Source organism: Rhinolophus sinicus, chromosome 13 (assembly GCF_057876585.1).
Source record: "Rhinolophus sinicus isolate RSI-liver-muscle chromosome 13, RSI-T2T, whole genome shotgun sequence".
NCBI lineage: Eukaryota > Metazoa > Chordata > Mammalia > Chiroptera > Rhinolophidae > Rhinolophus > Rhinolophus sinicus.
This window is the reverse complement of record NC_142513.1, coordinates 10,711,407-10,940,000: the sequence shown is the minus strand read 5'-3', so window position 1 is coordinate 10,940,000 and position 228,594 is coordinate 10,711,407. Positions and strand designations below refer to the sequence as shown.

The window sequence follows — 228,594 nt, the reverse complement described above, 5'->3', positions numbered from 1 at the left end:
AGATAAGGTTCCTCTGCGGAGAACACTCCCTTTGTCTCTTACCTGTCTCCACTGCACTCTGAGATTCACATCTGTTTTAGTTTGCGAGTGTGGCCGTTTCTGTTCCGATGCTAGTTAATTATCCCTGTGTTGTCTTGACAGCCAGTTAGCTGACCAACTCCAGCATCGGGGCTTAAACCAAAGGTTCTAACACTTGAACATGCATCAGAGTCGCCTTCCAGATTTGTTCAACCCCTCACTGCTGGGCCCCACGTCCAGTAGCTTCATGGAGGGGTGGAGGAGCTGCATTTCTAACCTATTCTAGGTAATCCTGATAGCGATTAGGCTACACGTTGAGACTCACTGGCTTAAGGTGGCACTTACATAACAGCAAACTGATTATACTGAAGTATTTTAAAGTAAATTACAGACATTACAATACACATAAAACCTGACAACTGCCTCTTCCCAGGAGCTCAAACTTCTTCTTTTCCTTTGCTGCCCACCTCTGATCTGTCCAAGTTTTCTCTGTTTTAGCTTCAATATAGACCCCAAATCTGTCCTTTTCTCCTGCACCATCCTAGCCCAAGCTCACATCCCCTCTCCCCTGGAATATTGCCACCACTTTCTCCCTGGTGTCCTCTACCACTCCTGCCCCACCCCCGTCCGCAATTGCCTGAGTAATCTTTGAAAAACTGCAAGTCAGATCAAGTCGCTCTGATGAAGACACATCCAGTGGCTACTGCTGTTAGAATAAATTGCAAACTTCTTTTTACAACTGACAAGAACCTGCATGCCCCAGCCCCTGCCTCCTTTCCTGGCATTTTTGTTTACTTCTTCTGCTTTGCTCATCACACCCCAGGTGCATGGCGCCCTCCCGGTCCTGCACACACCAAGCGCTTGTGATTGGTTGGACGGCCACCCCTCCCCAACCCCGTGCTTGACAAAAGGCTACCTTCTCCATCCACCTACCTAAAGAATGAGGGCAGTGATGGCCAAGGTGTGCTGTTCGGTGAAAAAAGTAAGCTGAGGAAGTGTGTATTGCATGTATGTTACCATTTAAGGCAGAGGAACAGAGTATATGCACCTCTTTGCTTGAACATGATTAGAATTCCTCTGAAAGAATATACAATAAAGTAGGAACCCTGATTGCCTCTAGGAAGGGAAACGAGGCATCTGGGGGAGAGCAGAAGGAACACGATTTTCACCCTAAGCCTTCTGTACCATTGGAATTTTGAACCTCCTCAATGTACTATCTAGTCCAAGTAAATAAACAAGTAAAAACAATCAAACCTAACTAAATAAGTTTTGTGGCTAGCCTATCATAATAAGCTATTTATTTCTTTTATAGCACTAATTGCAATCTGTAATTATCTTGCATGTGTATTTCTTTTATATGCTAGATTACAGACTCCTTGAGAACAGGCAGTGTGGCTGTCTGTGGCTCACCATTCTATTCCCAGGAGTACCTGGTAAGTGGTAGAAACTCGATAAATATTTGTTGAACGTGTGCATCTTGTGCAAAGGGGGACCAGATGGGGAGAAATATGTAATAAAATCACCTGGGGATTCAGAACCTGCATATACTTGAACCTCACACTTGCTGGAAAGCGACCTCCGGGGGTTCGTTACTGTCTAATGCATTTTGAATGCGCAAGCATCCTCTGTAACTCCCGTGCCGTGCCATGTAGTTGTGGCTGCTTGAACATGTCAGCAAAATAACGCTGAAATTATGTTAGCTGTGTTAGGCCACAGCTATTCTGCCTCCAAATGGGCAGAGTGAATTAAACTTGGCTTCAGTCCTTCCTGTTCTAGCTTTATGATTTTTGCCATATCCTTGTACCACCTATATTATTTATTTAGTTAGTATGTACATTTTCTGTCAAAAGGAAATGTCATATCACCATGTAAGCAGAAAACCTGTATCCCTTGTCGTAAGTGGAAAGTACAGTAAAAATAAAGACAGTGACACAATACAATGTGATGACATTTTGGCTAGATACACTTGCCTGCTAGAAGCTTTAGAATTTCGGACGATTTGTCCTTTGTTCAAAAAGGAAACTGTACTACACTGAGACGTCCCACTAAAGGCAGAAGAATTGGAAGATGATTGAAAAGGGGGTGATGTTCTCGCAGTGCTATTTAGTGTTGTCTGAATATTTTACCAAAAACGTCTTACCTGCCTATGGGGAGACATTGCGTTCAAACAGTTCATTTCACAAGTAGGGAAACTGGGGCCCAGGATGGGGAATAGAATTTCCCCAGGACACTCATTTGGGAATTTATCAAGTTGTCTGGATGGTAAGCTTTGATAAGAGGAGCTGCTTCTGTACGTGCCGGGGACGGGGTCTAACACATGCTGTCACTCAAGAAATGTGACCTAACATGATTGCTAACATTTCTCTTGTGTAGTCATCATTTGTTCTATGTGACTTACCTCTCTGGGGCAAATGACATTTGATTTTTTTTTTTTTTGTCTTTAACTGAGCTTTTGAGGGCAGGGACTATATCTCATCGCATGTTTTTTATTTTATTTTAATTTTTATTATTAATTAATTAATTAATTAATTATTTAAAATTCCTTTTATTTATTTTCAGTGTGTCCTTCCAGGACCCATCAGCTCCAAGTCAAGCAGCTGTCCCAATCTAGCGGTGGAGGGCGCAGCGCACACCAGCCCCCGTGGGGATCCAACCAGCAACCCTGGTGCCACGAGCATTGTGCTCTAACCGACTGAGCTAACCAGCCACCTCATCGCATGTTTTAAACAACAGCTTTTATTGAGGTATTGCTCACATACCATACCATTCACCCATTTAAAGTGTTCAGTTCAAATAAAAAATATGTTTAAAAATTTTAAAAATATACAACTCAGTGGTGTTAGTGTATTTACAGAGTTAGGTAACCATCACTCATAATCAATGTTACAATATTTTCATCACCCCAAAAAGAAACCCTACACCTATTGGCAGTCACTCTTGATCCCTCCCTCCCCCATTTGTTGCTACTTTCTATCTTTATAGTTTTGTCTCTACGGACATTTCATATAAGTGGAATCATGCAATATGTGGCCTTTTGTGACTAGTTTCTTTCACTTAGCATAATGTTTTAAGGTTCACCCATGAAACTCGTATCAGTCCTTTTTTTTGTGTGACTGGATGATATTCCATTGATGGATACACCACATTTTGTTTATTCATTCATCACTTGATAGCATTTGGGTTGTTTCCACTTTTTGGCTGTTATGAAGAGTGCTGCTACAACCACTCCCATACAAGTGTTTGTGTGGACATATATTTTCAGTTCTCTTGGGTGTCTACCTAGGCGTGGAACTGCTGAGTCATGTGGTAACTCTAGGTTGAACCTTTGCAGGAGCTAGATTGTTTTCCAAAGTGGCAGGGCCATTTGGCAGGGTATTGTAGAACATTTTGTGTCCTGTGTTAGTTTGGAGCTTTGGGTTGCAAGATCTGAAGACTCAATGTGCTGTAGGAAAAGGTGGGCTTGTGGTAAGGATATTTGTGGGAATCTTACCTGTGGCATCATCCTTACGGAAAGCCGGCTGGCAAGAGCCAAAGAAAGGGTCATCTGTCTCACTCCCCTCCACTGTTCTGCCTTCTTGCTCCTCCTGGAATGCCCCAGGTGAATCCCCACCTCTGTTCCCTCAGCCTCTTTTGAGATATTTTGAGGGCTGTCGTCCTGTCATCCTTTGTGTGTCACCGCAAATATCATCTTCTTTCAGGAGCCTGGGTTGACATTCTAAAGTAGCCTCACCAGTCTCTATTCTTTCACCCTGTATTCTTCCTTTCATAGCATTGATCACTTTCTGATATCATTTGGGATTTACCCATCCCCCTTCCCATTCTCTCCACCCTCCAGAACTTGAGCTCCATGGGGGACAGCTATGTCTGTTCACCCTTCCACCTTTTATCCTAGAATAAGTGCCTGAGAGTATATCATCTTACTAGGTGAAAGGGACTTTACAGGTAGGATTAAGTTTAGGATTTTGAGATGGAAAAATTATCTGGAATTATCTGAGTGGGCCCAATGTAACCACAAGGGTCCTTGTAAGAGGGAACTAGGAAGGTCAGAGTGAGAGAAGATGTGACAACAGAAGCAGAAGTGGGAGTGATGTGAGGGATGGCTTTGAAGATAGAAGGAGCCCATGAGCCAAGACGTATGAAGAGCCTCTAGAAGCTGTAATGGCAAGGAAATGGCTTTCCCCTAGAGCCTCCAGAAGGAACACAGACGACCCATTCAAACGTTTGACATCCAAAGCTGTAACAATACATTTGCATTATTTTCAGCCACGACATCTGTGGCAATTTGTTATAGCAGCACGGGGAACTAAACGCAGCACTCAGCAAGTACTGAGCAAAAAAATGAGCGAATGAAGAAAGCCTCACAGGCACTCATCGAAAGGAAGTCGCACAGAGAGCTCTGCTGGCCTTCGCTCACGGTCACAGCACACCACTCGACACTAGCAAAGTCAAGCTCAGTTACTTTCTGTATTTTTGGGTCATCTTGTTTCCCTTCTTACCACCCACCAGCTTCCTTCTCCCTGTATTCTGCCTGGTTCTTGGTCAAACTTGCTTGGTCTTGATACATATATGAAATATATTGTTCTTTTCTTTTGTGTCTTCAGATTCCATTACACTGTATTCCATCTCTTCCCTGGTTTTTATCCTAACATCCTATCTGCTAAAGTTCCAGTGGTCTCATCCCACCTTTACTTGGTCCACTGATTCCTCACGCAAGGAGGATTGTTTCTGAGTGTTGTCATTTCGAATTATATAAGCGAGTGCAAGGCCTCGTTTCCTGTTCTTGCATTTACGTTTCAACCCAAGTTGGACCCTGGCTTTCTGAGACCCACAGCACCTCTCTCTTCGGGCAGTCATAATAGTATCAGTTCACACTTGCTGGGTTGGGTTTTGGTTCCATTTTTGGTTTTTGGCAGCTGGGGATTTCCCTTACTTTCTTGTGAACTCAGTTATTCATTTAAAAGAATACTTATCTTTTACCCAGAATTTTCAGATGTTATTTGCAGTGAAGGGTGGAGTGTTTCAGGTTATCTAAATCTGCTATGACCGGGAATGAATTGTCTTTCTTTTTCTTTCTCTTTTTTTCCTTTAATTTCTCACCAGCTTCACTGAGGCACCATTTACATACAGCAAAATTCACCAATGTATACAATTGTGGAACCGCAATCAAGATAAAAAATGTTTCCATTACTCCAAAAGTTCCCTCTGCTCTTACAACCTCCTCGCTCTATTCCCAGCCTCTGGCAACCACGGTTCTGTTTTTCTGTCCATATAGTGTTGCCTTTTCTAGAATTTCAGATAAATGGAATTGTACAGTATACTGTCTCTTGTGTCTTGTTTAATTTAGCATAACACTTTTGAGATTCAGCTGTATTGCAGGTGTCAGCAGTTCCAGCTGTTTTTAAAACTACCTTAAATATATATGTATTTTTTATTCCTCTTCACCTTCCCCCCCCTTTTAAAATTTTTCCATTGCAGTTGACATTCAATATTATTTTATATTAATTTCAGGTGTACAGCATAGTGGCTAGTCACTTATATAGTTTACGAAGTGATCCCCTCACCAGTGTAGTACCCGCCTGGCACCATACATAGTGATTACCATTTTATTGACTATATTCTCTATGCTTTCCTTTGCATCCCAATGACTATTTTGTAACTACTAATTTTGTATCCTTTTTTTTAAGTATCTTTTCTCTACTTCCTAGCTCTAAATATTCAGAGTTTTTGTTCTTCATATCCCATCCTAGTCCTTCCTATCTTGAGTGTCCTTTATCCCTGCAGCTTCAAATCCTTTTATTAACCAGATGATTCATTTTATAGTTTTTCACTTAAATTCACCCCAAATGGAAATCTGACAAGTCAGCCTGTTTCTCGTCTGGCCAAATTATGTTTGTGCCTAGCCGTCTCAGAAATCACTCCCCAGCTCATGCATTGGCTGCTCTTGGACCTGATACCTATATCTGATCCAGTTAACTGTGGTGTGAGCAGAAGTGGCGAGTCACATGGTACCAAAGACAGTGACTTCTGCCCTTCCTTTAGAAGGGCCTGTGGGAGGGGCAGACATCATGATTGACATGTATAGTGACTTATCCTTAAATTACTCTGCAATCCCTCTGATTGATAATAGCCAGAGGATGTTTGTTTGCTTTGTTGTTTTTGTTCTGTTTTGCTTTTTTTTTTTTTTAAGCTAGAATCTTAACTTGACATTCACCTCTGGCATAGATATTGTTTTCATGCCTCAACATATCCATTCCTCTGATGTTCCTACTCTGTAATTACTAAATAATTAGAAGAGGGCTTATCCTTTTAAATAAGCTCACTGTCATCACTTTAAAACCTAACTTCATTTAAAAAAGAAACTGTAATTCTAAGTCTGGGGTCAGCCAACTTTTATATATAACTTATACAGCCCTAAGACTCCAATGGATGGGAGGCCACGCAGTCAGGAAAACATAGCAAAGCTACTCTACATGTGCCGGTATGAAAAGATTTTTTTTCTGATAAATTAGAGAATTTAGTTGACTATTTTATCCAGATTGATTTTTTTTAATATTTACTAAAGACTAGTTCTTTAAGCTATAACATATGATAAATCCAAATGCAGTACCTCATTGTTTACTTAGCTTTTGTACTTATATTTTTCAGAGAAAAAAATACTACTGTAAGTTGTAAATAGTGAATACATAACTATTGTATGCAAATCCGTGATTGTTGGCAATATCATTTCTGAAGAACAGATAAAGTTTATTATATATGTATATAATATATATAATATATAGAAAATGAAAAGATCTCCCAGATTCCTTAAGTAATAAAAATCAGGGCAAAACAGTGTTTATAGTGTGCCATTATTTGTGCTACAACAATGTATATATATATGTGTGTTTATTTGTAAATATATCTCTTAAATAACACCTAAGAAATTATAATAGTGGTTGCCTCTGAGAGAGAACTTGGGTGGTTGAGGGACGTGACCTTGCATTACCTTGGTAGAATTTAAAAAGAAAGAAAAAACAAAGGAAGGAAGAACCGAGGAGGAAGGGATGGAAAATGTAATAAAAGCCCCCAAGTCAAGGACTAATAGCTGAAGAGTAAATAGTCCTCAAATGTGTCCCTCCGTAGAGGAAAAGATGTTAGGATTAAACTGGTTCCTCAAAGCTGCCATCTCATAAACCAATGTCTTTCCACTGCCACTGGCAGCATGCCCCACTTCTCACTTGAATTTATACTTGAGGGTGAGGGGATATTTGGTTCTCAGTTCTATAAACTAAGCTGGCAAAATGATTTGAGGTTATGAAAAAGAACGCGGAGGCCAAAAAACCACCTTCCTTGCTTCGTGTCTTTAAGCATTTGACTGTGAATCACAGTGACAAATACATTTCACATTGTGATTCAGTATTCACACTTCTATATGTACTTTAGATAAACATTTTTAAGTAACAGTACGTACTATGAGAGATCCACTTGGATATTTGGTAAAATTTCATTACAGTTTTTAAAAATAGTGGGCTAACGCCATGATGTTGACTTCTAAACCCACAATTGGGTATTGACCCACCACCTGGCAAACACAGTATTGTGTTATTGAAGCTATCACCAGTATTGCCTTTTTGTTTCTTTTAAACTTTTATTTATTTAAGTGTGTTTTTCTAGGACTCATCAGTTCCAAGTCAAGCAGTTGTTTCAATCTAGTTGTGGAGGGTGCCACTCACAGTGGCCCATGTGGGGATTGAACCATCAACCTTGTTGAGAGCACCGCACTCTAACCAACTGAGCTAAATGGCCACCCTCCGGTATTGCCTTTTGAAGACACTGATTTGGCCATCTTTAAGGATGTCCCTTCACATCTGAACCAAAAATCTCTAAAATTCTTGATTCTTCCATTTTGAGACCCTGAGCTGCCTTGATCCAAAACACTTCCATCGCTAGAGAACTTTGTCTTTTATCCCTGCTCCCCCCCCCCCCACCCGCCATCTCATTCCTCTGCTAGTGCTGGGAAGATTGAAGCTTGACATTATTGATTCATGAGATCTCCAATTTCTTCTTCCTATTTTGTGTTTACTAGTACCTGCTCACACTTTGCTTTTAAGAGAACAATTCAAGAAAATGAATTGTAACAGTAAAGAAAAGAAACAACCTGAGTGTGTACTAGTAACATCCACAGACGTGTAATAACAGTTGTTAAAAAACGCAGATAGTTTTCTGTGTACCTTATCGTAAGGTCCTTGTAGGACAATTTCCATGATACATAATTAAGAGATAAAACAAGGGGCAAACCGTTGTGGACGCAATGCTCTTGTTTGTATAAGAAGCAGCACACTTATAATGTTGGCTCGGCATAGAATATCCCTGGGAGGACGGTAAGAAAATTACAGTGGTGTCACTGGAAACAGGAGGATTGATTGGGCAACAGGGGTAGGGAGAGACTTACTTTTCACTATTTACCTTTTAATGCCTTTTGAATGTATACCATTATTTAAACCATTTTTCTTCTCATATCTCTGAACAATAGATGAAAATTATAATTTCACAATTGTGTTAACTGCAATGGGCACTTTAGAAAAATAACAGCTTTACTGAGATATGATTCACATGCCATAAAATTCACCCTTTTAAACTGTATACTTCAGTGTTTTTAGCATATCCACAGAGTCACACACCATCACCACTGTCTTAATTTCTGAATATTTTCATCATAGACCCCGGCACAGCTTCATAGCCAACACCCCCCAGGTCCCCATCCTCCCATCCCTAGCAACCACTAATCTACTTTCTGTTTCTATAGATTTGCCTACTCTGGATACTTCATATAAATGGAATCATATAATATATGATTGGCTTCTTTCACTTAGCATGATATTTTCAAGGTTCACCCATGTTATAGCATGTATCAGTATTTGGCTCCTTTTTATTGCCTAATAATATCCACACAACTGGTCTGGATACACAACTTTTGTTTAACTGTGCATAAGTTGGTGGTCATACTGGGTTGTTTCCACTTTTTGGCTATTATCAATAATGTTGCTACAAGCATTTCTGTGCAAGTTTTTGTGTGGACATACATTTTAAATTCTCTTGGGTACATACCTAGGAATGAAATTGCTGGGTCATATGGTGACTCTATGGTTAACATTTTTGAGGAATTGCCAAACCTTTTCCAATGTGGCTGCACCATTTTACAGTCCTACCAGCAATGTATGAAAGTTCCATTTTTCCCCTCATCCTTGCCAACACCTTTTTAAAAATTTTAGCTCTCCTGCAATGGGTACTTTTTAAGTATTTGGTAGAAAATTGTCTGTGTCACACCCCCCCCCCCCCCCAAAGCAAATGCCTTTAATAAGTAAGTCTCAGAAAATAAAATAAAATGTGAGCTGGGCTTAAAATTCTTCCAGCTGTGGAGAGTCATTTGTAGGTTGTGGGGATAGGCAAATCTTACAGCCAGCCCAGGTGCCAATTTCAGCTAACACATGTGCCACCTCTGGCAAAAAAAATCATTGGTCGCCAACCCCTGATCTAGGTTTAAAGTAAGGCATGAACAAGGTTATTCTGGGTTGAAAGGCTCAGGCTGCTTTTTACTACCAAAAATTGGCCTTAAATGTGATTCTTTGTGGAAGTGTTTCCTCCCTTTTAAGCAAAACAACAAAAAGCATTCATTGGCTCTAAATCTCTAATGCCTGTCTGTCTATGTGTTTGACACCCACTCAGCTGTGTGTCCTACCCAGGGAGTGGAGTGGTGCAGAGTACAGCCTCGGGGTGGAGCCCGGACCAGTGCCAGCTCATTTACAGAGTTGATATTTCGAAACAGTTTTAACCATGTGCAAGGTTTAGGTATCTACCTGAGCAATCTATTTTCATTTTCAGGGTAATTTCAGATTGCCATAAGTATAATGAGGGAAAATGGAGGGAAAAGGAGGAAATTGTTACTAACCTTTGGCTATTAATCCCTGCAAACCCCAAGTTTGGAACTGCCTTGCATAATCATTATTAACATTGATTAAGGGTGTTTTGTGCTTGACACTGTTCTTAGGGCTTTCACTGTATTGTTTTATTTAATCCTCATAATAGCCCTAGGAAATAGGTATTATTATCATGGTTTCCATTTTAGGAAATGGAGGCACAGAAAATTCAAGTAACCAGCCATTATCACACAGGTTTATAAGTAGCAGAACCAGCTGAGCAAGTCAGGCAGTGAGTGCCAAAGCTCACACTCTTCACCACTGGTGATATTGTCATATAATAAAAGAGGGAAGAATGCAGGGGACAGTGAGAGGGACAGGGACAGAAGCAGAGCCTTTGGGCTGTACCAGACAACTCAGAAACATCCATTCATCCACTCACTTAAAGCCCATGGCTAAAATGGTCAATGCTTGGGTTGCCAGATTCCCTTGCAGCTAGGGGTGACCATGTCGCCCATATGACTGCTATAATGAGAAGTAAGGGGACATTTGCTTTGGAGGTGGGGAGCAGTGAGGGGAAAGGGGACATTTGGGGAAAGAGTTATATCTGAAAAAAAAAAGGAAAGACACAATGTCTTTCTTGACACCTATTTACTCTTCTGCTTCCTGCATGTGAACTGGATTGTGAGTTGATGTGATGCTTTAGCTGTGGCAGCCATCTTGTGTCCATGAGGCTATGAACTCAGGACGGAAAGCAAGATGCTGAAGATGGTAGAGCAGAGGGATTATAAAACCCTGGTCCTTGATGAACACACTGTCTACCTCTAGACATGTTATGTGTAACAAGTAATGTTATGTGTAACAAGTAATGTCTTTATGTGTTTGTGGAAAGGCAGTAAAGCATAGGAGTTAGGAACATGAGCTTGTGAGCCTGAGTTTATACCCTGACTCTAGCACTTAGTGGCTCATACCCGTGGGCAAATTACTTGTTCAATGCCTCTATTTATTCATCAGTGAAATGGAGATAAAAAAGACGCACTGCTTAGGGTTATGGTGAGGGTTAAATGAACTAATTTATGTAAAGGACTTTGAATAGTGCTTGGTAAGTATAAGGTTTCTATGAGTGCCGTAAATTTTATTCCCCCAAAGTTTTTATTTTGGAAACTTTCAAGTCTGCAGAAAACTTGCAAGAATACTACAATAAACACCTGTGCACTCTGAACCTAGATTTACTAATTGATAAAATTTTGCCACATTTGCTCACATGCACGTGTGCGTGTGTGTGTGTGTGTGTGTGTATTTTTTTCACCTGAATTATTTGACAGTAACTTGTAGGCAGGCTGGTTAGCATTATTACTGGTCTGGTAGTCTGTTACTTTCCTATACAACATGTGATCCAAACTAGACCAATTGAACAAATTCCTCTTTTGAATTTGAATCTTGGAATAGGGTGATGAAAAGATAGAATAAAATCATTGATCTTCTCTAGATTTACTTCTGGCGAGGAGAAGTCATTCAGGGCCTGGTTATCCAGTCTTCCGTTTGATTCTGTGAGTTCATACATATCATTCTACTGCATTCTAGAGTCTATTGTTGTTTCTTGCAATACAAGAACCCTGACTGGCACCGCTGCCCTTGGGGAAGTGAGTACCCATCCTGGGAGCATGGAAGCAGAGGATTTGTGGAATCAGAAATGTAGGCAGGATCTCTTCATTTTTGGAGGGCGTTAGCTAGGTGACCTTCTAATCCCGTCCTCACAGAGTTTCTGTTTCTATGTCTCCTAGGCCAAGCCAATTTTACTGGGGTAATTTCAAAACCTGAGACTACTCTTTCTACCTATTGAAAGTTGTCAACTGTAGTTTATCGAAAGTCTACACTTTTGTAGAGTGTTTCAGTTTATCAATTGCTGTCTAACAAACCACTGAAAAATTTAGTGGCTTAAAGAACAATCATTTTATTATCTCTCATGACATTGTAGGGTGATTGAGCCCAGTGGGTGGTTCTTTTGTTTCCAATCTTCTTGTTAGGGTCTGTAATCACTTGAGGCCTCCAGGGACTGGAATATACACAGAAGGTTGACTTTCGTGGCTGGCGGTTACTACTGGATCTTGCCTGGGATCTTAGTTAGGGCTGTTGCCTGGAGTGTCTCAGTTTTCCTCCATGTGTCCTCTCTGTGGGGCTAGGGCTTCCCATAGCATGGCAGCTAGGTCCCAAGAGGAAGGAAGTGGAAGCTGCTAATCATCTTAAGGCATGGGCTTGAAACTCCACCATTTCCATTGGTCAGTCACAGAGCAATCCCAGTATAAGGAAGAGGAAATAAAATTTACCTCTTGATGGAGGAGTGGCTCGTGCAAACAGGGAAGAATGTATGATAGCAGGCGTCTTTACAGACTATTTACTAGAGCGTGTCACTCATTTGGCTTAGATTTTAAGTCTAGAGCAATGTTTCCCAGATGTCACTCAGTCTGGGATCATGTACAGGGTCCATCAAAACACTGCCAAACTCAGCTTAGAAGTTGCTTCCTTCTGGAAGTCTTCTCTGATACCCCCTGAGTTAGACATCTGTCCTTGGAGTCTAAAAAAAAACAAAAATAAAAAAAAACATATACACACACACACACACACACACACACACACACATTTATCTATTTATTGTTAATGTCAGTTACACTTTCTATGAACATATATATAAATTAATATGAATAGAATTAGTAGATTGACTTCCTTTTTTCTTTTTTCCCCTCCTGTTTTCCTTCCTCCTTACTTTTTTCTTTTCTTCCACAAATATTCATTAAGTGCCTAATATAGGCCAGACCTAATCTAGGTGCTGAAGACACTGCAGCGAACTAAACAAATTCCCTGCCCTCTTGGAGCTTATAGTCTAGAGAAGGAGATGGACAATTAAAAAAAATTGGATAGTGTTAATCATTCTTAAGAAAATAAAGCAGGGTGATGTGACTGTGTGTGTGTGTGTGTGTGTGTGTGTGTGTGTGTGTGTGTGTGGTGTTTAGAAGATCTACCTGAAGAGGAGACATTTCAGCAGAGATCTGAATGACAATAGAGAGCAAGCCAGGAAGAAAGACAATTTCCAACAGCAAAGGGAACAGCAAGTGAAAGGCCCTGAGACAGGAGCATGCTTGGTGTGTTCAGGAAACATCAGGAATGTTCATTTCTGGCATGGGAGTAAGTAATGAGAAGCCGTGTATTACCTGAGATCAGAGAAGGAATCAGAGACCAAATCAGTGAGGGTCTGGGTTTTACTTGTATCCCAAATGCACTAGGATGCCATCGGGACATGTTCAGGTTGGAAGTGACATAATTTAATATATGATTTTTCAAAGATCCTTCTGGCTACTGTATGGGGAGTAGCTTCTAGGAACATTAATGGGAGAAGCAAGGAGAGCAGCTGAGGGGCAGCTGCAGGTGTTCAGGTGAAAGATCATGCAGGGTTTTAGTATTTCATCTCTGGATTCTCAACATCTAACATAGTATTTATTATCTGTTGTTTGATGAGGGGGTGAATTCATCCATGCAGTAAATACTGAATGAGTGAATTCTATTGCTGAGCTCTGTAGTGGGTGCTGAAACTACATCAAAAAACAAGAGACAAAAGCCCACCTTCATGGAGCTTTCATTCTTGTGAGGAAAGGAGATAATAAATACCATATGCAAACAAAAATGTACAGTGTTTCCAATGATAAAAAGTGCTATGAAGAGAAACGAAACAGGGAAGAGGGGTAAGGAAAGCTTGGAGTGGCTCGGGACTTAAAATATAGAGAAATTAGGGAAGGCCTCACTGAAGAAGTGACATTTGGATAATGACTCTGGAGGAGTTGAGGAAGCTCTCGCAGAGAGATTTGGATTTTCTGGAAAAAAGTAAACTAGGCAGAGGAAATAGCAAGTGCAAGCTCTCTGAGGCCACAGAGTGGCAGAGAAGTAGGTGATGAGTTTAGAAAGGGAAAGGGAAGGGAGAGACAGGTTGTGTGGGGTTTGCAGTTACCCGCAGACTTCGGAGGATAGACATTAAAACCAAATCCTTGGTTTTTATGAGGATCGTTTTGGCTGCTGTGTTGAGAATAGACTATGCTCGTGAGGAAATGGAAGCAGGGAGCAATGAGGAAGCTACTGCAATAGTCCACGTGGGACATGATGGTGGTGGAGCTAGTAAGTGGTTATTTATTTCATTCTGTTCACACTCAAGACGTTTTTCCTAATCACCGATTCAATATCATCTAATAGATAGTCCATATTGAAATTTCCCTCCAAAGTCCTTTTTACGTTTAAAAACATCCCAAAACTTGGATCAAGGCTTACATATTGCGTTTGATTTCCACCTCTTTCGTGCTTTGACATTTTTAAGAGTCCAAGCTTGTGTTTTGTAGCATGCCTTAAATTCTAGATGTCGGATTGTTTTTTCATAGTCAGGTTCAGTTAGCGTTTTTTTTTTTTTTGCAAGAATACTACAAGGGGTGGTGTTATGTCTTCCCCATTGCATCATATGAGGAGACACATAATGTCAGTTTGATCCATCATTGGTGATGCTAAGTGACGGTGATTGGTGATTGATCACTTGGTTAAGACGGTGTCTGCAGATGTCTCCACAGTAAAGCAAGCTGTTCCCCTGTACTCCGTGGTATACTTCGGGGCTGAATATGCTGTGAATATCCTATACCCAACAACCTTTCACTCAGTGACTTTAGTATACGAATAGCGTGGCTTCTGACCTTGTGCCTCAGTCGCTCCTCTGAACAATGAGGATAATAGTGGGTCCTAAGGGATGCTCGTTTGAGGATCAGTGCTTGCACACAATAAACTCTCCGTGTTAGATATTACTGGACGAAGGCAAGTATGAAAATATTAACAGCAGGGCTTAGGTTTGCATTTCAGTTCTCCTGACCCCACCTTAGCTCCCAGGTGGTCAGTAAGCGAAAGCGGACCGAAGGTCCACACAGCTACGCCCTCGCGCCGCGGATGCCGGGCGGGGCAGAGGCACTCTGCGCCCCGGCCGCGCAAGGCCCCCTGGGACCGGTAGTGCTGGGCGTGGCCGCGGGACTACAAATCCCGGCGTCCCCCGCGCTGCGGCTCCAGCCGCTGCCTCCTCAGCGGCTTCACAGCGACGGCAGCTTTCTCGGCGGCTGAATCGGTGGCGGCGGCAGCGGTGGCGGCGGTGGCGGCTGCGAGCTGAGCAGCGAGTTTCCGATTTAAAGCAAAGCTGCGAGGAAAATGGCGGCGGGCGGTGAGTGGAGATAAAGGAGGAGCGGCGGCGGGCGAGGGGGTGGAGTGCGAGGCGGAGGGAAGAGGGCAAGTCCCCGGGGCTGGCGCGAGCCGGCAGCTTCGGCGCTGCGGAGGCGCTGAGGGGCGCGCCGAGCGGGGGGCGCGCTGAGAGAGTTTCGGGGTGTCGGGGCCGCGCCGCTTCCCCGCAGCCCGCGGCCGGAGGCTGAGAGTCGAAGCTGGGCGGCCGCCGGCTTGCGTGTCCGAGGAGGTCCCTGCGCGGAAGGGTCACCCCGAGGACTTTGGGGGGACCGTGGGGTCCTATTTTCCCTCTTGTCCTTAAAGTTTTATTTCCCTGCCTCCCCAGCCCTGGAGGGCGCCCTTTGGAAGCTGCCGGCGTCCCCCTCTTCCCGCTCCCGTGGCTCCTTCGCAGTTATTCGGGAGAATTAGGGGGCGGGGGCAGCCGCGCGGACCCCCACCCACCCTCCAGGTCGCCCTCAGCAGGGAGTGGGGTTTCTGTTGCTGCGTTTCCTCCTGCCCTTGAGCGTTTTTCATGTTTTCACGCGACTGACCTGCAGGATTTCCATGTTGGGCACGGGGAAGGTTCGCAGCCGTTTCCTCAGGCAGAAGGCATTTTGCTACCTCTGGTGCGAAGGCTTGATGGCAAGTGGGAAGTTGGTGGGTACGTTTTCGGGTTTGGCTGTCTTGATTACTACTATTTTTTTCCCTTCCCCATCTCGGATCTTTTTACGCACGTTGGTTCCATTCGTCCTGATTTAAATCAACGGTTTGTCATGCACATGTCTTTAAAAAAAAAAAAAAAACTCACCAATTCATGCGTCGTTGGAAGGCTTACGTGCTTCCCAGGCAGTGTGAGGGGCACCCGGGGTGAAAAAAGTTACCCAACAGAGCAGTTGTCAGAGGGCGAGAGCATCGCCTCCGAACCTCACGGGCGGGAGGAGGTCGGGATTCCCGAGTGGAACGACACGGAAGGTCTGCGATTCGCTCCAAGTCGAAACTCCCCCCCCCCCGCCCCCCCCGCCCCGCTACCGAATGTGAAGACTTCCTTTTTGCAGTTTTTGAGCAGCGCTTCAAAGCCAACCTGTTTTTGTTATTAAGCCTGTACCGTCAAGAAACAGGAAGGCGAGGACCAGCTGGCTTGCTGCAGTGGTTTTCAGTGGAGTTGAATGAGACGAGTGCGAGGGGTGGGAGCGTTGAGTGCGATTGCTGCATCTCCTTGATTTAAATGCCTGGCCTCCGAGCCACCTAACTGGTCCCTGGCTGCAAGGAAGCTCCAGTGTTTATTGCGGCAGGTTGTTGGGAGGATAATGGGGGAAAACACACACACACACCAGCCCATCGTAGGTCTTCGCTGAATGCCGCATAAACTAGAACGTTAAATGCAAATCTGTCAGTGTGTGAACGGCTTGTTCTAAGTATTGCTTGTTTATTTAGAACAGGGTATACTAGGTATGATACCCACCTGGAAAGGTACGAAAACAGTGGAAAAGGACTCTCTCCTACTCTAACCCTCCAGTTCCCCCTCCTAGGAGGCAGGTTCTAGAGTAGGCTTGCTAATTAGAATAACTATTTTAAGATTTTCATGTGAAACACCCTTGTTGAATCCCCAAAGCAGGGAGATCAGATAAACAGAAGAAAGGGGAAATGGGATGGGAATACTGTGTTTTACTGTCTCAGAAAATGTTGCTAGCTGTTAGAAGAACTCTTCTAAACTTATGGCTTTTGTTGCTTTATCTACTAACACCTTTAAAGAAATAGTCTGTGAGGCTTTAGGATGAAGAAGCCTGCTGGGTTCATTGTTTGTATGTAAGAGAAAGCCTCTCTAACATGTAAAATGATATTGAACACTAGCTCCTGTCACTGGAGGTGCTTCAGGGTCTGCATTTAAATGAGCCCCAATCTAGATTGCCTGGGACCCTACATTACAGAGGTATTTTATGTATCGATAAAATGACTTCATTGTCCAATCAGCATTAAAAAAAAAAAAGGCATATACCAGCTTCTGGCATATAGAAGTACATTTTGGAGGTGAGGATTGTGGGCTGAGTAGGAAGCTGTAATGTTTCTAGAGGAGTTATAGGAAATGTTTCTGCCATGAAATATTCCTTAACTACAGAGGCTTTGAAGATGCAAAACAACTCCAGAATAATTAACGGGATTTCTATTTTTGTAAGTTTTAGAACGGTGGTTTTAAATTTACCAACACTGAAAATTCATTAAAAAAATCAATGATATTAGAGTTTAGGGTATTAGGGGTTATATTAAATCATTTTACTGAAATGTAAATGATTTCATTTTTGAAAGTGAGTATACGGTGCATTTTCCTGCCTGTATAAGAATTATTTCTATAAATCATCCTGTACCTTCTAAGCAAATAAGTTAGAATTCATTCAGTAAGGAGTGAGTGTACTCTTGAACCCTGAACCCTTTTTCTAGGAGACATATAAATAAAAAATACTTCTTGAAATTGTTACGTTACTGATGCCTTCTTGACTGGTGTTTTGAAATAACCTTCCTTACTATGTCAAGGACATAGTAAAGATATTTTTTTTTAATTTAAATTCAGTCTTTTATTCATTAGCAGTATGATTCTGGAATACTTATTTTTAACTTGAAGACAACATTTTTGAGAAGTCTTTTAAAAGAATAACTTAAAAATATCTTATTTTACTTTGGACAATATGGTAAGATAAAATACAAACTACTATTGTCTTATCCCTAATTGATGTTAAAATAAATGGCTTTAGGATTTTTGTTTTCCTTTTTCTTTTTTTTTTTTTTTAGGCTATAGAATTTCAAGCCTTGGCCAGAGGATGTAGACTACTATTGAAAACTTTTAATTTGTTGCAAGTTTAGAATGAATATAGCCTCTAGTTGTTGTTTGTTTACACAGCAAAGTGACCACAATTTAACACAATTGTTACTCTTTCAATCATAATTAAAGAGGTACTGCAGTTTCTCCTAGATTACACCAGAGTACCTGTCCCCCAGTTTGGTTTGAATTTATTATACTCCATAGTGTAGAATATTCCCTATTTGCATTATTGAGTGGTTAAAGCTCTGGGAACAGAAAATCAGTGTTGGAAATGTATGTTAACTTCTTCTTTTACCTCATAGTTTAACAGATTAAAGAAATAGGTGACTATATGTTAGTTTAGATCCTCAGGGATAGCATTGAGATTGAGTGCTGCAGTAAAATGTAGGCATTTTCTTCCCTTTTATGAGTGCTTTTTGGGGTGGGGGAGGGGATTACAAAATGAACGTTTCACAGTTAAAGTGGAGGAGGGGCTCTATTGTAATGAGGCTTATTTCTTCACGTTGTTAATGTTTGCTAGGTAAATTCTTTTGACCCATTGGTTTTCTGACATGATTTCTGGGAGAAGATTATTTTAGGTTAAGGATGCAATTTCTTCAGAACCTAACCTTATTTTCAGCCCTCTAACAAATGATGGGATTGACTTAAATGTAATCGCCTTTCCCTTTCCTACCTTCTGGTGGAGAGTTGTTAAATGAACAGGAAAATGGCCAGAAGATACACAGCAGGAATAGAAAGGAAGACAAGCAGTTGTGGAGAAGGCCGATTTATCCACAAACTGGATAATCTTCTTAGACTACACACTGCCAGTTCCCAACTTGGTCAGCATTAACTCAATTGGGTAGCTTCTGCTGACCTAGGTCAATTTACAGGGGGGCAGTAATAAAGGTTTATTTTAACTAATTGTGTAGTAAAGTTTGTGGCTTGGAGGCAAAGGAAAGAAGTCTGACCTAACAGGCACACAGGCTTTACCCATTTCAGAGAATATTCTAAGAGCAAATATACTTGTCTTTTCTGTTTGTCCTTTTCCCTATTTTTCATTAGGAACATCTGTATCCTATTTCTCTCTCTCTCTCTCTCTCTCTCTCTCTCTCTCTCTCTCTCTTTCTCTTTCTGTCTCTCTCTTTCTCCCTCTCTCCTCTCTCCCTCCCTCCCTCCTCCCCTCCCCCTTCTCTGCATTCCTAGGCTTTAGGAAAGAGAGTGACTTTTTGTCCGGTCTGCTGTTCACCTATGAAGGTATTCCTCTGAAATGTTTGATTTCCTTGGTAGAGGCTATGAGTGAGGGTTATGAAGCTTACATTTTGGAAACTAGGCTGACTAGATTACTGCATTTAACTCTTCATCACCTACATCATGATGAAAAGGGAATATTGGCCCGAGTCTCCCATAGTAATGGATAATCTGCTGCTCCCTGGGGCGTTGCTTCTTTGCGTTTGGTAGCTGTGTAGCAGTTGAGGTGGAGTGATGGATGGATAGATGGGAAAGACCTGCAGAAGTCAGCACAATCCTCAATTAGGATAAGCTCACGGTTAATTGAATGTTGAGCGTACAGGTTAAATCCCACTACAACAAACTGCAGGAGACTAGCTACATTATTTTGTTGTACTGCGATTGATTTATTGACTATTGCTTAAAATAAATTAGTCTTTTTGTTTTTGTTACAGATGTCGGAAAAAATTGTATTTATTGTAATAATTTGACAAGTTGTTGATCATGAACCAGTGTTTTTCACTTTAATTTTTAATGCTTTTGCCTTTTAAAAGGAAAGAACACATGTTGATCTGGGCAGGTAGTTTATACATCCCATCCCTGCCAGTTGAATAGCTCCAATGGTTTATCCTAACAGCCAGATAAGTTTATTAGTAAGTACAACTGCCACCATCAAAGTGTGGTCAGAGGAAATGGGAATTTCCCCAGGTTTCCAGGTGATTACTGCTGGTAATTTTTTCTGCCCCTGACAACTTTTTAAAATAAACGAATATACTTCATTTTCATGTGAACTTTCCTTTGTCAGTAATGGTTAATGTAGCCCTTTATATTCAGGTTTACATTCTCAATGTTGTTTGAGACCTTTAGATCTCTGTATGGTATTGTTAAAAAAAAAAAGGATGGTACAATGATAGTCTTTAAGATACTTCTATATAAATATGAAAACTTTCGGAAACAGGATTAATATACATATGAGAAAAAATACTGTCCCTATACTTGGCCAGAAATATGTTCTTTCTCTTCTGTACTTTTGTTTGCCAAACTCCAGGCATTTACATCCCACCTTCCTATCTAAGGCTAGTATTTTTATTTTGCTCAGAGAGTTTTGATTGGGTGCAGCAAGACGTTTTTGAAGTCATTCTTTTAAATAGATGTTCCGTGGAGGAGGGAAAATCTGAAAGAGGGAATTTCAAACAACCCAAGCAGTGTTTTGAAAGTTCTCATGTCTTAAGAAGAATGACTGACTAGTAGGCAGGAAGCCTGCAGTTGTATTGTGGTATTGTTCCTCCATTTTAAGCATTTGAGAACTTGAGTACAAAAGAGAAGAAAGCATGGGGAGGGGGAAGAAAGGGTTTTAACAAAAAAAGATGGGGGTTACTTTTAGAGTAAATACTCTTTGCTTCTCTGTTTAAGTGAAATCTAAAACCAAATTATTTTTACTCTGAGAGGAAATGTTTGTATATCATAATCTAAATGTCTTATTGACATTTTAATAAGTGAGAGTTGTTATTGGAGGAAAGAGCAGCATGATCACATAACTCAATTTTAAAACAGAATTTTAATAAAAATAATCTACACATGAAAACTTTTATTTTCCTCCTTTGTTACCTGATCAATATTAGCTTGTTGCTTTGAAAAGAATATTTACCAGTGAAGAATTGAGAATCATTTGTGAGCTTGTAAGATTTGTGCAAATCAATCTCTTTAGGTTTGTTTTTAAATTTATAAAACGGGTGGAGTATGTGACGTTTCAAGGTTGCTCATATTAGAAAATTCTGTAAACTTAAAGCATCATATAGATTGTAGAATTTTATTTGCATTTTATTGGTCAGACATTAAGTGGGTTGTTTTTTGTACCAGATAATGGTGTGAAGATACAGGTTTTTGTGCCGACTCATAAGTTTGGGGATAGGATGACAGACTTCACCATAGTATATGCTACAAGCTGCAAAAAAAATGTGTGTGTTGGGGGGAGGGGGAGCATTTTCAACTCGTTCCTTATGGTTTAAGAGAATGAAGTCATATTTTCTTTACTCAGTAAAGCTGTCATCAGTGAAATGATTACTGAATTTAAGTCACTCTGTGGAGTAGCTATATCAGCTTGATTTTGTTTCCAGATTGAAATTTGGCAACTTTATTTGAAAATGTTTTAAGGATTACCCAGCCTTCTCTTCACCCAATTGTCTTTGCCTACACACCCCATCCAAGCTCATCTCTTTCCTTTTTTTTACCTGCCTGGTTGTGGTTGTGTTTTATGACGATACTTCATCCCCGCCAAGATAGTTGGCTCCATTACCGTCAGAGCAAGTATTTGCTTGCATCTAGGAAAATCTCACTTCACCATTGAGAAATAACTCCGCACGCATGTTGCGTCCATTGGGAGATCAGTGGTATTTTCGTCATATAATAAGACAGGATTATTACTATATTAAGTTTTAAAGATAACTTCAGGAATCAGAATGCATTCAGGAAACTACTTTCGAAGTGCACAACCATACCTAGAATGATAGAAGCCTTAGGTGTATGGATCCCAAATTAGGCGAACTTGAAATCGTGAACTTTCACCAGTAATCTTTTCTCCCTTTCCTTTCCCCAAAGTACAAAATAGCTCCCACATATGACTTTTTAAACTGGCTTTTCATACCACTAATCTCTTTGCCATGAGGCCTTAAATTTCAGTTGTCTTTAATTTGCCACTGCTTGGCTGTTGTCCACTCCCACATACGAGGTGTGACAATTAAGTTCGCGAACTTGTTGCACTGCTGTTGCTAACCTTTTTTGATATCAGAGGGATTATTCATTAAGAATTTGTACCAACTGGACAAACAGTTAACCAAGGTTACTATTTGGAAGTGCTGAAAAGGCTGTGTAAAAAAGGTAGACGACCTGAACTTTTCACCAACAATTCATGGCTCTTGCATCACGACAATGCACCATCTCACACTGCACTGTCTGTGAGGGAGTTTTTAGCCAGTAAACAAATAACTGTATTGGAACACCCTCCCTACTCACCTGATCTGGCCCCCAGTGACTTCTTTCTTTACACGAAGATAGCGGAAATATTGAAAGGAAGACATTTGATGACATTCAGGACATCAGGTATTAATATGATGACAGCTCTGATGGCCATTCAGAAAAAGAGTTCCAAAATTGTTTTGCAGGGTAGACTAGGCACTGGCATCAGTGCATAGCTTCCTAAGGGGAGCACTTCGAAGGTGACCATAGTGATATTCAGCAATGAGGTATGTGGCACTTTTTCTTTGCTTTTTTTTTTTTTAAAAGATTTTTTGGGGAAGGGGAGCAGGACTTTATTGGGGAACAGTGTGTACTTCCAGGCCTTTTTTCCAAGTCAAATTGTTGTCCTTTCAATCTTAGTTGTGGAGGGTACAGCTCAACTCCAGGTCCAGTTGCCGTTTCTAGTTGCAGGGGGCACAGCCCACCATTCCTTGCAGGAGTCGAACCGGCAACCTTGTGGTTGAGAGGACGCATTCCAACCAACTGAGCCATCTGGGAAGCAGCTCAGCTCAACGTGCCATGTTCAATCTTAGTTGCAGGGGGCGCTGCCCACCATCCCTTGCGGGAGTCGAGGAATCAAACTGGCAACCTTGTGGTTGAGAGCCCACTGGCCCATGTGGAAATCGAACCGGCAGCCTTCGGAGTTAGGAGCATGGAGCTCTAACCGCCTGAGCCACTGGGCTGGCCCTATGTAGCACTTTTTATAGGATGAGTTTGTGAACTTAATTGTCAGACTTCGTACTCATACATTGTGTTCATTAAGCTTTTAGTATATATGTATATATGAATACATATATATATATGTGTGTGTATATATATATGTATATATATTTTTTTATTTTTATTTTTAAGGAGGGTGCAGCTCACAGTGGCCCATGTGGGGATCGAACCAGCAACCTTGTTGCTATCAGCACCACGCTCTAACCACCTGAGTTAACCGGCCAGCCCACGCTTCTACTATTTAAGGCACTGTGAGAGTTAAAAAGGTTTTGACCTCCAAGTGTACACAGTCAGGTACTCAAAATCAGTGCAGTGCAAGGCAGTCTCTTTTACCTATAAAGATTGAGAAGTTCAGAGGAGAAAAGGGACTACCGCTGATCAGGTTAATCAGGGCTTTGAAAAATGAGTGATTTTAGTATGGAGAGGGCACAGTTCCTCTTGGTGGGAGATCATTAGCAACAGCACAGAGGTGAGACATTTCAAGACGTGGTCATTTAAATATTCAGTGAATGTTGTGAGTGATGGTATTGAATAAACTGGTTTTGTTTTTTTGCAGAATCCTATTGATACATTTCCCCCTACTCCTCTCTGTACTTCTGCCAGTTTAATCTTATTAAACATCATTTTGATGACATTTTTTTGCTTAATCTGCAGAGTACAACTCAAATTCCTTAACCTAATACTCAGTTGTTATCACAGTCTTATAAAAAACCCAATCTTTCCTATTTTTGTTGCTCCTTGTTTCAGTCCTGCTAATTTTTTCTGCCTCTTCTCCCTTGCTCTCTTGTCTAGTCGTTAAGGTCCAGCTCAGATTTTGTCCCATTTAAGTAAATGTTCCAGACTATCACAACTGAAAATAAAATTCTTATTGCCTGTGAATTGTAATTATCTCCTCATAGGATGCATAGGACTCAGTATTTATTAATTCGTAGGACAAATTCAGTCAAATTGTCTATTCTTTGAGGTGTAGGGACCATTCCTTTTATAAGCTTTTAAAATCCTCAATTATTTTTTTCAATGATATTCATTTTAGGTACCCCAAAATGCTTGGGGTTTGGATGTGAAAGTTTTTACAGTTCAACTCTCAAGTTAATTTTCTACTTGGAAATTGAGATAAAATTAGAGTGCTAAGGATTTGCTTGGGACCTATGTCCTCCTTCCTCCTACAGTCGTCCCAGATAAATCTTGTCTGGGCCTTAGAATATGTTTGTGTTTTCTGATTGTTCCTAAGACTGTACAGTCCTTCTGTAAATGGTGCAGATGTTTTTATTCATTGCTACTGTTCTTAAGGAATTATGCTAAGTGTTGTGGGCATTAAAATCTCTTTGTGATGTAGGAGTTTATAATCTAGTTGAGAACTAAGTATAATTGAAAAAAAAACAAACCCATAGTTTCAACAACATAAATAAGTGTTTTGAAGTTCAGAGGAAGAAAAGGTCATTTTCAGCTGGGATTGTTGGCAAAAATTTAATGGAGGAGATGGAATAGATCTAAAGGGAATTAATTGCTGCTTCTAATCTTCTCTTTTTCCCACATCTTTTATTCTTTAGCACTTAGTTGTAGTAAAAAAATTATAAATTAAATTTTTTTAATTGAAAAGAAGGCAATAAACATGGTAGAGTCAAAGCAGTACAAAAAGATGTGTCGTGAAAAAATAAGGCTCCTAGTATCCCTTGGCTTCTGGTATTTGTCGCTACCCCTCCCAAAGGCTACTAGTGTTAGAGGGTAATCTTTACATAGGATTATGGATGTCTCCAGGTTCTTTTTTCCTATTCTCTCCTCTTCCCTCTTTAGTTTTAACTAACAGGAGCACAGTGGGCTCCCGCTATTTTCACTTAATAAAAGAACTTGGAGAGCCTTCTATGTCTCGTGTTTTTAGAAGGTTGTATACTATTCCATTGTATGAACGGATTTGATACAATTTATTTAACCGGTTCTTCCTTGCTGTTTTCAATCTTTTACAATTTTGAACAATGCTGCGGTGACCTGTGTGTAGACATATGTGCCGGCATGAGTGTATCTTAGTACAGAAATCTTGGAAGTGAAATTTCTGAATCAAAGAACATGTACATTTAAAACGTTAATGTCTGTTTCCCAGTTGCCTCCAAAGAGATTATACCAAATTTATGCTCTTACCTATTCATAAGCATGCCTAGTTCTCCTTGTCTTTTAAAAAATTATCCCTTTGTGTTGCTTGACTGCTTAAAGGCATGAGATCTTCTGTTGTTCATTGTTGAAGAGTTTGAAACTAAACTTCCCATGGAGTTCCCAAAGCCTTTTGTAAGCTGACTCTAATGTATATTTCCAGTATTATCTCCTTAATTCTGTCTGTATATCTAATGCCTTAGTGACTATTAAGTCTGCCTTGCTCTGCTTTCCACCCTCTTACCTCAGTAAAATTCTGTGTTCTGATTCTGTAAAAGAAAAAAGCTACTGTTTATCTAGTGTCTGTGTGCCTGGACAGTGTCTGCTTAATGTACATTATTTAGTAGTCTGAGTTTTTTGTGTAGAACCCCCCCACCTCTTCAAATAAAGTCTTATTTAAAACCCTATTCAAATTAGAAACGGTGATTCTGTTAAAATTTATTTTCTAAGTTGAAATTTAAACTGTTTACTAGTTATAAAGTCAGTGAAAATGAGACTTAAGAATATAAAATTTGAAAGTGGGTTATGAAGAACTATTATGGACCTAATCCATCTCCTCTAGTTTATTTCTATAGTGTTAAGAAAATCCCGACTCACACGGAGATATAGTTGCAAATGGTCCCAGTTCAAAAATATCTTTTGAAATATATAGCAGGTACAAATGGGATAAATTCAAAAGGTACCAAAGGTTGTCTCTCTGGGAGTTGTCTCCCAGCCACCTCCCTATTCCCTGCCCACAGGCAACCATTGTTACTCTTATTGAGGCATATAAATGCATATACTTAACAGCTTTTAAGTTTAATAATTTCTCCCACAGTTTTGCGTAAACTTTACATCGAAGCATAACATACATTCAGGAAAGTGCGCAAGAATAGACAGTAAATTTTCATAATGAACACAACTACGGAAGTGGCACTCAGGAGCCCTATTCTGGACTGTATATACTTTTTAAATGATCTGGGAGAGGCCTCTATCTGTATTTATAGCTACTAAGTTCTTTCTAATGGCTACACAGTAGTACTCCATTGTATAGATATATCATAATTTACCCAGTTTCTTATTACTACAAACAAAGCTGTAAGTGAATATCTTCATACATGTTTCTTTGTTCCCCTGTTTTGTTAAAATATGTATAAAAATTTCTGAAAGTTGAATGCTGGGTTAAAGACTATGAATTAAAAATTGTTTAGATATTGCAGTTTGCTCCCTGTGGAGATTATATTAATTTACAAATCTACCCTCAGGGTATGGAAGTGCCTGTTTCCCTCATCTCTGAGTAATACTATGGTATCGAATTTTTTAAACAGATAAATTTAAAAAGACTTTTCATGTATTTCTTCTAGTGCTTTTATGGTTTTTTTTTTTAACATTAAAAAATAAATTAAAATATAAAAATTAAAAAAAGTAAAATAAAAATACCAGTTAGAATATAAAAATATCAACTAGGATGTAAAACTGGGAACGTAGATTAATGAGGTGGTAGGCTACGTGTATGTTGTAACCATATGTACTTTATCCTTTGAGTGTGTTTAAAGATGTTTAACATGTTTCTATATGACATTAGGCTATGTTTTTTTCCTGTTTTTTAGAAATATGCTTTATTGAGATATAATTTGCTTATTATAAAATCCAGCCATTTTTAAGTGCGCAGTTTGAGTTTTGACAAACGTAAACAGTGTGTTACCACCACCGCAGTCAAGATACAGAACATTTCCATCACCCCAGGAAGTTCTTTCTTGCCCATTTGCATTCAGGCCCCTTCTGGGTTTTGTATTCAGTCAGCCACTGATCTACTTTCTATCACTATAGTTTGCTTTCTTCCTTTTTTTTTCTTTTATTCCTTTTTTAACTTTTTTGAGTTATTAATTGACATTCAATTAATTGTATATATTTAAATTGTAACAATTTGAGTTTTGACATGAGTCTACCTGTGAGTCCATCATGACAGTTATAATAATGGGAATATCTACTACCTCCCAAAGTCCTCTTATATCCCTTTGTAATCTGCCCTCCTCCATCTTTAGGTAATTACTGATCTGCCTTGTTCCACTAAAGGTTAGTTTGTGTTTTTGAGAATTATATATAAGTGGAATTAACAATATGTACTTTTTTTGAGCAGGGCTGGCTTCTTTCAATAAGCAGAGTTATTTTGAGATTCATCCATGTTATTGCATATATCAGTATCTTATTTCTTTTTACTGCTTAAGAAATATTGCAATGTCTGGGTATATCACAATTTATTAATCCATTCACCTGTTCATGAACATTTGGGTTGTGTCCTGTTTTTGCTTATCAAAAATAGAGCTTCTGTGATGTTTTTGTACAAGGCTTTGTGTGGAGATATACTTTATTTCTCATGAGTAAATACCCAGGAATGGAATGGATGGGTTATATGCTAAGTATGTGTTCAACATTTAAACATTTTAGGAAACTGCCATCTGTTTCTGACAGTGGTTGTACCATTTCATGTTTCTCTTGGCAATGTATGATCGTTCCAGTTGTTTACCAACACTTGGTATGATCAGACTTTTGAATGTTAGCCATTCCAGTGAGTGTATGGTGGTATCTCCTTGTGGCTTCAGTTTGAGTTTCCCTGCTGATGGATGATGTTGAGCATAGTTTCATGTGCTTATTTGTCATTGGTATATCTTTTTTGGTGAGGTGTCTATTCATGTCTTTAGCTCATTTTTAAGTTGGCTTGTTTATCTTATTAAGATGTAAGGATTCTTTATTTTAGATACAAAACCTTTTTGGATATACATTTCAGAAATATTTACTGAGTCCGTGGCTTGCCTTTTCATTTTCATAATAGTGTTTTGGAACAGTAAAAGTTTTTAATATTACTGGAGTTCAATTTACTGAATTTTTGTATATTCAGTTATAGTTCATGCTTTTTGTATTGCATTTAAGAAATCTGCCAAACTTAAGGTCATTTTTTGTTACGTTTTCTTCAAGAAGTTTTATAGTGTAAGTCTTAACTTTAGGTCTATGACCCATTTGAGTTAATTTTTGTATATAGTGTACGATAAGGATTGAGTTTCATATTTTGGTATATGGCTATTTTTCTAGCATTGTTTGTTGAAAAGACTATACATACTCCATTGAATTGACTTGGCACTTTCGTTGAAAATCAGATAACCAAATATGTGTAGGTCTATTTTTGGAGTTTCTTCTATTCCATTGATACATTTATGTATGTATATGTTGGTCCATCTTCACCCCAGTCTTGAAATCAGGTGGGGTAAGTCCTCCAGTTTTGTTTTTTAAAACATTTATTTTGGCTATTCTAGGTCCTTTGTATTTCCATGTAATTCATCTTGTTGATTTCTGCAAAATCTCTGTTGCAGTTTTGATTAATTGCACTGAATCAATTCATCAATTTGGGGAGAATTGATTTCTCAAAAATATTCCTAGAACACATTATATAGCTCTCCATTTATTTAGGTCTTCTTTAATTTCTCTTAGCAATGTTTTGTAGTTATCAGTGTACAGTTCTTACAAAGCTTTTGTCCAATTTATCACTAAGTTCCCTATTTTTAAAAGTGATTGTAAATAGTATTTTTAAATGTCAATTTCCAGTAATTTGTTGGTCTATAGAAATACAGTTGAGTTTTGTATATTCACCTAATATCTTGTAATGTTGTTAAACTCATTTATTTTAGTAGCTTTTATGTAGTTTGCATAGGATTGTATACATAGATGACCATATTGTTTGTGAATAAAGACAATTTTCCTTTCCAGTTAGTATGCCTTTTGATTTTTCCCCCCTTTTTTCTTTTTTTGCTTTATTGTATTGGCTAGTGCTTCCAGTACAGTGTTGGGATTTTCTTTCTTTCTTTTTTTTTTAAAAGATTTTATTGGGGAAGGGGAACAGGACTTTATTGGGGAACAGTGTGTACTTTCAGGCCTTTTTTCCAAGTCAAGTTGTTGTCCTTTCAGTCTTATTTGTGGAGGGCGCAGCTCAGCTCCAGGTACAGTTGCCGTTTTCTAGTTGCAGGGGGCACAGCCCACCATCCCCTGCGGGAGTCGAACCGGCAACCTTGTGGTTGAGAGGATGCACTCCAACCAACTGAGCCATCTGGGAGGCAGCTCAGGCTCAAGGTGCCGTGTCCAATTTTAGTTGCAGGGGGCGCTGCCCACCATCCCTTGCGGGACTCAAGGAGTCGAACCGGGTTGAGAGCCCACTGGCCCATGTGGGAATCAAGCCGGCAGCCTTCGGAGTTAGGAGCACGGAGCTCTAACCGCCTGAGCCACCGGGCTGGCCCGGGATTTTCTTGATTGTGATTGCATTGAATCAATTGATTAATGTAGAGAGACAGGTATCTTTGTCTTATTCTCAATCTTTTATTTTTTATTTTTTTTATTTTTTATTTTTATTAAATTTATTGGGGTGACAATTGTTAGTAAAATTACATAGATTTCAGGTCTTGTTCTCAATCTTAGGGGGTGAGCCTTCAGTCTTTCACCATTAAGATGTTAGGCATAGGTCTGCTGATCTGCTTTGCGTTCAACTCCTCCTCCTCCCCTCCTCTTCCACTTGTTACTTAGTTATAAGAGGTTTTGTTTGTTTATTTTTTCTGAGTGTATATTCTGGCGATACATATTTTTATCAGCTATGTTTTACAAATACTTTTCTCCCAGTCTTTGGTGGTACAGATCTTTATTGATGATCAGAGATGTCTCTGTACTAATGCCCCAAGTCTTGGTCACATGTATGTTTTACGAAATAAGTGTTTTAAAGCTTGAATAACAGTTATGCAAACATGTACTACAGACCCCATTCCTTAATTCCTATAAATGGAAAGGAAAACTAAAATTTTCCTTTCCTAAGCCAGGACCATATTAGTTCTTAAACACAGCTAATTATTTTTTACTGTATTTAACTGTTAAAAGTCATTTTTCATTTTATAATCAATAGTCTGAAACTTGATCTTTTTCTCTTTAATATGAATGAATCAGTAAGTATTTCTGCATTTATTTTTATGAATTAATATTGAAAATATCAGTTATATTGGTCTGGTGTAATCCTAATGAAAAGATGCTGAAGACCTATCTAAAAACTCTGAATCTTACCTGTGAGGTTTTGTCATAGTTCTCTCTTTAACCCTCACTGAAAAACCCAATCTTTATGGCTTACTTCTATTAGTATAGAATATATTTCCTTCTCACCAAACTATATTTTATTGTTTTCTCTTTTCATGGTTTTTATACTTAACTGTTCTACTGAGTTGTGTTAGCTTTTGAATGCCACTACTATAAGCTAATGAGAAAATACTAGCTTCACAAAGTGCTATTTGTCACATTTAGTATTTGTATTCAATTATTGTGACCTTAAATTGCCTAAGTATTTCCCTTGACACTTTCTTTTTTTCTCGCTCAAAAGAGTGATACTCACCTCAATTTACTTACCAATCGCCTCACCTTAATTTGAAGGTATATGTTTTAATTCTGTTTTGTCTGAATTATTCTTTCTGTCATGCTGGAATTTTGGAATATTTTGCAATTTACATTTAAGAAAGCTAGTTTAAGAAACCAGTGGAAATTTCCAGCTTAAAAAAAAAAATCCAACTACTGGTCTAATAACTGCTTTGCAGGAAGAAAGAAATATGAAAATGAACCACAGACATTCTGGATGTCAGCCTGTGAAATTTTCCACTATTTCCCATAATAACAGGCAGGCATGCTCATACTGCTGGACCCAGTGCAACTGCACTTGCACTCTGTGTGGAATTTAAAGCTACTCTATCGATGATAAAATGGAATCTGGCTAGCTTTTAGTGAGCAGTGCAGAAATCCGCACATCTAATGTGCTGTATGTTTCATCTGCCTGAAGTGTGGCCATAATACTGAACTTGAAAAATTATGTAAAAGTCTTCTGATGCCCAAATTCCTCTTAGTTTTAAATCAATTTTGAGTTTTTAATTTCAGTAGATTTATTATGCATCTGCGAGTGTAGACATATAAAATCATTCTTTTAGTGACAATGCTGTGTACATACATTTTTATTTTATAGGATTTCATACTAGTATCTTGAAGAGTGCTCAGAAACTTAAAGTTTTTGAGAGATTTGCATGAGCTCAGTACTCATTTGGTGTGATTCTGGAAACATTTTAACCTTTTTTCAGGATCGTGTTACTCTTTCAAAGGGTCAGTAGACTTTATATTCATTAATAATTGCGTTTTTGTTTGGCTGTTTCAAATTTAAAGGCAAACAGTATTATACTGTTTTCTTAATAATGAAAGTCCAGGTTGCCTGGTTCTGTAAACTGGCAGAGCAGAGGGTCATGAATTGATGATAAATGTACTGTAACCACCCACTTCTAACTTGTTTCATCTCTTCGTGGCAAATGACTAAGTGGTATTAAGGAATGAGATCGAGGAATTCAGATTCTATGGATTAACCTTTTAAATGTTTATGCATTTCTGCAGTGAGGAATTTGAGTGTTCATAGTCATACAACAGATGTACATACATATCTCGTATTTTTTAACACTTGTCAGTCACTTACATTTTGGAAATAAGGCAGGTTAATGCGTAAGTGTATCTTTTCCAGGACGCTTAGATCTTAGATTTGAACCAGAACAGTGTTGTGACATAACAACGGCCCCCACCCCTTCCCTGTGAGATCTACTCTTCCCTTGTACAGCCTCAGCCTTCCTCTTTACCTCTTCTGTATCTATAACTCTTCTCCTGTCCTCTTCTTGCACTTCCTCTTTTCAGTCCTCGTTCTGTCTATTTTATCCCTTTAGCCTAAATTTTCTTCTGGCCCCTAACCTTTTTATTCCTTGTCAACTTTCCATCCTTCAAGTCGCTCACTTTTTCTAGTTGCTCACTGTTAATCAAGTCTCTTCTTTACCTATGAAAGGCTTCTTTGCTCCAAGTGTTCTCTGCTCCTGGCAGATTGATTTTCTTTTAGTCTTCGACCCCTCAAACACATACATCCTCACACTCTCTCAAGTCCTTCAACTCTCATTTTTGCCTCCATGTTTTAATTCATTCCACAGAGATTTACTGAGTGCTAGATGTTAGGGATATACCAGTGACCAGAATGGCTATGAAAAAGAAGTAAAGCTGCATAAGGAGACTGGAAACTAGTGTGGTGTGCGTGTTGTGGGGTTTACGTTTTAGATGGATAGTCATAGTGACCTCGGAGAAAATAGCATTTGAGCAAAGTGTCCAGGAAGTAAGCCTTGTGAACCGTGGGGAATGGGGAGCGTGCTGTGCGGAGGGAACAGCCAGTGCAAAGGCCCTGTGGTAGGAGTATTCTCAGGGTGTTTGAAGAACAGCAAGGCGGCCAGTGTGCTGGAGCACAGGAAACAAAGGAGTGAGTAGGAAGAGGAGAAATCTGAGAGCAAACAGTGGAATCTTGTAGGCAGTTGTCATGTCCTCAGCTTTTACATGGAGCAAAGTGGGGAACCACTGTAGGTGTCTAATTTTTGGTTATTTCAAAAAGATCTTATCATTGTTTTTTTCCCCGCCCTCCAATTAAAGCATTTCTTTTTATTATACAAGTAATTAATTCATATTCATTTAGAAAATACAGAAAAGTACAAAGGAGAAAATAAATCAAAGAACAAAGGTTACCAGTAACCTCATCTATTATTGAAGATTTTGTGTGTATATCTTTCCACTTGTTTTCCTTTGTGCTTTGATACACACGCTCACATACGGGCCTTCTGCACTGGCAGAGAGCATATAACCTGATACAGGCTTTAAAGAGATAGATCCCTCTAGGTGCTTCGTGGAAAGTAGCCTATACGAGGGCAAGTAGCAGGGAGAACTATTCCAAGGCTATTACAGCAATCCAGATACGAGATAATGTTGGCTTAGACCATGGTGGTTTCAGCAGAGGTGATAAGAAGTGGTCAGATTCTGTATGTATTTTGAATGTAGAGCCAACAGAATTTTGTGATGGATTCAGTGGGGGTGGGGTGGGGAGGGTGGCTGTGTTGGGTGGGGTGGGGTAAGAGAGAATGACCTAAGAATCGAAAGTGACTCAAGTTTTTGGCTTGAGCAACTAGAAACCTTTGGTTTCATTTTTCTCTTTTGTCAGACTATTCATCCAAGATTCAGTTCTGGCTCTATCTTTTATTATGTGTTTTTCCTGTTCATTTGAACTCGTGATTATTTCTTTCACCAAGCTTTTAGTCGTTACTGCCCAGCTTGGCACTTTTTATCCACCACAAGATGCTATATATAACAAACTGTTTCCCTAGTATTAATGTCCTACACTCCGTAGTGAGCATCCTCTTCCTGGGTCACGCTGCATTCATGAACCTGCTCAAAGACTAATCACTAACTCTGAGTGCATTATGGTCATTCAGTACGTGTTGATTAATTGTACACTCCTCAGGTTTGAGAACAGGTAGGAGAAAACCTTCAAGTAAATGCCTACTCCAGCTTTACTTGGGCTTACTGGCATCTTTTGAGGATGAATTATTTTGGATAGTTATTTTCCTCAGTTAATTTTGAGTCTAAAAAACCATTAAATACTTTTTATTTCCATAAAATGTTAATGCGTTATCTTGAATTTTGCAGCAGTATGGAGACTTAATTTTTTAAAATAAATATTTATTGCTTACCTGATACATGTGAAGCATCCTAGGAGATACAAAGATGAGTGAGAAAAGGTCCCTGCCCAGAAAGGAGTTTATATTTTGGTGCAGACACCGTAACATGTATACAAATAATGTCTCCTTTGTGAATATAACATTGTATTATGATTTTAATGTGAAAAAATTGTTATAGTGCCGTTGGCATTCTAAAGGTTGTAGGGGTTCTTTGCTTCTTTATTCAGTGGTGTTAGACTTATGTTTTGGGTTCTTATATTTCTAAAAATTGTTTTTTAGGCTTACTCCTAGCTGTTGCTACTTGCTAATGTGAACTGTGCTTAACTCCCCACCACCCTTTGCTTTTATTTGCATTATATTTCCTTGGAGCCTTATTTTACATCAATATTTTCTTTATTATTTTAAAAAATATTTTCTTATGTTACTTCTACTTCTACTGTCTAATATAGGAGCACTTGCTTTCCTTATGTTTTAGCTTTGCTTTACTTTTACACTCTTCAGTCCTTAACCTTTTTACTTTTAAAATAATTTCTGTAATACATTCAGCATTCCAGAAACATACAATATCTTCAGGGAATTTTCATGTAGAAACATTCTATTTTAAGTAAAGAATAAGTTCTTCAAATGGTCCTCACTTATTAGATGCTGTCCGGATTAGGGGATGTGCTATGTGCGATTGAGTTCTCTTAAGTTTCCCTCATTTGGAAGGGATTAAATCTTCTAGACAGAGGAGGATAGGAAAGGTGATAAAAGCATTGCTTTTTACTTCTTTACATGAATTGTGGCCTTTAGTTTTTCCTGTGATCATTATTTCTACTTGGTAATGGAATATTTTTCTTTAGAAAGATTATAGAATGTAAAGCATGCATATTTTAATGCTAATCTAGTTAGTTCAACAAATGATTACATATAAAAACCAAGGGGATTAAAATGTCCTATTTAGATAACCTTTAGTTTATTTGATACAAGTCTTTGGGTCTGGGAATGCTGTAGTAATTCATGATGTGATTTTTAGGCATGTCCTTAAAAACAAAATATGTAATAATTTATTTGGGTTGGAGAGTAATGGTGAACTTAAGCTTTAACATCCTGCCCAAGAGAATCTGATGTTCAAATCTTCAACTACAATTAACCACAAGTCTTTAACTACACACTTTGGAAAAATGATTTGTTGACACATTGTTAGATGATTTTTAAAAACAATTTGCTTGGAAAAATGATTTGCTGACACATATCCTAAGGTGATTTTTAAAAAATGTCAGTTGCTCTCTCTTCTGAGTTGTTTCACAAACCAAAATTATTATTTTTCTTTCAAATGAATCTGTTTTATTTTGAGAAACTAGAGATGATGTTATGTCCCCCGACCCTCCCCGCTCCCTCTTTTTTTTAACTTTCAGCATCTGTTCTGGCTGTCCTACTTTCCCCCAAATCTTTACTTAAAGCAAGAAAAGCTTGGATGCCCTGCTTTGTTTTCAGGACTTCACTTTGCTTTTATTAAGGTTTTCTCTAAAGAAAATCGAGGTACTGTTGCCTAGGTAGTGTTGTGTTTTAATATCTTTCTTGGGTTCCTTAGTTTTCTAAATCTTTGGGACAATCTATTGACTCAGTTTTGAGTTTTGACTTTTCCTTTCTTGTGCCATGGAAAGTGCTAGTAGGACATAAACTCTGAGTGCTGGAAGTTACTTATTTTGTTTACTGCTATATCCTTAGTGCCCAGGATGGTGGCAGGCACACAGTAAGTATTTACCTAGTGAATTCAGATTAGCAGTGGCAGCAATTCCTATTTATTGAGCATATACTATGTGCCAAAGTGCTCAGCACTTGGAATGCATTTGGTGGTATTTCCATTTTACTGCTGAGTGAGTTGTTTCCTATCCAGATGATGTCTATGAATAGGTGTGGAAGGAAGAAGGAGGATGAAACTAGCATTTGTTGAGGATGCTTTTACCAAATTTAATCAAGCCTAAGATGCCATCAGTTATGCAATGCATTATTTTTTGTGCCACTAGGAAAGAAAATGTAAAACTGCCAATTAAACTATGGGATATTGTCAGTAGCATGACACATTCTGATTTCAAAGATGGAAAAACATGAAAAAAAGTAAGAATCTCTAAAATAAGGAATACCAGTAAAGAGTTTTACATAAACGCTCTCATTTAACAACTATAAAGCCTTCTATAGGTATTATTATCCTCATTTAGAGATGAAGAAAATGAAAGTGGGTTAAGTTCCCAGATTCTCAAGATAGAGAATCCAAATTGAGGTCTTTTAGATACCAGAGGCCATGCTCTTTTTACCACCTCACATTGCTTCTGGAGTAAGGGAAACAAAATAGTACGTTGGCCTAGCCACTCTGGCTCAAAGATTCTTAGTTGGCATGGCTTTAAACGTTTTCTTAATGTAATTGGTTTTACATTTTTTTTTTAAATCAACAAAATCTTTGTATTTACTATGTGCCAGCTACACTGTGGTTTATGTGTATACAAAAGAATATTAGGCCATATCTCTTCCTCTCGAGAAATTTACAGTCTATTTGGGAAGATGAGAAATAAACATGAAAGCTAGATAACTAAAGAAGATTTAAATAACATTTCGGAGAATAATAAAAGAGGCTTAACAAGGCAATGCAGGATTAATTGCAAAATAAATTATACAAATAATTGCTTTCGGAATTCAGAGGACGGAGAGATTGCTTGAGGCTGGAGTAATCCAGGGAAGGATTTAAATGAATTCCTGGGAGATAGTTTCAGTTCGTGAGATTATATACGTACTTTAAAATCATATTAATATTTGTTACAAATGGAACTGCAAACTGTTGAACACACAGAACTTTAGTACATTAAGGTTTTTCTCTGTATGAGAGCAGAGGAACTACCTGCCATAGAAAAGTAGAAGAACTCATGTGGTATCCATCCAGTACATGGGGAGAGTACTCACTTTTAGAAGACAGACCTTTGGGTGAAAAAGAAGGGGGCACTCCCCCTTTCTAAATGCCTTGAGTGCCACGTTTACAATCAATTGCCCTTTCTGAACCATTGACAAGGTTACTTTCTGTGGCTCTTAAAGTTGGTGATGAGCTTTGAAAGGTTGGAAGCAAGCATTAACCTCCTTTATGTTACCGATGTTTTCTGTATTTTGAAATAGGGCCTCTTAGTTAAAAGTGTCCAACAAACAAAAAATAATAGGTCACCCTCTTTCAGGAGAATATGATTGACAGTGTTTCAGACTACATTCCTGAATCAGACCCTGGGAACTCAACATTGGGTTATAAAGAAAGTGTGCTATACTTGTTTTACAGGCCAGTCAAAAGCAAAATAGTAAAGGCTTGGAAAGCAAGAGAACTGTGTTTTGGACCTTGTTGGATAATCTTGAGTATTTTATTTAACCTTCTGGAGACATCTGAGTTGGATTACACTAAAGGTTTTTTTCCTATTTAAAAAAACCCATTTTTTCTTTCTTATTTAAAAATAATCTGGCGGTACATGTACATGGCTAACAAAAATTCAAATTTTGCAAAAGGTTTTGAAGTGAGCTTTCCCTCCCACTTTCTTTTGCTTCCTATTTCCTTCCTCGGAGATGATCACTGTTAGCATTTTATTTTTGTGTATATTTACAAACATATATATACAGAGGGTGCCAAAAAATGTATACACATTTTAAGAAATGAGTATTAAAATAGTAATACTCAATATACGTATACCAATAACAAAAGATGAATACAAGTCACGTGTATACATTTTTTTTTGGCACCACTGGTATATTTATAATCTTTATAGCCCATACATCTACTCCCCTTTTTAGAAACACAAATTGTAGCATATTTAAAAACATTGTTTTGCATCTGGTTACATTTAACAATAAATTTTGAAAATGGTTTGGTATCAGTACATACAGACTTCTTATTTTTATTTTTATTTTTTTGGCAGATTGTCATTTTATTAATGTACCATAATTTATTTAACTAGTTTATCAGTGATGGACATGGTTTGTTTCCAATATGTTGCCATGTAACAACAGAGTGTTGTAGTGAATTTTCTTTTATACATTTTTATTGTAGTAATTTGTATCTCTAACATTAGCAAAGAGAGGAAACATTCTTTCCAGTGACGGTTTAAAGGGTATTTGTATTTCCTTATTCAGTAAACTTTATATTTCTTGTTCACTTTTCACTTTTGAGTTATTGGTCTGTTTCTTACTGATTATTTTCATAAAATAAATTCCATATATTTAAAAAGGCATTTGTCTTTGAGAAATATCTATTGCAAAGATTTTCATGCTTTTTAAATAGCAATGAAATTGTACTTTTTTGACCGGAAAATATTGCTTAATTTTACATGAAAGTGTCCACTTCTCCAGTATTCTTCATTAAGTTTTGTAGCTCATCTTGTTCATTTCTATACAAGATGAAGTTACACTTTTTATATTCATTTTGTATGTAATATACCTAATATGTTTAAAAATGTTTTTATTGAGGTAAAACACATATAACATAACATTTACTATTTTTTACCATTTTTAGGGGTGCCAGTCAGTGGCATTAAGTGCAGTCACAATGTTGTACAACCACCATCACTGTGCATTTCCAGAACTTCTCATCCCAGACAGACCTAATATGTTTTTAGGTAGCAGTTTCAATTTATGATTTAATAACTACCTCTCATTTAAAAGGGTGTTGTACATGTGAGCTTTTTGTAACCCAGAGACACAGAAGTCTATATCCTTGAAGGAGAGGTTTTCAGAAAGAGACAGAGCGATAATTGGGTAAAAGTCTCTTGTACGCTGAGGATACTCTTCTGATGTTGATCTCTAACTTAGATTATCATTTTCTTGGTTCTCTTCCAGCAATATTACTTGTTCCCCCATTTTATATTTTGGAAAATTGCAAACATAGGAGAGTAGAATAACAGAATGATGCCCGAGTGCTCATCATTCAGGTTCACCAGTTGTCAATTTATGGTCAATCTTATTTCATCTATATCTTCATTTTACTCCCTTTCCCCATGTTATTTTGAAGCAAATATCAGACACCATATGATTTCCTTAAGTATCTCTAAAAGATAAAGACTGTCTTTCCAAAAAAGCGTAATCACCATGCCATTATTACGTCTAGAAAAATTATAATAATCCCTTAGCTCTAAATATATAGTCACTATTCAGTTTTCCAGTTCTCTTTTGCTTCTTTTTCTTTTTTTAAAGTTTATTGGAATCAGATCCAAACAAAATTCATACATTGTAATTTAATTGTTACGTATTTTAAGTTGTTTTAAATATATTACTTCTCCATCTCTCCTTTTCCTTTGAATTTTTTTCCCTGTAGATTTTCTTTTTGTCTAGATTTTGCTGAGTACATCCTTATGTTGTTCAAATTGGTCCTCTGTATTTTTTTTTTATAAATTGGTAGTTGGTATTCATGGCTTGATCAGATTGTTTCAGTTATTATTTTTGGCAAATGCATTATTTATCTATTGCCATGTAACAAATTGTCTCCAAATTTAGCAGCTTAAAACAACATTATCTTCCATAGTTTCTGAAGGTTGGGAATCTGGGCGTGGCTTAGTTGGGTGGTTCTGGTTTAAGGTCTCTCATGGGTTGCAGTGAAGTTTTCCCCTAGGTCTGCAGCCATCTGAAGGTTTGACAGGGTCTGGAAAATCTGTTTTTAACGTGGCTCACTCACATAGTGGAACTCAAGGAATATTGTTCCCTGTTGCAGAAGGTCTCAGTTTTATGCCTGAGCATCCTCAAGGCACTTGTTTGCTAGAGCAAGTGATCAGAGAGAGAGGGAGATAGGAAGCAGAAGTGACATACTATGATTTCTGCTCTGTTGTTTTGGTCACACAGACCAATCCTGGTACTGCGTGGGAGGGGACTACTTCGGGGTATGAATTCTAGACCAGGATCACAAGGGGCCGGCTTGGAGGCTGGCTGCCACAGTGAGACTCCCTCTGTGTGCTGTGGTTTATCAGGAGACATGGTGTTTGCTTCTCTTTCTCTTTGTGCTAATCGCAGCTATTGCTGATCAGTACCCTTCATCTGTTAATTTATTAGGGGTAGCAAATGCTGATATTCTGTCATAACCTTTCCGTTTAATAGCTGTCATATTTCTATAAAGAGAAACCTCTAATCAACTATTTGGTCGCTCAGTGTGTTGATATAGTTCACATAAGAAAAGTTCATTCAGGTTTTCCTAATACTAACAACTGCATAACTGTGGTGCAGTGATCAAAACTAAGCAGTTAACATCGGTCCAGTACTGCTAACTACCTAGATACATAGCAGATAGTACCATTGTTTCTTTTTTCTTTTTTTTTCTGTTCCAGGATCTACGACTCTGTTAAAATTTCTTCCTTTTACTTTTTTTCGTTTTGGTTTTAGTTTGTTCTTTTTCTAGTTTCTTGAGTTGGGTGTATGTTTGTGAGAATATATCTTTATTTGCCTTTTACATAATATTCTGTCTTGTCTGTTTAAGGTTTAAAAAAAGAGGTTTGTACTTTTGTTCGAGCCATTGCCTTTATATTAAAATTTTTTTTGTAATATAGTTAGTCTCTCCCACCCCTCACTTTTTTTGGTTATTATCTGTTGGTTTCTTAGGTTGAGTGCTATTGAAATTACCTAGTAACTTCTTTTTCTCTTCCCCAGCATTTGATTTATTAATTTATTAATAATTTATTTTCAGTTAATGTCTATAAGGCAATCGCAGGTTTATTCTAATTTTTATCTCCTTTCTTTCCCCTCGTTTTTTTGATAGGTATGTTGTATCTACATTGTGAAAGCTTATAGCCATTTTATATTATGTGTCCCTTATAACAGCCATTCAATTTTTAAATACACATATATATTAATTTTCACTATTATTTTTATGGTGATGTGGACTTTCTAGTTATTTGGATTGTATGAAATTCATTCTCTAATAAATTCCTCAGGAAGAGCTTATGGGAACAGTGTTCCTTGAGTTCCAGTATGTGTAAAAGTTTGTCTGCACCTTTAACATTTGAAAGCTGGTTTGGCTGATTATAAATTTTTTTCTAGACTGTCATTTCATTGTCTCTTGGCATAGAGCATTGCTGTTAACAGTCTGATGTCAATCTGATTTTCTTTATAAGTGACTTAGCTTTTTTTGTCTTTGCCTGAATGTCCAAAGATTTCTTTTTAAATATTAATTTTATGTATTGGTGTTGGTCATTCTGACTCATTTTTCCTCAGGCATGCAGTAAGTCCTTTCACTGTGTAATTTTAATCCCCTCCTCCTTCTGGCTGTCAACATCAGGAAGGTTTTCTTGACTTGTAGTGTTTTCTGTGTTTGTTTGGTTTGCTTTTTGTTTTTGTTGTTCCATTGCCTTGGTTTTATTCTGTGGGACTATACATAGGACTACACATTTTCTCTTTGGGACTTCCGTATTCTATGCATATGTTGGATCTTTGTATTTTGTTATGTTTAGTAGAGAAATAAACCTCTGTATTATTTCCAGATTTGTATATCCACCTGTCTTCCCAACTGTTCATTTGGATTTCTAATGCTAGACATCTCAAAGTCAACATGTCCAAAACTGAAGTGACCTTCCCTGCTAAATCATCTTCAAGAGGCCTTTTCTGTCTCACTTGTTGGTACCTTTCATTTTTCTTTCTTCCTCACTCTTGATCCAGTGCTGTTCTTCATCTAATATGGACCTTCGGGTGTGCCCTCTGTGTGGAATGTTTTTTTCATCATCTGTTTGACTAACTTCCTTATCTGTCTTAAAGCCTCCGAGCTTAGTGAGGCCCATTCTCACCACCCTATTTATTATTGGAACCCCTCTTCCCTCATAGAACTAATCCTCTGAAATACCATGTAATTTACTTATTTATCGTGTTTAATTATGTTTTTCTCATAAAATAAAAGCTCCACGAGGGCAAGGATCTTAGTCCCTCTTTCTCATTGCTGTATCTCAGTTACATAAGTGCCTAGCATATGGAAGACATTCATTATTCATTTGTTGAGTGAATAAATATGCCCCATAGTTCCTTGAAAGGAGGATGTCTTTTTCAAACTCTTCTCCCACCCCTGTCTGTGGCATTAAGATGTTTTCTGGGGCATAGCATATACTATTTCATCTTCAAACTCCATGGGACTGCAGTAAGGAAGTCCCTGGTCTCTGTTGGTTTGATTTTAGTTCTTGGTCTATTTAGGCTGGAATTGTGTCTAGAAATGCAGTCAAGTTGACTCTCAAATTGGTTAAACATAGGTGGCCTGTTGTTAGCATGAAGAAACTGAGCAGTAAATTGTGTGTCATATACCGGGAGTGCCAAAAAAGTGTATACACGTGACTTGTATTCATCTTTTGTTATTGGTACATGTTGAGTAGTACAATTTTAATATAGTTTTTTCCTTTCTTAAAATGTGTATACATTTTTTTTGGCACCCTCTGTGTACAAGGGAATTCCTTTTTTATTTTCTTATTGTGCCAGCCTACATAAAAGTTTTCTTTTTTTTTTTTTTTTACACCGAATTTTCAATAGCAGTTTGAGGAAAGGGGATGGTAGGTACAGGCATTAATTAACTTGCAACTGAAAATTGCTTTAAAAAAAAGCATATGTGCATATTATGACTTCCCAAAGTTTCTATAGTTCTGTTTCAGGAAATTAGGAGAGTTGCAGTAGTCCAGAACAGATTGTACCCTGACAGTTTATTGAGTAGTTTCCCTAAGAAAGTCTGCTCCGGTCTGCACACTGCGATCAGGTACAAGGTGTGGGATATAGCAGGGGGTCTTCAATTGGAGAATATGATAGCATCGGTTGGTGTTATGACGGGTCTTAAAAAATACTGTTGAGTGAGGCTTTTTTTAAAAATTAGTTTCAGGTGTACAAAACAATATAATGATTAGACATTTATATACCTCACATAGTAATAACCCCAGTAAGTCTATTACACATTTGACACTGTACATAGATAGTTATTAGACTATTATTGACTGTATTCCCTTATTTAGGTTCCTACTACTTTTTTTTTTCCCCTTGCAATTTATTTATTGGGAAAAATGGGGTTATGTCCTGCAACACTTTCCATAGCCTGGATTTTGCATCTGAGTGGTATCATTTAGCACATTCTTCTGTCCTCTCTCTGTATTTTCTATACGTTGGTGGTTGGAGCTAGAGTCTTTAGCACAGATCATTTAAAGAGAATCAATTTCTGCATTTGTAAACTTTTGTTCTCTTAAATCCTTAAGTTGGTCTGCCTGAGAAACCTTTGCAGAGTCTTAGTCTCCAGATACCTTCTTTCACAATTGTTCTTCTAACTGCCAAAAGAAAGGAATAACTCTCTTTTTTACTGTGTTGCATTGGCACCTGGTGTTAAAAAAAAAAGTCTGGGGTTTGAAACACATGGACAATTACATATATCGATGTCATGGTTTACAAAGTGAATGACTCTAATGGCTGGGTAACAAATGGTCTGTCAGGTGCTTCTGAGTCTGTTTTCATCAAAATCAGAATTGAAGGGAGAGTTAATCAAATTGCTCTCTGAGATAATGAAAACATTTTTGATGCTAGTTCATTCACTGAGATGTTTGTCATGTGACTAAGATTGCTTTGAAAGAATTGAGTGACATTGCTTTTACTAATTCCTTCCGCTTAATTATCTACTTACGTCAGCAAGTTTTATGTATAATGTTACAAATCAAAAAAGTGTAAATTGATGAACACTGTTGCATTTTAGCAACATTATTGATTATGGATATCTGAATGCATGGGGTTGGGGGGGGGGAGAGGAACCTGTGCTGTGTACCTTAGCAGATCCACTTACAACGAAGATGTCCTTTTTACTTATTGAAATTTGTAATACACTTATATTTTGAACAATTACATCCTGATAATGATTGCACTAATAATTCAGAATAAAATGTGTTTTCAACACTTAAGAGTCTATGATCAGATGGAATTTAATTATTTCAATTTATACACCCCTTTGTTGCAGAGATAAGATGATCAATAAAATACTTTCAAGCATAGCATGATATTCCATTATGATCAAATACTGTGGGAGAAGAGGAGTGGAAATTTGTCTTCCTGGAGACAGGAACAGTTATAAAATTTCTGGCTGTCAGGATGATACTAAAATCCAGTTTCCTTTGAATACTTAAGAGTGATGTAACAGTTTATAAAAAATGTTAATACTTACAAAATCTTGGAAATTACTGTTTTGTAACTAGTTAAGTTGATGAAAAATTTAAATGTTAACTTACAAGTATTCCGAGGTACATAGTTCTTCAAGATTTTTTTGGTAGATACGTTGGCAGAAAGTTTGAAGTCGTATCCACTTAATGTCAGGCTCTGTGCTGACGGTGTTGATAAAATGATTAAAGTGTTACATTCCTGGCTTTCAAGATTTTCTAGAAAAAAAATACATCTATGTATGAAGCAAAGACACATAACTTTATAAAAACATGAAATGTAAAGAAGCTTATGTACCCCCCCCCGCCATTCTTAGCAAACAACAGCTGACTCTTTACTGTGTATGAGCAGAATTACAAATCCATATTTTGTATTTGGAATTTTAAATCAACCCTCTTCCCTTGTGTTTTCTTTATCAAAGTGAGGCTGAAAAACTAAACGTTCTTATTAAAATGAAAAAATTTTGACAGGGATTAAAAGAAGATTAGAATAGTGGTGATTCTGTTGAAAAACTAAAAATTTTGAACATGCATTAAAAAAATAATTATTTGTTCATTTTAGTTTGTCCATATAGGAAACAAATAAAAGAAAAAAAGGAAAAGAAAAATTTTGCATGACTTAATATTTCATCAAGATTATGTGTTTCTTCTCCATGAAGAATAAAAAGGCTAAAATAGAAAGGTTACTGTAGACATTTCTTAAAACTAATATTTTTCATTTTTTTGGCTAGACGGAAGTTCTGTTTCCCTAGGTTTTTAAATCCTCATGCACCAGGTTGGTCCTTTTGCTGAGGATGAGGCACTTTTGTGGTAGTGTTGCTATGGTGACTGCCTTCCAAGTGCTGCCTCAAGGTCACTCATCACTCATAGCTCCGAATACTTGGATTTTGTTAAAGAAAAATATCAACACTCAGTGGATAAAATGAAGTTAATTATCACATTACTCAATCAAATCTAGCAAAATTATACTTATACACAGTATTTTGTGTTGACAGTATTGATAAAATATATTTTCTTTGAATATTGAATTTTAATCTGCCAGATAGAAGGCTAATGGTATATTTATAAATTATCCATAGTCATATATTGTAATAATTTGAATTTATTTAATTCATGACCTTTTTTAAATGGAGCAACTTAATTTTATTGCATTTATGTTTGAGCATGTCTAAACATACCTGCCTCAGTATTTGTTTTTTTGATGAGACAAGGGCAAAGATTCCTGAACATTCCTTTTCATTTTGGTAAACTTAGCTTGAAGCTCCCATTTCTACCAGCCTTTGTTCCTATTAAGATGATCATTTTCTTTTCTCTAAACTAGGTTTCAGAGCTCTATTGTCCACCTTGCTGCTCTTCATGTACTCTCTGTCTTATGCTGCTGTCACTTTTCCTTATCCTCACTCTCTGGATTTTTATCTTTTAGTTAAATATAAGTGTTATACCACCAAAGGTTTTCATGTATTATTATCTAACTGGCTTGCATTGAAGGAAAATATGAAAAGAAATGCCTCCTTGCATTCTTCTTTATTTTTTTGTGAATCTTGTTCTAAGGAGAGAAGAATCAGAGCTGTGTGCCTTCATTAGGCTGGAAGGTGACTTTGAAATCAGAGATGAGAAACATTACTGTAAAAGGAAAGTGCCACCCGAAACAAACAAACGAAAAATTGGTATTCCAACATGTATAGCTAGAAAATTTAGTCTTTCAGCTAATCAGAATCTAACTAGTTGTTTTACCTCCAGGGGAATTGGATGAATTCGTTCTCATAGAGCAATTTCATCTCTGCTTCTGTAGAGCAGCCACCTTTGCAATATCTGATCAAGGTACTATTTTGCATGCTTGAAATTTCAATGAATGCAGAGCTCTGTAAGTAGTATTGCAGAACTGCCAGGTAGTATATGCCATCAAATGTTTGTTTCGATGATGCATATTTATGAAGCCACGTATGTTTTTGCTAATTTCTTTAGAAAAAGCAATTGATTTAAAATTGTAAGCTATGACGTGAGGCGATACGATCTAGAAAAAAGTATATTGGACTGGGCAGTCAGGGCCCTGCACTGGTCCTCTGTCTGTCTTCCTGTGTGGACTTGGTCACGTCACTTCTGTGCTTCATTTTTCTCGTCTATAAAACAGTGTGGTCCTATTGCTGTTGTGACCTTCCACGATTCCAGTCTCAGCTGTTTTGTGTATTAAATTTGGAGTATCTTCTGAAATGGAGAATTGCAGTTCATACTCATCTAAAATGCTGAATCTTTGAAACGAATTTGTTGGATTTTGGATAGAGATTTATTTTGTTTCCTTAGGTAACATTAAAATGAGTTTGTGTTGTAGATGCATATTTAACTAGATTATTTTGAAAGGGGAGGAAGAGTTTGAGTGGTACTGGTTATGTGGCAAATAATTAGCAGTTTTTAAAATGCTTTGTGACTAAAAATTAGAATTGACTGTAGAAATAGAAACTGAAAAATACCAAATAGAAGTTGACTTTGACTATCTTTAACCTGGGCTTAATATAGATTCTAGGCTGTTTCAGTGAGGAGGGAGGGTTAGTGTGCAATGTATTTTTCTTTGAAATTTTCCTTAACATGTCTTCATAGCACAGGAAAGCATGTGTGTGGTGCACATCCATGTTTCTTTTATTATTAGAAAAAATTTAATATGAGTTTTGAAACGTTTACAATATATAGAATACATGAGCAAAAGTGAAAGCTATTTGTGGTTTGGTGTTGTATCTTTTCATACCCACTTCCATGCGTATGTAAACACAGTTTTTATTTTGTTGGATCATATAGCACTTATTTTCCCTTTGCCATCTTTTTTGTCAGCACATGGAGATCTACTTCATTTACAAAGTAATTACAAATACAGATCTATTACAGTCTTGATATTGAACCAGACCTGGTTTATACTGGTTGGTATATTGTTTGGTGGGTAAAACAGTGCCACCAAGCACATCTTTCTTCCGTTTTTACCCATGTGTGCAGGTATTTCCATAGAACAGACTCCTCTAAGTCGAATTTCTGGGTCAGAGGGATATCCTTAATGTCTGGATAGGTATTTCAAACTTGCCTTCGAGAAAGGTTTACCAGTTTACAGTCCTGTTAACAGTGACGCCTACTTTTCCTGCACATTCTTTTTGGATGATGATGATCTTATCGTAGCCGCCATTTATTGAGTTACCCACCTTGTGTTAGGGATTGTGCCAGGTGCTTAACTGGTCGTTTGGCAAGATATTATTTTTGTCCCCATTTACAGTTGAGGAATTTGAGGGTCAGAGAGGTGAAATAATTTCCTTAAGGCCACATAACTATTAAATGGCAACACTGGGGTTGAAATCCCTGTCTTTCCGAATCCAAAATCTGTGTTTCTTTTATCCAAAAACAGTGTTTCTAATATTGCTCAGGGTGAGAGGACTGTCTTTAATAGGTGCACATAAAAAATCAGAATATGCACATTTTCCTTCAAAGCCGTCATGTAGTCACATAATACATTACATGTTAATAGTGCTTTTAGCCCAAATAGCACTTTATTGAAAAAGTACTTATGACATATAATTCCTGATTCTGGCTTTAGGTGTTTGATTTTTTGACTTTGAAAATGTGTCTAATTCTAAGTGGTGTTGAGATTAGCTTGAGGAACCAATGACAATAACTATAGAAATACACTGTCTGTAAACCCAGTCCAGTTTGAGGAAGAGTAGGCTGTATTAGTTTGCCAGTCCTGCTGTAACAAAGCACCACAGACCAGCTGGCTTAAACAACAGAAATTAATTTTCTCATGGTTGTGGAGGCTGGACGTCTAAGATCCTCAGGTATCCACAGATTGGTTCTTCTGAGGCCTCTCTCCTTGTTTGTTGATGGCCGTCTTCCTGTGTCTCTGGATGGTCCTCCCTCTGTGTGTCTGTGTCCTAATCTTTTCTTATAAAGACACCAGTCCTATTGCGTTAGGGCCCATCCTCATGACCTTATTTTAACTGAATTTACCTCTTTACCATATCTCCAAATACAGTCATATTCTGAGGTGCTGGGGGTTAGGACTTCGACATATGAAGTTTGGGGGGATACAACTCAGTTCGTAACTTAGACCATATTATTTTTGTCTTCTTTTGGAATCTTTTGTGTTTGTAATGTCTAAATGTGATTTTTAAGTGCTCTTTATACATTTGAAGTGACTGATTTAGCATTATGAAAATACTAAGTACTTTAACAAATTTTCTGCTCTACTAAATGTAAACATAGTTTATTTAGCTCGTAATTATAATAACTAATTTTTATAAAGGAAAATTGTTATTTTTTTGGGGTGCAGTTTAGAAGAAGTATATTCATTGGTTAGAAATGAAGCTAGGGTGAGGAACAGTAAGTGACAGGAAACACCTTAACTCTCAGAATAAAACTTTTGCTGGATTTTTGCTTTCTAAGATTCTTCTATCATAAGACAATAATAGTATCTATAGTTACTACTTTTTTATTAGTTTCAGGTGTACAAAACAATGTAAGAGTTAGACATTTCACCGCTTTCAAAGTGATCCATAGTTCCTATTTATTGATCACATGATACATGTATCAGAATCTGAGTATTTTAAGTGCTTTATGAAATTCTCTCATAATTCTCACAACAACCCTGTAAAGTATTTTTTATGTCCATTTTAGGATGAGGCCCTCAGTTGGATGAACTAGTTTATATCCAAAGTTTATAATCTTTACTATATTGCCTTATCATTTTCTACTTACTTGAAATTTGTCATTTTATGACAGATTTCTCTACCATATTATACATGATTTCATCTTTTCTGGACAGGCTAATTTCCTCATATACTGCAAAGCATGGAGGAGCCAGCGGTTTTCTCCTCTATGTTTGGCTGACTTCCAGATATCATTCCTGGAACAGAACACTGAAGGCATTTGGTGTTTTATAGCATGACATTCAGTCATAAGTGTGTATGTGTGCTTTAAAATCCAGAAAACTGTAGTAGCTGTGTTGACATCTTTTGATTATATTTTAACCTTTGGGGTCCAAGAGATTTATATCAATACCACAAATTATTTGCTGGCAGACTTATTCTTGTTTTCCAATAGCGTTTCACTTTATTTTCCTTTGTACTTGTAACCAAAAAGATAGTCTTGCGTCTTGTAGTACAATATCTTCTACAGAGAATTCTCAAATGTTACGGGATTTTAGGTAAAACCTTCTTATACACCAGCAGACCTCAGAAATATTCCAGACCATCACAGTTACGCAAGTGTCGCGAGAAAGCCAGTTGTAATCTTTTTGCTGGTAGAGAGTCATGCCTTCAGTTTGTAAAAAACACCACATCTGTGAAAATGCAGTAAAGTGAAGCACAAGCGAGGTACGCCTGTATTGGTAAGCAACTTCCAGATGACTTAACCTCTCTATGGGGAATGGTTGTGTCCTCCAAGATCTCTGAGCGTCCTGTCCATATTCACCTGCATGGATCTTTCCTCCCCTCATTTAATCGACCACAATCCTGTGTGCCTGCTGTGTGTTAGGCACTGTGGTGAAAACAATGCAGAGCCTCCCCTCCCTTCAGGAGGGAGAAGCGAGAGAAGAGGCAGTTACCAGGCGATAAGCACAATAGGGGTGTTCAAAGGTGTCAGTGGTCGAGCTCCCTGGAGTAGCTTAGCCTAATTGGGGACTGGGGGGGTGCGCTGCAAGACACAAGTTGAGGTGCCTGGGTAAGCTTTCAGGAGGAGGGGTGTTATCAGGTATCAATGGGAGGTGAGTGTGGGTCAGTAGAATAGCATTCTGACCGAGAAGAGCTCGTGCAAAAGATTTGGAGCAGTTGGGTGTTCTCTGGGAAATGGGAGTGACTTAGTGTGGCTGGATCATTAGATACAAGGAGAGGTCTTTAGAAATGAGCTGAGAAAGGAACTTGAACTTTATAGGCTTGGAAGAGTTTAAGTAGGGGCATGGAAAGACTGTAGTAGTCATGGAATTAGGACGAAATGGATAGATTTGAGAGAGGTTAAAAACTAATGATACCATGAGATGATGGAGGTGCAGGATACGAACTCTTAGGAGCATCTTGTCTCTCCGAGTTCCGAATTTGCTTAGGTGGTTAGTAACCGTTTGTTGACTGAATAGATGAACACAGTAGATAATTTTGGTGATGATCAGAGTTTATAAGTCTAACGAAATTCCTTTTCTGAGTTCTACATGTTTTTAGACATCTGGGTATTGCTGTTAAGGGAACATAGTGGTGGAATTTTCATATAAGTCTACATAAAAAGCTGTTGAAAGACAAATTATCAAATTCTTTCCCCCTCAGGTCACATAAATGGCAGAGCTTCTGATAGAATTCAGGTCTTCTCTGTACTTTTTCTTGTGGCCACATAACACTTAAGTGAACCATATTAAAATTTCATACAAGCCCTTTTGAAGGCTTTATTGGTATCGTTTTGTTCTAAAGATAGTAAATTAATATTTAACTCTAATTTAATTTAACCTCATTGGTATATTTTGAGAAGTGGGATTGAATTGAAAAAATTGGTTGTGATTTACAAAAATAATCATGGATCAGATTGTGAATCTCAGTGAGAAAGCAGGAAGGATGAGAAAGGAAGGATGGAAGTGTTTTTCAGGTTGGGATATGTGAGATCTTTTAAGAGGGTTTGCTCTAGTCCACTGCTACTCAAAAGTATAGTCTGTTGTTCCTGAAGTATTTGTATAATCTGGGCCACATCAGAAGTGCCAGTTCCAGAAGTGCTTTACTCCAGGCCTACTGAGTTAGAATCTCTGGGGGTGGGACCCAGGAAGTTAGGGCCTCCCCCAGCCCCCCATGATTCTGCTCTCTAAAGTTTGAAAAGTACTGTTCTAGATGACATAATAGGAAATGAGGATTAACTCAATATTTCCTCTTTTTTAGGAAGATTATTAACTCTTATGTTTAGGAACATATATGTCATAGGGCAGTCTTTAAAAAGTCAGGTTTCCTCTAGAGCAATGGCTATCAAACTTCAGAGTACCCCCGAATCACCTGGATGCTTGAAATCACTGATTGCTGGGCCCCACGTTCAGAGTTGACGATTCTGGCATAGGGTTCAAGGATTTGCATTTCTAAGTTTCTTTGTGTTGGTGATGCTGTACTGCTGGTCTGGGACCACAATCGGATAACCACGGCTCTGAGACTGAGTGATAGTAAGTACCATGGAGCCGCGCTGGCGGATGGGAATCTGACTCGGGCAAGATCTGGCCCGCTAATGGTTTTCTAGACCCAAGATTCCTTATTAGGAAAAACTGAGGGACAAGACTTTACTTGGTTACCTGCTGGAAAAGCTTAGTTTTGGGTCGTTGTTGGGTACGGATTTCCCACCTGTGTGCTCCTTCTCTTCCCCAAATTGCACAATAGTTACTATTGGGTAATTTTAGAATAGAAATTTATGCAATCACAGTGATTAGTGCAATTCAAATTTGGGGAAAGGATAGTACAAAAAACTATGAACTTGGAATTCAGGCTCTTCTGAGTTCTAATTAATGCCTGTTCCATCAGTTGTGAGACCTTGAGCGTTAGTTTTCTTCTCCATGGACAATGAAATCCTAGGATTCTAGTAAATTTTCCTTTCCTTCTTTTTATGGTAGGATCTAGTGTAAAATAAACAGTTTGTTTCCCTGGATTGACAATGGTGAATAAAAATAATTGGAGTGACAAAAAATGTAAAAGTTGTTTGGGATTAAATTGCATAAAAAACACAACCTTTCATTTAACGAAGATCAGTTAATATGTGGTGCTACCCAGATTTTCTTAATCTAGATTCCAGTATAAGGTGTTTAGGGAATCACTGAATAAATCCTTTTTGGGCAAGTAATGTATCCATATTTTTTTTAACGAATATAAACTGTGAGATGATATCTAACAAAATAGTTCTAGTTGAAAAACTGGTTTAAACTTTTTGGTAAATGATACGGTTGCTGAAAAGATTTTAGGAAGATTACATTAGGTATCACAAAACCTTTTTAATATAAGGATAAACAAATACTAGGTGATTTGAACGGATGCAAGGTCAGTTTGTGCTGTTCTTGGTTAGGGGATAGGTTAGATGCTAATTGCGCCTGTTCATTATTACTGAATTTGAGGTTGTCTTATTTTTGAATGTTATTTTGGTGTTGTTTTTCGTTGGTTATATTTGATAAGAAAGAAGAGTGTGATTAGAAAGTTGTATATAAGTGGTTTTTAATGACCATTTTTTTCTATTTAAAATATAGGATTATGGAATTGAGCTTTTTGCTTTTGCCTGAATGAATCTAATTAGTGGCTCAAATGTAGCTAAATATCAGCAGATGGGCTTAAGTAGATTGGTTTAAATCTTGCTAGAATATTTTTTATATTAGGAATTCCCCCTTATCACAGACAGAATCTTAGCATACTTGAGGGTGTGTTTCATCAGACTGAACAAGTCACAGCTCCTGGAGTCTTTCCTTAACTGTGAAATGAGATACTTTTCCTGATAAGTTAATGTATGTTATTACTGTAATTAACAATTTTATAGTCCTCGAACAATACTAAGTGTTATTGCTGTATTTTCTCCTTGTGCTCTACAGGTCTCTTGGTGATGGAAATTTTAAGTTCTAACATGAGATTTATTAGTGTCTTGCTTTTGAAAGCCTGTACGTACTTTCCCACTGTAGTGCCTGAAAGAACAGCTTATGTGCAAACTTTTATATTCCCCAAGACTTGTGCTAAAAGTGGTGTTTCCTGTTTATGCATGTGTCTGAAAAGATAACTGTGTAATAAACAGCAGTACCTTATGTGCTCACTTGGTGCTTACAGGCTTTGTCATTAGAAACTGTCAAGGTCAGTATTGCTTTCCTTCTGAGCAAATAAATCTATGCAGCTATTGTCAGGTTATCAGTGGGAGTGAGGAATTGCCTGTGAAACTGGTTTAAAATATTTTCTTGCCTGATTCATTTTTAGCTACATGTTTGTGCTTTTTGTATTTAGTTCAAAAATACTTAGTAATTTTACAAGTTAAATTTCTTCTTGGTAAGATAGTTCTTGAGTTTTTTGTGTGAATCACTGACAGTCTGTAATTCCGTTTTGGGATCATCTGAATTTTTTATTTTCCCACTACTTAACAGTCCTCAAAACAAGTTTATTGTAAGAGATTTTCATTGGAAAATAAGATTAATTTCCTTGACAAGGCAAAAACTGTCATTACAACATAGTCAGCTTGGTACATAGTAGGCATTTGATGTTTTTGAATTGGTGGGAATAAATCTTCCAAATTTTTTCTTTTTTTATGCAGATGATATGTAAAAACTTAATGACAGTTGTATGAGAATTTTAAAGAAAAATTTTCCATATTGAATTAAGTTTAAATTTATCATTGAGAACCAACATGTTTGGATTAATGACCCAGAGATTCTGTTAAGTCTGCAATGAAGAATTTTGATGGTCCTTTTTTTTGTTTTGTTTTGCGAGTGCGAGCACTGGATGACATATAGAAGTGAGGATATGGTATAAAAATTCTGCAGCCTTATTTTTTAAAAGTTTTTTGCAACTCAGTTATTAAAAAAAAAACATAAAACTTTATTACTTAGTTTGTGTTAGATATTCATTTGATAATGTGGCATATTTCTTTGCAATTCCCATGATGTAAAAAAATTAATAGACTTTATTTTTTAGAATAGTTTTAGATTTACAGAAAACTTGAGTGGATAGTACAGAGAGCTCCCATATACTCCCCACCACGCCCAGTTTCCCCCGTTAGCATTGTGCATTAATGTGGTACATTTGTTATAATTAATGAATCAATATTAATACAATATTATTAACTAAAGTCCGTATTTTACATTTAAATTCGCTCTGTGTTTACAGGTCTATAGGTTTTGATAAATACATTATTGTATTATATAGAATAATTTCACCTCTAAAGGTTACCTATGCTTTGCCTATTCATCCTTTTCCCTTGAACCCTGGTGACCACTGGCCTTTATACTGTTTCTATAGTTTTGGCGTTTGCAGAATGTCATGTAGTTGGAATCATACAGTATGTAGCCTTTTCAGATTGGCTTCTTTCACTTAGCAATGTGGGTAAATTTCCTCCATTCTCTTCTCGGCTTGACTACTCATTTTTATTGCCGAATAATCCATAGTATGGATATCCCACAGTTTATCCATTTACCAATGGAGGACGTCTTGGTTGCTTCCAGTTTGGGGCAATTATAAGTAAAGCTGCTATAAACATTTATCTGTAGGTTTTTGTGTGGGCATGTTTTCAACTCAACTGGTAAACACCTAGGTGTGTGATTGTTGGATTATATGGTAAGAATACGTTTAACTTTGTAAGAGACTGCCAAACTGTCTTTTAAAGTGGCTGTACCATTTTGCATTTCCTCCAGCAATGAATGAGAGTTCCTGTTGCTTCATATGCTCATCTGCATTTGTTATTGTCTTTTTTTTTTTGTTTTTTTTGTTTTTTTTGTTTTGGATTTTAGCCATTCTAATAGATGTGTGGTGGTATCTCATTTTTAATTTGTAATTTCCTAGAAACATGATAATAAGCATCTTTTTGTATGCTCATTTGCCATCTGTATATCTTTGGTGAGGTTTCTACATCTTTTGCCATTCTTTAATTGGATGGTTTGTTTTCTTATATTGATTATTGTTTCTTACTGTTATTGTTGTTATTTAAGAGTTCTTTGTATATTTTGGATACAAGATGTGTTTTGCATAAATTTTTCTTAGTCTTGATTTCTTTCTTTCTTTTTTTTTGTTTTTTAATTGGCAAATGAGAGCCAGGAATTGGGTTTGTGATTTTGCTTTGGTAAGGAGTAAGGATTTTGTATTTCAAATGAAAAATAAGGTTTAGGAATGTTTATAAATAAATAAATTACAACCATCTCATGTCCCTTTTATTTTGTGATTATAAAAGCAAAACAAGCTAATTTTGGGAAATTAGGGGCAATTTCAAATTGGGAAAAGGTACTAGTAATCTTGGGGATTAACATTTTGGGCATTTCCTAAAATTTTCTTCTCTCTCCTGTGTGTATATTTTCTATATATTTCTGCATCTTGCTTTTTATATGTAATTGTGCAAAATTTTAAATATTTTAAAGGCTACTCTGTTTTATGATTGTTAAAAGTAATGCTGATGTCAACATTTGTTACCACATGCTTTATCTGCATTTCTGATACTTCCTTTGGAGAGACTCCTGGAAGTAGAATTGGGACCAAAGATTCTTAAGACTCTTATCCTATTTTTCCCAATCTGTTCTTTTTGTACTACATTAAGAATTTTAATGTTTTGTGGAGCTTAAATTTTGTTTTACTGGTATTTTCTTTAAATTGAACTTTTATTTAAAAATAATGATAACATGAAGCTATTTATAACTCCACCTCTTGAAAAATTACAGTAATAAGCATTCTTTCAATTTAATTGCTCATTAGAATTTTATCTACCTTTCCTTTCTTTCTCCCACGTATAGGCAGATACATCTATTAGACATGTTGTTCTCACACTTGGAAACAGTCACGTTATATGTTGCCTGCAGATTTTATTTTTTTTCAGTTGTTTCATGGACGTCTTCTTAGGTGTTTGTGTATATATGTAAATCTGCATTCTTTTCAATGGCTGTGTAATCTACCATTTTTGGATGTCCTTTCTTTAACCATTTATCCATTATTTTAACGAATATATTTTGAGAATCTGCCATATGCCAGTTACTGGGGAGAGATATCAACAAACAGGACATACTGGAATCTCTCACCTCAAGGAGCTTGCGTGAAGCTGTATGTTGCTCTGTTGATGCTCATTAGTTGTTATGAGCGTCCTCCCTTTTTTTGTTCTCTTCTAGGATGTTATATTGAATATCCTTACACATGTCTTTTATATCTTGATGTACGGTGCTGTGTTCCTAGCCATGGGCTTGTTGAGCCTAAAGGATACACTCTTAAAATTGCTAATTTTTGCCAACTGGTACCGTTTTCTTTCATTGTTTTTATTTTACATTTTCCTAACCCTTGGAAGAGTTGCGCATGTTTTCATTTGTTTATTGGGCATTTGTACTACCATGAACTGCCTGTTCTGATTGTTTGCTCATTTTTCCTGTTTGTTGTCTTTTCTTAGTAATCTGTAAGAAAGAACTCCTATGTATTTTGGGTTTTTATTCCTTTTCTGTTTATACACTACAGATGTTTTCTGCTGTCCTGTTATTTACCTTTTAAATTATTTTTTATTTCTCCTTAACTTGGGACTTACAGAAAAGTTGCAGGACTAACATAAAGAAGTCCTGGGTACCTTTCATGCATATCTTCAAATGTTAACATTTTACTGTATTTGCTTTCTCCTATCATTTAAAAAATAAGTATTTTTTCTGAATCATTTGAGAGTAAGTTGCAGCAGACATGATGCCCTTTTACTCCTAAGTACTTTAGTATATATTTCCTCAAAACAAGGAATTCTTTTACATTATCACACTACAGTGTTAAAAATCATGAAATTAATATTGATACAAATAATCTATTCTATAGACCTTATTCACGTCTCACCCGGTATCCCAGTAATGTCCCCTAGAGGGAAGGAAAATCCAAGGTCACGTGCATTGCATTCCATTGTGTGTCTCTTTAGTCTTTAATATGGGACAGTTTCTGGCCTTTGTGTTTCATGACATATGAGTAGATACTTTTGAAGACTATAGGTCAGTTATTTTATGGAAGTCCTGCAGTTTATGCTAATGTGGTGTTTCCTCATGTTAGATTCAGGTTCTGCATTTTTGGAGGAGGAATATTCTAGGAGTGATGTGTTCTTCTCAGTCCCTCCACCTAGGAGGCACTTGTTGATTAGTTCCGTTATTGATTGTGCTGACTTGGACCCTTGAGGTGGTGTCTGCTCCTTTCTCTATTGTAAGGTTATTTGTGGGGAGATCCTGTAAAGTGCCCTGTGGGGTTTAGAGGTTTTAAGTCTGTAATTATGGACATATCCTATTACTCTTTACACTTACAACTACTAGTTTTAGCTTCCACTGATGATTCTTGCCTCCTGAATGAATTATTATGATTTTGCCAAACGGTGATTTTCTGCTTCTGTCATTCCTCCTGCATTTATGAGTAGGCTTTCTGCTGGAAGGAAGTGCGTTCCCTTTTTGTATATATTTTCATATTTATTGTGGATTCATGAATTTTTAGTTTATTCAATAGATTATAATCCTTTACCATTATTGTGGTGCACAAAATGTACCACATTTGTCTAGTTGATGTTTAACTTTGGTTATGGTGGTTTTCTTGTATTTGGAATCTATAAATATATAGTAATTTTGAATTATTTAAATGTATTGCTCTCTTTAGGCTTCTGGATTTTGTGTTGTACTTAGGGGAAGCGATTTCTTTAACTCTGACTCCCCACTGTTGATCATCTAAGTCCCATGGTTTTCCAACCTTTACTGTTGCCTTTTGACCATTCCCTTGCTTCTAAGCACCACATTGGGGAGTGGCTGGGAATAGAGGAGCCCATAGTGAAATGCCCACAGCCAAAAACAATCATTAAGGCATAACACTTGCAAAAAGAAAAAAAAAATCCTTGGAAATGAAAACCCTTAAGCGTATTCAAACTTCTCCTTTTCAAGCCATGTGCTAAATGTATTTAATCTTAATGATTCAGGATGGTAGGAGCATTATTTATTACTTTTTTCCCCCCCTGTGGGTGACACCACTTACACCTCCTGAATTAAACAGGATTAATTCTCTTTGGGCTGAAAGACATTAGAGTTGAGACCACTTTAATTTTAAGAGATTTTCTGTTTGCTTTTTAGTTTATTTTTTTTCTATTTTCCTTCTCTATTGTTTGCCAGCCAGTTAGCTGTACTTTCTTGCTGTTGTCAGTACTTTATTGCTTCTAATAGTCTCTCCCTTCTAATTTGCTGTGAGGTGGGGAAGTGAGATATACACAATCCTAATAAGCTGGGAATAAATAAGAACAAATAAACTCAAGTGTGAGGCCCTGAGAGGCTGCATGTTTTTGCACCCATTGTCATGCTTTTCCTGACAGTGGTGGTGGCCGTGAGGCTCTCTGTCATTCATTCTTCGTAACTGCCACATGAGACAGGTAGGGCAAGAGATGTGGTACTTATTTTAGAGAGGAAACTGGTGGTGGTGGTGGTGTAAGACAGAGCTGGAATTTGAATCTGTCCTTTCCCTCCAAATCCATTGAATAAGCATTGTTTTTAGTAATACTCCTTTGCCCCATCCATTACTAATAAATACTTCTAGAAAGTTGTGTACTGGCTTTAAGTATGGTTCTTTTATTGACTGTATTAAACTGAACTTCTAAACTGAAGCATATTATAACACTTTTTAAGCAGATTAGCGCGTAATTTTCAAGTTCCTCGTTGGTCTACAATGTGGGTCCCAGAGTAGAAGTGGGAAGAAGGTTGAGACTGTTGGACATGATAATAAAATAGATAATGAAATTAAGTAGTCATTGTTAATCAGTTCTGTATTAGTGCTATCTTATACACTGCGGTCTGCCTGGAATCCTCTTTGCCTGGTTGGTTGCTTTCAGCTCTCGGATTAAATGTTGCATCCTCAGAGAAGCCTGAGCTGAAATTACTTCCCTCTTCCTACCCTCCCCCCTTTTCTATATCATATCACCTGATTTATTTCCTTTATCACTCTCTGGAAATACCTTGTTTTATCTATTTGCTGTTTGTTAATATAGAATTAAATGTAAGCTCTTTTTGTTTTTTTACATCTTTCTATCTCTCTCTCGCTCGCCTTCCTTCCTTCTTTCCTTCCTTCCTTCTGTTTTTCCAGGACCTATCAGCTCCAAGTTGTTTCAATCTAGTTGTGGAGGGTACAGCTCACTGGCCATGCAGGGATCGAATCGTCAGCCTTGGTGTTATGAGCACCGCGCTTTAACCAAGTGAGCTAACCAGACGCCCCACGCTCTGTGATTCTTATCATTTGTCCATCTTTAGGATTTATCCCATCTCCAAGGAATGTGCTTAGGTCTTTTTGAACTTCTCTGAGCACCTTCCTTTGCCACGCCAAGGGCTGTGGGTCGTGCTTAGCTTTGTATCCACAGAACCTGGAACAGAACACTGTACTGTACTGTAGAATATGGTATAATTTCAGCAAACATTTGTGAAATGAATGGATGATTTACATGTAACTGTTCCTTTGAGCTAGGCACTGTAATGACAACCTATTAGCATTTTCACTTGAGATGTGATTGAGGCTTCTAGTCTCACATGCTTTTAAAAGAGGAAGCGTACGACAGCCACATGGTTACTGATTAATAATAATAATTTATGTGGTATAGTACTTTGTATTTTTTTAAACAGAATGTCTCAATTATGGGATAGCCAGTCTATCTAGTTCGATGCCATAGAAAATATTTGAATCTTTTTTAAAAACCACTTATCTGTGAATCTTAAAGAGTGCTTCTCAAAGTTGTCTGAACCACTCTGACGGAGCAAGAAGACACAAAGGCCAATATTTTATTTGCTTTTATTCTATAGTCAGTATTTCCTTTCAGGTTCTGTATTTGGCACAGAACCTGCATTGGTACAGGAAGCAGACCAGGCAACTAGCTGCTGTGACCTTTGTTTAGTTTTTCTTGTGTGTCAAGTGAGGAACCCACTGGGTGCTTGGGCAAGACCAGGGAGAAGAATGATTTCGCTGGAGGTGCGAGGAAAGATCGCACCTCCCATGCCCTGGTCTGTGGCAAGAAGCAGCTGGCCACTGCTCCTCTTCTCCATGCTTGGTTCTGAGCTGTTTTTGGAGTAGTTCATGTGATTGGGGAAAAAAGAACAAAGAGACTGGGAGAAATTGAGGAAAACTTTATCCCCCCTCAGTGCCTCACAAGGTGTCCTGGGGAGAAGGGCTATAACTGACTCATTGAGTTTTACCCTTTGTCTGTTTGTAGCGTTGTCTCATCTCAAAGGCTTGTGATAAAGTCTTGTTGAATTCTTCTGAATGCTTCCTTTGCCCTACCAGTCACTAGAATTTAGGGACTTCTCAGTGTTTTTTACTTGGTTGCCTGCCTTTTCCTAGAATGATTTTAAAAAGCGCTTTACATATACAGAAAGCTTGGTGCCCATTAAATATAGCCCTTTCCTGCCAATCACTGAAAGGTAAAGTACTTAAAAAACACCAAGCAGTATCAGTTTGTTTGAACTTGAGCATCCAGTATCTGTTCAGTTTTTTTCTTGTTGAAGTTTTGTTGGCCCTTCAGACTTCCATCACAATAAAAGGATGGGGAGCAGAAGGGAGGAACAAAACTACATTCGCCATTTATGTAGAAAATAGAAATATAATGGCTTTGAACATGCTGACAAAAAAAGCGCTCAGGTTTTGTGTTACACAACCATTAAAAATAGAGATGCTTTCCTGATTATATGCAGAGGGTGTCCCCCAAAAATGTAGACACATTTTAAGAAAGGAAAACTATTAAAATTGTAACACTCAAATACACCGATAACAAAAGATGAATACAAGTCACGTGTGACTTCTGCAATGACAAGAGGTGCTCAAAGTGGTTCCCACCAGCGTCCAGATACTTCTGATGACGGGGAACTACTGCTTGAGCAACGTTGACCAAAGTGTCCACTTGTATACGTTTTTTTGGCACTCCTGGTATATCTGTGGAATATCATGGTTTAAGCATAACTCCCATTTGGTAGGTAGGAAAATGAGGCATACAAAATCAATCTAATTTATCCAAGGTTACATATAGAGAATTACAAGGAACATGTAGAGTTTCTGATTCTACCCAATATTTTATCCAATTAGTTCAAATGTATATAGAGTCTCAAAGCAGAGAGGCAAAGTACTTTGTATAGTTTCCTAACTGTACATAATGACTGCTCAATTAAAATTTACTATTATTAATTATTCAGGGAGAGTGTTCTAGTTACTGATACTGTATATTTTGATGATTTTTTTGAGCACAGAGACTTAATATTTATGTTAATATTGATGAGAGGAAAATTGAATTTCAGCACAAAACTTTTGCAGATATTTTGCAGCATAGGCTTTCGTGTTTTGGATTTCTACTTTCATGATTTTTAGGCCACTGTTGGTTTTAGCTACAATAGGAGGAGTTTGAATCTCCGATTCTATTTTCTTTTGGGGCCTGTATTTTCCTATGTAGGCTTTTTGCATAGCAAGTACAGGTTGTATTGTGTTGAATGCTAAGTTTACTTCAGTGTCTGATGTTAGGTAATTTGTATAGTATTAAGTGAAATGTTTAATGTGTTGTAGCAGTGAAGACAGCTTCGATATAATTTTGACATGAGTATTACACTGAATTAAATTGTTTGTAAATATTAAGGAGTGAAAATATTTTAATCTTTCTATGCCAGGAATTCTGGGATCTTCCTGTTCCCCCTTCCTTATAGAGCTGCTGGTGGAGATGGAAGCCTGTCTCAGTGTTAATAAATGCCATCACCCATTCCCTTCCCCCAGCCTTACGCTAGAGTCTAGTTTGCCTGCAGCTGCAATGGTAGGCATCTTTCAGGAAGTGACCTTGGCTTGTATTAATCAAATTCAGAACACACAAAAAAGCTTCTTGCTAACATGCTGACTTGATGTAAAATTTTATCGCATCCATTTTCTTTCAAAATGAGGCCATCTTGTAAAAAGAAGATACACAGAAGACTCCTCTAATTTAATGTATTGTATAAAAAGGCTTCTGTAAGTCATGTTTACAAAAACTAGATTTTAAAGGTATAGACTTTTTATTAAGACATGCATAAACTTAAATCATAAAGGTTTGGGATTTTTTTAATCAGAAATTACTTGTTTTAATGCTAAATTAAGAAAACCTGTATCACCTTCAAGTTTCTTTATTTACTATATTAACAACTGACATTAAATTACTATGGTAATTTTTCACTATGAATTAATTTTGGGACCCTTTAGCATTTGTATATTAAGTAAGGCACTTTTGTATATTGGTAACCTTTGGGTGTTCAGAAATAACTGGTGTCTTTGCTGGTTTGGATAAGGAAATGAATATCCTACGTGAAATAATTTTTTTTAGGTAGTGGTATTGCATGCAGTGGTGGCTTCTAAATATAACCTTACATTTAAATCAATGAGCCTGCTAAAATTTGACCACCTATTGTATTAATGAGAAATATTGTTAACTACAAGTTCACACATATGCTTATTTAGGATTTAACTGATCATTTTGATAGAGCAGTTAATGTAAATATTTTACTTATGTAATGCTTCAAAGAAATCTAGTTTTTAAATGTAGGATAGCGAAGGTGTGTGTAGTACAGATCTGTATTTTAACCTCGCTCAACGTTAAATAAAGAATATTGAAAAGAGTATTTAATGGATTAGTTTACTGACGTTTTCTGCATTTGGAAGAAATTTACGTAAAACGTGGATGTAGACAGCAGTTGTGTCCATTACCAAAGGGTTCACTCTTGAGTTTATTGTGGAAGGCATCACTGCTGGGTACTGGTGTTTAGAGAGAAGAAATAATAGGAAAAGAAGGCGTAAACCTTAGGAGCTGTAGCTGTATTTCGATAGATGGTACAGTATGAAAAGGACAGGCGTGTTGTATGTTTATATTAATGATTTGGAGAGGAGGTGGGGAATCTATGCAAATTAAAAATTGGTGTGTAGATAAATAATTAAATGTCTTCAGTTTTTGTTGTTTTTAAAGCATTTACTGGGCACAACCAGCCATTATCTTTCATCATATTATAAATTGTTCATAGAATAGCAACCTCATGGAGATAAATCTGTCTCTTTAACCTGCTTAAGTTCACTCTTTGTCTCGATACTAGCATTAATGATTGGTTTGTTAGATACTACAGGATAAAGAAACTGATTTCAAGGAGAAAGATGATCATTACTTCATTATTTCTTCCTTCAAATACCTGTTTAAAATGCATAGTCTTAAATACGATTGTCACCCTGGACTTCAAATGTTCTTTGCCTTCTGCCTCTCCACCTGCATGTCCTCTCCTCCACCCCCCCTCCCCCCCGCAAAAAAAAATAAGAAAGAAAAAAGAAAAAGGAAAGCCATGTAAGAAAAGGAATATATGCAATCCTGGTAGCCAATGAGTTAATGTTCATTTGCAGCCTGAGGGGTCAGCTTGCAGTCTCTGTTTCCTGATTGGCTGCTAAAAGGTGAAATTGAAACCACTGTAAACTTTTGACCCTGTAGCAATTCTTGTGGAACGCTGTCCACTGGTGGAGCCCAGAGCTTGGTTCACCTCCCCACCCAATCCTCCCACCCCCTTTCCTGTATTTATTTTGTGATCGTGCAGGACTGCATGCAGTTTTTCCAAGAAGGGGGAGAGGGGCACTGAACAAGCACCAGCGAGCGACTTGCTTGCTGTCTGCTTTGGTAACCATGTCATTACTAACTACACCTCAGCCAAAGATGTGGGACCTGTTAATAAACTGGTCTGCCAACCGGATTTTTTAGTTTTCTCCTTAATCTCAAGGTAATTTAAAAATGAGAATGGTTATGTTTACTGTCATTGTTCATCAGTGGATAGTATCGTAGTGTAAGCAAAATGTGTGGCATAATTTCCTGGATATGTTGAGTTAAAAGCCGCTTTCATTTTCAGCAGCCTTTATATACACACCCCGTTAATGTTTTCTATGTCTCATGTAATTTTTACACAATTGGCTAACATTTTACAGAAGTTTTTTCTCTTTTGCCTTTGTCTTTTATTATAAAGAAACTCAAATGGCATTTTGATTATGATAATTTCTGCAATTATTTTCCATAGTTATCTGTGCATTTGAATTTCATTAATCTCTTTTTGCTGAGGTGAATAGTTTTGGAATTGTCTTGCATTCACATTGAAATAGTGCTTTAAAGTTACAACAGCAATCATATGAAAAAGGCAAGGGCAATTCTTCTGCCTGCTCTCCTTTAATACTATTATTAGACTGTATGTCTTCAACTTCTGGTTCTTTCTTGTATCCCTGGTGTCTGGCAGTGTAGCACGTTGATGCTCAGCAAATGCTGACTAAATGGACATAGTTTTCATTTTGGGCACTGTTGTGGCTGTTTATACCTGCTTCTTATCTAATTAATGGCAGGAACCATATTTTGCTTATACTTCTGAGTGCCAGTGCTTTCCTGGCACTTAATAGATACACAGCAAACATTTAATTGAATAAAATGTCTCACCCAAGGTCACTTCAAGAAGCTGGACTTCCAAAACTTAGGTTCTCTGAATCCAAGGCTTCCATTTTCACTGCACCATTTAAATTTTCTGGTTGACTCCACATAGGACTAAACATTTTTTATAATTTATTAAATGACTATGTAGAACAAATTATTATAAATCAACTTGGCCCTTTATAGTATATATCTTAGGATAAGTGGTAATAACCCTGTCCTTACTTTACTAGACATGGATATGCTGTAATTTGAAATAATTCCTGCTCCCACCCATCAAAAAGATTATGGTATTTTAAAAAGTTTGTCATCAGTGTATTTCCAATGTTTCTGGGGTACCAAATACGTTTTTACTTATTGAACACGTAATAGTGGAGTAAATAGTAAAATAATTCTTTTCACTGAGTTAAGTTTATACAGCTTTTTAAAAAAAGTGGTACCTTTCTATACAATTTTAAATTTTCAGCTGATTTTTAACTTAGAGCTGTTTTTTTCCTTCAGTATAGCTACAGATTAGTTGCAATTTACTAATGTAGTAAAATCCATTCTTACAGTTTTGACAAAGGAGATATTTATCGCTTGATAAGTAAATGAACTGCAAAAGAATGTAAAATTTAATTTATACCAATGTTGGGTAACCTTTAAGTAACAAATTTAATTGGTGCACAAACTTACTAGTAGTTCTTTGGAGATGAGTGGGCAACAGCTGGCTTTTCCCAAAGACAGTGATTCCCCATCTCTGCAATTTCAGGGAACCGAGGCCGTCCCTGGGCGCAGTGCCCACAGCAGCATGGAAAGAACAATGAGTTTGATATGATTAATAGTAGAGTCCTTGCATCCTTCCATGTTCAAGAACAAAAGAAAGACATGTTCATAATATTCAGTGGCCTCTTTTTGTCCATTTGTGTTTCCAAGCATCAGCAATATATAGTTTGGATTTTTCTTTATCTGTCAACTCCCCTCCCCCAGTTTGCGTCTTTGTTTTGGCCTCCAGGCACGTCTTTTCAGACTAGCTATTAACAAAGCTCAGTTTGATTTTTTCCCCCCATTAGCTTTCTCGTGATGCAGGTTTTGATAATGTGGATCTCAACAGTCACCTTTTGTTAATTCTAGTAGAAAATTAATTCCCCTCCTTTCTCAGATATCGAGTATTTTTGGGATGTGTCATTCACTTTTTATGTTGGTGTGATTTGATTTTTGTATGTGTGAATTATGAAAAGGGGTCAGAGTAAGCTTATTTTTGATAACAGTAAAAAATATAGTTCACAGAAATCTAGGACTGTTGCCTTTGCAGAATCTAGACAAGCTAACTTGCAGTTTTTTCTAAGAGTTCCACACTTGACAAAATCTTGGTATGTAATAGATTTTAGACCATCTGCCTCTTACAGGTTCCTAGTAGGCAAGCCCATCATTGATCTGTGACTATTTGGGGACCTCTCGAGTCCAACGACACACTTCTGGGAAGGGAGAATTTCGTAGATGGTGTTTCTTTGGCTCCCTGGGAGTGATGGGGGACAAATTGGGTGGGTCAGCACTCCTTTAGCTTTCAACAGCATTCCAATAATATTTGAGTATTAATGTAGGATCTGCCTGTCAACATTCCACACTAGGCAGCAGTACTTGTTTCCTGGGTCAGTCATTACGTGTGGTACTACGTACATTCTGACGCAAATTCCTTTTCCTACCCACCCTTCTGTAGGTACTAAGCTTCTGAAGTGAAACTTGATTTAAAAAAACCAGGGCCAGAAAACCTTGGATTTTCTTTACTGAAGTTTGGCCTACCTTTCCTCCTTCATTTCCTGTCATTATATTGGATATCATAAAAATTCAAGTCATAAAACATTGAATTCATTTAAAAACAAATTAATGATTATGTTTTCTCTAGTTTTCGTTTCAGTTTACTTGGAAATTCTTAAGTTATATTATGTGTCAAATAGTCTTTTGTTTGGCTAATAATAGTTTTTATTTATTGAGCATTTATGTAGTGGTACTAATAAGGAATTTAAACATTTTCGTTTAATCTTCACAAGAGCCTTCTGAGGTGTGATCCCCATTTTAAGGTGAGAAGAAGTCTTAGGTTGACTGGGGTACCTAGCTAGTAACTGAAAGAGCTGGGAGGCCTAAATCTGCAGGACTCCAAAGCTTCTGCTCTTTGACCATTATACTTAACAATCACTTACACTAGTGTGGATTGGAAGATGTATTCCAAGAACCAGCTTATTTTGGGCATATATCTCAATTATAAGATGGGTTATAAATAGATATTTTAGTAGATATAGCTGCTCTTTAAAATTAAATTTATTGGGGTGACATTGGTTAATAAAATTACATAGGTTTCAAGTGTACAGTTCTGTAGTACGTCTGTATATTGCATTGTGTGTGTTCACCACCCAAAGTCAAATCTCCCTTTGTCACCGTATATTTGACTCCCTTTACCCTTTTCTACCTCCCTCCCACCCTCCTCTTCCTCTGGTAGCCACTATTATATCAACTGTGATATACTACTTGGATTTTCCTCTTTTCCCTTGTGTACCACATATAATGTGCTTCCCACCCCCAACCCCCAGTCTTCTTACCTTTAATTTGGGTTTCAGAAGTGCAGCAAACACTTCACATCATGCAGGTAGATTGTGGTTGGTTGTCCCCTATCTATATACTAATTTGCCATGACTGTGATATGTTTTTATTTGGAACTTGTAAATATATTGTTTTTTTCCTCCACCCCTTCCCAATAGACTTGCCAATTGCAGCATGAATGCTGTTAACTTTAGGGCATAGTTATGGTTGATATAGATACCACTAGAATTAATGGTAGTCAGATTGTTGCTTTATTGTTACATTTGGAAATTCGTAAGTTAAGGGTGAACGTTTTTACTGGCTCACTTTTTTGTTACACCAGAGCCACCTCCACATTTCCTCAAGTGCAAAAGTCTGCTATTTACATGTTCATGTATTGCAGGTTATTTAGAAGACCCTCTTCCTTATTTCCCTATCTTCCATTTAAAAAATATTGCTTGTTGGTTACCTCATCCATCCGTCCATCCATCCATCTGCTGGGTATTTAAGCATCAGCTTCTTCCAGGGTATTAATACTGCTTTTGTTGTTTGTTGAGCACTCCTTTTGGACAGGTGGGGACACCCCAAGTTGAGATTACCCGTCTGGGTTGATTGCTTTTCAGGACTTGGAGCTGGTCTCCTCCACCCCACTTTGTATTTTTACAAACCGACAGAACATACTGTATATGCTGTGCCCGACTTTTGAAGCAGAAGTAGTCATATGTGGCAAAATAAGGCATTAGCTCAAATTCCTAGGAAGAGGCCTCTTACTTGATAGTTTTTTTCCCCCGGTTTGTTTCATATGGGAAAGGTGGGGAAAGTTAATTTGTGTGTGACTAATACTAATACTAATACTAAGAAAGGGCAATAAAATTCAACACCACCCTTTTTTTTGTCTTCAGGATCAAAATACTTGCTGAACAGTGGAGTCAGAGACCAATAAAAATAAACTACTTGAACATCATTTGACTGGTTAGCCAGGTAATTCAGTTTTACTTTGACTCGATCTTTTGTAATTTTCTGACTTCACTCTCTGAAGATACTGCCCTCTTCTTTAATTTGTGATTCACTCGTAAACTTGTTTTATACTTCATGTTTTTCTCTTTAATGATAATATTAGTTGAATGAAGGAATGGTATTGGAATGAGTGAATATAAATATGTGTTCGTTCATATATGTATGTGTACATACACACACACACACTCACACACACTCACATAACTTTTGGGGGGAAGGTGACCTGTTAGTTTAATGTGAGACACTACCCTCCTGCCCACTTTCTCCTTATGTGTGAATATTTTAATGGCATTTAGTCAAAATCTGAATAGCCCCACCTATTATTACATTTCACCTTGTGAAACTAGTTTCCCCAGATTGCTTGTGTTGGCATATAACATTTCACCTAACTCCTCTTCTTACTTTTGTTATTGCATCAGAGTAGGAAAAATGAAAATAGAAAAAGTTGTCTGATAGCCAAGATAGCAATTATGCTTTGCTTAGCTAGTTAAATTTCTTTTTGTTAGTAATACCATCATTCTCTTGGTTAGCTAGACTTGAAATCTGATTCTTTGAATCCCACCCCCTTTGATACATTTAGTAGACAGGCCTTATCTGGTTTTCTAATTTCACGTCTCCTGTATTTGTTCCACTTTCTGCTATTAATCTTAGCTTCCTAGGTCAAGACCCTATAATAATATCATTCTTATATTTGTCCAAATGTCCCTTTATTGCTGTTTATCTGTTTCTACCCACTTGAAAATTATGTGGGCATAAGTATTGATAAATACATCAATAGAACAGAATAGAGACCAGAAAGAGATCCTGATGCTGATTACTAAAGCAATGCAATGGAAAAAGGAGACCCTTTTCCAAATCGCCCTGGAATGAAATACCCATATTGTAAAAATTGATCTTCAATCTTTTCTTCATACCGTACGTAAAAATTAAATCAAAATGGATCACAGACCTAAAAGTAAAGGTAAAACTACAAGAAAATACAGGAGGAAATCAGTCTGCTTTAAGTCACTCCAGTTTTGCCTTTTCTTGAATTTCATATAAATGGTATTCCTCTTACGCATATATTATACCTTTCCCAGGTATAAGACATTATAGTCTTGTCCCACTGTTGTTGGAGATTTTGTTCTTCTTTTTTCTCTTTGCATTTCAGTTTTGGAAGTTTGTATTGCTGTATCTTCAAGCACACTGTTCCCCCGCCCCTGCCTTCAGTTGTGTCTAGTCAGTGGATGAGCCCATCAAAGTCGTTCTCCATTTCTGTTAGTGTTTTTGATTTCTGACATTCCCGTTTGCTTCTTTGTTGAGAGTTTTCATCTCCCTGTATACATTACTCATCTCTTCTTGCACGTTGTCCACCTTTTCCATTAGAGCCCTTAGCTTATTAATCATAGTTAGAATTGTACTTTTGGTTTCTAGGCTTTAAAAAACTATTTGTAAAGAACTTGGCTGCTTTCCTGTTAACTAGCAAACTTTGGAGGCTTCTTTGCACATGTCATCACAATCTGTTTTGATTTCGTAGTGCTCGTGATTTCTCATTTAAGAATATGGCCACATAAAAACTTGTACCTAAATGTTCGTAGTAACATTTTTTATAATAGCCCAAAAATGGAAACAACCTAAATGTCTGTCAACTGATGAATGGATAAATAAAATATGGTATATCCATACAATGAAGTACATATTATTCAGAAAGAAAAAGAAATGAAGTATTGATATACGTGGTACAACATGGATGAACTAGAAAAGATTCTGTTAAGTGAAAGAAGCCAGTCACAAAGTACTAAATATTGTCTGAGTCTATTTATAGGAACTGTCTAGAATAGGTAAATCCAGAGAGACAGAAAGTAGATTAGTTGTTGTCTGGGGTGGGAGTGTGGGGGAGAATGTGTGAAGTTGTGGGGGAATTGGGAAGATTAGGGGAGAGACAGCTAAGGGGTACTGGGTTTCTTTTTGGGATAATGAAAATGTTCTAAAATTGATTTTGGTGACAGTAGTACAACTCTGAATATACTAAAAGCCATTGAATTGCATACTTCAGATGTATGGTAAGTAAGTGAATTATATCTCAGTAAAGCTGTTAAAGAATATAGCTGATGTATTGAGGAATAGTAAGAACTCAATGATGCCATAAAAGAATTTTATGGAAAAATATTGTTATTTTTCTCATGGCACTGACCTCAGAAGGTTTGCTATCTATCGCAATCATTCCTGGGTTTTAAAAATAACATGTTAATTGAACTCATCTCAATTTTTCTAAAAGCCTCATTTAGCCTGTGTTATAGTAGTCAATCTGTAATTATAGGGTTAATGTTCATTCCAGCACCGTATCTTTTTCATGTGTCAAGAAGGTTTATATAGAAAATAATTTATTCTTAAAAAAATTAATTCAAAGTCATACCCAGACTATCTGTACTTTTCTATTGTCTATTATATGTTTATGAGATACTTATGGATATCTTGCAGCAGAATATTCAGAAATCAATTTTTGCTCTCAAGCTTTAAATAGTAATTAAAAAAAAAACGAAGAAAGCCATAATTTTGGTGAATCTGCTATTTAGGGCTAATGAAGTGCTGTGGTTACAAGTGGAGAAGCAAAAATTATTTTACTTGCGGTAAACAGACTACACTTAGTCCTTTACCCTCTATTTTCTGTTTAGGTTTTAAACTTTGAAGGGTCTCCTATGGAAGGAAGACTGATGACTAGTGATACTGTATTTACACTAGGAGGAAACTGGTTCTGTGGTGATATGTAGGAGACTGTTAATGCATTTATAATTTTAAAAGCTTAAATATTTTGAATTTAATGTTGCTCAAGGAGCCATTTACTTTAAAAGATCATTTTCTTTTTGAGCAGAGTTCACCTACTATACAGAGATGTTTTTAACAGAAAATTCCTGTTGATAGTTTTGTTTTATTATTAAAGCCAACGACTGAAGGTTAAGCCGGTTTGCTTTAATGATGGAGCTTTCAAAATATGTAGAGAAAACCTGAAGTTGTGAGATCCATCTTTGACACGAGCAACAAGCTGTCTAAATTGCTGTACTAATCCAATCACTATTTTTCTGCTCTTGGTGAAAATGGATGGAGATAAGGTTTTAGTAATTGTTCATAGTCAGGGTTCATAAAAAGGACTGTTTTATTGGACTTGGAAAATATAGACATGAAAAATGATCAGATTGGTAATAATGTAGCTCTTGTAGTACTTAATTTTGTAACTTAATTCAGAAATATAATTGGCCTAAATATCAGCTCAACGATGTAAAAAATAAACTGCTGTACAAACAGCAGTTTATATCAGTTATAAATGGCCCTCTCTCTCCTGTGCCAAACTTTTAGAGTAATTACTTTCTTATGATTCTGTCTTTGTTTCCAACAACTGTTTTAATAAGAATATGTTTTTGAATCTGTGTAATATTTAACATATAATTGAAGTTGATATTGAAAACCTCTAAACTTCTGACCTTGAATAGAACTTGCCATGTATAACCATTACATGCAGCTGGTGGATTCAAAATTGCCTTTTCTAGGACTCTGCTTTGTGCAAAGTAGTACGTATTGGGCATGAGTGCATGACAGCTGACATTTATCAAGAATAACAGGAGCCTTACTCATTTTCACATTTTAAAGTAACTTTGAAAGCTTTGCATGTGCACACGTGGTCAACATATGTTCCTAAGATCTAAATATATTTTCCATCATGTATCAATGAAACTATCAATCTTTAATGAGCTTCATATATTAAACTCATACTATGTGAGGACACAAACATACTACGTGACTATACTTTGTGAGGACACAAAGATCAACAGTTTAGGATATTTAATTCACTTCTGTAGAATTTTTTCTTTTACAGTTTTTAAATTATTACAAGTAAAAATGTACCTAAATTATTACAACTAAAATTATTACAGAAAAGCATGTATTCCAGGTAGCACTCTTATTACACAGTGTGTGATTTAGCATTTCTTTTATTGCTCTGCTATATAAAATTTGGCCCTAATGTAGAAAACTGAGTGATAGAAATTATTTTTCCTGAATCAACTACTAGTATATTGCTTTTCTGTTGGAAAAGATTTTTATAGAGCTATTTTACTGGAGAGTGACATAAAGAGAATGGGAATTGTGTGATTTTTAGTCTTTGTTCTTAGCCTTTTAAAATTTTCTTAAAAATTAGATTGTGATAATTTAAAAGAATTCTGGAATAAAACTGCAAAGTACATAATGTGTTGGCAAACTTGTTAATTAAAATAACACCTTTTTATGGTTGGTATGGGTTTCAGATACTGCAACCCTTTGATATATTGATATGCACGTCACACTGGCTTGCTGCAAGGTAACAGGAGACATGCTTTGACTTCAGAAGATAAACTGGCCGTGCACAGCTGTAATCCTACTATCTTTTCATTTTTAGGCGCAATTCAGTCGTATAAGGCTCTGGGAAGTAAGTTAATTTTGTGTGTGTGTGAGTTTTCACTTGGGCTTTAGATAAAGCCTGTTTTGTGGTGTGAAGGTACCATATAAATCGTGGCTGTCTCATTAAATACCTCTCTCCTAATTCCATTCGAAATATATAAGAAGTCTGAGTTCCATTTCTTTCCATTTTCCTTTTGACAGTTGAAAAGGAAGCCATTTTATTAAGAATGATGGATAATAAAAGGAATTTTAAATTTAGGCTGGTTAAATTGCCAGTGTCTTTATTATCTTAAAAAATTGTGGAGCAATTAATTATGAATTTTAACATGCATTTTCAAAGAAGAAATCGTCCTTAGTCAGTTGTGACCCATACCGTTTCTAATAAAAGGTACTGTTTCTATAAATTCTTTTGACAGAGAAATATACAGTATCAGAGAGGTTTAAAGAAAATATTGGAAGTGTTTATGTAAGAACACTGTAAGACCACTACCAAAACTTTATTTGTAGACTGTAGCATTTTTGAGAATTTAGTATTTCCCAGAGGACATCTCTTTAGTCTCCTCCTAGGTTTAGGCAATTTGCTTCCGTTATTCAGGTAATACAGGAGTTAGAAAACACACAAATACTACATTGTTTTCTGAATTTATCTGGATGGCAGATGTAGTTACTTTACAGAGGCAGATTTCGTTTTTTGATAGTGTTTCCCCGAAAATAAGACCTAGCCGGAGAATCAGCTCTAATGCATCTTTTGGAGCAAAAATTATATATATATTAGTTATATTATATATTAATTATATTATGTTAATTATATATCATATTATATTATATTTATTATAGTAAAATAAGACCGGATCTTATATTAAATTTTGCTCCAAAAGACGCATTAGAGCTGATTGTCCGGCTAGGTCTTATATTCGGGGAAACAGGGTAGTTCAGTTTTCAAATACACTTGGGAATTTTAGTTTATGATTTGCATCCTGAGTGGGAAATTTATTTTTCCTTTCTTTTGGCGCCTTCTATATATCCCGTTTCCCTGCTCCTGGACCCCCTAGCTCTGTTTTTGTTGACTTCACCCATTTGTACCGTACCTTCAGTCTGGGTTCAAGATTCTATTCTGAAGTATTAATCACAGTATCAGAGATATGCGTGACCCAGGTTTTGTATGCATTACCCTTTCTTCAATTGCATGTGACAGTTTGATATAATCAGTAACTAGCTATTAATAATAGCTTTTTACCACCTTCCTTTTAGGAATTTTTTGTTCGTTTTCTACACATGAGCCTTGGTGCTGTTATCTTGTGCATGATTTGATTTCCTGCTTTTGCTGGTTTCTGGTCCTACAGCTCAGTGGGTTCGTGGAGTCATGACTTAATTGCTGTATGTTTGCTCTATGTTTTGGTCCAAAGACTTCGTTATGTTTGAGCATGTCTGTTTCTTTATAGATTAATGCAAAATATATTTTCTTATTACTGTATTTGGAGTAAGGGGGGGGTGGAGTATGTTTGGTTGAAAGCAATAAACCACCACGTCATTCTATCAGGAAGTCCTCTGTTCTTTTGATCTCACAACATGGTTTATTTATACAGATGGTCCCCAACTTTACTGTGGTTCAATTTAAGATTTTTCGACTTTACAATGTTGCGAAAGCAATGGGCACTGAGTAGAAATGTACTTTGAGTTTTGATCTTTTCTTGGGCTAGTGCTATATGGTACTCGTGGTGCTGAGCGATCGCTCCCCATCAGCTACTCCATCTCAAGGGTAAACAACCGTACTCTGCAGTGTATTCATTTTGTTAGATGATTGTGCCCAACTGTAGGCTAATTAATGTAAGTGTTTTGAGCATTAAGTTAGGCTAAGCTAAGCTGTGATGTGTGGCAGGTTAGGTATATTAAATGCATTTTCGACTAAAGATATTTTCAACTGATGATGGGGTTATTGGGATGTAACCCCATCGTACTTGAGCATCTGTATAGGCCTGTGTATAGTGGATACTAAAATGTTGATGAAATGAATGTAGAGGAGGCCGAGGTACACCGTCCTTCAGTCCCGGGTCAGCTTCATCCCACACCAGCCGCCTCCCCCATGTCGCGGAAGTTCAACCCCAGTGAAATCAAAGTCGTATACCTGACGTGCACTGGTGGGGCCGGCGGTGCCACGTCTGCCTGACCCCCAAGATCGGCCTGCTAGGTCTGTCTCCAAAATAGTTTGGTGATGACATTGCCAAAGCAACTGGTGATTGGAAGGATCTGAGGATGACAGTGAAACTAACCATTCAGAACAGGCAGGCCCAGACCGAGGTGGTACCGCCTGCCTCTGCCCGGATCCTCAGAGCCCTCAAAGAACTGCCAAGGGAAAGGAAGAAGCAAAAAACCAGTAAGCACAGGGGAAATAATCACTTTTGATGAGATTGTCAACATTGCCCGACTGATGCCGCACTGATTTTTTACCTGGAGAACTCTCTGGAACCATTGGCGAGATGTTGGGGTCTGCACAGTGTGGGCTGCAGTGCTGATGGCCGCCACCCTTATGACATCATAGACTACATCAGCGGTGGTGCCTTGGGATGCCTGGCTAGTTAACAACTACAAACGAAAATATTGCAATTAAAGATCATTTGACAACCAAAAAAAAAAAAAAGAATGTAGAAGATCTTGGAGAAGCCATACCAGTTTCAAACCCTCAGTCCCAACCTGAGTCTAGTCTAGTGGTTCTCAAAGTGAGATTCAGGGACCCTTGGGATTCCCTGAGAACCTTTTATGGGGTCCACGTAGTTAAAACTGTTTTTATAGTAATGTGTTATTTGCCATTTTCATCTGTGGATGTTTGCACTGATGGTGTAAAAGCCAGTGGTCCATGAAACTGCTGGCATCTTAGTGTGAATCAAGGCAGAGGCCCCACCAGACTGTACCAGTCGTCATTATGTTCTTCACTGCCAGACAGGCAGAGTAAAGAAGAAAAACCTGCCCACTTCCCCCTTGGGATTGTCCTTGATAAAGCAGCAAAATTTGCTTATTTCATTAAATCTTGCCTTTTGAGTACTGTGTTTTTAATATTCCGTCTAGTGAGAATGGAAAACATGCAGAAAGCACTTCTGCCTATCAAATAACGATGACTGTCTTGGGGAAAAGCACTTGTGCAGTTGGCTTGTGTACTGGACTGGCATGACTGAAAAAGTATCGTTGAAACTTGAATTTTGGCTGACAGTCTTAAAAGTGAGCAAGGTGAACCTATCACTTCAAGGAAAACTTATGATGGTATTTGTTGACAGTGATAAAATTTGAGTTTTCAAATGAAAATTATGACCTTGGTAAATTTGAATCTTCCATCACGAGTGTGACAGCTTCTCTGTACTCAAAAGACTTTTTGGATGAGATGGATGGTGATATTAATGTGGAGTTTCTGATAGTGTATAATGAAATGTATCAGTATTTGAAAATCTGCTTCATCAGTGAACCAGTATTATCCAGATGACAGTGTTGGATGTTACAGAAGCATGCATGGGTAAAAGATTTGTTCAGAGTGCAAGGTAGGTCAGTATATGTCAGTGTAACAGCGTGAAAGTTCATTGATACGGTTTCAGAGTTGACTTTGCAGCTAACCTTTAAGAAAGTACCACTTGTCGAGTTTTAGCATAACATCAAGGAAAATTATCTATAATTATTTGTAAGAGGCTATTGAAATAGTCCTTCCTTTTACAAGTACATGTCTCTTCGAAGCTGGATTTTTTTTCATATGTTTTAACCAAAATAATGTATTCCAACAGATTCAGTGGAAAAATAGATAAGAGAATCCAGCTGTCTATTAAGTCAGACATAGGGTTTATAAAAATGTAAAACAATGACACCTCGCTCAATGAATTGTTTTGTTTTAGAAAAATTATTTTTCATAAGATTGTTTATGTTAGCACATAATGGGCTTATTACAAAATGAAGTACTATTTTAATATTTCTCAATTTTCATGTATAATATGGTAAATATTGATAGATACAACCCAAATAGCAAAAGCTTTTTGGGGTTCCTAATTTTTTGAGAGGTAAAGGAATCCTGATGTAAAAAGATTGAGCAGCACTGAACTGGTGAGTTTGGTTGAAAGCCTAGTACCAGCCATTTGACTTAAACCTTCCTCCTTGCTGTATGTATTTGTTGCCCTGGGGCACATCCAATTCCTGCTACAGCTGTCTCTGTTCAGTCCTGCTTAAACAAGAAGGGGGCCTGAGCTAACCAGAAAATTTGGCCAAATTTCAAGGACTTGTAGTTGTCTTTAACCTGGATCTCTCTCTTAGTAGTAAGAATCAAATTGACTGCAGAAAGTTAGGATTTGGAGCAATTGTATAACATTGTGTGCTGTGTCTGGTTCTCAGTTGTTCCTGCTTTTGAATTACAGATCAGGAATGAATTTTCAGTGGAGACCTTTTATAGCACAAAATACATGTTGTGATTCTATATTTACTAGTTTATTGATCCTGACACTAGGTCATCAGCCCTTTGAAGGCAAAAAACCTTGTCTATTTTCATCACCAGTTCATCCCAAGCACGTGGCATAGGAAATTCGATCTTCTTTGTCTATGTGGACAACTCAGTATGTTGAAGAGGGATCACTCTTTTTAAAAAATCTTTTTTCCCAGTTTTATTGAGAAATAATTGACGTGCATCACTGTATAAGTTTAAGGCATACAGCATTGTGGTTTGATTTACATATATTGTGAAACGATTTTCACAGTAGGTTTAGTTAACATCCATCATATCACATAGATACAATAAAAAGAAAAAAAAGAAAAAAAATTATCCTTGTGCTGAGAACTCTTAGTTTACTCTCTTACCAACTTGCCTATTTCTCATACAGCAGTGTTAACTGTCGTCATGTTGTACATTACATTCCTAGTAAAGAGTGACCACTCTTAAGACACTTGCTGAAGTCAGTTTTGGTTTTAACCAGTTTACTTGTATGAATGATTTTACAAGTGTTCATAATTAAATTTTTGCCGCCGATAGTCTCTAGCAATAATGTGCGGCCCCCAGCTTCATTTCCTAGGTACGCACAGGCAGTTTTTACGAAGTTCAGAAGGAAGCTCTTTAAACTCATGAATCATGAAACTGACCTTTAACGGCAACAGAAAAACCAAGCTGTGTTTTATTTTAAATTATTTGAATGATGCTTTTTTTTTCTCCTATTCTTCAGTGTTTTTTTTATTTTTTTTTCTTGCTTGTTAAAAATTTCTCCCCTGCAACAGTCATGACCTAGAGGCACAGATTTTTAGCTCCACATAGTGTAGTAGCTGTAATTCTGAAGGGGAATAGGCAGTTGAGGTTATTGTTCAATTTAGACTTTTAATACTTTTTAACATTTCTACCAGCGCTTCCCCGCCTCTAACAGGTAAATGACAGGAAGAGTGCTTTCTTATTTTCTTTTTGGACTTTGATACACACGTGTCTCTTCTCATTCATTATATATTGTCGTTCTGAAATTGATAATGACTTTTGGGGATTTATTTGAAAAGAGAAATTCTGTTACCAGACATGTAACTTCTAGGGATATGGAACATGATTAAAAAAAAAGAGAGAGAGATTCTTTTGAATTTAAAGTTATGTAGGCTAAGAGTGGTATTACAATTTCTGAAGAGTAACAAGTTGTGAAGTCAGAAAAAGAAAGGAAAAAAAACCAAAACCCAACACAGTGGAAACAGCAAGGACTGAGCCATAGACCAACCTGCAGTAAATATGATGACCCACTCAGGAAGTCTTATGAGTCAGACTTGCCATGTCGGGTTGCTAGAGTTAGGGACCATCTGCTCCAACTTCTTTGCTTTTAGAGAAGGAAATCTAGCTAAGATGTGTTTTCCCTTTGATATATCTTACTCTTTCTCTTCCACCCTCACTACCTTTTCTTTGAAAAATTAATTCAAAGTGCTTTATCAGCTTACATTTCCACATTGTTAATTTTTGTAATGTTCGCGTCACAAGTAAACCCACTGTAGTTTCTTTAGGTTTTTGATATTGGTGGACAGGGCTAATGGCGGTACTGTCGAGGGGGGGAAGTGCCTTGTTACTTTGTTTTTCACTCTGCAAGCACTGGCTTTGAAGCATATCTGTTTTGCAGTTGACTCACAGTTCCCATTCCCTGTAGCATTTCATTGCTTGCTTAGTGCCACTTCCTATAGCAGCTCTCCTGCTCTCTGCCACTTGGTTACCAGGTGGCTACTGTTGTCGCTTTGAAGTTTTAACATTTCTTCTAATATCTTTCTCCTCTGAGGCAGATAGAAAGAATGGATTAGGAGAAAATGGGGCACATGTTGTGACCATCTCTCCTTTACATCTTTATTGCTTATTAATTACATTTATATCAGATTTTATTTCTGCGCTGCACATTACCCCCCAACCCGAACTCCCCACTGCTTATCTTTTTTCCCCAAAGATTTTATTGGGGAAGGGGAATAGGACTTTATTGGGGTACAGTGTGTACTTCCAGGCCTTTTTTCCAAGTCAAGTTGTTGTTCTTTCAGTCTTAGTTGTGGAGGGCGAAGCTCAGCTCCAGGTCCAGTTGCCCTTGTTAGTTGCAGGGGGCGCAGCCCACCGTCCCCTGTGGGAGTCGAACTGGCAACCTTGTGGTTGAGAGGATACGCTCCAACCAGCTGAGCCATCTGGGAGCTCAGCTCAAGGTGCCGTGCCTTCAGCATTAGGAGCACAGAGCTACAACCACCTGAGCCACCGGGCCAGTCCCCCCACTGCTTATCTTAATCTAGTGCTTTACTTACCTCAAGGGAGCTAAAAACGTTGTTTTTCCTTTTTTCCTCTCACTGTTGATTGTATTTTCGTTATGTGCCAAGGGTCAACCTTAGGTATAAACAGTACTTTTGATGTAGAGATATTTATATCTATCAAAGAAAAACTAAACCACAAATTTAGAAGTAAAAAGAAATCATAAAGAACCAGCATTGTGTGCTTTTTACCTAGTACCGTTGAAGATGCTTGAATGTCCTCTTCAAAATCTAAAAGGTGCCCACTTATTTTTTAATTATACTTGTTTAGCTTAACACAGATATCAGCGACAATAGTATAATAGTTTTATTCTATTTTCATGGCATTATGTTAACTCCTAGCTGCAACTCACCACATTATTTCAGTAGGAAACTGTTTTGAATTCTAGTCAGCTAACTGTAAGTCGAGGTTAGCCTGAATAGTTCTGCCTAATTTGTCTGAATCTTTTTAATTTGTTGCCATATGGGTATTTGTAGCTATTTGTTTTTCAAATGAGAGCAAATTTAGTGTTGCTCCGCATACATCTTTGTTTTTGGTATTGTGCACCTTGCAGGGATTGCCATCATATCCTATGCCAGTTGCTTGCTTTGAATTGCTTTTCATCCTCACAATAAACATGAATATGTGAGGTGTGATTATACCCAGTTTTTACAGGTGATAAGCTTTTTACAGGTGACAAAAGCCTTACCTTTTAGTGAAATGAGATTCAGCCCTCAAGTTTGATTCCAACGAATCCCCATTATCTTTTCATTGTATCAAGTAAACCTGCGGAAGGATTCACACACTTGAGTTTTATTTTGAAAGGCACCTTGAAGTCACTATATTTTTTGGAATGGAAATACCCACGTGAAAATTACATCTCAGAAAGAAGCAGAAATGTTCTACAAAGTACTTAGGTCCCTGTCCACCCCCGTGAAGCTTCTCTGTAATTTTAGGAAGATTGTTGAATTGGTGAGAAGTACATACAGCGTAATGGGATGAGAAGGAGACAGAATGGGAATTAGAAAAAGGAATACGGGGGAATGGTGGTAGTAGTGAAAAAGAAAGACAAAGGAATTTGTAGTAAAATAGTCTTATACAAGTTTGTATAACGGTTTAAAGCTTACATGTAGAAAATGGAGACAGAAAAGTGAACAAGAGTAGAGTATTGTGTTGTAAAATGTTGTAATAAAGTATGAAAACTGATGAGGATAAAGAAGGGAAGAATTTTTCTAATTGGGAGAGTTGGGAATGGCTTTACCAGAGGTGACAGTTGAGCTTGATCTCAAAGGATGAGTCAAGAGTATTCTAGATAGAAAAGGGTTGAAGAGGAAATTTAAAATTAATGACTTAAGGTTAAAAACAAAAGAAATATTTCAGTGATCATCCTTTGTCAAAGTCTCTTAGCATGGTGGCTGCTAATGGTGGTGGTGGTTGAGGAAGTATGACAGGTACTATGTTGTGTAGAATGAAGCCGAAATCAGGTTTATGAAGCTCAAGTTTAGGTCTGTTCTTATGTCTGACATAGATTCAGTGTATTAAATCGTAGGAGGCAGTGTAATCTTTAAAACAACTAAAGACTTACCTGGCTAGTTAGTATGCTGTCAGGCGAGGATAATATGATTTAGATGGAATTGGCTTGCTGAACTTCCTCTGCACAGCATATGTTTGTGAACTTCACCTCTGTTCTTATGTAGAGGTTGGGAAGTCTCTTGGCAACAAGCTTCCAGTTGCAGCCAACACCTGCCGTGGCTAATTGGGACGCCCGGTTCTGGTACCAGAGCCTCTGGGGAGTTTGTGTTTGAGTTCAACTTCATCAGGTTTAAACTGGAGTGTAAATGTGAAGGGCTTTTGGGGTCAGACTGTTGATTGAGAATGAAAAGCCAGACATACGAAGGAAGAAGAGAGAAGGAAACCTTGTAGATAAATAGGTTGTTAATTTACATTAGGATGCTTTTCATCTCAACTTACATATTAAAAATAGAATGTTTTACTTTGTTGCTGTCTGGTAGCCCCTTTCCAAATTTGTGGCATTATAAACTAAAGACAGAGGAAAATAATAACCAAGACTTGAGATTATACCATTTCCTGAGAAAAATCTGCACCAAGGTAGTTTATTGTAGACGCCATTTATACACTTTTTCTCTTTTTTTAAAAAAACCTGTAGGCTGGTAGGTTTCCTATCAGATGTGTTCCATGACACTTTGTTACCGTATGTGCGTTTTAACACTTACCAAATTATGCTATTATAATTGTTTATATGTTTTCCTTTTCTGCTAGCCTGAGAGTTCTAGCAGTGTGTGGTGTCACTCATCTCTGCTTCCTCTACCTAAAATAGTTCTGGGCATGCAAATGTTTGAGCTGAAAGGGAATTAAATTGACATATGGATTGCACTAGGTAGTTTATATTGTATCCTACTAAACATAACAGGTTATCAACAACAAAAACAGAAGGATATTGCCAGTTAGTTTTTATTTGAGACTGTGTTCCCCTCTTTTGCTTCTTCCTACTCTCTTGTCAGCTCTTCTCTTTACCAGGGCTGAATTAAAACATAAAGGTAGAAGATATTCTCTGGAAGAGTCATTTGGTTGATGAGGACGCTTTCATAGCGGTTCCTTGTTTATGGACTTGTTTCTTCCTTTGCCCCTAAAAATACGCAGGTTATATATATTTCGTTCAGTTCTTCCCTCCATGTTTCTGGATCTCTCGAAGCTGCACAACCGATTGAAATAAAACCTTTGCTATTTTAGAAAATATAATCGTGTAGGATTAAGCCTTTAGACTAATAGTGGTGACTATATACGAAAGTGTCTTGAATAAGAGTGTCGGTTTGGAAGTTTTGGGTAGTTCTTTATGTATAAATGTCTCATGATTCTTTTTCCAAGAGCATTTTTTCTTCTAATTGACTTGAGCAGTCTCTGAAGGTTCTAGTGCTTCAAGCAGTTTTCAGTAAATCAGGTCAAATCCACAGTTGTTTATAAATTTTCCTTAAGTTACTCTGATTCTCAGGAAACACCCAGAAACACCCCCCTATTTAGCATATTAATCATAGCTGTATATGTTGGGCAAACAAGCTTGACAGATAAACTAAATTACTGGTGGGATAGTCAAAGAGTTCTTGGCCCCAGCGTTTAATCTTACAAAACACAAGAATAACAATACTTGACACACTATTTTAGGGTATATGGTTTGTGCTTTTCTGATCTCAAGTTTTTTTTTTTTGTTTTTTTTTTCTCTGTGAGCCACTGACCATCTCAAGTGGAAATAAGGGTCATGTTTAATATTAGACCACTTCAGAGGGCAGTTTATCTGGTGACTTGTAATGACTAGTTTTTAGGGGCTTGACAGCACTGGCAGCATTTAGTACCTGTTAAACTTGAGCAACCCCTTCCCCCTGTCGCTAATCCTGAACGCCCCTAACCCTGGGTGTAACAGCTTCTCAGTGTTCTTATGGAAGAGCTGAGAGATTTTTCTGGCTAACTTGTTGGAGATGGGGTGATTCATCAGTATAAATGGTTATTTTTTTGGAGTGTGTGTGTGGGGGGGATAAAATACCCCAGGAACACTTGATACATTTTTTTGTTGTTGGTTATAAAGTTTGAAAACATTGTAGTTCCAGCTCTGCCATCTAGTATCTCTATGTGATCTAGTGGAAAGTTATATAGCTCTTTCCTTATCTCCAGAATGGGAATAATAATACATACCTTGGAGAGTTGCTGTAAGAAATTGCATACAATATGCACTATGCCCAGCACTGTACTGCCACAAAAGTTATCCCCTTCCCTCTCCCTTACTAATTTAGGAAAAGTGAAATATTTTAATTGGTCTCTGCGGCAATTAAGATTTACTGGGTAACCTGTCTCCTCATTTTGTCATGGCATGGTTTTTCTTAGGCCCCCACCACATAACTTCTTGTTCGCCTAGTGACACCAGCATTGTTGATTGATATCTCTTCCTTTTGGACAGGGAGTAAGTACTTCCTGTGTCCTTGTCCATCTGGCTCGTTTGTTGTGCACAATCAGGGTTTTACCCTCCTGTCTTAACTGCAGACGACCCGAAGGAAAGCTAGTCAGTGTGGCTAAGCCACACATGACGTGCTTATGCCCTTGGAGCTGGCAAATGTAATTCTATGCTGCTTTTGAGCCTGGATTCAAGTTAGGAATGTTTGTTTTCTAGCATTTTGTTGTATTCTGTTTGTCTAAGCTTAAACATGTACCATAGCTTGATTATGATGTATGGAGAGGCCTATAGTTTTCACAGGAGAAAATCTGTTCAGTTGCTATACGATTCTTGCTCATTTTAAATCTGGTTTATCATGGATCTACTTCTTACATTAGATTTTTGATAGCACTGGAAGTAATTCTAAATTGCTACTAGTCTGTATTTGAAATAATCTGTATTTGAATATTCTGTATTTGAAATAGACTCTCTTGCTTAACTGTATGGTTGACCCTCCGTATCCATGGCTTTTGCATCCAACAGTATTTTCTCTCCGTGGTGGGGGGTCCATGGCAGACAGATGGTAGGCATTGTTCTGTGCTGTTTTATGTAAGGGACTTGAGCCTCCGTGGATTTGGGTGTCTGACAGGGGTCCTGGAACCAGCCCCCTGTGGATACCGAGGGACAGCTGGAAGCTTAAAGTATACATCGTCATATTAATATATTTAAGTAGTATAGCATAGAACTCTTCAGTAGAAACATTTTAGACAAAAATTGTAAAAATGGCTCAAGGGTCTACACAATTGACTTTATATTGAAAGATTGAACATATTTTGGGCCTTTGTATTCTGATTCCGTGAAAAGTCCATTTTAGTCCTTTTCTGTACTGTGGTATCATGGGCTTGAAAAGGCTTCTGTGGTTGGATTGTATTCTGAGTATGCTTTAAAATCATAACATTGAGCCATTGTTCATCAAAGTTATTTTAAGTTCTTTTCTCTCCTTTATTTTAACTTATATTGTGCGAAAATAACCCCCCACCAAGTCTTCAAAACAGCCCAGCTTTTCAACCTTTATTTTACTACCAAAATTACAGGTAGAATGGATTTTGTTGGTATTTGTTTCATACCTAGAGCATCTGTAAAGACAGTGTCATAATGTAGAACTGATTAATGATCATGTGATTTTGATTTTTTTACAGCTACATATTTTAAGTTTGATTAGCATCTTGTGTGAAATTGTGCATTTTTATTCAATGTCCCTACCTGGTAGCATTGTGCCACCTAGTGGAATTTTTGTCATTTAATATATATTTTATATAAAATAGATGGGGAATGCAAGATACATTTTAACATGTTAAGAAAAAATAGTTTGGAATGTTTGAACTTCTTGGTTGACTTGGAATTCCTTAGAACAGTGATTGCCTTCCTAAGCAAGAGTTGAGGGTAAACAAAATTCTTAGTAAGTTGAAGGCTTAGTAGATGTCTTACGATTATGAGCTACCGAGTGTTAAAATCTGCTCTTCTTTTCCAGCAAGAAGTACCCTACATTAATTTTCTTTATCAATGAAACTTTAACCAAAGCATATTGTTTCCATCAGTTAATATTAAAATAATTGTTGCTTTGTGGATCTTGTCAAAATCCCCCCTTCCCTCTGGAATTTTATTGTTGTACATTTATTTTCTAAGCAGAATGTAGTGGAGTTCACATGTTATTTACACAGTCTAGGTTTATTTTGAAGTAACAGAAAAACATATTGGATGATAAATATTAATGAAATGATCTAATGGAAAAAATGTACTACCTTGAAAATGGCCTGAAATAATTTAGACTTTTATCGTTTGAACACTTCTTACCAAATGATGAGATAAGCTCTTGTGCTTACTTGGGTATAAATAAAATTTAACATTTTATCAGTGGAAGAGTTGGCAGTCTCTTTTTTTTTGTTAAATATGAAGAAGATGCCTAATTCTTTGTGAGGTATTAATGTACACATTTTCCGTAGGACTTGAGAAACACTCTGCCTTGGGGTTGGATATTCTGCATATTTAAACTGGAATAGGGACTTTGAAGTTGTCTTAAGAATCCTCGTGTATGATACAGAATACTGAGAATTAGCTAACCATTTAGGGCAAGTAGTTCTGAATTACAAGATTCAGTTCTTCAGGCATATAGCACCTTTAGAGAGTCACAGATATTTTATAATGTTTTTATCTGATTATGATTCCTTCTTAGTTGCTGATGTATATTCACGATGAGCGGATTAGGAGAAAACTCCTTGGATCCACTGCTCCCAGATTCACGAAAACGCAAACTGCCGTGTGATACCCCGGGACAAGGGTAGGCAGTTTATTTCCTGATGCTTCATCAAGATCTCCTTCCTGTGCCTGTAGTTTTTGGTTTAAAGAAAACATTTCAACTTTCTGTTATTTTCGTTCTCTGGTTAGATTTTTTGGGTTTTACCTTTGCTTAAATACTATTATTTTGCTGTATAGTAAGTAGAGTGGTACAGTGATGAGATGGACATCCTTGTGAGGTAGTAGAAGCTTTATCGTGGATTCAGATAGAAGCGAGAATATTATACTAACAGTCTGTGGTACTGTAAGAAGCATTTCAACAGAAGAGGGAGGAATTAAGAATAGAGAACCAAAGTTGTTATAAATAAGAATCTTTAAGATCCTTTAAGAACATGTTGTAAGTTGATTTCTGGCATTAGTGAGGTTTCATCATTCTTTTCCTGACTGAAGTTAGACGTTCAAAAAATAGAAATAAAATACTGCATTTTATGCAGTAATACTCTGTACAGCCTTGTTAGTATTTGCCAAGGTCAGTATCATTTGAATTTTAATGTGATGGTTGCAAAATAAAAACAATTTGTAAAACCTCATCCTTAATAACTATAATAACTACCACTGTTTTTTATTATTTGTTGTTTTACTGTCCATATGAGGTAAAGACTGTATTTATCCCCAATTTCCAGAGGATGAGACTGAGACTAACTGCCCACTAACAAAAAGGTGGACTTGAATTTAGGTTTGCATGAATTTCTGCTGTGTTCTACTACTTTTCCAAAACAAAGTTCTGATAGTTTCTATTGGCTGAATTTAGTTTGTTTACATATGAACATAATGATGTTGTGTAGGGACTGATTCTGCTCATGGCTCTTTCCTGATACGTTTATTCATGGCTTTTTCTCCCCCCTCCTTTTCTTAGTCTTACCTGCAGTGGTGAAAAGTGGAGACGGGAGCAGGAGAGTAAATACATCGAAGAATTGGCTGAACTGATATCTGCTAACCTTAGTGATATTGACAATTTCAATGTCAAACCAGATAAATGTGCAATTTTAAAGGAAACAGTAAGACAGATTCGTCAAATAAAAGAGCAAGGTAATACAAAGTAAGAAAAACACTCAAGTTGTTTAGAAGGAACTTGTTAACTGTTTACATTTGCCGTTTTGTTACCTTGTTGCTTAGGTGGGGACTGCTACTAACTGAGGTTGCCTCTGGGAATGGACCAATGAGTTGACCAACTTTGCTCTTTCGGAGATTGTTAACAGAGATTTGGAAAAAAGCCAGTGTTACCCTGTCACGTGTTAGTTCCCTTCCAGGAAGCCATGGGATAGTAGTACATTTAGTAGTGAAAGAAAGTTTAGGGTACCTTCTGCCCTCCTGGGTAACTGAAATTTCATTTCAACACGTACAGATTGTAGTGTCATTTTCTTACTAGGAAATGTGTACGTGCATATGCACGCGTGTGCACGTGTGTCTGTCTGTTCTGGGGACTCTCTGAAGGTGGATTTAATCAATTACTCACATGTGTGCTATCTGTAGTACTGCTTTCTGTCTTTTTAGGAAAAACTATTTCCAGTGATGATGATGTTCAGAAAGCTGATGTGTCTTCTACAGGACAGGGCGTTATTGATAAAGACTCCTTAGGACCACTTTTACTTCAGGCAAGTACATGGTTTTCGCTATCCAGTAAGCTGTGTTGATTTTTAAAAATTGTTATGTTGGATAGGTAATGAGAGCAAGAGCCATGTTTCTTTTTATGAGACAGAACTCAGTATTCTGAATATGATGGTAAAAATGCTCTTATATTTACAATATATATAACTCGTACCGTGTACAGGAAGTGGGGGTGCCCTGCAAAATGTAGTTGCAAACTGAGAAAGCAAACAAAAATATATAAAGAAGCAAAAGAGGAAAGGTAACCCATACTTTCACAAAGGTAATATTTGGGCATATTTTAGCTCAGACTTTTGTGCATTTTTGTTTGATCGATCATATGGCATACTATAGTTTTTTATTCTTGAGAAATTTTTAAGACTTAAAAAAATGTGCATTATTTTGTAAGTAGTTGTCTTAAATAGATATGATTAACCTATAGCTCTTACAGAATGTTTCTCTTACTTGAAGTCAGGGTCTGAGCCTTTTACAAAGTTCACTTGTCAACGTTTTTCGTTTCAGCTAGTTTGCTCCAGCTCCTTTCAGCTCCTCTTTGTAAATTCTCACTGAGGAGAAGTGTAATTCCTGTAGTTTGACTCAGAAAAATGGGAAGTGCTAAGGATGATTTTCTTATTTTTAAAACCTTTGAAGATGTAACTCTTTAAAAATTAGATTAGACATTCATTCAGATTTTATGTTGACTGTGTTTGTCTTTTCTTCAAGTTGTCTTTATTTTTTATAAAACCCTGTAGCAATGGTGCTAATGTTAATATAAATGGTGGCTGACAGTTGTCTGCAGTGATTGCTGAATCAATAGTAGTTTTTTCAAATTTGCTTAGTGCTAAGGCCGGTGTCTTAATCTGCTAAGGCTACTATAAGAAAATACCACAGACTGGGTGGCTTAAATAGCAGAAATTGATTTCTTACAGTTCTGGAGGCTGGAAGTTCAAGATCAAGTTGTCGGCAGGCTTGATTTGTTCTGAGACCTCTCTCCTTGGCTTGTAGGTGGCTGCCTTTTCACTGTGTCCTCACATGGCCTTTTCCCTGTGCATGTGCATCCCTGGGGTCTCTCTCCTCTTATAAAGACGCCAGTCATATTGAAGTCCTGGTAGAGTCCTATCCTTGTGGCTTCATTTAACCTTAATTACCTCCTGAAAATCCTGTTTCCAAATATAGTCACACTGAGGGTTAGGGCTTCAACTTGAATTTTGGTCGGGATATAAATATAGTTCAGTCCATAATACCCAATATTAACACATCCCACTTTAGGCATTGGATGGTTTCCTGTTTGTGGTGAATCGTGATGGAAACATTGTATTTGTGTCAGAAAATGTCACACAATACCTGCAATATAAGCAAGAGGACCTGGTTAACACAAGCGTCTACAATATCTTGCATGAAGAAGACAGAAAGGATTTTCTTAAAAACTTACCAAAATCTACAGGTAGGCTTTTAATGTGTATTTTCTAAATAAGTTGAAAAAAAATGTTTTCTTGACTATTTCTTAGAAAATTGTGCCTTTTAGGAACCAAGTGATTAAATTTGTGTAGAAAGGCAAGTGGCAGAATTTTCAAATGTGACCTTGGTGAATTTAGAATATGGTATACATTTCACGTAGCCAAAATACACAGTGAGAATTCTGTTTAAATTGAAATTATTCCAATATTTTATATATAGTAGTCTCCCTTATCCACGGGGGATATGTTCCAAGCCCCACAGTGGATGCCTGAAACTGCAGATAGTACCAAACCCTATATATACTATGTTTTTTCCTATACATACATACACACATACGTACATACATACATAGCCTTTGCGCTTAAAGGAAGCATTTTATAGCTTCTCCCTGGCATATCCAAATTGCCAACATCACTACTCTTGCACTTGGGGGCTATTATTAAGTAAAATAAGGGTCACTCGAACACAAAGACTGCCGTAGTGAGACACTCGATGTGATAACTGAAACAGGCACTAAGTGACTCACAGGTGGGCAGTGTACACAGCGTGGATATGCTGGACAGAGGGATAATTCATGTCCCAGGCGGTACGGAGTGGGACGGCACACAATTTAAAACTTATGAATTGTTTATTTCTCGATCTTTCTTTCTTTTTATTTTTTTTGTTTAATAAAGTTTTATTTTTCAAAATGTGCAGTTGGTGGGAAGTGTTGTTCATGCATCTTCACCAACAGCTGGGGCATTCCCACCTGTGGTGTTTCTGGTGTAAATTACTTGAGCTCAGTGCTTTGAAACTAATTTGAATAAACCCTTTACTAAGGAGCTCCTGAAGTGAGCTGGCCGAGGACCGCAGGTCTTCAGTCTCTCAGAAACAACAGCTGGGATTATAAGCTTATAGTTGGGAACTTCCTTACACAATTTGTCACATGTGCTTTGGCACACAAGGGTAGGTTATTGAGCTTGTCCCGAACTTTGCCTTTGGACCACTTCTTTTTGGCCTGGCCTCCAGATTTGTTCACTGGGTCTTTGTCTTTCTTGGCCGACTTTCCAGCATCTTTCTTCTTCTTGTCGTCTTTGGGTGGCATGGCGAAGCTAGGATAGCAGCAGCTATAACTGCAGCCTCGCTAAGATGTTGGATAAAAAAGCTGGAATTTTCCATTTAATAGTTTCGGACCATGGTTGACCACGGGTAACTGAAACTGGACAAGGGGGAACTCTATTGTATTGTCACCTTGAAATGTTAGTGTAGATGTTAACTATGGAAGAGAAAATACAGCTTGAATTCTTGATGATGATTATAGACTGAATTGTCAGCTTTCCAAAACTCCTTTCAATTTGTTTTCCAAAGTTAATGGAGTTGCCTGGACAAATGAGACCCAGAGACAAAAAAGCCATACATTTAATTGCCGTATGTTGATGAAAACGCCACATGATATTCTGGAAGACATAAACACCAGTCCTGAAATGCGCCAGAGATATGAAACCATGCAGTGCTTTGCCCTGTCTCAGCCACGAGCTATGATGGAGGAAGGGGAAGGTAAGAGCAATCACATGCTTGTGATGTTCAGCAAACAAATAGTCAAACTGGTAGTTTTTTAAATTTCCATCGTTATAATTCTTCTTACTGAATTTCATGCCCTTACTCGCCTGTTGAACATTTTTAAAGATTGTATATATTTCTTACCGGGTTAAATTTTTATTGTAGATTTGCAATCCTGTATGATCTGTGTGGCACGCCGCATTACTACAGGGGAAAGAGCGTTTCCATCAAACCCTGAGAGCTTTATTACTAGACATGACCTTTCAGGTAAAAACTTTGTGTGTCATGTATGTATATTTTGTTCATTTTGAAAATTTTTAGAAAAGTTAACTCTTCACAGCCTGCACTATCATTTAAGTGCCTGCACCCACTGTAACGAATGCTTTGCATGGATCGTTTCCTGTATTTCTTACACAACCCAAGAGAGATTTACTAAAACCCTTGGTATTTGAGTTGGGTATATTTGACGCTTAAAATCCCCCAAATAAATTTAAAAATAAATGTAGAGGTACCTGGTTTTCTCTCCAAATATCATTCCGAATGAGAGGTTAATATTTCTTTTCTCTAACTACAAACTCATTTTTCATAGAGAAATAAAGTTTTAAAGATACGGGTGATTTTAATGAGAATTATCAGTAATTCTTGACATGAACGTGAGCTTTAATCTTGGGCTGCGCTTTTGACCCTGGGAGTAAAGAATTAAAGCCAGTGCAGTTGATAAGACACAACGATGGTATTAAATATCGGCAGTGTTACCTGTACTCACTTTCATGGTCGCTGTTGTGATTATCTAACCCTACCCGGTGATGCCAAGGTTTGCACATATGCTCCATTTCAGAGATCAGGAAACGGGCCTGGTGACAGAGAGATGGTTATTTGTCCAAGATCATAGCTAATAACGAGACTTTGCAGCTGTGTCTGCCTGATGTCAGAGCCTGTACTGTTTGCTTTGTGACTACCATGTGGACCCTCAATAAGTAATCTGATAAAATGGAGTATATTTAAATAAACACATAACATAACTATAGCTATTATATATATGTATGTATGCATGTACACACACATATATGTATTATATACACACATGCATAATATTTTACTGTAAAAAATAAACTATTTTTGCATTTTATACCAGGCTCATACACTTGTCTGGAGGCTGCTTGAGATTAATTTTTACTGATTGAAATGAAAAGCAGTAAATGTATTTGTATTCTGAATTGTCAATCTGTTTACACTGATGAATATTACTTTATATTGGAAAATTTTTTGTTTACTTACCTTGAGATAATCAAACCTTATGACAAGAATTTTTATGTGTTATATTATCCTTTTACTGTGGTTTGTTTTCTGCATCTGTTATGATTTGGCAGTCTAAATTTTCTCCCTAAATAACATTATTGACATTTTGTTACGGAAAATACTAAATAAAATATCTTTACCTAAGCATTTCAGCAAGTAGAACCTTTAAAAGTTATCTCATCAATACTTTCCTTTAGTACAAAAGCAATGCATATTTATTATAAAAGTTAGAAATTACCAAGCAAGAAAAGTGAAATACTTTTGTTTGATTAACACCTGAGAGCCATCTTACTTTAGGTAGAGTTGGTATCTTCCAGTTGCTATCCATTCTTCATAGGAGGTTTGTTGCACTCAACACAATACTTTTTTTGACCTCTGAGGAGATTTTAATCTCCATCCTTGATGTGTTTCATTTAACAAGTTTTTTTGAGCATCTCTTTTGTGTTTGTCATGAGGCTTTCAGAGCTAAGCTCAGCGGAGGTGGTTGAGGACAGATTATTCTTGGCACATAAGTGTTTACTTTTTCTGGAATGCATTAGTCTCTTCTCCCTAGTCATTTTTTCCCATTAATAAGATTTTTATTTGTCACCATTAAAGATCTGAATTTTAAACAGGTTCTTGGACTAGTGGCTCATATCCATCAGCTTATCCTACCCTAGTACCTTTTTAGCGTTTCCAGTACTGTCTTTCACCACGAAGCTCCATAAGTTTTCCCAATCCAGCCTTGATTTTCTCCAGTTTTACTTTTCTTACAAACACATCATGGAGAGGATAAACAGATTGGCAAACCTTTTCTATATCTTTCCCAATCTGTCTGGAATCACATTATTGACCACTTATTTCAAGTTACTTGTCTATACCTCTCCTGTCACGATTTCAGTCATCTTCTGGATTTGGTGTACCTGTTGGTGCTGAGAATAAGAGGTCGTCTGGATCTGAGTATTACATTTTTTTTTTTAGTAAAATCTGTGCGGAACAGACAAAAACAACCATCGGTAAGTCTTGACATGGACATGAGCTTCAATCGTAGTCTGACATTTATTGACCTTGGAGCATAGTTTGCTCAGATGTTATGGATGTTATCACACAGTTTTTTCCCTTGACATCCTCAGCAATTACTTTGACTTTTCCAAATGCACTTTCACCATTCTGCAGATCAGCAAGGCTCACTTGAGTAGCACAGCTCTCGAGCCATCAGAGGCAATTTTGGTTCCTGGATTCCTTGTGATTAGTGCTTTCCCAGTATTGCTCATATTGAGATAGCTGGTGCTTTCACATCGTGCTAATCTTTCTTGGAAAATGGATCAGTCACTTTCTTCTTGGCTCCCCCCGCTTTTGCCACTTTTTGTAAGATGTGTGTTCTTGCAACTTCCCTGGTGCTACTCGGAAAGTCCAAAGGCCTAGCCAATTTTAAAGGGTCCTCTCCATGAAACCTTTAATTTCATGGAGTTTTTGAGTTGTATATGTTTTGTCTCTTTAGTGTATTTTTTGTTAAGCAGAAGTTGTCAGAAACTTTCAGATTTGTGGACCTGAGTATTTGGTTAACCCTCCTAGTTTAGATTTTAAGTGTCCAAAAAGGCAGTTGCCTCTCAGGTGGCATGAGTCGTACCTGCTAGCTGTTTAGGCAGGTATTTTCTCTTGCTTCATAGTTGCAGGGACAGAATATCTTCAGATGTGAACAATTTCACTGGTAGGTGTTATTTTTTTTTCCTTTAAATGAAAATGAACCTGTGGTTATCTGGACATGTTACTTTCTGTTTGTTTAGAAAGTAAAAGGAGGGATATGATACACTTTTATTGTCTGCATAGCAAAACATTTAATGTAAGAGTTTCCTATAGGACTGTGCCTTTAAAAAGAAAAGCTCTGGATATAGTAGAAATTTAGATCAGAAAAAGTTGAGCGAAGATTTAGTGTCTTTATTTTATTCTTCAGTGCTAAACCATCCAGTATGCAACCAGTAAATACTCGTAGGTTGGATTTAAATCCTTATTTTTCTGTTTAATAGGAAAACTTGTCAATATCGATACAAATTCACTGAGATCCTCTATGAGGCCTGGCTTTGAAGATATAATCCGAAGGTGTATCCAGAGATTTTTCAGCCTCAATGATGGGCAGTCATGGACCCAGAAACGGCACTATCAAGAAGGTAAAGAATTTTGAGGTTGATTCTTGATACTGTTTTTCATTGTGTTTGGAATAAAGCAGTAAGTATAAACACGACTGTAGTTGTTGTTTTGTGTGTTGGGGGGGAAGGAAAATGACTCTTGAGCACTGTTAGTTTAGCCTATTCATAATTTTGGTGCAGGTCTTTCTTTCACTGGATTTTGAAAATGTTGCATTTAAAGTACATTTCTTTCCTCTCCTCCCCTATATGTATCTGTTTGCGAATTGTAGTTACTAGTAATGGGATATTTTCCCCAACAGCTTACATCCATGGCCATTCAGAAACTCCAGTGTATCGATTCTCTTTGGCTGATGGAACTATAGTGACTGCACAAACAAAAAGCAAACTCTTCCGAAATCCTGTAACAAATGACCGTCATGGCTTTGTCTCAACCCACTTTCTTCAGAGGTAATGTTAGATTACTCTGTATTCTCATATTAAATGCAGCAGTGTTCTTAAGATGCTTTATTACTAATTTAAAAAGGGAGAAAAATGTAACAAGAAAAATAGCAGTGATTTGCTTTTGCTGAAGTGAATTTAGATTCCTGGATTATGATATGTTTTCTTTAAGGTTATATTTTTATGTGAAAATAAGTATTTGTTCATTAAATAATTCCTGGCAAACTTGGGAGATGGGAAGGCTAGTGGATAAAAGAGCATATAAAATCACAGTACCTTTTTTACTTTCATTTCTAGTGGTATAGTACGTTGCTTTTAGGGATTGAATTTAAAATTCGAAAGTAGACTTTAACAATAAAGGATAGTTACTACTGCTCTGGCTGATAGTAAGTGAACAATGAAGGAGTGGAATATGGACCCATTCATTATTCTGAGTAGTTTGCAGGCACCTGCAGGTTAACCCCTAGATAGATGGCCACTTCAGCAAAGCCCTGCTGAGGTTCCAATTAACATAGCTGTTGGCCCGTCACAGTGCTGTGGTGGTGTCCCTCGTTTAGCTTTGGTGGCTTATTAAAAAGTATATTATTAGGTTAGTAACTGATCAATGTCTAGATTGGGATGGTCAGTGGGCCTTGGAATGACGCCTAAGAAGTTAAGTCCCTGGGCACGCACTTCATCCTTTTCAAAAACATCAGATTCAGGGCTTTAATGCAGGCCTGTCGTTTTTTAGTAAGAGTTTGATGTTTTCTTTCTTTGTAGGGAACAGAATGGGTATAGACCAAACCCGAATCCTGTTGCACAAGGCATTCGACCTCCGGCGGCTGGATGTAATAGTGCAGCAGGCGGCATGAACATGTCGCCAAACCAAGGCTTACCGATGCTGAGCGGCAGGACCTATGGCATGGCCGACCCCAACACCACAGGGCCGATGAGTGCAGCTAGGTATGGGGCTTCCGGTAACATGGCTCCCGTGAACCCCGGGCCCGCCATGCAGTCTCCATCTTCCTACCAGAACAACTACGGTCTCAACATGAGTAGCCCCCCACATGGCAGTCCTGGTCTAGGCTCCAGCCAGCAGAATATCATGATTTCTCCTCGAAATCGTGGCAGTCCAAAGATGGCCTCACATCAGTTTTCTCCTGTTGCAGGTATTCGTATTGGCATTTCCCTTTATTTTTTCTTTTTCTGTAATTCTTTTCTTCCCACACCACAGTAATTCATGTGAAGTTAATGCATTCATAATAGAAACTGAAGAGTTAAGTGCTGTTTTATTATACCATGTTTCCCCGAAAATAAGACCTAACCGGACCATCAACTCTATGCGTCTTTTGGAGCAAAAATTAATGTAAGACCCGGTCTTATTGTGAAATAAGACCGGGTATGATATGCTATGATATATGCTATGATGTGATATGATACTAGGTCTTATATTAATTTTTGCTCCAAAAGATGCATTAGAGCTGATGGTCCGGCTAGGTCTTATTTTGGGGAAACACGGTAGCATCTGGGAGTCTAATTCTTTCCCTCATTTTTCTCCAAATGCAGGTGTGCACTCTCCCATGGGACCGTCTGGTAACACTGGGAGCCACAGCTTTTCTAGCAGCTCTCTCAGCGCCCTTCAAGCTATCAGTGAGGGCGTGGGGACATCTCTCTTATCTACTTTGTCTTCACCAGGCCCCAAATTGGATAACTCTCCCAATATAAACATAACCCAACCAAATAAAATGAACAGTCAGGATTCCAAGAGTCCCTTAGGCTTGTACTGTGACCAGAATCCAGTGGAGAGTTCAATGTGTCAGTCAAGTAGCAGGGATCACCTCAATGACAAAGACAGTAAGGAGAGCAGTGTCGAAGGGTCGGAGAATCAGCGGGGTCCTCTGGAAAGCAAAGGTCATAAAAAATTACTGCAATTGCTTACCTGTTCTTCTGATGACCGGGGTCATTCGTCCTTGACAAACTCCCCCCTGGATTCAAGTTGTAAAGACTCTTCCATCAGTGTCACCAGCCCCTCCGGGGTGTCCTCGTCAACATCTGGAGGCGTGTCCTCCACGTCCAACATGCATGGGTCGCTGCTGCAAGAGAAGCACCGGATTTTGCACAAGTTGCTGCAGAATGGGAACTCACCCGCCGAGGTGGCCAAGATCACCGCAGAAGCGACCGGGAAAGACACCAGCAGTGCCACGTCTTGTGTGGAAGGGAGTGTGAAGCAGGAGCAGCTGAGTCCGAAGAAGAAGGAGAACAATGCGCTGCTTAGATACTTGCTGGACAGGGATGATCCTAGTGACACACTCGCTAAGGAACTGCAGCCCAAGGTGGAGGGAGTGGACCCGAAAATGAGTCAGTGCAGCAGCTCCGCCATTCCCAGCTCGAGTCACGAGAAAGATGCAAAAATTAAGACAGAAGCAAATGAAGAGGTAACTTGTTTTCTGTATGTCACTGTGTTTCATCACTGCATTTCTATTAGAAAGACAATGTGTTATATGCAGATTCTTCTATTTTAGGTTTATTTATGCAAGTTAGTCTTGAGATCATTTCTTTGTAATTGTTTGAGCATCAGTGAAGTGTGTTATGATACAGTTTAGACACATCAGATAGATATGTCTAACCTGTTAGTAGCCGATTTGAACATCTTCATGGAGGTATTTATTGTTGGAATGTGCAAATTGGGTTACTAAGGGTATGGTAGAAAGAAACCGGAAGAAGAAAACTCTTCTATTAAGCAAAGAATTTTGATTTTTACCTAAAATCACATTTCACATAACACGGTCACATTCTATATAAGCATTTCCCATAATCTGCTTGAGAAACACTATCCTGGGAGATGGTAATATGTGCCTGGGAAAATTAAAATTAATATGTGTCTTGGAAAAGTTCTATTGTTAGGATGTGTGTTTAACTTTAAGCTAGTGTTCTCTAGATTTATTGACCAAAAGCCCCTTTGAAAGCATGCTTGTGAATATTGTATTGAACATCAGCTTGTTGTTTTTATTATTTTATTATCATACTTGTTTTCAGAAGGTGTGTGTAACTTCATACATATCTGTTAGCTAATGATCCTGACTAATGTTAGCTGGAAAATATCCTATGGTTTGAGAAATAAACATCAAGTGTAAATTTTTTTTAAAAAGTCCCTTTGAAAGCACCTCCAAACCCAGGGGTTTATCTTTAGTAGTTTAAACTGTTCTTTCAAGGGAGAAGGTTATGGGTGGGAGGTCATAATACGCCTGCCTTTAAGTTGGGCATTATCATTTCAGGTAACTATTATATTTCAATTGTTCTCATTTCACCTATTTTCTTCCGATGAATATATTTATACCTATGTATCTAGTAATGTACACAGGTTAATTTAAAAAATTTTTATTTTCAGGGATCTGGAGATTTGGATAATCTAGATGCTATTCTTGGTGATCTGACTAGTTCTGACTTCTACAATAATACCATATCCACAAATGGTAGTAATCTGGGGACCAAGCAACAGATGTTTCAAGGAACTAATTCTCTGGGTAAGAAAAAACTAGGTTTTTATTCTTGCCACCGTTTAAACTTTTCTGCACACTGTATGTACTCTTACTCTAAGATTAGTACTCAACTAGCATATACAACTTCAAAACACATGCTCTGCCTCTGTTTCTTAGACTAATTTACAATGTATATGTTTAAAAAAAACTTGTTGGTCATTTTCCTGTTTATTAAAATTTCTCATTTCTAACTAATATGATGCCAATAATCATGGCACTTTTAGGAAAATGTTCTTTTTTTTTTAGATGCTCCAGAAGAGTAGTAGGTACTAGGGCACGTATTTTTCTTAGGTACAGGGAACTGGATTAAAAAGCAACCAAAACTGTAGCTTAAAACCTGTCCTTTGACAATGGAATCTTGTCATTTAGTTAATGAGACTTTTCTTCTTTGGTGTTTGATGGCGCTCTCCTGTAGCCACGTGTTTCCTCATTCATTAGTTTAATTAGGATATGTGATCTGTATCAATTGCAAAAGAATAATTCACAGTTATCTGAATGGTGGTTATTTTCAGTGGCGCTGTTTCCTAAACTGACATGGATAGTGAGATCAATGAAATAGATTGGAAAAAGCCCAAAAAAAAAGATTAGGAGGAAATTTAAGTTTCATTGCTTGTTTGATTAGAAGGCAACTTGTCTGGCTACATTTAATTGTGCAATTTTAAACAGAGAAGCCACTTAACAAGTATACATATGGAAGACCCTCCAGGAGTTTGACACATCAGTAACATTGTCAGGATTCAGTGTAGCAGAATAGGAAGGACCACACCAGGATACCATCAGTCCCCAGTACTTCAGCCAACACTGAGACTCTTGTTTCTACTTTGTTTGGAATCTGAGGCTGTGTGTGTGTGTACACACACGCCCTTAGTGATTATATTATAAAGGAAGACAGTATTTGTTTTAGTAAGAAAGACATTCTTGGGTGGGTGGCAGGGGGTTGGTATTTATGTCTTCTACTTGATTATTTATGTGTTAGATCATCAAAAGATATTTATGTGTGCTGTGCTTGTATGTTTTCAACAGGTTTGAGGAGTCCACAGTCTGTGCAGTCCATTCGTCCTGCGTACAGCCGAGCAGTATCTCTAGATAGCCCCGTTTCCGTTGGCTCAAGTCCTCCAGTAAAGAATATCAGTGCTTTCCCCATGTTACCAAAGCAGCCTATGTTGGCTGGGAATCCAAGAATGATGGATAGTCAGGAAAATTACGGCTCAAATATGGGTATGTTATTTCTAATTAGTATTCATGATTACATTTTTCTTTTGGGAAAAGCAAATTTGTCATACTTAAAACAATTTAAATAACTGGAATTAAGTAATAGGTTTTTCAGTATAAGTAGCATAATGTTTCTTTCATGAGTATTTCCTTCATTTATTCTGTGTCTTGGTTCTTTAAACTCTTATGGAGGCTTTTGGCCTAAGACATTCTCTAACCTGTAATGAATATGTGGCAATAGTGGCCCATCAGAAATGTCTTAATAGTTGGCTAGCCCTGTTCTTAGGATGACAAAGCACTTTTTTCCTCCCAGCTGATGTGTACAATGACTGTACTTATATGCTGCAAGAAGGATTTCATCATAATGTGGAAAAGACCTACTCATTTCTACCTGTTGTAGGTGGACCAAATAGAAATGTGGCTGCGAATCAGACTCCTCCCTCCGGAGACTGGGGCTTACCAAACGCAAAGGCCAGCAGAATGGAACCTTTGAGTTCAAACTCCATGGGAAGACCAGGGGCAGATTATAACGCTTCTTTACCCAGACCTCCAATGGGAGGCTCGATGCCCACCTTGTCTCTTCGGTCCAATAGCATCCCAGGTGCGAGACCAATGTTACAGCAGCAGCAGCAGCAACAGCAGCAGCAGCAGCAGATGCTTCAAATGCGTAAGCGTCCCCTTCATAACAAAAGAAAATTAGGTGTTGTAGGGTAATTTTTGCTGCTAATTATTTGAAAATTTATCTTTTTGTTCCTCCAGGGCCCGGTGAAATGCCCATGGGAATGGGGGTCAGTCCTTATGGCCAGGCAGCACCGTCTAACCAACCAGGTTCCTGGCCAGATGGCATGTTGTCCATGGAGCAAGGTCCTCATGGGACTCAGAATAGGTGGGGCTTTATTACGTAACTCTAGAAAATGTTAGCACTGATTATCTAGGAAGGATCAGAGCATGGGAAGAGACCTGAAAGAGAATGAGAGAAACTCTGCAATTAGGTACTGGGTTGCCGTCCGGGCATTTCTTGGATAATGGTGTGTGGAAGGACGCTGAGGCAGCAAGCAGTGGCATTCACGGGAGACGGAGCTGTATTGGTCAGCTCTCAGGACTATCGAGTGTCAGACGTGAGGGCCTTTCTGTGAGGTGGGAGTTGTCTCCTCAGGTTATAATCCTCCTCGATGAGGAGGGGGTAAGTTAGCACCAGTTTGACAAGGTAAATGGCGTTCAAGGTAAAGGGAAAGTCAATTTTTAAGGATTGAATAGTTATTTCCTAAAATTATTTAAAACATTTCAGGGATGATAGTGACAGTGAACTCTGGTTTGGTCAGTAACTCATTTGCATGACAGAGGCTACTGGTCAATGTCAATTCTATTAATAACTTGTATTCTGCGATGAGTTAAGCAAAGAACAGTGAATTGATCTGAGCAGACAGTGATATAACCACGTTAGTTGATTAACTTGATTGCTTCTCTACCCAGCAGAGAACATAGTTTCATCACAACATTTCTCTGAGTCAGGAGAACTGTCTAGCTCCATGCGGCACCCAGCTGTGGCTGTGTGGGGTGTGTGCTCCACTCCTCAGTACATGAGGCTGCTGTGAGCCAAGTGTAACAAAAAGTTCTTTTGGCAGGTTACCAGCCTCAGTTCATTGATAGTTCAACATTTCTATCCTTTTCCCTGTTCTTTTGTTGATTTCTCAACTTAGAAGTATCACGACTACTACCACCTCTCTTCTTGTGGGGTCTTGAAAACTGCACTCCCCACCGCCCCTGATCTGTAACCTCTGCTATCCCCCAAATGCCTGGGAGTCTAGCAATTATATTTTGGTGGTGGAATGGGGAGGTGTGCGCTGGGTACGGTGGTTGAAGATGGCCCAATGGGTTTAAAATCTAGGCCTCAGATTTAAATTGATGCCATTTGCTAATCTCTGCTACTCAGTTCATTTATTATTTATACTTGTAGTATTTGAGTTATTATTGCATATTAAGAATATTGTGCATAGTTATTATGATTTTTTTTTTTTTTTAATTTGAAGAGGAGAAGCACCATTGAAATTGATTGCAAGTCTCTCTTTAGGCCACTTCTTCGGAATTCCCTGGACGAGCTCCTTGGGCCACCTTCTAACTTAGAAGGACAGAATGATGAAAGAGCATTGTTGGACCAGCTGCACACTCTCTTGAGCAACACAGATGCCACAGGCTTAGAAGAAATTGACAGAGCTCTGGGCATCCCTGAACTTGTAAATCAAGTAGGTGGCATTAACACGGAAATAGAAGTGTGTGTGTGCTCCTCCCTGAGGCCACGTACGAGAATGCCTGTATATCTTTCCTGTTACTTGGGTTCCATCACTACATTCGTGGGTACCGGCAGTAAATTGAGAACATACACTTCATAATTGATATTACTTCCAGTAGCCTACTATTTTATAAAGCTGTCAAATTTTAGGTACCCAAATTTTACTGTGTTTCCCCGGAAATACAACCTAGCCGGACCATCGGCTCTAAGGCGTCTTTGGGAGCAAAAATTAATATAAGACCTGGTCTTATTTTACTATAATATAAGACCGGGTCTTATATTAATTTTTGCTCCCAAAGATGCCTTAGAGCCGATGGTCCAGCTAGGTCGTATTTCTGGGGAAACATGGTAGCATTTATGTAAGTACTTAATACATTGTAGATATTTGGCTCAGAAAATATTTTGAGTGTCTGTCTGCGTGAGACCTTGTACTGGGCACCAGGACACGGCCGTGAAAAGATGGGGCATGGTCTGTGTTCTCATGGGACTTGAGACAGTAAACTTGATTTTGCTTTTGGAATTCTGCAGCATTATTGTTCACATCTATTAACTTTACTGTTCACCTTCTTTAGAGCATTTGATTTCATTGAAGCACTCCATTGTTTACTTATGTGTTTGCTGTTTAAGGGACAAGCTTTGGAGCCCAAACAGGATGTTTTCCAAGGCCAAGAAGCAGCAGTAATGATGGATCAGAAGGCAGCGTTGTACGGGCAGACGTACCCAGCACAGGGGCCTCCGATGCAAGGCGGCTTTAATCTTCAGGGACAGTCACCATCTTTTAACTCGATGATGAGTCAGATGAACCAGCAAGGCAATTTTCCTCTCCAGGGAATGCACCCGAGGGCCAACATCATGAGACCTCGGACAAACACCCCCAAGCAACTTAGAATGCAGCTTCAGCAGAGGCTGCAGGGCCAGCAGGTAACCAGTCACATGCTCTGCCTTGGCCGGAAGTGGCTTTACCTTCGGCCTCCTCTTTAATTGTTTTCAGACTGTGTTCTTCAGCGCTCTTGCCACTGGCTCTCCATCTCTTGTCAACTAAAAAAAATTCCTTTTGTTTTCATTTCTGTGTAACATTTTATTTGTACAGAAGGTTTCTTATTAGAGGGTGATGTGTTAGAATTGGATACCTTTCTATAAGAATATTCCGTTTCTTAAAAAGTAAGAAATGTCAGAGCATACCTCTTGGGGAAGAAACATATTTCTTGATGACTTTGTAATCCTAGAGGTAGATAATTTCTATTTTTTAAGAAGTTCTTAAGAGTAATAACCAAGTATTTAAATCTTACTGATTTCAGCATTCTTTTTATGGAACCTCTGCTTTCTAGACTTTTTTTTTTAAACTTAAACTCTCTTTTAATATGCTATGGTAAGACATTTTTTCTTTTTTGTCTCATTAATCCTCAACAAATCTTTTAAAACTTATTTATATTGTTTGCATCTTGGGTATGCTGAGTTACTAAACGTGGCAGAACTGAGCCATATAAGCAGATGAGTGAGAGAGTTTAGAATCCAACGAGCCAGAGATGCTTCTCATATATGAGTATTCCTGAAAGTCAGTTTAGGTACTTGGGAAAGCTGTATTAATGTGCTTGTGGTATCATTTTACTTTTTACTATTTCTTCCCCATAAAATTTACCTAGGAAACGGAACAGAAGAGGTAGTTTATTTAGTTTACTATTTCCCCAACGGCCTAAATAATCCCAGAGAAAGTCTGACTTTCCAAATCCTTTGCGTTCCTGTTGAAGATGCTCTTTAAGCTGCAAAAATCACACTTTCGCTTTTTCTCCTGATGCCAAATAGTAAAGATTTATATGCTTGCTAGCCAGGAACTTTTCAGCATGAACCTTTTTGAAGTGTGAAAGGCTACCGGTTCACCTGAGATGTGACTTAACCAGGTTAATTGGATTGGAGACACCGTCATGACTTCAGCAGGGTGGTGCTAAGGATTTGGAAAGCTATTTTGGGCTCCTTAACACGTTCCACTTGTATCCTAACCAACCTGTCTCTCCTCAGTTTTTGAATCAGAGCCGGCAGGCACTTGAAATGAAAATGGAAAACCCCACTGCTGGTGGAGCTGCAGTAATGAGGCCCATGATGCAGCCCCAGGTAAACTCCCAGGTGAGAAGAACAAGTTTCTCCATGTTCACGGTGTCTCTCCTGTGCCCAGCACAGGGCCCTGTCAGGCCGTGGTTGGCTCTCAGTAAATGTCTGTTAAACAGATCAAGTAACTACCATCCCACGGTCCCATCACACTTTTCCTCTGTCATTCTTCTCTCGTTGGTGACTAGGAAGAATCAGAGGAGGAGAGGACTATTATCAAAACCACTGATTCATGCTTTTAAAATTAATTTCCTCTGTGATCAATAGGTGTGTTGTGAAAACAGCTCTTACTTACTTTTTAGGAATTTAAGGGAATAAATCTGTAAACTTTTCTGTGTTCCTGGATTCTGAAACCACAGGCTCACTGGGTAAAATTTGAAATTATTAGAACTATAAAGAAGAAAATAACTAACACATAATCCTACTCTCAGTAACAACCTCTGAGGTGACCTGTTTCCCATAGTGGGAGGAGGATATTAAAGTTCTCCCTCCAGTCCAAGTTGGAGACTTAGTACGGTATTTTCTTAATGTGCATGAGGCAGGTAACACGGAAATCTCTTACTGTGGGCTGAAATAGCGTTCATAATTACTGCTAAAAAACAACTGTGGAACGCCCAATTTTCATGGTCTTAGGCCCCCTGGAGGTACTGATGGATACATTTTCTTGATAATCAGACATCCTGTAATAAGCTAAGCTAGAATGCCCTCTGGAAAGATAATAAAAGTTTGCTGTTTTTGGAGATGATCTCTCCCAGCTGGGAGAGCACAAATCAGCTTCCGTGTTCAGTACTTTGGTTGTGTCACCTTCTGAATCTCCAGAGAGCTTCTCCTTACCCTCTGCCTCTCCTTTCAGAAGCTCTAAAGAGACTATGAGACCTTCTGGGGTAGATTTCTGCTTTCTGAGTATAAGCCCATCCTTTTTCTTTTTTGCTTCTCTTCTTGTTTCAACCTCCCCCCCCCATACACCCTCAATCCTGCCCTTTTTCATCTTGTAGTTTTATTTCATAGTTTCTGGAAAGTTCGTCCTCAAATTCTACCCCTAAATAAATGGTCTCTTGCTTTGAGGAATGTTTTGTAACTATTTAAAGCTTAACAACTGTCTGCTTTTGTCTCTTGGTCCCAAATAATTTTTAGGTCTCTATTCTGCAAATCTCTACCATCCACCCCCCTCCAGTAGACAGAAAGCCTTTACCATAATGAGAAACGTACTTTTTTTTTCTTTTTCTTTTTGTAATTACAAAGAAAGGCATTGGGTATATTTTCTCTCTGATACCTGATGTATTGTGGGGGTACTCTATGCATGAAATTGGCTGCTTCCTGCTATATGTGTGTAATTGCATTCTTTCTTGGGTACCAGCAGGGTTTTCTTAATGCCCAGATGGTTGCCCAGCGCAGCCGAGAGCTGCTCAGTCATCACTTCCGACAGCAGAGAGTGGCGATGATGATGCAGCAGCAACAGCAACAGCAGCAGCAGCAGCAAACCCAGGCCTTCAGCCCACCCCCTAACGTGACCGCGTCCCCCAGCATGGATGGGGTTTTGGCGGGGCCTGCAATGCCACCAGCTCCACCCCAGCAGTTTCCATATCCACCAAATTATGGTAAATCTGACAGCGAAAATGTCTGCCTCAAAGTAATATCACTAAAGGCGTAAGATTCACTAGATCTGTTGCATATTAAAAACATAAACACTATTCACTCCCTTTTGTTATTTCACAAGAAAAACAAAATTAATTAAAAATAACAGAACAAAAATGTCTCCTGCAGTGCACAGGTCATTGTAGTTGTGGTAGATGGTCTATCATAGGTGAGTGTTTTTTTCAGGTCTTGGTTTTTCACCTCCCCACATCTTAGTTTGGAAGGAAGCCTTCCATGTCTTCCCCCATGTGTCTTAGTGTAGTAGAACTCGACAGTCCCTGAATGCTTGGTCAACAGTGAGAGGCACGTGTTGTGTGGATTTTCTGAGTTCCTTTTCTTGGTGACTGAGACATATTAATTGCAATACTGCATATTCCTCTTGGGGGCAGAGGTATGTATTGGGGAGATTGCATTTTAGGATGCATCCCTGCCAGGTGGAGACAGGAACTTTTCTACCCTCTAATGAGGGATGGAGTGATGTAAGCAGCGTGATACGGAGTCCCTTCTTTGTGAAGCTCATTGAAGTAACTACCCGTCAAGTGGTCTAGTGTTTTTCTGTATGTAGTACGCCTGTTACTCTGTTGGTATCTTGGTGAGCAAGACGAACTGGCAGGCAGCGTCCTGTAGCAGCCTGTGTCTTATACTTCACATGCTCGGTCCCTGCCTTTAAAAAAGAACATAGAAGTACTCTAGAAAGCTGGTATTCTAAGGAGGTAGCATTTGAGTATTGTAATTTCCTTTTTTCTTTTTTTTTAAAGGGATGGGACAACAGCCAGATCCAGCCTTTGGTCGAGTGTCTAGTCCTCCCAATGCAATGATGTCCTCAAGAATGGGTCCCTCCCAGAGTCCCATGATGCAGCACCCTCAGACCGCACCTATGTATCCGTCCTCGGAAATGAAGGGCTGGCCGTCAGGAAACCTGGCCAGGAACAGGTAAAGAACAGGGACTTTTAGAAGTCATTCACATTCTAGTGCCAAAAGTTTAGGAAATGAATCTGTGCATTTTTCAGTCAAGCCTGTTTGGATGGAAAGATCCAAACGCCTGGGCTCATACTAGAAAATGTGTTATTTGGCTCCTCCATTGGGATGCTCCTTCCTCTTGTTCCTGCAGCCACCAGGGCATTGAATACAGGCAGCTGTGAAAGACAGAAGGCAGGCTGTCGGGGCGTCCTCTCTCCCCTGTTGTGCTCTGCTTAAGGATCGCGACCTCTGGCAAAGTGGAGGTCGTCTCTGTGTGCGTGTCTGGTGTAACTGAAGTGAGGAGGGTAACTCTGTGCTTCCTCCACAGCTCCTTTTCCCAGCAGCAGTTTGCCCAGCAGGGCGCGCCAGCCGCCTACAGCATGGTGCACATGAACGGCAGCAGCGGGCCCATGGCCCAGGTGAACATGAACTCCATGGCCCTGTCTGGCATGCCCATGGGCCCTGACCAGGTACGGCACTCTGTTCCTTACCTTCTCACAAAGCTTTTCGTGTTTTCTGGAGGGAACCAAAGCCTCAGCTGGAATCTAAAGGGCCTCGGTAGATTTTTACCTTGGATGTGAAACTTAAAAATATAGTCATTGAGAAAACTTTTGGTTTGGAGGCATGAGGCCATGAGGTTCTTTTGGTAATTTGAGGTCTTGGGAATTTGAATCAATCAGCCAGAGCCATGTTGCAGGCCATCAGTACAGACGAGTGGATTCTTCTCTCTTGTGCAGAGCATGTTTTACTCACGTTTCTTCTGGTTACTAACAGAAATACTGCTGACCTCTACACCAGGACCTCCAAGGAAATCACTGTACAAATGACACCGCACGAGGATTAGCCAGAGTAAAGAATCATTGTTTTAGGCACCCAGCTGTGAAGAAAGGACCACTTTTGATCTCCATCCAGGGTATTCCAAGTGACGTTATTTGAGTAGGACTGGATTTTTAGCTGAAGCGTGGTATCTACCTGTTTGTTTTTTCCATTCTCTTGTGTATCATGGTGTTCAAAACAGAGAAAAAATTTTGGCATTCTGCCTCTTGGGGTGATTCTGGAGATGACAGAGTGTTACTGATGACGAAACTCTCCTGTGTCCCTTCTTTCTGCCTGGCTATTCAGTCTTTCAATTAAATGTGGGTGGGCCCAAGAACATTTGGAGAAATCAAGCGAGATTGGAACGCCTGGGTTTCTCTAGTTGCCGTATTGGAGGAAGAGCAGAGCCTGAGCTTTCATTTGTTTTTGTTACTACAGGGAGTTCTGTCCTGGGGGGTTGGCGTTTCTGAGTGTTTCCCTGTAATGAGTGTTGAGTTGCTCCCACCCCATTCTTGGTTGTCTTAGGCTTCAGCTAGGATTTTTGTTGGCCCCTGACGTTCTGTCATACTTCACCTCTAGGAATTGTCCTTGACGTCAAATGGCCTTGCAGAAGGGAAAATGAGCTGACAGTATTTAATTGCAGCAGTAGCAATTTTTCACATGCTAACGTGCAGCCGAGTGCACTTTATTTAAAAAGTAATGGATAAATGCAATATTCTTGAGGTCTTGAGGAATGGTGAACCACATTCCTGGTTTTTGTCTAATCTCTTGGACAAGAACTATGATTTTGTTGTTGTCGTCGAAAGTACTGGTGTCACCCTTTGCCTATATGGTAGAGCAATAATGCTTTTTGAGAATAAACTGCAGAAAACCCAAGGCCAGGTACTGCATTCTGAATCAGAATTTCGCAGTGTTTCTGTGAATAGATTTTTTTGTAAATATGACCTTTAAGATATTATATTATGTAAAATATGTATATACCTTTTTTGTAGGTCACAACAACTCATTTTTACAGAGTTTGTGAAGCTAAATATTTAACATTGTTGATTTCAGTAAGCTCAGCGTGGTGAGGTTACAAACAGAAGAGACATCCCCTAAATTTTGTGGCCTGGGGGGAGGGGACAGCAGTCCAAAACTTTTCCTTCTGGCCAGCCTTAGATGCCTCACTCTTTTCAATCTCTTAATCTAAAAGCTATTTAAAGAGATCATTTGTTTAGATGTAGGCATTTAAATTCTTTTTCTTTTAAATTCTTCTACCAGAACTAAGCACTTTGTTAATTTTGAGGGAAAGAATAGACATGGGGAAATAAAAAAAAAAAGGTATCAAGAATTTTAAAAGATCAAGCAATTTGATTTAAAAAAGAATCTTGGATTTTAAGTGGTTTATAAATTAAACAATAGGAAAATAATTTTTTTTTTTTTTTTTTTTTTTTTTTTTTTTTAATTTGAATACGTTGTCTTTTCGTCCATTTGAGGATTGCTCTAAGGTTTTGGTTGCTGAGACCTGAATCCCACACTGAGCTCTCAAGAGTAGAATCCTTGATGTGTGGTTTCTGGTGTCTGCTCAGCTGTCTTGTCATTCCATTAATGTGATGTTTTCACCACCCCTGAAGATAGGAATAGTGTTATAGTTATTTCTTAAGGACTCAGAACAGTCAGTTTTGCGTGATTCAGAGCTGCAGTCTGTGAGCACCTTTGCACTCCTTCCCCCTGCCCTTTCCTGCTGTTACCACTCCCTGACACTTGTCCTGGTCAGTTGGGAATGGGGGGGAACATCAAGTTTAATTCTCTGTATCTGGTTTACTTTATTAGGTTCAAACAACTGAGTGAAATCGGGGTTTTGGAATATCTATGAATTTCATGTCTCTGCTGGCCTTGGTGTCATTTCCTAGCAATAACTGAGAGCCAGTTAATTTTTTATTTAACATACGTTTAGCTAATCTTTCTAGGTGTCTCTGAAGGTAAGATCATTTAATTTCTTTGACTTGCTTATGAGTAAGTGAAACCTATATTTCCAAACCACCACCAGAGTGGATTTAAGTCTGACATCCCCTCCCCTCCTGCCCGGTTAAAAATAAATCTAAGATTGTAAATCCATCAGCTTCCATCATAGTGGCCTGTATTTTTCAGATAACATGTCCACCTGTCTGGCGACAGGCACAGTTGAGTACAAGCCGCTCTTTCTAGACACAGTTGTGTCAGGCATGTCTGAACTTTTCTCGTGTGCGTGGGGACAGACAGAATGGTGCTCTTACCTTTCTTGACTTTTAAAAATTAATTAAAAACAAAACAAAAAAATAAAGTTTTGTGATTCTTTTCCTTAGTCCTGACTCCAGGCTAACTGGGAGGCAGCACCTCCTTTTTATATGGAGAAAAAAAAAGTTTATTATAAGTTTTTATATTTTCTACTTGTTCATTTTCTTGGTGCAGATTTTGATTTTCTTTTAATGGCTGCAGTCTTTGAGATGATTTGTTGTTTTTAACCTTTGTTGCCCGTTTACCATTTTTGGATGAATCTCTTTGTGCTCCTGCCGCCTACCTCTCCTCATCCCCCATCCCAACCCCCTTTTTAAACCTTGGTATCTGTTGGGTGAACAATGTAAGTAACCTTTTCATCTGCTTTTAGAATGTGAGGTATTTCCAGTACACCTCCTTTTTTGCTGAATCCAAAGATATATAAATATATATTTTTTAAAGATCAAAATGATATAAAGGAGATACGTGTTTCTTCCTTTAAAAACAAATAGAAACTCGTGGTTAGTGATCCTATTACGATGCCACTTTTCTAAATTGTGCATCTTGATGGGAGGGTGTAAATATCGATCATCAGGCCTGCGTAATCAGTATTTAACATCTAAGGTGAGTTGGGGTGGATGGGGGCGGGGACGGGAGAACATAACTGGCTTGCTGTCCTAGAAATTCTTTGAGCCAGAGATAGATGCAGCTGGAAAGGAACAGAGTGGAGTGCCGGTTACCCACATGCCCGTCCAGTTCCCTTTTTATTTGCAGAAGCCATGAGTTTTATTTACAAGTGGGAAATTCGTGGGAGCAAAACCTCTAGGGTAGATGAAATTTCCTCCTGCTGTAGAGGAGCCAGAGCTATTGTGCAGCCCCAGGGCGAGCTGCTGACTAATAAGCAGGGTGTTCTTTCTTTCTTTCTCTCTTTCCAATGTATGAAATTTTGAAGAAGATGGAAATGTCATTCTGAGAGCAATATTTAAATTCTCAGGAATTGACTTACAGTATTGAGGATGAATTCAATTTCAATCAAGTTTACATTCAATGTTGCTTTTAAAAATCGAAGTCATTCTTTACACTGCAAAGAATCCAAACCACGTGGGGTAACTTATGAGATGGTTGTGTGATAAGCTATGACTGTTTTGCTGATCATTTTGGGTGTCATTGTAAATAAAGGTTTCTATTTAAAATTGAAGCCTAAGAGCTTGCTTTATTTCTCAAAAAAAAAAAAAAAAAAAAATCCCTATTGGATTAAGGATAAAAAAAAAAAGGTCAAAGAATCCTATTTCAAACAATGGTAACAATTTGTGAGGTGAAAAAATTTTTTCTTTCTAAATGCCTTTTACTGTCTGCAGCAATAGAAAACAGTAAAACTGGAGGTTGTATTCTGCAAACACGTTCCAAAAAGGACCCTTGCAAAGCATGGAACTGTTCTTGTAAAAGGTGAGTATTGGGAATCATGTGGTAAGTGAGAAATGGGTTGGACGAGTAGATGGCTGCGGTTCCTCCTTCCTCCCATTCTAGCGTTGTGACAGCTCCCTTTACCAGGTTAGACTACCTGGGACACAAAGCTCAGCTAAGGTGAACTGCTTTGCACTTGATTAGTACTTTTCAAAAGTGAGGTCCTAAAGCTGGTGCAATATGAGACTTACCCGTGAGGTCCCTGAAATAGGATAAATTTGAGTCATTAATTTATAACCATCTGTTCTCTTTTTAAGTCCAAGGTGTCTCTTTCCAAAAAGTTGTTGTTGACTGGTAGTGTCTTGAATGATTTTTTTTTTTTAAAAAAACCAAACACACCAAAAAACTCCCAAGAATGGCCTTTTACAAAATGTCAAAGGTTACCTCATGCCAACTGCTGGTCATAGGCTGGGGTTTCCAACACTGTATGGCAGTACTTAAGACTACAAAATTTCTTTACAAATACAGTTTCATTAAAACTTGGGACATACATCAACTTCATTTCTTTTCAGTACTTTAGAAAACATTAGTTCTGGGACAGATAACAAAGGCATAGTGGGAGAAATGGCAACTCGTCAGGGAGGGAAATGTCCGCAACTGCAAGGGTTTTCGTTTCCACCGGCCACCAAGAGTTCACTGACACCACCACGTTCTCACTAGTCAGATTCCCCTGAAAGCACCCACGCTGGTTACATGTAAATAGTCACATATATACAGTGAAGTTACTTCAGCGGCAACCAGAGTTACGGTGCTAGATGAGGGTCATTTCTTTTGTGCTACTGACTCGCTGTCAAACTGCACCATTTCTAGCAGCTGCCTCTGTCCTGCTTCTTAGTTCCTTCGTGACAAACCAGAAGAGGACTGTTTTTCCTTATGGTTTTTCTTTTTTTCTTACGGTTTAAAAAAAATTCCAGTGACTTTTCACCCTTGGGGGAAATTTCCAAGAAATCTCTTTGTTCTTTTTCCCTCGTGAGCCTCACAGAGAGGGTTAGTGGTGACTTTTTGATATGAAAATGCATTTTGTGCAGCTGGTGAGGTGTAATCCAAAGCAAAAGCAGGGGCAAAAATGGACTTCCTGACGGAGCTCTGCTCCTGGTGGTTCTCTTCCAGAAGTTGCCATGTTGACTGAAAGAAGGTCTGTGTCTCGCAAGTCTCGTGGCTAACAGCATGGGTCTGCTTGAAATCATACATGGTTTCCCACTGTCGGTACAGTCAGAGGGTACCTCTGGTTTTGAGGTCCGTCTCACGCTGCTTAACCTTCCCAGCCTTCCCACAGCTGTCCCCTGTAGAACAAAGTAAACTCATCTTAGCATTTGGTTATCATGCTGCTAATGGACTGCTTCATTAGTTTCACAGCCAAGTAAGCTTTGCTTCAAGGATGTGGCTGCTGAGAAGGAATAGTTCTAGGTCCCTTAGAAAAAGCTTGCTACTGCTTAATCATCTAGATTTTCACTTGTTGGCTTACACACTCAGTGGCTGGCAAAGGCAGTATTTAATAGAATACAGTGGCCAAAGAGAATGTGAGATGTAAAGATTATATGCCTTATTAATTCGGGGAGCACCAAAGAAATACTTGGCCGCCCATTTCATCATCCTGTTAGAAGCCACATAGGTTTACATGCACATAAAGAAATGAGGAGGCCAGAGGTCGCAAATGGCAGCTCACCAAGGGGATTTGTTTGTCTGCATGGTAACTTCATGTCAAATTGCCAATGTTAACACAAAATTCTTACACATATTTGGAGCTTTTGGATTTTCCTAATGAATTAGAGGATTCAAACTGTATCACATTTGTGCTGCTCCCTTTAGACTTGATGTGACCTTTCTAGGTTGCCACAGCCCCCTGCCAGCCTCTGTTGGCTCTGGACAGAGTTTGTAGCATGGATATATTTGGAAACCATCTACTGAGGCCTCCTGCTGCTGAAGTTATGGACCAGGTAGCCCTTCGGCAGCCACAGCCTTCAAGGTACTGGCACTTACATGACACTTAAATGCTTCTTAGCCTCTAATACCCTGAGTTTACCAGGCAGGTTATTGTGGAGAGAACAACAGTGTATAGTAGACTAAGGATTAATCTAAAACATGGGATGTAGTCAGGTATGTTACTTTTCAGAAAAGCCTTACATTACTGCTCTCCCTCTCATTCTGGGAGCAGGAGAGCACTGAGCTTTGGCATGCACACAGAATAGCCTTGGCAGAACGAAGCAAGCCAGAACCAGATCGCTATCTGTAAACTGGTTCCCCAACTCACAGTGATTTGGAAGAAGGTCTCTTCATTTCTGGCCACTTTCGACGCTGAAACTGCCTAAGTTTTCAAGTGTCAAAAGGAGAATGAGTGTTAACCATCACCAAGAAAGAAGAGTTACCCCCAAAGAACAACACAGAGAAGGTCTCTTAGGGGACACTGTTACTGGCGGGTCATCCAGTCCCCTGGCAGACCAGAGAAAGGGCAGTGTGTCAGCCTAACACGTGCACCCTCACAGAGGTTAGACTGAAGGGTGGGCCTTGGGATGGGACCGTTCTCAGGCTTTAAAAACAAAACCAAATACCTGTATTGCTCATAGCTTCCTCCATCTTTAAGTCCTAAATAAGAGAGAAATGAATAAGATAGAAACATAATATAGGGGAAAAATGGCACAAGCAATGATGAACTTTATAACTGCTTTTTCTTGTTAAAAACACCTTTGGCACTTTGTCACAAACCCTTGATACTGCTAGTGCTCCCTTGGCAGATGAGTGGAGTGAACTAAGGGGAGCTTTCCCTAAGGTAGCCGTTCCGGATCACCTACACTCGAGAGTCACACTAGTTCTAGGACCCTGATGCATTCATTCAACACTGACCTTGGTCATGGTAGGGGAGGCAGGTTTGGCCACAAACACCTATGCTACAGAGGACAGAGAGCCAAGGGCTCCGAGAAAGGCAAGGTGCTGGGGAGACGCTGTGTTTTGCTCTTGGCAAGTTTCTTAGAGGATATGACAGTGTGACCAAGTGCGTGGGCTTTGGAGTCAGCTGACCCGGTCACTTGACTCACTCATAAAACACGGCCAAGCAGATACTCCTCAGAGGGTTGGCATAAAGGTTATCAGTTAACGCATATAAAATAGCACAGTGGCTGGTACACAGTTTAAATGATGACACTTAGGACCATGAAAGCAGCACTGGTGGGTGTTAGGAAGGTGGTATTTCAGCCACTGGTGAGAATTCACCAACTCCTGGTGATTCCGGCTTCTCTCTTCGGACCAGACATGACCTCCCAAATTCCTTCCTGTGGTAGCCTCGGTCTCTGCAGGCCCCACGGGGTGGTGCCTACTCACCCAGCTCCATGTTTCGGGTCCGGGGGTTACACTGCTTGTAACCCTTGCAACTCCGCAACTCCATGAGCTGTACGTGCAGCTGATTCAGGACATCCCTGTCCAGTGTATTCACTGCATTCATCAGCTGGGGGGAAAGGCAGGGCAGCGGCGAGGTGAGTGCAGGAACCCCCCCACCCCGCCATCCTCAGGCAGGTTGGGAGGCTACCTCTGCTTCTGCACAAGCTGGAGTGTGGAACAGGTGGGACTACCTTTTGCCTCTAGCCCCATGCGAATGAGAATTCATGAGAATAAAAGCCACCTGTCTGTACTTAACACTGAACTGGAGCCGCTGGTCAGGAAACTGACCCAGCTTGGAAAGAAGCCCTTCCGAACCCTGTGTTTTTAAGCAGCCTTCATTCACAGTCCCTCCTGATGGGGAGGCAGCCATGTAGGAAGGACTGGGTCATGACCTGGCGCTTGCCTTGGCTGGGAGCTCTGCCACCCCCGTTTGTAAAATACAGGATGGGCCACCTAAGGACAAAGACTGGCAGCCTAGATGGCAAATATAACAGCAAAACCAGACCACATGTAAAACACTGCGTTCTGCCTTTTCTTAAAACATTGGAGAATGGCCATGGCTGAGGCCGCACTACTGAGCAGCTGTAGTGCCGAGTGCAGGGTGACCCTCTGTTTTAGATGGCACGTGTGTGTTCCACTCCCCAGAGACTCCATGGCTCCTTTCTGTCTCACGTGTCCTGGGGCACCTCAGTCATGCGTGTATCCAGATGACTTCATGGCAGCACTGAGAGAAGTGCCTGCAGCAGCAGTCTGCGTGAGTGTTAGCTGCTCTGTAGCACGGGAGGGTGTGGCCTGACCCAGAGGACCCCTGACGCTCCCGTCTAGGAGCCCTCACAGGGTCCCATACAGGCTGCGTTAATGCTGCCACGTGCCTAACGCAGAGGAAGAGGCTGCAGAGATTAGATCACAGATGCAGGAAAATGGAGGCAGAGAAGGGCTGGCTGCACGTGGAGTCGCAGCGCTTTCGGAGGCTTCACAGCTCACTTCTGTCTTAGGGACTGAGTGAGACTTGGGGAACCTATCGCTTCCTCGGGGCCCTACCTGGCAGCACCTGGATACCCCACCCCGTTCTCCAGCTTGGGGTCTCTGTACCTGGTAGGGGTCTGTGTTGAGATCAAAGTACTCAAGGAAGCCGGTTGCAAATTCACAGAAGAGGAAATTGTGGGTCTCGTTGATGGTCCTCATGCACCAGTACGTGTTGTTGTTGGCGCTGGTACAGGCACAGAAGGGCCCCACTGCCAAGGGAAGAGAGAGCACGCCCTGAGTGTGCCTGCAGGAAGCAACCCCGTCTGCCAACAGGATTTCCTGTCCCGAGGCCGCGAGCCAGGCCCTGTTGGGAGCACTCGTTGACCCGTGATGTCAGGGAACGTTCCCGAAAGACCTGCAGGGTCTGGCACGGTGGGTCCCTGTGAGGCCCCGGAGAAGCCCCTCCACCCTGGTCTGCCCCCCGCGCTCACGTGTCCAGAGAGGTGCAGTCTGCCAGTGCTGGTTGTCGTGGGTGAAGCACGTGAGGCCCGGCATGCTGCACGTGTCATTGTTCTGCAGTCGCTTGAGCAGCTTGCGAAGTTTCTTCTTGCGCTTCTGCTCCCGCAACAGCCATACCTTGTCCTTCTCTTGCAGCCCCTTCCTATGGGCACATCGGGCCACACCCCTCACACCTCCCTCTGGCCCCCACCTTAGAGCCTCCTAGGGATCAATGACCCTGGACCTCTGCCCTTCCTGCCTAGGAAGCTGTGGGCATAGCAATAGGGGGTTCCCAAAGGTAAAGACTTTTGCCCAAGTCCCAATGCCAGTCCAAAGCGGCAAAGAGGTAGAATTTGGGGTCCTCTAGGTCTGCTCACACCTGTTCTTAATGGCTTGTGACCCACCCCACGTGGTGGGGTTGCAGTAACCCCTCAAGCCACATGGGGGCGCCTGGAGACCGCGATCTGGGAGTCAGACATGCAAGGACTTCCTAGGACTTCCCAGGGAAAGGCTGGGACGTTTTCTTACTTGTTTTAGCTGAAGGGAGGACAAGCCCCTCCCGTCGGCCTCTGCATCTCTCCCCTGGGCTTAAGCTGCCCTTACCTGAAAGGATGCAGACTGGAGCCCTTGTGCTTGAGGCGGCCTTTGTGCTGGGTGTGGTAACTGGAACAGACCACCCCAACCCCAGGTTTCAGAAACTGCTTTACGGCAACTCTCCTGGGTGGGTACAAACTGCGGTACCCGGGGACCCCATCCATTTCTGATGCAGTGCGGGGGAGGGGGAGGGTACTATCCCCAGGGTGGCAGCCTGCCTGGCTCTTTCCTCCAAGTGTGAGCTGGAGCCCCTGGATGAAGGCCTTGGGCCAGACTCAGAAGATAGGTATAAGCCAGCCAAGGCTGGAAGCTGGCCTCGTTCCACATGGAGAGCCTCAGCATCTCCAGGTGGTTGTCCCCAGACCCCTGCCCACCTCGTGCTTGGTCAGGGCCAGCCCTGGTGGTACCCATGTATTGCAATCCCTTTCTGGGAAGGTGGCAGGGACTGCAGTTGGGCCGTCAGGTACAGTAGCCACATGGAGCTATGTCAGTTTAAACTACAAATTCAGTTCCTCGGTCACGCTGCCACGTTTCGAGTACTCAGCGGCCACACGTGGCTGGCTGGTAGTCACCATACTGGGCAGCACAGACACAGCCCATCTCCATCACAGTGGTACTGGCCAGGCTTCCCTGGGCTGGAAATGTGGACCTCGGGCCCCACAGGCTGCTCCCGAAAGGGCAGTGGGCAGAGGCCCCTTTCCCTCCTGGGAACCAGCTCCACGTATCAGAGCCTGCCTCTGTCAGCAGTTTGTAAACCTGGGCATCTGGCAGGCTACCTGAGGGCTGGTGACAGGTGCTCAGTGGCTGACAAAGGGATGTGAATGGTTACGGATTGTTCGTTTTTACCCTGAGGGAGCAGACGGGCTATAAAAGGAAGAAAGGAGTTGCCGAGGGAAGGCTGTGTCCCCAGGAGCCAGGACCACGGTGGCCTTGCTGAGCCCCCTTGCTGAGCCCCCTTTGCTACGTCCTCACCTGATTTTGTGACAATCACATTCTTCTGGCCGCTTTTTCTTCAGGTGACCTCGGACTTCCCTCAGGTTCTTAATTTTGTTCTGCAGAGTTTCGATCTGAGAGCAAGAGGGGGTCATGAAATGGGGGGTGCTGGGTGAGAAGGGGTAGTGCCTGTGGCCACTGCCCACATTTGTGGGTGCCAAGGGAGTTCCTTGGTTCCACCTGAAGTAACCAGATTCCAGCGAAGGAACTGAGTCATTCTTCCTGTGTCCTCTCCTGCCTGAGAACCAGCTTCGCCCCCTGAGGACTAAAATGCCACCCGTCCCCCACCTCGGTTATGTTGAAAGGACTAAAAGTAGTGTGAACATCTTGTAAGTCAGGAAGGGGAGTGATGGGACCTCACAGGCCTCTCACCAGCAGCCGGCTGTGGGGACGCTGTCTGACATCCTGTGGAGCCACAGAACCCTGTGTTGAGGGTTCTGTGGGGGCCCCTCTCCCCTGGGTCCGGCCTCGCTTCCCTCCCAGTGTGGCTGGTGGCCCCGTCAAGTGCGTTCTGATGAGAAACAGCTCCCCGCCCAGGCTTCCATTACCTCATGGTCGATGTGCAGCTTGTGGTCTTTCCAGGCCTGCAGGGACTTGTACAGGTCCAGGTCACACTGGACTGTGTCATTCTCTAAGATGTAGCACCTGCGCAAGAGTGGGGATCGGTCACACGTGGCCCTGAGGGGGCGGGGGAGCCCCTGCCGAGGTCCAGCGGGCCCTCTTACCCCAACCTCCGCCTGGACTCTCACCGATGTGTGACTTTAATGGGGTTGGGGGCTGAGTAGTCCGGAAGGCCTCCAGTGCCACTGAAGTCCCCACCGTCCTTGTCGTCTTGGTCCTCGGGGGCCCCTGGCCAATGCCGCTTGGTAAGGTTGCGGAGCTGGGACGCATCATCCAGGCCTACGTGGTGTACCTTGCCGTCCATCTCGATGGCCAGTGAGCGGATGGACCGATTACGGGAATAGCTGGCCTTGTACTCTGTGGGCGTCAGAGGGGTGGCTGGGTCAGGAAGGCCTAGAAGGACCAAGCACGCTCTTGATCCAGGTAGGGCCGCACTCCCGATTGAGAGGCTCAGTGTTGCCTGAGACTCGCGGGCTCATGAAACCCACTCACCTGGGGAGCAGGTCCTGGACCCCAGTGGAAAGGACCTCAAGGTGATTCATCTGGGGAAACTGAAGTCCTAAAGCTAAGGACGAGTTGGTTTGAGATGATGTCAAGAGAGAGCTAAACACACTGGTACATCCGTACAATGGAATATTTGGCCATAAAGGCAGAAAGCCGTAATGCTATGGTGCAGATGCAGGTCAGAAACACTGTGCTATATGCAAGAAGCCAGACACAGAAGATCACATATTGTATGAGTCTGTATTTATATGAAATGTCCAGAATAGGTAAAGACATCAAAACAGAAAGCAAATTAGTGGTTGCCATGGAATGGGGGTGGGGGTGGATAATGGGTTCGTTTTGGGGTGATGGAAATGTTTTAGAACTAGAGGTGGGGGTTGCACTACACTGTGAATGTATTAAATGCTCCTGGGTTGTATACTTAAAAATGGTAAATTTTAGGTTATGTGAACTTCTTCACCTCAGTTTGAAAAAAATAATAAAAGTAAAGTGGATATAAAAACATTAAGGAGATTGAATCAGTGATCAGAAACTTCCAAACAAACAAAAGTCCAGGAATAGACAGCATCACTGGTGAATTCTACCAAACATTCAAAGAATTAAGGACAATCAAACTTGTCTAAAAAAAGAGGAGGAAACACTTCCAAACTCCTTTCACGAGGCCAGCATTACTCTGATGCCAAAACCAGATGAGAACAGCACAAGAAAATTACAGGCAACTTTTCCTGGTAAACACAGGATGCAAAAACCCTCAGCAAAATATTAGCAAACCAGATTCAAGAATACATTAAAAGGATCATACACCATGATCAAGTGGACTTTATTCCTGGGGTGCAAACACCGTAGTAACAAAATGAAGGATAAAGATCATATGATCTCAACAGATGCAGAAAAAGCATTTGACAAAATCCAACATCCATTTATGATAAAAACTATGATACGGGCTAATACCCAAAATGTATAAAGACTCATACAACTCAATACGAAAAACCAAACAATCCAATTAAAAAACGGGCAGAGCACCTGAATAGACATTTTTCCAAAGAAGACATACAGATGGCCAGCAGACATATGAAAAGGTGCTCAGCACTGCTAATCATCAGGGAAATGCAAACCAAAACCACAATGAGATATCTCACTATCTGTTAGAATGGCTATTATCAAAAAGATAAGTGTTGGTGAGGATATGGAGAAATGGGAACCCTGATGCACTGTTGGTGGGACTGTAAATTGGTGCAGCTACTATGGAAAGCAGTATAGAGGTTCCTGAAAAATTTTAAACTAGAACTACCATATGACCCAACAATGCCACTGTATTTATCCAAAGAAAATGAAAACACTTTAACTCAAAGAGAGCATGTGCACCCCTATGTTCATGGCAGCATTGTTAACAATAGCCAAGATAAGGAAACAACTCGTGTCCATTGATGGATGGATGGACAAAGAAGATGTGGTACATATATACATGGACTATCATTCAGCCATAAACAGGAAATCTTGCCTTACGACACGACAGACCTCGAGGGCATAATGCCAAGTGAAATAAGTCAGAGAAAGACAGTTACTGTATGATCTCACTTATATGTGGAATCTAAAAAAAAATCCCACAAAAATGCTCCCAAGCCCACAAGCTCATAGATACAGAAAATAGATTGCTGGTTCTCAGGTGGGGTGGGGAAATGCCGAAAAGAGTGATGGGAGTCCAAAGGTACAGATTTCCAAGTATAAAAGTCCTGGGGATGTAATGCACAGCATGGTGACTATAGTTAATAAATACTGTACTGCATATTTGAAAGTTGCTAAGAGAGTAGATCTTAAAAGTTCTCATCACAAGAAAAAAAATTTTTTGTAACTATGGTGACAGCTGTTAACTGGACTTATTGTGGTGATAATTTCCTAACATATACAAGCATTAAACCTTTATGTTGTACAACTGAAACTAATATACTGTTACATGTCAATTACACTGCAATTTAAAAAAAAAATCCCCGAAACCCAGTAATATGGATTGGGCGCGGGGGTGAAGCCAGGAAGCACATTCTTCTGGATAGAAAAGGGAGAGGCTTGGGAGGTCACTTAGCATCTCCGAGTCTCAGTTTCCCCAGCAGTGAGCTGGATGCTCTCCACCAGGTAGGCCGCGAGATGGGCCCGACAGGTGCTTTTTCTAAGCGCTAAGTCTGCTATTGCAAATAAGGCATGCACACGGAAGTCAGAGCCCAGGTTTCTTGTATCTTCTATACATCAAAAGACAAATTTGATCAAATTGCTAACATTAGGAAAAATGGGGGGGTGGTGGTCACGTAGGAGTGCAGATTTCCAGCTTCAAAAGAGCAAACAGAAAATGTGACTGCCTAACTGGGTCCACAGGCCTGCACGATGGGCTGGCTGCAGGAGCTGATGTGCTGCCCCTATAGGCAGTGTGTTCTCTAGTTTGCCAGTCCCCACCACTTTTTGTTTTAAAACTGTGCACTTCTCTCAGGTCTGGCCCCAGCATGCATCGAGTCTGTAACCCTGCTGTCCTAAATGTCCATGATTTTTAGGGAAGGGCCTGGAGCCAGTCATGACCCAGGTTTCTGTTTGGCTCCGTATGACCACCAGGTGGCGCCCAAGGCTCAAGGACTGGCTGGAGGCTGCTGGTGGTGGCGCCCAGGAAGGGAGGAAGGGACTCCTGTTCCCGGGAGGCCCCCCCCAGGGCTCCAGGATCCGGTCTTGCTGCCCCCTTTCTTGGGGCAGCTGTTGGCATCTTTCAGTTCTCAGACTCCTTGTATCAGAGTCACACGGGCCAAAGGATCCAGGGCCGAGGTCCAGCAGAGGCATCACCTCTTTGGCAAAGCCTTGGGCCTTTTCTGGCTTCAGGCAGCTTTCTCCTCAGCTGCTTCCTCCCTGAGTTCAGTCTTCCTGAAGCCACAGGCCTGGGACCCTGATACACACGGTACTGAGCTGATCCCCCTATGGGAGCAGGTCACACCTGCCCAAGAGGCCATGAAATCGACCCACCAGCTTCTTTCTGCTCCTTTGTCTTGCTTGGGAGCTAGCTGCCTTGTATCGTCCCACCCTCTATCCCCCAGCCACAAACCCAGGGGTCCCCAAACTATCCAGCCCTCTGCCTGATTCTGTAAATAAGCTACGCTCATCCGTTTACAGAGTCCATGCCTGTTTTCTGGCTGCAGTGACAGAACTGAGTAGTTGAGACAGAGACCGTTTAGCCTGTAAAGCCTCAAATATTTACTCTCTGGCCCTTCACAGAAGAAGGTCAGCCAACCCTTGTGTAAACCTTTCCCTGGACAGAAGCCACACCACTCACTCTCCCTGTCACTCTAGTTGTCTTTGTTTCCAGGGTCCCAGAGGTGGCCTCCCACACATACTGGGGAGGGTGCTTCATAACCCAGTAGCCAGGACCTCAGGCTCTGGAAATCTGATTGCTCGGGTACAAATCCTGAGCAAAGGTGCGACCACCACAAGCCGTGGTGGTACCTGCCTTATGATGGTACCTGCCTTACAAAGCTTTTTGTAGGATGACATGAAACAGAACTGGTAAAGTTTTCAGTACCCGGCATGGGCTTTGAGTAGCTACTCTGTGGCTAGGGATTCTGTAGCTGAGACATTTTCGCCCAAGGTCACGACCTGGGCCTACCCACCTCCCAGGCCAGTAAAGCCCTGTGCAGTGTGGCCTGCTCTCTGGGCTGGGACGCACAGGGCCTTCTTCTCCCCCTGACATAGAATACTTGACCTCTGGCTGGCCACAAGGCCTGTTCCTTCTCCATACTTGGCTCTCTTTTAAATGTCAACAGATGACCCAATTTATGCCACTGTTTCGTTTCCTCCACGCATTTTTTTTTCACCAAGGGAGGTTACCTTCCCATTTTGTTAACTAGGTTACACCTTGTCTCATCCATGAGGTCTGATCAGTGTCTTTCTCATTCAACTTTGACACCTGAGCCTCTGGCACATGGATGCTGCTAAACATCCTGTGATGTGCAGGTCAGTCTCGCACAACGAAGGTTTACGTGGCCCCATCATGTCACCGGTGTTGAGATTGAGAAGCCCAGGCCTAGAGCAGCCCAGATCCCGGCACACCACGCTCCACTAGGATGCCGGCCGTGGCAGAGCCAGCCTACCCAGAACAGGAGAGACCCGGGACCGGGAGGAGATGAGGACTCTGGGTATGGGTCCGGGGGGCTGGTGTTTATTCACTGACCTGCACATCACAGGATTTTTAGCAGCATCCATCGCTTCTACTCACTAGAGGCCAGCAGCATTCCCACCCGCACACAATTATGACAGCCATGTCTCCACATGGCCAAATGTCCTCTGAGGGGGCAAAATCACCCCCAGTTGGGAACCCCTGCTCTAGGCTGGCTGCTCAGAAAGGAGGGACAGAAAGCGTCTTGTTGGCAGGCACTTGCGGGAGGAGGGATGTTGGTCCAGGAGACGGGGCTCGAGTCCCCGAATTGGCTGTGTGACCCAGTCTTTCCTATAGGTCCTAAGGAGTAATCGCCTGCCTTGCTCCCAGGTAGCTGTGCGGTGCACACAAGACAGGGGGGCTCTGACGTTACACCATCCTCAGATGAGGGGTTGGGTTGTGCTGAGTCTCAGCTATGTTGGTGCCGTAGAAGAAAGATTCTCTAAGCAGTAATAGGAAAAGGAAAAAAAAGCTTAATTGAGTCGCAAGTTCTACTATTATTTAAAGATTAGCCTCTGTGTCCCATGTTGAAGCAAGATGTTAGCTGGGTAATTCAATCTGGAAACCAATCATTTCATTTGCTAAAAAAGATTAGTGTCGTAGTTACTACTCAGCTTGTGAGGAAATATAATGGGGGCCCATCCGTTGGGAGGTGCTGTTTGAGGCAGGAGAGACCCATCTGCTCCGTAAAGAAGGCGTTCTCTGCTGGGACACCACGGAACACAGGAGCCCTGGGGAGACCTTGGAGCCTGTGGCTGGACACCCAGTCCCTAATCAGGCTCGAGGGAATGTCACTCAGCCTTAAGGAGGAAGGGCCTTCTGACACATGCTACATGGGTGAACCCTGAGGACACTGTGGTAAGTGAAATAAGCCAGTCACAAAAGGACAGATACTATGATTCCACTTATATGAGGCAGCTGAATAGCTACATACACAGACGGAAAGCAGAATGCTAGCTGCCAGGAGCTGGGGGAGGTTACTGGGTGCAGAGATTCAGTTTTGCAAGATGAAAAGGGTTCTAGAGATGGTTGGCGGTGATGGCAGCATAACGACGCAGGTGTACTTAAAGCCACTGAACTCTACACTTAAAAATGGTTAAGAGGGTATGTGCTGTATATTTTACCACAATTAAAAGAAAACAACTAAACTCTCTCCTTAGGCTTTGGCTGTCCTTGGGTTGGGGGCACCAGAACAATGGGCAGCGTGGGAAATGGCGCAGCTCTGGAGGGGACACTTCTGGCCAGCTGCCCAGGTCTCACCGACACCAAGTCCTAGCACCCTGCAGCCTAGTGGGACAGGCACAGCCGCATCTGAACGTCAGGCAGGGATCATTCTTCCTCTGGGAAACTCAGAACGGGGCCAGGACCAGCCTAATGTGACAGCTGAGTCTTGCAGCCTCTTCTAGGGGACCTGCTCTCCACACTCTGCTTGTTGGCTTTCCAACTGTCTGTCCATCGGCCCTGCTGGGGGTGAGGTGTGAAGGCACAGGCAGCTTCTGCAGCTGGGGTGGGGGCTTTTCCCCCCTCCCAGCTACAGTCTGTTCTCGTTATTTGCACTAATTATGTTCCACAGTCACCGTGAGAACTGAAGAGTGAATAGTGAACCACTGCTCGTAGGGGAAACATACAGGGTTGGGTTCCTGTGAGCCTCTGGTCACATAACTTGATGCAAGTGTCTGTTTAAAGACACCTTGTTGAATGTATATTGCAGATTCATTAACATTGAACTAACTCACACCTGCACGAGCTCGTCGGACCCACGTATCTCCGTAAGGTACATCACAGCCCTACACGCAGGACACTACACAGAACAGCACTGCGCGTGGGGAGTGTGTGAAACAGTGAAGGCACCAGGAAAAGTACAAAAAATATGAAAAACGTGACACTACACGGATGTGAAAAAGACACCTGCGTAGAGGATGAAGCTCAAACAAGAAGGCAGAGTGTCGCCTTGTTCAACCTCAGCTGGGAACGGGCACATTGGGCGACTCGAAAGTTTTTGCCACTCTGCACGTGCCTGCAAATGACCGTGCAAGCACCTCAAGTGGTGATTTGGGGGTGGGGGGGGCGCGCTACAAATTGTCGGGAGTCAGCGAATTTGCAGATATGGTCTCCATGAATCACGAGGATCGAAGGTATCAGCCTGCCCTGATGGCCCTCCCTCTCTATAAGTCACTTCCAGAGCCTGACTCCTTCCTGTGACGCTACTGCTTAGTCCAGGTCACACAGCTCCTTGCTAGGGCCCCGGCCCGTCTCCTACCCGTTAGCCCGCGTCTGCTCCTCCCCCTTCCAGCCCACAGAAATGGCAGCTGGAGGGGCCTTTGAAAACACAAATCTGACCTTGGCTCCTCTGCTCAAACCCTCTGGTGGCTCCTTGTCTCAGAGTAAGGGTCCTACATGCCATGTGATGGTCCCTGGTCGGTCTCTGCCCCTCCCTCCCTGCCTTATGCTCCATAGCACTCAGCACACTATTGAAGCATCGTCCATCTTCACTCCCGTCCTTCCTCATCCGACTGGGTGGGTCATCAGGGGTTTCGCTGTGTCCCCAGCTCCCTGGCTCGTGTGTCTGGAATTGTTTGAACGAACGGGGCCACCCAGGAGCAACCCCTGCCCTCCTGTCTCAAACCTCCCGGGCAGACACACTCACTCTTCTTGAAGAACTTTTTCCGGCGTCCAGGCAGGCTGAGCTGGTAGTCCTGCGACGGCGGGTCACAGGTGCAGGCCTCGCCGCCCTGCCCGTAGTACTTGGGCACCAGGTTAGACAGGGCTCTGCCCACAGGCCTCACCGGGCCCTTGCACTTGTGCAGCTTCAGCGTCCCTGTGGCGTCCTCCACACATTGCCACTTCTGCAAGACACAGCGAGGGCCTCAGGCTCCCAGGCTCGGCCACCTGCCTGCCCGTCCACTTCCCCCACTGTTTCCATCCCCCCAAGAAGGCCCTCTCACTGCCCCAACGGGAACACGGGCTCACAGAAGCTCCGTTCCTGGAACCATGTGCTCAGTGACAGCCAGACACATGTCTACTGTGGGAGAAGCACAGATCTGGTACCAAGGGGGACACTGTATGACTGGCTGAGTGTGAGCCCCCGTCACGAGGAAGCACTGGGGCTGGAGAGAACGGCTCATACCTCATACATAGGGAAGGACATTCCTAGAAGGCACAGCATGAGCGACCACCTGGCAACAGCGCGTAGTGGGTGCTCTGCCAGCAGGGCCATGACTGCATCTCCCCGTGGGGGGGACACCTGGGACGGGGACCCTGGAGACCCTAAGCTGTAGGTCCAGGGGCCATGGATCAATGTCTTCCCTGCTGGTCTGGACCCCAAACCCATTTCCAGCGCTCCTTTCCTTGTGCTGAAAACCTGTCTTGAATATGCAAATACCTGCCCTCCCCTGCCCTGGGTGGAGGGATTCCCCGACAATACCAGGGGGACAAAGGCCCCCCCTCCCCCGCTATCGGCTATTCCTTGTAGTTCAGAACTGAAATGGGAACCACTTCTGGGCTCTTGGTATAAACTCGAGGCCAAGCTCTCCCCAAAATGTCAGCTCTAGGGAGGCAGCGTTTTCTGTCGAGGGCATTCAAGGCCGTTGTCCCAGTGTCTGGAACAGTGTCAGGCAACAGAGTTGTGCAGTGAATGGCACTACGATAGAGCCGCGTAGCCCAAAGCTCAGCCCAGTGGCACAGCCTGGTGGCTTCCCTGACAAGATGTCCTCTGCAGCATGGGGAGAGGTCTGGGCATTACAAACAAACGCTGGGTAGGGGCACAGCCTCGAGAGGGACTGCTACTAATTCTCTTGTCTAGTGATCAGATGGAGCCACCTGGATGTAACGGAGGAGAAACCCACCCAACTCTTGCTGTGGCAAGGGTTATTAATTAAAAATGGACTACGAAGGCCCTGGTTTTGCTGCTGCGCATCTGTGAAATGGGCACGCATCTCCAGGCCTACACCATTGCGGATGAGCTCAAAGTCCCAGCCCTCAGGCCGAGGCAGGGGTGCACGCTTGGGCCAGGCCAGGCTACCCCCAACTGGCCCCTCTTGCTCATTGGCCCGCCCCTTCCCTCCCTGCTCTCCTTTCCTCCTGCTTCCCGTACGTCAGACTCTCCCAAACATCAGTCAGTTTCTGCTATCTGTAAATACTATTTGGATTATAATTTCCTTACTATTGCTCTTGAAATCAATTCACTTTTTTAAAACCTAAATCTATTTCTTTAAAAAGGCAATTTCCTATTACTCCTATAAATGTAACATCAGCCACGAAGGGGAACCAACAGAAGTGAATACAATGGAAACAGTTATTTAACTTTCTAAACACTGTGAGGAGTCCTGCTGTGTCTTCCTTAAAGGGGTCGGGAACTGAAGACACGCCCACCCATAGGCCTTTCCTGTGACACAATCGGGATGGAAGGGGGAGCTGAGAAAGGAATCGCTTTCTGAGTGTCACCTGTACGACCTAGCATCATCCTGAGTGTCACAGGTCAGCAAAATACCACCCCTGGGAGGCGCTGGCCTGGCTTGCTCGGCTGGCCAAAGGGCCGCGGGGCAGGCCTAGGCTGCAGACGGGAGCGGCAGCGCTGGGAACAGGGCGCCGGCACGCTTTCTTACCTGTCCCAGCTGCTCACACGCGGTCTGGTATTCCGCACGCTGGCACAGGTCTTTCACGCGCTGGTACTTGGGCAGGAAGTTCTCCTCCTGGCCATCCACCTTGTCATTGTCCCTCTTGTGGAGCAGTTTGCTGTGGGGCAGAGAGTGGGACACAGGGCTGGTCTCTCAGCTCTGGAGCAGCACGTGGCCTGCCTACCCGGCGGGCGGCCCCCACTCATCCCTGGTGTGGCGTCGCCACGGAGGACGCAGATCCCACCTGGCCACGTCTTCTGATTGTCAAGAGACTTAAGAAATGGGATGTTATAAGAAACCTCTTAAACTGCATGAGTTGGCAATAAATTAAAAAACATTTAAAACACTGGAGAGGCAGCAGGAAACAGGTGGCCTCCAGAGGCCAATTGTGTGTCAAGCACAGGAACAGCAAACGGGCTTCCCTGTGTGAGGGGCCCCGACACAGGGCCAGTCACCGTCGGAAGGTAAGACAAGCACAATAGTCTCCCTCCTGCCCCGGACAGTGAGATCTCTTACAGGGTAAGCTGCGAGGGGCTGCTCGGCTCAAATGCCCTGGGCGGCGCCTGGGGACCTGGCACTCACCCTCTCTCCACCAGGAAGGAGTCCCGCCAGACCCTCATCTTCTTTTTCAAGTGAAACCTGGAAAGAAAGCACATCTCCATCTTTTCATCAAAGTGGAGGCCTCACATGTCACTTTCCTCGTCCCAGAAGCTGGGATGGTGCCCAGAGCGAGTCTTGGTTCACCATCAGCACAGACCCCGGGGTTCCAGGGGAAGGTAGGGAGCAGGGTTAGCTGGGCACAGGAAAGGCTTCCATGCCCACCCTCTCCACCCCCAGCAGAGCTGTCCCTTCCCACAGACTTCGGTCTGGAGGCACATGGGGCAGAGATGACCTAGGTCAAAGCCGCATGCGGTCCCGTGTGCACATATCTCAGTGCCTCGCAGGAAGTCCAACAACCACCCGCCGTGTGGGAAGAGAGTGCTTCCTCTTAGGCCCGCACTGGACGGAGCGGCTGTCCTGACTTCAGGTGAATTACACTGTGTCTTAGTGGGGATTTTCTCCTTCGACCCTTTATAGTTGGATTTGTGTAATTTAAGTGTTCATTTCATGTAGTGTCACTTTGTCATTTCCATTTCTCAGACAGGGACTCAGGCTGAGAGAAGCAGCTTCCATCCTGCATCTCACTCCCAGGTATCCTGGCTCCCAACCAGGGACCCTGCCCCTTACACCGGCCATTTTATACCCTTATAACTTATAAAGTCTCATAGTCGGAGGAGGAAGCTCACCAGAGGTGGTCCCCCTACTGGGCAGCCAGATGTGGATGGGCGCCCACCAGGTCTGGACCTTCTGAACTGCAGGAGGCGTGAGTTACAACAGTCAGTGCCGTGGGCCCACGAACCCAGTGGGCAGTTACACTGTTGGCCACCAGATGTCGCTACTGTCATACCAGTGGCCACGTCCCCCTGCTTTTCTGTCTCCACCAGGCTCAGCTGACCTTCCCACCTTCCTGTTTTACTTACCATCCCTGTGCCCTTTTCTGCCTCCAGGACACCTAGGAATATGTTCTCATCACGCCATCTGGCATTAAAGGCCCAGAGCATGGTGATTAGGAGAAGCAGCGTCTAGTCTAGAGTCTGAATGTTGGAGTTGGCGCCATACTTGCTGAGAGACCTCTGACAAGTCATTCGACCTCTCTGGGACTCAATTTCCAAATTGGGAGAAGGGGACCGTAATAATGCCTCACCGGGTTACTGTGAAGATCAAAATGATGAAAATCGCCTGCAACGTCGTCAGAACAAGGCCAGGCACACAGGCCTTCATTAATTAGTATTAACTCCTGTTGTTGTTATTCCAAGTTTTACACACATTTATCTCTGAGAGGGTCCACAACTGGTCAACTTGGCCATATTCCAGATGGGAAGATGTAATCTTAGAGAAACATCCCTCTCGCCCACGGCAGGGAAGTGGTCGGGATGGGGGACCCTGGGCCCACATGGTTTGGCCACGAGTTCACGCAGGTAGGGGGCCCTGGTGCCCCTTCCCCCCAGTGCCTGCTCAGCTTCCCCTCCTCACCGATTTACTGGCCGCTCTGTGTCCAGCAGCTTGAGGATGGATTTCCCATCCATATCCGAGGGGATGTCGAGACCTGCGATGTCCAGGACGGTGGGGGCCAGGTCAATGTTGAGGACGATGTGGGGGTTCCTGGGGGAGGCAGAGGGATCAGACGTGGCCACCTGAGTGGTGGTGCCCACGTGGTGCCACTCGGGAGAGGGCGGCTGGTGGGATGGAGGTCGCCAGGGATGGAGGCCCTGAAGGTGAGGAAGCTGCAATCGTGTCACTTCCTGCACCTCAGCCCTCAATGCTCCCCTCTGTGGCCCAATTCAGCTGGACCCCTCCCCTCCCCCACCTCTTACCTCTGTGCCCCAGACACACGACAGGGGCTGGGGTTCACAGGCCCCACTTGGCCTCTACGTGGTTGTTTCTTCTGCCAGGAATGCCCTCCCTGCTCCTCACTATTTGAACAAATGACACCCCCCTTTAAGAGCCACCCCAATCCCTGGAGCTTCCCCTGGATCCTCCTCTGAACCTCTGAGGCAAACACTGGCCCCCCTTTCTGTCCTGACAGGCCAGGCACAGTCTGGCTTCAGGGCCTTTGCTCTTGCTGTCCCTTCTGCTGGAATGTTCTTCCTCCAGATATGAGCATAGCATTCTCCCTCACCTTCTTTAGTTCTTTGCTCAGGGAGCCCATGACAGACTGTGTGTGGCTTGTGATCCCCACCCTCTGGCGTCCACACCTTTGTGCGATCCCTTCCCCTCGAGGGCAGGCCAAGCCAAAAGAATACGGCAAAGGTAGCAGGATGTCACTCCGCGGTCATATTACATGATATACAACTCTGTCTTGCTGGCTGTGTCTCCCTCATCTGTCATTCTCACCTGGTTGGCTTTGAAGAAGCAAGCTGCCAAAAATCCACCCCCAGCAAGGACGCTTGGTGAATAGTCTAGGAGGAACGCTGTGTGAGTTCAAGTTCTCTGCTTACACTTGCACAACCCCGTGCGTGGGGATACAGGGCACATAAGCCAGGGCCGCCCAGTGAGAGTCAACCTCCGGCTTCTGTTCAAACCACTGTTTGGTTTCCTAAGCCGGTGGCTGAAAGTCATGGTGACTCTGCCACCATGAGAGAAAAGACTGCCTGAGAATGAAGCCAATTCAGAGGAAGCAAAGCTAAGAGATGGAAAAATGAGAGCTTCCCAATGTCATCAGGTGAGTGCTGGATCCAGCCACACCTGAAGCCGTAACTAGCCTTGGCCTTTCCAGTTCCTTTCGTTACGACATTCCTTTTATCTTACTTATCTTACCCAGTTTGAGGGTCATTTCTGCTTGTAGCCAAAGGAGTCCTGGCTGACTGATGTCCTGTGTCTTCAGCCCCAAATCTGACATTAGCACTCTCTTTCTCTTGTCCATGCGGGGTGTGGTCTGGGGTTCTATGAACCAGATCACAGACTCTGAGGCTGACCAAACCCACAATGTCAGTACTTATAGAGCCCTTAGTGGGTCAAATGCTTTCTATGCACAGCGGTGGCTCAAGGTTTCTGAGAGGCAGATAGAGTGGCAGACAGGAGTGGAGACTCCCGGCCTCAAATCCCAGCTCCTTCCCTTATGTGTCATGTGATCTCAGGCAACCTAACCTCTCTGAGCCTCAGTTTCCTTAGGTTATTAAATAAGGATAATACTAGCATCTCCCTTACAGGCTTATTATGATGCTTAAATGAATTACACGGATGCAAAGTGCTTAGACCTGGGCCTGAAGAACGAATGCTGTAATAAACACAGCCATTATTATTATTATTATTATTATTATTATTATTATTATTACTATTGCTGCTGTGATTACAGGTAGGGACCCAGAGAGCCAAAGACAGGGAGTGATTTGATGTGGTTGGCAGAGAAAGAGGCATGAGGCTGGGCTTGAACTCACACAGCCTGCCTCCTGGATTTGTCACCAAGGGTCCAAGGGGGCGGGAAGGTCTCAGTTCCCACGCAGCACGTAAAGGAGGGATTGTGCAGCAAGCCGTACCAGCGCTTGTGTGTCCTGGCTGGGCTCTGGGCTCATACGGAAGTCAGGCCAAATAATCACCTTAATAGGGATTTATCTGCATTTCCAAAACCCCTTCCGGTCGGTCTCCACAATGTCCGTGCTGATCCCAGGAAGCCACTCCTATGATTACCGGCCTTTCTATCTCTCCCTGCACCAGACATGGCATTTTTGCTGCCAGAATGTGTCATCTCAAAGGTTAACCCACAGACAATGCTGGCGGAGCAGCCATGAGGTGCTCGAGGAAGGACGGGAGGGGAGCCTGTTTCCCTTTGTGCTGCAGCCAGAGCTGGCTCAGCTGATCTCACGATAACCACCTTATCCCTCAGCCAGACAGTGGGGTTCCTCTGTGACAACCACCAGACCCCAGGGGTGCCCAAGCCAGACAGAAATCAAGGCGGCATTCCCACCCGGTGGTGATGACACACACGCAGCCTGCTTCCTGGCACACGGCCCACCACAATCTGTTTTCACAGGTGCTAATGGCTCCCAGCCTCTCCTTCCCCAACAGAGGGTATAAAATGCGTCAGAACCTACCCCGGGTGACACAATCACTGTTTCACTTGGCACCGAGGTTCACCTGCCTGGATCGTGGGCTGCCCAGCGGAGTGGCTTGGGGCTGCACAGCTGAGCTGCCTGCTTCTTGCCTATACAGGTGCCAGTGGAGCCTGGAGGCCTCGCTGGGACTCCGGGGTACTTGGAGGGGGTGTGTGACACACTTACAGCGAGCCAGCCTCCACGTTGGGGCCCCTCACGTAGAATGGGACCCGGATGTCAAACTCATACGGCATGGACTTGCCCTTCACCAGGCCGAACTGGCCGATGTGGTAGCCGTGGTCAGCGGTGTACACGATGTAGGTGTTGTCCAGCTCGCCTGTCTCCACCAGCATGTTGTAAATCTGAGGCACAGGCGGGCAGGTGAGGGTACTGGAGGGGCTGCGTGCGCCCCGCCCCACTCTCCTCAAGGCTGACAGGTGCTTAGGTCTCAGGCCCTCTCCCTCTCCTGCTTTAGGGCCTCGGCTCAACCTGTCACCTTTCAGCGGGCCCGGGGCTGTCCCATGGGTAACTGCCACTTCCCCACCTCCTGTCACTTCCTTTCCCCTTACTTTTCCTCACAGCACTTCTCACCTTCTATCTTTCTACTTATCTGTGGGTTGTCTCCCTGCATTAGAACAGGGACTTTTGTCACTTAGTACCCTGCTGTATTCCATGGGCACCGGTACTCAACAAATGCTTGTGAAGGAATGAACGAGTGGGTGAGTGAGTGAACGAATGAAGGTGGCCTGTGGCAGGAGTGTGTGAGCTACCTCAGTGCTGTCCAGCAACGTTACTATCTGGCCTGCCCACTATGGCGGCCACCAGCCACATGTGGCTATTGGGCCCTTGAAATGTGGCTAGTATGACTGAGGAACTGAATTTTAAATTGCATGGTATTTTAATTAATTTAAATAGCCATGGATAAATAAAATATAGGATATATATCCACACAATGGAATATTATTCCACAATAAAAAGGAATGAAGTGCTGATACATGCTACCATATGGATATAAACCTTGAAAACATCATGCTAAGTGAGGGAAGCCAGACACAGAAGACCACATTGTGTATGACGCACTTATATGAAATGTCCACAAGAGACAGATTCAGAGACACAAAATAGATTGATGGTTGCCTAAGAATGAAGGGGGAGGGGGCTATTGGGGGTGATGGCTACAGGCTGCGGGGTTGATTTTTGGGGTCATAAATGTTCTAAAATCGATTGTGGTGATGATCGTACAGCTGCAAATATATTAAAGCCACTGCCTTGTATCCTTTAATTGGGTGAATTACGTCTCAATAAAGTTGTCAAGAAATGTATACGGCCACACCTAGCTACCGGATTGAACAGAGTGGAGCTGGAATGTAAGTTCCACCAAGGCAGGGGTTTTTGTACGCACTGCTCAAAGCCGTTCTCCCCAGGCCTGGGACAGTGCCTTTTATTCTGCCTCTGTTTCCATTCCTCTCCAGCTGATGACACTCGGGAAAGGGTGGAGGGTCGGGAGGTGTGAGGCAAGGGGCGGGCCTACCGTCTCCATGGAGTCGTCTACGGACATGAGGGTCTGCAGGCGCTTCCGCTGCAGCATGTTGGTGAATTCCATGTGGATGGGCTTCATCGGCCCGGTGTAGCGCATGATCCAGTGCTTGTCGGGGTTGGGCGCGTAGTTGTAGCTCGGCGTGCTGGCAGGAAGCACACACAGGTCAGACCCAAGGGCTGGGCCGGCCCCCAGCCCGCCCATGATGCGGGAGAGCGCCCACCCTGCACCCGGTCGGCAGCCCAGCGTGAAACGCCCCCATTTGGGGGGTAAGTGGACGCTGGCATGTCAGGGTCTCTGCTGAACGTTAGGTCAGCATGTCTCTATATGTGGGGTGTGCACGTGGGAAGACCGGAGGAGGTTCAGGGTTCAATGACCGAACCTGAGCAAGTCCCTTCCATGTTAGCTCCGTCAGCACACTCATTACCCCACGGCCAAAGCCTCAGTCTGTGCCAGTCTGTCCTTAATACCTGCCTGGAATGTGCTCATCTCCCTTTTAAAGGAGAGAGGCTCACGTTCTGATTCTCCAGCAGGCACCTACCCAATTCTAATTTGATAACATTGCACTTAGTTTTCAGTTACCGTGGGTACATGGCAAGTGACAGTCATGCTTAAGGCACCACTATAGAATTTCCTTTTGCAATAGATTTTGGTGAAGAAAAGGGAAATTGACTAAAAAATTAGTTAAATAACAGTCATGCATGTATGGCCAACGTTGTAAGGATGGCCTGAATGTATACATTGGGGACATGCCACATTCTATGACTTAGTTGTCACAATTACTCTTCCCGTTTGGTTTACGCTCCCTTTTACAAAAGAGGAAATGGAAGGTCAGAGAAGTTCGGGGTTCTGCCCGCGGTTCCCCTGAGTGGGTGGTACAGCCATTGGACTCAGCTGTGATGACCTCTATCCAGCTCTTATCACGTGCTGGGCACAGCGTTCGAAGGGTCTGCCTGACATCATCTCATTTAATATTCGTCATCGTCTTAGGAGCTGGTGCTAATTTTATTCTCCTTGTGTGAGAAATGAGGCCCAGCAAGGGGACTAACTTGTGAGAAGCAGAACTGGAGTTAGAACTCCAGGAGCGGGTACCATCGATCGGCAACTAACACGTGATCATAAACGCCTCCCCGACACATGGGGCTGACTGGGGACCCTCAAGTCCTTACGTGTTCGAGCAAAACTTTAGCCAACACATTCCTGCTAGAGGAGTCAGCAGCAGAAACACCTGGGTTAATTCAGTCCCCGAGCCTTGGAGGCTTCCAGAGGATTCCAGTAACGCATTACTTGGTCCCACACCAAGAGCAGACCTGAGCTATTGAAAACCCCACCCACATATGGGGTACTCTGGTCAGGGGGCACTGTTAATAGGAAGTGTCCCTTCCTATTATTCCTAGTTTGATATTTGAGGACCAGGTTCCCCCCGATCTTACCCACTGCCCAGGCAAAGCTGCACATGAAGGTTGAGTTTCCACTGCTTGAAGACAACAGGATTTCCAAAATGGATATTAAGGAGGCAAGGGGCTGAGGGGGAGTGGGCGGGGCCAAAACCGGTCTCATCAGAGGCCAAACTCCCTTCCCTCTCACTGGCCACATCAAGGACCTTTACAGGCTCCCAAATATCAGACTGTTCTTGGGGTAGAAGTAACGACACTGCAGCTTTCGGCAGCCTGACAGTTGTGGAGCCGGTTGCTATGCAGAGCGGCTGAGGCATGGCCTCCAGATTCCTTCTGGACGTTGCTTTCAGTCTCTGGCTAGTCTCCTGTCGCTAAATCCAACCCAGCCCACGGCCTCCTTTGATTATGAGAACTGCAGCGTGCTCCGTGGGCCAGCTTGGGGCCTGACCTGCGTGTAGAACATTCCCAGGAACAAGGCCCCCTGCCCCTCCCCACTGAGGAACTGGAAAGGGCTGGGCTGCACAGAGCGGCTCTCAGAGTTGTTGGTCAGTGTGGGAAAATTGTTCCCGCAAGCCCAAGGGGCCACATTCCAGGAGGCAATTTTGAGCAGTCATCCCTGAATCTAGTAGATTCTCTTAGGCTGGTGTCTGCCCTGAGAGCAGCGAGGGGGAGTCTGTCAGGAGACTGCAGAATTGGGGGCTAGCCTGGGCCCAGTGCCAGCTTGTTGGTCACCTGTAGGAGGCCTGGCTCTCTCAGAGAGGGTGTCGCATTTTCACAGGAACCAAGTCACCCGCTGACGAGTTGCAACCCTCACCTCCTCAAGAATCCAAGGAATGTCTGGTGTGTTCACAGTAGGACCTGAAGGAGAACCTCCCCTCCCTTCTACTGGGGGGGGCGGGGGGAGGATGACCCTCACCCAAGGCTGCCAACACCGGCCTGACTCAGATGGGTTATAAAAGCAGAGGCCCATGAACCCACAATCAGATGCCACACTTCAAATACAGCTCTGGGGGTTGGTGTCTGTGTGCCTGCTTATATCTCTGTGTGTGTTTGCATGTCTGTGTATACATGTCTGTATGTTTGTGTATCTGTCTTTGCATGTTTTTGTGTATGTGTATCTGTCTGTACGTCTATGTGTATGTATCTGTCTGTCTGCATGTGTATTTGTGTATATGTGTCTGTGTCTTTATGTATCTGTATGTGTTTGTGTGTACAGGTTTGTGCATGCACTTGTGTAACTGTGTATCTTTGTGTGTATTTGAGTCCGATCTGCATCTATCTGTGTGTGTATCTGTGTATATTTGTTTGTGTGTACATGGTTGTAGGTGCATTTGAGCATGTGTGTGTATCTCTGTATCTCTGTGGTGTTTGTGTCTATATCTGTGTGTGTCTGTGTCTGGTTGTATCTTTGTGTGTTTGTATCTGCATCTGTGTATATGTGTTTGTGTGTATATATGTTTGCATATTTGTGTGTGTGCATGTGTGCATGGAGTGGGGAAAGGGGACAACATGGCATCAGGCAGCGTTTCTCAGAACCCACAGGCCTGGCCAGGAAAGGGGCACAGGCTTGATGGGGTGGGAGTCTCTGACAGCAGCCTCCTGGTAGAAAGAACTGGAACTCCAACCCAACATGCAGGGCTCTGTCCCCTCCTCATTCCCCCCCCCCTCCACCTTGACTGTCATAACTAAACATCCCAGCTGCAGAAGTTTCTGGTTTTGGGTTTTGTTTTGGAAATGATTATACCCCAGAGATAGGAGAGCCTTCCAAACACACCCCTAATAAGGCAAGGGGGTTCTCTGGGTTAGTAATAGCAGGCGCTGCTCATGTTCAATTTCTGTAATTTTCATTTCAAAGGGAAAATAAATGAGCAGGCAATGTCAAACAATCTCATCATGAAACACCAGGGCTGCTGGCGGGGTAGGGGGAGCTGCCAGCACCTCTTTTAAAGGAGAAGCTGTAGAAGCAAAGTGTACCTCTCCCCAGCCACCCACGGCTTCTCCCTTAGGTGGGACTGAGCTGGCCACATGCCCCTCCCGCAATGGAGAGTCCTTAGTGGGGGTGGAAGCAGGAGGCTGGGGGAGGCTGGCATCCCGGTGTGAGGAGTGGGCGGGGGAGGCAGGCAAGTCAGATGTGCAGAGAGGTAGTGCTGCCCTCTGGGGGAAGAGGGCAGCACTGCAGCCCCTGGAATGCAGTTCATTACTTTCTGTCAAATCCTCCTCCCCAAAGACCAGAGGATCAGAAGGTTAACACACCTCCTGTCCTCTCTGAGCCACTTTGGGCGCTGTCAGAAAGTAATTACAGCGAGCAGCCTGAGGAGGGTTCTGCATTCTGATTGCAGTGGAAATTAAACACCAGGAATATTCAGTCAGGTTCCAAATTGCCCTGTCCTTGTTGCCCCAATGTCACAGCAAAGGCTGCTGAATTTCACTGCTAAGTGGGAGGTGGTCTGAGGCAGAGAAAAACAGAACTTTCCAGAAAGCTTTGCGAGCCAGCTGGAGGGAGGAGCTCTGGAGAGCTGGGAGGAGAGATGGGAGGCGGGAATGGGGGCTGGATTTGAGTCCTGGCTCTGCCATTTACCAGCTGGGAGACTTAGGGAAAGTTACCTCACCTCTCTGTGCCTCTGTTCCCTTGTCTATAAAATGCAAACACCAAGTGTGATAGGCAGCTTCCAAGACAGCCCTCCAGGGCCCCTGATTTCCTGGTACTCACACACTTGTGCAGCCCCTCCCATGTTCTCTGTGACCAAGAGAACATGGCAGAGTGATGGTGGGTCACTTTGAGGTTATAAAAGATGACAGGTTCCATCGCGGCCTCCCCTGCCACCTCCCCACCTCTCTCTACCTCAGGTCATTTCCTCTGGAGGAAGCCAGCTACCAAGCAGCCCTATGGAGAGACTGGTCGTTGGAGGCACAGCTATGTGGGTGAGCCCCAGGCAAGCCCCAGGTGGCTGCAGCCCTGGCTGACACCTTGATTATAACCTCAGGAGACCCTGAGCCAGAACCTCACAAAAAGGCCACTGCCAGATAACATACTCACAGACACTGTGAGACACATGGTCGTTTTAAGCTGCTAAACATCAGGGTAATTTGTTAACTAATACATCAAGGGTCATTGTGACTATTCAGGGATTTGCATAGAGCCTGTCACACAGTCAATGTTTAACAACAGAGGGCGACTATACTACTCATCTGACAAATCTATGGATCCGGTCTCAAAAGAACGTTTCAAAATGTATAAAATAAAATACATAGGATTACAAAGAAAACCTATTATATTGAAATGCAGGTCTATCCACAGACCTCCTAGTCGGAGGAGATGGGTCCTAAGTTAAAAACTCTCGTCTCCCACTTTGGTCTGTTGTCCAGCCTGGCTGGACTGGTAGCCTGGTTTCCCCATAGATGAGCTGTGTGTTCCCGGGTCCTTTAACCCGGGAGTTGTAGAGACAACGCACGGCTCTGTCACTGTTGTTACAGTTCTGTCCCTCCCACCTTCACCCAACCACTGGCTCTGCAGGCAGGTGCGGAAGCTTACATGTGCTGCGAGGCGTTGGGGAAGAGGCGTGAGTACTGGGGGGCCGAGTCCTCGGGGCCGTGCGGGGCCGCGTGGCTGATGACCATCAGGACGGGCCTGTGCGGGTACATCTTCTTGGATGTGCGGAAGAAGCTCACACTGTCGTTGGTGATGAGGTCTGTCAGGTAATCCTGGGGGCGGGAGACACAGGAGAACGCGTGAGGACATGACCGTTGGTGCTGGGCACCTGCTGTATGCCAGCCACCGTGCCGGGCAGCGGGAATACAATGGCGCCCAAAACAGACAATCCCTGCCCTCGTGGAAGCCACAGTCCAGGGGGCAGACAAGTAACAAGTCAGCAAGTCAAATATAAGAGTGTCAGATGGTACTGTGCACAACGGAGGCAAAAAAGCAGAGAAGGGGTTAGGGAGGATGGGCCAGAAATTGCCATTTGTCACTCATTCGTGATAGGTATTAAAATAATAACAGCTTACACTACTGAGTGCTGTACGGTGTGCCAGGAACCGTTCTGTGTTTCCTTGTAATTAGCTCATTTAATGCTTACATACCCATAGAAAGTGTGTGTGATGATAAGCCCTGTTGTCCAGAAGAGGAATTTAAAGCACAGGGAAGTTACGTGACTCACTCGACTTGGTAAATGGTTCAGCGAGGCCTCCTGAGTTTTGGTTCCCAAGCCTAAAGTCTTTTCAAGGCTCTAGGGCAGGGGTGTCCAAACTTTTTTCGACGTTTTTCACCAAGGGCCATATGAGGTAAAATACACAAACAGCTGGCCCACTCACTCGAGGTGAAGCACGTATTGCCTCACCTGGTTTATTTAAGTAAACTAAATATATTTTTGGAATTTGCTGCGGGCCAATTAACAATGGATTGCGGGCCGCAATTGGCCCACGGGCCGCAGTTTGGACACCCCTGGTCTAGGGGATACACTGAGCAGGGTGGGCACACCCTGCATTCCTGGAGAGCCTGTGCTGGGGGCAGGAGAAGAGAAACATGTAAACAAAGAACCAAGACAGTGACAAGGTGTGATGGATGAAGGAAACAAGACATGACAAAGAGTAAGGGGAAGCTGGGCTGGGGGTGGTGTACTTTAGCTGATGCAGTCAGGGAGGGCTTCTTTGAAGAGGTGACATTTGAGCTGAGATCTGAGTGATGAGAAAGAGGTGGTCATGGGAAGAGCTGTATCACTGGGGTTCATCTCAGCTGCTGGAATCATCTCAGCTTTACTGATGCCTGGGCCCACCCCCAGAACTTCTGGTTTAATTGGTCTATGGTTCAGCCCAGACATCGGACTTTTGAAAATCTCCCCAGGGGATTCTAATGTGCAGCCAGGACTGATCTAGGGAAGAGTTCCAGGCAGAGGGAACAGCAAATGCAAACAGGCTCTGCAGCAGGAATGAGCTTGCCATGTGTTTGAGGAACAGAAAGAGGGTGAACTGGCAGCAGGTGCAAAGCAGGGGTAATGTAAGGAGCGGCATGAAGGTGAGTCGTGAGACCTGCTTAGGTAATGGGCAGGAGGAGAGAGGAGCTGGAGGAAAAGTCCTGGGCAGAGACGGAGGGCTCAGCTAAGAAGTGAGACGTGCCTAAGCCCTTGCTGACCTTGACAAATCTTTAGCTGCTGATCTCTGTCAAAGGTGGTGGGTTCTTTTTTTGTTTGTTTGTTTTTTAAACTTTTATTTTTACTTTACCTTTCCAGGACCCATCAGCTCCATGTCAAGTCATTGTTTCAATCTAGTTGTGGAGGGCGCAGCTCACAGTGGCCCATGTGGGGATCGAACTGGCAACCTTGTTGTTAACACGCTGCGTACGGCGGGGTTTAAATCCCTCGTGAAGATTCTCATGATCCGTAGGCAACGTGTTAAGAGCACCGCGCTCTGACCAACTGAGCTAACCGGCCGTCCCCGAAAGGTAACGGGTTTTTGAGACATACTCACTGTTTCCTAGGAAGCAGCTATGTTAGAAATGACCCCTTTCAAAAAGGGGTACTGTTTTAGAGACGAAAAGGTAAAGAAATGGCTACAGCTTCTACCCCGAGTGAAACTGCATGACACACACACACACACACACCCCACGGGTGTACGCGTGCATCTATGGACACATGCCTTCAGGGACACTCCTCCACCACACCTATATGCACACGGCTGGTCCTGCAGTGCGGCTGATAAAGCAGTGACCAGCGGTAGGAAGACGACTAATGCCCTGACAGCTCTCACACCGGGCAGCGCTGTGTACACATTAACAGCAGACCTGTGGTCACTGAGATGGAAAGCTGTCCAGGATACACTGCTGAGGGAAAGATCAAGCGACACATCAAACCCAAGAAGACTCTACGTTTTTGTGGGGCAGGGAGGGAGGCAGAGTGGAGAGAAGCCAAGCATCTACCTCCATATGCTTTTGCACAGCAAGGAAGCATCTAGAAGGACAGATAAAGTGCTCACAGAGGACGAACATAAAGGGAGAGAAGACGAGAAAGTCACTTGTTACTTTGTGTGCTTTTCCTTCAATACTTTTTTTTTTTTTTTTTTTTTTTTTTATTAAATTTATTGAGGTGACAGTTGTTAGTAAAATTACATAGATTTCAGGTGTACAATTCTGTATTACATCATCTATAAATCCCGTTGTGTGTTCATCACCCAGAGTCAGTTCTCCTTCCATCACCATATATTCGATCCCCCTTACCCACATCTCCCCCCCCCCACCCCCCACCCCCCACCCCCCTTACCCTCTGGCAACCACCAAACCATTGTCTGTGTCTATGAGTTTCTGTTTCTCATTTGTTTGTCTTGTTCTTTTGTTGTTTTGGTTTATATACCACATATCAGTGAAATCACATGGTTCTCTGCTTTTTCTGTCTGACTTATTTCGCTCAGCATTACACTCTCAAGATCCATCCATGTTGTCACAAATGTTCCTATATCATCTTTTCTTACTGCCGAATAGTATTCCATTGTGTATATATACCACAACTTCTTCATCCATTCATCTATCGAAGGACATTTTGGTTGTTTCCATGTCTTGGCCACTGTAAACAAAGCTGCAATGAACATTGGAGCACACGTGTCTTTATCTCTAAATGTTTTCAGATTTTTTGGGTAGATACCCAGGAGAGGGATTGCTGGGTCATATGGCAATTCTATTCGTAATTTTTTGAGGAACCTCCACACCGCCTTCCATAACGGCTGCACCAGTCTGCATTCCCACCAACAGTGTATGAGGGTTCCTTTTTCTCCACAGCCTCTCCAACATTTGTTACTATTTGTCTTGTTGATGATGGCCATTCTGACTGGGGTGAGGTGATATCTCATTGTGGTTTTGATTTGCATTTCTCTGATGATTAGTGATGTTGAGCATTTTTTCATATGTCTATTTGCCATTTGTATGTCCTCTTTGGAGAAATGTCTCTTCAAGTCCTCTGCCCATTTTTCAATTGGGTTGTTTGTTTTTTTGTTGTTCAGTTGCATGAGTTCCTTGTATATTCTGGATACTAGCCCCTTATCGGAGGCACTGTTTGCAAAAATCTTCTCCCATTCAGTTGGTGGCCTCTTTATTTTGTCAATGGTTTCTTTTGCTGTGCAGAAGCTTTTAAGTTTCATATAGTCCCATTTGTTTATTTTAGCTTTTACTTCCATTGCCTTTGGAGTCAAATTCATAAAATGCTCTTTGAACCCAAGGTCCATAAGTTTAGTACCTATGTTTTCTTCTATGCAGTTTATTGTGTCAGGTCTTATGCTTAAGTCTTTGATCCATTTTGAATTAATTTTGGTACATGGTGACAAATAGCAGTCCAGTTTCATTCTTTTGCACGTGGCTATCCAATTCTCCCAGCTCCATTTTCAATACTTTTTACGATGAATTTTTAGGAGTAAAAAAGGGTTTTAAAAAGGGGGCTTGTAGAACCAACTACATAACAGCAATATGTTAATGTCAATTGAAGAACTGCTGGTATAGTTATGGAACGTGATCTGAAGGTGTTAGAAAAGGTCTTAAAATGACAAAAGTAATTAATAGTGGATCTAAAAAAAACAAAAACGGTGCAAAGTTCTCTTGGGTGAAAAGGAGGGGTCCAGACTCCAACAGGAAGTCCACACTCAGTGCCTCTGGGGGGTGAATCAGGAACAGCAGTGAGAGTTGTGGGAACCGCGAGCTGCAAGTCACTGTCCCCAGTGGGTGAGGTGGGGTGGAGGCTGGTGCTCTGCATGATAAACCCATCTTATCTTCACTATTCGATTTTAGAACCATACCCATGCCTGTGTGGCTGGGATTAAACGTTTTTTTTCAAAGTTACCATTAACGTCTGTTCCCAGGAGAGGACATACAGCAACGAAAGAGAATAAACTAGATTGAACGGAGCAACATGAATAAATCTTACAGACCTGATACTGGGTGATCAAAGCAAGTTTAGAAGGCTATGTGTGACACAATACCATGTATTCCAAATCTAAAAACACTCAAAACAGTATTATATATTGTTCGAGACACTTGAAGGCAAGTGTGGGAATGGTAAGCACCAAAGTCAGGATACTGGTTACCTACTGGGAGGGGCGGGAGGGGCAGGTGGGGCAGGTGGGGCAGGTGGGGCAGGTGAGGGAGCTGAGAGCCGGGAGGGTAACGTGGGGGCTCCTAACGTCTCTCCGTGACGTGGCATGTTCAGCAGCACGTGAGGGTGATCCCCAGCCTGCCTCTCAAGGCTGGTGTGAGGGTTTGAAACGCTAAGAGACGTAAAGCTCTTGACACAGGGCCCTGCATGCAGCCGGCTCCTGAGAAGAGTCAGCTAGAATAACATCATGGCAGTCTTGGTGGCCCGGCAGATTTTCTGCATGTGTAAAAGCCACCTGCTCTTCTCGGTCCTCCCCGAAGTCACTCCTAGCTAAGCCTTCTCTCTGATCCCTGCTGGCAGCCAGGGGTGGGGGTGGGGGGCGTCTGCAATGACATCTGACACTTATGCCTGCACCCCCACCCCATTCATCCATGTGGATTGGAGGGGGCCACTCCACCCCGACTCCAGGGGTGGCCAGTGAGTGCTGGGCTGGCCAGTGAGCACACGGCATCCCTCTGGCTGTAGTATGTGAGCGGAGCCCAGGTGTCAGAGTGAGGGATGAGGGGGCCTGGGCCAGGGGGGCAGTAGCATTGTCTAGTGACGGCTGGGAGTGGGCTCCATACGTAGGATGTGTGCATTGACTAAACGTGGGGTTGCATGAGGTGGGGCAGCCAGGCCACCAAACCACTGGTTTCTGCTTTGGGTGAAGGGTACAGAGGTGGGGGTCCAAGAGGAAGAGATGGTTGTGGGAGGCGGGGAATGCTGAACTCAGTTCTAGACGAGGTGGGGTGCCTGGGGTGAGCCTCGAGGAAGGAGTTAGAGATTCAGAGCCCTTAACAAGAAGGGTGTGACAAAGTGGGAGGACCATGCAGGCCAACAGGTAAATTTCCTAGAACCTGGAGACTGGCTAACAGACCATGAGGAAGTCACCCCTTTGCTCTCCTTCAGTCCTGTGCCAGCCCCACCCCCAACCCCCCAGGTGAGGCTTTCAGGAGCTACCTTTCCCCTGGCACACTCCTGGCCACGGCCCTGCAGGTGGGTGGTGATGGCAGGGTTCTGGGGACTTTGCTCCTGCCCAGAGCTTCGCAGCCACATCTGGGCAACAGAAGGGTGTGTCCCTGCCTCCTTTGTCCCTCTTGATCTCCACCGATTTACTCTGATCAGTCAGCTAAGAGGAACCCCAGTGCATCTGAGGAGATGGCTCGTCTGTGGCTATGGCCCAAAGCACCTGTTTTCCTCAAGGAGTCATGGAGCAGCAGGATTTCTCAGGGAAAGAGGAAGAGTGTGTGGGGTGCAGGGCATGCTCCTGGGCACAGGGGAGCCTCGTTCCTCAGGCTGGCCCTTGCCGCTGCTGCTTAGTGGCTGAAGTGGTTCTTTATGCCCTCACTTACCAAAAGATTGATGGGAGCCTGTCCCCAGGGTGCCGGGCTCCCTGTGAAGGGGTGGCCATGGGTCTGTGTCCCCATGGAGGAAAACCACTATCATTAGAGAGGTGAGAAGGAGGCAGGGGGACTGGCAGGGATGTCAGGCAACACTGTTCTCCAATCCCAGCTTTATTACCCACCAGCGTTTTGGTAACAAAAAGCTGGCGGGTAAGCAGGGGCACCAATTGCCTTCCTGCAGCTCAATTTCTGCATCTAAAGAATAGCCCAGGAACATCCCTCCTCCAAATGGTGATGCGAGCACTTGACCAGGACTGCTAAGTGAATAAGGCACTTACAGTTGACCCTTGAACAACGTGGGTTTGAACTGCCAGCGTCCACGCATATGTGGACTCTTTTCAATAAATACTGTCTTTTCTCTTCCTTACGATGTTCTTAACATTTTCGTTTCTCTCTCTACTTTATTGCAAGAATACAATATAGAGAATACATATTAATGTACAAAATAGGTGTTAATTGGCTGTTCATGTTATTGGTAAGGCTTCCCGTCAACAGTGGGCTACTAGTCAAGTTTTTGGGGAGTCAAAAGTTATATGTGGATATTTGACTGTGCAGGGGTTCAGCACCCCCTACCTCATGTTGTTCAAGGGTCAACTAGTTACTGTGTTTCCCAGAAAATAAGACCTAACTGGAAAATAAGACCCAGCATGATTTTTTAGGAGGACATCCCCTGAACATAAGCCCTAATGCGTCTTTTGGAGCAAAACTTAATATAAGACCCGGTCTTATTTTCGGGGTGACACAGTAGCAAGGAGTCTGCCACTGAGATAACCTACAATGAACATTGACCCTCAGTGTTGTCATACATTTGCTCAGCTGACCCTCACAGCAACTCTGAGAATTGTATACTTTACAGATGGAGAACCTGAGGTCACAAAACTAATAAGCAAAGCACTCAGAGCTAGAGCTCAGGCCTTGATTTCTTGGTCTGATCCATCTTTTTTTTTTTTCCCCCCAAACAAAATTATTAATGAAAGGACTATACAGTGGTTTCCACTAAGTGTCAACAAAGCTTTTCTGTAAAGGGCCAGGCAGTATCTGAGGCTTCCCAGGCCAGATGTCTCATCACTGCCCCTGTAACCCCAAAGCAGCCACTGTGTGAAAGAATGGCATGTTTGTGTTCCAGTAAACCTTTACTAATGCACACTAAAATCTCAATTTCGTATCCCTTTCACGTGTCATGAAAATTACTCTTCTTCTGATTTTTTTCCAGCTGAAAATCATTCTACGCTTACAGGTTGTACGAAAATAGATGGCAGGGCCCATGGGCTACAGTTTAGAGAATGGATTTTGAAGTAACATGGCCTGGGTTTGAATCCTGCTTTACCACTTACTGGCTACGTGGTCGAGTTACTTAGCCTCTTTGTGCCTCAGTTTCCTTCTCTGCTAGTTGAGAATAGTACCAGCACACAGTACGTAGGCTGTGGTGAGAGATCCATGGGTTAATTCATGTCTGGTTGAAATGGCTGTTACTGGGGGTGACAAAATAGGAGACAGGGCTGATGTGTTTGTGTGTGTGTGTGTGTGTGTGTGTGTGTGTGTACACATATACATGTGTTTCTATACTGTGGTGTGACGTGCTGACTTGAATACATGTGCCATCACTTCATAGTTACTAACACACCTCCACATGCCAGACTGTGTGCTCCATGAGGCCAGTACCTGGGTCGGTTTTTATTTACCCTTGAATATCTAGTACCTGGCACAGAGCCTGGCACAGAGCAGGCTCTCAATAAATACTTGTTGAGGGAATGAATGAATAATGCAATCAAATTCAACTAGCCCACTTCCCTTCTAGGACTATTGTGAAGATTAGAAACATACATTAGAAAAAACACCCTGCACCGTGCCTGGACCATAGCAGGTACACATTATTAAGGAGGCAAGGGTGTGCCCATTTTCCAGATTTGGGAATTGAGGCCCTTAGGAGCAGGTAGCATAACCAAGGGCACACCCCATGTGTCAAGGTTGGGCTCTGAACCCAAGTCCACTGACTCCCAAGTAAGAAATTCACTGTACAGTCCCTGGAGGATGGGGGTGGGTGTGGCAGAACAACGCAAGCCTGCAAAGGCTGCAGAACTTACCTTGGAGTAGTCAAAGCCATGCTTCTCCTTTACCCCGTTCCGGCAGAGCGTGTAATTATAAAAGCGGGAGTTTTTAAGGAGGCCGACCCACTCCTTCCAGCCTGGTGGCACATAGGAGCCATTGTATTCATTCAGGTACTTCCCGAAGAAAGCTGAAGGGAAATAAGGACCCGCAAGCAATGTGAGAAAACAGAGAGCAAAGGCTTTCCTCGGCATCACTCGACCATCCTGTACCCAAGACCTCAAAACAGCCTTGCACTCTGAGCCACGGAGCCCCTTGCAATCAAGGAAAGCCTGTGACCCCCTTCAAAATGTTTTCACATGTGTAAAATAAAATATAGAGAATTACAGAGAAAATCTATTATTTTGAAATACAATTATCAACATATTTAAAGGTAGTGCCATATAGTAATAGGTGTTTTTAAAAATTTTTTTTAAAGACATTCAAAGCAAGACCTTGCAGAGAGTAATAATTTCAGAGCAGTGACGAGTGGAAATATTTTATTTTGTGACATCTGCAGCAACTACAATGAAATATTAAAATATCGGTGATTTCTGTGGTTGACAAAGTTATAGATTCTGCCTATCTGCTATGGTTAGTGGCCTACTTTCATAACTGAAGTGAATGCTAAGTTTCAGTTGTAGGTTAGTGAAAATAAGAGTGTAATTTTTTTGCATTCAAGTTCATGGACCCCTTGAAGTTTATCTACTACCGTGAGCAGAATGGCTAACACTAAGAAAATGGACAGTAGCAAGTGTTGGTCGGGATGTGGAGCAACTGGGACTCGCATATACTGCCGGTGGGTATGCAAACTGGTCCAACCACCGTGGCAGACTGTTGGGCAGTGTCGGCTAACCTTGAACCTAGTCACCTTCGGACCCAGCGACCTGAATCCTGGGTATTTACTCAACAGAATTGCATTCATACGTTCACCAAAAGTCAGGTGCAGGACAGGCTCACAGGAGCAGCAGTCATGAAAGCAAATAACTAGAAACAAATCAGAGGTCCATCAACAAGAGGTGGATAAACACACTACTGCATGTTTATTTAATGGAATACGACACAGAAACGAGGATGGAAAGTGCTAGTGCCACATTCAATAACATGACCGCATTGCAACAATCTAATAATGTTAGGGAAATAAACCAGATATGAAGGCATGCACACGGTATGACCCTGTTTATATGAGGTTCAAAAACAGGCAAAACGCATCTATGTTGTTGGGAAGGCAAGCAGAGGTTCTCTCTGGACACAGGGAGGAGAGGGGGTGGAAGGGGTAGGGGGCTGGGGGCTTCTCGGGTGATGGCCTTGTTCTATTTCTTGCTGGAACACAGGTGGTTCAGTTGCTGAGACTGCTGAGCTGGACGTTTAGGGGCAGTGCACTTCTCCCACGCATGCATGCACCCCCAACAAAGCTCACTTAAAAAAATAATTACCCTAATTCATGTGGGTGGGGATAACCCAAAAAACTCTCTGCGGGTGATAACAGACAAGATCTTGTTGGTGATACTTTTTTGTTCTCTTTTTCTTCCCAGTGAGCGAGTACCATTTTTAGTAATTGTAACCTACGAAGGCATTTTTAAGGAATAGAAAAGTCTGTGAGTTTTCCAGAGACAGAGGCCCTTTGGCAGCTCTCTCTTTCAGAGGAGGACACCGGGGCTCTGAGACACTCAGTTGCTGGGAGCGCGAGAATTCACTTTCGAGGTTGTTGAAGGGATTCATAGAGATCTTGCAAGCACAGAGTTTAGTACTGTGCCTGGCAAACAGTGAGTGTTCAGTGGGTGTCAGTTCTGAGCCCAAGATGAGAGAGACAGATGGGAAAGTGAACATCCACAGAGGAATGGGCTGGGGCAGGGCTATGATGGGCCTTTCCACCTGGAACCTTCAAGAAAGCTCGTGGCCTGTTGGCTCACAGACAAGAGGCCTGGACCAGGAAAGGCTGTGATGGAGCTGGAGCCTCCATGGGGTTTTTCTGGAGACCTGCCAGCTGACTGGCACTAACCAGGTGTGGGAAGACACCCTCCCCCACACAACTCAAACAGCCAGATTCCTGACTCCCCATAGTACCAGCAAACGGAAGTGCTTCCATTAAATCCATGAGGAGGTGAAAACAGGGAGGGAGGGTATCCAGTAGCCTCAGGAAAAGGCCCCAGGTGGAGCCTCGCTTTGGTGGGAGGGCAGAGCAAAAGTAAATGGAAGAAACCCTGGCATTCTGGGGAGGAGGAGGTGGGAAACCGGCTGCCCAGCTCTGAGTCCTGAGTCCCATCCAATATTTAGAGAGTAAAATGCAATTAGGTGGTGGGGATTCAAGCAGGAACTGAGTGTCCCCGGCTGAGTGTCAAGGCACAAGGGATTGAGATGCCAGCTGGAGTAAGAGGTAGCATGAAAGCATCAGGTGAGCTGAAAGCTGGAGTTTTTCTCTAAAACATCAAGACACGTTCAAGACACTCTGCTGTGTCCATTCCCTGAAAGCAGTGCTTCTCAGCCAAGGGTGATTCCGTCCCTCAGGAGACACTTGGCAATGTCTGCCGGTATTTTGGTTTTGTCAGGACTTGGGGTGACACTGGCATTCAGTGGGTAGAAGCCAGAGATGCTGCTAAACATCCTCCAGTGTTCAGGTCAGTCCCCACAACACAGAATTATCCAGCGCAAAATGTCAATAGTCTGGAGCTGAGAAACCCTGATCGAAATAACTCTCCTTGGCTCCCACACCTTCCTTTCTTCCTCAGTAAAGAACTGCGCTGTGAGGGCTGAAAAGGCCCGTAGAGATCAGTACAGTGCAGGAAACAAGATCTACTAAGCCACACTTCTGCAGCTTCTTTCCATTCCTACGTAGGGGCTCTGCTCTACTCCCCACTTCTCTCCACTCCCTCCTGTTCCTCCTATTTGGAGGAAGAATGACACACCACAACGATCAGCAAACCTTTCCTAAAAGCCCAGAGAGCAAATAGTTTAGGCTTTGTGGGCCAGAGGGTCTCTGCTCCAACTATTCAGTCCTGCTGTTGGAGAAAACAGACACTACAAAATAAATGGGCATAGCTCTGTGCCAATAAAACTTTATTTATAAAAACAGACGGAGGGCCAGATTTGGCCCGCGAGTTGCAGTTTGCTGACTGTTAGCATATATGGCTGGTGGATTTGAAGGGATAACTGGGCAGGCAGAACCCAAGCCTTCCTTTGCCCTTCCTTTCGGGAGTGAGCTGCTCTCAGGGAATGGGAGTTTAAAGGGGCTTGTTCTTATGGGATGGGCGGGAGGTGTGAGCTTGGCTCAGCGGGAAGTCTGTTTAACTCTGCAGCTTAGCATCTGTAAGCCCAAATGCCCTCAGAAGGAAGCCATGCCCTCAAACTTAGCCTTTATCAGATTCATCCAAGTGTTATTTTGGCTTCCATCTGCTGACTGCTTAGTTTCATTTCTCTGTTGGTTCCAGAACCTCAAGAAGGAAGAGAGTGAAAGTTAATAAGCCCCCTCATAGACCCCGACACTTTCTAGTCATGGCAAATAACAGTGGTGGTGATGTAAAAACTTTCCTTTGGAAATAAATGGTGTCAACAGAGTAAAAAGCAACTGAAATAACAATATTAATAATAGAATCAGTACGCCTGGCATGGTAAAAATCAGGATGGCAGCACATGAAATTGCCGAATTTGGGGTAACACTGCCTTGGGCATGTAGAGATTCATATATCCATTCAACAACTATTTATTAAGCACCTATGGTATGCCAGGAGCTGTCGTAGGCACTGGAAACACAGCAGTGAATGAGACCAACAGGATCTCTGCCCTCATGGGGCTGAGAGTCTAGTGGGAGATTATGACAAATAAAGATGGTATTTTTGGTGATAATAGTGTGAAGAGAATAAAGGGCAGTGATGTGGTAAAGTGGCCAGAGATGGACCACTGGAGGCATGACAGGGCCGAGTGGTCAAGGGAGGCCTCTTTGAGGACTGATGAGAGTGAGTCAGAGGGAATAGAGAAATACAAGGAAAACTGCTCCAGGCAGCGGAATAGCAAGTGCAAAGGTCCTGAGGCAGGAACAAGCTTGGAGGCATTATAGAAAAAAGATGACATTATAGGGTAGAGAGGCCAGATCATGCAGGGTCCTGGAGGCCACAACGAGGAAAAGCAACAAGAAGCATGACAGAGACACTTAAAGGGGACCGCATGTCTTCTGAAATATTACCTGCCATATCTTGCATTTTTGTGTGCATTTTCCTAGAAACAGTTCCACTGCTTTTGACACATTCTGAAAGGAACCCAGGACCACAAGTAATTTAAGAAGCACAGAACTTCACTGTTCTGAATGAAAGCCTAGAGAAGGAGGCTCTCTGATGTCCCTGCTGGGGAAACTGAGTTCTCCCCAGCTTTCTCAAGTCCCCAGTTTGTGATCCTACTGGTTTGTTTCTGAGGGTTTTTCTGAAAAACACGTAGCATGGAATGCTAGTAAGCTTAAATTCTTGGCCTGGTTGGTGAGCTAACCATTTCTTGGGGGTGGAAAGAGGGGTGCCTTTGGAAGCCCACTCCTGCCCATTATTGTCCAATGCCATGGGTGTCAAAGTGGAGCTGTTTCCTCTGCTAGAATCTCCTCTTTCACACCTTTCTCCAACCCCCAACCCTTAAAAAATCCAGAAAGTTTATTATTCAGGCTCCACAAGGCCCTAGAAAACAGGGTTTCAGTCAAAAGCTTTTAGTGCCAAATTAGATTTTGTTCTCATTTGATTAGATTTCCCCAAGGCAGTTTTTAAAATGGTTATTCAGGCACCAGTTGAGGTGGGCAAGCAAATTAGCATGGGCCCTGGGGCTCTGGGCTGGGAGAATACAGCCAGGAATTAAAATCAAGATTAAAAATACAGCCCATGTCATGGCTGGAGTCACTGAGTTTTCCTGGCTAGGACAGTGCAAAAGTTAGAGCAAACTGGGGCCTGGTCTGGGTGTGGGGCAACCTGGCAGGCAGATAAAGAATTAAATGGCAGACCAGGAAATGCCACTGACAATGTGTTGGCAGATGGCTGGCTCTAGGAAGTGGGGCTGGTTGGCATCCATTAAAAGGACGGAGCCTTTACTGCTTCCCGTGTGGCATGCACTGGGTGGACAGTTATACCTGGCAATGGGGACTTTTGTTTTGTCCCCCTCTCCCCCCATTCCCCGATCCTGACTGTGGTCCTCTGGGTACCACCACTTCCTTACTTAAGTACAAATGGGCTGATCTGAATTCCTGATTCCAGGGTTGCATGCATAATCGCAGCCTGACCAATCAGAGCACCACATTCCCTGGCTACTGCCATTGGTTTAGGGATAGTCATGTGACCCAAGTTGGGCCAATGAGAATCAGCCCTGGGATTTTTAAAGAGTTACTGGCAAAAGGAAGTTCTTCTTCCATAGGGCTTAGGCTGCTGGCAGTCACCAAGAGGGGAGAGTCTATTTGAATGTGAAGCAACATGGAAGAAAGCAGAGGTGAGAGATGGAGAGAGGCAGAGAGGGGAAGAGAGGTAAAAGAGAAAAAAGTAGACTGTACTGGGCCAGGGCAGTGAAGTGGCTCCACCGTGCAAAGGAATGACACAACAAAGAGGCAGGCAATGATGACAAGAAGAGCAGCCAGTTCTGGGCAGTCCTCGCTTTGCATGGTTCTGATTGATACACACAACAGTCAATTTCACACTTTAGTCAAATAATACCCGCCTCTCACAATACCGCTCAAATTCGTCCACCACAATATCGTCACTGTAATTACACAAAGCACAAACTTCGCTACTAGCTCTCCGTCCACAAACTGCGCTGTAAATAACAGATGCGCAGCGCCATCAGTGGCCAATCACGTCGCTTCTTACAAAGTTAATCGGCGACTGGCCACTGTGCATCTGTTACTATTTTTTTTGAGTTAAAACCATTAAAAATGCCTTTAAATGCCACATATTTGAGACAGCAGAAACCTCCCTCAATTCTCACGTCACTCGTATTCTCACTTCACTAAATTCTAAAAGTGCTTTAGAACTTAGATGTCTATCACCTGCATGGATGGAGTGTGTGGACGAAAGGAAGCCCCCGGGAACCAAAGGCCCATGAGTCCCTTCCCAGGGCCAGGGCAGGACCCCAGCCTAACACACCTGCCATGTGCTGAGCCCCTGACTAGCCCGGGAGTGCTCAGGGACACACAGGTAAACGAGGGGCTCAGGCGTCTCCGTGCCTTGTCATTCATTTCGGAAGGAGCCGCTTCAAATCCTGACTCTGTTCCCTAGGCCAAAGGCTGCTACTCACATGTATTTGGTGATAAATTGTTTTCTGAACCCTTTACATCTGCGCCTTCGTTTCGGAAGTAAACGGCTACTTCTAGCACAATGATGTCAAGAGGAGCTGATGCTAAAGCTTCTGAGTTTCATTATTGCCTGGCAAACGCTTGATAACACTTCCTAAGCCTTCCCGGTCGTTTGGATGTCGATTTTATATGACCAGTCATACTGCTTATAGAGGTAAATATCTTTTTTGGACTATCGGCCCAAAAATGGGGTAAACTATCAATTGAGACCCCGACTTTATTTTGGTTAGTATGTACACACATGCAATTACCCAGAAAGATGAAAAACTGGTACTATGTTTCCCCGAAAATAAGACCCAGCCGGACCATCAGCTCTAATACGTCTTTTGGAGCAAAAATTAATATAAGACCCGGTCTTATTTTAATATAAGATGGGTATAATATAATATAATATAATATAATATAATATATTACATAAGACCCGGTCTTATTTTAATATAAGATGGGTATAATATAATATAATATATTACATAAGACCCAGTCTTATTTTAATATAAGATGGGGTATAATATAATATAATATATTACATAAGACTGGGTCTTATATTAATTTTTGCTCCAAAAGACGCATTAGAGCTGATGGTCTGGCTAGGTCTTATTTTCGGGGAAACACGGTAGTAAGACGGTGCACTGTTTATTTAGTTCCCGCACAGACAGCAACGCCTGTAGTGGTAGTCCCTCCTTGTCTCCCAGTGATAAATCAAGAAGACACTTTACAAAAGTGGCCAATCAAAGGAGAGAACTGGCCAACAGAGAGCGAAGTGCAGAAAAGAAACGAAAAGTAAGAGTGCTGAAATTGAAACTTGAGTCATATGCAATGCAGTTCTGGAAGAAATGGAGCTGACGTGGGAACGTTGACACTCACTCTGTGGGAAACTGGAAAAACAGCTAGAAGAACTCGGTTGAAGGCAAACTGAAGCATCGACATAAACGAAGGAGCGAGGTTGTGATGAAAAGGTTGCTGCTGCCCCAGAGGAAGTGACGCCGGCAAAAACGCTTCACATTAAAGGGATGCGTGGAGGTATGTCACAACACTATACGCTGTTTGTCCTGGGGCAAGTCGTTTAATCTCTTCCTCCCTCAGTTTCTCCATTTATAAAATGGAGATAATAACAGTATTTATCTCATGGGACTGTTATGAGAACTAACACGTATATTGCTGAGCTCCGGCCCATAACAAGTGCCCTCTAAGTGTCACAGTTTCATTGGCACCAGTGGGTCCCCTTTCCAGCCACCTGCTTGCTCAGCTATACCTAGTTCAATGGAGTCACTGCAGAGACAGTTGCAGAATGCCCCTCTCTCCCTACCCTCTTTGAGGGGTTTGTTCACCCCTAGACCCTTTCCTAACGCTCTCTCTCCTGGTTCTGCAGGCCTGCACAGGCAGCTTTTGTTGGAAAGCTCTGAGTCTGCTTCCCTTCCTGGCTGCTACTCTCTCCATTTGTCTGAGTTAAGTGCTGCTGGGGAACCATTCAGAGTCTGACGGGAGAGCCAGGCCCTTCTGTTATCTCTCCCAGCCCTGAATCTAACTGAAATTGCCTCGTAATAATCGCATTTGTGGTCTGTAAAAGCTGTGTTTTGCTGCGACCAGGGACGCGACTAGCCGGCGGTAAACCTGGCACAGGAAGGCAGATGGAGGCATCGTTTTGGATATGGGGGAGATGGACGGCTTCGGCAATTGGAAACTAACAGGAATCTCAGGGTCATCTCTCTGTGCCGGATGGAGAGTGGTGTGGACCGGTGTGGGGAACACTTGCGTGGCGCCTCCCAGCAGCTATTCTCTTTTCTCTGGGTAACACAGGAGGCGATATGGGGAAGAGCCAAGAGCGCATCTATAGCCAGACTGTGTTTTGAACTCTGTCTGCTACCTCCTAAACCATGGGACCCCAGGCAAGTGACTTCACACCTCTGTGCCTCAGGGGGCAACAATGGCAGTAAGTCACTGTCTACTGTCATGTGGAATAGAGGAACCAATTGTGTAAGCAATGATGGGACTGACAGCGGCCACCACCTTACAGGAACTTTCTCTCCCCCATGGGCCATCTGGGTGGAACTGCCAACAAGGCTGTTTTAAGGACACTGGCGTTTCTTAGCACACATTCACCCCACACCATCTCCACCTACGTCCTGCATTAAACATAATCGATAAATATCTAAGAGTTGAAATATTCCAGAGTTGACTGGTTGAATCATGCCACACTTCATTATTTCTATTCAAATATAAATATTTCATTAAATACTTAATCATTTTGACTTGGTAGTTTCCTCCATATTTTGGAGCCAATATACCAATGCGCGCACACACACACACACACACGCACACACACACACAATTTTCTTTCAGGTAACTCCTTAAAAACTACAGCCACTGCACCCCTGGTTCCTCCTAAATATAAAGGTCCTGACTGTCAATCAAGGTGCCCTTCCCCACCCACAGGGTGGGTTGGGTGTGTGGCTGAGCTCAGCCAATCAGACTCTACCCTAGGACTTTGAATCTTGAGTTAGGAGGCTCAAACGCATACAGAGAGTTGGAGTTTTATAAGACCTTCTAATGTGACAGTTGTTCAAAAGCTGCAACTTTAGTCCTCAGATCCATTGTTTGAAAATCCAAAGGAAAGAGGCAAGGCCATCAGGGTGATGAAGTCCAGAAAGAGAGAGAAATGATCTTGCTTCTTCACTCTCATTTCCTTCCTCACAACAGAAACAGCCTCCACCTGGACTTTCTGCCTCCCCTTTGCCTTCCCATAACCCAGTCACCCACAAATGGCCAGAAGGACCCTTACGAAGCCAAGAACCTCCTGCCATTCCCCTTTGGTGACTCGCTCGCCCATTCTGCTACCTCTGCCCATGTGTCCTACCCCTCGGCCCTCTGCTCACTCTGTTCTAGCCACTTCAGGTCTCCTGTTCCTTAAATGTGCCAAGCTCACTGCCATCTCAGGGCATTTGCATCTTTTCTTCCCTCTGCCTCGGACATGTGCCTCCTCCCTTCTCACGGACTGGCTCCTTCTCACTGTGACATCTCATCTCAAACGTCACCTCCTCTGAGAAGTCCCCAATCCTCTGTCTAAAGCCACCCACCCCTCGCTACTCACCAGGCTATTTACCTTCTTTACAGCACTCAGCACCACTGAAATTATCCTGTAGATTGTTTTCTTGCTTATTGTCGTCTCCCCACCCAGGATGTTGGGTTCATGAAGTGGGACCTTTTCTGGGCTCTGTAGCCCCAGCCCACTACCTAGCCAAGAGTGGGCACTCAGGTAATGGCTGCTGACAGAATGACTGCGGGGTCAATGGGGGTGGGTGAGACACGCAGGCTGTGCTGTGCAAAGCAGCCCCTCTCTGATGTCTTAAGCCTCACACCCACCTTGGGAGGGTAGGGGGGCAGGAGAAGCAGCAACTAAGTATTTAATTAAAAGGGATTTCTATTACAGTAGCTGCAGGAGACAATGCTGCATACTGGGAAAGGGGTAAATGCAGGTGGTGGAGATGTCAACCCAAAGCCTGTCGGTGTGCAGAGGACACTGACCATATCTCAGGCCAACCAGGGCCGATTTACTCCCCAGGGGACACTGGGCAAGGTTTAGAGACATTTTTGGTTGTCATAAATGGGGGAGGGCAGTGCTCCTGGCATCTAGTAGGTCAAGGCCATGGATGTTGCTAAACATCCTCCAGTGCCCAGGACAGTCCCCCTGGCAAAGAATTTTCTGACTCCAAAGTGTCAGTGGTGCCAAGGTTGGGTGCACAGTTTCAGAAGTCATGTGGGTGTCCAGTGATGGCGGGGTGCAGTGTGTCTTTAAGAGCTGGGTTTCCAGAGTCAGAGAGCCACGATTCAAGCCCTGCCTCCTCGGGCAAGTGGATGCTCCTTGCTGAGCCTCAGTGACTTCATCTATAAAATGGGAGCAGCGACAACTGAGATCATGTCTGGCATAGAGTAAGAACGCCTAAAAAAAGGAACTGTGAGTTCCCAAAATATAGCCTGCTTTCCTTTTTTCAGGGAGGGTGATGAAAACTCAGGTCTCTGGAGAGATGAAAATGGTTGTTAGAAACCAGATGTGACTCTGTCTTGGAAAATGGCAAGGCCCCTTCGAGACTCCAGTAATGAGCTCGGGAAGGATGTTTATGCTGCACAAAGAAATCAGCTGAGCATGACACACATCTATTAGCAAAGATGGGCCTGAGCGTGGAGCCGAGCCAATGACAATAAACAAGGTTTGCCTAAGTAATTTGGAAAGGTCAGTGAAAAATGAAGTAGAGCTTTGGAAAGTCCATCTTTCCTGAATAAATAGCTCCATTTCACACGCAAGGAGCGTGGGGAAACAAAAAGGGGCCTTTACCCTTCACGACATCTTCTAAATCCCGTTGTCTGTGTGCTTCTTTGACACGTTCTGCCATTTTTATGTATCATTTAGATTGTTACAAGCTTATTATTTTCCTTCAGATCAATTCATTTGGTGCCTAAACAGGCATTTCAAACCGGACTCTTGGTGGGTCCTGCTAAACCCGTTTCTCTCCCAGCCTTCCAGTAAATGCCAGTTGCTCGGACCACACACCCTGGAGGGGTCTTTAGCCCCTTTCCCCCCATCAATCCACTGATGATGTATCATAGTAGCTCTACCCTTCAGAACAGACTCAGGGAAGAGCACTTCCCATGTTTCACTATGCCCAGCTTGGTCCAAGCCACCCTTCTTTCTCATGGACCTTGCGGGAACCTCCTCCCAGGTCTTCCTGCCTTCAACTCCCACGTCCACAGTAGCCAGGAGAATTCTGCTCAAATCCTGACCAAGACACAGTTCTGCTCAAAGCCTTCCAATGGCTTCACATCACACTTGAGCTAAAATCCAGCGTCCTTGTCGTGGGTTGCAAGGTCCTACGTGATCCATCTTCTACCCCCTTCCTGACCTTAGCTCCCCTGCTTTGCCCTGGCACATTCTGCCCCAAGTGCACTGGCCTCCTTCTGTCCTAGCCAGAGAAGCTCGTTTCTGCCCCAGGGCCTTTGCTCTTGTTCCCTCTAAAGGAACCATTGTTCTCAGACACTTACACAGGCTGCTTCCTCACCTTTCCCAGGTATTTGCTCAAATGTTACTTTACTGGGTTACGTGCCTAACCATCCAATTAAAGTGGCCTCTCTCCCCCCCGGGGCTCTCCCTTTTCTCCTGACTCTTTCTCCACAATATTTGGCACCACCTGACAAATTTATTCATCTCTGGTTTTTATCATCTGCCTGCCCAACCAGAGTATCAGCTCCTTGAAGGCAGCGGTTTCTGTGTGCCTGGTTCCCGCCTGTGTCCCTATATAGAGCTCGGCAAGCAGTAAGATAGATGCTTGTAGGATAAATGAATAAATCATTGGACCAACAAACACCCAGGTTATGGGAGGCCTGTGGGAATCATATCTGGTTGAGGGAACACAGCTTCTTATTGCCCTTCACCCAGGGCACACTGTCTTTGAATGGAACGACAGGTAGAACTGCTACACTCTTGTCTTTCTATCTGATTTTGTGGCATCTGGTTGGTTGGATCTGGATTGATTTAATCCACATGGGAAAGGACTTCACTATGGGGGTCCTGGGCAAAACTGAAGAAGGGCCCGAGGCCAGGGTTAGTCAATAGCAGTGGTTTTCAAACATTTGGTATCAGGGTCCCTTTAGACTCTTACTAGTCATTTAGGGCCCCAAAGAGTTTTGTTTATGTTGGTTATACCTAGTGATAGTTCCCATTTTATAATAGAAATGAAAAGTGAGAAATTTAAAACATATTAATTCATTTAAAAATAACAAACCTACTTGTTAGTATATATTTTTTAAAAGGATAAATATATTTTTCTCAAAACAAAATTAGTGAGAAGAGCTGTACTGTTTTACATTTTTGCAAATCTATTTAATGTCTGGTTTAATAGAAGACAGCTGGAATCTCATACCTGCTTCTGCATTCAATCTGTTGCAATATGTTGTTTTAATCATGTTTCACAAACAACCCAGCCTCACATAGACATGTGTACAGAAAGGGGAGGAGTATTATAAAATCCTTTTTAGATAATTGTGGGTATGTTACGTATGCCCTAGAAAACACTGTACACTTGAAAGAAAATGAGGGTGAAAAGGCAAATAATGTCTTGGCATTATCATGAAAATAATTTGGGGTCCATAGGTCCTGGGGCGATACTTTGATAATAACTAGGTTAGACGATTATTATGTTCCGTAACAACCCAACAAAGTAGATACTATTTTTGTCCCCATTTTACAGTTAGAAAAACTGAGGCACAGAGAGGTGAAGTCCCTTTTTGCCCAAAGTTCCATAGCTGGTGAGTGACGGATCTAAGACTCAAACCCAGGTAGTCTATCTAGATTCCACACTGAGGTCATGGCCCTGTGATCCCACCTTCCAGGGTTCAACTGGCCCTGGGCTGTGGAGAGATAGCCATTCCCAAGGCCTGAGCTCTTCCTTGACCTTTCCTGAAGTGTCGGTATGGGAACATAGGTAGGAGCCATAGACAGCATCTAGATTAGTCTTTCCAGAAGTGTGGCGTTTGAGGGCTGATTTTTATCGTGGGAGGCAGCTGGGCCTGCAGTTTGAGTGTGGGCTCTGGAGCCAACAACTTGGGTTGAAATCCAGCTATTTCTTCCTACCAGCTCAGTTTTCCCAACTGTAAAATGGAGGTAATAATGTGCATACCTGACAACATTGTTGGGAAGGATTCACTGAGAAAACATAGGAAAACTGCCCCCAAAGTGCTGATTACGGCTTTTATTATATTATTTATCGTGATGTTATATATTCATTCATTCATTCATTCACTCACTCACTAATTCATTCATTCAATAAACATTAGAAGAACAATGCTAATTTACCAGGCATAGTTGTAGGTACTGGGGATACCACTGAATAAAACAGAGTAAATCAACAAACCGGCAAAGAGCTCACCCTCACAGAGCTAACTTTCTGGGTTGAAAACCCTCAGAAATGGGTAAGTGGACTCTTGGTGGCTCTCATAGAAATGCCGGGGAGAGGTTGAGATGGTTCTAACCAGGTGGGGGCAAAGGGCTTGGTTGGTTTCGGGCTCGTTTTGCAGGTGGAACCATCAGAATTTGCTAATGGATTAGATGTGGTGTGGGAAAGAATTGGGTCAAGGATAATTTCAATGTCTGCAGCCTGAGCAACAAAGACAGATCTGCCATCATGGAGGAAGGGGCACCATGGGAGGGGCAGGTTTTGGGGTGGGGGATGACAAAGAGCTCAAGGGTAGACATGCTCATGTTGAGGTGCCAGTTAGATGTCGAGGTGACGACACGGTGGGCAGCTGGAGATTGTGTCCAGGTTCAAGGGAAAGGTCTGGGCTGCGGGTAGAAATTTGGGAGTTGTCAGCACTTAGCTGGCATTTAATGCCATGGACTTGAATGAGATCATCTAAGGAAGGGGCTCTTAACCTGTGGTCCGTGAACTTGAATGGAAAAACGACATCTTTATTATTGCTGTTTTCTAACTAAGCATCTCCTTCAATAATGAGTGAAGGCAACAATCACAGTCACCATGCTGCACGTGCCTGTGTCACCGACAGAAGTCATGGATATTTTCATGTCACATTACAGTTAACAGACATCTTAAAATATCATTGAAACCAGCACTACTTTGAAATCACGGAAGTCATCGACCTATCAGTTATCAGCTAAATAACCACTACGTTGTGTTACTTAATGTATAAAGAAGCATACACATCACAGTTTAGAAAGTATTTTGATGAATGTATTTTGATATAATTGGCTTCCTTTGTAATTCTGTGCATTTTCCTCTATGCATTTAACTCGAAAATATTCTGAAAAGGATCCATAGCCTTTTCAAAATATTCTGAAAGGGACATCCCTTCATCAGATGCCAAGGGAGTCCTGTGGCACTAACACAGATAAAATCTCTGGTTAGGGAATGAGCATAGTTGGAGAGGTCTCAGGCCCTGGGCTCTGCAGTAAGGGGTCAGGATGACACTAACTAGCCTAGGAGACTTGAAAGGAGGTGCAGGTTTCCTTTATTGGGTTACATGGCAGGAGGAGAAGCAAGCGAGAAGCCAGATGTAGGAAGCGTTTCCAAGAACGTGGCGGGATCAATTCAGCTCAGGACAATGGTGTTTCCTTCCCCAGCATGAGCAAGAGTCCTGACCACGGTCCCCATGGGACGTTATAGCTTCCAAAGTACATCTCATCCTCTGCCGGCCCCAACGCTTTGAGCGCTAGATCTGGGAGCCCAATTATTTTCCAGTCACTAGTTGATGTAATATGGGGACACACTGTATGGTTCCATGCCTGCAGCCTTTCCTCTGCCCTTGGAATTCATCAGTTCCCTTTCTTCCTTTCCCTTGGGAGAGAATATACAGAACATACAACGGGGCACGTAAACCCAAACAAGATTTAGGTGATCCTGTAAATGAATGAAACGTACCAAGAAAAAGAGAAGGGGAGGTATGTGGTGAGTGGGGATCTAGCCCTGTCTATGAAGTGCCACAGAATCTGTTATGCCTCCCTGGCAGCTGGACGTGGCCATGACCCCATTTTGGCGGAGCTGTGGGTAGAAGTGGTGTGTTCTGGTATCGCCTCTACAGGAAGTGGATGTTCCTCCCCTGATCTACTTCCTGCTGGCTGGATGTGGATGTGGTCAGCCATTTTGGATAAGGGCAGGCCCCCGGATGGTGAAACGACATCACAAATATGGCATGCGTGCCATATCATCCCTGGGCTCTTAATGCCCAAACTGTCAAATGAGAGAGAAATAAGTGTCTACCATCATAAACCACTATTACTCAGGGACTGAAGTGCCCTCAGCTGTACTTATATCCTAACAAATGTTGGGGGTAGTTGTGACACAAATCCAGCTGGCTACTGCCACCTAGTAGGGGTCAGCAAACCTTTTCTGCAAAGTGTCAGGCTATAAATATCTTCAGCTTTGCAGCCATTTGGTCTCTGTTGCAATTATTCAACTCTGCCACTGTAGAGCAAAAGCAGCCACAGACGATACATCAGGAATGGGCGGGGCTATGTTCCAATAAAGCTTTATTTATAAAAACAGGAGACAGATCCCTGTGCAGTCTGCTGACCCCTACCATTCAGGAATGTGGCCCCAGTTGGCAAGACCATCTTCATCATCACCATCATCATCATCATCATCATCTTTTTTTTTCTTTAAGAAAAGCTTGGAGTCTGGATTTTTTGGGTGAAATTTCCAGATTAAAACAAAACAAAACAAAACAAACCACTATGTAACCTGAACAGAACATATCTAGGGTTGAGGTGTGGACTCAGGCTATTAGCTACCATTTTGCAAGACCCAAATTTGGTCCCAAGGGGCACAGAGTAGGAGCTGAGCTGGTCCAGGCCAAGTTTTAAGCCCAGCCCCACTGCCGGTAGAAGGCCCCTTAGTTGTGAGACCTGTCGTTTGACTTTTGGGGCCCGTGGTCTGGGCAGAAGAGAATAATCCACTAACTTTCTGGGGGTAAAGCTGGGGTCTCCTGAGGAACAAGTGATAAATGAGAAGGAAGTGCTTTTGCAAACTCTAGAACACTATAAATATTAGATGTGAAATGCCACAGGACTGAAGTCTTTTTTTGGCAGACAAATTGGCTGAGGAAGCAAGGCCAGGAAGAAATGCATTAAATAAACCCAGAGCCCCAAAGCTCTTACGGCTGGGGCATTTCTGATATTCTATAACTGGATCCTTTTAACTTTGGGCTGCTTGCAAGGTTACAACATGAATCTTGTTCTTTTGAAAAGACAATAAATGCAAATTTCTGCACGAAGTGATAAATCAATGCTGTAAAAGTTCTGGATGCCAGAGAGGGGAATCTTCCTGAACTGAGACTGTGGAAAGCAAATGAGGAAGGTGGGGATATGATTTTGCAGAAGGAAGGCATCTGGTGCTGGAAGCAGAGAGAGAGGTGGGGGATGGAAGAAATGCCTCCTTGCACTTGCCTCTTGACGGGGAAGCTGGATTTGCTTTCTGTAGTAGACATCTGTTTTATTTTCCTGCCCAGTATCCATTCTGTCTTTTGGTAACTGTGCATTCTGAGGGAACCAACTTTTCCTCTCTCTCAGTGTTACCTATTCAGATGAGCCTGTTTCTATCTTCCAGCTCCTGGTCTAGGCACAGGATCTAGACCTGACCAATCAGGGTGTTCCACGTGCCCTGACTTGTGTGATTGGCTAATGGAGAGGGACACATGATCATAGCTGAGCCAATGAAAGCGCTCAGACTTTTGCTGGGGCACTGGAAAGAGGCTCTCTCTTTCACTTAGGGTCACTGCACTGGTAAGAAGGGACCTGTGGGGGCCGTCTTAACATCACAAAGGAGAACTTTCCTAAGAATCCAGCCAACCCAAATGAAAGAAAATCCAAGAAGTAGAAAGACAGGGTTCTGATGACAATATTTGAGCACTGGGACTCCACTACATTTGCCTGAACTAATTTCAATTATCGTTTTGAATGCTGGAAAATCAGATGGTAATCCAAATTCCATTTTGTTCTCATTTTTCTGCTACTTCGAGCCTAAGGCCTAAGAGTCATCCATTCACTGAAATCTTTTTTGGGTACCTAATACCTGCCAGGCACTGTTTCGGGGACCTGGGGATATAACAGTGAACAAAACAGGCAAGAAATAAGGTCAAAATCCCTGAGGTAACATCGAGGTGGTGATGAGTCCTTTACGAAGAACATAAAGCAGGTAGAGGGTGACACAGGGTGGGGAGGGCTCACTGACTCAGGGAGGTCAGGGGGGCAGAACGGATGTTAGAGACGGCAGTGAACAAGCTGTGTGAACAGTGCTCTAGGCAGAGGCCCCAGGGCAGGAGTGACCTTGCAATGTTCGGGGAACAGCAAAGAGGCCAGGTGGTCCGAGTGCTGTTAGAAGAGAGTGGAGAGAGGCAGGAGACGCGGACGGAGATATGCCAGGCCGAGGATGTGCAAGGCCTTGGCAGCCCTAAAGGAGCTGTGAGTTTATACTAAGAGCAGTGGAGGGTTGTAAGCAAGGAGTGGCAGGATTAGATTTCCGTCTTTCAAAGCTTCCTGTGGCTGCTGGGTAGAGAGGAGTAATGGCTAATTGCTTGGAGGACAAGCAATAACCAGAGGGAAGGCTGAGGGTTGCTGCTTGTCCCTTCACAAGCTCCCGTGTTCTGCCTGCCTCTTTGTGGCAAAGTCATTGCTGTTGAGGAAGGTTGGGCTCCAGATGCTCCAGAGGCTCTGGCTGAGCTGTTGGTGTCGGAGGCACGGGGGGCAGGTTGCTTGGGCCTCTAATTACATGTTCGCCTCGGCCACCCACTCCCTGGGAGGGTCATGCAGCTCCAGCAAATGAGGACAGGGGCCATCTATTTCTAGGGAACTTGATGAGTGAGTGGGCATGGAGTGCTCCCCCAGCACTCATGACTGGTTTTATCGTCTGCTGAATTGACATCAGGATGAGCTGCATCTGAAAATATTTTTGCCCCTTTAAAGTGTGGTTTTTGTCCAGAAGGATGAGAGAGAGGAGGAGGAGAGGAGGAGAGAACCCACAACAGACCCTTAAAACAAGGCCTGGGGAGACCGCCAATCAATGGCTCCTTAATTATCGCCTCAGAGGAATCTGACACGAAGGTGACCCTTCAAAGAGCTGTTCTCACCACCCTTGGACTGATGTCCCATTTCTGTGACAAATATTTTGTAACCCTCCCTTATTTTCCTGAAAGGAAATTTATAGGTGACAAATGCTACCTATGCACCTCACTTCCAAAAAAGTCAATACAATGCTCTAACTGCAATCTGTAAGAAAAATAAAAGGAAGGCAATTTATAATAAAGGGAAATTTCCATGTGAACTCTCAAGCACATCCATCAAGGAGACGCGATGGAGTAATCAAATGCCTGCACCTAGACACAGATTCTGCCCAGTGTGACAGCTACAAATGCAGACTGGGTGGGCCTGTGGCATTTGCAATTCAAATGCTTCAGGTGACACTCATTAGTATCAGAATTTTCAGCAATAAGGAGTAATTCTTGGAAAAGTTTCGCACTCAAGTATAACATTTCCTCCATTTACTTATTACTTACACTCCCTGGAAAATTCAGGGTATGTTAAAACTGCAAAAAACCTTCAGTGTCTGTCTATATAACATAAGATGGATTTAGAGGTCAAGGCTCAGACATAAAATAATTCACTCATAATGATCTGGTAGAAAACTTGGAAGCCATGTGGAATGCAAAGCAATTTGGGGGCCGTGTGGGGCTCCCTGCCCTGTGCAAAGCAGGACATCAAAGGTCCCTCCCTGCTCCTTTGCCCCCAGGAAGCCGGCAGCAGCCCCCAACCTTTATAACCACCAGAAATGCCTTCATAGATTTTAACCTCTAGGGGGCGGTGTGCTCCCTTGAGAGCCACCTGGTTAGAAAAAAATTTGCAAAACCGGTGGCCTGTGGGCTGAATCCATCCCACAGATGTGTTTGCTTGGGGCCTGCCTGCTGTTTTTATTTATTTTAAAAATGTACAGCGAAGAGTCCCCATTTGAAAAGTGGGAAATTTCACATAAAAATCTGGATACTGTACTTCTGACAAATCAGAAGATCTGGCAACTCTGGGCCCATTCATCATGCAATGGGCACATCTGGCTGGGCTGTGTGGCACGGCCGCCAGCCTACCTGGCCCCTCTGTGCATTGGCTTCCCTAGGTAGACAGGGTTCCCAGAGGCATGGCAGAGAGCAGACCCCTCGTCGGTCTTGGGAGGACAGACGCATAAAGGGTGCCCAGAATCCCCTGCTTTGCTGAGCCCTCTGACTTTCTACTCTGATTTCCCCCAGGACAGCACAGATGGATTCTGAAAGGGCTCACAGTGTGTGCTGGATTGGCCCGCTGCCCAAGGAGGGGATGTACCAGATACTCAGAGAACAAGAAGCTGTCTGTGGACAGGTGGGACCCTCAGGCCCCAGGATGGGACGCTCCTGTGGAGCTGCTCCTGATCCTGAAACCCTGACCCATGACACAGCCAGAGGACAGACTGGGGTAAGCTTGGAGAGGTGGGGTCAAAAAACCTAGAGCCCCGTGCTCAGGGGCCTGAGGGGGTAACACAGGAATAAGGAGGGGGCGGCACCTGATCCTAGACTGGTCTGAGCACCTGGCATAAGGTCTGGGCATGGTAAACATTCGATAACAGCTTGAATTTTTTATTAGTGTTTATGTTATTATTATATTCTCAAAGGTTAGCGTGCCCCCCCTCCAAAAAGAGTTTGCTTGAGTTACACTCTATTCTAAGGCTGTCCAACAGAACTTTCGTGATGATGGAAACGTCTTCTATCTGTACGTCACATCTGGCACCCACGTGTGTGTACGGGAACTTGAAACATGGCTAATGCGACTGAGAAACAGAACTTTCAATTTGATTTTTTAAAAATTAAAGTTAAATAGCTCCCGGTGGCTGTCATATTGGCCTCAGTGGCTCTAGTCTAAGCCCTTCCAGAATGTTCTGGGGAGTCGCAGCTAGTGCCAGGGAGAGGACTGCGAAAGGTCACACTTACTCTGAAAGCTCTCTCAAAGCCTCTTGCGGCTCGGCAGATAGGGTTTCTATATCCACCCAACACAGATGTCCTGCCTCTCACTTTTATTTTGACTTCCACAGTCATTTGAATGCCCACCGAAGTTAGAGGCTGCCCGAGTGAAACCAGAGCATGGAGCTGGTGGGCTGGGCGGCCACAGTTCTTTGCACTCGGGACCACAGCTGGTGGTGAAGGGTGGGCAGCTGGTTTTCTGAGAGTTCCTGCTTGCCTGCAGGGTTTGCTCCTGCTTAACAAGACTCTGCAGCTTTCATGGAGGTCAATGCCCATCACTGTGAGAATTAAAGAAGGTGGTGTGTGTGTGTGTGTGTGTGTGTGTGTGTGTGTGTGTGAGAAAACCCAGCTGGTGTGGGCTGCGTTGTGTCACCAGAAATGTAGGTTCAAGGTCTAACCTTGGGTGCTTGGGAATGTGACTTTATTTGGAAAGAGGGTCTTTGTAGATGTCATCAAATCAGGATGAGGTCGTACTGGCTTAGGGCAGGCTCTCATCCAGTGACTGGTGTCCTTATAAGAAGGGAAATTTGGACACAGACATGCAAAGAGGAGAAGGCCCCATGAGGATGGAGGCAGAGAGGGGAGTGACGCTGCTAAGAGCCAAGGATCACCTGTAACCACCAGAAGGTACCAGAGGCAAGGGAGGGTTCTCCCCAAGAGCCTTCAGAGGGAGTGTGACCCTGAGGTCACCAGATTTTGGGCTACTGGCCTCCAGAACTGTGAGAAAATACATTTTCTGTTGTTTTAAGCCACCCAGTTTGTGGTAGTACTTTGTATAGCAGCCACAGGAAACGAGTACACCAGCTGATGGGCTGGGACAGAGAGCATGCTTAGAAGTGTGGGCTGGGTACAAACAGAAATCGTGCTCCATCAGCCTCACATCCAGGTTTTGAAAAGCTGAGAAGGATTATCATCATCTTTCTCTCTTTCCAAGTGGCCCTTCCTCTTACAGCTCCAGGGAACCTCTCCTCCCGTTTGTGGGCACTGATCACGTGACCCTCAGGGTGAAGTCACATCAAAGGCGTTGGGTAACATATATGTTGCAACTCCACTGCACAGATGGGGAAACTGAGGGGGCCAGGTCTCAGCTAGAGGAGTTAGAAGCAGAGCCTAAATCTCTGGATTCCCGCACCACTGTTTTACTTGTTTTGAAATCTGAAGATCTGGAGGAAGGGAATAACCATTATATTGGCGTTTAAAGAAATTCAGCTTGAAGATGTAGTACGCAGAAGTGACAAATGTGTGCCTCTTAAGGATGCCCTGGGCCAGCCTGGGCCCTGGGATGGGCTGCTCCACTCCCAGCCAGACTTTCACGGTGGGGAGGACGGGATCTTGGGTGCTGGGAGAGGGACAGAGAAGGCCCCCTGCTGCTTGAGGTGGGCCCCCTTCGAGGGGCGAATAAAGACGCTTTTCGGTCACACCCACAGGCAGGAGAGGGGGCAGGAAGGAGAGGGGGCAGGCAGGAGACAGGGGCAGCTGGATGGAGGGAAGAAGGCAGCTGTGCGTGTGTGCATGTGCACTCGAGGGGAGAGGAAGAGAGCGGGGAGCAAAAACAGAAGAAAGGCCAAGCAAAAAGAAGGCTGCCATTGTGAAGGCAGGACAGCTGCAGCAAGGGCCCAGAGGAGGCGTCCCAGGAAGAATCTAAGTCCTTTCTTCTCTGTGTGCGCAGAAGGGCCAAGAAGAGGAGAGGCCGAGATGGCAGGAGTGGGGGTGGGGAGATGAGAAACAGGAGAGGAGAAAGGAGCATAGAAAAGAAGGGGAGGGCCCGGGGCGGCTGGCTCTGGACAGAATACACAGATTCAGCCACTCATCCTGCAAAGATTCATTGAGCACCTACTAGAAGCAGGTGTCTTCCTGGCACAGGGATCATGGAGAGGATAAACCAGACCGTCCCCGCTTGCATGGAGCTGATATTTTTGAAGTGAGACAACCAACAAGATAAATGACAGAATATTTAGTCAGTGGTGGAAAGGGCCAGGGAGACGGATAAAGTAGGAACCAGGGTAGGGAACCAGCACCGGAAGTGGGCTGGGGCCATAGTTTACCTTGGGAGGTTGGACAACAAATATATGTTACGTGGTGACAGGCGCTCTGAAGGAAACTAAAACAAGGTGAGGGAATAAAGAGGGGGAAGGGAATCCTCTTTTGGGGGGGGGAGCTAGTCAAGGAAGACTTCTCTGAGGAGGTGATATTTGAATAAAGATCTGAGGGAAGTGAGTGAGCAAGCCATGCTGATGTGAAGGGAAAGAAGGTTCCAGAAAAGGAAAGAATAAGTGCAAAATGCCCTAGGTGGGAACATGCCAGGCATTATTAATGTGTCTGAGAAACAGGAAGAAGTAGAGTGACTGGGGTGGGGTGGGGGGACAGGAGGTGAGGTGGTCAAAAAGTGAGGGACAGAGAGGCAGGTCATTAGGACCCTGAGGTACTGGGCGGGGGGGCCTCTACCCTGAGTGAGGGGGGAGCCAGGGGAGGGCTGTCGGCAGAGGAGAAACAGAACCTGATGTGGGTTTTGACAGGATTCCTCTGGCTGCTGTGAGGTGTGGGAAGAAGCAGGGAGGCCAGGGAGGAGAAAGCTGGCCCAGTCCAGGCGAGAGAGGAGGGTGGTGGCAGAGGGGACTCTGGCATATTTCAAAGGGAGAGCTGATGTGTTTTGCAGATGGGTCGAATGTGGAATGTGAAAGGAAGAAAAAAAACCCCAAGAATGACACTAAGGTTTGGCCTGATGATGGAATCATTGGAGCCCCGGCTCTGAGGGAGGGAGGGGCAAGATCAGGAAGTCATTTTGGACACGACAGCTTTACAGGTTTGAAATGCTGGGGAGACATCCAAGGGGAGACGTTAAGGAGGCAGCTGGATGCCAGTGTGTATTGTCCAGGGCAAGAGGCTAAAGGCAGATCAAAACAGAGCGGTGGAAAGAGGGAGGTGTGAGGATTACTTCATAGCACAGCAGAGAAAGGTGACCTGAGCATCAGCCCTCATACGTTTGCAGCCCTGAAACCACTTCAGGGAAAGAAAATAAGACACACACACACACACACACACACACACACGTCTTTACACACCAGCTGCGAATCTTTTCTCAGGGGTGCCCAAATACCCAGCAGATGCCTTTCTGCTCTCCTATGTGAGGGGGTGGCAAGATGCCCCAGTCTCCAAGGCCTCATGTGCCCTGCCACAGTAGGCGTGATGGTACAGAACCGCGCCCCTAAGTGAGGGTGGCTGCCCGAGGTTGATAGCCAAGGACTGCAGGTCCTCAGATGACTTCCCTCCCCAGCTTTGCGTGAGAAGAGTGAAAATAACGGGGGTGTGTGGGGCCAAATGCAAAAACAACTACAACAGGGATCCCTGGCACAGTCTGGGCCTGTAAAAGGGGGCATGTTCCCCTGCCCCCTAGTGCATTCTAGAACACAATGAGGGAGGGGCAGAAGGCTCACCACCAATGCTCATATCTCTACAAAAGTCTGCACCAGATGGCAGGAGCTGGGCAGGGAAACAACCTCAGAACTGCTAGACTCAGATGGCAATATGGAACAAGAAAGCATTTCCCTAATGAGAAGAAAATGGGCACTCCTGTCTAACGCGCCAGAAAGGACTGGAAAAGATGGTCTTTTTTTCTCCCCCCCCCAACAGCAATGTAATAGAAATTAGTGTCTGCCACTGCAGTATGTTTCTCCTCTTTATCCTTCCCAACAGCCTCACATTTCTATTTGGGGATCTAGGTGTTGGGGGGCCAGTGACTCCAACTGCTGTTCCAGGAACAAGTGACGTAAGCTAAGTGAATTGATTCATTCCATCTACTCTCCATGGTGACTCTTTCAGGGGTTGGCATGGGACTCAAGCTGGTCCAGTCATAAAGCATCTCACCACTTTGGCATTCTGGGAAAAGATACTGCTGGATATGAAGGAAGAGGCATGGAGCCCCTGGAAGTGCCAGCCAGCATCTTGAGACCTCAAGCCTTACGATAAAATCATGACACTGTTAAACCACAGGATCTGCCTCTGCCTAACGCTTGCCTGTATCTTTTTAGCTTAGGGAGCAAAAAATTCAAAATTTTGTTGAAACCACTTGGAGTTGGGGTTTCTGTCACTTGTATCTGAAGACTATCTACTGGCCATAAATATTACCAGGATGCACCCTCTCCTTGCTCCAGGAGAACTCACACATCACCTCCTCAGATCTGAGGGGTAAGAGCCAGCGAAGAGTTGCTAGCCAGAAGGACATGCACATTTTCAGCTTTGCCAGAAATCGCCAAATTGCTCTTCAAAACGGAGGTGGCAATACACATCCCCACCTCTAGTGTATGTGACCTCCTGATAGGACCTCTGAATATTTGCTATGGTAATGGATGAGATGTGAGAGTGCACTGCTGACTTACTTTGCATTTTGCTGATTACCAGAGCAGTTGAGCACATGCTGTCACATCTTCGCCCATGTGTACAAGTTATTTCCACCATCCGAGGTAACATATTGCGACATCCATCAGAACACTGGTCTGGGATGAGTTATGTGATGCTTTGCTACCTGTGCAAATCGTCATCATCATCATCATCAACATTTCTTAAGTGCTTACTATGTATCACTGTTCGAACATATTTAATCCTCACAAAACTCTATGAGCTAAGTAACATTATTATCCTAAATTGAAGCAACCAAGACTTAGAAGTGAAATAACTTGTCTAAATTCACTCAACTAGTATGTGGTCGAGCCCATACTCAAACCCAGGCAGAGCCCTTGCTTTCAACTGCTTTGTAAAAGAGCTGGGAGGCATCTCATTCCAAGAACATTCCATAACTTTGACTCGTGGGTATACAAGTGAGCACAGCCAGGGTAGCTGAAGTGCCCTAAAAGATGACTAGGTACGTTTTATAAAAACTGAGGATGCAATTGATCGTTTCAAGGCCCCGAAGTTAGAGGAAACCAACACACAGAAATACCCATGCACAAATTGATATTTATCCTGCTGAAACTTAGCATCTCTCACTTCATCCTTTGTCAATCTCTGTTGCCAACATGGGGCAGCACAAAGCAAGATGACTGCAGATGAAAACTGCAAATCTTGTAAAAGATGCAAAGTTTTGTGAAAGTAATTAAAGTGATGCTGGAGGACAGCTCGAAGCACACGCAAATCCACTGACAAACAATATCTGGTCTATGAGATAACTGAAGAAGAGACCACTGAAAATGGTGATGAGGTAATAAGCACTTCACAGGGGGAGATTCAGATGTCAACGGATTAAGAGAGGCCCTTGGGAAAACTGATCATATCCTCCAATGCTTTTGCAAAAAACTACACCTTATGATTTCGCTGTGAAAAATGAAGGGGAAGTAAAGGATATATCATATTGTGCTATCATTTAAATTTGTTGGACACATTACACCCTGCCCCCAACTGACACTTCATCAATTCGTTTGCTTAAGTAATCAAACCATCAGTCACAATTATAACCTAACCTTTGTTAAATACTGTTAGATGTAATGTAAAATAAGGTTATTTTCAAAATACCTAACTAAATACATTAAAGGCACTATTTATATGAAATGTTAGTCCACAGTTGGTCTACTTAAGGAACGTTTTCCTGGTTCTAGGCTTCCACAGTTCAGGTTGACCTCTTGTGTTCAAAAGGGTATCACATAAACAGCTGAGAACCATTACTGTGGTTGTGACTTTAATGTTCCCTCAGTATCCATTTTCTTTTTCTCCCATAGTAAAAAAATTTTCAGCTGGGCAAATGGCCACCTAGAATAAAGACTACATTCCCCAGGGTCTTTGCAGTCATGTGTACTCATGTGACTTATTTCTCATCAATGGGAAATAAGGAGAAATGGAAAGCAGCTGAGTCTCTGATCAATTCAGGAGCACCTAAATATATAAAGCAAATATTAATAGACATAAAGGGAGAAATAGACAGCAATACAATAATAGTAGGGGACTTTAATACCTCTCGTTCATCAATGGGTAGATCATCTGGAAATTTAGTAAGGAAACATCAGCTTTAAACATCATACACACACACACACACACACACACACACACACACACACACACACACACACAGAGCATTCCATCCAAAAGCAACAGAATACAATTTCTTCTCAAGTGCATGTGTAATCTTCTCCAGGATATATATGTTAGGCCGCAGAACAATTCTTAACAAATTTAAAAAAACTGAAATCACATCAAACATCTTTTTTGACCATGATGGTAGGAAACTAGAAATTAGTTACAAGAAGAAAACTGGAAAATTCAAAAAGATGTGGAGACTAAACAAAATGCTACTGAACAACCAATCAGTCAAAGAAGAAATTAAAAGATAAATTAAAAAATACCCTGAAACAAATTAAAATGAAAACACAACACTCCAAAACTTATGGGATGCAGCAAAAACAGGTTCTAAGAGGGAAATTCATAGCAATAAATGCCTACATCAAGAAATAAGAAACATCTCAAATAAACAACCAAACTTTAAACCTCAAGGACCTAGAAAAAGAAGAACAAATGAAGCCCAAAGTTAGTAAAAAAAAGGAAATAACAAAAACCAGAGGGGAGATAAATGAAATAGAGACTAAAAAGACAATAGAAAAGATCAATGAAACTGAGAGCTGGTTCTTGGAATAGAAAAACAATGTAGACAAATCTTTAGGTAGACTCACCAAAAAAAAAAAGAGAGGACTCAAAATGAAAGCAGAGATATTACAACTGATACCACAGAAACAAAGGAACATAAGAAACTACTATGAATAATTATACATCAACAAATTTGACAATCTAGAATAAATGTACAAATTCCTAGAAACATATAACCTACCAAGACTGAATCATGAAGAAATAGAAAATCAGAACAAATTACTAGCAAGGAGATTGAATCAATAATCAAAACCTCCCAACAAACAAAAGTCTAGGACCAGATGGTTTCACTGGTGAATTCTACCAAAATTCAATGAAGAATTAATAGCAACCCTTCTCAAACTTTCCCCCCAAATAAGAGGAAACACTTTCAAACTCATTTTATGAGGCCAGCACTACCCTGATTCTACAACCAGACGAGCATGCCACAAGAAAGGAAAATTACAGTCTAATATCCCTGGTGAACATAAAATGCAAAAATTCTCAGCAAAATAAACTTTTAAAATCCTCAGTAAAAAAGAAAAAGAAAGCAGTTGAGTGTCTGATCAATACATGACTCGGAGTGGGGCATGCCCACCAGGGCAGCACTGAGAGAGTAATAAACAATTGCTATCACAGCCAAACTTAAATCCAACTCAACCAACTGGCCTAGACATCCACAGGAATGCAGGTTTTAATGTGTCTCAAGACAGCAAGCACAGCTGACCAAATGATTTTTAGGGGACTCAAAAGTCATTATACAGGTGCCAAAAAAAATCTATATACATTTTAAGAAAGGAAAAAACTGTATTAAAATTATGCTGATGGTAACCGCGTTGAGCACCTCTTGTTATTGCAGAAGTCAAACGTGACTTGTAGTCATCTTTTGCTATTGGTATATTATTACAATTTTAATAATTTTTTCCTTTCTTAAAATGTGTATACATTTTTTTGGCACCTTCTGTATATTCTAATGTGAGTCATACAAATCAAATTAATCTAAGGGGGATTTTGAATTCATTATAGTTTTTTTGTCATTTTTGTCAACCAACTGGCAATGACCAGCATAGCTAACATTATGCAGTTGTAGCTTTAAAATGTTTTCACTTTAAATAGCAACTTAATATAAAACTCAAACCTGAGCTTCCTAGCTGCCAGGGCAAAGAAGGAAAGTATACAGGTTACTTGTTATTTAATGACTAGGAACGCACCAGTTCTTCCAAATAAACAGATGCTTTCAGGGTTTTGAGTTCTGAAAGTCAGGTTAGAATGGGGTTCCTTGTATAGAGGGGCAATCTAAATATAACGAATAAAATTTTTAGTGAAAGTTTTACAAAAAATGTAAATGTTCTATGTATGGTCATTTACATTTGACATCATGTTCCCAGTCTTCATTGAGATTATGATAATTTAAGCATAGTAGGATAAATGCACAGCTTTTTGGGGACACAGCTTTTTGGTGATTTGTGTACATTCAAGGATAAAGTTTGGGAAATCCATCTTGATAGGAAATCCTGAGAGATGGTTTTTGGTGATTTGAGTACATTCAAGGAGGAAGTTTGGGAAATCCATCTTGATGGGAAATCCTGAGAGATGGTTCCTGTCCTTGCATCAGCTGTATGATTCTGAAACAGTAGGCTTTGCCTCCCACCACGAGCCCCCAGGATATAGCAAGATATGTGTTTTCTTTCAATTTGACAGATGCAATTTCCATACTCCCTTTGAATTCCCATAGTTTTGCTTCCATTTTGATTGTGCCACAAGCACCTCATTTTATGACTCTGGGAAAAATCTCTTGTCTGGGTTGTCATTATCATGGCTGTCAAATGAGGGGGGTTAATGACAACACTTTTAGGGGCCTTACTGTTCCTTTGGCACCCAAAGCTAAAGGTTTCGACACAGGTCTTTTAGCCAGAGGTTGTAAAAAGGGGTGTGTGAACCCCACTCAGCCCTCAGACATGTTTTGTTTGGCCCATAGTTTACAGTGAGTTCTGCCAACTTTTTTTTTTTCTTTAAATCAGCAGATTTCAGCAACAAATTCATATTAGAAATTGTGGAAGGTTGGCAACCCTGAGCGCAAACAGCTATAATTACAGTAAGTCCTCACTAATGTCGTCGATAGCGCCTACCACGTGAATGGAAATAACGTGTAACAAAACCAATGTCACCACAGCCTAATTGATATAAGTAAGAGTGACGTTTCTACGGCATCTCATCAGCGTTATCATGGAATGACATTGAACGAAATGATGTTATTCGAGGACCTGCTGTATCCTGATTTGGTGGCAGATGCCACCATTCAAGAGGGACCCTCTGCTCTGCCGCAGGCCCCTGTGTCCTGCTTCCTCCATCCACATCCAGGTCCCACCACTGAGTGGTGCTCCTTGGTAAGTTCTGACACATCTGGCTTTGTGCCGAGACCCAGGACCAACTGGCTTATGGGTACAGGAGGGAGGCCTCCTGGGTGGTTCTGGCAGTGCAATGAGTTTGCAAGAAGACACACCTCACCAACTTGACCCCCATGCCATCTGTTCTTCGTGTCACTCCCACCCAAACCAGCCCACGATCACTGGGACACAACTTCCTGGAGTGACAACATCCAAGCGAAAACATCTGATTTCACAAGTGCCTTGGCTCCTTAGCTAAGGTGGGGAGTATTTATTTTTAATTAAAGCAAGCCAAATTAATTGAGTGTGGAGGATTGTGTAATGGTGCTAGAGGCAAGTGACTGTAATCGTGCCTTTGCCTCAGGCAACTGGCCCCAGAGGTGAGACTTCAGAATCCACCAAAGTACCTCTTGCAAGATAAACAGACAGGAAGCCTTGCTCACTCTCCTCCAGGATGCAACACTCCCTGGCACTGACTCAAGGAGAGATAGAACACACTGGGCAGTGTAGACAGTCAAGGGTAGACGACCAGTCCATCACCACGTCAACTTCTGGGCCATTCTCTAGAGTGGCCACACAATCCGCACACACTCATGTGCATTTTCCACACCAGTTTTATCCCCATCCCCCAGTCCAATGTTCTTCTGGAAACTTCTTCCACGCTAATGGGCTGAAGTCAATAAATCAGTCCCCGATGGCTTTAACAACAAAATTCACAGAGAATGCAAACTCATGCATGGGTACTGGCCTCTCTCCGTCCTGTATTTCATATTTTAAATGGCCTCACTTTTTAAAAAACTCAAATTCCCTTGAAAAGGTCTCTTTCCATCAGCACTACAGGCAAATCAATCCGTATTATTCTAATGCATCTAGAAATAAACGCACAACACTTAAATTAAAACAACGTTGTCCATGCACTATCTAAAGTCATCCAACGCGGCCCTGCAGTACGGGGGCCACACGGAGAGAAATACTGGTCTGACGTCAGGACTCCAGCGCCACTTCCCGGGGCTCCCAGCCCACCCACGTGCCCTCAGCCACGCGGCTCCCCTCACCTGTCCGGTAGCCCGTGCTGTTGAGGTATACGGCAAAGGTGCGGCTCTCATGCTGCGCCTGCCAGGAGGGCGACGAGCAATTCTCGTTGTTGGTGTAGGTGTTGTGGTTGTGGACGTACTTCCCGGTAAGGATGGACGAGCGTGAAGGGCAGCACATGGGCGTGGTCACGAAGGCGTTGATGAAATGGGCTCCGCCCTGCTCCATGATGCGCCGTGTCTTGTTCATCACCTGCATGGAACCTGCAACCAGAGCCCAGGTGAGATGACCTCCAGCAGATTCTAAGTGGTGAGCCCGGGTAGGGACGCAACAATTAGGGCCGGGCGCAGAGTGGTTCTCAACAGGGTGGCACTGCCATTTCCGTGTGTGTGTGTGTGTGGGGTGGGGGGGGTGGGGGGGTACATTTGGAAATCTCCAGGGACAGACGGGACTACTGGCATTTGTGGGAAGTGGCCAGCAAGGCACTGGGAGCTGGACCTGCCCCAGGAGGAAGCATCCTGGTCCCCAGTCCCACTGGGCGTTTATGGCGGAGAGGTGAACACCTGTTTATAAGTTATTTGAGCTTAGAATGGAACTCTATTTTACATATAAACAGAACATCTTTTTTGCAGGGTATTAATATACAGTGATGTATATAGATATATATAAGCAACCACTGTGTAAATTGAGGGAAGATTACACTTTGCTTTGTTTGGAACTTTCCCAGAATTGTTTGCTCTTAATGAAATCTGGTCACGCCACCCCTGGCCCACTTTCTCCCTCAATACTTCTCAGACAAAATGCTTTACATCATCCAAGAACCTGCGCTCGCCTCGTCTGTTGACACGGTCGTCCCACCTTCCCCCAAACCTAACCCAGCAATCGAGCCACGCCTCTTCCAGTTGCCTCCTGGGATCACTTTGGTTTCTGAGTCCCTTGAGCTCTTATTACATGGGCAGCATGTGTTATCGGGGCTTAATTATATACCATCAGGTATGGTGGTTTCATTCATGCCTGTTCTTGTTTCTCAATGAAGCTGTCAGCAGAATAAGGCACCGAGGAAGGAAAGGAAAGTAACGTGTGTGGAAACCCTATTGTGGGCAGGTACTTTCACGCTCACGGCTGTGCCAAGGGCTCCATGAGGGCAAAGACTGTGCCTTGCTCACTGCTGAACCCTCAACGCCCCCATGGTGTGTGACACACACACAGTAGGTGCTCCACACATGTGTGAAGAGTGGATGCATAATTGCACACTGTGGCAGGTACCCAAACACTTTCAGGGAAATAGTCAATGGAAATCCTTTTTCCCCTCCCTTATGGCCACCCTCAGTTTTCTTCCTTTTCCTTGCAGCTCTCAGGGTCTGTAATGGACTGAAAAACGGCCCACCCCTCAAAGATATGTCCGTGTGCTAGGCCTCGGAATCTGTGAATATGCCCTACTTTGGAAGGAGCTTTCTTTGCGGATGTACTTAAGGATCTTGAGGTGAGAACTTTCTGGATTCTCTGGGTGGGCCCTAAAGACAATGACAAGTGTCCTTATAAGACACGGAAGGAAGGAGACCCAGAGAGGAATGCCATGTGAAGATGGACTGAGGCAGAGACTGGAAGGCGGCAGCGACAAGCCAAGCCACGCCTGGAGCCCCCAGGAGCTGGAGGAGCAAGGAAGGGTTCTCTCCAGAGCCTTTGGAGGGAGCAGAGCCCTGTCGACACCTTGATTTCAGACTTGTTCCCAGAACAGTGAGAGAGTAAACTGCTTTTGTTTCAAGGCACCCAGTTTGTGGCAATTTTGTCAGGACAGTTAGGAAACCTGTGCAGCATCTCTCAGGCAAGTGAGGTTCTGGCTGGGGAGCTGCTGATCCCTACCACCAAGAACCCCTCGAGGTCTGAAAACAACTCATCAGACCCCCTCAGCACTGTATCCCTAAGGGCTAAGAATGAAAAGGAGAGTCATACAACTCTTTATCCAATCTTTCTGCTAAGTGGAGATGGAAGCAGAGCGAGAGCTTCCCTGAGGCAAACACAGATCATATATCTCTTCACTGCTTAAAACCATCCAATCGCTTCCCATGGCACTTAGAAGACAACGTGAGTTCCTTCCTGTGGCCTTCAATACCTTCTCCCCCCAGCAACCTACCTCCCGTGTTTCTCTGACCTCATCTCTTCCCTCCCCTTAGCTTAGTTGCCTACACTGGCCCCTTCATTGTTTCTCAACTGTTCCAAGCTCATTCCTGCCCCAGGACCTTTGTACTTGCTATTGCCTCTGCCTGGGACTTGTCCCATTATTCAGATCTCAATTTAGACGTCACCTCCTCAGCAAGGCCTCACTGTCCTCCCCCTCTGAAGGAGCCCCCACCCTGCTTACTGCCTATCACCAGTGTACGCTTCTTCATTGCATTTGTCTCTTTCTGAAATGGTCCTTAAAAAAATAATTTTTTTTTATTGGTTTGCTTGTTTATGATCTTCCTCTCCCAGACTGAGAGCTCTGGGTGACCCGGGGTGCTGGCTACTCCCCCACCCCCAGGAATATATAATTGGTGCTCTGTAAAAACTCACGGAGTGACTGAAGCAAACAGAGCAAAGCCTGCCCTTTCAAGCCCAGCACTGAGATGGTTTTACAAGGGACACCCTCCTGGAACCAGGTGCATTTCCTGAGCCTCCTGGCCAAAGTTGCCCCTGGTGGGTGGAGGAAAGAGCCAGCTTTGTGTTTGAATAGGAATCACCTGGAACTGGGTGAACATCTGTGTCAAGGTCACATAACTTCCTGAGAAGTCCCCAAGGGTTCCAGCTGCAACTGGTGGGCAATTATAGGCTTCCCACCAGGTGTGAAGGCTCCCTCTGGCACGGTTGGGGGAGGTGGGCTTTTCGGGGCCTCCCTCAACCAGCTATGTTAACTCGCCAGAACCCGATGGAGTGTGGTGCCACTGTCTCAGAGTCCATGTCTCAGGGTCTCACAGGGACCTGGGGCCTTACCAGCCTCAGGGCTGCTCTTGGGGAGGTGGCCCCTCTGGATTCCAGGCAGCCTTTTGCGGGCCAATCAGTTCCTTCCACCTTGAGGTCCTCCCCTTCCCCCGCCCCCCCAAATCGAGATATCAGGTCATGCCCTTGAGGCCCCAAGCCTGAACACATGCCACTTCATGACCTTTGCCTGAGCGGTGCCCCCTGCCTGGGCGCTCCCTCCTGAGACCTTCAGGTTACTGACCAAACATCAAACATCTCACATGGTTCTGTATTGAAACCATCACCCCTCCTTAAAGCCCTTCCCACTCCCTTCCGGGCTTCCCTTCTCTTCTCCCCAAGGCAGTTACTACCCTCGGGCACTGATGTCACTTCCAGTTCAGTTGTTGGGGTGCTGCAAGTCACGCCCACGGGGACAGCGTCACAGGGGCAGAGATTTAGGCCAACTTTGTTCACTGGCATAGTCTCAAGCCTAGCAGTGCCTGGCACATATATCTGCTAACATACCCCCCAAATTAGCTTGCTCTTTGGGTTTCCATATAACTCAGGAGCCCAAGCTAGTTTGTGTCCATGGACCTGTGTGTGTGTGTGTGTGTGTGTGTGTGTGTGTGTGTGTGTGTGTTGTGCAGTAGATTTTTACAATTTCACTTTAACTAGCACTAAACAGCCCATGTGTTCTCTAGTTGGCCGCACTCCCCGGCACTCCCTATAGTCCCACACCAACTTTACCCGCCCACATCTCCCGCCTGGTCCCTGACGGTGTTGGTTTTACAACTCCTAATATAACTTAGCTTGTCCCTGCGGTAGAGTTATACATCAATAATCATCATCGTCATCACCATTATTAATGTGACTGTAATGGCTCAATGACGGCTGTGTACACTGTGCCAGGCACATACATGCATCGTTTTACTTAATCATCCCAACGACCCATGTAACAGAAGGAACTGAGCGCCAGGAGTTAAATGACTGACCGAGGCCACAGAGCTGGGGAAGTGGGATGTGAGGACCGGAACCCAGGCTTGTCCAATGGGAGAGATAGGTGCTGGGTGTCCTGTTTAGGAAACATTCAATTTACATCATGTGGGAGGTGGTGACACTGAACCAAGGAAGTGCGCAGAGGTCCCTATGCACTTGGATCAACAATTGGCGTCAACAAGGCACAGAACAGTCCCTGGACTGTATGTATATCTGGTCCCCTAGTCAGCCCAGAGGTGACTGCAGCTGGCACATCAGCAGTGAAAGTGGCACAGGGTCACATCACCAAATAACCGGGACACCAGTGGTGGGAAAGTGATTCCTGTTCACTCCTGATAAAGTCCAGGAGAAAGTCTTGGGTTGGTGCTACAACGTCCTTAACACCTACACACCTATTTCAACAGGGAGAGAACTCGCCACCCACCTATGCTCTAGGTGGGCGGCAGAATTAGCTGATATTTGATTGCATGGTTTACTTCCCTTGCATTTAGGGCAAGTGATGCTAGCCTCTCTCATTTAGGGTGGTGGAATCTTGTTCTTTTTGCAAAACAACTAAAGCTTTTTTTTTTAAAGTGAAAAGTACAGGTGGCACATAGATATGGTGAAAACTATGGCAAGGTGAGGGGATGTGCCTGGCACATAGTAGGTGCTCAAGAAATACAGGGGTGCCCTCAAAATGTACACATTTTAAGAAAGGAAAACTGTATTAAAATTGTAATACTCAATATATACCAGTAACAAAAGATGAATACGAGTCATGTTTGACTTGTGCAATTACAAGAGGTGCTCAAAGTGGTTCCCATCAGCGTCCAGACACTTCTGATTACAGCGAACTACTGCTTGAGCAACATTGCCCAGTGTCCACTTGTATACATTTTTTGGGGGCACCCCCGGTATTTCTTGAAGAAATGAATCTGGGGCAGTCTCGGCAGAATCAGCCCTTTGCTCGCTCTTCACAAACTGTGAAGAGAAAGGAGGACGCAGCCGGTAGTGAGATTTCAGCTTCTGTCTCCAGAGACTGCAGAAAGGGATGAAGCTGACCGCTCGCCCGACAGACCTGTCAGACCCTTCTGGAAAGCAGGGAGGCCACCACCTGGTGAATAATTCACCTGCAGTCAGCAGCCCCAAATGCTGCATCGGCAAAAAACAAACAGCCTGAAGAAACCATTTCTTATTTTTAATGGGCTCAAAACCAGGGCCTCAAAATGGTTATATCTCCCTCCTACTAATTTCAGAGGAAATGAGCGAGTGGCTGCTCTTCACGAGTAGTGAGTGCCCTGTGCGTGCCTGCTCGGTGCACTCACCCCTGCCCAAATAAGCCAGCTGAAGGAGAGCGGTGTCAAGATACTATTAGAGTACAATTTAACAATGTCTCGAAATGACAGCGGCATCTGTGCAGAAGCAACCCTCCATGTGAAGCCTCCCCTTCCCCTTGGGGACAGTAACCTGCTTTATTAAAACCGCCATAGCGTCGGGGCACTATAAAGACACATCTGGAACGCAAAAACATATGATCTAATCTCCTTGCCCAGCACAGCCCTAATGCAGACGGATGGCTCCGATGGGAGGGAAGAACCTGGAAGACACGGCCACACAGAAACACACAGGCCCGTTTTCAATATTTTAAATGAAGTCAAGCCAGCCAACCAAAACTTATTTTGTCCAACATAAACCTGGGGACATAGAGACATAAACAGACTCAGTCTCTTTCCATGATCAAACTTTTCTACTTCGCTGGGCCAGGGGTGAGGTCACCCTGACACCTCTCTGGGACTCTAATGGGCCGGGGAGGCCCCACCCCGACCCTGAAGATGGCACATAAATCCTGGTGCCCAAACCACTCGATTGCCAGGAACGTGGCATTTACCCCATGACACCCATTTGCCCACCCACTTTGTGACTGCTTTTCTGGGGCCTTTCAAGCTTGCGCTGGAAATGTGACCACTGCTGTCTATTAGCAACTCAGTTCAGAATAGTGCCACTGGATTCTCAGGACCTGCCTCTCAAACCCGGTGTCCTCACGATGGTGGCAAAGGGGAAACCAGTCCTGATTCTCGGATAGTACAAAACAAAGTCAAATGTAATTTCTGTGTTCAGCTATGAAAAGCACAGGCTAGAAATTGGTTGCTAAACCCAAAATCAATTAAGCAGATGTTGAAGAGGCAGTATTGGAATTTCATTAATGAACATTGGACCGTCAGAGAGATCAGAAAGTTAATTTTTTCTCCTGTTCCTTCTGCTGGCCCTGCTTGCAGAAGTTTCTGGGAGAAAATCCTGAGAGGGTCCTTCTCCACAGAGAAAAGGTGGCAGACGGACTCTGGAAAAGGGCTGGTCACCTGTATAATCAATGGCACTCAGCAATCATTGGTCACTTCCTCTCTCAGAAGGTCCGTCCACCCAGAAGCGTTCCTTTCACTTGTAATTCTCCAACGCATTGCCCTTGGCAGAGGCTATTTATTCAACCAGAAGGGATCTCTTGGGTGTCTTGCCCATTTTCCAGGGTGGGCTCCACAGAGCCAGTCACCTAGTTCCTGGCCTGGTGGGTGATGTTTGCAAAGCAGCCTGATGTCTGTGCGAAGCCTGAAAACCTCGTTTCCCCATCTCTGTAAACGGCACCACCATCTGCCCAACAGCTCAGCCAAAAACCTAGGAGTCATCCTTGAGTCTCCTTTCCTCCCTCCCACGTGTAATCCATCAATAAGCCCTGCCTGCCCGACCTTCAAAACAGAAACTCCCTGCACCCTGTCCCTCTGCAGCACTCCCATCATCTCCCACCTGGACCCCGGGTCTCCCTGATTCTGCTCTTGTCCCTGGGCCACCCCAGAAACATGAGCATTTGACCTGCTCAGCATTTCAGTGACTTTCCATTGGCCTTCCCCCATCTCCTCCCTGCCCTCACCCGCAGTACTCTCCCACTCACTCCCCAGGTCCTGCTGGCTGTCCTTCTAGCCACATGGCTCTTGCACTTGTCCTTCTGCCTGCAATGCTCCTCCCCCCATTTCCACGGGAACGTCTCCTTCTCCGGGTGCAGTGCCCGTCATACAAGCACACCACCCCTGCTAGCGGTGCTGCCCCTGTCTGGACCCCTTACTCCTGATCCTGATGTGGCTGAAACCCCAGATTGCCCACCAATATCGGTTTCCCCTCCTTCCTTCTTAACAGGTTCTAATTTTAATCTTCAGTACACTTAGCTAGGAAACTACGAATACATTTCCCAGATTCTCTTGTAGCCACTACATGTGGGAGTGGTCCTCCGCGGCTTTCCAGATCCACCCTGTGCCCAGCTCTCCAGCCCAGGGAGCTGGCCTGGATGAACCGCAGGCACATGTGTCTACTCTCTGGTTCTGGGCTGGGTTAGGTCAATGGGGGGCGCTGGCAGGAGATCACCAAGGGAGGTAACTGAGGTCGGGGTATGGATCCCTCCATCTCCTTCCCTGTGGTATCAACAGAGGATGACAGCTCCTGCTGGGTGCCCTTTGTGTCTCCAGTTTCCAGTCACCATTCACTCTCTTCATCCCCTTGGTCTTGGGGTAGGGATGACCCCACTGCTACTGCTACCCTTGGGGGCTGCACTGTCACTAGTGGTTTCCCCACATTTGCTCACCCCTTAGCAAAAAATAGTTAAATCCTCCTTGAAGACCCCAAACTTGAGTGTGCCCCACATTCCCTGCTGAGACGGTGTGGCTAAGTGAGTGAGTTGTATGTGCCGTCAGCTCCTCTAACGGACCTTGTCCCAGACATCCATTGAAGAGACCTTGGAAATGGAAGCCACACAATAAGCGTTACAGAACAGAAAGGCAGAGAAGGAGCTTGGGTCCCTTGAAGCGACCATGGCAGCCCTGGACTGCCAACTTCCAGATAATTTTATGTGAGTGAGAAGCAAAATTCTATCTAGTTTACGCCACCGCTATTTTACATTTTCTTTTACATGCAGCCAAACTTAATCCCGATACACTCAGCTTCCAGAATTGAAGTGATCTCCCAAGGGTTGCTGAGTCGAAAAAAAGAAAAAAATCTCGTGGAATGTGCTTGGCAAGCGGAACGCCAGGGTGGGTCCGAATGAAGCGCTTTTCTTCCTGAGACAACCTGCACCGACATGTTTTTCTAACTCTAGAGAGCAGGGCCAGGAATGTCAGGAGTTGATAGCTCAGGGAGGCTGAGGTGGAAGTTACCCCCGATCTGGTGTCTGGAATCGGGGCACACTCTTCTGGGCTTCCAGCAATCTGACCCTTGCCAAGTCCCCAAGCCTGCAACTTAGAATTGATTTCTGGATATCAGTCTGCAGCTCAGGGTGTGGTTTCCTTGTGTTCACAGATGGAAAGTGCAAAACAAGTGCCTGGCCAGACACCCTCCCAGGCCTTTCTCTCAAAAGCCTATCTCTTTCACCAGCAGCCCTCCCGGCCGAGGGCCTGCAAATTACAAGATCACAGATCCCTCTGAGAATCTGGTGAGGGTCTCGGACCCAGGAAAGCACAAGCAGGCAAACAATCTGCATGCAATTCCCCCGGCCCCCACTCCAGGCCCATCTGGGCCTGGGCCTCTCCCCTGAACTTGTGACTCTGAAGGCTGGCTGCCTTGGACAGCTCCTCTTGGCAGTTCTCAGGCATCTGCAATGTGCAGGTCCAGAACTGAGCTCCCGACCACAGCGTTCCCCATCTCCATGAACAGAAAATCCCTGCTTGTAGATGTTTAGGCTAAAATCTCGGAGTCATTCTTGACTCCTCTGTCCCACTCCACATTAGCTACGTCAGCACATCTTAGGAGCTCCATCCGCCTACTATGTGCAGCAACTCACTCCTTTCCCCCACTCTGGTCTGAGTCTCCATCATCTCCTGCCTGGACCATTGCAGTAGACTCATCACTGGGCCCATCTCCTGTGTGAATTATTGCAGCAGACTCACCACCAGGCCTCCAGGCCTCTGCTCTTATTGCATCCCTTTAGTCTATTCTCTGTATCATAGCCAGAGGGGTCATATTAACACATGAATCAGATAATGTTCTTCCTCTGCTCAGCGTCCTGTACTGGTTGGTGTGCATGTCACTCAGAAAGCCAAAGTCCTCTCCCTGGTTCAAAGGCCCTGTGTGATCCAGCCTCCCACCAGCACCCCATTACCTCTGAGATCTCATCTCCTCCTGTCCCTTTTGCTCACACTGCTCTGCCACTTTGGCCTCTTGGCTGCCCTGTGAGCCTGCTAGGAGTGCTTCTGCCTCAGGGCCTTTGCACTTACTGTTCCCTCTGCCTGGGATGCTCTTCCCAGGGGAATCCCCTTGACTGGCTCCCTCACCTTCTTTGCCTTCTCAGAGAGACCACTCTACATAAAACCACAACATCACCTCTCTCCTTGTTGACTTCCTTTCCTTGCTTTATTCTCTTCACCACTTTTCGCTATCTTATGTACTATATACTCATTTATCTTTAAAAAAATGAACTCTTGCAGTAGAATGTAAGCTCCATAAGAACAGAGATTTTGCCTATTTTGTTTGCTGCTGGATCCTTTGGCAATTGGAGGTGCTTAATAAATACCTGGTGAATGACTGAATCTAGTCCACCCTTTGAGCACCCTGCTTCAGAGAGAGCCTGTGAGGTGCCACGGGCTTCTCCTGGACTTGTCTGCACACCAGCCATTCTATCTCCTTCTGGCACCAGCTCTTGACTTTTCCTTCAGGCAATCACCTCTACTCCCCTCTCCTAGTCCTCCTGGTTCCTGTGGGGTTGGCCCCGCCCCTGGCTCTCGGAATGTGCACATGACCCAGGCCAGCCAATCATTGTGTTCCATCTCCCTGAGTTGTTCAGGGTTGATCAGATGTCACAGAGAGTGCCAGACTGAAGACAGTTAATTTGGGGATTTTCATTGGCACTCATGGGAGAAACTCCTTCTATAAAGATGGCTTGCTGTAGCATTAATGTAGGTCTGGCGATGCCAGGGGTGTCATATGGAAAGTTGGGCTGACAGTGAAGACAACTTGGAGGAAAGCTGAGGCCCGGGAGATGGAGAGACAGCTGACATCCAACGATACGGATCCTGGATCCAACCATACCTGATACACTTGGACTTTTTATTTACATGAGTCCAATGAACTCCTTTCTTGGGGGTTTACTCAGAGAGGTCAAGTAACATTCTCGAAGCCACACAGTCAGTGGCAGAGTAAGGATTTGAACTCAGCTGTCTTGCCAGAGAATTCTCATCCTTACATCTTTACTGGGAGTACTTTCATTTAAAGATGTTCTGAAAGGCAGAGCATTCTTTTGAAATGAGCATTTCACAGTTCATGCAATCATGAGGGGCACACTTGAAATACTGCAATCCAAGGGGGCCCCTAAAAGGCACCTTGTTTCTACCAGGCATGCACCCTCAGCCAAATGAGCAGTGGAGAATCAGTGCTTGCTATTTTGGGGTTTGGGTCTGACTGTCTCCTTAACCCTCAGACCCAGGAGTTACCACCATGTGGTTCCCATATTAGTTTGGCCCCGACATTAAAAGCCCGTGACTCACCCTTGGAAAAGTCCTCCCCTTTTCTAGTCTCCATTCTGCTGATCAGGTCAAAGAGGAGGTCTCAGGGAGGTGCTAGTTCACCTTTAACACCTCTCTCAAAACTGCCCATCACCCTTCATGACAAAGACACGCCAGCCTGGAGGGAGGCAGCATCTTGCGGAGATGTGAAAACACTGCTGTTCTCATCGCGCTGGGTCTGGCAGTGTTCTTCGACGGAAGGCAATGGATAATAGCTTTGCATTTACAGTCATAATTTAGAGCTTCCTTTTAAAATAGTATTTAAGCTTCACAAAGTAAGTCTAGTGAAAGAAAATTTCCAATAAAAGAACAGACGGCACTGGGATGCTGCACATAGTCTCTTGCTCCAAGCAAGGACCGTGTCTAACTCATCGTGGTGGCCCCTGAGACGCACCAAAGCTTTGTCTGGACTGAATTAAACCAGTAAACCCTGGCAGAGTCCACCGGCTCCTGGCCTCTCTGCCTGAAGGACACATGCAAACAAGACCTTGGCTTCTGTGCGCTTCTCCCTCTCCGACCCTCCTGGTGAAGAAGGCCAGCCGAGACCCTGCTGGTCTCCGCGGGTCATCCAAACCCAGGGATATTCCCAATGGCCTTGAAAATGTATTGATCATGGAGTCCACTTAATGACTGATGTGCCCTGGGACCAGCTCCCCTGGGCATTTGACACTTCTGAGTGAGGGAGGTGTGTCAAATGCATATAAAAAAAGGAAAATGTATAGCCCTCCCTCTCCCCACATTGCAATTAGGAAACAGGATGACAGGCCCCTCTTCTGTGTTGTGTCCTGTACCAATATTCTCCACCAGACCCTAATTAGGATGGACAGCTGTTCTCTGCCCCGGGACTGGAAGAAAGCCTGGAATTATCTCAGTCGAGAAGTCTCCAGCCCCAAGAACTGTTGGAACTGCCGCATGGATGAGCAGAAAATAGCAGATGATAAATTTTTTAGGACCACCCTCTACGTGCCAGTTGTCGCAGACTGTGAGATAATGTGCTGGCCTTTTTGGGAACATGCATTATTGATCCGGGTCTGTCTAGTGGTTTATAAAAAGCTCATCATCCCCTCACCCCACTGCCACCGTCCCATCCCTCACCTCCTGAAAAAAGGGCAGCTTCCTTCAAAAGCCAGTTCTGCCGATGGAGGGGCTGGCTCCTTCGTGGAAGGGAACACTTGCAGGCAGCCATCTATGCAAGTTTGTGCTGTGGGTGGGAGCTGGCAGATGCCACAGAACACAAAGGCTCTAAACCCATCACCCACCATATCCACTTCCTGGAATTTATCCTTCAGAAACACTTGCTTGGGTATCCAAAGACATGTGTATAAAGACATTTCTGGCAACAGTATTTGTACCAGTGAAAACTAACAAACACACTAACAACTCAACAGCTATCCTAGGAGACTGGTTAAGTAGAGCAGTGGCTAAGACCCTGGGCTCGGGGTTCAAATCTTGTTTAGCCAGGTTCTAGACTGGGGACAAGTAACTTCATTTCCCTGTGCTTTACTTCATCTCTCCACCTATAAAATGAAGAGAATGAATCTATGCATTTTACGTAAACTATGATCTTCTTGGCTTTCCTCTCTCCCGTGTCATCAACACACCCACAGCTCCTGTCCCTATATTTGCATATTTTGCTGGTTTTATTCAAGCGTCACAGATGAAAACTTACAATTAGATTCTGACATGAGGCTCAGTTAGATCATGTGGCTGCAGCAAAACATGTGTTGTTCCTAAGAATGAGTGTTCAATCACTCACCGTGGTTCAGGCCCCAAATCTGGGAGTCACCCTGGAAGTTCTTTTCCTTAACTGCTCCCTCCAACCCATCCATCATCATCTCACCCCTTCCACTGCTGTCCCCCTTATCCCAGCTTCCATCATCGCCTGTCCAGTTACTGCACTGGCCTCCGAATCCATGTCCATTTCACTAAGAATGTAACTCAAAGCTCTTGCCATGGCCACAAGGCCCCATGCGACCTGGCCCCAGGCAACTCCTGGCCTCATCTTTCTCTACTTATATCCCAGCTCCGTCCACTCCCACTCGTAGGCATTCCTTTGTTCCAACCCACCAAGCTCATTTCTAACTCCGTATCTTTGCCTTTTCTGTTCTCTCTACCTAGAACGATCCTTTTTCAGTCCTCCTGTTCCCAGAACAGTACAGTACACAAAGTGGATGCTTAACAAACATCTGTTGAATGAATGAATGAATGAATGAATGAATGAATGAACATCAGGGGTGTCTTGAATTCCTAGGCATAACTATGATCAAAACAGCTCACGGGGTCCCACGAGGCAAGACCACAGTGCTCTGAGGTCCAGGTGCTACCTCTGAGTGCTCTTTGCAAAAGCCTGCTAGAAACAAAATTCACGCCCTTATGGCCAAGGTCTGTAGATTCCTCATGGTTGTCAAACGTGGCTCATGCTAAATGGTGACAGGGAGAGAGGCATCCTGTTTGTCAAACTGTCAATAAAAGCTCTGGGTTCTGATTGCTTCCTGGCTGCATATTCTTTTTGCACTGATAAGGTCCCTGAAAAAATCTATACTTGTGATCATTAATACAAATCATTATAAGGAATGACTTGGATTTATATAAATCACTTTTTCTTGCCAGTTAAAAGACTGATTTGTATTTTTAATAATGGATCCAAAAGGGGTATAGATTTGCATTTCGATCTTCATCACAATCTTATATCAGGTTGCAAAGGCTTATCCAGTAAACCTTTACATTTATTGCCACCAACGATATTCGGTTGTCCTTTGACAGTGGGTAGAGGCTAAAGGCCAACCCCTCACCTGGTCAACTATCGGCATTCCTTACCATAACCCACGAGAGCCTCCAAGAGGCTCCTCCCCACTCTCTCCAGTCTCATTTCCTGTACTCCTTTCCCAGGTTCCAGCCACATCTGTCTCACTGGTCCTGCCTCAGGGCCTTTGCACATGCTATTGTCTCTGCTTGAAAGGCTTTCCCCCAGATCTTCACAATACATGGTAGTACTGATGATGATAAAAGAAATCTAAGTCACAGGAGAAGGAAAATGCAAAAGGATGGTGTGTCGTCCAGAACAGTAGCCATAAGCGGCTACTGGGCACCTGAAAGGTGGCTAGTCCCAACTGAGATGTGCTCTGAGTGTAAAATACGTGCCAGAGTTAAAAAACAATATTAAAAATGTAAAATATCTTATTAATAATTTTTATATTGATTACATGTTGAGTTGATAATAATTTGGGTATAGTTGGCTAAACAAAACATGTTATTAAAATTAATTTCACCAGTTTCTTTTTACTTTTTAAAAAAAGGTACCATGTTTCCCCGAAAATAAGACTTAGCTGGACCATGCATCTTTTGGAGCAAAAATTAATATAAGATCTGGTCTTATTTTAATATGAGACCAGGTCTTATATGATATAAGACAGGGTCTTATATTAATTTTTGATCCAAAAGACACATTAGAGCTGATGGTCCCGCTAGGTCTTATTTTCGGGGAAACACGGTAGCTACTTGAAAATTTAAAATGACTTTTGTCATTTGCGTTTGCGGCTGGCATTATAATTCCACAGGGCGGCGCTAGTTATAGGGTTTAAGGTGGAGAAATGGAATCCATAAAATCAGTAAATTCTAGGGGCAGAAGACACAAGATAACGAGAAAGAAGGTTTCTACTGAGAGCCCCAAAGGTAAGCTGGAAATATAAGTGGAGTCTGAGTCAGGGGAGCAGAAGGTCCAAGTGAGACCGACTCTTCAGGCCTCACTCTTGGTGGCTGCGTTTCTGGGGTCTCTTCCTCACGCAAATGAAGACACCTACAGCTTGGGTGGAGGAGCCCATGGTCTTGCTCAGGAGGGCAGGGAAGAGTCAGGGCGGTTTGTTTGTACAGTGAACCAAGGATGCAGCCTGGGGTGACTTATGTGGGAAATAAAAGGAAGGCGAAGAGGCCATGAGCTGGAGCAGCCATGAGCTCTTGTCATGCCTGCATCGGTGTAAAGGAACAAGCTTGGCAAGGGCCCCTGTCCTCACCGGCTCTACCTGTGAGGGGAGTTAGCTCAGGACCAGAGGTGCCGAGCTTAACCTCCTGGGGTACCATCTTTGTGAACTGGGTCAGGATACTGCCGATAGGAATGGCTTTCTGCTCCTGGATGCCACCGAGAAAAGTTGAGCCCGCCCGTAGCTGTTGAGATTGGTGGAGGAGGGGGTCTACACATGCATATGTGTGTGTGCATGCTCGCACGCATGTACAGTGTCAGCTCAAACAACACCCCCTCTGAGAAGCCCTCCCTGATCACCAATCCAAAGGGCTGACCACCACCCCATCGAGCACAGCGCCCTCTTCAGTTTCACAGGAGCATTTCTTTCTTTCCGAAATGACTTTTCATGTGAACTTCACACACATTCCTGCTGATTATGTCTCCCTCACTCCATGAGAACAGGCATCGTGCCTTTCTTAGTCATTACTGAAGTTCTAGGCCCTAGAATATTGCCTGGCAGGTAGCAGGTACTCAATAGAAATTGGATGAAAATATGAATTGGTCTTAACATGTCTTCTCCTTAAGACTGAAGAAATCCACGCAGGGTTCTTCATTAGGAAAAGGATGGAGACCCCTAACCTTGAGGACCCATCTGCGAATCCACAGGTGTGGGGCAACCACTGTGACTTGATTAAATCCCACAGAAGAGAATTCTATAGGTTGACACAAGTGTCTGCCATCGGGAGCCTTAGCCCCAGCAGATGGTCCTAGTGACCCTGGGGAGATGCCACCAGCTGGCTGGGGTGCTTACCGAGCTCTACATCCTGGTCATCCGTCAGCACCAGGATGATGTTGGGTCGGATGTTCCTGCGGTCCCTCTGAAGCCTGCCTTTCAGACGGTGGTGTGACAAGAACGCGGAACTCCCACCCAGCAGAGAGAGAACAGTTGCGGAGAACAGGCAGAGCAGGAGGCTGGGGCGTGCCATTTTATATTTTTGCTGATCTGTTGCTTCTTGCAGGAGGAGGCAGGAGTCTGAGGTTGCGTCTCGTGGATTTGTTTCTTTGCCTTCTTCCCTCTCTGCTCACGGATCTAAAGTAGGAGTAAAAGAACCAGGTCAGTCTCTCAGTTCAGGCTGCCCGACCGCTCAGACTTGCGTAATGCTTTTTACAATGGCCTCTGGCATGGACAATGAGTGTCTCTGATCAGGGAGAGCTATAGCAGAGCAAACAGCTAACTCGGCTAAAATCACAAGAAAAGAAATCACAATCCACTCAGGCACTAGGCTGGTAGGAAAGCCTTCTGTGACCACTTCTGCAGACAGAATTCTCCCCTGGACCAGCGAGCCTGGGGATGCATTTGTGGGTGGCAGCTCAAGTCCCAAGTCAGATAATCAGCCTGTCACTGAACTATCCAACCACTTCAACAGACAAATCACCCCCAGAGAAAGGAACGGTCGAAGCCCAGTCTGGGAGAGATCTTTCTGGTCACCTCGTGTCTGCTGGCACAATCACAGATGCACAGGAGAGGGCACTGCAGCCTGACTCCCGAGCAGCATGTGACTCGGGGAGGGCAATGGACACTGAGATGATGTCCGCTTTGGGCTAGACGACTCGTCATGATTCAGTCCCGGCTCCATCCCTCACCAGCGCGGTTTCCCCACCAATAAGCCAGTGGGGATCCTCAGTTTCCCCATGAATAAAAGGGGGAGACATAGTTATTACAAGAACTCAGTCTGGTGGGGATGTGTATGAAGGCTCCCTGCTAACAGATCCCAGAGCTGGGAGGTTATTCACATTAGTTTTAAGTTGCAGAATAAACAAAATGACAGAAGAGACACTTGAGGGCTACAAAGCTGAGGGAGATGAACTGTCACATTCCACTGGGACCTCAGTCACTGCCCCCTCCCCCGCCCCCATCACACCACAAGCCCAGATCAGATCACAAGCAATGGTGGGGAGGGGGGGCCAGGTGGGAGGGCGAATCTTGGCTCAGCCCGAGATTCAGGTCTCTACTCTCGCTCTGCTCTTTACTCTGCTGTCATTTTTCTACTTCTTGAGGAAATGAGGCTTCAAGTCCTGTCCAGATATAGACTTTTGGTCTCATTTATTTAAGACGGGGGGGGGGGGGGGGGGGGGGGAGGGAGAGAGAGAGAGAGAGAGAGAGAGAGAGAGAGAGAGAGAACGAACACAGACGTCTTGAGAGGAAACCAAACTTGTTGGAGTCTGGCTGAGTCACCCTTCCTGTGACCTTGAAGGATCAGACCCCAAAGTCATGGCTCAGGGAACTCATCACGGGCCCCAGGTTCCGCAGAGAGGAATGTGCTGCCTGCGTATCTCTCCTGGAGACCGCAACAGCCACCTACAGGGTCTCCCTGCGTCCCCCACCCCTGGCCCCTGCCATTCTCCCCAGAGCAGCCAGTGGGGATTTCCTAAAATTCAAATCAGATCATGTCACTCAGTGAGGCACTTCGGCCACAAAATTGAAGGGCACTCACTCCAGGTGGTACAAGTACAAGGCACTCGCCTCACCTTGGTCCCAGTCCTGTCACTCACCTGCTCACACCGTCCCCTGGCTTCTCATGGCTCAGGGAATAAAATGCAAACTCCCTACAGTCCTGCCCCTGCCCACCTCTCCTCCTTCTTCTCAGTTGCTCTCCAGCTCCACTCTCTTCTTTCTGTTGTTTGGACAAGTCAAACTTGTTCCTCCCCGGGGCCTTTGCACTTGCTATTCCTTAAACCTGGAAGAGTCTTTCCCTAGATTTTGTATGATGGGCTTATTCTCTCTGTCAAGTCTTGGCACAAGTCACTTCCTTGGAGAGGCTGCAATGACTGCCTGCCTAAGGTGGTGTCCCCATCTGGCCTACTCTCCATATATTATAACCTGTTTTATTTCCCTCATAATCTCTACTACAACCTGTAATTATTTATTGCCTAGTTCTCCCCACTGGAGGGTCAGCTCCATGAGGGCAGAGGCTGGGTTTGTGTTAATCACAGCTCCGTCCCCAAGGGATACACGGCATTCTTCCCATTTTACAGCTGAGAACAACTGAGGCCTAATCACTGTCCTAAGAGAACAGAGAGAAAATGGCAGAGACAGGGTTTGGCCTCTGCTCTCCCTGCCTGCTCAGCGTGGGCCCCTCACCCCTAAGCTCAACATTTCTCAGCTTCTTCCATTCAAGTGTCCCGATTTCTACCCTATCTAGACAACCCTTCCACTGTTATTTGCTTTACATATTTCTTTAAATGGCCTCATTTTAAAAGAAAAGCACAAATGTATATTTCTGGAAGAAAAACTTTGTATCCAAGGAAAAATGGACAATCAGCAAACCTTCCTTATAAAACTAGCAACACAAATACAGTCAAAGAAAACAGATACAGTGTTGCTCAGTCTAACAGTATCTAGTTCATGTTGAAGTCTCTAAGCCCAGCCCTGTACTCGCCTGCTCTTGAACTTGCACCCTCTCTTTTTCAGGGAGATTAGCAGGTGACATAGGAATCGAATCATATTAGCACGGTCTCTGCTGGAGGTAATGGGAGTCTTTGGAGGGGTGAAAAGGAGACATGTTCTAGCCATCTAATGGGTCCCTGAATTACTCCAGATCATGGAGTGGTCCTCAAATCATGTTTATCAGTCTGTGTACCTCCTTGGGAAACACAAGTGCTTTGCACTTGAACTGATGCGCCAACCAGCCCACTGAAATGCACATTCATGTTCCTTCAGATAAACATCGACGGATAAAATATGATCGAGAGAATTTCCAAGGGATGCCTTACAAACAGCAACACTGTTATACCAAAAATAATACAGCAAATGCTTATTGAGAGCTTGCAATACTCCAGCCCTTGCTCTAAGCATTTTATACATATCAGCTCCTTTAATCTGCCTACCTACCCATTAATATTATACCCATTTTATGGATGAGAAGCCGAGGTCCAGAGAGTAAAAACACTTTCCCATGATCATGTGGCTCAATAAGTGGCAGACATGGGATTCAAACAGAGTCTGGCTCCAGTCAGCTAGCTCAACCAAAACCTCCAGGAAGCAGATCTCTGGGCAAGCTACTAAGAGTCTCCCAGCCTCAGTTTCCTTATTTGCCAAATGGAGCATCAGGTGGCCAGGTGTCCTTCGAGGGCCTGTTCGGCTCTGGGCCTGTGACGCAGAGGTCCAGGGGAGCTGAGAGATACAGCCTGTATTGGAAGCCCTGGGCCAGATGGCAGGTGGAGCTGGGGTACATGGTCAGTGGGTCTCTGTTTCTGGCACCCACGTAGGTCTTCTTAGCACCCCCAACCTGGGCAGCATAAGCCCCCAGCCAGGATGCCCCTTCTCTGGATGGAAATCTAAGCTCCGTGACCAGAGACTGGAGAATAACAGGAGCTAATTATTTCATCAGATCAAGTCATCAGTAGGTCGATTTTTGATGAATTCCCCTGGCGCCGACTTCCCTTGGCCTTGTGCCAGTCTCGCTCCGGATGCTGAAGAAATCAATTAAAAATGACACAAGGAATTCTGCCTTCATTTTTTTTCCTTCCTTCTTGGTAAAAGACTCCAAGTGGATGAACTGAGGGAGGATCTGGCAAATGCGTGTAGCAGCAGCGGACCGACATTCTGTCCATCCCACGGGCACCACCTCTCATCCCACCAGCCTGTTGCAAGGTCCATTCAGCTCCTTCTCTTAGTCCTGTGACTTCTCACACACCTCCTTCCCAGCCAGAACGACATCTCTGGAAATGCCTAATGTCCCGAGCATTCAGAAATATCACTCCTGCTTCTGGGTTTACCTGATGATCTGTGGAGGAGCAGGTCTCAAGGTGAGTGGTTACCACAGACCCCGCATACCACAACTTTGGAGAAACACCCGGGACCTCACCCAGGCCTGTCCGGAAAAGACCCAGATGGATGCTTTCCTCTGAGGATCCCCAAATCCAACACAAGTGGCTGAGAGGGGCTTGGGAAGCATCAAGCAGCTGAGGGGGCGGAAGAGGAAGAAGTAGCCAGAAGCAGAAGGAGGCACTGACCAGATGGGAGAACTTTTACGGAAGGTGGGGACAAAGGAAATTGTGGGATGTGCAGAGATGTGCCGTGTGCTGGGGCCAGAGCCCCTGCAACAGACTGGGGGACCCTCCTAGGTGGTCCAAAAAGCCCAGCCACTTATGTCTTCCTTCCTTTACACATATTTAGTTAGGGCCTACCATTGTGTGAGACACAGTGTTAGGTGGTAGGATAATCCTGCCCGGATTATAACAGCCTCTAACTGGTTTCCCTGCCTCCACCATCACCTTGTTCCATCGAGCAGTCAGAAGGATCCTGTTAAAAGTAAGAAGCTGTCTTCCTCTTGGGTACTTCCCAGCTACCCTCCCTGCCCTGTTACTGGGCATTGACCATATCCCTCTATTGCTTTACTGAGGAGCCACAGCTCTGTGGCCCTCTCCAAGTTCCAGCAAATGTTCCCTGCTATCCTCAGCCCCAGGGACCTGTGTTACTCCTTTTGTTACATTCTGCTCACACCATTTTTGGAGGGCACTGTTTCCTGCAGGACTGATACAGCAAGCAGACAACACAGCTGGGATTTGCACCCAGATGTTCTGACCCCAGAGTCCTCTTTTGACTATGTTCACACAGGAAATGATGAATGATACAACAGGCTGAGGTTAAATGTGTTGTGCAACAGGAAAAAGAGGAGGAAACTGCTGACCTGGGGGGCAGTCAGGGAGGGCTGCCTGGAGGAGTCATTACAGAGTAAAGTTTGAGAAGCCTACCTGGAACAAAGTTCTGAGAACCTGAAGAAGGGGGTGGAGGACAGGGTGCTTTAGGCAGAGTGGGAGAGGTGGAAACGTGCGGTCCCAAACTTCACAAGCCCAGGAGTTGTCTAGACAGAGGATGACACAAGCACATCTGTTAAATCTTACACTCCCCCTCGCGTCTCCCCTTCTTCCTGGCCACAGGCTTTTTCTAGCCTTCTCTCTTCCTCTCCAGGGCTGTCAAAGTAAGGATGGGAGCTCCTGTAACCCGTAGGCTCCCTGTCTCCCCTACCCACGTCCAGGGAGTCTGGTGGCTCTCCACGCCTGTTCTTGGAATTCTAGCCGGAGGCAGAGAACCAAGCCAGCTCTCAAGAGCAGGACAGGGGACAAGAAAAGGGTCGGTCAGAGAAAGAAGGGGAAGATCAAGTTTCAAGACAAAAGCTCGGGATCTGGAAAGGAAATTAGACCATAAAGAGAAGGGCTTAAGTACGCAGTAGCCCGCATAACTATTCTCTCAACAAGAACTTCTCGAAGGCCCACTATGTGCCAGGCATAGTTCTTGGCACTGCTGATCAAACAGTGAAAAAAAAAAAAAAAGTCCTTGCCCTCATGGCGCTGAGATCCTAAGGAGTCAAAAGCTGGGGTTGAAGGGACTCCAGCTAAAGGTGAGAGGGGTCAGAAAACAGGGTTGAAGCCTGTGGCAAACCACAGGTGAAGTGTTAAACTGGGGCCGTGGATTATAGTTAGAGAGCAAGGCAAGTTTGGAAACAAGACGTCTGAAACCTTGGGAAGCTGAGCATCACCAAGGTTTTGCACATCAAGTGAGGGAGCATTTGAGAGGCCACATAGTTCATACGCTTAAATAACTGGGCATCTGCTACAATCCAGGTAGTGTTTCATGACCAGAGAAAAAAAACCAGACACAAATTTGTTCTCATGGAGCTGACAGAGAGTGGAAAAAAGCAAGCAGACAGACTGGTAAGTGCTAGGGGGAAAATGCAGTAGGGACCAAGCTAGAGAAGGGGTCTAGATGGCCTGGGTTCAAATCTTGGCTCCACTACTAACTAGCTGTTAGGCAAGTAACTTAATCTCTTCTGGCCTCAATGTTTTAATCTGTAAAGTGGCACCAATTATAGCCCTGATAGAGTTGTGAGGATGAAATGACTTAATACTCATGAAACCTTTACAACAGAGCTATATCCAGTAAGCGCCTAATAAATGTTGGCTAGTGTTATTGTTGGGTTTGGGCCACCCAGCATTCTCTCCATTTACTTTCTATATGGTAACAGTGCCCAGTTTTCATTAGGGGATCCTCTTCACCCCAATACTTGGTCATTAAGGTTCAAATTAGACCCCAACTCCAGGGCTCCAAGGCTAGACCTTGGGACCCAGACTTGAGCCAATCAGGGCCTTCCAATCTCCCTGCCTCAGTGATTGGCCAATCAGAGTAATCCAGGCGCTTTGGCTTAATTAGGAAGAGGCACCTATTCTAACCAGCTAACTCATTCTATGTCTTCCCAATATGAGGAGGAGGGAAGACTGATGTCATCTTGCCTCATGTGGAGTTGGAATGAAGCCACCACACAGGAGAGAACAGAGCTGCAGAATGGAACGTACTTGTATCTTGACAATATTTGAGACCTGGATCCAGCTAAGCCTGACTATCAAGAGATTTACCTCTGGGTTCTTTGTTCCTTTCTTTGCACCAATAGATTCTTCTACGTCCTTTTATGACTTGCAACTAGTTTGAGCTGTTTTCTTTCTTTTTAGAGCAACGCTCTCAACATTTGGACTCTTTAGGGACATGAATCCAATTCTCTTTTTTTCCTTAGGTCACTCCGAGTTGCCTTCTCTGTCGCTTGCAATTGAGTGAGCCTGAATGTTGACTCAGGTGGCATCCCAGCCACCTTCTGCCTCTATGTTTAGAGACCTGACAACACAGCCTGGGCCTGTGCCCAACTCTCGGCCTTATCGAAGGCAAACTTCCCTCATCCCTATTTGTCAACTGATAAAAGAAAGGTGGTTTGGAAAAGCGGAAGGCACGTGGGCGTGGGTGTCATGAATTCTGGTCCTGATTTGGCCTCAGTTTCCTCATCTGCCAAGAAAAGCAGACTATCCCGTGGGCGCGGCCTTGAAGTTTGGGACGGGAAAAGTCTGACAAGTGGAGAGGGCGCCTTTCCTGGCCTCCCTCCCAGAAGCAGGCCTCCCTCTGTGAGTCCCAGCCTCGATCCCAGGTTTGTTTTCTTCAGAACACTCACGACCGCTCGCCATTCCTTTACGCACTCCTCTCTTTGGGCTTTTATTTTGTGGGAAGTCATCTTTCCTACTGGAAGCTCCACATGAGTAGGGGCTGTTTCTTTCTAACTCCACAGCCCCAGTTCCTGGCACAGCCTGGGTCCCAATTCTTTCAAGTAGCCAACAAATATTGACTGAGCACCTACTATACACAGGCCCTATTCTACGTGTTCGGGATCCAGAAATGACAAACTTTCATGAATCAGACACCCAAATAAGCTACAGGCATATGAGGTTCAGATGAGTCCTAAGATGATGATGCAGGAGAGGGAGGTTGGAAGCACTAGTGGGGGGAAGGCTATGATTTTTAAATGGGGGGTTCGCAAAGACCTCTCTGGGAGATGACATTGGGGCAGGGTCCTGAAGGAGGTAAAAGAATGGGCCTTGTGGATATTAAGGGGAACAGTGTTCCAGGTATAGGGAAAAGCAAATGTCCTGAGGTAGGAACACGTTTGGGCGTTGGAGGATCAAAGTGGGTAAGTATGGCTGGAGTTGAGTGAGGGGAAGGCTAATATTTAGAGTTAGAGGGGGACCTGGGGGGTTCCAGCCCACGAGTGCTGAGATTGGATATAGGTTTTAACAGGATCCTTCTGCCTGTGCATGGAGAACAGACTGTAGGGTGTGAGGGTGGATGCAGGGGGGCTGGTGAGATGACTGCCATTGAAAGTGCTTGGACCAACACAGGGGCAGTGAGAAGTGAGATTCTGGATGTTGTTGAATGAATGAATGCAGGGAAGACTGGCACATGCCCAGTGCTCCAATTACTATTTCAGCATAACAATTTACCCCCAAACTGGGGGGAATAAAATCTTTTTTTTTCTTTCTTTCTTTTTTTTTTTTAATGCACAGGGACTCGTGAGCAGGAATTCAAACAGGATGCAGCAGGAATGGGCTGGTCTCTGCTTTATAATGTCTGAGGCCACAGCTAAAAAGACTCAAGAACTGGGGACTGAATCCTCTGGTGGCCGCTGCTGGCAGTCTACGGGGACCTCAGGGACCTCTCCATGTGGCCTGGGCTTCCTCACAGCATGGCGGCGTCTGATTTCTTACATGGCATCTCAGGGTTCCAAAAGCAAGCATCCCCGCTAGCAAGGCACTGCTGCCTCTCTTTTCCCACTTAGCCTCAGATGTTCCCCCAGCATCGCTTTTACCCCATTCTACTGGTTTCGAGCAATTCGCAAGCCAGGCCAGATTCAAGGAGGGGACAGGGACCCCACCTCTCAACGGAGGAGTGCCCAGGTCACACTGGAGGTGACGATGTGGGGTATCTTGTGGCCATCTTGGAAACACAGTGGGCCCTGCCAAGTCACGGGAGCCTGGGCACGGCAGGGGGTGAGAGCCTGTGGGCCTCTCCCCAGCACACATCACCCCTCCCGGGAAGTGAAACTCCATCTGCGTCATACTCAATCTGTCTGCATCTGCCACACTTCGGAATTTGTGCCAATGTCCATGTCAAAGATCCCCGAGCCTCAGGAAGACTGGGGTGACCTGAAGCCCGCTTCGACCCCACTCCTTCTTCTCACACAACTCAAAGGGGGCTGGTGCACAGGGTTTTGAAGGGAGCAGACGAGGCAAAGAGAAAGGCTCACCCTGGAAGTGAAAGCATCAAGTTCCCCTCTTTACTTCGGAAGAACAGAGTTTACCCATTAGATGGGCATTGAAAACTTTCTTTATTCTCACTTAAAACAATAAAAAACAACACAAAACTTCCTCTTTCTTGTTAAGTAGAAAGGAAACCACCTAATGAAGCCAAACAGAAGTGAATAATCTGATTTGGGGGAACCAACTGGCCCTAACTTCCGTCAGTCCCTCCCTGCTAATGTGAGAAATGATGCCCTTTGGCCCTGTGAGCTCAGGGCTGCTGTGCCATGGAAGGCGCCCAGGAGGGGAGCCTACACTGGTCTGTGGTGGGAGACGAAACTGAGGGGTGACAGGCCGGGGCCCCAGGGCGAGGTTTGGGACACACAGTCACAATGCCTGGCTGGGCAGGAGAGGGGCAGAATAGCTCCCAAGCTGCCAGGACTCAGCCGGAGACAGTGCAGCTTCCCCGCCTCGCCCAGAATCAACTGCTGGAACTTTACGGCTGCTCCCAGGAAGCTCCCGGTGGCAGCGGCTTCTGGTGCGAAGCCAACAGTCGGCTCCGCTCCGAAACGGGGGACATGACCATTCTTTGCCCTGGGCACTCCATCCGTACGTCAGGGTCTCGGTTCTCCATGGCACCTGTCCTCTCATTTGTGCAAGCATTCTCTTTCAGTTCACTCCCTTTCCTATTTCAGTACCTTTATTTACAAAGGAAGGTTTCTCCCTCCATGGGGAATGAGGACCTAAACTAGGGTTTCTCAGCTTGGGCTCTACTGCCATTGGGGCCTGTCTTCTTCACTGTGCAGGTCACTCTGTCTGCCGTCGGATATTCAGCAGCATCCCTGCCCTCTACCCCTTAGGTGCAAGGAGCACCCACACCCATCAGTGACAACCATAAATGTCTCCAGACATTGCCACATGTCCCTCGGGGGACACAATACCCTCATGTGAGAATTACTGCCATAAATGGATAGCAGCACTAAGAAACAAACATGCAGTGGCTTTGTGGTTCAATCCTTGCTTGCCAAGAGTACTGAGCCTTTTCTTACAAGCGGAGCAGGCCCCCTTGAAGACAACGGAGGAGGGGTTACTGGGACTCCCTCCTTGAGGTTCCATGTCATTTACAACCTGTACACGGACCCCGAGGATGGGATCACAGGGTCCCACCCAATGAGAACCACTCCTTGATCCAGACAATGGAAGGGGTTATGGGAGCCCAGCAGGCTGGCCCAAGGCCTGGGCTCACAAGAAATCTGGATGTTGCTTGGTCACCTTTGCAGAGAGACACCTGTGTGCTGTGGCCTTTGTCTAAAGCAGGGACACAAACTCAAATGCCTACAAGGCCAAGTAGGAGAATTAAGTGGGTAATGTGGCCTGGATTTAGGGGACCGAAGGAGGGGTTGGTGGGTGGGAGCTGGACCACACTGGAGATGCTGTTTCCAAAGTGAAAACATTCAACACATTTTAAATACCGAACAGGCTAAATAAGGCCCCTATGTGTGATCGTTTCTGAGCACCTACTACTCTGTGCCAGGCGCTGTGTGGGACACTGGTTAACAACAGTGGACATGAGGCAGGCCTCTGTCAGCAAGGAACTGACACTCTGGTGAAGAAGACAGATAATTAATGAGTAAAGATGAATTTCAGATTTTCTTAAGAGCTTTGAAGGAAATTGTCAGGTGACAGGACAGAGAATAAATTGGGGAAGGCCTCTAGGAGGAGGTGATGCTTGAACTGAGGCCAGAAAGTGGGTGAGAAGCCAGTCTTGGGAAAAATACTTTCTAAGCAAAGGAAGCAGCAAGTGCAAAGGCCCTGTGGGGGGAATGAACTTGGCCCATCTGAAGAACAGACACCCAGCAGGGCAAGAGCAGGTAGGAGTGGCAGCCTGGCACAGGTGAGGCTGGACATCACCTTCCCCCAGCCCACACCTGCCAGGTAGGCCACACCTGCTACACTTCCTGGGTGTTTAGAGGAAACTGGAATCGGATACAGAAATTCCCATGTCTGTTCTTTGTTTTTTTGTCTTAGCTGTGAACAAAAGCTTCCCTGGCAGCAAGTTACAAAGTTATTTCTGCGAAAGGCCTTTGGCCAAAAGCAATAAAGTCAGACCTGAACAGAGTCATTATTCACGCCTAACTGTGGGCTGGTTCTTATTGTAGACTGCCTCCGCCAGGACTGACAACTCCAGGCACACCCCACCTCCCCAGTTTAAACCCCACACTTTCTCAGCAGTTTCCCCCATAGAACAAGTATTTATGTTACCATTTACGTTACCAGAGATTGTAGTTTCCTTCAAGAAGAACATAAAAGGGATAAAAGGCTATTTTGACTGGCCAGTATGAATAATCCAATTATCTCTTATTTCCACCCAACTCATAGCCCTGTGCACCATCCTCACCCATCACGCCCCTGCTGTTAGCAGATAGCTTCTCATTAGCTCACCTGGGAAACGGTCCGACGCTTACAATTATGTGAGAAGCTTGGACTCATCGGTGGGGGGAGGGAGTCTGAAGCTACTTTTACCAAATAACCTGCTAAATTTAGAGATCCTAGTGGAGAGAATTTGGAATGACAGGTCCGTTGCCAACCCTGGCATGCTGTGCAATCTAATTAGCAGCTGGAAATAGACTGTCAAGTAGGAGGGAAGCTGTGGGTCAGAGGTGCTCTTTGAGCTCACATCAGTGTGTCCCACGAGCAGTCTCATCCCAGCTGAGGGACTCACTGGATGCCGCCTGGTGTAGTGTGTATAGGTGTACAGTGGCTAGAAGAGAGGGAGTGAGAGCTGGGCTGCCGGTGACCACGAGGGTGTGTGTGTGTGGGGGTGGGAACATACCCACACTGCGGGCAGTTCCCTCATAACCATGCACCTGCTCCCTTCTAGGTGTCAGCTCAAACCACTCCCGTCTTTGGGGTGACGATGCTAGGAGGTATGGTAGTGATTCTAGGAGTTGGCTTTGCCCCATAAACTGAAGAGGGATCCAAGACCCCCAACAGTGCCCTGCGTTACGGAGCCCGTCCTGGAAGAACTGCCACACAGACCTGGGCTTTCTACTTGTACTAGACTTTGAACCATCCACTCACTCATTTAAAAATGCTCACTACTCATCTTGGGGCACAGTCACTTATTCCGAGGTTTCTAATTTTCCGTCTTTGCAGCATCTGGCCCCCTTCTTTGGACGACAGCACCCCCGATTTCAAGGATTCTCTCTCCCCTGCCAAGACCCCCTACTCTATGCTGTTATGTGACCAAGGGGCGCTCATATGACCAAAGGTGGCTAATCAGACTCTCTCACTGCACCCGACTCTCAAATGGAGTGTCCAGGACAGAAGGAAAAATCAGGGGTGCGTTTGTCCCATTGGAATCCCTCCTCCAGGAAGCTGCCAACAACTCCTGCTCTGAGGTCCCTAGAGTGTTCTAAGCTAAAGCCTTAAGAAGGCCTGGGAGCTTTCATTTGTGCAGTTTTAGAAGTCAGGCCACCCTGAGACCCCAACACAGTGAGGAAGCCCAAGCAGCCGTGGGAAGAGGCCATGTGGAGAATAGAGCCACTGAGCTGATGACAGTCCCAACTGAGCTGCCATCTGTGACCAGCACTAGTGGTCCGCCGTGGAGTGGAGCCATTTGGACCCTCCAGCTGATATCACATGAAGCAGAACGCCCTGGCAACCCACAGTATCACTGGAAATAAATTGTTGTTGCTTTAATCCACAGAGTTGGGGGTGATGTGTCGCATAGCAGAAACACAACCAAAGAACCCCGAGTGACACTGATCAGAACCCATTCCTCCAACTGGAATGTCACAAATCACCTATGATGGGTCAAGATTCGTGGTCTTCTGGGGCTGACGGCTTTAATCAAATGACCACTTAGAAGAGAACATCATTCATTCGTTCTTTCAATCATTGATTCACACCGCCACCAAGGCAAGCATTGATGATACAATGATGTGTAAGTCTAAGGACCTCCTATTCTAGCAGGGCCATTACACTCAGTGCCTCAGTTTCCTCAAATAATAGGCCCTGAACTAATAGGCCTATTATTTCAGGAAGTAATAGGCCTGGCTTAAAAGGGCTGTTGTGATGATTAAATGCTTGGCAACAAATAAAGTCAATGATATTAGACTTTTTTTATTAACAGTTGCAATGCATTGTTCCTAGAAGTGTAGCCATCTGGTGTGAGTGAGCAAAGTGTTGTAGCAGAGGACAAACTCCAATGCCCACATGGGCCATGCAGGTGACACACATGAGTGAAGCCAGCCCAGTGTAAGAAAAACCTGCTACGTTCCTTTCTCTCCATCTCTCACTTAACCACTTTTGATAGAGGCTAAGAACAGAGAAATGTTGCTCCACAATAAGAACACCACAGCAAGTACAATGACAAATGGCAAATGAACTTGGCCACAACCTCGGATAATAGGGAACAGGTGGGACTGTGGCAAAAATGGAGACCATGTGATCAGAACAGGAGTTCTAGTGTATCCAGCTAGGGTCCACGGCTCCCTCTTTTTTAGAAGCTAGAAACTATAGTTTCTAAAATGAGAACTCTAACAATTGTTAAGAATCTGACAACTTTTAAAAATGTTCAAAACAGTGTGTAAGTCAAAACATTTTGTTGTGAGCCGAATACAGGCCCTCATTAGCCAGCCGTGATGTCCTATTCTAACAGGATGACAAAGCAAGCAGAGACTTCTCTGTACCTCACTTTCCTCTTCTGTCAGGTGGCCATTAGAATATCCCTATGCTATAGACTGCGTTTCCCGAAAATTCATACGTCGAAACCTAATCCTCAGTGTGAGGGTATTTGGAGGGGTGTCTTTGGGGGTGATTAGGTCAGGAGGGGGAGCCCTCATGAACGGAACCAGTGCCCTTATAAGAGAGGCCCTCAGAGTGCTCCCTTGCCCCTTCTGCCATGTGAGGGCACAAAAGCTGTTCTGTATGCTTCAACTCAACCCTGAATTTTGAGGGACTGCGACCACTCAGTAAATTGAGGGAAGACCGTTGTTTCATTTGGAAATTTTGGCAAATTGTTCACTATTTTGGGAAATCACATTGTCGATGGCCATACCACTTGTATTTGAGCTGCCAAAACCACAGGTCCGAATCCCAGTGTGTGTAGCTGTCAGACTCACGTGATTCTACACTAGTGTGAACACCCGACTCCATTATGTCTTCTAATACAGTTGTGCCTGAGCGTGTACGTGCTGCAATACGTATGTTTAATTATAAACTGCTTCCCTTTGAGCTTTCCTTTGAATTAAAGTCAGGGTGTTTTACTGATTAAAAAAATATGTGTAGATAGATTATATTATCTAGGAATTTATTTCAGGTACACCTGGCAAAAATATTTGCTATAAGAAGAGGGCGTCTAATCTGCTAATTTTGGGAACCACCAAGCTAAGTCAAACATGAAAAGCCCATTTCGCTTTAGCAGTGTTTGGTTTAGAATTAAGCACAAAACCCAACTCTGGGCCAACAAGGCATAATAAAGCAAAGTGTGCTGGGGTGGCGTGCTCTCGGAAGGCGTCCTAGCCTACTCTTTATTCTTACTTTGCATGGTGACGGGATGCCTGGAGCTGTGGCAGTGATCTTGAGATCACGAAGCAACAAAGTCAAAGACATGCTGAGGACAGAAGCACGGAGCATAGGAAGATCCGGGGTCCTTAATGACTTTACTGTACTAACAAATTGGCCCCTGGACTCTCCTGCTTTGGACTCTTGCTATGTGAGAATTAAACGTTTCTACTACGTAAGCCACTCTCAGGCAGGAATTCTATTACCTGCAGTGAAAACATCTTGATTCCCACTCAAATGATTAGGGCCCCAAGCCACTAAGCACCCTAGTCGGCTTTCCCGTTCTCTGGAACGTTCGACAAGCAGCCTGCATTCAGAAGTCTGTGGACAGTGTCTACCTCCAGAACAGGCCATGAACACAGCTTCTGGATGATTTGATTTTCATCAGAGCATGAGCATCTCCCGAACTTCTGTGGGCTCACAGTTTTGTAAATTTCTTTTCAAAAAGCTCCCCTTTCCTGGCCACAGAGGTGGGTCAAGTCCCCCACGGGGACCCTGACCGGGAGCCAATAAGAAAGGCTGCTGGCAACATTCTTCTCCTAACACATCTGGCTTCCACCTGGTCAAACACATCCTGGGTAGCGTTCCTGGTCCCCGGGGATGGCCCTGCCCATCAACTTACACACACAAGACTTGCTCATAACGACTCTGAGTTTGGGATAGAATTGACCCATGTTTCAAGCAGGGCCCAGGTGTGCAAAGCCGTGGGCCAGGACTTGGGTTTCGAAATCCTATTAAGAGACCATGGAGAATTCAAAACAGCGGTGCTCTCTGGTTAGGAAGAATTCCACGAAGTCTGGGCTGGAGGAGAAGGTCTGAAGACTATGCCAACAGCTGTTCTACCAGGGAGGCATGCGTGCAAGGCCCAAGATGCTGCGTGACCTTCAGCAATTTCCCAAGGGCATCTGTTGCAGAGTGATGCTGATTTACTTCTGTCTGCTAATCACTCACCAATGAGAAGGACATCGGAGGCTCATCCTGAGCCTCTGGGAGTCTCAGGTGTGTGGTAAAGAGGTGAACACATGGGATGGGCTAAAACTATTCATCAAATACATGTATGATGGGCCGAGGGGGCAGGGAAGGAGGGACAAAACCATGCCAAAGAACAAAATATAATCTCCGAGGATGATGGTGTCCAGTCCCATGGCTTAAAATACCATGGAAGCGCTGATGACTCCCAAATTTAGGCTGCCAGGTCCAACCAGCTCCAGACCTGTGTATCCAGCACCCACTGAATTATCAGACACCCAGCTCGAGTGTCATCTCAAACCCAACATTTCCACAGCTAGATTCTGGATCCTCCCACCATGCCCCAAACTTTCTCTCCCAGTTTTCCCTATTTAGGAATCTCCAGGCTGCCCAGTTATCTTTGACTCCTAGTCACTAAAGATATTTGCTGGGGGGTGTGGGGGGGGCTGTCCCGCACTGTTAGGATGTTGAGCAGCATCCCTGGCCTCTAGCCACTGGTGGCAGCCAGTAGCACTTCCTTCCCCAGTTGAGACAACCAAACATGCCTCTAGATATTGCTAAATGTCCCCGGGGTAGGGTGGGAGGGCAAAGTCACCTTAATGGAAAACCACAGCGCTTTCCCTCATTCTGAATATTCATTCCCCCAGCAAGTTCCGCTGGCTTTGCCATTTCACTCCATCACCGTGGGTACCATCACCGTCCAGGTCAATATAAGCTCCTCATTCTTATGTCCCAGCATCCACTTGCAAAACACTCTTTCAGGGTAGCCACTGAGATCTTTTTAACACACAGATCATGTCGTCCCTAACTTAAAACTCTCCAATGATTTTCCATTTCATTTGAAATAAAATCTAAGTTTTCTACCATGGCCGGCATTTCTTACCACAGACCTCATCTCCCCTCCTCACTTGTTATTCACTACCCTCCGCCCCGCTGGACTTCTATTTGCATTTTGAACAGGTGTCTCGGACAGGTCACTCCTCTCCACCTCCAGGCCTTTGCACTGGCTGTTCCCTTTACCTGGAATGCTGTTCCTCCAGATCTTCCCAAGGTCCGCTCCTTCTCAAAACTTAGGCCACAGTTCAAAGATCACATCCTCAAAGAGGCCTCCCCTGACCACCTGCCAAAATTTGTCCCCCACCCCATAACCTCTCAGGCAGTCATTTTTCCGTCATAACAATTTTTAATTTGTTTCCACCAACGAGCTTGTCACGTCCCAAAAAGCCTCCTTTGTGGCCTTGTTTGCTTGTGTATCATCGCTTTTCCCCTTTGGAATGTAAGTTCCACGAAAGCAGGGTTGTCTCTTGTTCATCTAACACAGGGCCTGGCACCCAGCAGCAGCTCAAACACTTGTGCCATCTTATAGTGAACAGCAGTGTCTCCGACACCCTTACATCCCTGATCTCTAGAGCTTCTCCCGTGCCTTCCAGCAGCCCTTGCCTCAGACAGGAAGATGAGCTACGCACACTCCAGGGCCCTCTTTCCTAGACCTCACTGTTGGGGCAAAACACACCATGGCCCTCTGGTTCACTCCCCAGCATCTAGCGCCCTCCCTGGGAGTTTGAGTCAGGAGGGTCTGGACTTTGCATTTTTAAAACAAATGCCTTCAGGTGATTTTCATGGTGGAAGGTTGGGCAAACACTGCTCCTGGCTACCAGAAAGCACAGAATCAAGGCCAGGCTGCATATTTCAGACACTATGGCAGCAAAGTCAGGCCTCCAATGCCTGTTGACCCCAGTGGAAAGGGAGGGAAAGTTGCCCACTCAGCGGCTGTTTCCATGGTCCCCACCTCAACCAACATGGAGACAGGTCTGACTATCATCTCTCAAATTAGTACCCCACCCCCATCATAGGCTATTTGCCTCCCTAGTAACCAGGCTCCCTTTCACTGGGATTCCCCACTTGTGTTCTCCAGGGCTTTGAGGTCCACTAGGTTTGCCCCCAGCTCCAGGGTGGGGCCTAGGAGCGAGGCCCAAACCTATTGTTGAGGACTCATTTTCTTGGCCAGTGATTGGTTTGGAGTGAGCACATGACATAAAATAGCCCAATCAGAGGACGCGTGGGGCTGGGGTGGGCAGTGCCAGAAAATAGGCTTGTTCTTTCCTGCTGGGTTTAAACCAGAGAGGACAGCTCTTCAGCAGCCAGCTCCACTCCTCAATTATAATAACAGCCAATGTTTACTGAGGGCTTGCCTATGTCAGATACGGTGCTAAGCACTTGACGCTGACGATCTCCTTTCATCATGAAATGAACCAGGAGATAGGTGCTCTGATCATCATCACTTGCTGGATGAGAACACTGGGCACAGAAAGGTTAAGTAACACTCCCCAGATCCCACTGCTGGGCAGGTAGCCAGGCAGTCTGGCTCTCTTAACCACAGTGCCAGAGCCTGTCCACCTCTCAGAGCTGGAGAGAGAAACCAGCCCCGTGGAAGAAAGAGCAGAGATGGAGAAGAACTGATTCTCATGACAAAGTCTGAGCCCTGACTCCAGCTGTACCTGGAGCTAGAGTCACCCACAGATGTGGGTGAAGGCTGCTTTCCCTTTGCACAAACTGCTGGGTCTCTAACCCTATCGCCCAACTGCGGCCAGCCCAGTGCCTCTTCTCCTTTTGGTTCCAAGTGAGGCCCAGTTCTCTAGAAACCACCCCAATTAGGCACTCACGCCATTTATCAGTATGCCAATTAATTATAATGATCTTAATGATCTTCCAAATTAGAGAGTGCCTTGAATCCGGACCAGGGGCATTGCAGATTTCCCATCAAGACCCAACAAAAGGAAGCCTAGGGAAAGCAGGCCTGGATGAGGCCTCCTTCGCCTGCACGTTAGCTCCACCTTCCATGTCCACTGGGCGCACAGGGCCCAGGACTGAAACAAAGTGCCCTGGACACCAGGGTCACCCCTGTAGGAGGCACAGGTCCATGCAACTCCATCACCGACCACAAGAGGGCTGCACCTCTAGGAGAATTTTTAACTCTCCTGCCTGTGCTTTCAGTGGGTGCAAACCTTCGTCTCTCAGACTTCATGACTTTTTCTGGCAGACACATTGGATATTTCCTTTTGCATCTTGACTAGGGGTGAGTGTGTGTATACTCACGGGGAGAAGGAAACGTCGCCAGGCAATCACATTTTCCTTAGGGCCCTTCTTCCGCCCCCGCTACCCTCGGCCCCAAACAAAATACACACCCGAGATGTCTCCCCAACAGCCGAGAGTTTTGGAGAGAAGTGGGAATTACTGAAGGACTTCTGCCTTTCAAAGTTTCATTGTCTAAATATGTTTTCTCCAGTTGCACATCTGTTTCTTCTACATTTGGAAAAAAGGCCAAGGTCATGGTGAGAGTGCAGTGGGTCAGAATGAACTCTGGAGCCCCAGGGCCTGTTGAATTCTGGCTCTACCACTGATCAACTGTCAACAAGTCACGATCCTCTCCGTGCCTCAGTCTCCCCATCTTTGATGGCAATCAAAGGACATACCTCACTGGGTTTTGCATGGATTAAATGAGTTATTACATATAAGGGCTTAGAACAGTGATTGGCCTACAACACTACATCAGTGTTATCTATCCTCTTAACTCTAGACTAAGCCCTTTCTTTTAACTGCAAGCTGATTAGCAAAACGGATAGTTTTTTGAGTGACAGGCTTTTGGTCTCTTTCTAAGGGGGTGAAGTCTAACAACAGATTTGACAAAGGGGGATATTCCCCATCTGCCTAACTCAGGACCAGAAGCTGTCCCCTTGAGGCAGGTCCAAACAGGTGCACCAAACATATCCGGGGAAAGGATGAGGGACATGTTATCCCCAAATCAAAGGGTGTACTTTACACATCAGGGAGTGCATTTGCAGGTCAGCTAGGTCCTTGGGATGGTAGTTGAATGGAGCCATTAGGTGGGGGACACACATATGTGCGTATGAATGCATGCGTACACGCACACACAGTGTCAGACACAGCCACACTGTCCTCCAAGCTCAGCATTTTTATAATCAACTCATCAATCAACCCTTAAGTTTGAAAACCTAACATGTTATTAGGGTTTTAGAAAAAGCCGTACGTTCAAACAAAAAAGCCAATAAATATACCCCAAGCCCAAAGTCCAAACCCACATTGACCCTCAGTGGGCAGTCAGACCAACATCATACATTTATGTACATAAACTTAGCCCAAGGAAGGAAGACCCTTCAGGCACAAATGTCCAATGTGCCAACAGCCAAGCCCGCCACCATCACCCTTCGAGCTGCTTATTTGAACACTAAATTACACACTCAGGCTGTTTTGATGAGCTTTTTCTTCCCCATGATGTGGGATAAGCAAAGCTGGGAGAACCTCTCTTACAAAGTGAGTGGTCTTCAGCCTGTCCTGCCCACCCCCTTCCTATAGGTAATGAATGGCTTTCATTTAATTAGAACCCTTCAGTGCTTCTGTAATGGGTAGTGGAGATGCACTAAGAAATCCCCTTCACTATTAACTACGAGATGAGAGTAACTCTTCCTGCTCCAGGGAGAGACACCAGGAGTCCTCCAGGGAAAACCCGTCTTACCTGCTTCTCTGTGTCCTTCCCCCCCCCCCCCCCCAGCCTGCTCAGAGCAGCTTCCCTTCTCTGCCCCAAAGGAGGGGGACCACACTGTGGGAGAGAGGCAGGGGACAGATGGAGGGGCCAGAGGGCAGGTGTCCCTACACACACAGATGTGCAAATACCCAGATTCAAACGTAAGCTGAATGTAATTACTTGGTTAATTAAATATTGACTTTTAACTAAAAAAAAGTGATTAAAACAAGCTGCAGGAAAGACTGTCCAGAGAGGAGAGGGGGCAGGGAATGAGTCAGAACTTTCAGGAAGGGGAAGAGGAGGAAGGGGGATATTAAAATGAAGGTCTGTGCTCCCCTACTGGGTGCAGGCACCTACCTCGTGCCAGGGGGAGTGACCTTCAGGATCTGGGCAGGTAGGGGATTGAAGACAGAGGTCATTGTGTCAAACTAGGATTTGTGGGTGTCTCCTACTTTTTCCCACCCTAGACCGCATCGCTTTCCCGGTGAACTCAGAGCTTCCGGGGCTCAGCAACTAGATACCGTTCATCGAGCTTCCCTGGAACGCGACGCAGTGCCTGGCACCTCGAGGGACTCCATTAATGCTGGTAGAACGAATGAATGAACTACTACAAAGAATGCTTTTTTAAAAAGTGCTCTCCTAGAAATCGCTGCCAAACTTCTGAAACCCTCAGGAGCACCAGGAGGGGAGTATCCCTCTACGAGGCTTTGAGAACTGGTTCTGACCCAGCCTGGGAGGAAGTCTGCCTTTTCAATCCTATTTGCCCTTTTTATCTTCGCGTTCCCCATCACTCCGGAGCTCCGGTCCACCGCTTTCCCAAGTCCTGCCCGGACAAGCCCCACGTGGTCTGGCTCCTTAGGTCTGTTGGGTCTAAACTCAAAGGGGTCACGGAGGCCATACCCCGGCGGCCAGCGGGCCCAGACGCGCTTTCCCCGGAGCCTCCAGGGCTCCGCGTGGCGCGTCCGCAGGTCAGGGGTGCGCGGTGGGAAGTACACAGCCCATCAGTGGGGTCAAACGGAGCCTCCCTCCTGCCCGATGGGTCTCACCTCCGCGCGCTGCGCTGGGGCCGGAGCCGGGCGGTGCGGACCGGCCCCGGTTCACCTGGGCGGCGCTCGCCGCCGCGCTCACCACCCGGCAGGCTCCGGCCGCGGGAGCCCCTGCCCCGCCCACCTGGCCCGGGCACCCCACTCACCAGAGCGCACGGCCCTGGCTGCCTCACCCGGTGCGGGGCGCCGACGCCTCTGCCGCAGCCCTGCCGGGCCGCGGAGCGCAGGGAACTCCGCGCCGCCGCCGCCGCTGCTGCTGCTCCCGCCGCCGCTGCCCTGCATCCCCGGCGAGTGCGGCTGCAGCTCCTCCTCCTCTCCCTCCGCCTCCTCCCGCCTCTCCGCCCAGCGGCTTCGCAGCCGCCGCCGCCCTCGGCCCCCGCCCCGGCGCGCCGCCCTCGCCAAAGTCCGGGTCCGCGCCCCGCCCGGGTCAGTCTTCCATCGCCCCAGCCGGCCAGCCGCGCTGCCAGAGCCAGGCCCTTGGCACGGCAGGGCCTGGCCGCCCGCCTGCCTGCCCGCCGCCGGCCTCCGCGCGGAAGCGGGGAGCGCCAACCTGGGAGCCGCGGGGGCCGGAGACCCCGCCGCGGTGTCCCCCTGCGCCCCCGGCGCGCGAGCCCTTTACCTCGGGCCGGAGGGACGCGCGTTCCGGGCGGCCGGCCCTGCTGCCCTCGGCGCGCTGCCCTAGCCCCGAAGTTCGGCCCCGGACTAGGCAACAGCGGAGAGCTGGGGTCCCGGCCGCTCTCCGCCTCCCAAAGCCGCGGGGCCGGGCTGGCCGCGCTCCCGGCGCTGAGCGCGCACCCTCACCGGGACACAGACACACTCACCCGACACACTCGCTCCCGCTCGCCTTCGGCGGAGAGTTGAAACAGCTGTGGGATTCGCCCAGGAGCTGGAAATGAGGGAGGGACGCGAGCCAGAGCCGTGCGTGCGAATGTGTGTGTGCAACACACAGATGGGGGGGCATCTCTAATAAAATCAATTATTGCAACAAAGTCAGGAGGACCATTGATTAGGTCCTCTGGGCTGGAAACGAAGAGAATCCTTGCCTCTTTTCCGCTTTCTTTTTCTGACTCCGAGCTGGAAGGAACTAAGTGTTCCGCGGAGCTTGCGACAGCCCCGGCCCGGCGCTCCCGTCGTAATGACACGTTAATAAATGTTTTCTTTTATCTGCTTTCACAAGGGTTCGCCTGAGTCTGCAAACACCGACTGCCTTTGCTGAAAGCCCCGCGCTGTTCTCTTAACTACACACACTTGCCTTTGGAGAAGACGCCTGGAGCTGGGCTCGCAGCTAGATCGCGGGGTGAACTGCCCACGCGCCGGGGAAGCTCCCAGAGACGTTAACTGGAGCTTAAGTAAAAATATCTGGTTGCCCAGAAATGGTCTGAGAAGAGGAAAGAAAGAAGAAACGGGCTTCCTCCGAAAGGGGAGGAATTCGACTCAAGGTGGTGCTGTCTACCGCTGTTTCTACAGTCCCTGAAGCCACAGAACAGGCCGGAGGGGTTGGGGCTAATAGGGGTATGGCTGAGCCGGCAGAGATCCAATTAGTAGCTGCAGCAACACAGCTGAGATGCTAAGGGGAAACAGACCTTGCGGTAGATAAGTGTACTGGTAGGCAGTAGTAACTTATTTAAATCTAATGACAATCTTACAAGGTTAAGTAGTAGGATCATACCCAAATCGCAGATGTGGAGAACAAGTCACAGAGAGGTTAAGTAACTGACTCATAAGTCACACAATTGTAAGTGGGGGCCCTAGAATTTGAACTCGAGAAACTTGGTTCCAGAGTTGTTCTTAAATCCCAGGTCATTGTTACTTTTTTCAGCAAAGCATCCCCTTTCTCTGGAATAGTCTTTTTTTTTTCATGCTAGTTAGAGTTGTCATGTTTAGTGAATAAGAGTGGACAGTGGTCCATGAGGATAAACTGTAGACTAAAAAATTTTTTGTTGTTCATCTGGAATTCAAATTGGGTGTCCTGACACGATGGGGTGGGGGGTGGGGGGTGGGGGGTGGGGGGGCGGGGAGAAGTCTAGATTCTCCCCTCCATAATCTCCCTTAGCCACTCCAGATCAATTTACAGGCTAAATAAATCAGAAAAACCTGGAACTGTTCCAGATTAGATTCTGGTGCTCACCTTTGGCATCACTGAGTTTGCTGATCTTCTGCCTTCCATTCACTTTGGAGCAAAATGTCAGGCTAACTTCTTCACTGTCACCGACCAAAAAATCATGGGGACCCCCTTTCCTTCTGCCTCATCTCTGCTGGAGAAAGGGCATATTTGTTGCAGAGCCTCTAGGACAAGTGCTGCAGGTAGAAGTAGAAGACAGGCCATGTATGTAATTAAAAATTTTCTAGTAGCTGCATGCAACAGTAAAAGGAAACAGGTGAAATTAATTTTAATAATATGGTTTATTTAACCTAGTGGGTCCAAACTATTATCACGTCAACATGTAATCAATAAAAAATTATGAATGAGGCATTTTACATTCTTTTTACTAAGTCTTTGGAATCTGGTGTGTATTTTATACTTACAACACCTCAATTCGGATCAGCCTCACAGGGGTATGGATTCCCGTCCTGGACAATGCAGCTCTAGCAGGTTCTGTGGTCCACTGCTACAATCTTTCAAGAAAACTGAGAAAGGTAAAGGGATTGATCAAGGTCACAAAGTCAGCAAGTGGGGATTTAACCCACGTGAGGCTGTGCCTGGCTTTGGGACATGTATCTCCTGCAGCAGCAATTTTCTAGCTGGGTCCTTAGAGCCCCATAGGCGTGCCTCAGGGGCCCGGGGTAGGGAAGGAGGTGAGGTCTGCCTTTTGCCTGCTTTTTATGTTGGATTCTGGAATCTCTTTCAGAAGAGGGGGGATTTGCATCACAAAAAAGTTCAAAAACACACTGCCTATCTGCAGGCCTCAAGTTCAAGAACACTACTCTCTAAATGCGACCTGCCTACAGTTTTCTCCTCCATCCTTCTTTGCTCAGTAGGCAACCCAGTAATGGAGGGGCTGTTCACAATCCCCTAGGTGGGGCTGCAGGCAGGGGCTGAGATGGTGTCATGCGGGGGGGACCCTGCTCGCTGCGCCATTTGTCATGCGGGAGACCCTGCTCGCTGCGCCACTTGTCATGCGGGACGGCCTGCGGGGTCTCTGGTCCTGCTCCCCATACAAGAACGCAGGATATGGTGAGGCCAAAAAGGAACACCCACGGAGCCATAGGTAGGGGAGTCATACCACTATATTCTCTCTGGCGGCACTATACTCTCACTGGAGGCTGGATCCACACTGTCCGCAAACTGCCATCCACGCTTGCCAGCCCAGCCGCCATCTTCTTGTTAGCCCCCATTCTTTCTCTCTCTCCCTCAAACCGCCATCTTTCTTCTCTCTCTCCTCCTTCTAGCATAGCCACAGCAGTTATATTAGTGGCCAATGGCTCACTGGTTACAGCTGACGGCCAACTAGCCACAGCTGATGGCCATGCAATCACAGTTGATGGCCATTTACTACCTGAGCCAGCACCTGTCTATGTGAGGCCGAGAGCCTGGAAACTGCTTTTTGGGGTTCTGTCCCCACAGATGGTGTTATTATCTTTTTGGATATTTATTCTTTCTACCGTTGCTGTTCAAAGACCGAACATGGTGATGTTTGTGTTTTGCCCCTTATCCTTTGTTAGGGGGGAGGTGACAGATCTTGTGTGTGCATGCCTCTTTGTGTGTGTATACCTGTGTGTGTACACACACCTGTGTGTGAGTGTGCAAGCATGTGTGTGTGTTCACTGTGGGTTGGGTTTCAGGTCAGGCCTTCACTCACCAGCTCACTCACTGGGTGGGAGGGTCTGCAAAGTGTCCTCGGACAGCACTTCTTTCCCATAATTCACAGCAAACTCCATGGTTCTCTGGCTTGGAGGCCTTGGCCTAAGTTTTCGAGGTTCCTTCCAGGCAGGTGGGGACTCCTGGCCCCATTCAGGAGCTCAGTGTCTGCCTGGGAGACTCAAGGGGCTTCAGGGGCTCAGATGTCCCAGCCTGGGAAATCCCTCAGCCACGACTGAGCCAGGCCTGGGTGGGGCCTCAGCAGAATTCTCGGGGTCTCCTGGCCTCCCGATTGTCCAGCCCCTGCCCCTCTCCAACCACACCGTCAGGGACAGCCTTTCTCCTCTGGTGTCCCTCGTCACCCTAATGGCATCTCTTACCGGATCACCCTGCCCTGGATGCTGGGTCTTTCAGACTCCTCACGCCACTCCCTACTCCTCACCTCCTTGTTGGTTTAACCTGGAGGGACCTTTCTCTTCGCACCTCCCCTCCTTCCCACCTTCTGCAAGTTCCTCTGCGGCCCTCTGTGCAGAACGCCCATCTGGTCGGTCTACCTTGCAAAGCCAGACTGCTGTTCTAGTTCCTTGACTCCTATGCCATAATTAAACAACAAAAATATCACTCCTGCTCTTGTTTCTTTATCTCCACCAAGAGGCTGAAACTCAACCTGGTTGAGCACTTCTAGCTGCATTTGCGTTGGAGTAGATGGGATTTTATGAGGGTTGTAAGAGTCAAGCTTTTAACATGTCTTGAACAAATTGGCGTGGGAAGGAGAAACGTTAAAGCAGAAACATGGCTGCAGACAGAAGGCTTGGGAATGTGAGCCACAGACTGGGGCACAGGTGGCTTTAATAACCCACAGGAGTTTGGCTATAACTTGCTTCTTTCTACAAACGCAGAAGAGGCTACAGAGTTACCCCCACGGGGTTGGGATCGAACTTCTCAGTTCCTGAGTGGAGACAGTTTTGCAGGGGGTTTTAAAATACAAATCCCAGAATCATCCATAACATTATACATTTGTGGTTAATTCTGCTGAGTTTTCACTTAGACCCAGCTGCCTTGTTGGTAGAAATGCAATTGCATTAGGGAAAAACTGTTTATACTTCTTGAGATATTGTGATAATGAAAAACAGCACCATAAACCCCCATTAAGTCAAAAGAACATTAATTGTGTTTCACGCTGTCTTTCCCGGGCCAGCACCCTGACAATAGACAAGCTTTACTTTAGCAAAACAGGGCTCACCTTTGCAGCATGGTACCTGTTTCCCCCCCTTAATTACATGTAATTGTAGAGTCTAATTTATTTTAACGCCCAACGCCGAAAAGTGCACATTCATGAATCAAGGGTTAGATTGTGAGGTAGGAGAATTATAAACGGGTATAATTGCAGTCTCCCAGGGGCTGCTTATGAGTGATCTCAAAGAACCACGATATTTATTCTGAATTCTTACAAATGAGACAGTTGGGCTGCCTCAGTGAAGAGCACAGATAACAGTGACAATTTGTCTAGTTGCTTAACCAGCCACCGATAGTTCTCTTTTGGATAAGAAGGCAAGAAAGATTCAACACGTGGATTTTACTGTGTGGTGAAACAGACACAAGCAGTTTTGGTGCACATGTGATTGAGTGTTAAAATGAGTGAGGCGGCCCCGGCAGCACGGCTGCAGATCTCTGGGGACAAAGTGGAGCCTGTGGGTCTGTAGTGAATGATGGTTTTTCTAAAGGGGAAACGCTGGGTGCATTTGACAATAAGTGCAATTCAATTTAGTCTCTCTCTGTGACAGCACACCTGCTTTACAATTGCCTTCTAAAGAAATCACTTTTGAGCTTTGATGATCAGTTGTCAATTATGATTAATGTTGGTGGCGATTTAGTGAAGGTGGAAATATGAGTTAGTGCTGCCCGAGGGCCAAAGTTCTAACTAAACTGGACTCTGTTCCCACTGGCTGGTGACTCCTTAGCTGATCTCCCTGGGTCTCAGTTTTCTCTTATGAATGGGGAGAATATAGAGGACATTGCAGGTTGTCATGTGGATTAAGTGAGATTAATGAAGGGAAAATGCATGCATGGAGGCTGGCTGGAAGATGTACAGTGAGTGTTCATTGCATCAGAAGCGGAAATGGCCTATCCTGGGCCACTAGAGAAACTCCTCCATTGTCTCCAAAACCTGACTGTGAAAACCCAGGGCAGTTGCTGTGATGATGGCAAAGCAAGCCAGATTATGCTACTCCTAGGCTTAAAACCCCTCGTCTTAGATGGAAATCCACGTGCCTGACCAGGACCATGGCGACTACATGGTCCAAACCCTGCCCACCTCTTCAACATCTTTCTCTGCTCTCTTACTTCTATTTTTATTATGCAAAGTTCAAAAGAAAAACAATTTAAATAGTATAGTGGATATGTTACCCCCTCCTCCTGGAATCAACAGTTATTAATATTTTGCCACGTGTGCTTTACATGTTGCTGAACCATTTGCAAGGAAGTGGCGAACATTAGGGCTTATCACCCTCAGGACTTGAGGGGCCATGTCCTAAGAATAAGCTGTTCTCCCAGATGACCTCCGTATCATTCTCACATCTATGGACATGAACATTAATTCCATAATCACTCCCCAGCGTGCTCACATTGATGGAACCACAAGGGTATCTTTCTCTTTGTCCCTTAAGCCCTTTTCCTGCCTCAGGGCCTTTGCACTTTCTATACCCGCTCACTGGAATACTCTTTCTCTAGATTTTGCTCCTTACCATCATTCAGATTTTAGCTCAAATGTCAGATCTCTGAGAGTTCTCCCTTGTCTGTTTTACCTAAAGTTGTTCGCTGATCTCCCTCACTCTCCAGCTGCCCTCCCATTGTATCGTCTTCAAGTAACATGCCACTCTAGGACATTCCATTTTTATTCTGTGTCTGTGACCGTGGTCTGTTTCCCCCTCCCCACCTCCATCCCCACTAGCTGCAAGAGAGCAGGGGCTGTGCTTGGTTTTTGCCTAGAACAGCACAAAAACTTCCCTCCCATTGTATCGTCTAGCACACAGTTGGTAAGCAATGGATATTTGTTAAATGAATATCCCTGTGTATGATGTTTTCAAAGAGAAGAGGTGGTAAAACAAAGTGACCAGGATCCCAGTGGTTAGAGACAAATCTGCAAGGGTTAATTCCAGTGCTACCACTCCCCAGCTCTGTGTCACTATGAGCCTATGTCCCTTAAACTCCTCTGCCAAATGGGGACAATGATAATGGTCTCTATTTCCTAAGGGTGTCATGAGTTATTCATGAGTTTATATACAAAGTGTTTAGGACAGTGGCTGGCACATAACCATCAAACTTCCTTGTGCACTTATAATTAATGTTAAGTCAGCTGGCCAGCTGGTGCTTAAATCATGATTTTAAGCACCATTGGCCACTCACAGGCTCACACAGAAATGGTCTCCAAGCATAACGCCCCGTGGAAAACTTCTTGGAAGTGCTGAGGCGGCCTCACTGTGGGCTGCATGCTGCCCTGGGAAAGGCCAGCCAAGTCAACATTTGGCTTGGAAAAATCTCTGGTTGTTTATAGCGGGCATCTGGTCTGATGTGTCAGGGCCTAAGGTTAAATATTTTGACTCCCACCGCTGAAACCAGACCTTGGAGGCTTACGCAGGAGCTAAGGTGGGAAGCTGGGGAGGAAGGAACAAGAGGAGACCCCTCTCCCTGCAGGAGAGTGAACCCAGTGGCGTGGGCTCTGACTCAGCAGGTCTCCTCCCATGGCCCATCTGGTAGGTTGACTGTTATACATTTTACCTTATTCCTGGCCTGTAGGGACACGTAGGGAAATACATGTTTTTCAGCTAAAGTTGCAATAAAAAATGAGTTACAAAATCAAGAAAAGTGTTGGAAATTTGGATAATAAAAATTGCATCTAACCAGAGATAAAATAGGTAATCTGTCCAGGAGAGCGTGTATGGAAAATAGATATTTGTTTTTTGGGGGGAGAAGGATGGGGGATTTCCAGTATCCATTTGTGCAGTTTTTATAGTGGCAACGCTACTTTCTTTTGGGGAAATGGTCCCTACCCTATTTTTAATCCCTGAGCCTCTGGTCGAATGGCTTTGATCTCTTGCTCCAGATTTGGGCGTGTGACTCAGATCTGGCCAATCCATGCATTCCATGCTCTGACCAGAGATTGGTTCAAATATGGGCACACAATCCATTTTGAGCCAATGAGATTCAGGTCTAGGATTTTCATTTGTTCTGTTGTGACAGGAGCTTTTTTTCCTCTGGATTTGAACTGGGAGATAATTCAGAAGCTATAGGAGGCCACACATGGCCCTGGAAGTGAAGCAGAAACAGAGCCGTGAGACAGATAAATTGTATTGTGGTTGTAGGAAGGCCCCAAAGGCCTCCAGCCCCGATGGTATTTAGGCCCTGTAGAATTTCCTCCCCTTGAGGGTGGGCAGGAGTGTGGATGTGATGGATTTCACTCCCATGACTAGGTTAAGGGGAAGGGATTTTTGCAGATGTAATTAAAGCCTCGAATCAGTTGAATGTGAATAAATTAAAAGGGAGAATATCCTGGATGGGCCTGACCCAATCAGGTGAAAGTCCTGAAAGGGACTGGGCCATTCCAGGAATCAGAGATGCTACAGCTGGCCTTGAAGTGGCAAATTGCCATCTTGTAGAAAAGGTTACTTGGCAGGAAGTGGCCTCTGCCTGACGGGCAGCACAAGAGCAGGGGTTATTCTCTCAGAACCACAAGGAACTGAATTCTTCCATATCCAGGGAGCATGGAAGAGGACCCTGAGAAAAGATCCCAGCCTCAGCCACCTTTAGCCAAGGGCATTGATTTCAGTCTGCTGTGACCCTGAGCAGAGAGAACCCAGCTAACCCATGGGAACTGTTAGATAATTAATATGTACTGGTTTCAGCTGCCATGTTTGGGTACTTTGTTTTGCAACAATAGAAAACGAATATATGTGTGAATACCTGGGTCAAACTGTACCTGAGGCCAGCAAGATTAATACTGGAATTTTCAATTATGTGAGCCAACATACCCTCCCCTTCCTTCTTTTTTACTCTTAAGCCTGTTTTAGCAAAAGTCCCAGCATTGCATCCCACTGACCTGGCTTAGTTCACACACTCTTCCCTGGACCAGTCACTATGCCTGGGGATATGACACAGCGTGGTGATTGGCCCTGTCTGGGTCACAGGCCTGAGCCGGGAGCTGTGTGCATGTGTGGCTTGCCATCAATTCATGTGTGTCTTATACCCTGACCCTGAGGCTATAGACTTCTGTCTACAACCTCCATATCTTTCCTGGTCCTGTCTTGGTAGCTGTGGAGGGTATGAGAGACTGCATACCATCATGGTTTAGGGCAGGAGTTGGCATACTTTTTATTTAAAAAAACAGAGTAAAGAGTTTAGGCTTTGCAATCCACGTAGGTCTTTGTCACATTTTTTTTTTTTTTTTTCCTACAACCCTTTAAAAGTAGAAAAAACATTCTCAGCTCATGGATCTTACAAAAACAGACCAGGTGGGGCACAGACCAGGTGGGGCACAGATCATTGGGCTTAAATCCATCCCCTGCCTCTTACAAGCATTGAGACCTTGGGCCAGGTGCATTACTTCTCTGAACCCTGGCTTCCTTACCTGAAAAATGGGGATAATAAGAGTACCTACGCCATAAGGTTGTTGTGGAATTAAATAATGTGTGATGCTTAACAGTGTTTGGCCCAGGGTCTGGTATATGTGTTATTAATTTTAGGACACCTCGATTTCAGACTTTCGGCCTCTAGAACTGAGAAAATAAATTTCTGTTGTTTAAAGCCATCCAATCTGTAGCTTTGCTATAGCAGCCCCAGGACATTAATTGGGGGTTACCCCTTCTCCCTCAGGGTGAGTGTGCGAATGAATGATGGTCATGGTGGAAAGAAATGTCCCCACGGTGACACAAGAGTAGGGGTCTCAGTCTAGGTCCCAACCAGAGATTCTGATTTAATGGGTTAGCAATGGGCCTAAACATGGATTTAAAATAATAATAATAATAATAATAATAACTTTATTGAGGCATAATTTGCATGCCATAAAATTCACCCATTTTAAGTGCACCATTGAATGATTTTAAATTACCCGAATTGTGCAACCATCACCATCATCCAGGTCTAGAACTTCCTCATTGCCCCTCATGATAAGATCCCTTGTGGCCGTGGATCATTTTAAATCTCCCCAGGGGATTCTAACCTGTGGCTGGGATGAGAGCCCTGCTCAGAGGCGGGGCCTTGGCAAACAGAGGAGAGTGGCCTAAGGTGGCCCAGGGGTACTCAGGCCCTAGCTGACACTGAAATAGATGTGTACGGAATTTAAAAGAATGTAAATAAGTATCCACAGAGACAGTTCTGATTGTGGGGAGGGAGGGAAACACGAAGTGGGTGGGGAGAGGGGTGGAGAGGAGGTTGGGCTGCTGAGATGGGTTGGGGGAAGCCCATGGCCTGGTCTAGAAAGGTCCATTGGGGCTGTTGGTCATGCTGGGAGGGGCAGGGACCAGGAGGGAGGGGGCACACGCCACACTAAGCCTGGAAAGACAGCCCCGTGCACCCTCCCCAGTCCACGCATCCTACCTCCCCCGCAGCTTAGGGGGGAGGGTCGGGGCGGGGAGTGGGTGTGGGTGTGGCGAGCCTGGAAGACCCCTGCATTGTCCAGAGCCAGACACGCGGGGTCACTGTTGCCAGAGGGGTGAAGCACCACCCCTGAGGACACACAGTGGGGCAAAAACAGGAGAGAGAAGGACCCAGGGTTCTGCTCTTTCTACCTTGGTGCAGCCCCCTCCCCCTGGGGGGACTCTGCAGGGTGGCTGGGGCAGGTCTGTCCTGCTCAGTGTCCACGGCCGACCCCCGGTGGGACCCCTGAAGGATTCCCTTGTCTTCCTTCCAGCAGGACCTGGCCCCACTCGTGGCTCTTCCTCCAGTCAGTCACAGAGCTGTCCTGTGTGGCAGAATCTCCACCACTCGGCACCCAGGCCCATCAGCATCCTGCGATGCTCCTGATGACTCATCCATTTCTGCTTACATCCGGTCGTCTGTGGCTCTGGTGCCCACAAGCGCTGGGCTGCCAACCAAGACCTCAGCAGAGGCCTCTAAGATATGCCCAGTTAATCCTGGTCTGTCCCCTTCACCTTGGAGAGTGACTTAAGAGTATAAAACCCACTGGTTAGTGACATTTACTGTACGTGTCCGGGAACTTGATTACAAACAATGGACCCATCTTGGCTAGTTAAAGCAAGAAAGGGATTTGTTAAAAGATATTCAGTGTCCTCAAATCCATGGGAGAGTCAGAATACAGGGTCTGAAGCTCTGCAGCGGGAGAAGACTGCAACCACACCATGGGGGCTGCTTTGGCCCCCCTGTCGGTCCCGATGAAGATGAGCTTGGACACTGAAGGATCAGCCATTGCTGAGCCCCTAGAAGGACCAACAGCCTCGCCACAGGGTTTTCTAGCAGTTGAGAGACCTTGAACACAGCCGCTACTGCACTTGCTCCATTCTGAGTCCTTCTTTCACGTGGGGGTGTCTGATTGGGGGAATTTGGACCACGTGACTGCATCCTAGCTGCAAAGAAGTGCAGGGACTGAGTTTCTGGAATTGGGCCAGGAAGGCAGCACTCACCACGTGGGAGGTTAGCACAATGTGGAGGGGGAATTGGGTGGCCACAAAAAAAGAACACCTGCTCCACCTGCAGTGTGCCAGCGGGTAGGCTGAGCACTCAATGCCTCGCCTTTAATCCCGTCCTTCTAGTTAGGGAACCAAGAGTCAGAGAGGGGAAGTGATTTGTTCAAGGCTGCGTGGAGCTCAGACTCCAGAACCTTCACCAAACTTCCAAAGGCAGGACTGGATAGAAAGTGGCACAGAGCTCCCCAGACCCCAGCCATCTGGATATCCTAATGCGGGCCTGGGGCCCCAACCACAAATTAACCCATTTGGTGTGTAAATGCAGTTACACACCATGCGGTTACACAGGATGGGCTCGGTGTCTTTGCCCATTTAATCCTCTGAGCGGAGCAGGAAACTGCTTACGTTTCATCCATTCATAAACAAGATCATGTAAAATTCATCGATGAGCCCATGGTCAGAGCATTTGGGCTCTGGGTCACACTTCCTGTTGCACTATCTTGGGTCTGGTTCATTCTTTGAGCCTCTCTGTTTTCTCATCTGTACAATGGGCACCAAAATCTGCCCCCACTTTGTTCCCTCCAGGGCTGTCATTTAGATCAAATGTGAATGTGAGTGGGGAATTAAAGGATGAACTCCATGCAGAACAGATCTCCTCTTCATTGATCTTATTCCCCATCAACCACCTGTGGATAAAGGAATCTGTGGACCTATTTGCAGCTGCATTCACTCAGTTCGCGAGAAATCAAAAGCCTCGCGATAGGAGCTCTCAGTGTTGTCTGTTTAGACAATAATGGATGGATGGCTTGTTTCTCCGCCATGAACAGGGACCACACCCCCGTGAGCCATTAACAGACAGAATTTGGGACGGATGGCCACAGGCTGTCTGCCTCAGCTGGGATGTAGGCAGCAGCAAAGACCTTCACACAAGTGTTCTTGGGTTGTCCACAGGAGTTCTGACCTGCAGTGCACTTCAGAGCAGGAAGCCAAGCCTCCCCTGGGGAGAGACCTTGAGAGGTAAGCCATGTGAGGGCCTGCCGGGGAGCTGCATGGTGGAGCCTGGTGGGGAGGGAGGGGCTGGCCCTGTGCCTTGGAGCAGCTGAGGACCGTGCTTTGATCAGGGTCAGCAGAGTAGCAACAGCCTTCAGCATCTTTGGGGAGATGCTCGTTTATTCCATCGTTTTGACAAATCTGTTTAAAGTTGCTACTAAGTCTCAGACGCCAGGGCCCAACAGGTGACATTCATGAGCACCCTGTCCCCCAGGGGTTTAGCGTCTAGCAGGTGAAAAAGATACAATGACAGAGCTCCCCAGAGAATTTGTGGCAGAACATCAGTGGTTCTTACCAACTTCTTTCTGTCAACAGAAACTTGATTTTGTTTGGGTGGCTATGACCCCATTCAAGGTGTGGCTCAGGATAGTTTTAAGCCAGGGTTCTCAAAGGGTGGTCCCTGAACCAGCACCATCAGCAGCACCTGGGAACTTGCTAGAAATGCAGATTCTCGGGCTCACTGCAGACCCACGGAATCAGACGCTTTGGGGGTGAGGCCAGCAACCTCTGCTTTAACAAGCCCCTCCCCCTTCCCCAGGGTACCCATCATCTGCGTGGGCACATGGCCAGTTCTTGCCCATGAGATGTAAGGAGGTATCAACGCGGGGCTTTAGGGAAATCGTTTTCTTCTTGTTAAAAACGTAAGACCCTTAGAAGGCCTGCCTCAGGCCCCCTTCCTTCTGCTCTGGAAGTGGTCGTGGGTGCACATGTGTTGGAGAGAAGCATCATATGGCCAGGAGGGGGCCATGTCACTGATTGGCTGAGGATGGCCGAGAACAAAGAGTGAACGGCCCCACCACGCAGGGACCTTGGATTAAGAACAAAGTAAATGCCACCACAGCATTGCAGCTTGTAGCCATGAGCACGCTCAGCAGACCCAGGTTCACGAGGATGAACTAAAATATCTCTGCCTTTTGATGACGTCACACAAGTCCCTTTCTTCCTCGTACCTTTCCATTTGTAACTTAGAACCTCTTAACCACCTCACAACACATTAGAACGGGCACTATCAAAAAGTAACAAGTGGTGGTGAGGATGTGGAGAAGAAGAAACTGGAACCCTTGTGCCCTGTTGGTGGTGCAGCTGCCATAGAAAACAGTATGGCGGTTCCTCAAAAAATTAAAGATAGAAATATCACAGGATCCAGCGAGTCCACTTCTGGGGTATGTGGCCAAAAGAACTGAAAACAGGGTCTCTGAGAGATATTTGTACCCCCATGTTCACAACAGCATTACTCACAATAGCCGAAAGGTGGAAGTAACCCAAGTGTCTATTGATGGATGGTTAAGATGGCGAATTTTATGGCATGTGTATTTTACCACACGTAAACAACAACAACAAGAAACATGCACACACCCTCTGAAAATCTACACCCTTTCTCTCATGTATGTCACTTACATGTCTTACCTCTATTGCTCTTTCCTGTCCTCTCGGTTCTGATCCCATATTTCCAACAGGCTTTTCGACGTCTTCCCTTGGCTGTTTCGAAGGCAGCTCAAGTTCAACATGACTGAGTCTGACCTCATGACCTCCCTCCCCAACCCTGCTCTTCCTGCCATGTTTGCCTTTGAGGCGATAGATACTTCCCAACATTGTAAGTCAGAAATCACCCCCCTCCTCAACCACCTTCTTTCCCCAGTCGCATCCATTGCAAATTCCTGGTGATCGCCCTACTTGAAATACTTGCCAAGGGCAGCTACCCCTTCCCGTCTCTTTCAGTACGTATCACCTCTGATGACAGCAGTGGGGCCCCACAGGACTCCCTGTGCGTGCCGTGGCACCACCCAAATCCATGCTTCGGGGCAGAGCCAGAGTGAGGTTTTCCAACTGCACATCTATCTGATTGACTCCATTCTAGTTTCATTCACGGTAATCAATGCCATATGAAAATATTTCACGGAAAAACCCAGCTCCTCCCAGAGTCAATTGCCATGCAGGCTTCTCCTGAGTTGATTTCACATCGAGTTATAAGAGCCATGCTGTCTTCTGGCTCTCTTTGGATGGAGTCTCTCAGATTTGGAGTCTGACAATGGGGGTGGGGGGTGGGGCGGGACAAATGTCACTGACGGCGAGCTCCTTCGATTGGGTTGCAGCAGGTATAGACTCCGAGAGAAGAATTCTAGTGCAAGTAGCTTATTTGGGAAGTGGTTCCAGGAAGCACTGACTGGGAGCAGGAGGTGATAGAGGGAGGGCAGACAACAATTCGGGGTGTGTTATCAAACCTGTTGGTTCAGAGGACAACTGGAGTTCAGCCCCATAGGGAAGGTCTGGGAGATGGAGCCAATCACATGTGGATGAGTTATTCCAGGAGCGAGGGGGCACCAGCTCTTACACGTCATTCTTTGGGGGTTGTTGGAGGGGGGTGTTAATTCTTGGCACTTTTTGCCTATCTGTGTGGGCAAAGTGGTCTGCTGAGGTTGTGGACAGACGCCTCAGGCAAAGATAAGCAGATATGGGCAGTTGGAAGTGAGACCATTGGAGGGTTCCAGGGCTACGACGTACAGGCCACAGACAGTACATGCTTCTCTGGGATATGACAAGCGGTGATCCCTAAGTCATCAGGCCCTTATGACATAACATGGAAACACATGGTTAGAAAGTAGATCCATTTGAATTCTCCTTTCCCTCAAGGAGAAAAGTCTTGGTTGGTGCTAATCTGTCTCAACTCCTTTCTATCTCTTGAGCATCTCCCTTTTGAACCAAGAGACAGGCAGCCTTGGCTTTCGAGCCTTCCTGGGCCCTTGTGCCTAGCTGTAGTTTAAAACATGACTTTGGTTTCTAACTTATTTTTCCAATGAAGTAGATAAGGGACCCTGTTAAAATAAAGTTACATAATTAAAATATATGGCTTAAAAGAATGTGAAATACATCACAAGTTGTGCTGCATCAGACAGGTAATGGGTGGCGGCTGGAACACGGGGTCACTGGCCCAAGGGATAGAGTCCCCACTCCGCAGCAGGCATCTGAGGCCTCTGGTTTCTTGCTTCCAGCCACCTCTTTGGCTATGATTCTTATTTCTCCCCTACGCCCGCTGGAGTCCCCTTCTCGCTCCCACCAAATACGTTCTTGTCTCTGTTGTCCCAGCTGTTCCCGCCACCCACAACCCCTTCCTCCTTCCTTCTTCAATAACCCACTCATGCTTGAGGCCCAGCTCCACACTCCCTCCTCCTAGACACACCCCCTGAGACCACCGACTTCCCCCAGGTGGAGGTGAGTGCTTCCTGCTGGGGTCGCTCCCCTCCCCCTAGCATTATTTCATCCATCTGCACATGTGACTGTGGACAGGTGGGTCCCCCCCTAGCTCGGGAGCTTTGTGACAACAGGGTCCTGACCCCGGCTGCAGCCCATGGTGAATGGGCCAGTGAGCAAGTGAAAGAGCAACGGAGCAACTACAGTTCCCCCCTCTGTGTCCCCTTGGCCTCTTCGGGTGACTCTGGACAACCAGGGTGCTCAGCGTGGGAAGGATCGTCATGGGGTGTGTCTGTGGCCCCGCCAGCTCACACTGACCTCTTCTTCTCAGGCTGCACGGCATGGGGTCTCGTTCTCTCTTAGCTGTTCCTGTCCATGGCCAAGTGGAACCTGTGGCATTCTTGTCCCCCCGTTCTGAGCAAGACCAGGGACCAACCTGCACTGGTGGCCATGGGTGCTGGGTGCCCGTCATGTAGCTGACAGTGTGGCCTGGGGTCTTTGGGTTGGGTTTGGGGAAAGAGTAGAGGCAGAGGCCTGAGCAGGAGCCCCACCCCCTGCCCTTCTGTCCCGTCAGCAGAAGAGCCAGTCCCAGCAGGTTCCCCTCACAGGAGCCCAGCACCAAGGCTGGGTGGGTCAGGGGCCTGAAGGGCCAGGGACAGAGTTTGCAGAGTCAGCTGGGATTCAGACTCTCACTCTGAGCTGAGGGTCTGCATGCAACTCAGGGCCGTGTCTGTGAATGAATGAGAGTGAGTGGTGTGTGTGTGTGTGTGTGTGTGTGTGTGTGTGTGTGTGTGTGTGTGTGTGTCTGGAGGAGGGCAGACCAGAAAACAGAATGAAGCTATGACCTCAGAGGATAGAAGGTGTCACGTGGACAGATGAGCCTGGAAACATGGACCTGGGGGGTGTGATGTGAACCTGAGGGGGCAGATGGGTTAGGATGATGCCTGGGTTCCGGTCTCACTTTGTCAAAAAAAATTAGAGCAGCCAAAATTCACGAAGTTCGCACAGGTAGCAGACGCAGGTCTGAGCACTTTTCAGGCACGTACGTATTTTTATTTCACAAATAGCTTGTGCTTGACTGTGGAGGCACTGCTCTAGTTGTTTTACAAAACACAAACAGCAAAACAACATTTTCAGCCATTTAATCAGTAAGCCATGTAGTCCTCACGAGAGCCCTGCGGCCCTTTTTCATTGTCTCCACTGGCAGGGGCGGTTGGTGACTTGCCCAGGTCTTAGAGGGAAGGAGGGGAGTGGTTGGTGGGTTGGTGGACTGACCACCGTCTGGCTCCAGAGTTGGACTCCTTCCTGTGGTGATGCCTGGGTGTTGTTGTTATGCTTATAAAAAGCCATGAGTTCATTATGTTTGTTACCCATTTTACAGGTGGAAAAACTGAGGCACATAGGGGTTAGCAATATTGGTTTCTGGGGCTGTCGCTGAGCCCCTCTTCCACCAGCGAGGCTACAGTCAATGCATAGTAAGTGGTCAGTGGTCAGAGGTGTGGGCCTGGCCTCTGGCTCTGGGGCCCTGCAGCCATGGGCCCCAGGGAGTGTCGGCCATGGCCAGCCTGACTCTGCTGGTCTGTGACATGTGGCTCCTGATACGCCATGACATGTGGCTCCTGATAAGGCTGTGACCGCGTCCAGCTGAGGATTGAGTGCGGTAATGCACCAGGGCACTTAGAACCATAGCCCTCACATGCAGTAAATGCCATGTGATTGTCAGCCCACTGTCAGTGAATCGCCAATCATGGTTACAGATGAATCAGGTCAAGAGGCCGCCCTGGAATCAGGGCTTTGGGTTTAGGAAGAGAGATTTCTGTAGAAACGCTGTGAG

General features: G+C 43.8%; 3 protein-coding genes and 1 long non-coding RNA gene across 13 annotated transcripts; 2 read left to right on the top strand and 2 right to left on the bottom strand.

Annotated features, from left to right (window-relative positions):
* The first annotated feature begins 15,004 nt into the window (after positions 1–15,004).
* NCOA3 (nuclear receptor coactivator 3) lies at positions 15,005–109,299 on the top strand. 5 transcript variants are annotated; one of them, XM_019749670.3, is made up of 23 exons: positions 15,005–15,150; positions 67,330–67,408; positions 84,764–84,868; positions 85,742–85,914; positions 86,380–86,480; positions 87,742–87,916; positions 89,278–89,466; positions 89,635–89,736; positions 92,775–92,915; positions 93,194–93,341; positions 94,092–94,480; positions 94,878–95,746; positions 96,700–96,835; positions 97,874–98,068; positions 98,463–98,729; positions 98,822–98,948; positions 100,134–100,305; positions 100,980–101,273; positions 102,369–102,473; positions 103,813–104,053; positions 104,849–105,023; positions 105,379–105,520; positions 105,825–109,299. In XM_019749670.3, exons 3-23 carry the CDS (start codon positions 84,783–84,785, stop codon positions 105,834–105,836), a joined length of 4,239 nt encoding a protein of 1,412 aa, XP_019605229.2. In that variant the 5' UTR covers positions 15,005–15,150; positions 67,330–67,408; positions 84,764–84,782; the 3' UTR covers positions 105,837–109,299. The 5 variants fall into 5 exon arrangements, with proteins under 5 accessions (XP_019605229.2, XP_019605232.2, XP_019605231.2 ...); XM_019749673.3 differs by having other exon boundaries at positions 103,816–104,053; positions 105,825–106,089; XM_019749671.3 differs by lacking the exon at positions 15,005–15,150 and adding an exon at positions 63,164–63,182 and having other exon boundaries at positions 105,825–106,089.
* On the bottom strand, positions 78,578–80,290 carry LOC148756014 (uncharacterized). Its single transcript, XR_016018157.1, has 3 exons — positions 80,176–80,290; positions 79,300–79,376; positions 78,578–78,686 (listed from the first exon to the last, which is right to left on the bottom strand). It is a non-coding gene; the product is annotated as an uncharacterized LOC148756014 (long non-coding RNA).
* Positions 109,300–109,912: 613 nt separating the features above from the next.
* SULF2 (sulfatase 2) lies at positions 109,913–212,354 on the bottom strand. Of its 6 annotated transcripts, none has more exons than XM_074317821.2 (21): positions 212,338–212,354; positions 190,156–190,434; positions 174,965–175,204; positions 145,070–145,221; positions 137,010–137,179; positions 132,075–132,225; positions 130,730–130,905; positions 127,986–128,114; positions 126,495–126,551; positions 125,901–126,030; positions 123,944–124,142; positions 116,738–116,966; positions 116,537–116,633; positions 115,968–116,062; positions 115,005–115,064; positions 114,395–114,564; positions 114,030–114,172; positions 112,881–113,004; positions 112,115–112,148; positions 111,817–111,870; positions 109,913–110,848 (listed from the first exon to the last, which is right to left on the bottom strand). In XM_074317821.2, the coding sequence occupies exons 2-21, from the start codon at positions 190,328–190,330 to the stop codon at positions 110,818–110,820; spliced, it is 2,616 nt and encodes an 871-aa protein (XP_074173922.1). In that variant the 5' UTR covers positions 190,331–190,434; positions 212,338–212,354; the 3' UTR covers positions 109,913–110,817. The 6 variants fall into 6 exon arrangements, with proteins under 6 accessions (XP_074173922.1, XP_019605233.1, XP_074173921.1 ...); XM_019749674.3 differs by having other exon boundaries at positions 211,907–212,350; XM_074317820.2 differs by lacking the exon at positions 212,338–212,354 and adding an exon at positions 211,705–211,858.
* LOC148756013 (uncharacterized) lies at positions 211,075–212,396 on the top strand. The gene is made up of 2 exons (XM_088789487.1): positions 211,075–211,511; positions 212,263–212,396. Exons 1-2 carry the CDS (start codon positions 211,075–211,077, stop codon positions 212,321–212,323), a joined length of 498 nt encoding a protein of 165 aa, XP_088645613.1. The 3' UTR covers positions 212,324–212,396.
* The last annotated feature ends 16,198 nt before the right edge of the window (positions 212,397–228,594 follow it).

Coding starts and splice junctions, on each gene's coding strand:
- SULF2 (XM_074317821.2), bottom strand. CDS start 190,330: ATGGCACGCCCCAGCCTCCTGCTCTGCCTGTTCTCCGCAACTGTTCTC. Junction 145,222..174,964: donor CAGCACGGGCTACCGGACAG/GTGAGGGGAGCC, acceptor ATTTCCCTTCAG/CTTTCTTCGGGAAGTACCTG. Junction 116,063..116,536: donor AGCTGCACATCGACCATGAG/GTAATGGAAGCC, acceptor TCTTGCTCTCAG/ATCGAAACTCTGCAGAACAA.
- LOC148756013 (XM_088789487.1), top strand. CDS start 211,075: ATGGGTCTCACCTCCGCGCGCTGCGCTGGGGCCGGAGCCGGGCGGTGC. Junction 211,512..212,262: donor CGGGTCCGCGCCCCGCCCGG/GTCAGTCTTCCA, acceptor TGCTTTCACAAG/GGTTCGCCTGAGTCTGCAAA.
- NCOA3 (XM_019749670.3), top strand. CDS start 84,783: ATGAGCGGATTAGGAGAAAACTCCTTGGATCCACTGCTCCCAGATTCA. Junction 87,917..89,277: donor AAACTTACCAAAATCTACAG/GTAGGCTTTTAA, acceptor TGTTTTCCAAAG/TTAATGGAGTTGCCTGGACA. Junction 101,274..102,368: donor AGAGGCTGCAGGGCCAGCAG/GTAACCAGTCAC, acceptor GTCTCTCCTCAG/TTTTTGAATCAGAGCCGGCA.